The sequence below is a fragment of the Phyllobates terribilis genome, unplaced genomic scaffold (genome assembly GCF_046119375.1).
Source record: "Phyllobates terribilis strain yellow unplaced genomic scaffold, ASM4611937v1 Scaffold_4__5_contigs__length_816908805, whole genome shotgun sequence".
In the NCBI taxonomy this organism is placed as follows: domain Eukaryota; kingdom Metazoa; phylum Chordata; class Amphibia; order Anura; family Dendrobatidae; genus Phyllobates; species Phyllobates terribilis.
In genome coordinates this window covers 291,343,780-291,587,572 of record NW_027362764.1, presented here as the reverse complement: position 1 = coordinate 291,587,572, position 243,793 = coordinate 291,343,780, and the positions used below count along the sequence as shown (strand labels likewise).

The following is a 243,793-nucleotide window of genomic DNA, read 5'->3' as shown; positions in this document are numbered from 1 at the left end:
GCACGTACTGGCTCCCAGCCATAGCTAAGCAGCGGGCCCACCCAGACCAGGTAAGGGCTCAGGCACAGATCTGCGTTATCTACTACATGCTGGGGACCTCACAGCCAGGACTGAGCTGCCCACTACTGACATTACACTGAGCCGTGTGCTGGTCACTAGGGGGCAGAATACACACGTCCATCTTTCCCTCAGAGCAGTGGGCACGGCCTGGTGCAGACGCGGCCATTTGTGAACCCGAGGGGGTGAGACAACATCGAGTTCTGCACGACCGCCCAGCCCCGGTATCAAAGCTCAGCGGAGCGCAGACATGGCGGAAGTAGTCACAGCCGCACCGCCGCCACTATTGGTTAGTCACTGACAAGTGTCCCCACCCAACCACCCCTGATTCCTTACCACTCTGACGTCACGGCTCGACAGGCTGGGGTCGGCCGCTTGCGCATGCGCAGAGTGCGTCACCGGCCGGACGTAGAGCGAGAAACCTCGAGAGAGAAGAGGCACCGGGGTGACAATCGAGTGTGTGGAGGTAGGTGTTCCCCCCTCATGCCTCCTGCCTACACCTGTACCGGGTGCCGAGTCTGCACTAGTCTCCGGAGCACGGACAGCATGGTGCTCCATACACACTCAGCAGCTTGTCTCGTGGAGAGACAGGGAAGTACAATGGAGTGTGACAGCGCATAGTTCTACTACACTGCCTGCTCTTCTGGTGTGCTGCCACAGCCCTGCCACAAGGGGGAGCTATGTAGTAGTGTCACCTCACTGTCCTATACCAGGACTGTCACATGAAGGACTATAGTACTATATAGTAATGTCACCTCACTGTCCTATACCAGGACTGTCACATGGAGGACTGTGTTGCTATATAGTAGTGTCACGTCCCTGTCCTATACCAGGACTGTCACATGAAGGACTATAGTACTATATAGTAATGTCACCTCACTGTCCTATACCAGGACTGTCACATGAAGGACTATAGTACTATATAGTAATGTCACCTCACTGTCCTATACCAGGACTGTCACATGAAGGACTATAGTACTATATAGTAGTGTCACCTTACTGTCCTATACCAGGACTGTCACATGAAGGACTATAGTACTATATAGTAATGTCACCTCACTGTCCTATACCAGGACTGTCACATGAAGGACTATAGTACTATATAGTAATGTCACCTCACTGTCCTATACCAGGACTGTCACATGGAGGACTGTGTTGCTATATAGTAGTGTCACGTCCCTGTCCTATACCAGGACTGTCACATGAAGGACTATAGTACTATATAGTAATGTCACCTCACTGTCCTATACCAGGACTGTCACATGGAGGACTGTGTTGCTATATAGTAGTGTCACGTCCCTGTCCTATACCAGGACTGTCACATGAAGGACTATAGTACTATATAGTAATGTCACCTCACTGTCCTATACCAGGACTGTCACATGAAGGACTATAGTACTATATAGTAGTGTCACCTTACTGTCCTATACCAGGACTGTCACATGAAGGACTATAGTACTATATAGTAGTGTCACCTTACTGTCCTATACCAGGACTGTCACATGAAGGACTATAGTACTATATAGTAATGTCACCTCACTGTCCTATACCAAGACTGTCACATGGAGGACTATATTACTATATAGTAGTGTCACCTTACTGTCCTATACCAGGACTGTCACATGAAGGACTATAGTACTATATAGTAGTGTCACCTTACTGTCCTATACCAGGACTGTCACATGGAGGACTATATTACTATATAGTAGTGTCACCTCACTGTCCTATACCAGGACTGTCACATGAAGGACTGTAGTACTATATAGTAATGTCACCTCACTGTCCTATACCAGGACTGTCACATGGAGGACTGTAATACTATATAGTAGTGTCATCTCACTGCCCTATACCAGGACTGTCACATGAATGACTATATTACTATATAGTAATGTCACCTCACTGTCCTATACCAGGACTGTCACATGGAGGACTGTAGTACTATATAGTAATGTCACCTCACTGTCCTATACCAGTACTGTCACATGGAGGACTGTAATACTATATAGTAGTGTCATCTCACTGCCCTATACCAGGACTGTCACATGAAGGACTATATTACTATATAGTAATGTCACTTCACTGTCCTATACCAGTACTGTCACATGGAGGACTGTAGTACTATATATAATGTCACCTCACTGTCCTATACCAGGACTGTCACATGGAGGACTATATTACTATATAGTAGTGTCACCTTACTGTCCTATACCAGGACTGTCACATGGAGGACTATATTACTATATAGTAGTGTCATCTCACTGTCCTATACCAGGACTGTCACATGAAGGACTGTAGTACTATATAGTAATGTCACCTCACTGCCCTATACCAGGACTATCACATGGAGGACTGTACTACTATATAGTAGTGTCATCTCACTGCCCTATACCAGGACTGTCACATGGAGGACTGTACTACTATATAGTAATGTCACCTCACTGTCCTATACCAGGACTATCACATGAAGGACTATATTACTATATAGTAGTGTCACCTCACTGTCCTATACCAGGACTATCACATGGAGGACTGTACTACTATATAGTAGTGTCATCTCACTGCCCTATACCAGGACTGTCACATGGAGGACTGTACTACTATATAGTAATGTCACCTCACTGTCCTATACCAGGACTGTCACATGGAGGACTATATTACTATATAGTAGTGTCATCTCACTGTCCTATACCAGGACTGTCACATGGAGGACTATTACTATATACTAGTGTCACCTCACTGTCCTATACCAGGACTGTCACATGGAGGACTATTACTATATAGTAGTGTCACCTCACTGTCCTATACCAGGACTGTCACATGAAGGACTATATTACTATATAGTAATGTCACCTTACTGTCCTATACCAGGACTGTCACATGGAGGACTATATTACTGTATACTAGTGTCACCTCACTGTCCTATACCAGGACTGTCACATGGAGGACTATTACTATATAGTAGTGTCACCTCACTGTCCTATACCAGGACTGTCACATGAAGGACTGTAATACTATATAGTAATGTCACCTTACTGTCCTATACCAGGACTGTCACATGGAGGACTGTAATACTATATAGTAGTGTCACCTCACTGTCCTATACCAGGACTGTCACATGAAGGACTATATTACTATATAGTAGTGTCATCTCACTGTCCTATACCAGGACTGTCACATGAAGGACTATAGTACTATATAGCAATGTCACCTTACTGTCCTTTACCAGGACTGTCACATGGAGGACTGTATTACTGTATAGTAGTGTCACCTCACTGTCCTATACCAGGACTGTCACATGAAGGACTGTAGTACTATATAGTAATGTCACCTCACTGTCCCATACCAGGACTGTCACATGAAGAATTATAGTACTATATAGTAGTGTCACCTTACTGTCCTATACCAGGACTGTCACATGAAGGACTGTAGTACTATATAGTAATGTCACCTCACTGTCCTATACCAGGACTGTCACATGGAGGACTATATTACTATATACTAGTGTCACCTCACTGTCCTATACCAGGACTGTCAAATGGAGGACTGTGTTACTATATAGTAGTGTCACGTCCCTGTCCTATACCAGGACTGTCACATGAAGGACTATAGTACTATATAGTAGTGTGACTTGCTGTATATGTTACGTTTGCTGTAATCTGCAGAATGATGTGTTCCGTTCCCTTACTGCGCCACCACAGGGAAACAATTCTCCATTAAATCTTTGTACTACAGGGTTGTTTTGAGATATATAGAGCAACAGATTCTTTTTTTTTTTTTTTTTGAGAACAGATGAAGGATCTGACTCTCCTACTATTATTTATTATGCTTACATATATAGCGCCATCATATTCCTCAGCGCTTTACATATATTGTCATCACTGCTCCCATTGGGGCTCACAATCTACATTCCCTTCCAGTATGTGTTTGGAGTCTGGGAGGAAACCCACACAAACACTGGGAGAACATACAAACTCCTTGCAGATGTTCTGCTTGGTGGGATGTGAATCCAGAACCCAAGCTCTGCAAAGCATAAGTGCTAAACTCTGACCTACCATGCTGCCCCAACCATAACTCTTCATTCTAGTCGTGATTCAGAAGCAGATGTAGAGGCCAAAGCTACTGATTGTGTACATACATGACCCCTGACAAAGCTGGGTGAAACATGCATTGTGGATCAAGGCTACACACTTAACAGGGCTCCACATTTTTACTATTTAAGTTTGCATCCTATACTCTTCTTTTTGCATATGTTAACCATTAGGGAATGTACTGCAATAGATACAGTTAGTTCCATATATATTTGGACAGAGACAACATTTTTCTAATTTTGGTTCTAGACATTACCACAATGAATTTTAAACAAAACAATTCAGATGCAGTTGAAGTTCAGACTTTCAGCTTTCATTTGAGGGTATCCACATTAAAATTGGATGAAGGGTTTAGGAGTTTCAGCTCCTTAACATGTGCCACCCTGTTTTTAAAGGGACCAAAAGTAATTGGACAGATTAAATAATTGTAAATAAAATGTTCATTTCTAGTACTTGGTTGAAAACCCTTTGTTGGCAATGAGTGCCTGAAGTCTTGAACTCATGGACATCACCAGATGCTGTGTTTCCTCCTTTTTGATGCTCTGCCAGGCCTTCACTGCGGTGGTTTTCAGTTGCTGTTTGTTTGTGGGCCTTTCTGTCTGAAGTTTAGTCTTTAACAAGTGAAATGCATGCTCAATTGGGTTGAGATCAGGTGACTGACTTGGCCATTCAAGAATATTCCACTTCTTTGCTTTAATAAACTCCTGGGTTGCTTTGGCTTTATGTTTTGGGTCATTATCCATCTGTAGTATGAAACGACGACCAATCAGTTTGGCTGCATTTGGCTGGATCTGAGCACACAGTATGGCTCTGAATACATCAGAATTCATTCGGCTGCTTCTGTCCTGTGTCACACCATCAATAAACACTAGTGACCCAGTGCCACTAGCAGCCATGCATGCCCAAGTCATCACACTGCCTCCGCCCTGTTTTACAGATGATGTGGTATGCTTTGGATCATGAGCTGTACCACGCCTTCGCCATACTTTTCTCTTTCCATCATTCTGGTAGAGGTTGATCTTGGTTTCATCTGTCCAAAGAATGTTCTTCCAGAACTGTGCTGGCTTTTTTAGATGTTTTTTAGCAAAGTCCAGTCTAGCCTTTTTATTCTTGATGCTTATGAGTGGCTTGCACCATGAAGTGAACCCTCTGTATTTACTTTCATGCAGTCTTCTCTTTATGGTAGATTTGGATATTGATACGCCTACCTCCTGGAGAGTGTTGTTCACTTGGTTGGCTGTTGTGAAGGGGTTTCTCTTCACCATGGAGCTTATTCTGCGATCATCCACCACTGTTGTCTTCCGTGGGCGCCCAGGTCTTTTTGCATTGATGAGTTCACCAGTGCTTTCTTTCTTTCTTTCTCAGGATGTACCAAACTGTAGATTTTGCCACTCCTAATATTGTAGCAATTTCTCGCATGGGTTTTTTCTGTTTTTGCAGCTTAAGGATGGCTTGTTTCACCTGCATGGAGAGCTCCTTTGACCGCATGTTTACTTCACAGCAAAACCTTCCAAATGCAAACACCACACCTCAAATCAACTCCAGGCCTTTTATCTGCTTAATTGAGAATGACATAACGAAGGGATTGCCCACACCTGTCCATGAAATAGCCTTGGAGTCAATTGTTCAATTACTTTTGGTCCCTTTAAAAACAGGGTGGCACATGTTAAGGAGCTGAAACTCCTAAACCCTTCATCCAATATTAATGTGGATACCCTCAAATGAAAGCTGAAAGTCTGAACTTCAAATGCATCTGAATTGTTTTGTTTAAAATTCATTGTGGTAATGTCTAGAACCAAAATTAGAAAAAGGTTGTCTCTGTCCAAATATATATGGACCTAACTGTATGTGGGCATACTAACTATACCGTGGCATGTAAAAGTTTGGGCACCCCTGGTCAAAATTACTGTTTTCTTGAACAGTTAAGCAAGTTGAAGATGAAATGATCTCTAAAAGGGCTAAAGGTAAAGATTACACATTTTCTTTTGTATTTTAGGCACAAAAAGAACATATTTTTCATCTTTTACATTTTAAAAATTACATAAAGAAAAATGGGCTAATGAAAAAGTTTGGGCATCCTGCATGGTTACTAGCTAGTAGCACACCCTTTTGAAAGTATCACAGCTTGTAAACGCTTTTTGTATCCAGCCAAGAGTCTGTCAATTCTTGTTTAAGGGATTTTCTTCCATTCTTCCTTGGAAAATTCTTCCAGTTCTGTGAGCTTCCTGGGTCGTCTTGCATGCACTGCTATTTTGAGGTCTAGCCACAGATTTTCATTGATGTTCAGATCAGGGGACTGTGAAGGCCATTGTAAAACCTTCAGCTTGCACATTTTGAGGTAGTCTATTGTGGATTTTTACATGTGTTTATGATGATTATCCATTTGTAGAAGCCATCCTGTTTTCAACTTCAGCTTTTTTATAGATGGTGTTGCATTTGCATCAAGAATTTGTTAAAATTTCATTGAATCCATTCTTCCCTCTACCCGTGAAATGTTCCCCGTGCCATTGGCTGCAACACAACCCCAAAGCATCATTGATCCACCTACATGCTTAATGGTTGGCGAGATGTTCTTTTCCTGAAATTCTGTGCCCTTTTTCTCCACACATACCTTTTGATCATTGTGGCCAAATCGTTCGATTTTAACCTCATCGGTCCACAGCACTTGTTTCCAAAATGCATCAGGCTTGTTTAGATCATAGAATCATAGAATCATAGAATGGTAGAGTTGGAGGGGACCTCCTGGGTCATCTGGTCCAACCCCCTGCTCAAAGCAGGATTTACTAAATCATCTCAGACAGATTTCTGTCCAGCCTCTGTTTGAAGACGTCCATTGAAGGGGAACTCACCACCTCTCTTGGCAGCCTGTTCCACTCATTAATCACCCTAACTGTCAAAAAGTTTTTTCTAATATCTAATCTGTGTCTCCTCCCATTTAGTTTCATCCCATTGCTTCTAGTCTTTCCTTGTGCAAATGAGAATAAAGATGATCCTTCTACAATGTGACAGCCCTTGACATATTTGTAGACAGCTATTAAGTCTCCTCTCAGTCTTCTTTTTTGCAAGCTAAACATTCCCAAATCCTGCAACCGTTCCTCATAGGACATGGTTTGCAGACCAGTCACCATTCTGGTCGCTCTTCTCTGAACTTGCTCCAGTTTGTCTATGTCTTTTTCAAAATGTGGTGCCCAAAACTGTACACAGTATTCCAGATGAGGTCTGACCAAAGAGGAGTAAAGACCGATAATGACTTCACGTGATCTAGACTGTATGCTTCTGTTAATACATCCCAGAATTGTATTTGCCTTTTTTGCTGCTGCATCACACTGTTGACTCATGTTCAGTCTATGATCTATTAGTATACCTAAGTCTTTTACTGTTGCTTAGCTCTATTCCTCCCATTCTGTATATGCTTTTTTCATTTTTATTGCCCAGATGTAGTACTTTGCATTTTTCCCTGTTAAAAACCATTCTGTTGGTTGCTGCCCACTGCTCCAGTTTATTTAGGTCTTTTTGAATCTTCCCTCTCTCTTCTCTAGTATTAGCTATCCCTCCTAGCTTTGTGTCATCAGCAAATTTAATCAGTTTACCCTCAATTCCTTCATCTAAATCATTGATAAAGATGTTGAACAATACAGGTCCCAGGACGGAGCCCTGTGGTACCCCACTTGAGACATTCATCCAGCTGGATGTGAAGCCATTTACAACCACCCTTTGAGTCCGATCACTAAGCCAGTTATGAATCCAGCTAACAGTTGCCTGGTCCATTGCATACTTGGTCATTTTTTCAATAAGGATGGTGTGAGATACTTTGTCAAATGCTTTGCTGAAGTCAAGATATACTATATCTACAGCATTTCCCTGATCCACCCAGTCAGTGATTCTGTCATAGAAGGAAATTAAGTTAGTCTGACATGACTTGTTAGTTACAAACCCATGCTGACTCTGGTTAATCACTTCATTCTTATCCAGGTACTTACATACATGTTGTTTAATAATTTGTTCAAAGATCTTTCCTGGTATAGAAGTCAGACTCACCGGCCTATAGTTCCCTGGGTCCACCTTCTTCCCCTTTTTGAAGATAGGAACAACATTTGCTCTTCTCCAGTCTTCTGGGACTTCTCCTGTTCTCCAAGAATTTTCAAAGATTATGGAGAGTGGTTCTAAAATTTCTTCTACGATCTCCTTCAGTACTCTGGGGTGTAATTCATCTGGACCTGGAGACTTGAACTCATTTATGTTAGCTAAATATTCCCTCACAATCTTTCTGTTTACAGATAACTTGGATTCCTCTATTCCTTTAAAAGGACAGTGAAGATTAGTTGATGTTACATTTTCTTTCTGAGAGAAAACAGATGCAAAATAGGAGTTAAAAAGTTCGGCCTTCTCAACATCCTCTCTTACCATTTCTCCATTTTCATCCTGTAAAAATCCTATAGCACCTTTGACTTTTCTTTTACTTTTGACATACCCCCAAAATACTTTTTTATTGCTTTTGACATCTCTTGCAAGCCTTAATTCATTGTCAGCTTTAGCTAACCTGATACGTGCCCTGCAGGATCTGCAGACTGCATTATAATCTTCTTTAGATATGCCTCCCTCTTTCCATTTAATAAACATTTCTTTCTTTCTTTTTAGCATGTGTTTAAGTTCTGTGTTCATCCATCCTGGTTTCCTTAAATGCTTCCCATTCTTCCTACTTTTCGGGATTGTTAACGATTGTGCTTTGAGAATCTCATTTTTAAAAATTTCCCATCCTTCCTGGACATTTTTGTCCTTAAGGACATCCAGCCATTGGATCCCTCCTATTCTCTTTCTGAGCCTCTTAAAATCTGCCTTTCTAAAATCTAACCTTGAAGTTTGAGTCTTCACATGTCTTCCTCCTCTAGTTATCCAAAATTCTATAATAGCATGATCGCTGCCTCCTAGGGTCCCAGCCACCTTTACCTCCTCAACCATTTCCTCCCTGTTTATAAGGATTAGATCCAAAGTAGCAGATCCCCTTGTTTTCTCCCCTACCTTTTGGAAGATAAAGTTGTCAGCAAGAGAGGATAAGAATTTGCTTGACCTGTTAGTTTTACTTGAGAGAGATTCCCAACAAATGTCTGGATAGTTGAAATCTCCCATGACCACTACGTCATATTTTTTGGAGAACTTGGTCATTTGATACATAAAGAGTTCATCCATATCTTCAGCTTGCCCAGGTGGCCTGTAGTAAATGCCTACAATGGTGTCCTTTCCGTTGTTCTCTCCTTGTATTCTTACCCAAACAGTTTCCACAGAACTCCCAGTCTCTGAAGCTTCAATCTCTGTGCAGATATACGCTTTTCTAACATACAATGCGACACCTCCTCCTCGTTTATCAAGTCTGTTTCTTGCAAATAAGTTGTATCCTTTTAGCCTTGTATTCCAATCATGTGTATCGTCCCACCAAGTTTCAGTGATTCCAATGACATCATATTCCTTTTCCTGCATTAGTAGTTCTAATTCTCCTTGTTTGTTGCCCATGCTTTGTGCATTTGTATAAAAACATTTTAGTTTGTGATTGGTTTCTCTTCCTCCCATATTTTTATTATTTAAATTGTTTTGTCTTTGTTCTTCCTTTCCACTTCCAGTAGCAGAGATCTCAATAGTATTTGTCAGCTGTATGGCTTTTTCTGGCCTTTTGCTTCCCTTCCCACATTATTCTAGTTTAAAGCTCTCCTGATGAGTGTAGCAAGGCGACTTCCAAATACATGTTTTCCAGTCTTCGTAAGGTGCACCCCATCTCTAGCAAGTAGTCCATCGTATAGGTAATTCATTCCGTGATCCAGAAATCCAAATCCTTGTTGACGGCACCATCGACGTAGCCAGTTGTTCACCTGTAGAATCTTATTCCACCTCATTGTTCCATGGCCATCCACTGGGAGGATGGATGAGAAGACCACCTGCGCTCCCAATTCTTTCACTTTCTTGCCTAAGTCTTCAAAGTCACTGCAGATGGTTTCCAGGTCCTTTCTTGCGGTGTCATTTGTCCCCACATGTATTAGCAGGAATGGGTAGTGATCTGTAGGTCTGAAGAGTCTTGATATCCTGTCAGACACATCTTTAATTTTTGCTCCTGGAAGACAGCACATTTCTCTTGAGGTTATGTCTGGTCTGCAGATAGCGGCCTCTGTTCCTCTTAGCAGGGAATCCCCCATGACCACCACTCTCCGTTTTTTCTTCACAACATTCTTCTTTCTCCATCCAGGAGGATTCTGAGGGCTTACAAGGTTATTCATTGCTGGCAAAGTCTTATTTTGCGGTATTTCTTCATGGTTCTCCTGCGTGAGAGCCTGGTACTGGTTCCTGAGCAGTATGGGTGCTGACTGCCTCTCGATCCTCCTGCTTCTGTGGGTCACATGCTTCCATTCCTCTGTTTCATCAGGTGCAGTTCGAATTTCTTCTCTTTCTGAATCATGAAGAGATAATTCTGCTCTGTCTAAGAACTCTTCACCTTCCTTAATGATTTTCAAGGTAGTTAACCTCTCTTCTAGATTTCGCAACTTTTCCTCCAACAGGGACACAAGCTTGCATTTCTGGCATGTGAAGTTTGGCTTTTCCACTGGCAAGTCTGTGAACATGTAGCAGGATATGCAGCTCACCAAATGGCTCCTGGACTCTTCCATGTTCTTACTGTTAATGTTCTGAAAACAGTGAAAAAAGCTTCAAAATGCGCGCGCCGGGAGGCGCGCGGTTTACCGATGTCCTCTTTTCAGCTCCAACAGCCAAAATCCAGTGTTCTTTGAGCTCGCGGAGACTCTTCACTTACCCCAAAATGCAGTGGGAATATGCAAATTATCTCCTCAGGACTCCTCCCCTGGTTGTTCTTTTGCATACTTCTGACTAAGAATTTTATGGTGAGGACACAGGAGAGGTTTTTTTCTGATGACTCTTCCATGAAGGCAATATTTGTGCAAGTGTCTCTGAACAGTAGAACAATGTACCACAACTCCAGAGACTGCTAAATCTTTCTGACGGTCTTTTGCAGTCAAGCAGGGTTTCTGATTTGCCTCTCTAGCAATCCTACAAGCAGCTCTCACTGAAATTTTGCTTGATCTTCCAGACCTTATGTTGACCTCCACTGTGCCTGTTAACTTCTATTTTTTAATTACATTTCAAACTGAGGAAAAAGCAACTTGAAAACACTTTGCTATCTTCTTATAGCCTTCTCTTGCTTTGTGGGCTGCCACCATTTTCAGAGTGCTAGGCAGCTTCGTAGAAGAATCCATGGCTGCTGTTTTTTGGCACAAGATAATAAGAGTCTGGGTTTTTGTAAAGCAGGGAAATTTGCATTACCTGGCCTTTCCTAACAATGATGGTGAACAAGCCATAACACTAAGGCTATGTGCACATGGTGCGTTTTTTTACGCTCACAATTGGCCAAAAAACGCATGTTAATCCTTTCGCCTGCATTGCCTATGAGAATTTTGCAGATCTGTGCACATGATCAGGAATTTTCCTGACAAGATTTCATGTGCATTTAAATCTGTAGCATGCCAATTCTTTGTGTGATTTTGCCTGCGTTTTTCCTATGTAATGCATTGGTAAAAACGCTGCTGAATTTCCGCAACGTTTTTGCTGCAAAGAGGTGCTGACATTTCTGCACAAAATACTGATCGTGCGCACATAACCCTATCAGGCTAATTAAGTTCTAAAACTGGTTACAGTTATCTGAGCACACAAATCTCCAAGTGTACCCAGAACTTTTGCATCGGCACATTTTCCTTTTTGAAATTTTTAAAATGTGAAAATTGCTAAATTATATATATATACACCCACACTTCAAAATAACGTGTGTGTACATATGTATGTGTGTAATAAATATATATATATATATATATATATATATATATATATATAATGCGTTACGGCGGTCGTTAAGGGGTTAAAGGGTTATTTTCATTACAGTTAGTAAATGGCTAAGGCTAAGTGCCCACGAAGCAGAAATGCTGTATATTTTTTCCGCTTCTCCCTGGCAGGAAAAACACTTGAGGTATTTACATGCGTTTTTCCTGCCAGGTAGAAGCGTTTGTCAAGCGTTTTCACATGTGTTTCCGCATGCGGGTTATCAAGCGCTTTTCCAAGCGATTTTAGCATCACTTGGAAAGTGCTTGACAACTTGTTCACACTATATAAATCCATGCAACCGGCATGGATTTATAGTATTGTGACCAAGTTAGTTAAAAAAAAAAGAATAAGAATGGTGGAAAACAAAAAAAAAAGATTGTACTTACCTTCCGATGTCCTCCCGGTGTTTTCTCCGCCGCGTCCGGTGTCCTGGGCGGCTTGCGGTGGTGTGAAGGACCTGCGGTGACGTCATTGAGTCATGTGACAGGTCACATGACTCAATGACGTCATGGCCGGTCCTTCACAACACTGTGACCCATGCAGCAGACCAGACGGAGGGGAGAAAACACCGGGAGGACATCGGAAGGTAAGTACAATCTTTATTTTTTATTTTAAATTCTTTTTTTTACAGTTTCTATGGTACCCAGGTCTGAATGAGAGTCTCCTCTCCTCCAGACCTGCGTACCATCCGCACATTGAATCGCATAATATCCGCATATGTACATGTAGTCATGCGGATATTAATGTGATTCAATGCAAGTCAATGGCGGCGATTACGCTGTGTGTCCGCAAAATTAATGGACGTGCAGTGGATTTTTCCGCAATGATAATCCGCAGTGGAAATTTCCGCAGCATGTGCACAGCACATGCGGATTATCATTGCGGACCATGGGGCACGTATTACCAAGCGTTTTCACTGCGGAAATTCCGCGGCAAAAACACTTGAAAAACGCATAGTGGGCACGCAGCCTAAAACTATGAAGGGCTTGTAAAATATAGCAACTTTGCAATTGACTTGTTAATAAAACAAATTCTCCTTTCTGAAGAATGGGGGGAATTTTACTTTGTTTACTGCTTGTTGCCTAGGTTACTCTTTTCTCTAGAGCTTGTAATCACAGCTTTGAGGCTGGTTGTATACCGCCATCATCAGTGTCCATGTGCTTCTCCCATGCTGCAGAGGCAAAGCTGTCACTGCTTGCAGCATTGCAGATTTCACAGTCTGCACCAAAGACACAATGATGCTACTGGCCAAAGCAATCAGTCAGGTGCGCACTGCTACCTGCTGGTAAGGAGAAGGCTGGGAGCGCTGTGCTCCTGAAGATGCAATCTTGTTCCCCTCCCCTGGCATTCCTATGGCAAGGCTTTTCTTGTTTCCTGTCTTTCTCTGCACTTTTAGGCTATGTTCACACATTGCGTTTTTGCTGCGTTTTTTAAATCCGTTTTTGTATGCAAATTTTTAAGTTGCTTTTTACAGTAGCAGCAAAGTCTATGAGATTCCAGAAATCTCATGTACACATCTTGTTTTTTTTTAGCAAGATTTTGTGCTTTGCATGTTTTTTTTGCAAAATACAGCATGTCACTTCTTTCAGCGTTTTTTCAGCATTTTTTTTCACCCATTGGAGGTAATGGGTGATGAAAAAAACACTGAAAAAGCGCACCGAAAACGAGGGTGTCAGGTTTTTCAGTGTTTTTTTCAGTGTTTTTGTGCCAAAACCAGAATGAGATTTGTTTTTTTCCACTGAACTTTATGTACAAGCATAAAAAGACAAAAGAACAGTGGAAAAAAAATGCATCAAAAATGCACCAAAATAAAACAAGAACAATCCTGAACAAACCTCCTGGCAAAAGATCAGTCTTTGCTACAGAAAAAAAAGACAGCAAAACCGCAATGTGTGAACACAGCCTAAGGCATGTGACTGCTGCATCCAGTCATAGAGTTCGCCAGTGGACCAGAGAAGCTTGCATTTTATTTTATTTGACATAATAAGCTGCATCTTGGAGGAAACTTTTGGCTGCAGATTTCCCTTTGGATTTTCCATGAATGCTGTGACTATATTCTGCTGCAGTGCCCAATATGCATCAACCTTTTCTTCCAGAATGGCCAGATCTCCCCATGACCATGTGATGACCACAGATGCTTGGCTCTTTACCAGACCTAACTCTGAGGCTTGGTACCCAGTAGCAGTTGGCGCTTACAGGTGCATTTCACTAAATTAGAATATCATCAAAAATTTAATTTATTTCAGTTCTTCAATCCAAAAAGTGAAACTCATATATTATATAGAGTCATTACAGTCTATTTCAAGTGTTTATTTCTGTTAATATTGATGATTATGGCTTACAGCCAATGAAAACTCAAGTCATTATCTCTGTAAATTAGAATAATTAACAGAAAACACCTGCAGAGGCTTCCAAAGCGTTTAAAAAGGTCCCTTAGTCTTTCAATAGGCTCCACAATCATGGGGAAGACTGCTGACTTGACAGATGTCCAGAAGGCAGTCATTGACACACTCCACAAGGTCCCAGAGTTCCCATTTTCATTTGGAAATCAAGGTCCCAGAGTCTGGAGGAAGAGTGGAGAGGCCACAATCCAAGCTGCTTGAGGTCTAGTGTGAAGTTTCCACAATCAGTGATGGTTTGGGGAGCCATGTCATCTGCTGGTGTAGGTCCACTGTGTTTAATCAAGACCAAAGTCAGCGCAGCCGTCTACCAGGAAATTTTAGAGCACTTCATGCTTCCCTCTGCCGACAAGCTCTTTGGAGATGGAAATGTCATTCTCCAGCAGGACTTGGCACCTGTCCACACTGCCAAAAGTACCAATACCTGGTTTACAAACAACAGAATCACTGTGCTTAATTGGCCAGCAAACTCGCTTGACCTTAACCTCCTAGAGAATCTATGGGGTATTGTCAAGAGGAAGATGAGAGACACCAGATCCAACAATGCAGACGAGCTGAAGGCTGCCATCAAAGTAACTTGGGCTTCCATAACACCCCAGCAGTGCCACAGGCTGATCGCCTCCATGCCACACCGCATTGATGCAGTAATTGATGCAAAAGGAGCCCCGACCAAGTATTGAGTGCATTTACTGAACATACATTTCAGTAGGACAACATTTCGGATTTTAAAACATTTTTCAAGCTGTTGTTATAAAGTATTCTAATTTACTGAGATAATGACTTTTGTGTTTTCATTGGCTGTAAGCCATAATCATCAACATTAACAGAAATAAACCCTTGAAATAGATCACTCTGTTTGTAATGACTCTATATAATATGAGTTTCACTTTTTATATTGAAGAACTGAAATAAATTACCTTTTTGATGATATTCTTTTTTTTTTTTTTTAAACCAATTATTTTTATTTAGGTTTCAAAAATTTTAACAGCAAACAGTTATCAATATACATATAACAATTCACATAACGTGTAATAATACAGTCAAAACCCTCTCCCCCCTCCCCCCTCCCGCCAATACTCCTTATGCCGGGCATACCTGGGAACATTGACAATCATATTACCGCCATCCATGCGGACCATATTTTCCCAAAAGTTCTCTCTCCATGCCTCCGCCTATAAATGCTTTCCTCTAAATGCATCACCGTACGTGTCTGAGCAATAAATTCCCTCCTAGTGGGGGGTTCCGAATCTGTCCATTTTCGTGCTATTAGTTTGCGTGCCACATATAGCAATCGCGCTATCGCCACTTTGTAATGTTCTGAGACAGGTATTCCATCCACCTCCCCCAAAACACACAGCACCGGGTTTCTGTCAATTGTACATGTATAAGCCCTCTCAATTTTGCTGACAACGAACAACCAATAAGCCACCAACCGTGGGCATGACCATAGCATGTGTAGCAGTCCGGCCTGGTCCGTGCCACATCTAGGGCAATTGGAATCTCCCCTCAAGCCCGCCTTGTACAGGCGCAGCGGTGTTTTGTATGTCCTATGTATTATGTATAATTGGGAAATCCGTGCCTGCTCGCTTAAAGAGATCTTCGGGATATATTCTAGAATCGCCTCCCATTGTTCTGTTGTGAGGGTACCCACCTCCCTTTCCCATTTACTCTTTGCAATGAGGTGATTCCCCCCGATGATATTCTAATTTAGTGAGATTCACCTGTATGTAGTGTATGTCTGAGGTGCAGTTACTAACAGGTTGCTTCCTAAAAGTCACAGTGGAAAGCTGCTTCATCTTTAGAAATTAATTTGGAAAACAAACGCTTCTGTTAATAACATAGAAGCCATGTGCAATTATTTTTTAATAATACCTCAGACTTTTAGGGTATGTTCACACTGAGTTTTTTTCTGGCAGTTCAAAAGATAAGTTTTCTATTGGAAAGTGCTGTAGAAAATGCTCCTCTGTTTTTGGGGGAGGTTTTAATTTCCTGAAGCTTTTTTGAATTGTTTTTCAAGCTATTTTGCAGATTTTTTTCTGAAACATTTTGCAGTCTTTTGATTGGCCAGTCCCTAGTTTGGAGTGTTTTCATCAAAGAAGAGCCACTTCATCCATCTGGTTTCTTTTGAAAGCCTGAAGTGTTTAAAAGATACTCAAAAGCCAGAATCTGTGAACAGCAAGAAACGAAAAGGATTCTTTAGAGCGTCTTGTGATTGCTTTTTCTAGCACTGTTAGGCTATGTGCCCACGATGCAGAAATGCTGCTGATTTTTTCTGCATCTCCCTGGCAGGAAAAACGCATGCGGATTTTACATGTGTTTTTCCTGCCAGGTAGGTAGCGTTTGTGAAGCGTTTTTCACATGCGATTTCGCATGCGGGTTATCAAGCGCTTTCCAGGCGATTTTAGCATCACTTGGAAAGTGCTTGACAACTTGGTCACACTATATAAATCCTTGCAACTGGCATGGATTTTATATAGTGTGACCAAGTTAATAGTTAAAAAAAGAATAAAAATGGTAAAAAAAAACAAAACACAAAACATTATACTCGCCTTCTGATGGCCCACGGTCTTCTCTCCGGTGCGTCCTGGCTCCCCGGTGGCTCGCGATGGTGTAAAAGGACCTTCCATGACGTCATTTAGTCATGTGACAGGTCAGACGTCAGCAGTCGCGTGACCCGTCACATGACTAAATGACGTCATGGAAGGTCCTTTTAGACCACTGCGAGCCGCAGGGGAGCCAGGACGCACTGTACAGGAGACCGGGGGCCATCAGAAGGTAAGTATATGTTCATTTTTTATTTTAAATTCTCTTTTTTTAACAGGTACCATGGTACCCGGGTCTGGAGGAGAGTCTCCTCTTCTCCAGACCCAGGTACCATCCGCACATTGAATCGTTTAATATCCGCATGTGCACATGTAGTCATGCGGATATTATGCGATTCAATGGAGGCAATTACGCCGCGTTTCTGCAAAAATAATGGACGTGCTGCGGATTTTTCCGCAATGATAATCCGCAGCGGAAATTTCCGCAGCATGGGCACAGCACATGCACATTATCATTTATCATTGGGGACCATGGGGCACGTACTGCGAAGCTTTTTTTTAAGCTTTTTCGCTGCGGAAATTCCGCTGCAAAAACGCTTGAAAAATGCATAGTGGGCACACAGCCTTAGAAGTGCAGCAACTCACAGAAACACCAAGAAAAGATACAGTGTGAATAGTATTTGGCTGCTAGGAAGCCGCACTTGTGCTGTGATGAGCCATGCACCTCTATCCATCACATGACCACGCAGAATTGTATCCAACCAAGGGGAACCATGAAAATACATTGGAAAGCTATAACGTTTATCATGCACAGGGCTCTGACTGACATACTAGTGAAAGTGCAGAAGCAAGGAACAGATTTGCTGGTGGGTTGCCGGTAATTTGCACAGCATACTTCAACACTTGGCGGTTTGGAGGCTTGAGAGATGTTAGAAGGGGCAGCTCCTTTTTTTTAAATGTAAGTTAATATTAATAGCGTTTGTTGTAAGTCCACCTGTCTGGTGACAGATGCATTTTAACGGGCACAGAGACTGATTCCAGTGATGTCACTTACTGGACTGTGTGTTGTTTCAGTAACATCAGCAGGAAATTATCACTAGAGGACTAGTTTTCTTGTGCTGTGTAGTCATGCTCTGTGTAACTCCGCCCCATCACTGGTTAGCAGCTTTCTGCCTAAGCACAGTGTACACAGAAAGCTGCCAATCAGTGGTGTAGGTGAGGTTACAGAGCTCAGCATTCTGAGCACAACATGGTCTGGAGCAAAGAAAACAGTGATTTTATCACAATGACAGCAAGCGTAAGTGACACATCACTAGAATCGGGGTCTCTATCCCTACATCATGCTGCTCTCAGGTTATATAGGAAAATCCTGGTGATGGAATCCTTTTAAGTTGTCAATCCCAATAGAGTACTTACAGACTGATCTAGGTATATGTATGCTGACACATATTGGCTAAACTTATATACTGACTATAAGCAAGGAGAGAAATAAAAACGAAGCACAAAAAACCTAGCATTACAATACACAAATGCCACACACTAGGTAAGAAATGGGACCTGTACATCAATGTAATAGTGCCCAATGTCACCGGGACACAATATACAATGGTTCAATCTCACCCAGTTACTGAGATAAAAACATGTCACCCACCATACCGAGGAGTCATCAGGGGGGGTGGTCCTTATATAATGGGGTCCTGTTGTCCCGCGGCATACAGCGTGTTACAGTGCCGTGCTCCCATAGGTGGCCATCAGTACCTTTTGGCCAATTGAATTGCAGGACGCATAGTGCGTCACTTGCCACATCTCCATGGGAACGCGCTAGTCTCACATGACTGGGACTGTACCACTTACCAGAAGCTTCTGATTATGACATCAGACGCCAGTACAGGGGGGATTTGAAGGTCATCTTATTACACCCCCCAGATGGAGACTTGTGCCCATATACCCATAGAATTATCTAGGCTGCGCAGCGCTCTGCATGCCTGTACCTGTTATCTCTGTCACTATCGGACCCAATTATATAAGAATTCCCCTGTGCAAACACACTCCCCTGATGACTGCTCAGTATGGCTGAGGCCAGAGAGGTACTGTCTCTATTAGGCACATGACCACTTCTGGGTACTGCCCTTATTGGGGCAGGAGCCCCCGCACAGGGCACAACAGGGTTTATTAGTACAGCTTCCCTTACCCCATGCTCCTGCTCCCATGGATGCCATGCTTTATCTCAGTAACTGGGTGAGATTGAACCATTGTATCCCGGTAACATTGGGCACTATTACATTGATATACAGGTCCCTTTTCTTACCCATTGTGTGGCATATGTGTCTTGTTTGTGTCGTTATGAGCAGAGCTCTTCTTTATATATATATATATATATATATATATATATATATATATATATATATATATATATATATATATATATATATATATATATAATACTAGGTTTTATGTGCCTTATTATTATTTCTCTCCTTGCTTATAGTCTGATATTTAGAGAGGGATCTGTCCTCACTATTATTGGTATCTGTCTTGGCTTCCTTCCTAAACGTATGTGCAGATAGAAATAATGAAGTGTGTAAATCAAGATACATACAGTATGTAACTTTTGTAAGGTATTATTCCAAAGGCCCCCATGCACATTGGACAAATCCGCTGATATCGAGGTCTTGACAGTTGAATGAGATGTACATCAGGCTTGGCCACTTTTGGACTGCCAGTCGCTTTGTTCTGGCAGAGATAATCCACCACCAGACATCTCTGGGGAGAGCTGTGTCATAGGGACAGCACCTGTGGATGAGGCCTCATTCACACATCCTTGTGACACCTATGTGTGCTATCCATTTTTTTCACAGATACAACGTGTACCCATTATCATCTACAGTGTTATTCACATGTGTTTTTCCAGGAGCACAGATGAAAAGTACCAATACAAGTCTATGGATGACACACTGATGGTAACAACGCACACAAATGACACACTGATGGTAACAACGCACACACGGATGACACACTGATGGTAACAATGCACACACGGATGACACACTGATGGTAACAACGCACACACGGATGACACACTGATGGGAAAAACGCACACACGGATGACACACTGATGGGAAAAACGCACACACGGATGACACACTGATGGTAACAACGCACGCAAATGACACTGATGGTAACAACGCACGCAAATGACACACTGATGGGAAAAACGCACACAAATGACACACTGATGGTAACAACGCACACACGGATGACACACTGATGGTAACAACGCACACAAATGACACACTGATGGTAACAACGCACACAAATGACACTGATGGTAACAACGCACACAAATGACACACTGATGGGAAAAACGCACACAAATGACACACTGATGGGAAAAACGCACACATGGATGACACACTGATGGTAACAACGCACACAAATGACACACTGATGGTAAACACATACACTCAGATGACACACTGATGGTAAACACGCACACACAGATGACACGCTGATGGTAAACACGCACACACAGATGACACGCTGATGGTAAACACGCACACTCGGATGACACACTGATGGTAAACACGCACACACGGATGACACGCTGATGGTAAACACGCACACACGGATGACACGCTGATGGTAAACACGCACACACGGATGACACGCTGATGGTAAACACGCACACACGGATGACACGCTGATGGTAAACACGCACACACGGATGACACGCTGATAGTAAACACGCACACACGGATGAAACGCTGATGGTAAACACGCACACACGGATGACACGCTGTCGGTAAACACGGATGACACGCTGATGTAAACACGCACACACAGATGACACGCTGATGTAAACACGCACACACGGATGACACGCTGATGTAAACACGCACACACGGATGACACGCTGACGGTAAACACGGATGACACCCTGATGGTAAACACACACACACGGATGACACCCTGATGGTAAACACACACACACGGATGACACCCTGATACACAACACTGATAATTCCGGTACCATTTTTACATGCACGTGTTTAAACGTGTGAATGAGGCCTGAGAGAGCCAGCCAAAGTGACTGCAGGCTGAACCATTGCTCATCTGACAGCCATGTAACTTAAACAGTACTCAGCACTAAGTGATAACCTTGGAGTGCTGTTTTATACAGTGTAAAGCTTGGCACAAAAAAAACAATACACCGTAGAACAATGGCACATCCAGAAAACCACTGCAAATATAAAAAAAAAATTGATTTATTAATTAGAAAGACCCCATAATGTGACGACACAAATGAAATGAATACAAACATTTAAAATAGACACTTCCAACTTTAGAGACGCATCCATTTATAGTTTAAGAAATTGCTTTATGTGTGTATTTTATTTATAACTGAACTAGAAACGATGGACTGTGAAATTAAATTTAGGTTATAGAGAGGAGCAGCTTCAACAAAATAAACTGACACAAGAATAACAGGGTATTTATCTGCCTCAGGAGAAATGCTCTGATTTTATTGCCGATATGGATGATTAGATCACCCAATGAATGAGCGTTTTGCTTGTCCTTCAGGTGATTTCGGTACCAGTTTGTTTACATAAGCCAATAATCGGCGAATAAATATTCTCATGAACGCACAGTCAATGTTTTTGGCTGGTCTAAATGAGCCTTAGTAGTGTGTTACCTTTATAAGGGTGGTCCACAGGATCCATTATATGTGATATAATAAACTGAGCTATTTTTCCCCTCCCCGTGTCCAATGCTGCCTCTCTCCTGCTGTCCCAGTCTCTGTTGATCGGCTGCAGTGGTGACATCACCTTAATAGCTCTGCAGCCAATCAGTGAGCTCAGCGGCTTAACCGATGTAGGTGTCAGGAGGCTCTAAGCTCCTTGATCAGCTGCAGTGCTGTCAAAGTGACATCACTACTGTACTCGATCAAAAGAGATCATAGCAGCAGAGAGGCAGTACTGGCCCTGGGGAGGGTAAGTAAAACTGTTATTTCACGAATCACTGAGCCTGTGGTCTAAAAATAGGTGAAAGGTGGAGAACCCCTTAAAGCCAATACTTTTCTTTGTCACCGCTGACTGAGACATAATTGAATAAGCATTTCAGATGGCACCATTCACACATGACTTGTCATGCCCTGACACCTAAAACTGTTTAAAGAAAGTACAGTATATTTTATTAATTTCAATTTTAAATACATCTGTACCACTGTTTTCTACCTGTAGAACCCCACACTCCATGTCCCTGACATCCCCTTAGGTGTCATCATCTTTTACTATGAGGCCTAAAAGGGAAAATGTCATTAGAAATATGAAATTTTACATAGTCCACTAAGCCTAATACTAAACTCACACATGTTCTTTACAGTTTATCAACAGGCAGTATTAACACAATCAGGATTACAATGAAAGATAACACCTCCACATACAGTGGATAACGCAAGATGCACCTATCACAATAAGCGATGGTTACAGCTCACCTCCTCCCCTTCCTTCACAATAAAATTTGCCCAGATCAGAGCATGTCTAGAAAAGCTCTACTGTACAACTTGATAAGTCAGAGCTTGTCTATTGCTTTTTATGTCCTTGTTGCTGCTTAACCCCTTTACCCTCGAAGTCTGTTTGCACGTTAATGACCGGGCCAATTTTTACAATTCTGACCACTGTCACTTTATGAGGTAATTACTCTGTAATGCTTCTATGGATCCCACTGATTCTGAGATTATTTGTTTGTTTCGTGTCATATTGTACTTCATGATTGTGGTAAAATTTATTTGTTATGGTGGAAATTTGGAGAAAATTTTGCAGTTTTAAAAATTTTAATTTTTATGCCCTTAAATCAGAGAGATATGTCACACAAAATAGTTAATAAATAACATTTCCCATATGTCTACTTTACATCAGCACAATTTTGGAACCAAAATAATTTTTTGTTAGAAATTATAAGGGTTAAAAGTTGACTAGCTAATTTTTCGAACAACATTTACAAAACCATTTTTTTAAGGACCACATCACATTTGAAGTGACTTTGAGGGGTCTATATGACACAAAATACCCCAAAGTGACACCATTCTAAAAACTGCACCCCTCAAGGTGCTCAAAACCACATTCAAGAAGTTTATTAACCCTTCAGGTGCTTCACAGGAATTTTTGAAATGTGGAAGTAAACAATGAACATTTAACTTTTTTTTGCACAAAAAATTTAATTTAGACCCAATTTTTTTTATTTTTGCAAGGGTAATAGGAAAAAATGGACCCCAAAATTTGTTGCTCTAGTTTTCCTGACCACGCAAATACCCCATATGTGGGGGAAAACAACTTTTTGGGCGCAAGGCATGGCTTGGAAGGGAAGAAGTTTTGAATGTAAAATTTGCTTGAATAATTAGCAGATGCCATGTTGCGTTTGGAGAGCCCCTGATGCGCCTAACCAGTGGAAACCCTCCACAACTGACACCATTTTGGAAACTAGACCCTTCAGGGAACCTATCTAGATGTGTGGTGATCACCTTGAAACCCAAGTGCTTCGCAGACGTTTATAACGTGGAGCCGTGAAAATGAGAAAATCCCATTTTTCCCTCGAAAATGATTTTTTTTTTTTAGCCCCAAATATTTTATTTTCAAAGGGGTAACAGGAGAAAACTGACCCCAAAATTTGTTGTGCAATTTCTTCTGAGCATACAGATACCCCATATGTGGGGAAAAACTATTATTTGGGCACACGGCAGGGCTCAGAAAGGAAGGAGTGACATTTTGGAACGCAGACTTTGATGGAATGGTCTGTGGGTGTCATATCGCGTTTGGAGAGCCCCTGATGTGTCTAAACAGTAGAAACCTCTCCCCACCCTCCCATTTTGGAAACTAGACCCCTCAAGGAATTTATTTGGATGTGTGGTGAGCACCTTGAACCCACAGGTGCTTCACAGAATTTTACAACATGGATCTGTAAAAATGAAAAAAATATATTTTTCCCACAAAAATGTTGTTTAAGCCCCATTTTTTTCATTTTCACAAGGATAGCAGGAGGAAATGGACCCCAAAATTTGTTGTGCAATTTTTCAAATGTGCGCTGATACCCCATATGTGGTCGAAAACTACTTTTGATGCACAGTGCAAAGCTCAGAAGCAAGAAGCGCAATATTGAAGTTCAGATTTTGCTGGACTGGTTTGAGGGTGCCATCTAATATTGGCAGAGCCCTTGAGGTGCCAGAACAGCAGACCCCCCATAAAAGACCCCATTTTACAAACTACACCTCTCAATTAATTAATCTAGGGGTGCTGACCGAATACTGATAGTGGGGCCGTGGTCTATGTGTGTGTACTGGAAAGACCTGACAGTCTAGGGAAGACGTAGGATGAAGCCATCTCAGACTAGTTATTCAAGACGCAAAGGACCCCAATTCATTATTGCATTTGCACTTGTCAAGTTTTCATTGTTACACTCCCTTTTTTTTTTCTTTTTAGTTTGCGCCATCTTTATGTTTCTTTTTGTATTTCTTTTAAAGTTTATTTTATGTGTTACTAATGTCTTTCAGCTTTCCACTCAGGGCAGTCATTTTGAGGGAGGGCCAGTTCTGTAGTGCTGAGCTTTGTCTCACTACAAAGAAGTCTGCAGCTGCAGCTCTCCTGCTCATAAGGCCCCTCCCCCACACTGACTGCTGAGAGAGGATAGGTGATAGTGATGTCTGCACCACTCCAGGCACCTGTAATCATTACTGTGAGGTCAGTGAAGAGAGCGGACTTTCTCTCATTACTTGTCTTTGCCAGGAGATGGCCTCTTCTAAGCTATTGTATGGGTGTGCTTTTTTCCCCTTGTATGTTGCTGCCTAATTATGATTGGTCAGCATCACAGAGGAAACGAAATTCACGCCCCCAATGAAAAATCTCTGGTAATGCCCCCTTGGATGTAAATGAAATTATTGCCAAAACTTAAGCTAATATCTCTGCCATGGAGAGGAGAAATATAAAAGCTATGTTTTATTCAGCTCTGCAGCCATTATTCCACGATGTTGATAGTATACCATGCTCAGAATGATGAAATGTCCTCTATAAAAAAAAAAATGAAAACATAAAACCTGACCTGAAAAAGGGACTTGTACAGTCCTGAAATATGGTGTTTGTATCTGACAAAACATATTTGATTCATTTTGATGTGCCTGGCACCAGATCCTTGCTTTGCTGCACCTCCAGTAGATGTTCACACAGAACTTCCCTTCTGGTTGTGAGTTAAGGCTTGTTGGCTTATGGTAGGATACTAGAACCCATAGAAGTTTATGAATGGCATATTATTATTTTCGACTTGAATTTTGCAAAAAGCTGATAAAATGTTCTTGTAGACTATGAGCCCTCGCGGGCAGGGTCCTCTCTCCTCCTGTACCAGTCGCTAACTTGTGGTGTTCAAGATTATTGTACCTGTTTTTTATTATGTATACCCCTTTTCACATATATAGCGCCATCGAATAAATGGTGCTATAATAATAAATAATATTCGTATGCATGGGCCATAAGTGTGCGATTACCCTGTCCCAGCTAGCTGTGGGTTGTGCCTAATATGGTGTAGGAGCTGTATAATGTGTACTCTGACCGATTAGCGGTCTCCTCTCTCAGCACACACTGACACAGTGCGAGACCCTGCTGCAGCCTCCCCTCCTTCCTGGCCAGTAATTGCTTTCTATCTTCACTTGTACTACTGATTTCTGCCAAAAAATCTTTACAATGCAATATTCTTTTAAATGTGAGCTAGCTTGTACTGTAGTAAGACATCAATTCATGTCGGATGTTCGCGTTCATTCACATGGGGAGATGATAGTCATTACATGGAAATATCCGTTGGGCAGCATAGTTTTTCTGTGTTGTGGTGCTGGTGCAGTTCTGTTTTATATTTCAGTGTTTCACCTTTGTCTTTTCTTCTCATTTTCTACTTGTATTTTCACTTGTTACATTCACATGTAGCAGATTAGGAGATATTTTGGGGTTTTCTCTGTGGATGTTTGGTATCTTATTTCTTTAGCTTCTTAAAATGACAGGCTGTCTATATTCAACTGCCTTTTTTACCTCCTGCATAACTTAGTACATGTTAATTATAGTGCTTTTCATTTGCTTTGTGCAATTGAGAAAACAAATTAGAAAACTGAAATGTGCTCAGCTGATTTATATCAGAGGTCTGTAAAATTGTGTAAAAAAATACAATTTAACAACATTCTTTGGAAATGTAGATTGTTTTTTTTCCTGCTTTTTTAGGCAATTTTTATGAGTCAAGGCAAATCCTCATTTAAATCCGAAGCAACATTCTCATGTCTTAAGTGCAAATTTGTCATTGATTTAAAGAGAATCAGTCCGTGTGATCCATCCTCCTGAACCGTCTATATGGGCACACAGGTCATAGAACTGTGAGTAAAATCATACCTTGATATCTGTTCCAAATTTTATTCCAGGGAAATCCATGTTTTTCTTGTATGTAAATCAGCTGTTAACATCCATGGGCCGGACACTGATCTGCATGAGAATCTGCCTCCAGAGCTAATTTTAAATGAAAGGAGCGTTACCAGTGTGAGCCATGTAATAACTGACAGTCTGCTCTCCTGAGCTACATGTCTCACACTGGTAACTTCCCCTTTTATGTAAAATAAGCTCTAGAGGTTGATTCTCATACAGATCAGTGTCTGGCCCATAGATCTTAACAGCTCATTTACATATAAGAAAAATGGGGATTTCTCATGAATGAAACATTGGATCGCAACTATCAAGGTATCATTTTATTGAACCTTCTTTGACCTACATGCCCATATAGACGGCCTAGGAGGGTTGATCGTACTGACAGGTTGTCTTTAATTCTATGCATTGCAAAGGGTGTAATTCACGGTGAAATAATTATGTACAAGTCAGTACCTGAAGGGATGCTTGCCTATTATTTTCCTGAACTTGTGCCTTTGCTCATTTATGGCAAGAGCTGCTGTGTGTGACACTTTATGAAGCTTTTATTTTCTGTTTTTTTTATTACAGAAGTGAGAGCATGCAAGTCATAAATAGTTTTTTGCATCAACAGGGCATTCGCTGTGCAGGTGATCAAACTGGTGCACTGATTGAATAAGTATTAGATAACCTCCCCCAAGGTGGTCCGGTATCCATGTATAACCGTGCATGGACAGAGAAGATGTGCTGCTCATATGGCTTCTTCCCATAGCCGTCATCATTCTGTGCACTCTGCTGCCGCAGGATCACATCTTTCTGCACACAGCACTGTGAAGCGACTGTCCATCCATCTCATACTATAATCACTGTTTTCCTTCTGATATATTACAACATACCATGACTGCATCTCTCATGCTCTGCTGGACGACACCTTGGAATACATTACAGGAGAGGAACTTTTAGAATAGGCTGTTTTATGCAGCTGTATACAGAGGTCTAACCTTTTATGTGTAATTCTTTGCAGACTGGCAGCTGGAAATTTGGCACAAAGAATCGGAAAAATTGAATTGGATTTAAAATGGGGACTCCTGGATCTGGAAGGAAACGTACTCAAATCAAAGACAGATTCTCTGCGGAAGATGAAGCCCTGAGTCACATAGCAAGAGAGGTGGGAATTACACACACACATTACACAGCAAAAATAGAGGCTGAGCATTAAAAGTTCTCTGAATGAGCTTTGGCCGGCTGGTCTGTTGCTTCAGTTTGTTAGATTGTAAAGCAGACCAGTGCCTGACAGTATTAAAGTGCAAATCATCGGCATCATGGTGTATGATGACTACATGTGACTAGTATGCACCGGCGTGTGCTGCCCTCTTGTCAGTGCACCAGCAGTGGCTGACCGTGCCAGTGCGTCCATTTGCTCACTTGGGGCCAAAAATTCGAGTCATATCATGAGTGCTTGTAGACACATCCTCTAGCTGTAGGCTTAACTGGAAAAATGACACGCATGCTGAGGCATGTGCTAGTCTGGTTCTTTTGGATTACGCTCATTTTTATGTGGTAATGTGCTGTAGTTACACTATGTTTTTGCTGCAGGGTAAAATACTCCCCTTAGCATAGTTGAGTACTTTTAGCCATGAAGGAGATTGTATCCAATCTGCAGTATATAGGCATATGTAATCTTATGTAATCACTCTTTATGCAGAGAAACATGACTATTTCTGATAGCATTATTTCCATGCATAAGTAGAGAAATGAGGTACTTCAACACAGTACATACACCACATTTCCCATTATGGTTAGTGTATCCATAGTGCACTATTGCAATGTAAAAGCCAACAAAAATGTCCTTTTGGAAAAAAAGAAAAGTTGGGAGTAGCATAACAGACTATACTTTTCCATTCCCAAGGGTCCAGTAAAAAAGTTTGTATTTAACCAATAATTTTCATATAAAGAAAAAAAATCTGTCTCCTTTCCTGGATGTCAAGGTCATGGCAGATAGCAGCATAGATAAGTGTGAAGCTGCTTCTGAACGCAGCTACTGGAGCAATCTGGACTTTATTGTAGTGCTGGAGCTGTTATTGGGCCTGCTGCTGGGGACGTGTCAGTAGTGATCTGGCAGGCTGTACTGGCAGTAATGGGGAAGTCTCTCTGCTGCAGTTAAATATGTCCATATGAACCTTTCAATGAAGGTGGGTCTGGGAGAGACAGGCGCAGTGTAATGAAACCGTGCCCAGGGTGACTGGCTATCCCAGTAACAAAGCGAGATGCAGGCGCTCCATGATCGATAGGCCAATACTGCCATCTCAAACTGCAGAAAAGCAACTTCATCCTCTGCCGAATTACTGCTGCCACAGACTGCTAATTTACTCTTCATACACGCCCAGAAGGTGTAACAGCTTTCTCTACTGCATTCCTGCATTCGCCTACAAAAATTTTAATACTAAAGTCAATAATATCTTTGGCAAAACAGGAAGACCAAGGGGGGCCATCAGTACCAGATTTTAGGATTTAATTTCTTTCAAGAAAAAAATTCATATTTGGTGAAATGGTCACAATATATATATTTGAAGGAAGTTATGATAAAATATCAGGATGGTCCTTTGAATGGAATTTTAAAATTTTTAGAAACCGGACAATTGGGAGGACAAATATATAACAATAACCCAGTGGTTCAAAAAGGAAGGTATGTGGGATAACTGGTTCTCTGAAAGATATATCACTCTGTGACAACTTAAATATAATGAGACGAATAAACTGTAAGGGTGTAATTTATTGGCATAGAATGTAAGGTATGCATACCATTTTTTTTTTAGTGAAGGGGCACTGGTGAGTTTTGAACATTTACAAAGACTACCCAATACAGAGTACCCAACACTGCACGCTTTAGGCATAGACAATTAAAGGGGTTGTCCAGTCTCAAACTGCAAGTCTGCAGTCACTTTATGTGACTGTATACTTGTGAATCCTCACATCACTCGCACTGCACGCTGTGAGGATTCTCCAGTGTCCGCACTGGGAGTGGCAGTCAGTATGCGATATGTATACTCCGAGACTCCACTGTCTTCAGACCGAAAGATTAACTTCAAAAAGCAAGTAAAATAGTCTCTGTAGGTGGCTGAACCCAGAAAGCCTGAAAAAGAGTGAGTTAGCAATTAGTTCCTGCTACTAGAAATGCCAGCAAAACAGGATGGGGTGGTTTATTATCCAAAAAATCATTTCAGGGAGCCTGTTCATAGAAAATCAAAAGTCCTCCAACTTCAGAGAACTGAAAACTGTATGGGAAGCTATAAGAACATCAAAAAAGATGGCTCACTCACGTTGGTGTCCATTCTGACTACAGCGCCATACTTTCCTAACTATAAAAATACTTTCTTGGGTAGAAGGTTATTTACTTTTTGTTTTGACGTTTTGCCTAAAGGGATCACACAACATCCAGGCACAATTCCTGATCGGGAAAGACATGGAGTCTAAATATCAATATGTCTCAGAAATGGGTTCATCATAGGTCACTTTTTCTAACTTTGCAAAATACAAAACAAACCACTTGTCCCTAAATCCAAAACATTCTCATGTAGGAGTAGACGTTCTTGTTCATCTGTGGAAGTTCAGCCTTGTTTGTGCTTTTCTTCCACTCCTAATTCTGGAAAACCTTTTTATCCTGATGCGGTGATGTACCACCATATTCCTTTCATCCAGATATTTCAAAAGTCCTAGATTTTCTTAAAAAAGAAAAGTCTAGAAAAAGGTTTAAAATCAAGTACCACAGAAGTGTATATTTATGCTCTAAATTCTTATTTTGATCAATATTTGTCAAATTATTAGTGGATAAAAAGATTCATCACAACTGTCACCCAATTTTGTCCCAGAGTCTCAAATCTTGTCCAATTTATTGGGTTTTCACCCTTTAAACCTCTGTCTTCTTTGGGCTTAAATAATCTGGACTGGAAATCTGCCTTCTTGGCAGGGCTATGGAGTCGGAGTCGTGGCGTCGGAGTCGGTGTCCATTTTGTTGGAGTCGGAATCAGAGTCTGTATAAAATGGACCAACTCCGATTCCTAAAATATATAATAAATTGGGTCCAGTAGTTTAATGCAGTTTGTGGGGAATATTTTTTCATAAGAATTTGGGAAAGTTATGAAATGTCCTATAAATGTCTGTCCTATTCCTGATCTAAGGGTCTAGACTTTTAGCTGAGATGAATCTGTGCTACAGTAAATTGATCACTTAAACATGAGCCATGTATGAGGGAGTCGGTGTCACGGAACATGAGGAGTCGGAGGTTTGGCTTACGACTCCACAGCCCTGCTTCTTAGTAGCAATTACCTTTGCTAGAAGGGTAAGCAGAGTACAAGCTCTCTCTATTAGAGAGCCATATCGAAAGAGCTTGGACGACAGAATTGTTATTCGTCTGGACCCATATTTTCCTGTTAAGGTAGACTCTGAATTCCATATGTCTTATGAGATCATTGTGTCAAAATTCTTCTATTTTTAAAGTTCAAAATTTTCGTTGCATGTATTGGAGATGAATTTTTTTGATACATTGAAAAAAAATAATTATTTGAAAGAAAAAGCAAAATGTTTTCATACAATATTATTGGCCCAATAAAGGCGAGGTTTTCATTGCAAACTGGATTAAGAAAGCCATCTGCAAAGCTTATGAAGCACAAAATGTATCTTTCCAGTGAAATTGCTGACTCACTCCACCAGACCTATGTCACTACTTGGGCTGTGAGGGCTAACACCTCCATCAAGCCTATCTGCAGGCAGTGACATGGCCCTCGATTCATACCTTCTCTAACCATTACTGATAACAATTTCTGTCTGGCAAAGACTTCACCATTAGAAGGAATACCTCCCTGCCATTGTCTTTTTCTAATTTGTTTTTTATTTTGGCATTTTTCCTGTGGTGCTGTAATGGGGTGCGGGGGGATTGAATAAATAGATTAAGACTAAAAGGGAACCTGTTACCAGAAATAACGCTATTAACCTGCAGTCAAATATGGGGTTAATCTGCAGGTTAATAGTGTTATTTTGCTGCCTGGTGTCTGCACACACCCGAATGCAGTGGGGACAAAATTAACTTTATTCTCTCCCCAGCATGTGGTTTCGGTCATTGGGGCGGGGGCGGTGCCGGTTCAGTCACCTCTCTGAGTATACAGAGCTGTGGCTGACACTCCCTCTGCATTGAGTTTACAGCCGCCGCTCTGTATTGCGTGCAGGCGTCGGGCAGCATAATAACCCTGTTAACCTGCAGATTAATCACATAACTGCAGGTTAATAGCATTATTTCTGGTGACAGGTTCCCTTTAAAAGGGTATTCCAATCTCCTATCGCAATATGTAGTAGGTGTAATAATAATAATAGCAAATGCCTCCAATTAGAAATGTAGTATAGTACTTCTGATTTTCTATGTCGCTTACCCCATGTGCAGGGCATTGCAGTAGCTTAGGTATCCATGGTTATGACCACTAACAACTAACTAACTGTCACTGTATGAGTGGTTGTACCCATGGATACCTAAGCTACTGCAATGCCCTGCACATGGGGTAAGCAACATAGCAAATCAGAATTATACTACATTTCTAATTGGAGGTATTTGCTATTATTATTATTATTACACCTACTACATATTGGGATAGGATCTTGGAGATGGGAATACAAAGGGATAATGAAAAAGTAATTCATTATCTAAAAACTCTCCACGTCATCCCTGGTATTCCCTTCCTCTCTTTTGTAAACTTTGGTATTACATATAATTTGAGAGTTCATGCTTATCTGGTTATTAAAAATAACCAGGTTTAGAGGTTGGGATATTTTCTGTCCCTATTAGGGCCATCTTGTGGTGCTGTTGTGGAGGGTTCCTTAAAAACGAATTACTGGTATAGCTAATTCAATAATTTTAAAGTGTAAAACCGTTTGCACAGGATTTATTGTGACTGCTGGTGGTATAGTTTGGGACTCTAGTAAAGTTAACTTATTCTGTTTTGTTTGTTTGTTTGTTTTTTAAAATGAAGCTGTTAATCTCTATGAAATATATGAACAAATTCCAAAATAATTAGTGTTTTATCCTCCTAAACAAGGAATTGTTTTATTTCTTAGGACAGGTGGTTTTGAAGTTCTTTTGAGAAATCTAAAAAAGCACCTGAAAACAAAAGTGTGTGTAGATGTTCTCAAAATACATAGTCGACAACCCCTTTAAGAAGGGTTGAGGCAGCAGTTGAAATTATCAGGCCAGTTACAACCCCGAATTGGACGGGAATGTGTTATTGTGCAGCTCAGTGAGGACAAGTGCAAGAACTGCCTGTCATTATGTGCAGTATTAGTGACGCTGCATTTTCTTCACTTGTACACTGGCACATAACCTAACATTGATCAATGTGCTGTCGGCGTGCAGTCTATTATACACATGGATAACACAATGACCAAAAAAATGCACTTGCCTAAATTCCGCTTTAAAGGTGTTGTGCCAAGCATGTAAGTTTATCCTCTTTCAATAAGTGAAAAGTTAGTGATCACTTGGGGTCCTACTGCTGGGAACCCCACCAATCGCGAGAAAGTGACTGCTGAATGGAGTGGATGTTGAACTTGCTTCTCTAATCATTTATTTTCTATTGAGCTGACAATGACAGCTGAGCACTGCCCCTGGCAATTTCCAGCCATCCCATAGAAAAAGAATGGAGCAGAGTTAAGCATGCATGAGCTCCACTCAGTTCAGACAGAGCACTGCAGAGCTCCCTTCTCAGGATCAGTGGTTGAACCCTTCTAATAATAATCTTTTTATTTATATAGCACCAACATATTCTGCAGCGCTTTACAATTCAGACAATTTACAGACATTATGGGAACTGTCCCCATTAGGGCTCACAATCTACATTCCCAATCAGTATGTCTTTGGTACAGTGTCCATTTTAGGACATGATCAGATATCAAAATCAAACATCAGAATGATGTCAGTTTGAGGCTAAATACCCTGTCTGAGAACTGATTTTGATAAGTGATTCTGACGAGTGACTTTTACAACTGTAATAATAAAAAATAAAAAAAAGTGTTCGCTGATGGGACTTGAACCCAAAATTCTGTGTCCCAAAGCCAGTACACTAACCTCTGAGCTATAAACTCAGTTGTAAAAACCTAGAAGTTCTATTTGGTTATATGATTTTCAGTGCAAACTTGTCTAAAACTCATTGGGACTTATGCACAGGCTGCAAGCAAGCCAAATTCAAATGATGTTTGATTTTGGTGTGTGAGTCTGATGTGTGACTTTCTTCAAACATCAGAATCACAATGACTTTTAGTCATCCTGAGTATTTTCATGGTTGATCTCATAAGACAAGAAAAGCTGCTAGTTGCTATCACTTGACTGGATAGTGTAATGGTAAGGCATCAGCCTCTGAAACTACAGTGTTAGAGTTCAAATCCTGATAGGAATAAGATTTATTTATTTTTTTAATTATGGCTATTAAGCACCCATACTACAGGGGTGTTTTACTTTTAATATCTGACACTCTGATTGTCATCCTGATGTGTTAAGAGTTTGAGACACGCTGTCTATTTGCATGGTAAATTACATAGCGAAAGTAATTTGGGAGTTTGCAGCCAGTACTTGGGTGGGTGGAAATAAAAATTTACAATAAAGACATTTTATCATTAGACCCCTTTAAGAAATTATGCAAATATAAAGACACTTGGAAATAGATATGTAGTAAATTATTGCCTCCCAATTTAATTTGGCTATGTAATTTACCATGCAAATAGACAGCGTGTTTGAAACTCTTAACACATCAGGATGACAATCAGAGTGTCAGATATTAAAAGTAAAACACCCCTGTAGTTTGTGTGCTAAATAGTCATAATAAAAAAAAAAAAAATTCTTATTCCTATCAGGATTTGAACTCTTAAAACTGTAGTTTCAGAGACTGATGCCTTACCATTGAGCTATCCAGTCAAGTGATGCTAACTGATAGCTTTTCTTGTCTTATGAGATCAACTATGAAAATACTCAGGGTAACTAAAAGTAATTGTGATTTTGATTCTGATGTTTGAAGAAAGTCTCACATCAGACTCACACATCAAAATCAGACATCATTTGAATTTGGCTTGCTTCCAGTCTGTGCATAAGTCCCAACGAGTTTTAGACAAGTTTGCACTGAAAATCATATAACCAAATAGAACTCCTAAGATTTTACAACTGAGTTTATAGCTCAGTGGTTAGTGTACTGGCTTTGGGACACAGAAATTTGGGTTCAAGTCCCATTAGCAAACAGTTACTTTTTTTTTATTATTATTATTACAGTTGTAAAAGTCACTCGTCAGAATCGCTTATTAAAATCAGTTCTCAGACAGGGTATTTAGCCTCAAACTGACATCATTCTGATCTTTGATTTTGATATCTGATCATTTCCTAAAATGGACACTGTACTTTGGAGCCTTAGGGATCAATAAGTTATTTTGTATACTATTAATATATACTTGCTACAACCTCTTTAAGAGAAGGTTTAGGTATAAGGTCTGCACCAACGCCTCATGCACTGTGCAGCGTCTTCTCAGCAATGTTACATGTCCATATACAGTGGAATACCCACCAGCCGTGTCTGTTAGTTTACTTGCAGAGAAGTATTATGTCCCAACTGCAGTATATTTTAGCTGACTGACAGCAGAAATTCTGTGTACATTCTTTTCCCCTCCTCCATTCTTTAGGGCTTCCAGCCTTGTGAACTGCTTGTTTGTTTTTTTCTGTTTTTGTGATTTGTTAAACTAAAAGCATATTAAAAAATTATCATGCTCAACACAGTCAAAAGTTTTGGGTTAATCAGGTTTCCCTATGACGATTAAGAAGCTTGAGTGCGAATCCGGTATTGTGATACAGAATAGTTCAAGATCAAAGGGCACAATATAAGAATGCACCCTCTCTCCTTTTCTTTCCAAACTCTATGGAGAAGTAATCATGAGGAAGCTTGTTTTAAGACTATTCAAATGTTGGGGTGAAAATATGCAGAAGAACAATCAGCAGTCTGAGATATGCAAATGATGTAACCGTGATGTCAGAGAGTGAGAAGGATCTGAAGAAACTAGTTCTGAAGTTAAAAGAAAAAAGTGAGAAAATGGGATTTCCTGAAAATCAAGAAGACCAAAATCATGACTACCATCAATGAGGACATCCACATACAATTGAAACCAGAAGTTTACATACACTACATTAAAAGACACATATGCATGTTTTTCTCAATATCTGACATGAAATCAGAATAAACCTTTCCCGTTTTAGGTCATTTAGGATTACCATAATTTTTAATATTTGCCAAATGCCAGAATAATGAGAGAGCATGTTTTTAAGGCATTTTTATTACTTACTGCAAAGTCAAAAAGTTTACATACACTAAGATTACTATGCCTTTAAACAATTCTGGACTGCCCAAATGATGATGTCATGTGTTCGGAAGCTTCTGATAGCTTTTTTGGCAACATCTAAGTTGATTAGAGACACACCTGTGGATGTATTTTAATGCACACCTGAAACACACTGCTTCTTTGTGTAGCATCATGGGAAAGTCTAAAGAAATCAGCCAAGATATCAGAAAGATAATTGTGGACTTGCACAAGTCTGGCTCATCCCTGGGTACAATTTCAAGATACCTGAAGGTGCCTCGTTCATCTGTACAAACAATTATACGCAAATACAAACAAGATGGGAATGTCCAGCCATCATGCCGCTCAGGAACGAGACGAGTTCTGTGTCCCAGAGATGGACGTTCTATGGTCCGACATGTGCATATCAACCGAAGGACAAAAGCAAAACACCTTGTGAAGAAGATGGCGGAAGCTGGTAAGATTGTGTCAATATTCACAGTGAAATGAGTACTGTATCAATATCGGCTGAAAGGCCACTCTGCCAGGAAGAAGCCTTTACTCCAAAAGAAACATAAAAAAGCCAGATTAATGTTTGCAAATGCACACATGAACAAAGACCCTCATTTTTGGAGACATGTCCTGTGGTCTGCTGAAACTAAACTTGAACTTTTTGGGCATAATGACCATTGTTACGTTTGGAGGAAAAATGGAGGAGCTTGGAAGACTAAGAACACCATCCCAGCTGTGAAACACAGGGGTAGCAGCATCATGTTGTGGGGTTGTTTTGCTGCAGGATAGACTGGTGCACTTCACAAAATAGATGGCATCATGAGAAAAGAAGATTATGTGGCAATACTGAAGCAACATCTCAAGACATCAGCCGGGAAGTTAAAGCTTGGGCAGAAGTGGGTCTTCCAAATGGACAGTGAGCTGAAGCATAATGCCAAAATGGTAACAAAGTTGCTTAAGGATAACAAAGTCAATGTTTTGGAGTGGCCATCACAAAGCCCTGATCTCATTGAAAATGTATGGGCAAAGCTGAAAAGGCAGGTGCGAGCAAGGCAACCTACAAACCTGGATCAGTCACACCAGTTTTGTCAGGAGGAATAGGCCCAAATTCCTACCAACTATTGTGAGAAGCTTGTGGAAGGATATCTAAAATGTTTGACCCAAGTCATTCAGTTTAAGGGCAATGGTACCAAATACTAATGAAATGTATGTAAACTTTTGACTTTGCAGTAAGTAATAAAAATGCTTTAAAAAATTTTCTCTCTCTCATTATTCTGGCATTTGGCAAATATTAAAAATTATGGTAATCCTAATTGACCTAAAACGGGAAAGGTTTATTCTGATTTTATGTCAGATATTGAGAAAACATGCATATGTGTCTTTTTATATAGTGAATGTAAACTTCTGGTTTCAACTGTAAATATCAACAATGAAGAAGTAGAAGTGGTCAACAGCGTCGCTTTTCTTGGGTCCCTCGATCATACTGGCGTCGATTAGCACTGGGGCGTGCAGCCATGGTGACCATGTACTAACTATGGAAGGGCAAGGACGTTTTAGTCACCATTAAACAAAGCAAGACTGATTACTACAATTTTGCTCCCATTTGTAACATCTGGCTGTGAAACTTGGATAGAAGAAAAATTGGTTCCTTTGAGTTGTGCTGGGGAAGATTTCTATAAATCCCATGAACAATAAATATGTTCTTGATCATGTAAACTTAGAGTTGTCATTGGAAGGTAAGATTACCAGACACAAACTGACCTCTTTTGGACATGTGATGAGGGCAAATTCTTAAGAAGAGGGAGATGCTACTCATAATGGTCAGTTGTATAATGAAACCGGGGACCAAAGTCCCATTGAATGGATACCATCAAGAATGACCCGGGAATGGACTTCAAGTGCCTGAAATAAAAGCCATGGAAAGCACAGAAACATGGTGAGAACAGGCCTATAGAATATCCAAGGTTTGGATGCGACTGAATGAATAGAAGAAACCTGTCATAGATTATTGTGAGATCTATAAAGCCATCTCATAGGGAACATTAAAGCATGGTTTCATCAATGAATTAAATGGAACAAAATGTAGCACTGTAACCTCCATATGACCTTTATTCAGTGGGGGGGCTCCTGCTGCAAGCAGGTAATTAAAGTTTGTTTTCTAATGGATCGCAGACATTCATTCCAGACCCAGTTTGTCATTCCATTTCAAGTGATCCAAATCTGAATATTTTTTTTTACCCTATGTCTTCGGAATTTTTTTTTTTTTGGGGGTTTATGAGCTACTTTAGTGAATTCCCAAAAAAAATGTGCATTATTATCTTCATTAGTTATTTTTTTATAGATTTCTAAAGTTTTGAAAGTCTGAATTTTGGGCTTGTATGAGGTTACATTTTTTATCATAAATGTCACAAGATTGATTGTTGATATTGTGGTTGTACACTACTATTTGAGCACATGGCAGGGATAGGATGGGAAGAAACGCTACTTGGCTTTTAGAATGCAGGAACAGATTGTGGGCTCCATTAACTGAGACCCTGAGGTGCCAAAACGGCAGAACCCCCCAAGTGACCCCATATTGGAAATTTCAGTGCTTAAAGGGAATCTGTCAGTGGTTTTTGCTGCCTCATCTACGAGCAGCATGATGTAGGTAGAAAGACACTGAATCCAATGATGTATCACTTAGTTTACTTGGTGCAGCCGTTCTGACAAAATCAGTTTTTAAATTTAGCATGAAGCAGAACTATAGACCCTTAACTGCTTATCACAGAAGGGAACGAAGTCAGAGACAGACTAAGAGGCACACACTGCTGTGTCTGGGCAATAATAAGCTCCTGGTGCTAAAACAATCATTGCAAGTGAACAAAACCACTAATCTTATAAGAGAGTCATCCCTGAAATCTGAGTTTTAACCCCTACAGCATGCTGTCTTCAGATTACATAGCAATAACCTGCTGACATATTCCTTTTAAAGAATTCTTCTGGGGGTGTAGTGAGTATTTTGAACCCAAAGGTGCCTCACATAATGTTATAACATTGGGATGTGGAAATATAACATTTTAGTGGTAACAATGTTATTTTTTTTATCTGCAAATTTGTCAGTTACACAAGGGTTAATAGATGAAACTGAACCCCACAATATCTTGTGCAATTTCTCCCAAACACGGTGATGCCCCATAAGTCATCAGAAACTGCTGTTAGACCACATGTCAGAGCTGAGAAGGAAGGAGCACTATTTGGCTTTTGGAGCCCTAGAATAGTTTGTGGGCAACAATTGCTTAGCCCCTAAGGTGTCAGAACAGCAGAATAACCCCAAAAGTGACCCCATTGTAGAAATTGCATTTCTCAATGAATTCATCTATGTCTGCAGTGACTATTTTGTAACATCCACGCCATGTTTTCTTTAGGAGAATTGTAAATCTGCCAGTTTAGTACCCAAACATTGTGCATTTCACAGCAAGGAGTGGGAAATACCCACCAGTATCTTAGGCACCCACAATAAATAGTGACATCAGCAGTAGGTGATAAATAGTGTTAAAATATAACTTTTACTCAATCATTAAAAATAACAAAACCATCAATTAACACCACTTAAAGCAAAAACATAAAGGAAAGACAACACTGAACTCCAACCGGGGTAAAGTGCCCGTGGTATATGGAGCTGCTGAATGTTCCCTGAGGTACGATAAATGACTGACAGAAGAAATAAGATCTGGAATGATCCAGATGCCACACCATGCATATGGATCAATCCAGGAGGGAGGTCAGACCCGAGGTTGCGCCTGGACACCACCAGTGGATCCCAGTCACTTATCAATCTGTCCCAATAGTCCAATTGGAAAGATTATTGGACAGTGACAGTGTGATTGAACTAGAGGAGCAATCCCTAGTAATAATCTGCTAAACCTGGTCCAAACAGTAATGGAGTAAAAGTGACCGTGATCAGCACATTCCCATATAGGAGTTGTAATACATCCATAACATCCCCACGGTTGTGAGATATAACATACATAGGGTTTAAAAGAAACGTCCTCACCCATTTGGTGTTGCATCATAGGCAGGCAGATGGCGGGATATGTCAGTCCTCAGTCATTGGCTTTGCTGAAGAGAGAGCATTAGACAGGAGTGGATTTTTTTCTCTGCACTAGCAACTTTATACTCGCACTACATTATCTTCTATGGTCCCCTGAAGACTCCAAAGGGAAATGCATCGGACGCACCTAGGGAGATTGCAGGGCCTCCTTAACAGGGTTAGCTTTAGACTCCCCTTGTCAGGGTGTGAATAAACGTGGACATAGGTTATTGTAGCCCATCATAGGGATCTATACAGTTATTCTTATTCAACTTGGACTTTCTGAAAAATGACTGATGGAGACTCAAAGTTGACTCAATGGAGAGCACAGGATAAATGTGAGCTGAGCTTTATTCTAATTTTTGGGAAGTGGAATGAGCATATAGACAGCAGTACAGGAATAGTACTGACTTTTATTTTTGTGCGGTTCACCGTATGGTATTAGTGATGAGACTGATTTGTCTCGTTTGACATTTTTTTAAATGACTTTTTGATTGCTCCTTATTCAATTTTCTGTGTCAGTATGATGAAAAAGCGACTTTTTTTTTTAAATTCTTTATTTAATACATTTTTGGTTAACAGTAACAAAGGTGGAATCAAGGTGAATATACAATCAATTAAAAGCTAAAAATTACAGCCATACACAACCATAAAAATAAACAATTAAGGATAGGTACAAAAGTAGTGTATAGGGTGATAATATACAGCTTAAGTAGTTTTCCGTGAAGGCGTAGAAGATTAATCTGAGTGAACTCGTATATTCCAGTGATCCATCAAGTGGTCAGGTTTTTAGTAATGTATAGATCGCTCTATGTAGTTGCAGTTGAGGGGAGTATGGCAGAATAATTTGATCAAGCATGTTTGCAGGGCATTACTGTAGTGGAGTCGTTTGTGACAAGGGAATATTTCAGGCTTTGGTTTCAGTTAGGTCATCTGTGCCAAACTTTTGGGTCCAAGGGAGCCAAATTTTTAGGTAAGTTGGGTGCCAATATTTTTGCCAACTTGATAGACCAGATCCGTTTAATCCGTATGTTAGAAGAACTATCTAGTCCGAGAAAAAGCAACATTTTTTATGTTTTTTCCTATTATTTTTTTTATGATGTTAACCACACGGAATAAATAACGTGACCGCTTTATAGATCAGGTCGTTCCAGGCTCGTCTATGCCTATTATGTGTACTTTGTTTATTTTTGTTGTAACACAAAGGCTTCGTTTTTAGTGGCAAAACGGGTTTTCATCATTTGTGTACGCTTTTTTTGTCTTTTTTTTTTTACGCATTTTACTTTACTTTTTTTCACTTAGTCTCTCCATGGGACTTGAATATTTTTTACTTTGATCACTGGTCTCATGCATTGCAGTACTAGTGTGTTGCAGTGCCTGAGACCTGTCAGTGACTCACTTACACAGCCTGTTAGATGCTGCTTCTAGCAAGACATACTACACCACCGTACTCTGGGGTTATCAGATGACCTCAGGGTACCATGGCAACCATCAGCTCCCGCAATAACGATTGTAGGGGGGCTGATCGTGCCAAAGTGGGTCTTTTAACCAGGGCTGTGGAGTCGTAAGCCAAACCTCCTACTGCTCAATTTCCATGACACTGACTCAACGACTCCCTCATACATGGCTCATGTTTAAGTGATAAATTTACTGTAGTACAGATTCATCTCCGCTAAAAGTCTAGAGCCTTAGATCAGGAATAGGACAGACATTTATAGGACATTTCATAACTTTCCCAAATTCTTGTGAAAAAATATTCCCCACAAACTGCATTGAATTACTGTACCCAATTTTAGGAGTCAGAGTTGGTCCATTTTATACCGACTCCCGACTCCACAGCCCTGCTTTTAACCCCCTTTTAATCACTTTGATGCCGCTGACGTGATTGACAGCGGTATTTAAGGGGTTAATCGTCCCCAATCTGTTCCAAAACTGGTCGGGTTCGATGCCGCAGGGAGTCAGCTGTCATATACAGCTGTAACCTGCGAGGGTTGCTATTCTTTTATTCCCAATCGCCTGGGAATAAGAGCCCTTAATGACCGCTGTTTTGATGCCTATTGGCAGTCACTAAGGGGTTAAAGTATTTTGAAGTGGTTTTATATGTGGACTTTGTAGCTGAATGCACTCTAAAATCTACATCACAAAACTGTGAACATACCCCATCAGTATTTTTATATTACAGATGTGGGCCCTGATTTATCTAGACTGCCGTTTTTCACACCAGTCTTTATGGAAGTTGTGCCAAATTCATTAAGAGGCACGCGCACATCTGTCCGCTGCTGCGCTCACATCTGTCCGCTGCTGCGCTCACATCTGTCCGCTGCTGCGCTCACATCTGTCCGCTGCTGCTCTCACATCTGTCCGCTGCTGCTCTCACATCTGTCCGCTGCTGCTCTCACATCTGTCCGCTGCTGCGCTCACATCTGTCCGCTGCTGCGCTCACATCTTTCCGCTGCTGCGCTCACATCTGTCCGCTGCTGCGCTCACATCTGTCCGCTGCTGCGCTCACATCTGTCCGCTGCTGCGCTCACATCTGTCCGCTGCTGCGCTCACATCTGTCCGCTGCTGCGCTCACATCTGTCCGCTGCTGCGCTCACATCTGTCCGCTGCTGCGCTCACATCTGTCCGCTGCTGCTCTCACATCTGTCCGCTGCTGCTCTCACATCTGTCCGCTGCTGCGCTCCTGCTGAAGAAGTATTTCCCAGTCAGGGACACCAGTACCTAATGCCACTTTGATGTCGCAAATTATGATGAATTTGTCACCTGCACTCAACCATGCCCCCACAAACACTACTTACCGCCTAGTTTTTAAATAGTTAATGGAGTTGGCTGGATCTAGGGTAAAAATGACAAAAGTCTCAATTTTCTGACATTTCAACCAGTTTTACACCAGGATGCTGGCAAGAACTGTACAATGAATTTGTGATTATGCTGCAGGGCTGTGGAGTCGGTATAAAATGGACCGACTCCGACTCCTAAAATATATAATAAATTGGGTGCAGTAGATCAATGCAGTTTGTGGGGAATATTTTTTCATAGGAATTTGGGAAAGTTATGAAATGTCCTATAAATGGCTGTTCTATTCCTGATCTAAGGCTACATTCACACACAGCGTTTTTGCTGCGTTTTTTGAGGATACGTTTTTCAGCTGCAAAAGCAGATCAGCTTTTTAAAAAACCGCATCACCTGAAAGGTTTTTGAGCTCATAGATAATGTTTTCAATAGCAAAAGCAGATTAGAAAAACGCCGAACAAACTGACATGCTCATTCTTTGTGAGGATCCGTTTTTGAGCCCAAAAACGGATCCTCACAAAACGATGTGTCTGAATGTCATATATCTTGAAACCCATTGACTTTGCTGGGATGCCATTTTACTGCAAAAAACGGATCCGCAAAAACGCTGTGTGTGAATCATGGCCGTAGCCAGCGAGGGGCGGGGGGGGCAGCTGCCCCCCCCCCTAGAAGCAGGGGCAGGCACCTATCAAAACTCTCTTGTATGCTGCAGTGCTCCCGTCCTGCACTGGCTCCAGACTGCAGGGGGCAATCTCCCCTCCTCTGTCCTGTCTTCTGCCGTCTTCACCAGAGAGAGGAGGGGGAGGAGGGGTGCCTGCCCTGCACAGGATCTGATTCCTGGGCCCTGAGATGGAGAAAGTGAAAGTACTACTGCTCATCTCTGTCACAGGAAGGTAACTAATGCTAATATAGTAGGTGATTATTATGTGCTCTCTGTACAATATGTGCGATATGTGCAATGTACTATTTGCTGTCTGTAGCTGTCATCTGTCTATCACACTCTATCCCTCCATCTATCCCTCCATCTATCCCTCCATCCATCCATCCCTCCATCCATCCCTCCATCCATCCCTCCATCCATCCCTCCATCCATCCCTCCATCCATCCCTTCATCCATCCCTCCATCCCTCCCTCCATCCATCCCTCTATCCATCCCTCTATCCATCCCTCTATCCATCCCTCTATCCATCCCTCTATCCATCCCTCTATCCATCCCTCTATCCATCCCTCTATCCATCCCTCTATCCATCCCTCTATCCATCCCTCTATCCATCCCTCTATCCATCCCTCTATCCATCCCTCTATCTACCCCTCTATCTACCCCTCTATCTACCCCTCTATCTATCCATCATTATATTCTAAATATCTTGATTATTGCATCATAAAAATGATTAAATGTCTGATGTTCACATTGTCTACAATAAATTTTTCACTTAAATATAAGCAATATATATGGGAGGTGGAGTCGGTGTAAGGGAAATTGAGGAGTCAGAGTTTGTCTTACCGACTCCACAGCCCTGTGATGCAGGGCTGTACACATCCCGATTTCCAGGCTGTCAAAATTCCTAACATTAATACTTTAGTATATGAATAGGATTGCGAGGAAAAAACAATATATAAAACCAACTGTTAGTTCAGTTATATTCCCACCTAGAGACCCTTTGGCCGTTTTTCACTCAGCATCTTTTCTACACGGAGCCAATTGGGCAAGCCTGGCATTATTATTATTGTTTATTCAAATTCGCTGAATTCATGCAATAAAAATGAAAGGTATCTTCAGATATTTTGCTTTTATTCAGCTTTTGCGGGTTTTTAAATACTTTATGATATTTGTGAACATTACAGGGATCCAGACTTGTAGTGTGCAGTAACCCATATCAGCGGGTCAGTGGTAGTTTTCCATTTTCTCAACTATGGGTGGGATTTGTCTTAGTAAATGGGCACACAAAGCCAGTGTGGATTCACAGATGGCCTTGCTATCAGTATAGTTGAGCCTGCTTCTTTGCTAAATCTCAAGACTTGGAAGTTGTCCTATATATAGGATTAAATGCTCAGTGATCAGCTGTTGTGCTCTTTATGGAGACCCCACAGTCCACGCGAGGTAACAGGTGTGGTCTTTCTTTCTAAATTTTGTGTCATTGTGCCTCCTAAGAAAGACATGACGCCCACGTGTGGTTGTAATTGATATGGGGATGTAGGAGATCCTTTTTTACAAGTATGCTGTTTGGATTGGCATCATTTGTAGATGGATGGTACTACTTCCTGCAACTTGTACATTGGTGAGAATGACCTATGGGTGTTGTGGTTGTCTTTGATTTTTGTTGATTTATATATGAGTTTTGTAGATGTGTCTTATGATAGTTACCTCACCGATCTGAGGATTCTCATCTGCAGAATAAAAATGGTTATGTACGTCATTCGGGCCAAAGAGAAAGCAGTGAATGAAAGAGGTCCCTCCATAGATTCTTTGCTCACAGCCATTTGAAAGAGGGCTCTCCTAATATCTGGTGTTTAAATAGGCATATATTAGGCTAGAAAACAAAAATATCTTATTTCTCATGATATTTGTAATTTAGAAATTCAGTGTTATGTAAGGATTTAATATTATATTTACAGTATTGATTTAATACTAAATTGCTATTATTGCCAGGCTGGGGAGACTGGAGCATCTCTGTCCCCCTCTAACTATTCGTTTATTTCTAGTAATAAGATTAAAAAAATGTTAGTGTTTTTAATAATTTTCATACCTACTATAGAATATTCACACTTGACAGAAATGGGGTTCATGGATGGGATACATCACTGGAATCGGGGTCTCATCTCCTATATTGTGCTGCTCTCAGATGGGTTAGCAAAGACCTGGTGACAGATTCCCTTTCATTTCTTCCCAGTCTCCTAGACAATAAATGTAGCCAAGGCCTGCAATGCATACCTTTGCTCCTTTCAAGACTGGCCTCTGTAGATCCCGATTCATGATTTACAGAGCCCCTTTCCTGGGATCACAGGGAATCCCAGTGGTCCGACCTTCCATTGATCAGTAAGTTACCCACTATCTTAAAGATAAGGGATAACTTACAATCTCAAAAATAACTCTTTATTTATTTTCAGGGATGGGAAGGTCTAAGTTAGTTAAACCAGCAGAATCAAGCTCAGCTTCAGGAAATTCATTGAGATGGCAACAGAATTAACGTGTTTACTAAGATTTTCTTTTAGAACCAATCTCAATAATACGTTTCGCTAACAGAATCAATCTCCGTACAGACTCCATTTGAAAACCTAGATCCAATACTCAGACCAGCTCAGTGCAAAAATGTGCTAACAAAACCAAGCTTAAAGGGAACCTGTCCCGTGAAAAAACATTATTAACCTGCAGGTTTAATCTGCAGATTAATAGCTTTCTGAATCTGCCCGGCTCCGGCACGTAGATCTCTGCCACCGGAAGGAAATTAACTTTATTCCTCCCGATTGCTTTCGGGTTTCAGTCACAGGGGTGGCGCTGGTTCAGCCTCCATTCTGTGTATAGATAGTGGCGGCTGTAACTGCGCCCTAGCACTGACTGACAGCAGCTCATCATTAGGGCCTTCTTTCAGTCAGTGCTGGGAGTGCAGTTACAGCCACCACTCTCTATACACAGAGCGGTGACTGAACCCACACCAGCGCAACCTCTAACTGAAACCTGAATGCTACCAGGAGAAGTAAAGTTAATTTCCGCTCTGCAGTGGGGGTCTAAGTGACGGCGCCGGGCAGCTTCAGAATGCTATTAAGCTGCAGATTAACCCCATATCTGCAAGTTAATAGCGTTTTTTCACGTGACTGGTTCCCTTTAATTCTCAGATACCGTAACAGAACCAAACTCAATACTTTGATTAGGTGATATGTGGTTACAGAACTAAGCCGTCTACACAGATACAGTAACAGAAAGACAATTGTCTAAATAGAGCAACTGAAGTCACCGTCATAAAATGTGTGCCGAACTGTGCCAACAAAAACATGGGAAAATGGTATTGTCTGAATAAGGCTTCGTGCAGACTAGTATTTTTCAGTTTATGGACTACACATAGACAACACACTGACCGCTGACAGTCAGTGTGCTAGTTGCAGCATGCACTGGTCTGAAATACACAGTACCATTTGCAGAATAAATCGTTATGCCAAAGAATTCAAATACCCAGTATCTGCAAATTTTGTCCTGTAGATTTTCTCCAAAGTGTGTGGATGAGATTTCGTGGAATGTCCACCACAAAACTGTAATATGAAGTATACACATGCTGGCATGCTTTCATACACCTTCCTGCACACACAGATAAGCTTTCACACATATATGGTACTTCTATGCACCCGGGCACTTTCACACGCACACAGTGACAGAGCTACACTGCCCATCATTTTCTGGAACCATGGAGGTTCCACTGATCAGAATGAGATAGCATTTCTTACCCAATACTATGCCATCACCACTTTAAATAAGTTACTTGTAGATAAGTAAAGAAAGGGAAAAATCAGCCAAAAGACATGGTCCTAGGCCAGTGATCAGATTGGGGGATACATGTTCTCTTTAACAAACGTGTGAACATGCATGTGGTATATCACTCTTATGTAGGCTTAGAAATCACCAAAATAATATGTGCTCTGTTAATAATTAATGGAGACAATTCATAGTCTGGTTGTATACATCTAAGGTGTAGCAGCTGGACTGCATGAAATACGCAGGATCAAAGTCCATGATTTTACCTTTTGTCTTAGTTACTGGTTTCATATTATGGCCGTAAATTATGGAAAATACTTTTCTTATGTCCAAAGTTTATGGAGGATTTGGATCTTTCTCCTGCTTTGTGGCCTTATTATTAGGAAGAATTGCTGTCACCGTGTGTAAACGATGACAAACATGTTAGAAATGCTATGGCCACAGAACAGGATATATATATATTATGCTCTTCTCACTGCTGCACCACTATACATGATATTTTACACGGTGAATCCTTATTGAATAGTTAGGACTTGGAAAAACACTAAACAGTATTTTTTATTTTTTGGTTATCTGTTATGAATTATTGATTTTACAGTTGAGTTCAGTAGTATTTATACAATGAAAGAGGTTTTATAATAAAGAAATGCAGTGGGTATAAAACATTAAGAAGTGATTGAAGTGCAGACTTTTAGCCTAAAGGGGTTGTCAACTTTCCGGAAAGTGGAACCAACATCGTAAAACACTTAAAACAACGCAAACAGTCTGCTGCTGCTCCAGTCTCGGTGTTTTTGCAGCAGCGGTAACATTACATCCACAGCGCGCATCAATGCTCTAGTCAATTACTGAACTCAAAGGCTCGTGCTGTTGCTTTTCCAGTCCACTTTCTTGAAAGTGGACAATTCCTTTAATTCAGATTAACATTAATCATTTAGGAATTGCAGACATTTCTTATTTAGTCCCATGAGGTGTCGCTGATTCAAGCGTAATTAAACAATTGACTAATTAGTTTAATGGTCTGGTGTTGTCTGTTACATCATTACATGACAGGAGAAGGAGGTAAAGAGTCTGGGTCTTTCATCATGAATATTTTCTTGATGGATTCTCTTTTTAGATGCAAACCTTTGGTAACAGTAAGGAACAAAGAGGCCGAATTAGACTAAAATGTTATGGACTGAGACACATTATTTACTTGTACCAAAATAATGAGAAGATTTAAAGGAAGGGCTCATTACCCAAAACATACCTCATCATCTGTCAAATATGCTGAGGGACTATTATGGCATGGTCATGTATGGAATACAATTGAAGTGGGTCACTGGCTCGTTGATGGTGTGGCCACCAATAAAAATAGGATAATTTCTAAAGTATATAGAGCTATACATTCAGTCAAATGCTGCAGAAATGGATAATGGCAAAAACGTAGCACAAAAGCAACCCAATCTGTTCTCAAGGTAAAGTAACGAAATATTATTCAATTGCTTCCTTTACTCAAATTCATCAGCGGAGTCAGTCACCTGACCTTTAAAGGGAATCTGTCAGCAGGTTTTTGCAATCTCATCTGAAAGCAGCAGGCAAAAAAACCCTGAAGCCAGCGATGTATCACTTAGATTACTGGGTGCAGCCATTCTGACACAGTTCTTAGATTTAGCAATGCAGCAGAGCTCAGAGAGCTAACCCCGCCCACACCAGACTCTATATATACAATGTCCATAGACAGTGAGGTGCTTATCACGGGAGGGGGTGGAGTAGAAGGAGTGCCCGCCTCCAGCTAGTTACTGCAATGATAATGTCCTGGTGATAAAACCTGACATGTGACACATTGTTAAAATCTGTGATTTAACCCCTACCTCATGCTGTCCTCAGATTACATAGCAAACCTGCTGACAGATTACCTTTAACTTGATTGGAAGGGAGAAAACTCACTACTTGGTGATGTCTATATGTTCCAAACATCAGTCAGTCATTGACTTTAGAGTGGTAGCATCCAAGTTTTAGACGCACTGTTTATATTTATACTTATTAGCCTGTGAAAATGGCTGTAATTACCATGACTTAATTATAAAAAGAAAAAAAACTTTCTGCACAAAAGAGAAACTCACCAGCACTGCCGTTCCACAGTCTCAAATTGGCATATAATCGTAGAGAGAAGAAGAAATTTTCTTGTCACAGGTCATACACCGCGACACGTCTGCGCACAGCAACAAGACACAAGGTAGTTATACTGTGTCAGCAGGGTCTCCCAGGCAAAGACATCAAAATAGACTGAGGTTTCAAGATGTGTTGAACAAGCTGTTTTGAAGAAGGACCAAGAAATGGGCAATGCTGAGGACGGTAGATGCAGTAGTCCACCAAGGAAACAGTGTGGCAGATGAAAGACACCTCATGCTTGCATACCTTCAAAATTAGAAGATAGCTAATAGTGCCATAAGCTCAGAACTGACAAAAACCAGTGGCACCCAGCTACTCCCATCTACTGTTCGGAGAAGATTGGCTAGAGTAGTCTTCATGGCAGAATTGTGACTAAACTGCCACACCTTTTAACATTTAATCAAGGCCAAGTGACTCAACTATGAATAAAAACATAGGAACTGGGGTACAGAAATATGACTGCAGGTGCTCTGGACCTACAATTTCTGAAACATTTGGCTGTAACCGAAGGTCTCTTGTTACTGAAGAGTTGGAGAGCAGGGCAATAATGAGCGTCTGCATGCAACACTGATGTATGGTGGAGGTTCGTTGTAAGTTTGGGGCTGCATTTCAGCAAATGGAGTTGTGGATTTTCAGCAGCAGAAGGGAAGGAAGGGAGACACAGATCCATTACTAGTGGGTAGGCGGAGCCCCACAGGATAGTTCACCTCAGATTAGAAAAAGTGACGACCGGCCCCTCCAGCTTAGGCTCCTCCTACTCCTATGTCCTTCAGTCTAAAATTTGAGGTCGCAGAGGATAGTCGCTGCCTTTGCAGCTCCTCAGAAGAATTTTTTGTTTTATCATTTCCGGAGACCTGGACCCCCCGTGGTCTAGAGGTCTCAGGGGGTCTCGGCGCTGCTGGGACCCCTGACCCTCCCCTGGCAGATCTGCGTACCCCCTAAGGAGGTCCCCGCAGAAGCCTGCCGGCCCCGGGGAATACAGGGCGATCCCTGGCGGAGACGCGCTCCGCCGTGGGGGGAGCAAAGGGCCACGGCGCCACACATCCCTGGGGGTCCCTGTGGCGCTCAGCTGGGTAAGTGCTCTCAAGGTTCGAGTGCTTTAGCGGCTGCGGCGGCAGCCGCTGTTACTGTTTCAAGTGGTGACTGCTGTTTTGTCCTTGCAGGATATCACCGCTGCAGGCGTTTGTGTAATTCTCTGCTGGCAGGGGAGCAGGAACGGAGGAGCGCGGGCTCCGTTAGTATGCGGCGGCGGGGGGCATGGCTTCGCGCCTCTCTGCTGCCTGTCATCATAGCCTCAGACAGGAAGCGCCAGGAAAGCGCGCCCTGGAGCTGACCCAGCCCCCTCTTCTTCTTCCGGCCATTACCTCGTGCAACCTCCTGCTCCATGCTCCCCGCTCTCTACACCAGACACCGAGCACTGTGGCTTAAGGAAGAGCAGTCACCAGCGGCCAGCTGGTGAGTCACTTCTGCCTTTTAAGGCAGAAGATTCCTTTTTAACACTATTGCAGCACAGAGCACCTTACTGCTGGCCTGTTAAGGCAGACAGGGTGTGCTATATCCGGCGCTGCTACCTCCCCGCTGAGGAGGCTCTGGGACTCGCACACCGCTGTCCTTTTAAGGCAAAGGAGTATTGCGTGGTCAGCAGCATTAACCTCTTCTGAGGGGTCTGGCCTCATCAGGGCAGTTAACCCTTTCTGGACCCTAGTCTGTTAGGTTAACTTTGGCTCTGCAGGCAGCTGGGGTAGCTCTTCTCCCTCTGAGGAGCTTTAACCCTTCAGTGTTTGGTTTTTTTTTGTGTAGGAACAGGCTGTGGTATCGGAATCACACATCCTCGGTCCTGTACCCATTGTAAGTGGTTATTACCGCCTTATCCGCGACGCTCGCAACTGTGTGGGGGCATGTCAGATCAGGGACCAGGGGGCGCGGATCTCTCTCCCGGTCCGCTTCAGGATCGGTCACGCATATCTGATACGCCGGGGTCTTCGACGGCGTCAAGTTCGACACTGGTCGGGGGTCTCAGTGATGTTAAAGTGGAGGCGCTCACTCGCTCCATTGACAGTCTGTCTGACCTCCTGGGTCATTGGATATCAGCTAAGTCCCAACCGACATCACGAGGCAAGAAGCGCCACAGGCCTGTGGTGGCGCTGTCTCCTCTGCGAAGTGCGTCGGAGGCTTCGGAATCACCGACAGACTCTGCTGGTGAGATCTCCGATTCTGATGAAGAGGATCGGCAGGGTCGCTCTGCTTCACTTTCGGGCCGCGTGGATGCGTTTATTGGGGCTATGCGGGAAGCGTTACAGCTGTCTGAAGAGGTGACGAGGCGCCCTGGCAAGTCGGCCCGGCTGTATCAGGAGTCACATCGGGCTCGTTCGACGCTGCCGGCGCACGATGAACTTAACGAGGCGGTGGAGAAGGAACACCTGTGTCCGGATAAACGCTTCCAGGGGATGCGGTTTTTTGATGCCCTGTATCCCTGCTCCACGGAGACGATCGCTAATTGGGTCCCCTCTCCTGAAGTGGACGTGCCATTGTCTCAGCTGAGCAAATCCTCTTTGCTTCCTGTTAAAGGGAAGGCGAGTCTACAGGAACCGCTGGACAGAAGGACGGAGTTAGCGGCGAAGTCCATCTACGAGGCCGCGGGTCATGGATTCCGAGCGGCCTTGGGGGCCATGTGGGCTGGTGAGGCTTCTCTGCGGTGGTTGGATCAGCTGCGGACGGCGTGGCAAGATGGGACTCCTCTGTCTGAGGTGGAAAGGCTCTTCTAGCTGTTGGAAGAGGCGGCCCGATATGGCAGGGACGCAGTGCTGGATACTACTTCGGTTCTGTCCAGGGCTCAATCCTCGGCCGTCACAGTCAGGAGAGCACTGTGGCTTAAACAGTGGACTGGAGACGCAGTATCCAAACAAGGTTTGCTGAGTCTGGCGTACAAGGGTGGTCAGCTTTTTGGTTCGGACCTCACGGAGCTGATTGCTAAGGCCAAGGCTAAGGATTCGGCTTTGCCACAGCGGAAAGCAGCGGCTTCTACGTCTGGCAAGTCAAGTGCCGGTAGTGGTCGTCGGTCCTTTCGGCCCAGGGGACGGTTCGGTCAGCCCTCTTGGAGATCGGGTCGTCCCTCGTCTTCCGGAAAAAAGACCACCCAGAAATCCCGTACTCCCTGGAAACAACATTTCCGTCAGGACAAACGGGAGGTTGACAAAAAGCCCTCTAAGGCGGACTGACGCCAAGAACCCTCTTGAGGGCTCTCGGGTGGGAGGTCGTCTGCTACAATTCGGGTCGATTTGGGCGTCCCACGTATCGGACGCCTGGGTGACGCGGGTTATGTCGGCAGGCTATTTCATAGAGTTTCATTCTCGACCCTCGGACAGGTTTCGTCAGTCATGCATCCCGTCCGAGCCCAAGCTGGCTGCTGCACTGCTGCGGGAGGTCGACTCTCTTCTACAGCAGGGTGTGGTGGTTCCGGTTCCGCCGGAGGACCGGGGAAGGGGGTTTTACTCCAACCTTTTTGTGGTCCCCAAAAAGGAGGACAAGTTTCGCCCCATTCTGGACCTCAAAGAATTGAATGTTCATGTCCGGACCCGGAAATTCCGTATGGAGTCTCTTCGCTCTGTCGTGGCGGCCCTTACACAGTACGATTTCTTGGTGTCTATCGACATCCGCGACGCCTATTTGCATGTCCCTATCGGCAGGGCTCACCAGCGCTTCCTGCGTTTCACCATAGGTCAGGCCCATTACCAGTTTGTGGCCCTACCATTCGGGTTGGCCTCGGCGCCCAGGGTTTTTACAAAGATTCTGGCGCCGCTCATGGCGCTCCTTCGAAGGCAAGGAGTTTCGATTCTCCCCTACCTGGACGACCTGTTAATTGTGTCGCGCACAGCGGAGGAGGCGGTGACAGCTCGTGATCTCTCCCTTCAGCGCCTGGAGGACTTCGGGTGGCTGGTCAATTGGAAGAAGTCGTCATTGGAGCCGTCGCAGTCAATCCTGTTCTTGGGGATGCATTTCGACACGGTACGAGCAGTGGTGTCCCTGCCTCCGGACAAACAAGCGAACCTTCGTCACCATGTCCAGACTATGAGGTCGGCGATGGCGATGTCCCTTCGGAAGTGTATGCGCCTTCTGGGTCTGATGGTGGCGGCAATGGAAGCGGTACCGTTTGCACAATTTCATTCCCGGGGTCTCCAAGATCTTATTCTGACCCGTTGGGATCGATCTCCGGCTTCGCTAGATCGCTGTGTCGGTATCTCCTGCAGGGTGCGAGAGTCTCTTGGATGGTGGTTACGTCCGGAGGCTTTATCCCTGGGGAAATCCTTCCTCCTCCCACGGTGGTCGGTCATTACCACCGATGCCAGCCTGACTGGCTGGGGGGGGTTTGGAACGATCTCTGGGTTCAGGGGGTCTGGTCGTCAGAGGAGTCGTCTCTGCCGATCATCATCCTGGAGTTGAGAGCGATATTTCTCTGCCTCCGACATTGGACGGTCCCTTTGAGCGGTCTGCCGGTCCGGATTCAGACGGACAATGCGACAGCTGTCGCGTATATCAACCATCAGGGCGGGACGAGGAGTTCCAGACTCATGATGGAGGTCTCTCGGATCCTGGTATGGACCGAGTCCAGGGTTCCAGCCATCTCCGCGATTATCATCCCAGGAGTGCTGAATATCACGGCGGACTTCCTCAGTCACGAGCAGGTGGATCCCGGAGAATGGAGTCTTCATCCGGAAGTTTTTGCACTGCTGTGCTCCCGTTGGGAGACTCTCCAGGTGGACTTGATGGCATCCAGGCTGAACGCCAGAATTACGACGTTCATGTCCAGGTACAGGGACCCGGAGGCTGTGGCGGTAGATGCTCTAGTGGCCCCGTGGGACCAGTTCGAGCTGATCTACGTGTTTCCGCCGGTATCCTTACTTCCTCTGGTGATCCGGCGGATCAAACTCGAACGAATTCCGGCGATTTTGGTGGCGCCGGATTGGCCGCGGAGGGCGTGGTATTCAACGCTGGTGTCTCTTCTGGCGGCGCCTCCGTTTCCACTGCCTCTTCGCCCGGACCTGTTAACCCAAGGGCCCATTCGTCATCCGGACCTGAAGTCGCTTCTTTTGACGGCGTGGCACTTGAGACCGAGATCTTGACCCGTCGTGGGTTTTCGGCCGAGGTCATTGCCACCTTGCGGGCGGCCAGAGGTCCAGCTACGACTAGGATTTATCACAGAATTTGGGAGGCCTTCTATTCATGATGTTCTGGATCGTCAAGGAACCCGAGGGTTTTTTCCATTCCCAACTTCTTGGCTTTTCTGCAATATGGTTTGGCCAAGGGTCTGGCGGTTGGTACCTTGCGGGGTCAGGTATCTGCACTATCCGTGCTTTTTCGGAAGGCTATTGCCTCGCGCAGGGATGTGCGTTCGTTTTTTCGCGGGGTTGCACGTCCGTTTCCGCCTCGGAGGGCGTTTGTGGCTCCTTGGCTTCTCAATCTAGTCTTGGAGGCTTTTCAGCATGGGCCGTTTGAGCCTATGGATTCAGCTACGCTTTACTTGCTTTCTTGGAAGGTGGCCTTCCTGGTGGCGGTCACCTCTTTGAGAAGGGTTTCTGAGTTGGCGGCACTGTCTTGCTCGCCCCCTTTTCTGGAGTTCCACTCGGATCGCGTGGTGCTTCGTACCCGTGGCGATTTTCTGCCTAAAGTGGTGTCGCGTTTCCACGTCAATCAGGACATCGTGTTGCCCTCCCTCTGTCCGAATCCGAAGAGTCCAAAGGAGCGAGCCTTGCACTCGTTGGATTTGGTGCGGGCTTTGAAGTTCTATCTTACAATCACGCAAGGGTTTTGGAAGTCGGACTCTCTTTTTGTGATTCCTGCTGGTCGTCGGCGTGGTCAGCAGGCTTCCAAGGACACTATAGCTCGGTGGATACGTTCGGCTATCCTGGAGGCGTACCGGCTCAAGGGCGAGCCTTGTCCGGTTAAGGTTCGAGCTCATTCCACGAGAGCTGTTGGTTCGTCGTGGGCTTTTCGTCAGGGGGCCTCGGCAGCGCAGCTCTGCCGGGGGGCTACCTGGCGCTCTGTTCACACTTTTACTAAATTTTATAAAGTGGACGTGAGTGCTTCCGCCGATGCGGCCTTGGGACGCAGGGTCCTGCAGGCGGCGGTGGTTTAGGTTTTATCTTTATCTAGTTTTTGCGCTTGTTGCGCGCTTGCCTAAGTTGTTGGGGTGTTGGCGATTCTGCCACTGTTTCCCACCCTTGAGTTCTGGACTGCTTTGGGACGTCCCACTAGTAATGGATCTGTGTCTCCCTTCCTTCCCCTCTGCTGCTGAAAGACGGATTTTGGTAAGACCTTACCTTTAAAATCCTTTTCAGCGAAGGAAGGAAGGGAGACACAGCACCCTCCCATGGCAGAAGTGTATTATTGTTTTCCAGATGCGGCACGACTCCTCTCTGATGGCGGTCATCTGGGCGGGGGTCGGCGCGCTAGGGCTCTGTTCCAGCATTGCCAGCTCATCGCAGTTGTCAGGTCCAGTGAGTAGTGCCTGGAACTGTGTGTTTTTTCTGTTATATGCATAACCTGTTCTCTCGCATTTCTGAATTTTCGGAAGGGGTTGTGTTGGTCCGCTGGTGTTGTCTGCTCTTCCTTAGCTTGTGTACGGACTGAAGGACATGGAGTAGGAGGAGCCTAAGCTGGAGGGGCCGGTCGTCACTTTTTCTAATCTGAGGTGAACTATCCTGTGGGGCTCCGCCTACCCACTAGTAATGGATCTGTGTCTCCCTTCCTTCCTTCGCTGAAAAGGATTTTACAGGTAAGGTCTTACCAAAATCCGTCTTTTTTTAGGGTTGATGGTATCCTCCATTCTGCTACATTATGCTGCTCTCAGATTAGGTGGAAAAAACTTGGTGGTAGATTCTCATTAAGAACTATATTCAGCATGAAATACTGGAAACTACATTCCCCACAGAGCTCTTATCTCAACAGTCTGTCTGGAATTACCGTATTTTTCGGACTATAAGACGCACCAGACCATAAGACGCACCTAGGTTTTAGAGGAGGAAAATAAAAAAATAAAAATTTAAGCAAAAAATGTGGTCATGATGCACTTTTAAGGGGGAGGGGGTCTTCTGCTGACACTTGTATAGGGGTAATGTCCCCCAATTCTGACAATATCCCCCATCCTGGTATATATGCTGCCCCCCTTCCTTTTATATGTGGTCCCCATCCCCATCCTGGTATGCCTGGCATCCCTCCATCCTGGTATGCATGGTACCCCTCATCCTTATCTTGGTATGCATGGCACCCCTCATACCTATCCTGATATGCATGGCACCCCTCATCCCTGTCCTGGTATGCATGGCACCCCTCATCCCTGTCCTGGTATGCATGGCACCCCTCATCCCTGTCCTGGTATGCATGGCACCCCTAATCCCTGTCCTGGTATGCATGGCACCCCTAATCCCTGTCCTGGTGTGCTTGGCACCCCTAATCCCTGTCCTGGTATGCTTGGCACCCATAATCCCTGTCCTGGTATGCTTGGCACTCCTAATCCCTGTCCTGGTATGCTTGGCACCCATAATCCCTGTCCTGGTATGCATGATCCCCCTAATCCCCATCAGGCTGCACATTAAAAAAAAATAAACACTCCTACTCACCTTTCTTCTCTCCTCCAGCGCTGCACCCTGTCTGCCCGCACTGATCTCTCCATGTGAGCTGCACATGACGTCACTGCCATTAACGGCTCACAAGGAGAGATCAGCTGCCGGAAGTCACTGCTCCCCACGCTGGGACTGTGCGCGGGGAGCAGTGACTTCACTCTCCTTCATAGCCGGCACACAGCGGAGCCGCGCTGCGGCTGCTGCTGCCGGCTATCTCCTGTGCCCGCTCATTAAAGGGCATGAATATTCACCCTCTCCCCACGCCCATGGGCGTGGAGAGAAGTTGAATATTCATGCCCTTTAACAGCGGGCACAGGAGATAGCAGCAGCAGCAGCCGCAGCGCGGCTACACTGTATACCGCTATTAAGGAGCATGAATATTCATTTTCTTTAGCAGTGGGGACAGTGTAGGCTGTTCCCCGCTCCCCCCACACCACACATAAATATACACCCCCCCCCCAACATTCGGACCATAAGATGTACCCCCCATTTTCCTCCAAAATTTTGGAGGAAAAAAGTGCATCTTATGGTCCGAAAAATACGGTACATGAAGAGACAGAAGAAAGTTGCACAAGCCTACATCCAGAAGATCTGTGGTTAGTTCTCTGAGATGTTCAGAACACAACTTCCCTGCCGAGTTCTTTCAAAAACTGTAAATGTATCGAGAAGAATTGATGCTTTAATGCTGTTTTGAAGGCAAGGGGTGGACACACCTAATATTCATATGATTTAGATTTTTCTTTTGCTAGTTAGTTTTGCATTTTGTTAATTGATAAAAATAAACTATTAGCACTTCTATGTTTGAAAGCATTCGTACTTTGCCTACATATTTTCCTCACCTGTCTAAAATGTTTGCATAATACTGTATATTCATAAAGAATAAGAATACCGCTATCTTGGATATGCTTAGTATGCCCGCATAAGTAATCTACTGCTATGAAATTGTGAGATATCTGAATGTAACGACATTCATACATTTTTTCTTCAATGATGAGGAAAGAAGCTGCAGCGTCATGATGGGCTGTATTTGCTGCATTAGGTCAGTGGCATTTAGAAAATGTTTGTGAATGCTTGTAAGAAGTCTTGTGGAAGTCTGATGCAGTTCTTCTATTTTTACTTGTGATGATGCTGGCATAGAAAATGAGGTCTGTTCCTGTGTATTTGTTTTGTCTCGCACAGCCATAGAAACACCATGTTTTCCATATAAACAGGCCGTTTCTCCTTGTGCTGAGTGATTCTGTATAGTGGGACTAGTGTACGCGTGATGAGTTTACACTTACATATTAGAGTAATATAAAGACCATCTGTTATCAGAATCACTCTTTACAAGCTGAAGGAGACCACTGGAAAAGCAGCTAGCCAGTTGTATGCTAATCTACCTGCAGAATGCAGGCTGCCATCATGCCCCTCGTTGTTTATTACTGTGTGGCATGGGGACATTTCTATAGCCGTGTAAGCTTTCCTGTATGCTGCAGCAACCTGAGGGGTTAGCATGTATCACATATTTCCAATGCTACAGAAATGTTCTCATGTTGTACAGTGTCACTTAAAGAACAATAATTGTGTTTCATGATCGATTTCCTGCTCTGCATAATCAGAAGCCTTCATATAACATCTTGTATTAATATTAAAGTAGTATTTCAGCTACATTGTGGCTAAAAAGGCTCACTCAATAATAATAGACATGATACTCGCCCTCCCCGATTTTGTGCAGGTCTTCAACATACCACACCACTTAGGCTCGGACTGGCCTATAGGAGAACAGGTGAATCCCCTGGTGGGCCCCTGTGCAGGACTGGGCCTCTCATCACAATATATGAGCAGTAGTTAGCACAGTACACTTGATTCACTATAGACAGGAGCAACATCTTCCATTTATTTTACCAACTACCCTGTTTATTGTTATATAGAAGCATAGGCAAATTTGTGATTGACAGTAATGCAGCAATGGCATGTTACTGAACAGTAGGCCCCCCAGAGTCAATGTTACATATTGGCCCTTGGTACCCCAGTCCAATACTGGCACTACTGTTCACAGGCAGCAGTGGTATGGCTGAGTGCACCTATCTGGCCATATCTGTCCTATTGAGGATGGGACCAGGAAGCAGGGACTAATGGGGACTGGGTAAGATCCACATGGGGTTCACTACGGGTGTATGTATAATGTATTATTGTTACTTTTCTGAACCCTTATAATGATTGTGATTTTTTTTTGGTTCTTGTCGTACTAGCACATTTCAAGTTACACATCTGTCTTAAAAATGGGGGATGAGTGTTCCCAGTTTCTTGTTAAAGCGGACCTGTCAGTATGTCAAAAGTGGCAAGTTTTTGCCCTCATTTTACTCCTTCTGCTCCCCCAGAGTATTTTGTCTTTTATTTCTTTGGGGTTTTTTAAAATCCACCATACGGCTAAGTTTTATGGTCTAAAGACACACCCTTGAGAATCCATTCTCCACTGATAAAGACAGTAAAAATTTGCACTAAATAAAAAGTAACTTATTTCTAAGTCTGTATAACGGATTTAAAAAAAGCAAAGAAAACAACCCAGCAAGGGAGAAGCAGGAATAAAATATAAGCAAAAACTGCTTTTGACTTCATGACATGACCTCTTTAATGTTGTGTGTTCCAGCAGGAATTCTATTCTTTAATGGGATGAGAAGCAAAGTAATCTTCATTGGACTACGTTCCCACGATCAGGAAATATCAGCGTTTTGGAAGCAGGGTATATTCGCTGCGTCCAAAGTGCTGTGTTCTAATCACACAGGTAAATCCGTGTGTGTGCACTGAACAATGTGGATTTAACGCATCCTATACATTCTATTCTGGAAATTTCTGTTGCGGAGATTAGTGTCATTGACATGCTGCGGCTCCTAAAGTCGCGCCACTAGTTAGTTTACACGGTGGCAAATAGAAGCACAGAGGGCGGGGGATTTCTATAAATTCCATCCACTGTGCTTGTACTGTACAATGTAGCGGTTTGGACGCAGCACAGGTTAGCTGCGTCCCAACCGCTGATGCTCCGGATCGTGGGCCGCAGCCTTAATGTTTCAAACTTAGGTCAAATAAGAATATTTATTCTTTTATTCACTGTTTAAAAAGTGGTAAAAAAAGTGTGTGTCTCTAGATATCGTTGTTACATACTTGTCCTAGGACCCCTGTTGTTTCGATTTCTTCTCAGAACGTGCAATAACCCAGTCCCAGTGGATGGATTCTCTTCCACCAGTGGTGCAATGATTCCTGGAAGGACACGTGCACTAGAAGCAGCTCCTCTCTGTGAACACATAAGAGGACATTCTGACCTCGAAACAAAATAGACCGGGGATGCAATGACAAGTTTGTGACAGCGATCTAGACACAAAGGCATTTTTTTTAAATTGGATCCAACTAAATACCCTTGTTTTTGTGATCTAACAGAGTTTATTAAAATTTAAAGGACAACCCCTTTAAGAAATCAGAAGTAAACTAAATTGCAAACAAAATGCAAAAAATATACATATAAATTTAAAAAATGTATATTAACTCCTTGTTTTTATTCTGTCAGGCAGAAGCAAGGCTGGCAGCAAAGAGAGCGGCACGCGCAGAAGCAAGAGATATCCGAATGCGTGAGCTGGAACGACAACAGAAAGAGGTAACTCTACAGTTGAGTTTCTCCACGAATCTGCCAAATCAAGATTTGTTCATCAGCCAGTAAAGATAGAAATTGATGGAATTGAACTCTACTTAAATTTTACAAAAATCCTCATTTGTGAAAGTGCAGAACTTTTCTAATTTGCTTCCGTGCAGATTCAGCAAACTGGCAGTTGCTGGCCGTCATTTTTCTGAACCAAAAAGGACCATCAAATTTTTTTTAAAATATTAATACTCACCTTACGGCTCACCTCTCCAGTCTCTCCATTCCACACACTGTCAACTGTCCGGTCCTTATCGCATTTTCTGATCCCGTCGTGAACGCTGAAATCCCCGGGCTTCTCACGCTGCGACAGTTTTGCACATAAACATGCACGTCATGATATTGTGACCTTTTGGTCACTTCTGTGACTTATCAGAGCCGGAAGTCCTGGCTCAGTGTGAGAGGCCTGGGGATTTCAGTGTTAGCCGCGGGGATTATAAGATGCCATGAGGATGGGTGACAGTGGGGAGCGGAGGGGCTGGACAGGTGAGCGATGAGTATAAGGATTTTCTTTAACTTCTTACATATTATGTTTATTACGCTCTGGGGTATGGAGAGAGACCCTAGAGTATAACAAGGGACATTAAATTCATGGAGAATAACTTTACACTGATTTCCACGGAAATTTGAATGCGAGGGGGCTCCGCTATGTGACTCTGCATAGTCAATGTCGCTGAAGCCTCTGTACTGTATGTGAGTCCACAACCCCATTGCTGCCAGGCAATAATACTAAACATTAAGCCACTTTGCTCTGTTGTGGTCATAATGTCCTAAAGTACTGAAAACTTCTATCCATTACGCCAGTAAATGTAGCAACTTACCTCATTAATATTCACAAGTCTCTTAAACTGAAATTTGCATCCCTGCTTCTGGCTGTAATGGACAATTAACTTTTAGTTTTAGTACCGCTTATTCTTATGTGTTTGCTTGTATTGATATCTCATTGGCTTATGAAGCCATTAAAGGTTTGATATTTTTTTTTGTTTCACAATATTTAGTTTGTGGTTTGTTGGGGAGGTTTCATCCAGTGGTGGTAATTTCTGTATCTGTAAAATGACACTTGGTCTTTCCAACAAGCACAAGGCTTAACGCATGGTAAATGGACAATTGATAGAAATATCTTCAGTCTTCTTGATAGTTAAGTTACTGTCTTAAAATACTGGATTTCTGGATGTTTACAGCAACAGATTTCATAAGTCAGGACTATAAGTGTCACCTCTGGCTGTGGTATGTTATACATGTACATAAGCCCAGTGTGTCTTCAGTGACATTACTGCCTCGCATCTTGTAGAACTGGAATATTATCCTTCCCATAATAAATACTCATGTAGCATCCTGTCAACTGATGGTTTGTGCTTTGGGCACATATTGTGTCCACATAATGTAGTTGTAGATTTCTTTATGGTGTCTTGTATTTCTTGGAGTGCTTATGTCCAGTGTTTGGAGCCTATGCTGCCCTAGGTGCTGAATACTCCTCTGTAAAGGCCTGTTTACACTCGCCAATTATCACAATGATTTGCTTGATTTGTAATAATTGGTTTGTGTTAACAATAGAGAAGAACAATAAAACCATTATTTGTCGTTGATCATAAAATGTCATGCTGTAATAATGATTGCTATTACCGGTTACTATGGACTCTCAGGATCCCTGTCCTAGGCCACCATGACGACTACTGCTTCCACCTATGCTTAGTCTCGTCATAGAATTTGCTGCATACATCCCTAACATCCTCATTCTCTTCACAAACCCCCTTTCTTGCTGCCGCCTTTAATCATTTCATGGCCACCAGTACGCCTTTGTTCCAACGATTGTCTATGGGCCTTATTGTAGCGCACTGCCGTGGCATCAGCTGACAGTAAGTCACTGGGCCGTGGCATCAGCTGACAGTAAGACGCTGGGCCGTGGCATCAGCTGATAGTAAGTCACTGGGCCGTGGCATCAGCTGACAGTAAGTCGCTGGGCCGTGGCATCAGCTGACAGTAAGTCACTGGGCCGTGGCGTCAGCTGACAGTAAGACGCTGGGCCGTGGCATCAGCTGATAGTAAGTTGCTGGGCCGTGGCATCAGCTGACAGTAAGATGCTGGGCCGTGGCATCAGCTGACAGTAAGACACTGGGCCGTGGCATCAGCTGACAGTAAGACGTTGGGCCGTGGCATCAGCTGACAGTAAGACGCTGGGCCGTGGCATCAGCTGACAGTAAGACGCTGGGCCGTGGCATCAGCTGACAGTAAGACGTTGGGCCGTGGCATCAGCTGACAGTAAGACGTTGGGCCGTGGCATCAGCTGACAGTAAGACGCTGGGCCGTGGCATCAGCTGATAGTAAGTCGATGGGCCGTGGCATCAGCTGACAGTAAGTCGCTGGGCCGTGGCATCAGCTGACAGTAAGACGCTGGGCCGTGGCATCAGCTGACAGTAAGACGCTGGGCCGTGGCATCAGCTGACAGTAAGACGCTGGGCCGTGGCATCAGCTGACAGTAAGACGCTGGGCCGTGCCCTCCCGCACTTCCCTGGCTCTCCTCTCACTTGTAGGTTTGTGAGAGGAGAGATATGAACCTGCCGGGAGAGTAAGGTTAGGATTTGTGCCCACCTTCAGTATCTGCAGCAGTGTTTGCAGGAAAACAATGTAAAATGCATTTCCTTTTGTGTGCGTTTTTTAAGTGGGTTTTTCCCATTCTTTTGAAAGGGCGCAAAACGCTGCAAAAATGTAGAAATAATTTATATACTGCGGATTTTAAAATGCTTCAAATCTGCAAGGAAAAAATAAGAAGCATGTGCATGAGAATTGAGAAATCTCATTCACTTTGCTGATACTGTAAAACACTTGTTTTGCGCAAAAGCGCAATGTGTGAATATAAAAGCTACATTAAATAGTTGCATTTAAAAAAAACAAAACACAAAACGCAGAATACAAACATCCAAAAATAAGTATTCTAATTATTTTATAGTTATGTAATGTTTTCTACTTTTCATTGTGATGCATGTAAAATTTTCAGTGCAGAGCAAGCTGATATTGTGTGCTGTGATTGAGGCAGCGACACAGAAGCTGCTTTAGACGCAGCAGGCTATGCTTACAGGAGCTGCAGATGTGGACAGTAGTAGTGAGGTAGTGCTGCCAAATATTTCTTTAGGTCCAGCAACATCTTTTTAGTCTCATGTTCCCCAATTTACAGTGACTATAGGCATTTCAAATTTTATCATATATTGTATCTTCAAAAAAAATGATGGATGGGAAGTTTCAATTAATTGTGGGCCAGACAAAACTGTATATCAGGAGTGGGGAACTGCAGGCCGTTTATGGCCCTCGATGACCTTTAATCCGGCCCCCGGGCAGATTCTTGGGGACCACAGTGCTTGGGCCGGATCGGTATTTTGCCATCCACTCCTGGTGAAGCTGTGGTGAAACGTGTCGGGTCTCTGGATGGGTGAGCTGACCACATTTAGGTATTATTGATCGTTTGTGTTTATACCATTTGCAACTCTTCCCCTTTTTTTCTTGTATTTATTCTCTATTATGGATTATACACATTATTCCACTTAAAGGGGATTCCCTGTAATTGTGATACATTACTAACAGCTGCTATACTTAAGGCCCTCTAGATAGGCTTTAGCAGTCTAGATGAACCAACATGTTCTCTTATGTTACTATAAAATCTACCTCATGGTGATTTGCTTTTGGTATACACAAGTACACATGCACTTACTCAATTTTCTATATGATTAGCTCACTCACCAACTTTCTTTGTCGCCTGTGTCTGTTTTTTCCTTTTACTGTGTTGTTGTGTGTATATATATATATATATATAATTTTTTTTGACTCAATAAAATTTCTGTTTTTATTAAAAACATTGTTGTACGTTGTTCCTGGCATATCCCCCTAATCACTCTTTGGATGCATGTTCAGTATATGGTAAAACTGATGTAGTAGCATGATTCTGCACGTCAGTACTATTACGCAGATACCAAACGTGTTGTTTTTGGTGCAGCCGGATTACCACGGATGCCAGAAATGGAGAAGATGGAGAAATGACTTTCTCCTTCTCCGTCTCCTCCGCACCTTTCCTGCGATTCTCTTATGGGAGAGGATGGGATCCCACTAAGGTGACACTCGGATTACGCTCTGACAGAGTTTGATTCAAATGTAATTTGAATGATCTGCTTGATTCCCTCACATGAAAGAATTGACAGCCCTGTGACCAGGCCTTAGCGTGATAATAGTCAGGGTTGCTTTTGTCACCTCTGTGTATGAATGGGTATGCTAATTTTTTTTCTCCAGTGTCTAGTCAGTACACTTAATTGGGTTATGACAGATAGTGTGATAAATAGTAATTGGTGAGGTCCACCCTGCTTGGACACCCACTGATCACTAACTGAGCCTCATTGCCCTCTGTTACTTCTTACAAAAGCAGTGACTAGGAATATGACTATAAAAAGAGCATCAACACCTCATAGGGTGTGACATTTGTGATAAGAGGTTATAAGACGTGTGCTGCCCCTTCACTCGTACTCTGAGATTGATCAGAACATATCTCTGCAGCTCTTTTTCCTTCCTCAGCACTTCATAAACTTCTATGGGCAGCACGTAACCTGATCTCTCACTGAGATTAAAGTCAACTTAGTCTATGAATGAGAATTTCATAAGTATCATATTTCAAAGAGAGTGATGATTTTTAGGGGAAGGAGAAGTTGCTCAAAAGTATAAAACGCTATTTTTCTGTAAAAATATATATTACAAACTGTCTTCTACTGTAGTGCTACTAATTCATAATCTTTCATGAAATTACATGGATTATAATACTCATTTAAATACCGTACATCATTTGTGCAAAGTTGTGTTTTTTCTATTCTAAGGTATTCAGTCTGACTTTTTTTCTAGCTCAGCCATCGATATCACGATAGAAAATGGGGACAGATTCAGAAATGGATGGTAGGATGATGGTGTCGGTTTGGCATGTTTCTTTATTGTGACCCATAACTGGTTGGATTGTAGTGAATTACTAACCGTGTTCCTTACGGACTTGTATCCTGTGTAGTTTTCACCTTATAAAATACCAAACCAGGTCTGTGAAGTGCAGCAGATCAGATGAGTGATGTCTGACATGTGATTGGCTAAGAATCAGTGCATGGCAAGTGTTGGCGGCTCCTCTATGCCAGGAAGTGCCAACACTTGTCCAGTACCAGCAGAATTTTCTTCAGCACCAATAAACATCAACAATGTATAATAGAAATCCTACCATAGCAATGAGCCTGGAGACCTGATTTACCGTATATTCCGGCGTATAAGACGACCTGGTGTATAAGACGACCCCCCTACTTTCCTGTTAAAATATAGAGTTTAGGATATATTCACCGTATAAGACTACCCCTTTTCCAACGCATACCAAACACCGGTAAAAATTAAAAAAAAAGCAGATTTGAATTTAACATGGTCCTTTTTTAATTTAAATTCTTATGACATGCAGGTATATAGCAGGAAAACTGTCACTCATAAACATATTAAAATAGGGGGGACCCCACGTCATTTTTTGGGGGGGTCCCCCATTCTAATAGCTAGTAAAGGCTAGGTATTCAGCTGGGGGCTGATATTAGTAGCCTGGGAAGCTCCGTGGGTATTACCCCCTTCCCAGACTTCAAACATCTGCCCCAGCCGTCTGCTTAACCTCCGCTAGAGACTATAATGATGGTGGATCCCACGCCAATTTTCTTTTTAAAAAATCCTTTATTTTAACACTAAATGACAATTGAGGGGTTAATAAAGATGCAGTCCCTAAATTATTATTAATTTTGTAATTAATTTTTCCCAAAAATGTTGACGTGGGCTTCGCCATATTTTTGTGTCCAGCCAGGTACAGCAGGCAGGAACGGGCTGCTCCCAACCACCAGCTGCCTATTTGTACCTGGCCGGACACAACAATATAGGGAAGCCCTTTTTTTTTTAATTATTTCATGAAATAATTAAAAAAAAAAAGACGTGGGGCTTCGCCCTATTTTTGTGTCCAGCCAGGTACAACTAGGCAGCTGGGGGCTGGAATCTGCAGCGCAGGGAGGCCCAAGCTTTCTGGCCCCCCCCCGGCTGCAAATTGCAGTCCGCAGCCACCCCGGAAAATGGCACGTTCATAGAAGCGCCATCTTCTGGCGCTGTACCCAACTCATCCAGGGCCCTGGTGCGGTGGCTCACTGGGGTAATAAAGGGGTTAGGGCCAGCTTGGCATTATCAGCTGGCCCTAAGCCCGAAATTCATGGGGTCACGCCAATATTAGACATGACCGCCATGAATTTCTAGTAAAGTAATTAAAAAAAACCACAAACACCCAGAATAAAGTCCTTTAATTGAAATAAAGACACAATTCTTTATTGTTCTAAATTAAACTCTACTTACCATCACGCCCATTCCAGCTGAAGCCAACGATCTCCTGCAATAAAAGTAAAATAATAAAGCAACCTCATCCTTACCTCTCCATGGTTCCCAGGACCGGTCCAGCTCTGCTACATTCACATGACAGGCTGCACCGCAGCAGAACGCTGCCGTTCAGCTTGCCATGCGGCAGACACTGAGAAGCGCAGGCATGCTTGTGCTCCTCAGTGTCTGACTGTGACGGCATCCAGATGAGCCGAGATCATGTCCAATGAACTCGGCTCACCTCATGCACGTCACTGACAGCGTGGGAAAATTCTCCTGCTCCCCGCATGCGCAGTAGAAGTTTCCCACGCTGTCAATGACGGACATCCAGGAGGTGAGCTGAGTTCATTGTCGGCTCATCTGGATGCCGTCACAGCGAGACACTGAGGAGCGCAAGCATGCCTGCGCTTCTCAGTGTCTGCGGGATGACAGGCTGGATGGCAGCGTTCTGCTGCGGTCCAGCCTGTCATCTCGATGTAGCAGAGCTGAAGCTGTCCTGGGAACCATGGAAAGGTAAGGATGAGGTTGCTTTATTATTTTACTTTTATTGCAGGAGATCGTTGGCTTCAGCTGGAATGGGCGTAATGGTAAGTATGGTTTAATTTAGAACAATAAAGAATTGTGTGTTTATTTCAATTAAAGGACTTTATTCTGGGTGTTTGTGTTTTTTTTAACTTTTACTATGGGGTTCGTAATGGGGGTGTCTTATAGATGCCTCTCCATTACTAACCTGGGCTTCATGTCAGCTGGCATTATAAGCTGACATCAACCCCAACCCTATTACCCCACTGCCACCGCTACAGGGCAGTGGGAAGAGCGAGGCTAAGTGCCAGAATTGGCGCATCCTATGGATGCGCCATTTCTGGGGCGGCTGACGGCTGGTGTTTCTAGCCTGGGAGGGGGCCAATATTCATGGCACCCTTCCTGGGCTATTAATATCAGCCTCCAGCTGTCTGCCTAGCCTTTGCTAGCTATTAAAATAGGGGGGACCCCACGTCATTTTTTTGGGATCCCCCATTTTAATAGCTAGTAAAGGCTAGGTATTCAGCTGGGGGCTGATATTAGTAGCCTGGGAAGCTCCGTGGGTATTACCCCCTTCCCAGGCTTCAAACATCTGCCCCAGCTGTCTGCTTAACCTCCGCTAGAGACTAAAATTAAGGGGAACCCCACGCCAATTTTTTTTTTAAATAAATCCGTTATTTTAACACTAGATGACAAGTACAGTAACCAGCACTGTCACTGTACTTCATATATATGTGACTGACATGTTTCTATCTATCTAATCTATGTGTGAAGCTCTATTCTGTCTGTTATAAATTGTCGGGTACAGATGCTGAATTGCCGGCCGGCTTTTTTAAAGAGACGGTGCATGAAAACACTAATATTTGTTTTAATAAATCCTTTACACTAAATGACAAGTACAGTAAGCAATACTGTCACTGTACTTCATATATATGTGACTGACATGTTTCTATCTATCTAATCTATGTGTGAAGCTCTATTCTTTCTATTCTAAATTGTCGGGTGTCGGCTTATGCCGCTGCTGAATTGCCGGCTTTTCATATATTGTCACAGAAGCGATGCGAACTTCCCTGCTCCGGACACAGCGCAGCGCTTCTGTGACAAGTGAAAGCTGTCGGCACAGAAGCCCTGCGCTGTGTCCGGAGCTGGGAATACGCAGCGATGTGTCAGTTTCAGCACAGAAGCGCTGACTGTCTGGACCTACCGCCGCCGTATTTTAACTCCCTCCACCTTATATTAACTCCGACATGGCAGGGATACGGCCACGGCAGCTTATTAACACCCCCAGAGTATCCCCGCATGTCAATTTCTGAAAGTTCAAAAGCATTACCGGCGTATAAGACGACCCCAGACTAGACAGAAGATTTTTCAGTCTTCAAAAGTCGTCTTATACGCCGGAATATACGGTAATCATTTTTTTATTATGCAATGTTTATTCTTTTAAAGTGTAAATTAAAAGCTAAGTTTTATTCCGTAATAGTTGAAGTTGACATTTGATTTTTATGTTAAAAAAATACTATTGATACCAAGATACCTTCATCTGTCTTGATCCTTTTGATATTAAATCTCCAATCCCCAGTACAGAGCTAATGTGAAATAAGTTTGGGATAAGGGGACAGGACCCAGTTTTGTGTTCTAGCTGGGAGGCAATTTGCTGCAGCAGACACTGCGATCGGTCTATACCATGCCCACCCCATCAGGCAATGCGGCCAGACACAAGTAGCACCAGCAGGGTAAGACCCTTGTCTCTCTTGACTTTTATTTTGCGTTTGCAGAAATCCTTGCAGAATGACAGGTAATGTGGTTTGTTATGTATCTTTTTGTTTACATAATCTTTTTAGGAATTAATTTAGTATGAAAGGTTTTTAGTCCTGTTGATGCTGACTTGAATGATTTAAAGGAGTTGTCCTACAGTAAAATATTTTTTTTAGGCGTGGCTTGATTATAAACTATGACCAGAAGCATAATCGCCAACCATCACCCTTGTGGAATGAGCGCAGTCTAGAGGTCGGCCCTGTTCAGACCTCCGGAGCACCCTGCTCTGCATCCATGAGGTCACTGGTAGGGGCGTATGCATCCGTTTATTCATTTTTATCAGTCCAGGCTTAAAAAAATTATTTTACCATCTGACAACTGCATTAAAGTGAGAATGGATGCTCTTGTTGCTCATGTGAGTTTTATCTGGATTCATTCCAATGTTGCTTCAGCAACAAATGTCCTAAAATATACTAGCAGTTCAGCAGAATGCTTCCCAGAGGTTCACTTCTGTTATTCTTTTTTCCTTTTTATTTATTTTTTTTTCATCTTTTATATCACCCATACTAAAAAAAAAGTTACAGTTGAAATCTAGTACATGATATCTAATTATCATATTTAATTATATCTTATGTAATACATGATAAGCATCTTAAGTTCATTCCTGCACATGATTAAGTCAGCTTTTCTCATGAAGACCACTCTTGTCCATATGCACTAATAGGGCAAATGAGCATCATAGAGGGCAGTGTTCCCCCAGCTTAGGGCTCTTCTTTATGATTCAGAATGAAGAACTGTTATGTTCAAGTGGCTTTCATTGTGACAGACTTCAGCTGTCTTTGTATTAAAAGGACAGCCACACTTCTAAAGGACCGCCATGAAAGATATACTCCCTCCAGAAACTGCAGGCTGCTCCTGAGTGGCAATAACAACCCATTTGAAGAGGTTGACGCTGATGACAATCCATTTATGTTAAAGCTCATGCTGTGCTGGAGCTATATGGACACTGTGGGATTGGAGTATTTCACAGCCAGCACCACATTTGTTATGTGTTTTAAGGCCCCATCACACTTAGCGACGCTGCAACGATCCCGACAACGATACGACCTGTCAGGGATCGTTGCTGCGTCGCTATGTGGTCGCTGGTGAGCTGTCAAACCGGCAGGCTCACCCACGATCAGGGGAGCAGCGACATCGTGGAAAGAATCTTTCCACAATGTCCTGCTCCTGGTTACCAGCCTGCTGAAGCAGGAGCAGGCTGGTAACCATGATAAACATCCGGTTACTAGGGGCACACGCGCACCTAGTAACCCGTTGTTTATCATGGTTACCACTCTGCTGCGGTGAGCGGGAGGTTACCGCTCACTTTAGCAGGCTCGTAACCATGATAAACAATGGGTTACTAGGTGCGCGTGTGCCCCTAGTAACCCGATGTTTATCATGGTTACCAGCCTGATCGCTGCTCCCGCTGGTCACACACAGTGATGTGTGCTGACCAGCGGGAGGGCAACGACCAAAAAATGGTCCAGGACACTTTGCAGCGATCAGCGACCTCACAGCAGGGGCCTGATCGCTGCAAAGTGTCACACATAGCGACATCGCTGGTGAGGTCGCTGTTGCGTCACTAAAACCGTGACACAGCAGCGATCTCGCTATGTGAGACGGGGGCTTTAGACACTTTCTGCTCAATGGCCGATAAGAGGCTTGTTCGGTTTATCAGAAAAGGGATGTGACCTAACATTGACATGCTGTGCCGAAAAATGCACAAACTAAAAAGTGGTGTAAACCTATCTAACAGCATGAACCACTATAAGTTTGTGTGAGTATTAGACCGCATTGATAAATCTGTCTCTCTGCGTTCCACTGGATAAGACACTTTTTACCCTAAAGGGATTGCATCTATGGAGGAACAAGTAAGTTATCGTGGAGATTATCACGAATTCTTTGTAGACCTGTGTATATTATCAACAGCACAGTATGGGCATTTGGAAATCTATAGGTGCCATAGCAAGTATCTGTTCATGAGACCTAAGGGTCAAATATGATATTTCTTCTTGCCTTCTCAAGTGTTCTCAAGAGAAGAAATACAGCTCAAAGGCGAACACCTCCCAAATAAATTGCATCATTATTTCTAAGCCAAACATGCCCAACAGGATCCTCTTACCTCTGGCAGACCTAATGTCACATCTCAGGGACTTGCTTCTGTGATGTGTGCTTCTGCCATCAGGCATGCCGTATTTATTCTATGGATGGTGCTAGTGATGGGGGAGAGGGATCCAGAATCTCTTGGTTGCGCGTTGGCTCTGTCCAGCCACTGAGACGAGGGGGGTTGGGACATCTGGTGCCGTCCAGTCTGGCAGTATGGGTGTGTGTGCTGTCCAGCCAAAGTAATCCGCTCCCAACTTTTGCCAATTCAACAGCACCACACCCTACTAATACTCCCACCTTACTTCTGGATGCTGCCAGATATAGTCCTACTAGACTGGTTTACATCTTTAGATTTCAGCTCTTGTTGTTTTAGTGCTTTTTCCTGTTAAAGTCCTTGACCCATTCCCGACTACTTTTTTATCTTCTGATTTTGTAACTTTACTGCCCTCTTAGTCCTGACTCTGCTACATGACTACTTCTGCCAGCCAGCACCATCGTCCAACAGCTGACTCCGTGTCACCAACCCAGGGACCTTTGTTTAAGTTTATATTCCTGTACAGAGGTTAAAGGGTTAAATTCAGGGCAAACCATTGGATCTGGTAAATGGACTGGCTTATATAGGTAGCCATTTTTAGAGCTGCCAGGTGACCATTGACAGTCCCATGTTATACCTGGCAGGTCAGATCAGCCCATTGAGAGACCTGCCAGATCTTGACATAATTACTATACAGTATATACAGATATTTCACAGATGTTTGCTGGAATCTCCAGACTTATTTTGGTCTATTGTATTTTGAAAAATACTTATAAATACAGGGAAGTACATTTTAATGATAAGTTTGAGAGCCACTATATTTTTTATTAGTGCTATATTTTCAGTAAATTAATTGGTCCTTTTTGCTTTGTTTTGTACCAAGGGGTTGTGCCAAGTTATTAAATTGTTTCTGGCAGACTCGTAGACCAGTAATGGAGCCTAGTTGCACATGCCCAACTTCTGATCCTGTCAGTTGAAGCCCTTCAGAGTCCTGTCTCCTGGATTAATGGGGGTCCTAGTGATCAGTACTTTAGCCCCTATCGTATGGGTAGGAGATGATATAAAAACTTGGTATAAGCCTTTAATGCATTAATTATTTGCATGTAAAGTATGCATAAATGCATCATGCCCCACCTCCCCTTCATTGTGGAAATTGTTAAAAATGTTATCACCGTTCGCTTTAGTATTTCTGCTAAGTTTACTAGCACAGCATGCTATGGTTCTCAAACAGTAATAAAAAAAAAATAGCCTTGTATAAAATGATTGTATGTTGTTTTAAAAAGGTGTTATAATAGTTTCTTTGTAAGTCACATTGATTATTTAGTCTACAGAACTTTGGACATGCTTTGATTTATAGGTTTTCTTAAAGAAACAAGCATATGCAAGACATCTTGCAGAAACAACAAACTTGTTGAATCTTGAGCTTTAAGATTTATACATTACCTAGATACAGGTTACATTTATCATGAGAAGTGTTGTGTTTATTAATATGTAGAGAATCCTGTTCCGTTACATTCTTCACCTTGTGGTTGAGTACTAGAGTGGGAATAGAAGTTGTACTTCTCTTGTTATCAATACATTTTCTGAATCAATCAGAAGGATCAGTATAATTGACTGTTCGCATTAGTTCCCTGATCTCCGAGTATGTCCACTTACAGAAACATTGCTTTAAAATGAAAAATCAAGTAACTTTTTAAGATGTCTTGATTAAATGTTTCCTACTTTTTTGTTTCTACTGCTTCTACGCAGACTTGTGACCCCCATGGTACCAGATAACAAACTCTGTGTAGTCTGAGCCTACAGATGTATTCTCTTCTGTCTACTTTGCAAACCCACCATATGAACAGCACTGTGCAAACGTTTAGGCGGGTGTGTAAAAAAAAAATGCTGCAAAGTTATAATGCTTTCTAAAATAGAAGTGTTAATAGTTGTTTTTATCAATTAACAAAATGCAAAGTGACTGAACAAAAGAGAAATCTAAATCAAATCAATATTTGGTGTGACCGCCGTTTGCTTTCAAAACCGCCTCAATTCTTCTAGATATATCTCCGCACAGTTTTTGAACAAATTTGACAGGGAGGTTTTTCCAAACAGCTTGGTGAACTAAACACAGATCATTTGTGTTGGCTTGTGCAAATCATTCTGTCTCTTTATGTAATCCCAGGCAGACTTGATAATATTGAGATCAAGAATCTGGGGCCCTTATCCTCATTTCCAGGACTCCTTGTTCTTCTTTATGCTGAAGATGATTGTTAATGACATTGGCTGTATGTTTTGGGTTGTTGTCATGATACAGAAATTTGGAGCCAATCGGACACCTTTCTGATTGTCTTACAAGACGGATGATAAGTATTTGCTTTTATTTCTTATCATTGAAGACAACATAAATCCTGACCAACCCCCCAACTAAATTTTCTAAAATAAAGCCCTAAATTTACAAAGAACCTCCACCATGCTTCACTGCTCCCTGCAGACACTTATTTTTGTACCGCTATCCAGCTCTTTGGTGAACAAACTGCATTCTGTTACCGCCAAATGATTCACATTTTGACTCATAAGGATAGAGCACCTGCTATTTTTATGCACCCAGTTCCTGTGTTTTTGTGCATAGTTGAGATGCTTAGCCTTCTTTCAATCTCGAAGGTATGACTTTTTTTTACTAAATTCTTTCATGAAGACCACTTCTGGCCAGACTTTTCCAAACAAGAGATGGGTGTGTCTGGGTCCCCCTGCTTGCTACCAATTCTGAGCTGATGGCACTGCTGGACATCTTCCGATTGTGAAGTGAAGTAGGCATGATGTGTCTTTCATCTGCTGTACTACGTTTCCTTGGCTGACCTCTGTATCTGCGGTCCTTAAAAGGGTATTCCCATCTCCAATATCCTATCCCAATATGTAATAGATATAATAATAATATTAGAAAATATCTCCAATTAGAAATATAGTAAAGTTTTTCTGATTCGTGCTGTCTCTTTCCTCATGTGCAGGCATTGCAGGACCTTAGGTATCCATGGTTACGACCTCTAGCAACTAGCTAACTGTCACTATATCAGTGGTCGTAACCATGGATTCCTAATGTCCTGCAATGCCTGCACATGAGGAAAGAGACATAGTGAATCAGAAAAACTTTACTATATTTCTAATTGGAGGAATTTGCTATCATTATTACTACACCTATTACATATTGGAATAGGATCTTGGAGATGGGAATACCCCTTTAACTTTTCTCTCTTTTTCAGTGCTTCTTCAAAAGAGCTTGAACATCTTGAAACCCCAGTTTGCTTTGAAATCTTTGCCTGGGAGAGACCTTATTGATGCAGTATAACTACCTTGTGTCTTGTTGCTGTGGTCAGTCTTGCCATGGTGTATGACCTGTGATGTGAAACTGTCTCCCACAACATCATCTTTGTAGCGGAGTTTCTTCCTCACCCAAATTCTGCTTCAATCAATGACAATATTTCAACCTTCATGTGAAAATGATAATCATTAGCACCAGTTTGGTATAATTGGTTATCATTACAATGATCCTACAAAATCCTTGAATTTGTGCAAGTGTACGGGCTCGCTCACGTGATCGATTATATAAATAACACTCGGATCAAACACTGATCAGAGTTTAATCGGAGTGTCCTCTTAATGTGATCCAATTCTCTTGCATGAGAGAATAGTATCACAGGTGCGGAGAAGACTGAGAACTTATTTTCTCTATCGTCTCCTGTGTCTGTGTCCGCGTAAATGAGACTGCACTTAGATATTATCTGAGTGCAGTCCAATGTTTTACACGTACCCATAGACTAGTATTGGTGCGTGTCATCTGATTATCGGATGCACTCGCAGCATTCTTCAATTGCTTTCTCATGCAAAATTGACATGAGAAAGAAAAAACCACATAATGGTTTGCTGCCCCATAGAATAACACTGGGCCGAGTGCTATCCGATAAAACAAGGAATAGCGCTCGTCTGATGTGTACGGTTGTGTGAGAAAGCACTAACCTAGAAAAATTTCGACTGTTTTAAAAGCAAACGGTGGTCACACCAAATATTGATTGGATTTAGTTTTCTCTTTTGTACCTTCACTTTCCCTTTGTTAATTGATGAAAATAAACTATTAACACTTCTATTTTTGAAAGCATTCTTTCTTTGCAGCATTTTTTCCACACCTAACTAAAACTTTTGCACAGTAACATACGTGAAATATGTTTGTTTCCGGTTACTATGGGGATCCTTTGTCCGCTTAGGAGTAACCAAATCTAGACATTTTTTAATAAAGACAAATTGCAGAGTTGCTTCGTTTTTTTTTATTTTATTTTAGGTTTAACAAGGCAATAAATCTCATTTTCAAATGCAAAATTTAGCAACTTTCTAAATACCGTATATTCCGGCGTATAAGACGACCTGGTGTATAAGACGACCCCCCTACTTTCCTGTTAAAATATAGAGTTTAGGATATATTCACCGTATAAGACTACCCCTTTTCCAACGCATACCAAACACCGGTAAAAATTAAAAAAAAACAGATTTGAATTTAACATGGTCCTTTTTTAATTTAAATTCTTATGACATGCAGGTATATAGCAGGAAAACTGTCACTCATAAACATATTAAAATAGGGGGGACCCCACGTCATTTTTTGGGGGGGTCCCCCATTCTAATAGCTAGTAAAGGCTAGGTATTCAGCTGGGGGCTGATATTAGTAGCCTGGGAAGCTCCGTGGGTATTACCCCCTTCCCAGACTTCAAACATCTGCCCCAGCCGTCTGCTTAACCTCCGCTAGAGACTATAATGATGGTGGATCCCACGCCAATTTTCTTTTTAAAAAATCCTTTATTTTAACACTAAATGACAATTGAGGGGTTAATAAAGATGCAGTCCCTAAATTATTATTAATTTTGTAATTAATTTTTCCCAAAAATGTTGACGTGGGCTTCGCCATATTTTTGTGTCCAGCCAGGTACAGCAGGCAGGAACGGGCTGCCCCCAACCACCAGCTGCCTATTTGTACCTGGCCGGACACAACAATATAGGGAAGCCCTTTTTTTTTTAATTATTTCATGAAATAATTAAAAAAAAAAAGATGTGGGGCTTCGCCCTATTTTTGTGTCCAGCCAGGTACAACTAGGCAGCTGGGGGCTGGAATCTGCAGCGCAGGGAGGCCCAAGCTTTCTGGCCCCCCCCCCCCCGCTGCAAATTGCAGTCCGCAGCCACCCCGGAAAATGGCGCGTTCATAGAAGCGCCATCTTCTGGCGCTGTACCCAACTCATCCAGGGCCCTGGTGCGGTGGCTCACTGGGTAATAAAGGGGTTAAGGCCACCTTGGCATTATCAGCTGGCCCTAAGCCCGAAATTCATGGGGTCACGCCAATATTAGACATGACCGCCATGAATTTCTAGTAAAGTAATTAAAAAAAACACAAACACCCAGAATAAAGTCCTTTAATTGAAATAAAGACACAATCCTTTATTGTTCTAAATTAAACCATACTTACCATCACGCCCATTCCAGCTGAAGCCAACGATCTCCTGCAATAAAAGTAAAATAATAAAGCAACCTCATCCTTACCTTTCCATGGTTCCCACGACAGCTTCAGCTCTGCTACATTCACATGACAGGCTGCACCGCAGCAGAACGCTGCCGTTCAGCTTGCCATGCGGCAGACACTGAGAAGCGCAGGCATGCTTGTGCTCCTCAGTGTCTGACTGTGACGGCATCCAGATGAGCCGAGATCATGTCCAATGAACTTGGCTCACCTCATGCACGTCACTGACAGCGTGGGAAAATTCTCCTGCTCCCCGCATGCGCAGTAGAAGTTTCCCACGCTGTCAGTGACGGACGTCCAGGAGGTGAGCTGAGTTCATTGTCGGCTCATCTGGATGCCGTCACAGTCAGACACTGAGGAGCACAAGCATGCCGGCGCTTCTCAGTGTCTGCGGGATGACAGGCTGGATGGCAGCTTTCTGCTGCGGTCCAGCCTGTCATCTCGATGTAGCAGAGCTGGAGCTGTCCTGGGAACCATGGGAAGGTAAGGATGAGGTTGCTTTATTATTTTACTTTTATTGCAGGAGATCGTTGGCTTCAGCTGGAATGGGCGTGATGGTAAGTATGGTTTAATTTAGAACAATAAAGAATTGTGTGTTTATTTCAATTAAAGGACTTTATTCTGGGTGTTTGTGTTTTTTTTAACTTTGACTATGGGGTTAGTAATGGGGGTGTCTTATAGACGCCTCTCCATTACTAACCTGGGCTTGATGTCAGCTGGCATTATAAGCTGACATCAACCCCAGCCCTATTACCCCCTGCCACCGCACCAGGGCAGCGTGGAAGAGCGAGGCTAAGTGCCAGAATTGGCGCATCCTATGAATGCGCCATTTCTGGGGCGGCTGACGGCTGGTGTTTCTAGCCTGGGAGGGGGCCAATATTCATGGCTCCCTTCCTGGGCTATTAATATCACCCCCCAGCTGTCTGCCTAGCCTTTGCTAGCTATTAAATTAGGGGGGACCCCACGTCATTTTTTTGGGGGGGTCCCCCATTTTAATAGCTAGTAAAGGCTATGTATTCAGCTGGGGGCTGATATTAGTAGCCTGGGAAGCTCCGTGGGTATTACCCCCTTCCCAGGCTTCAAACATCTGCCCCAGCTGTCTGCTTAACCTCCGCTAGAGACTAAAATTACGGGGAACCCCACGCCAATTTTTTTTTAAATAAATCCGTTATTTTAACACTAGATGACAAGTACAGTAACCAGCACTGTCACTGTACTTCATATATATGTGACTGACATGTTTCTATCTATCTAATCTATGTGTGATGCTCTATCTTTCTGTTATAAATTGTCGGGTACAGATGCTGAATTGCCGGCCGGCTTTTTTAAAGAGACGGTGCATGAAAACACTATTATTTGTTTTAATAAATCCTTTACACTAAATGACAAGTACAGTAAGCAACACTGTCACTGTACTTCATATATATGTGACTGACATGTTTCTATCTATCTAATCTATGTGTGATGCTCTATTCTTTCTATTCTAAATTGTCGGGTGCCGGCTTATGCCGCTGCTGAATTGCCGGCTTTTCATATATTGTCACAGAAGCGATGCGAACTTCCCTGCTCCGGACACAGCGCAGCGCTTCTGTGACAAGTGAAAGCTGTCGGCACAGAAGCCCTGCGCTGTGTCCGGAGCTGGGAATACGCAACGATGTGTCAGTTTCAGCACAGAAGCGCTGACTGTCTGGACCTACCGCCGACGTATTTTAACTCCCTCCACCTTATATTAACTCCGACATGGCAGGGATACGGCCACGGCAGCTTATTAACACCCCCAGAGTATCCCCGCATGTCAATTTCTGAAAGTTCAAAAACATTACCGGCGTATAAGACGACCCCAGACTAGACAGATGATTTTTCAGTCTTCAAAAGTCGTCTTATACGCCGGAATATACGGTAGTTGTCAGTAAAGCTTCTCTACCACTGCTATTTAGGTTTTGTAACTCCTTCATATAGTTAGCTGCCCTTCTCTTTCTGACATAGGTCAGACAGCGCAATGCTCCTGACTTTGTTGACGGTCTTGCTCTACCATTATTACAGGGGTTGCCCGCCCTTAGGCTACAAGTCTGTAGTTACACTGCGTGATTGCAGACTTGTAAATCCCCACATCGCACGCAGTGCATGTTGAGAGTATTCTCTGGCGCCCAAAGCGACCAGTGCGTGACCGCAAGTGCCCACTAGATGCAAGTGTACTGAGCGAGGCCAGGCAATTCAATTCGGAATGTTGCTGGAACCATGCAAATCACATACTTGCAGTCACATGACCGCCCTCCTGCGCCGGCACCCGAGAATTCTCACGGCATGTATTGCGTGCGATGTGAGGGTTCTCAAGTCTGCTATCACATAGGCTACAAGTCTGCAGTCACTCTAAAACCCCTTTAAGAAGAAGGAGGAAGATACATGTGGGGCAGATCAGGAGGGAAGTGTTGGGAAGGGGGAAAGCACACACTAAGCAGTCTTCATGGGACAGGGTGAGCGATTTAACAAGATGCATGTGAGGGTATAGTGAAAAAGGAGAACCCGATTGCAGACTTTGGAAAGGGATCGTAAACTTGTATGCATTAATATATGTCTGCACTATGGATAAGAGATCCCTCTAATAGGCTGCAGAAATGGAAAGCAGATCAAGCCTTAAAACTATGCTGATACAAGTATGCTGAGAGTTTGTGCAAAGCGTCAGCCTCCTGGATGCACAGAACTTCATCCAGTGTGAAATACTTGGAAAGAAGTATGATAAGTGACACTAACAATAGTCTGCATGCATATACGTCATACATGTGCGCTATGCAGCCACTTGTTCAACACCATATGGCATACAAGCTACTGGTGAAAAAGTCCTGTAATAAAATCCCTTTATATAACAGGAAACCAAAATTAAAGGGAACCTGTTAGGACACTTTCATACCTTACCAATTACCAATGTCTTATACTCAAGGGTGTTAGGTTTATAAACATGCCCCTATATATAGTCTTCATTGCTTCTTTTATATTATAAAAGGAGTTTACGCATAGTGCGCTTTTTATTCAAATTACCGCTGTAAAATCATACAGGCGGTGCCTTTCTCCTATGGAGTCATGGTGTCCAGGCCTTTAACATACCTTCCTGGCTTCATTTACTTACCATGAGTGAAAATACATCATAACACGCCACCAAATCAGACAGCATCTGGCACGTGGGCAGTGCTATAAACGAAGATATGTTTATGAACCTCCTGAGTATAGTGGTTTAGGAGAGGAAATCGTTCTGAAAAGTTGCCCCTTATGGTGTGTGTACTACCTAGATCTGTATCTTGTACATAATTACCTATTTAGAGTTCATTTAACTGGAATAATGATACCTTGATATTGCTGATCTGATGTTTTGTTCCAGAGAAATTTACCATAAGTTGTTTTATTTGTAAATGAGCTGTTCCACGTTATGGGCCGTACACTGATCTGCATGAGAATCTGTCTCCAGAGCTTACTTTTAATAAAAGGAAGCTTTGCCAGTGTGACACATGTAACTAACGCAGAACAGTAGGATGGAATTTTGTCCTTACAAGGATATTAGCAGCTGCAGCTCTCACAGCTCTGCTATATTGCAACTCAGTTACAACCCTGCCTGTGAGATTGAAGCTGAGCGGAGCCTGCAGATGTCAGGTATAATCACACACAGCTCTGCAGTGAGATCAGGAGAGCCGCAATACATGACTCACACTGGGAACTCTCCCTTCTTGTAAAATTACCTCTGGAGGCAGATTCTCATGCAGATCAGTGTCCGGCCCATATCCTGGAACAGCTCATTTACATGTAAGAAAAAATGTGGATCCCTCTGGAATAAGACATCGGATCACAGATATCATGTCATTTTATTCTTTCTCCTATGACCTACATCCCTATATAGACAACTTAAGAGGGTTGGTCCTACTGACAGATTCCCTTTAAGAAAATCATGCAAAATTTACTTCTTGGATTTCAGAAAAAAAAAACCCTAACAGTATCTTTCTATATTTGAACATTACAAAGTGACATCCTTTGCCCTTTTTTGCATATCTATAATTCATGTACAGTATACATGTTTCCTACTCTGAAGTGTAACTTTTCTGTGTACTTTGTTTTCTCCCAGGAGGATTCCGACCGGGCCAGGTACTCTCACCGGTCCAGTCAGCGTCCTAATCTGGTTTGTACTTCATCTGACTTTTCCGTCTATGAGAAGCTGAGAACTTTTATGATTTTAGTGTTTGATTTTATTGGACTTGTAAATGCTTGTTACTAGAACAGCAGTACCACTGCCAGATATCCATAGAAAAAAAGTTTCTAGATTGTTTGCATGTTCATAACATTGTAAATGAATGGAGGCACTCTCGCTGCTTTCACAAATAATACTGCCATTGATTTCCATCATATTATTATCATTGTGTGCTGAAGTTTGCAGACTTTTCTGTTATTTTCTGCCTGCAGTAGACATTTCTGCAGAGAACAATGAGTGTGTTTATGCGCAGCATGCAGTCCTCTGGAAGCCCTTGTGTTCACACATTTTTGTAAATTCTCCTTCAGTTTTTCAACTGTTTCATCAATGTTGAAAAAGAAGACCAAACTTCACAAGTCCTAACTTAATCTCCAATAAAATCTTTATCCAAAGGCAAATATAAAGTGTCTTGAGGTAACACATGTGCTTTTTCTGTAGGTAGTAAAGATTACAATCCAAATTTACATTAGAAGTTCAGCATTTTCTAAACTTGCCTGATGAAAGAAATTGTGGATTTTCCTCATTTTAGATTTGGTGGAGTTTTCCAAATAAGAAAATGAAAAATAGTCATAATGGAGGTAGAACTCGTCCACTGGAGTTTTCTTTGTGGTTCTGGTGCTGCTTGTATATCAGAACAAGTCTAAAGAGCGACTTTTATAAATCATCTACTCCTTATACGTAATAGCACAATATTATCTCCTTTTATTAGTTGCGTCTGAATTCTTTCCATCTTACCTTTACATAGAATTCATCTGTGGATATGGGTTGCCTCAACAAAGGCAGAGAAAGTACCTCCAGGAGGAAAGATCTGGTGGTGTGTACCCATGGTGTGCCTGGTGTGATGTGTGATCACTAACAAATGAAGTGATTTGTATATGTACTTACCACATGTAAGTGTTAGCACATTCCAGAATCCATGATATTCTGCTGCTAGTAATATATACTCTATTCCCAGTCAGTGGATACAAATCCATGCAGAATAAGAGCATGCTGCATATTTTAACATCCACATCATGTTTATTATTTGCACAGAGAAGACGTAGATCAGCCATAGTATTACAAGTTTGGAGCTTGAAGCTTCTGTGCCCGGGTGCAATGTCTGCCAGGCCCGATTCACCTATATTAGTGCAGGCCTTCTCTGTGTAGAGGTGCTGTTGGACTCGGTCAGGCATAAAATCCTGGTGGAGCTGCAACCTCTGCACAACTCTGCTTCTACACCCCGGCCTGCTCCTTAGTGACCAGGCCCAGTTGTGAACTTTCTCTACTTTTTATGATAAAATCTGTATCTTCTTTTAAAACATGTTGTGCATGATATCCTAATAAATAATTGATACACTCTCAGGAACTATCCCTATTAGAATAATTAGCTTTATATAGAGAATTTCAAACACAATGTGTCTCTTTAGTTTAACCCACATCCAACATAAACCAAATAATGAAGAAAACAAAGTACAAGGCTACTGTTAATAGCAAAAAAATGATTTTATCAATTTATGTAAACAGACATGATGGTAATATTGTCAAAAATGTATAGAAAAGTCAGAAAATACTTTAGACAATATCAGAAGAAAAGACAGATGGCAAAAAAAAGCGTAGGCTACCCACATACATGTGCTTCTCACAAAATTAAAATATCATCAAAAAGTTATTTTATTTCAGTTCTTCAATACAAAAAGTGAAACTCGTATATTATATAGAGTCATTACAAACAGAGTGATCTATTTCAAGTGTTTATTTCTGTTAATGTGGATTATGGCTTACAGCCAATGAAAACGCAAAAGTCATTATCTCAGTAAATTAGAATAATTAACATAAAACACCTTCAAAGGCTTCCTACGCCTTTTAAAAGGTCCCTTAGTCTGTTTCAGTAGGCTCCACAATCATGGGGAAGACTGCTGACATAAATACCAGAAGTACAAAGTGCTTCATACAAATGTATTAAGGTACCTGAAACCAATTGTTAGAGTCATATTATTGATGATAATGCAAAAGAAATCACACATATAGAAAATAAATAATGATCATGTGTTACCACAGGAAGGCCCCTCTATGCAGTCAGCCAGCCTCACCGTTTCACGAGCACTGCTTAGTCTGGGGGTGGCTGCACTATCACTTACAGATGTTTAAGTCTCAGACCCAAATATTATTACGTAATAAATTAGAAGATGAAAACAAGCATAATTTATATTATGTGGGCACTGGTGTGAGTTCCCTTTCTACTATTGTGCAACGTATTTTAGACCCTTGGTATTTATATACTTTTTATCCATGTATACTTTTATGTGGTTAGCCTACCACTTACTTTTTTTGTTATTTGGCTCTTTTGTATGTTATTGTCTAAAGTGTTATCTGATTTCTCTATAAACATTATAATATCTCTTTTAATAGCTAAAAAACAAATTGTATTACTCTATCGGTAGTCTGTACTTCTTTTTTTCTTTTTTTTTGCTTTCATTAACCTTTATGCTGATTAAAGACTTCGCTTTGTGGGCTTCTTTTTGATTGCTGTCCATAGCTAACATGTTTGCACTTGGTGTGGCTTACATTTTACTGTATTTACTTGTTTTTGATATTTACTTTATCCATCATATCTTCTTCAATTGCCATATGAAGGCTGATATACTGAAAGATAGATCTTCGAGGTCAAGCAGACATGGATCATCTGTATGTAAACCTATAGTTTTCCTGCATGTCAGACATCACAGATCCTGCTTGCCTGTTATTGTGTTATTAATTTTTGTAACAAACAATAGACCACTATTGTGCATACATGGCTTATAGTGTAACAGTATCCATATGGATGCTTTCTTTTAGTGAACCTTGTTCTGTATACTGGAAAGTGGCATTATCAGCAATTCCCAAGTATACTTCTGCCTGAGTTGCTTCCAGTAGAAGCAGGAATGGGAAATTGTAAAAGTGGCCATACACATTAGCTAGCTGTTGGCCGAGTGATTGTTCGGTTGACAGCTATCACTTCCAACTCCCCAATACACAAGAACACTCTGTGTTCCTGTGGTCTATGAGAGGGACACTGCTCGAATGGTCTAGAAGTGGCTTATCTCCCCGCGAACAAAAGTATTGAGTGATTTAATTCTAACTTCCTGATCCTTATGTCCCCTGGCATAATTTATTTTGGGGGGAGAGTTGTAAGGTCCCCATAGATAATGAATGGTTGGCCAATAGTGCCCGAAATCAGTGGATTCAGCCAACTTGTATCTAATGTGTATGGGAGCCCAAAGCTCGAATCTCGCAGTTGCATTTATCACAAACTGGCCCTGTCTATGGCAATTTCTATGCTTTTTATTGATAATGGACACAATAGCTCCAAAGTGCTAATGATCATTGCCATAGCTATCTGTAACATCACATTACATACACCAGCTTTTTGTACATGCTGACATAAGTTTTCCAGGAGACAGATGAGCAGCGCAAGTGTAGCCACACTCATCCCAGTAAAGGCTCTTATATGAATATTTATCTGCACATTAATAAGAAAACTCCATTGACATGTCTTACTGTCTTACTGCTTATACACTCTGCTTGGAAATTATGCAAATATTATGCATAATAAAATCTAATTGACTAAACACCAAGCAGGTTATGTCATTTAAGCAGTGTATTAACTGTTCGTAGATTTATGTTGTAAATGCACCAAGATAGTAATGGCCAGAGCTGCACAGGAGTATAACCAAAATAATTGCTAGGATTCTCCTCACATTTGTCTCCATTCCGATATTTAGCAGAAAAATGTGTATGACTACAGCTTGTGTGTTTCCGGCCTTATAGTCCTTGTGGAAACGTCTGAGTATACACTTAGTTGGTTCTGTTGAGTTCTGCATCCGTGCAGAAAATGTCTTGGAGAACTTGGAAATAGACGGAGCTGATGACAAGCCGTGGAGGGGGAGGCTGCCCCCTCAATTAAAACTAGAATAGGAGCCTTCTCACTGACTCATGAGGCTGATAATGTGCAGCTTTGTGCCAGTGCTTACTCATGTGCATTTACTTCTGGTGGATGACGGATAACAGGGTGTGTCCTGTTTCGGGTTTCCTGATCACTATGTTTCTAGCCAGTTGTAGATCTGTGCCGGTATTGTTAGAGACTCATTTAGTTGTAGTTTGGTTCTGTTCACTATAAACTGTTTGAAGATGTCTTTATGTAGAGTCAAGTCCAAACGTTTTGAGACTGACACAAAGTTTGTTGCTTCATTTGTTATGATGGCAATATGCGTTGACTCTATAGATTGTTATGAAGAATGATTAAATGAATTGAAAAGTCATTCCTTGGAATGAAAATTAACTTAATCACCAAAATCCTATTTCCACTGAAATTTAGCCCCACCACAAAATGGCCTGGTTACATAATTTTGCTGATCTTCTGGTTAGTTCAGGAGAGAGTGTTAACAAGGACAAGACCACTTGTATCACTGTCAGGCAGACTGAATTACATGAGCAAACTGGTTGCTTTAATAGGGGCCGGTGTTTGAAATTATTTTCTTCTTCTGTTAACAATGGTTGCCTCCAATGAAATGTGCAATCATCATTGCTTTGCATCAAAATGACTTTACAGGCAATGCCATTGCTGCTTGTAAGATTACACCTAAATCAACCATTTATTGGATCATCAGGCACCTCCAAGATAGGTTTATTTGCTGAGAAGGTGGCTTTAAGGTGCCAAAGAAAGTCTAGCATGTGCCAGGACCATATCCTAAAGAGGATTAATTCAACACCAATGCAGAGCTTAATCAGGGATGGCAGCAGGTAGACGTCAGTGCAGCCACATGCAAAATCAAGGCTTTTGGAGACAGGCCTCGTGTCAAGAAGAAAAGCAAAGAAGACACTTCTCTCCAAGAAAAACATCAAGTACAGACTGATATCCTGCGGGGGGGGAAGCACAGGGATTGGGCTGCAGAGGACTAGGGTAATGTCATTTTATTTTATGAAGATCCCTTCAGACTGGTTAAGACATCTGGAAGTAAAGCATCATGAGTAGTGTTGAGCGATACCTTCCGATATCAGGAAATATCGTATCGGATTGGATCGGGCCGATACCCAAAAAGTATCGGATATCGCCGATTCCGATACCGGAAACCAATGCAAGTCAATGGGACACAAATATCGGAATGAAAATAAACCCTTTCTTTCCTTGTAGGTTAATTCTACATGAAGTAAAACAACTAAGAATAATGTAGAATGACATGAAAAGCCGGCAATTCATCAGCGGCATACACCGGTACCCGACAATTTACAACAGAAAGAATAGAGCTTCACACATAGATTAGATAGATAGAAACATGTCAGTCACATATATATGAAGTACAGTGACTGTGTTGCTTACTGTACTTGTCATTTAGTGTAAAGGATTTATTAAAAAAAATATTAGTGTTTTCGTGCACCGTCTCTTTAAAAAAGCCGGCCGGCAATTCAGCATCTGTACCCGACAATTTATAACAGACAGAATAGAGAATCACACATAGATTAGATAGATAGAAACATGTCAGTCACATATATATGAAGTACAGTGACAGTGTTGCTTACTGTACTTGTCATTTAGTGTAAAGGATTTATTAAAAAAAAATATTAGTGTTTTCGTGCACCGTCTCTTTAAAAAAGCCGGCCGGCAATTCAGCAGCGGTACCCGACAATTTATAACAGAAAGAATAGAGCTTCACACATAGATTAGATAGATAGAAACATGTCAGTCACATATATATGAAGTACAGTGACAGTGTTGCTTACTGTACTTGTCATTTAGTGTAAAGGATTTATTTAAAAAAATAATAGTGTTTTCATGCACCGTCTCTTTAAGAAAGCCGGCCGGCAATTCAGCATCTGTACCCGACAATTTAGAATAGAAGGAATAGAGAATCACACATAGATTAGATAGATCGAAACATGTCAGTCACATATATATGAAGTACAGTGACAGTGTTGATTACTGTACTTGTCATGTAGTGTTAAAATAAAGGATTTATTTAAAAAAAAATTGGCGTGGGGTTCCCCTTAATTTTAGGCTCTAGCGGAGGTTAAGCAGACAGCTGGGGCAAATGTTTGAAGCCTGGGAAGGGGGTAATACCCACGGAGCTTCCCAGGCTACTAATATCAGCCCCCAGCTGAATACCTAGCCTTTACTAGCTATTAAAATGGGGGAACCCCCCCAAAAAAATAACGTGGGGTCCCCCCTAATTTAATAGCTAGCACAGGCTAGGCAGACAGCTGGGGGCTGATATTAATAGCCCAGGAAGGGTGCCATGAATATTGGCCCCCTCCCAGGCTAGAAACACCAGCCGTCAGCCGCCCCAGAAATGGCGCATCCATAGGATGCGCCAATTCTGGCACTTAGCCTCGCTCTTCCACGCTGCCCTGGTGCGGTGGCAGGGGGTAATAGGGTTGGGGTTGATGTCAGCTTATAATGCCAGCTGACATCAAGCCCAGGTTAGTAATGGAGAGGCGTCTATAAGACACCCCCATTACTAACCCCATAGTCAAAGTTAAAAGAAAACACAAACACCCAGAGTAAAGTCCTTTAATTGAAATAAAGACACAATTCTTTATTGTTCTAAATTAAACCATACTTACCATCACGCCCATTCCAGCTGAAGCCAACGATCTCCTGCAATAAAAGAAAAATAATAAAGCAACCTCATCCTTACCTTTCGATGGTTCCCAGGACAGCTCCAGCTCTGCTACATCGAGATGACAGGCTGGACCGCAGCAGAAAGCTGCCATCCAGCCTGTCATCCCGCAGACACTGAGAAGCGCAGGCATGCTTGCGCTCCTCAGTGTCTCTCTGTGACGTCATCCAGATGAGCCGAGTTCATGTCCAATGAACTCAGCTCACCTCATGCACGTCACTGACAGCGTGGGAAAATTCTCCTGCACTCAGCGCTTCAGCGTGAGAATTCTCCCACGCTGTCAGTGACATACATGAGGTGAGGTCATGTCCAATGAACTCAGCTCACCTCATGCACGTCACTGACAGCGTGGGAAAATTCTCACGCTGAAGCGCTGAGTGCAGGAGAATTTTCCCACGCTGTCAGTGACGTACATGAGGTGAGCTGAGTTCATTGGACATGACCTCGGCTCATCTGGATGCCGTCACAGCCAGACACTGAGGAGTGGAAGTATGCCTGCGCTTCTCAGTGTCTGCGGGATGACAGGATGGATGGCAGCGTTCTGCTGCGGTCCAGCCTGTCATCTCGATGTAGCAGAGCTGAAGCTGTCGTGGGAGCCATGGAAAGGTAAGGATGATGTTGCTTTATTATTTTACTTTTATTGCAGGAGATCGTTGGCTTCAGCTGGAATGGGCGTGGTGGTAAGTATGGTTTAATTTAGAACAATAAAGAATTGTGTGTTTATTTCAATTAAAGGACTTTTTTCTGGGTGTTGTGTTTTTTTAAATACTTTACTAGAAATTCATGGTGGTCATGTCTAATATTGGCGTGACCCCATGAATTTTGGGCTTAGGGCCAGCTGATAATGCCAAGCTGGCCTTAACCCCTTTATTACCCAGTGAGCCACCGCACCAGGGCCCTGGATGAGTTGGGTACAGCGCCAGAAGATGGCGCTTCTATGAACGCGCCATTTTCTGGGGCGGCTGCGGACTGCAATTTGCAGCGGGGGTGGCCCAGAAAGCTTGGGTCTCCCTGCGCTGCGGATTCCAGCTCCCAGCTGCCTAGTTGTACCTGGCTGGGCACAAAAATAGGGCGAAGCCCCACGCATTTTTTTTTTTTAATTATTTCATGCAATTCATGGAATAATTAAGAAAAAAAGGGCTTCCCTATATTGTTGTGTCCAACCAGGTACAAATAGGCAGCTGGTGGTTGGGGGCAGCCCATTCCTGCCTGCTGTACCTGGCTGGACACAAATATAGGGCGAAGCCCCACGTCAATTTTTTTTAAAATAAATCCTTTATTTTAACACTAAATGACATTTGAGGAGTTAATAAAGATGCAGTCCCTAAATTATTATTTATTTTTTAATTAATTTTTCCCAAAACTTTTGACGTGGGCTTCGCCATATTTTTGTATGCCAGCCAGGTACAGCATCCAGCCATTTTCCGGGGTGGCTGCGGACTGCAATTTTCAGCGGGGGGCAGAAAGCTTGGGCCACCCTGCGCTGCAGATTCCATCCCCCAGCTGCCTAGTTGTACCTGGCTGGACACAAAAATAGGGAGAAGCTTCACGTATTTTTTTTTTTTTTAATTATTTCATGAAATTCATGAAATAATTAAGAAAAAAAGGGCTTCCCTATATTGTTGTGTCCAACCAGGTACAAATAGGCAGCTGGTGGTTGGGGGCAGCCCGTTCCTGCCTGCTGTACCTGGCTGGACACAAATATAGTGCGAAGCCCCACGTCAATTTTTTTTAAATCATTTCAGGAAATTCATGAAATAATTTAAAAAAATTGATGTGGGGCTTCGCCCTATATTTGTGTCCAGTCAGGTACAGCAGGCAGGAACGGGCTGCCCCCAACCACCAGCTGCCTATTTGTACCTGGCCGGACACAACAATATAGGGAAGCCCTTTTTTTCTTAATTATTCCATGAATTTCATGAATTTAAAAAAAAAAAACGTGGAGCTTCGCCCTATTTTTGTGTCCAGCCAGGTACAACTAGGCAGCTGGGGGCTGGAATCTGCAGCGCAGGGAGGCCCAAGCTTTCTGGACCCCACCCGCTGCAAATTGCAGTCCGCAGCCGCCCCGGAAAATGGCGCATTCATAGAAGCGCCATCTTCTGGCGCTGTACCCAACTCATCCAGGGCCCTGGTGCGGTGGCTCACTGGGTAATAAAGGGGTTAAGGCCAGCTTGGCATTATCAGCTGGCCCTAAGCCCGAAATTCATGGGGTCACGCCAATATTAGACATGACCACCATGAATTTCTAGTAAAGTATTTAAAAAAAACACAAACACCCAGAAAAAAGTCCTTTAATTGAAATAAACACACAATTCTTTATTGTTCTAAATTAAACCATACTTACAGTCACGCCCATTCCAGCTGAAGCCAACGATCTCCTGCAATAAAAGAAAAATAATAAAGCAACCTCATCCTTACCTTTCCATGGCTCCCACGACGGCTCCAGCTCTGCTACATCGAGATGACAGGCTGGACCGCAGCAGAACGCTGCCATCCAGCCTGTCATCCCGCAGACACTGAGAAGCGCAGGCATACTTCCACTCCTCAGTGTCTGGCTGTGACGGCATCCAGATGAGCCGACAATGAACTCGGCTCACCTCATGTACGTCACTGACAGCGTGGGAGAATTCTCCTGCACTCAGCGCTTCAGCGTGAGAATTTTCCCACGCTGTCAGTGACGTGCATGAGGTGAGGTCATGTCCAATGAACTCGGCGCACCTCATGCACGTCACTGACAGCGTGGGAGAATTCTCACGCTGAAGCGCTGAGTGCAGGAGAATTTTCCCACGCTGTCAGTGACGTGCATGAGGTGAGCTGAGTTCATTGGACATGACCTCGGCTCATCTGGATGACGTCACAGAGAGACACTGAGGAGCGCAAGCATGCCTGCGCTTCTCAGTGTCCGCGGGATGACAGGCTGGATGGCAGCGTTCTGCTGCGGTCCAGCCTGTCATCTCGATGTAGCAGAGCTGAAGCTGTCCTGGGAACCATGGAAAGGTAAGGATGAGGTTGCTTTATTATTTTACTTTTATTGCAGGAGATCGTTTGCTTCAGCTGGAATGGGCGTGGCGGTAAGTATGGTTTAATTTAGAACAATAAAGAATTGTGTCTTTATTTCAATTAAAGGACTTTTTTCTGGGTGTTTGTGTTTTTTTTAAATACTTTACTAGAAATTCATGGCGGTCATGTCTAATATTGGCGTGACCCCATGAATTTCGGGCTTAGGGCCAGCTGATAATGCCAAGCTGGCCTTAACCCCTTTATTACCCAGTGAGCCACCGCACCAGGGCCCTGGATGAGTTGGGTACAGCGCCAGAAGATGGCGCTTCTATGAACGCGCCATTTTCCGGGGCGGCTGCGGACTGCAATTTGCAGCGGGTGGGGCCCAGAAAGCTTGGGTCTCCCTGCGCTGCAGATTCCAGCCCCCAGCTGCCTAGTTGTACCTGGCTGGACACAAAAATAGGGCGAAGCGCCACACATTTTTTTTTTTAATTATTTCATGAATTTCCTGAAATAATTAAAAAAAAATTGACGTGGGGCTTCACACTATATTTGTGTCCAGCCAGGTACAGCAGGCAGGAACGGGCTGCCCCCAACCACCAGCTGCCTATTTGTACCTAGCCGGACACAACAATATAGGGAAGCCCTTTTTTTCTTAATTATTCCATGAATTTCATGAAATAATTAAAAAAAAAAAAACGTGGAGCTTCTCCCTATTTTTGTGTCCAGCCAGGTATAACTAGGCAGCTGGGGGATGGAATCTGCAGCGCAGGGAGGCCCAAGCTTTCTGCCCCCCCCCCCCCCCCCCGCTGAAAATTGCAGTCCGCGGCCGCCCCGGAAAATGGCGTGTTCATAGAAGCTGGATGCTGTACCTGGCTGGCATACAAAAATATGGCGAAGCCCACGTCAAAAGTTTTGGGAAAAATTTATTAAAAAATAAATAATAATTTAGGGACTGCATCTTTATTAAGTCCTCAAATGTCATTTAGTGTTAAAATAAAGGATTTATTTTAAAAAAAAATGGCGTGGGATCCCCCATAATTTTAGTCTCTAGCGGAGGTTAAGCAGACAGCTGGGGCAGATGTTTGAAGCCTGGGAAGGGGGTAATACCCACGGAGCTTCCCAGGCTACTAATATCAGCCCCCAGCTGAATACCTAGCCTTTACTAGCTATTAAAATGGAGGACCCCCCCCCAAAAAAATGACGTGGGGGCCCCCCTAATTTTAGTCTCTAGCGGAGGTTAAGCAGACGGCTGGGGCAGATGTTTGAAGCCTGGGAAGGGGGTAAAACCCACGGAGCTTCCCAGGCTACTAATATCAGCCCCCAGCTGAATACCTAGCCTTTACTAGCTATTAAAATGGGGGACCCCCCCAAAAAAAATGACATGGGGTCCCCCCTATTTTAATAGCTAGCAAAGGCTAGGCAGACAGCTGGGGGCTGATATTAATAGCTCAGGAAGGGTGCCATGAATATTGGCCCCCTCCCAGGCTAGAAACACCAGCCGTCAGCCGCCCCAGAAATGGCGCATCCATAGGATGCGCCAATTCTGGCACTTAGCCTCGCTCTTCCACGCTGCCCTGGTGCGGTGGCAGGGGGTAATAGTGGTGGGGTTCATGTCAGCGCCAGCTGCCATGAAGCCCAAGTTAGTAATGATGGCCGTCTATATGACACCCCCATTACTAACCTACAAAGTGTTAAAAAGAAAAAACACACTACACCCAGAAAAAAAAAATTTATTTGAAATAAAACACCATTTTATTTAATTCTTAGTTTACTAAAAAAAAAATAGTTACCTGTCCACGTTCCTGCGCTCATCTCCCATGCACAGCTGTCACATCTGGAGATGGTGACAGCTGTGCATGGCTGCTGTAAGCTCACGCTGCCGGGAACACGTCCGCTCCCGGCAGCGGGAGCCACTGACTGAGGTCACCGGAGTGCATTCAGGCAGCGCAGCTCCGGAGACCTCCTTTACGGCAGTGCTGTACCGTGGGAATTTCTCACGATACAGCAGTGCCGTAAAGGAGCTAACCGGAGCAGCGCTGCCTGAACTCCGGTGAACCCTTACGGCCCCGTCATTCTAGCGGCGGCAGCGGTTCAGAGCGGTCACATTCTATGTGGCTGCTCTGAACTGGAGATCTTCGTGGGACACTCGTGGACTGCTACGGAGGGGTAAGGATAAGGTTGTGGTTTATTATTTTATATTTTATTACAGGAGATCGATGGCTTCGGGGAATTAGGTGTCTAGGTGAGTATAGGTGTAGTTTTTTATTTTTTACTTTATTTTAGGTGGCGATCGGCGGGGACAGGTAATGTATGAACTAATTTCTTTTAGGTAACCACTGGCCACCAATGACATGTATTTAAAATTTATTGGGGACACAGTAGGGCAATTTAAATAGCAGGATCAGGCTGATGGGAACTACTGCTCCCATCGAGCTGATCCTGCTGGCAGGAGTGGACGGGGGACAGACATAGGCCGATGGGAGTAGTAGTGTCACATCGGCCTATGTCTGCCTGCACGCACAGACACCCCGCACACACACCCGCACACACACACCCCGCACACACACACACCCCGCACACACACACACACCCCGCACACACACACACACCCCGCACACACACACACACCCCGCACACACACCCCGCACACACTAATCATGACGGGTTTGGGAGGAGTGGCTGACCTGTGCGGCCGTGGGAAAGTTGATGTGAGTTCATGCAGTCAAGCATGAACTCACATGAACCCTCTGAGGGCACCGCGGCTACTTCAAATTAACAGCTGATCGGCATCACCTGATACCTCAGCTGTTCATTTGAAATAACCGGCGGGAAAGCGCAGCACAGAACGGGAAAGCCGGCGGTGAAGTCTTTTCACTGCCGGCTTCCCCGCCCGGGTCCTTCGCTCCTTGGTGCTGCACTCCCCGCCCGGTCCTAATTTACGATTGGGATTGGAGGTGGCGAGGGGAGCGGAGGATCGGGGTGGGAGGCTGCGGGGAAGCAGTATGGGGCTGCGTGATTGTTTAAAAGCCGGCGGCTTTTTACCGCGCGCCGGCTTTTAAACAGTCAGGAGAATTCTCCCACGCTGGGATGGCATTCTGATGACAAGCTGGATCGCAGCTGAGCGCTGCCATCCAGCTTGTCATCCTTCACAGACACTGCAGAGCGCAGGCATTATGGGAACTTCCGATTCCGGTATTCGATATTATAAAAGTATCGGAATTAAGTATCGGAATTCCGATACAGTGAATATCGGCCGATACCCGATATTTCAGTATCGGAATGCTCAACACTAATCATGAGACCATTCATGTATGGGGTTGCATTTTATCCAGTGGAATGGCTTCACTCACAATTTTGCCTAGGAAAGCTGTTATTAATATAGAATGGTATCTAAACATCCTCCAAAAGCAACTTCACCCAAAAATCCAGGAGTGATTAGGCGATGAACAGTGCTTATTTTCCCAGCATGATGGAGCACCCTGTCACAAGGAAAAGTCTGGGTTGTCACCAGACATTATTTGGCCCAGAAGCTGATATAAAGCAAACACAGGGCAAACTACAGAAGTCTTGAAAATTAAGGTACAACACTGTAAATATTGATTCTTTTGCATAAACTCCGTGTAATCTTCAGTTGCCATAGAAACATCTGTCTAAAAGATCTAAAAACACTGAAGCGGCAAGCTTTGTGAACATCAAAATTTGTGTCAGTCTCAAAACTTTTGGCCGTGTCTGAAATCAGATGAACAGCAGAACTTAATTTTCTTTGACCGCAGCCCAGTAAATGGCAATTTGAATGCTAGCTTTACAGAATATAGAAGCAGACTTCCGTTTCTGCAGGGGGCCTCTTTTAACAAGATATGATCTAGTGCATGGGCTGTATTCCTAAAATGGTGATATTCTAAAACTAGAATTCAGCAGATGCATCTGCCATACTCTATACCATTTCCAATCATATTTCTATCAATGTTACTTACTATTATTGTCTTGTCTTATTTGGATTTCAGTATGATTTGCCCAAGGATTCATCCAGGAGAAGCATTCACTCTGTATGTAATGAGATTATGTGTAAAGTGTGACATCAACCTTACACTAAACATTTTTTCATTGTGCTCTTATCACTAACTGTAGTTTTGTTTTAGCTATTGTGCCTATCACTAGAGATTTGGCATTCTGTATTATAGATGGGGCATCTGTTGGGTATCATCTCTTCTTGTAGAGCGTGACATGCTGATGTGAAGGGACTTGTAGGGCCATGCAGTGATCCTCTGGGAAATTAAATATGCAAATTCAGAGAGGAAGAGGACTTGAACTCTAATGCCAACTATTATAATTAGCAATCCTAAAAGTCAATGTCAATCTGTTAACAAGCCTTGCCACATGACAGGATAAAAGCCAAACCAGACATTCTACTTAGAGCACACGTCAAACTCTGGGCTGCGGGCCAGATCTGGCCCCTAGGGTGATTATATTTGGCCCGCAGCGCCGGGGACTACTTGGGGCCATTATACTGTATGGAGAACTATGTGGGGGCCATTATTCTGTATGGAGGACTATATGGGGGCCATTACACTGTATGGAGCACTATATGGGGGCCTTGATACTGTTATGGAGCACTATATGGGGGCCTTGATACTGTTATGGAGCACTGTGTGTGTGTCCCATTATACCATGTGGAGGTCTGTGTGGAGATCACAGTTGTGACATCATACTGTGATGGGTCACCATACTTTGTTGGGGGGGTACAGTAGTGTCATCATACCGTGCTTGTAGAGGAAATGACTGTGGGGAAATCATACTATGTTTGATGGCACTTTTATTGGCATCATCCTTTAATATCTGTTTTATTTATTCAAGTTGTTATCCTTTATTACATATTTAAATTAGGCCATTGGGCCATATGCTTTTTGCTGCTCTTACATAACATATATTATTGCCGTATGCCCAATTTGTGATTATGTGCTAATTTTATTCGAAGATATACAGTGGTGGCCAAAAGTATTGGCACCCCTGCAATTCTGTCAGATAATACTCAGTTTCTTCCTGAAAATGATTGCAATCACAAATTCTTTGGTCTTATTATCTTCATTTAATTTGCTTGCAAGGAAAAAGCACAAAAGAGAATGAAGCAAAAATCAAATCATTGATAATTTCACACAAAACTCCAAAAATGGGCCAGACAAAAGTATTGGCACCCTCAGCCTAATACTTGGTTGCACAACCTTTAGCCAAAATAACTGCGAACAACTGCATCCGGTAACCATCAATGAGTTTCTTACAATGCTCTGCTGGAATTGTAGACCATTCTTCTTTGGCAAACTGCTCCAGGTCCCTGATATTTGAAGGGTGTCTTCTCCAAACTGCCATTTTGAGATCTCTCCACAATACTTTTGGCCACCACTGTAATAATTGAAATGTACTTTATTCCTGGGACATCCCCTTTAAGTTTGTTTCCATATGAAAAGTTTCATCATTATATTTGATAAGGAAAAAAGTCCTCAATTGTAGTTTTTTTTTAAATAAATATCAGGGTTGACCCACGACTTTGTCCAAGTTTTTTTTTAATTTTGGATCTCTGTATTTGAGTTTGAAATCCCTGATTTAGAGACATATGTTTTAAGGTGTTTGCCCCTCATCAGTGCTAAGCAAGAGGTCTGATTTGGCTGGATGAAAGGCCTCTAATGGGGATTTAAGTCATGTGACGGGTCAATATTACATTTTTTGGATTGTACATACAATAGGTGGCACTAGAGTTCAAGCCTTTTTCCTACCTTCAGAAGCAATTTCCATAGTTCATTTCCCAGAGGCGCACTATGTAGCACCCTGAGGATTCGGCTGCTACAGGGGTATTGCACCTCAACCAGAGGTGTGATATTCCACTCCCGGGTAAGGATGGAGAGTGGAACTGAGCTCGGTAGGCTGCATGCACTACACACATCCCATTTCCGGGGAACAGACCAACGGTACTCCCACTTAGAAATGTGCAGGTACGACCGAGTCTGTTCCTGGCTGGAGTGGGAGGGGGGGTGGTACATCCCATGTAGTGTAGGGGCAGATAGGGGGAGCAGCCTGGGTAAAGATAGGAGCTCATTGGGTGCTGGTCACCTGAGCTCACACATAGAGGGTGTATATAAGGTGGGCACCAACTAAGAACAGGGTCAGATGCAGAGAACAAGTCAGTTGGAGACAGCAAGACAGCTGCAGAGGAGCAGACAGCAAGCAGAGAGGAAGTCAGCCTGCAGCAAGGGAGAAGAGAGACCCTGAGTGAGAGAGGAGCAGAGAAGGAGTACCCAGAGGGGAAAACAGAGAGGACCCAAGAACCCAAATTAAAGCACCGGGTGAGGAGTCGGCACAGGGTACCGGAACCCAAGCTGGTGGGGGCAGAAAACACACCCTAGCCAGAGACCGGAGATCGTGGGCAGCGTTTGCCACGGTCACCCATCACATCCACCCCGAAGGCACACCACATGAAGGGTCAGGGAACCCAAGGCCAAGGGTGTCCCAACAGAAGGCCCGAGGGAGCTGGACCTAGGTGGATCACTGGTGGGGACGGCCAGAGAACGGGACAGAAGGAGAGCTCAGGGCCACGCTCCGGACTTGTTTGGGGGTTGGCTGGATCCAGGACCTGGTGGACGCAGCACGGCTCGGGTGGTCACTCGCAGCTGGAGTGACCAGTACAACATCTGCAGTAAGTAAACACCCTTAACTGCACAACCCGACTCTGTCTTTATTGCCGGCTGCACTACACCACCACAACCCCCATCCTCTGCACCTGTCCTCCCTGAGGCTATACCCCTCCCGTTGGGGGTTATCCCACCAAGCTGCGCACCCACCATCAGCCTCAGCGGACCCTGCTGCAGCGGCGGCCACAGTGACCGCATCACAACGGGTGGCGTAGTCGACACAAAAGAACTCTTAATAACATCAGTAAGGACTGCCAAACACTGAGCTTGACGCCCTGGGCACGGGCCGGGTCACAGCCGCTCGGAGACTACAACCCCCCCCCATCTGATCCGGTGCCGGGTATTCCCCTCAAAAAGGAATATGTCCCAGGGGGCGCGTCAACTTTGGCGTAGTCGGCAGGATTACGTGCCCGCAACACCCGGGTACTGCGTGCCTGAAGAAAAGTGCAAGTTTACCTCAGAAAGAAGTCTCCTGCCGGTTCCGGAGGGTCCCCGCCATCGGACCCCATCACCAGTCGTTTCCCGCCGATTGTCCGCCATTTCCAGCTTGTTCCCGCCATCTGCAGAGTTTCCCGCCACTGGGCGACGCTTCCCTCCAAATCCGCAGATTTCCCGCCTTGGAAGAGCAGCGGACGCCATTATGGGCGTGCCAAAGGAGGGCAGGAGGCCGCCTCCCATCGTGGGCCAGGACAGAAAATGGCGCCAAAAGTGGAAACCGCCCCCACCAACAGAGACTGTGATGCTGGAGGTGTCTGTCAGCGTGAAAGAACTACCCCTGGAGCTGACAGTCACCGAGTTGCCCCGGGACCGCCCTCTAAGTGGGAGGAGACGAAAGAAAAGAACGAAGATGGGTGCCGCCTGGAGCAGTCTGGAGCGAGCGCACCCGGAGGCAAGAAGTCTAACGAGGAGTAGCGGAGGAGCTTACCCGGATATGGAGAGAAAGCAGAACAGCACCGGCCCGCTGGCCAGGAGTCTGCTAGAGACCGAGGAAGGAGAGCAGAGCAGCACCGGCCCGCTGGCCAGGAGCCTGCTGGAAGAAGAGCAGAGCAGCACCGACCCGTTGGTCAGGAGCCTGCTAGAAACCACGACCCCACTAGGCCTAGTGGAGGTCCTTGCACAGCTCCCCCGAGACCGGGAATGTGCACAGACTGCCCTGGAGGGCCTCGCACGGAGGATGGCCCGGGTACAGCGCGAGATATTGGCGGAATGGAGCCGGGAGATGGCCCAGCAAGCTGAGACCAGTCAACGGAGCACGCTACCCTGGAAGAGGAAACAGACCGCCTCTGAGGATGGCGCGGGAGGACCAAAGGCTGAAGACGGCGCCGAGAAGGGAGCCGAACGCATGGAGGCAGGTAAAGGGGACGCCTATACCCCAAGCCGAGAAACCGCCCACCTGCCCCAGCTCCCCGTCGCAGAGCCCGAAAGTCCCCCTGCTGTGCCCGTAGCCGCCATGTCACCGCTATGGACTAGGCCCCGACCGGAAGCCGCCGAAGCGACCCCTGTGACGTCACGCGCCTCGACCCGGAGCGTGACAAAGCAGGAAACACCACCAGCCTGGTCGCAAGGCCTAGTACCCCCGGGCGCCGCATCACCAACAGCGCCCCCTACCTCCGCGGAGCCTCCGGCCTGGCCGCAAGGCCAGGTAGCCCAGGGCGCCGCCGTCCTAACGGTGCCCTTCACCTTCCAGGTGCCCCAGGCCTGGCCGCAAGGCCTGGGCAACCCGGGCGCCACCACCACCGCGCCCGCACCCGTAAAACCAAGGGTGCCACACCTGGGGGAGGACTTGTTCAGCCAGCTCACATGGCCGGACGGGCGGCCCTTCATCTGGCCCGAAGGATACCATGAGCTGGAACGGCAGCAGAAACTAAGACCCCTGGATGAACCCCTGATTCCGGCTCCGAAGCCCGTGGCACGGATCTCGCCCCCGCTAGCGGAAGCACAGTTTGAGTGGGACCCCACCGGAGAAGATCTAATGGGGTTCACTCAGGAAACTAGGGCAGCTGCAGCAGAGCGCGCTGAGTGTTGCCGACAGCAGCTCGAAGAGTTCGCGAGGGAGCGGAGAGAGAGGCGGGTCCGGGAACAACAGGCCCAAATAAGGAGCGCCGAGCAGAAGAGCCGGACCAGGAGGGACCCCCGTGCAGCACATTGTCCCCGCACCATCGGGACAGTGATCAAGTTCAACCAGCAGCATGGGTGGGGCTTCATCCGAGACAACAACACCCCCGGCGACGTCTTTGTCACGCGCAGAGACGTGGAGTCCCATCTGCCGGAGGGGCACAGAGGTCGTGACCTCTACATCGGAGACGAGGTCACCTTTACCCGGCACAAGTGTGCCAAAGGACCTTATGCCCTCCACGTACACCGCCTGACGGAGGAGGAGTTGCGGTGCGAGGAGGAGGAGCAAGAGGACCCGGACGGGTCTGAAGTTACAACCAGCTATAAGCAAAGAGCAGGAGGAAGACGCCGTTGAGTGCGGCAGAGCAGTAGATGTAAATAGTTACCCGACCGGGTACCAAAGAAACTGTTGCTACATATATATAGTCCCCGTTGGGACCAGCATGAGTGAACTTTTTACCCGTTATTCCGTAATCCATACCAGGCTGAGGACTGTGAGCAGCCATTCCCTTCCCTTTACCTGGCCGAGGACTGAGAGCGGCCAACTTCCCCTGTATATAGTTGCGCTTCCTAAAGCGCCCCCTACTGGTTTTATAGGGAAACCAGTTTTCCAGAGAGACTGTCGCACTTTACCCGGTCACACGTTGCACAGTGACCGGAGGAGGAGCCAGAGGCGACGAGAATGTTTTATTTGCTAATATATGTTGTTTTATATGTTTATGAAAAAAAAAAAAAAATGTATGTTTGGTGTTTATGTCTTACAGCCCGAGGACGTGCTGTGATTTACCAGGGGGGAATGTAGCACCCTGAGGATTTGGCTGCTACAGGGGTATTGCACCTCAACCAGAGGTGTGATATTCCACTCCCGGGTAAGGATGGAGAGTGGAACTGAGCTCGGTAGGCTGCATGCACTACACACATCCCATTTCCGGGGAACAGACCAACGGTACTCCCACTTAGAAATGTGCAGGTACGACCGAGTCTGTTCCTGGCTGGAGTGGGAGGGGGGGTGGTACATCCCATGTAGTGTAGGGGCAGATAGGGGGAGCAGCCTGGGTAAAGATAGGAGCTCATTGGGTGCTGGTCACCTGAGCTCACACATAGAGGGTGTATATAAGGTGGGCACCAACTAAGAACAGGGTCAGATGCAGAGAACAAGTCAGTTGGAGACAGCAAGACAGCTGCAGAGGAGCAGACAGCAAGCAGAGAGGAAGTCAGCCTGCAGCAAGGGAGAAGAGAGACCCTGAGTGAGAGAGGAGCAGAGAAGGAGTACCCAGAGGGGAAAACAGAGAGGACCCAAGAACCCAAATTAAAGCACCGGGTGAGGAGTCGGCACAGGGTACCGGAACCCAAGCTGGTGGGGGCAGAAAACACACCCTAGCCAGAGACCGGAGATCGTGGGCAGCGTTTGCCACGGTCACCCATCACATCCACCCCGAAGGCACACCACATGAAGGGTCAGGGAACCCAAGGCCAAGGGTGTCCCAACAGAAGGCCCGAGGGAGCTGGACCTAGGTGGATCACTGGTGGGGACGGCCAGAGAACGGGACAGAAGGAGAGCTCAGGGCCACGCTCCGGACTTGTTTGGGGGTTGGCTGGATCCAGGACCTGGTGGACGCAGCACGGCTCGGGTGGTCACTCGCAGCTGGAGTGACCAGTACAACATCTGCAGTAAGTAAACACCCTTAACTGCACAACCCGACTCTGTCTTTATTGCCGGCTGCACTACACCACCACAACCCCCATCCTCTGCACCTGTCCTCCCTGAGGCTATACCCCTCCCGTTGGGGGTTATCCCACCAAGCTGCGCACCCACCATCAGCCTCAGCGGACCCTGCTGCAGCGGCGGCCACAGTGACCGCATCACAACGGGTGGCGTAGTCGACACAAAAGAACTCTTAATAACATCAGTAAGGACTGCCAAACACTGAGCTTGACGCCCTGGGCACGGGCCGGGTCACAGCCGCTCGGAGACTACAACCCCCCCCCATCTGATCCGGTGCCGGGTATTCCCCTCAAAAAGGAATATGTCCCAGGGGGCGCGTCACACTACATGACCTATAAGACTTCTCACACTGGCATGTCACTGTGCACAAGTAGAGACTTTACGCTTTAGGGGCCTCTCATCCAGCCTAATTAGTGCTTTGCACTGATTAAGGGCAAACACCCCAAAACATATATCTCCAAATAGTGTCTGGTTTGGCTTATATGGTAAGTCATGTGGCAAGACTTGTTAAAGGGTCCATATTGACTTTTAGAATTGCTAATTACAATAGGGGGTACTGGAGTATAATTCCTCTTCATCTCTGAAGAGACAATTTGCATATGTGTTATAAATGAGTACGGGGCTATTACTACTTCAGGTAGCTCTGTATCTGTAATTCATTGACAAATTGTCTTAGTGACCTTAATACCAAATTCTTTTTGAGTGTTGGAATTTTTTTTATTTATTGGAGGCTGTGCAGGATATTATGTGTGACGTTATCTTTGAGTCTTTTCAGTGACCATAATTATTTTCTCATTTTTTTGTGTATGTTGTTGCTTTGATATTTATACATCAGAGTGTATACACTTGATTGCTTGGTATCCTGCCTGTTTGATAGCTCATAATTTTGAGCAACATTTGTTTATTATGGAAGCCGCACTCTCATTGTAATGTGTTTAGTTATTTTTTTCACAGAACCATACATACAACTCTTATGGAAGCAAGAATAAATCCTCTATGTCCAGTAAAGACTTACTGGTTAGTACAGAACATGCTAACCATAGTTGCAGTGAATATCAGCTGTGATTTACTTGCCAGCAACCATCCCTGCTTCTTATGTTGTGAAACGACAGCAGTGTAGTTCTAAAGATTACAGTACAGACCAAAAGTTTGGACACACCTCATTTAAAGATTTTTCTGTATTTTCATGACTATGAAAATTGTACATTCGCACTGAAGGCATCAAAACTATGAATTAACACATGTGGAATTATATACTTAACAAAAAAGTGTGAAACAACTGAAAATATGTCTTATATTCTAGGTTCTTCAAAGTAGCCACCTTTTGCTTTGATGACTGCTTTGCACACTCGTGGCATTCTCTTGATGAGCTTCAAGAGGTAGTCACCGGAAATGGTTTTCACTTCACAGGTGTGCTCTGTCAGGTTTAATAAGTGGGATTTCTTGCCTTATAAATGGGGTTGGGACCATCAGTTGTGTTGTGCAGAAGTCTGGTGGATACACAGCTGATAGTCCCACTGAATAGACTGTTAGAATTTGTTAACAGCAGCTCAGATCAGAGACCAGGTCAATGCCACACAGAGTTCTAGCAGACACATCTCTACAACAACTGTTAAGAGGAGACTTTGTGCAGCAGGCCTTCATGGTAAAATAGCTGCTAGGAAACCACTGCTAAGGACATGCACCAAGCAGAAGAGACTTGTTTGCGATAAAGAACACAAGGAATAGACATTAGACCAGTGGAAATCTGTGCTTTGGTCCGATGAGTCCAAATTTGAGATCTTTGGTTCCAACCACCGTGTCTTTGTGCGACGCCGAAAAGGTGAGCGGATGGACTCTACATGCCTGGTTCCCACCGTGAAGCATGGAGGAGGAGGTGTGATGGTGTGGGGGTGCTTTGCTGGTGACACTGTTGGGGATTTATTCAAAATTAAAGGCATACTGAACCAGCATGGCTACCACAGCATCTTGCAGCGGCATGCTATTTCATCCGGTTTGCGTTTAGTTGGACCATCATTTATTTTTCAGCAGGACAATGACCCCTAACACACCTCCAGGCTGTGTAAGGGCTATTTGACTAAGGAGAGTGATGGGGTGCTACGCCAGATGACCTAGCCTCCACAGTCACCAGCCCTGAACCCAATCGAGATGGTTTGGGGTGAGCTGGACCGCAGAGTGAAGGCAAAAGGGCCAACAAGTGCTAAGCATCTCTGGGAACTCCTTCAACATTGTTGGAAGACCATTTCCAGTGACTACCTCTTGAGGCTCATCAAGAGAATGCCAAGAGTGTGCAAAGCAGTCATCAAAGCAAAAGGTGGCTACTTTGAAGAATCTAGAATATAAGACATATTTTCAGTTGTTTCACACTTTTTTGTTAAGTATATAATTCCACATGTGTTAATTCATAGTTTTGATGCCTTCAGTGTGAATGTACAATTTTCAGTCATGAAAATACAGAAAAATCTTTAAATGAGAAGGTGTGTCCAAACTTTTGGTCTGTACTGTAATTCTAATGAAGCGCATGTTCATGGTTGAGGTTTACACAGCCAGATGTGACAGTAGTGGTATACACTGCCTCCAATCAATAGCTGTGATGCATCGTAGGACGACACTTTTGTGTTAGGGGAAGATTTTAGTTTGCAACTGAAAAAGTGCCGTTGAATGGCCAATAATACCTATGCAGCTGTCAAGCGCCATATTTATCTTACACAGTTGTACCACTTTTGTACAGTTATTTCTGGATTAAAATTAGGCCAGACAAGCAGAAGTGCCAAATTTATCCCTGTGGCATCGCTGTTTTATAGTTTTGACACATGCAAGACCTGAGACACTTTTTCCTACTGCACCTTTTGGTTGACTTAATTAATTTAGACCAAATTTTGCTCAGCTAATTATTTTATTTTTTTCCCCTTTTTCCTAATCTTTTGAAAATCTGAAAAAACTAAGCAACATTTCGAATTGTTTTAAATTAAAAAATGTATCCACAGCTTCTATGCAAACCTGTATATCTCCGCCATACCCCAAAACAGTCATGCGGTCATCCATACGTCTGCTACTTCTTGCTTGCTAGCTGCAGTGTCCGACTACACAAAGGCTGACGTTTGTTACCATAGAGACACATTGGTCACCATTATAGCTGTAGACACTAAATAGTAGATTGCACAGTTGTTTTTCTTTTGAAGCCTCAAAAACAAATAGTTTTCTTAGTATATATAGCTTTGAAAACAATTTTTATAAGGATGCTACAAAAGCACAGACAAAGACTATAGTTTGGAATCAGAAGTGCAATAAGGTTTATGTTTTTAGATTGATTTGCCTGAGAGGGAGAGAAATGAAAGCTTGTGCTTTTGGACTTTTCTAATTTTAATGGCTGATATATTTCTGTATGAAGATGCTATGTATTGCTTCTACTGGAAGGTCACGTTCCTTAGCAGTGCCAGCATTGCTGAATCCAACAGGCACACACTACTATAACAGCATAATTTACGTTTTCTATCACTTATCTAAAGTGTGCTGAATTCTACTAAATGAGGAAATACTTTCTGCAATGTGTAATATGATCTGTTTTGTGCCTTTTACAGAGTGGACTTTATCATGATCAGAGAAACTATAGCAGCCTTATATCTAGCAAGCCCCTCTCCACCTACCACACACGGGTCTGTCTCTTTGTTTGCTTGGTCTTGTGTGCTGTGACCACTAAGGTGCACTTTGTTAGATTAAGCAGTGAGATGTAAGCTATAGATAGGATGCTGGTATTGCCATACAAGGCCTGCAGATGTGACTGCAGATGGTGAAGCAGGAGGAACCTTTTACAGCCAGATGACTGGAGACAGGAAATGCTGGGATTGCTTCTCCTTAAAGTGGGGCTGGTTTAAAGAACTGATTGTTGCAAAACATGTTTGTTCCAGGAATGCAGAGAAAGGGAAACTAGTTACTTATGTGTTTCCATGTGTTTGTTGTTATGCCTGCCGATATTTTCTGTCCTGTATAAAGTGTTACGCTCGCGCCCGGACTGACTGGCATGAGCGTGATTAGTGATCACACTGGACCATGAACATAGGAGTGCGTGGAGGGGCGTAACTAAGTATCAACTCGGTCCGACCAAGGTCACACGGCGGCTCAGTCGACTCCGTGAACCAGGGAGGAACCGAGCAGAGGGACCAGGTGCTACTCCAGGACAGACCCCGGTCACAGTTGTTGACCCACACATGGGAATGCAGAAACAGGCAGGTTAGGCTGGCAAACAGACAGGTGAGTACTGGCTGGCACGTCTGGTATGAAGACAGGTGGGTATTGGCAGGCACAGCTGGTATGCAGACAAGAGGGGACTGGCAGGCACGGCTGGAATGCAGACAGGTGGGCACTGGCAGACACGGCTGGTATGCAGACAGGCGGGTACTGGCAGGTAGGAATGCAGCCAGGATAGGACCCAGTACAGACTGGGACACGGGAACGGAGCCGCGGGTGCGGTGGACAGCAGAGCAGGGCGAAACCGCAGATGGGGTGAACAAGCAGCGCGGATCAAAACCGCAGGTGCCGTGAACAAGCAGCGCGGATCAAAACTGCAGGTGCGGTGAACAAGCAGAGCGGATCAAAACCGCAGGTGCGGTGAACAAGCAGAGTGGAGCAAAACCGCAGGTGCGGTGAACAAGCAGAGCGGAGCAAAACCGCAGGTGCGGTGAACAAGCAGAGCGGAGCAAAACCGCAGGTGCGGTGAACAAGCAGAGCGGAGCAAAACTGCAGGTGCGGTGAACAAGCAGAGCGGAGCAAAACCGCAGGTGCGGTGAACAAGCAGAGCAGAGCCACGGGTGCGGTGAACAAGCAGAGCAGAGCGGAACCGCGGGTGCGGTGAACAAGCAGAGCAGAGCGTAACCACGGGAGCGGTGAACAAGCAGAGCGGAACCGCGGGTGTGGTGAACAAGCAGAGCAGAACAGAGCAGAAGGTGCAGGCAGACAGGACAGGGCTCTGTTCACATGGAACAGACTGGAAAATACAGGAAGATGGTTAGAACACAGGAGGTAGATAAGGAGGAAGGGAAAGGGGACAAGCAGAACCAGATACACACAAGGTACTTACAATGAAGTAGCGAGTGGACACAAAACTCGCAAACAGAAGTACAGAGACAACGAGTTGGAGTTAGGTGCTGGTTCAGACACTGCAGGAAAAGGGAAGGTTTGGACATAGAGACAAACAGGTAACAGGCTAGGACACTGTTCAGACAGGAACTGAACTGGGAACAAGATACAGGAATGAGCCTGGGAACTCAGCCCCCAGGGTGGCGGAACCAGACTAGAAGTCAGATATACAGGTAGCGGCCCTGGGTACTCAACCCCCAGAGTGGTGGAAACAGACTAGAGTCAGGACAGGACCTTGCAACTCACAGTTGCACAGAACACACTGTAAGAAAGTGTTGCTCAGGCACCTTCTACTGGGTGGAGGGGGTTTAAGTATCCAGTGACTCACAGCAATAAGCTGGGGACGCATTAGGACTGCGCACACTGTAGCTTTAAGAATCAGGAAGCAACAGCGCCGACGCCCTAAGCCAGCAGACAAGAGACATGCAAACAGCAGGTACTGGAGGAAAGTGTGCAGCCTGGCCTGACAGGTAAGATTGCGGTCTTGCATGGTGGGAGATGGTAAGCCATGCAAGCACGCCGCCATGGGTGTTACATAAAGAAGTTAATACACAAACAACAAACAAGTCTATAAAGCCCTATTCATATCAGGTTCACATTTAGCAAGAACTCTAGGACGTACCTGCTAAACATGTCCATGGGGTCTAGTAGAGCGGCCTCTTAGCTGCTTTCTGGTACAGTGGTTTCACTGTTGAAGCATCAGTAACTCACTTCACGAGGTGCGGAATAGTGTGGAAATCTACCATCTACCTCGGAAGAGTCCAGTAACAAAAACATACACCAAACTATGTATAATTTTTTATTTTCTTTAAACATGGCAGCCTATGGTTGGCACTTTGAATAGTGGTGTTGAGACATCATAGATCTTCAATAGTGCGTAGTTTCAGGAACACCAAGTCTAGATCTGGGTTTTTGTCATAGACGTAATGATAATAGGTGCAGGTATGCAATTACGCAGGGCCCTGGAGCCTAGGGGGGTCCAAAAGGTCCCTTTTTAGCCTAAATGAAAATACTATTATTATTATTAGGGTTCTCTGAGAAATGTAATAAAATAAATTACATTCAAATGTTACAAATTTTACTAAATACCTTTTATGTAGCAAAAATGTAGCAAAAAGGTAAGCATCTGACGTCTGTCTCAAGCTGATGTCTACTACGTATTGGGTTGGACAGTTGGGAAATTACTATAGATGGCAGCTGAATTATTTAAAATCCTGACAGTACATTATATAAAGCTTACTTTTTTTGCTAAATAAAGGTATTTGGTAACATTTGTAATATTTAATTATATTTTATTTATTTTATGAAATTTCTTGGAGAACCCCTTCAAAGACCTGCAATAGTTGGGGACCCTCTCGGAGATTTTTGCATCAAACCCACGAGCTTTAAGTTGCACCACTGGTGTTTGTCAAGCTAATTCATGAGTGCTCAACTCCCACCTTTCCAGATGATGACAGGCTATCAATGGCCACTTAAAATAAATACATTGTTATTAATTGATTATTCTTAAATTTCACTTTACTGTTTTAATTAAAATTGTCTGCTTTGATCAAATTTAAGTAAGCCTTCAAGAAAAGGAAGCTCATGCCACTTCAAATTGAACAAATCTTTATTAACATATATAAGAACAAATCACAAGTTAAAAAGGGGAATCAATGTAGAGAATTCTACACTCACAGGGTTTACAAAATGACCTTTCCAAAAGCAATTGAGCTGATGAAGTAATACTCAGATTTTACAAATAATATATATCCAAATGAAGGAGGACATAAGTCCAAAAGAAAGTACAGTATATGAAAATCGTGATCAATACATTGCTGCAGATTATCTTCAAAAGAGCCAAAAATGGATAACACATGCTCATAGAAAGGAGACAACGTTAATACAAGGTCAAAATCTAGCCACCACAAAGGAAGGGTATATATATATAGTGTTAGGCCCTAAACCTTCTGTATCAATATATAAAATGCCATGTGGCTACAGTGCATGTAGTACAAGGAGGGGCATCAAACTAAACAAATAGTTAATGGTATTATATAGGTACAAATCCAAAATAACAGTGCAATGTGAAAGTGCATGACATAGTGCAAGAAAACAATCCTGCAAATCAGAAAAACAAATCAGTGACACATTGTGGTGATGCACGGATTTGTTAGCAGTACAGCAATATAAGCATATGTAAAGGAAGGAGAGCAATATACAACCTGGGAGTGCCACACAAGCCTCCAACATTTCTAGCTTTTTTTCTGGGGGATTAGTGTATAGATATCTCTAATTTATCAAATGTAGTCTGTGTATGGCTTTAAAGAAACACTCCCATGAAAATCGTTCTTCACATGAAAATTGTTCTTCATTAAATGTGTGTACACTTGTATGGTGTGTTGTGTGAGTGTGTTAGTATACTCGCCTACTGCTGCTCTCTCCAGGACCCAGCACTGCCCCGCTCCTCTTCTCAGCGACATCACCACAATTGCGACTAGCTGGCTCGCTCTCTGCGTGAGCCGGAAGTCTCTTTTATGATATGTCTATGGAGCCACGATCTGACGCTCCATAGACTTGCATTGTAAACGCCACTTCCTGATCATGCAGAGCACAGTGTGATCCGGGGAGTCTGCAGAGCGGTGACGTCACCGAGAAGAGGAGAAGAACAGCGCTGGATCCCAGGGAGAGCAGCGGTAGGCAAATATTTTAATGCCCTCACACTACACACCATACACATACACACATTTAATGAAGAAAAAAATTCATGGGAGTTCTTCTTTACACATAAACATCCATCACAGCCTTTGTTTAAGGTAATGATAGTTTCTTTTCCTGCTGTAAACTCCAAATGTAAGTGTAAAACTGTTTGGGATCTAATTTGTGTTGCATACATAATTCACCTATGTAAACTGAATTATAGCATGGAGTGTAAAAGTGTGGCATGCCATGTAACTGATGACATATTTTGATGTATCTTTTAAATATATTTTTCCATGTAGTCATCCTCTCTATACAGTGACCCTCTTGCCATGTCCAGGAGTTACAGGGTTAGTATTTTATTGGTTATGAAATAAAATAGTGACATTAGAGACTAATGTCTTCTAACTGACTGCAGAGCCATTAATCATTAATTAACATAGCGGATTAAAGGGATTGTGCCATTACATACTTTGTTGTTAAAAGCTCCTAAACAGGTATAAATGTTCACAGAAAATGTGTACAGTGGATTACTTGAATAAGAAATACCTCATTATATGTTTTTTGTTTGTATGTCCATCACATGCTATTGATCAGGAGAACTTGTGGGAGGGACTAAAAGAAGGACCGTATAACAGCAGGTGCCCCTTTTCATTGGCTCAGATGTCACAGCACTGCCTTTATACTTTCCTTCCCCACTTCTGTGCTCAAATAGTCTGTTACATTGCAGTATTTCAGCTTGACAAGAATCCATTTTTTTTTCTAAAAATATAATGTGTGCTCATTATTTCCCATCCCATAAGCACTCTCATATCTATCTGCTATTTCTTTCTATATGTAAAAAAAAATCAGATCACCAATTCACAGAGCAAATAATTAAGTTTGTAACGTTAAAGTATAACTCTACAAATAATGTTTCACACTTCAAAAAATTAAAATGTCTATAATTTTTATTAGAAATGTTTAAAAACACAAATCATATTTAAGTATGTGCATATCAGGGAAATACAAAACACATAGGTGGACATAAACTGATAAGGGTATAGTCAAATGTCAAATCAAAAATCAATGTTTATGTAAGAATCGCCCAATGCATGTTTCACATGCTGCTTTCTCAATAGGATTGAGCAAAGCAATGTGTGAAACATGCATCAGGGTTTTGCTATTCTCTGTATTATCTGAGTAACTATTAATTATATCTATGATCATGTTCTAACTAATTAGATGCACCTGGCCACTTTTGACTAAGAACCAGGAAATGGGTTCACCTTGTGTCAGTCTGCTGGATGTAGAGCAGAGTGCAGTGTGTTGAAGCTGGTGCGTCACCAGCCCAAATGTGAGCTGTAGCTGAGAGAGTGACAAGACAGGGTCTCTCTCTGAATGGAGACTGCACGGGTCAGCCTGTAAAGCTGGGCAGAGTGTTAGTTGGAGCTGCAGAGTAATGTGCAAGCTGCAGCCAGTTCAGTGTGAACTCTACATGGAGTTCAGCACTTCTGTTTGGCTCTGGAAACTGCTGGCGCTCAAGCTGAAGATGATACAGAGACCTGTTAGGACCGTACCTCTTCAGTGTGTAACAGGAGAGGTGAAACCACTGTGCCGAGGAGAGCCTGGAGGGGCGTGACTAAGTGCTGCACCAAGACTGACCTCAGATGCACAGCAGCAGACCTGGCCACGAAGGGAAAGTTGAGCTGGTAGAGGCAAGAACCCAGGAGCAGCAGGTGCTGGTGGACACAGCAATTAGGCAGGTGCGGCTGGTATGCAGGTTGGCACAGACAGGTGCTGGCGGGCATGACTGGCAGACGGGCAGGTACTGGCTGATGTAGGCTGTTGCAACTGTTATACAGATGAGCGCAAGCAGGTGCAGGCGTGTACAGATGGGCACAGGAAGGTACAGGCAGGGGCGGCTGGTATACAGGTGGATACAAGCAGGTGCAGGAGGGTCCGGATGGTATACAAGTGGGCACAGGCAGGTGCAGACAGGTACAGCTGGAAGGTACAAGCAAGGACAGGCCAGGCAGGAACGAGTCATGAACAAGCTAGTAGGTACTGGCAAATACTAACAAACTGGGGACCTGACAACTAGCAAGCAAGTAGGGAGCAGACTAACAACATTGCTCAAGCACCTCCCAACAGGTGGAGGTGCCTTAAATAATAAGTGTCTCCTAACCATTGGCTGGGGACACTTTAGGATGGCGCACGCTGTCCCTTTAAGAGGAGCGGAACGCGTCTTAAGCACTGTGCCCGGGGATCTGCAAACTGTGCGCAGACCCCGGGCCACAGCAGGAGGAGCGGGACAGAGGCCGCAGCGGTGAGTAAGTCAGCGTCTCTGCTGGGGGAGGGAGGGAATGTTGCGGAGACACCGCCGCTACACAGTGAATAAAGTTTGCTCCATGGGAAGGAACTGTAAACTGTTCAAATGAGCCCGCACTCACATATATGTGCCTGCTAAATGAACTGTTTGCTGTTATACCTTTGTGCCTAGAAGAGGCTGTTTTGGTTGTTGAATCCCTTGGAGTTTTATGAAAGCAATAAAACTGCACGTTTGAACCAACCGCATTGCCTGTGTGAATACTACCTAATGCCTACCTGAGAGCATGAATCCCTACAGGGGATACTTGTTTGTTAAACAGTGGCATGTAAAACTTTGGGCACCCCTGGTCAAAATTACTGTTATTGTGAACAGTTAAGCAAGTTGAAGATGAAATGATTTCTAAAAGGCCTAAAGTTAAAGATGACACATTTCCTTTGTATTTTAGGCAAAAAAAATATTTATATAATTTTTTACATTTTAAAAATTACAAAAAAAGGAAAATGGGCCTAAGCAAAAGTTTGGGCACCCTTGGAGATTTGTGTGCTCATAACTTTGACTAAGGTTTCAGACCTTAATTAGTCTGTTAGGGTTATGGCTTCTTCACTATCATCATTAGGAAAAGCCAGATGATGCAAATTTCCCAGCTTTATAAAAACCCAGCCTCCTCTAACCTTGTGTCAAAAACAGCAGCCATGGGTTCTTCTAAGCAGCTGCCTAGCACTCTGAAAATGAAAATGGTAGAGGCACACAAAAGCAGGAGAAGGCTATAAGAAGATGGCAAAGTGTTTTCAAGTTGCCCTTTACTCAGTTCGAAATGTAATTAAGAACTGGCAGTTAACAGGAACAGTGGAGGTCAAGATAAGGTCTAGAAGACCAAGCAAAATTTCACTGAGAGCTGCTCGTAGGGTTGCTAGAGAGGCAAATCAGAACTTCCGCTTGACTGCAAAAGACCTTCAGAAAGATTTAGCAGACTCTGGAGTTGTGGTACATTGTTCTACTGTTCAGTGTCACTTGCACAAATATGGCGTTCATGGAAGAGTCATCAGAAGAAAACCTATCCTGCTTCCTCACCATAAAATTCAGCATCAGAAGTATGCAAAAGAACATCTAAATAAGCCAGATGCATTTTTGAAACAAGTCCTGTAGACCAGTGAGGTTAAAATAGAACTCTGTGGCCACAATGATCAAAGGTGTGTGTGGAGAAAAAAGGGCACAGAATTTCAGGAAAAGAACATCTCTCCAACCATTAAGCATGGGTGTGGATCAATCATGCTTTGGGGTTGTGTTGCAGCCAATGGCACAGGGAACATTTCACGGGTAGAGGGAAAAATAAATTCAATGACATTTCAACAAATTCTTGATGCAAATATGACACCATCTGTAAAAAAAAAAGCTGAAGTTGAAAAGAGGATGGCTTCTACAAATGGGTAATGATCCTAACCACACGTCAAAATCCACAATAGACTACCTCAAAAGGTGCAAGGTGAAGGTTTTACAATGGCCCTCACAGTCCCCTCATCTGAACATCATTGAAAATCTGTGGCTAGACCTCAAAATAGCAGTGCATGCAAGACGACCAAGGAAGCTCACAGAACTGGAAGAATTTTCCAAGGAAGAATGGATGAAAATCCCTCAAAAACATTTGAAACATTTTTGTCTGGCTGCAAAAAGCGTTTACAAGCTGTGATACTTTCAAAAGGGAGTGCTACTAGGTACTAACCATGAAGGGTGCCCAAACTTTTGCATTGTCCATTTTCCTTTTTGTTATTTTAAAATGTAAAAGATGAAAAAATATATATATTTTTTTGCTTATAATACAAGGAAATGTGTCATCGTTCACTTTAGGCCTTTTAGAAATCATTTCATCTTCAACTTGCTGAACTGTTCACAATGAAGGTAATTTTGACCAGGGGTGCTCAAACTTTTACATGCCACTGTATACAAAATGTTAATAATAATCTCTGACTTACTATAAACAGTGATCTTTGACATTTGACTATACCTTTACCAGTTTGCTGCATATATGTTTTGTATTTCCCTGATATACATATACTTAAAGGGGTATTCCCATCTCCCAAATCCTATCCCAATATGTAATAGGTGTAATAATAGTAATATTAGCAAATATCTCCAATTAGAAATTGTAGTATAGTTTTTCTGATTCGCTATCTCTCTTTCCTTATGTGCAGGCATTGCAAGACCTTAGGTATCCATGGTTACGACCACTGATAAAGTAACAGTTAGTTAGCTAGTTGCTAGTGGTCATAACCATGGATGCCTAAGGTCCTGCAATGCCTGCACATGAAGTAAGAGAGATGGCGAATCATAAAAACTATACTACATTTCTAATTGGAGATATTTGCTAATATTATTATTACACCTACTACATATTGGGATAGGATCTTGGAGATGGGAATGCCCCTTTAAATATGTTTTAATGTGTTTTAAATATTTCTAATATAAATTATAGACATGTAAAAAATCATACGAAGAATAATCATTTAAGAACTTTTTACACTTTTTAATGTCTTCCATAATTTGTACAAATTCATTGAGAAACAAAATTAAATCATTTTGAGGGGGAAAATAAAAATAAAATAATGTGGTTGCATAAGTTTTAACAATTTCTTATAATTGGGGTTGTGGTTGTATTCAGAATTACGCAATCCCTTTTAAACTCATAAATAGTAGTCAGTGCGCAGCTGCCATCATGTTCACGGATTTTGATTACCTCATTTAAAGTTTAACTGTTCTAGTAGGGTTTTCCTGACATTTTCTTAGTTACATTTTACAGTAAAAGCCATGGTCCATAAACTGCGTACAACACAGCAAAGGAATCTCGTTATTGAAAGTTATCCATCAGGAGAAGGATACAAAAAATTAAGACATTAGATATACAATGGACCACTGTCATGATAGTCATCAAGAAGTAAATTAAATTTGGCACAACAGCGACATTACCTACAACTGAATGTCCCTCGAAAATTGAAAGGGAGTCTCAGCTCAGAGAAACAGTATTTACTGAGAATATAGCTGAGATAAAAATTTAGTGTTCTGATTGCTGCATCTGTTCTCCCTCAGGCTATGTGCCCACGTAGCGTTTTTGTAGCGTTTTTGCGGCGTATTTGCGGCCGCGAAAACGCTTGTAAAACAGTCTGCCATGCAAAGCAATGTGAATTCGGATGTGCTGTGCACATGATGCGCTAATTTGCGCGCCGAATTCGCATTGCTTTGCAAAACGCAGCATGACCATTTCTACCGCAATTACGCTGCAGCGTAATCGCGGTGCGTGTGGTACCCAGGATGAAGAGGAGACTACAACTCCTCTTCATCCCGGCTACCACACGGTGAAAAAAATAAATAAAAAAGTTAAAAATAAACAAAACCTATATATTCACCTCTCCAGCGGCCCCTGGTCTCCTCCGGTCTGCTCCCGGCCGCGTCTTCTCTCTTCAGCGTCCCGCAGTGTACTGTCAGGACCTGCGGTGACGTCATTTAGTCACCTGATGGTCACGCGACCGCTGACGTCGGTGGTCAGGTGATGGTCGCGTGACCATCAGGTGACTAAATGACGTCACCGCAGGTCCTGACAGTACACTGCGGGACCCTTAAGAGAGAAGACGCGGCCGGGAGCAGACCGGAGAGCCGACCGGGGGCTGCCGGAGAGGTGAATATACAGGTTTTTTCTTTTATTTTTAACGTTTTAATTATTATTATTTTTTTTTTTTACTATAGATGCTGCATTTAAAGCATCTAAGTTGTTCACACATTATAAATCCATGCCAAGCACTTTTCCAAGTGATGCTCAAAATCGCTTGGAAAAGTGCTTGAAAAAACGCATGTAAAAACCGCTTCTCTCTGGCAGAAAAAACACATGTAAATCTGCATGCGTTTTTTCTGCCAGAGAGAGGCAAAAACGCTCTGGATCAAATCTGCTACGTGGGCACATAGCCTCACTGTCGATTATTGACCACTGGCTTGACTAAGCTTTCTTTGTAGACAGGGATCGCTCCAGGAAAGCCAACCCGATCAACCACCAGTGAGGTAGGCGGGGGCATGCACAACCAAGAGCAGAATGGTATACAGAGCCTTGACAAAGGTGCACTGAGCACCATTATTAACACATTTGATTAATCTTCAGTTTCTTCAGAATCGAGGCAATGATTAGAACACTAAAGCTTCAAATATGCACTACAAGGCTGTGTGCTTAGTTCTATCTGTTTGGGCTGACTGACTCTGTGTTTAAAATGAAATGAATTGTTCATTGGTTGGGGTACAGCTGTTGAAACCCCTACTGATCCCATGAGCATTGGTGCCAGATCCCCCATTTCCATTAGAAAGATAAATAAAGCTAATGTTTTGGGCTATTTTTCATCTTCTATAGATGAGTGGTTATATCTCTTTGAGAATTGAATACTGGGAACCCATAGTTGCTGGCACATCCCTAAAATGTAAAGATGGAGGATATCTTATTCCTTGCAGAGTTCACCGGTCATAAGGGTGATGCAAAACAGCCAGTGGTGCTTACTGTCACCCATGTGTGCAACTCCCTTATAGAAGTGACTGAGCCAGTATAACAAAGCTTTCTCATGGGAATGGGAACCAGGCACCTACGTTCTCTGGATCATTAGGGCCCTCTCATCTAATTGATTTGCCTTTATTGCCCTAAGAAAAATAAGCCTATACTTAAGCTGCATTTACATTGAAAGATCATAAAAACACTTGTTTCACTATTATCTTTCAGTATAAACAGGATGCCCCTCACCCATTGAACATGCAAAGCATTTGTTCATGGGGTAAAATCTAGTATATATTGCTCAGTGTGCATTGCTTACTCTGGTTTTCCTGTGTAAACAGGCATTTAACCAGCTCCCAATTAGTAACATTTTACCAATCAGCAGTGGTATCGTGCCGCCGGTTGGTCTGTGTAAATTAGAGAAATTTGACGTAGTTTGGAGGTAGTGGGGCTCCTGTAACGCAGCGGGATATTTTTTTGTCTCTACTTGTAAAGACTACATTTCCAAGAATGCAAATGACCTGAATAAAATGAATTCAGAGATAGTCAGGCACAGACTTTCTCCTGCCAAATCTATGCTGAGGTTTCTCTCAGTATTTTTGAAGTAACACAGCAGTAAATAAGACTTTCATCTGTACAATCACAGGAATAGTGTCAGGCTCTTAATGAAATAATGTTTTGTTTGCAGACATCTCCAAAGCTAAGCACTAATTTGGCCCGAAGTGCCAGTTCGGTTCGTATTTGCAGTCTGCTTGATCTGCTTTTGTGAAATGAAATTTGGCTTATTTGTAGGAATAAAATGAATGCATACTGCTAATCGTTGTTGTGTTTACACTTTGCTTCTTGTAATGTTTCTTATGCTATTATATTAAACTGGATTGTTAACCATTCAAAAATCAGGCTGTTCCGTCTGGACTTACCCCAACAACTACTTTATTACTTTACCTGGAAAATTGCTCATTAAACAAGAACTTGATTTTGTGGGGAAACAGCTCATTTGACCTACATCACCATGCCACCTTCACAAGCAACTGTTCCCTGGGAAAATCAAGTCATTTGCTTATAATACTGTTAAAAATCAGAAGTAGTTACCGTAATTGCCACCATGGCTGCAACCTCGACGATCTGTTTGACCTTACCATCAGATGACTGCTTGGTCAAGTCGGTGAAGCATGTCTTGGAGATGGCTATTGACATGGCTTGGGTAACTTACACAGCAATAAAGGTTAAATATGATTGCTAAGTGGAATGTATTGTGGATGACAGATAATGCGCATTATTTTATAATTAATCATCATAAAAGGGAGTGTAAGATTATAGTGGAATTCTTCCCCCCTATATTTCTGTCTTAGACATCACTCTATGAAGATGGCTTTGCTAACTCGTACACTTCCAGAACTGTAAGTCTCGGGTTTCCTGTCCTTTTATTCTTGTTCTGAAGATCTTGAATACAGGCATTCTTCATCTATTAATTCTGTTTTTTTTACTACTGCGATCCCCAGCCATCTGAGTACAGCTACACTTCTTCCCGAGCCAGCTCTACAAAAAGCAGTCCTGTGGTGAGAGTCCCCGCTGCATGTGTGTGCACAGTCTCCTGGGTTTTCCCACACATATTAATCTAGAGTATTGCTATTCTCTCACAGCTATCACCTAACGTGTTCAATGCTGGTGGTCACACATGGTCCATAGCTCTGACTCTCTAGAATAGATCATCTCAGAGATTCCTGCCGATTTACAGGCTAGAGAATGAAGGCCCATGTAGATAGGCTGATTTCTGTCCACAAACCGCATCATGTTGTCAGCAACGATAATGTTTATCCTGGCACAAGTGATTCGATTACCCAATGAATTTTGCTTGTTCATCAAGTGATCATTGACCAGTGTAAACATGATTATCGCCTCTTCTACATAGGTCTTAAGAATCCAAGCCCTTGAAGCAACCTCTCACTGGCAAGGAACATATAAGGTAGAAGTTCTGAGATATTCAAAAGAACAGCAAGGAAAGCCATAACACATACTGTATTTACCAGCTATACCAAGTCACAATGGCACTTTTTAGTGACTCCATTTGAACATTTGTTATATTAAAGGGAGTTCCAGCAATTATAGACTGATTAGAAAACAGCTCTGTTACAATATTGCTACTAATACATCACTTATCCTCCACTGCTCTGCTTTTAATGCATCCTGAGTTGGTGAGAATCCGTGCCTAGTCCAGTGGCCAGTCGGTAATCTGTCAGCTAGACGGGAGCCCTGAGAACGGCCTCTTACCTGACTGCATCTCTGGTTCCTGATTTGATTAGCAGGCCTGGCGCAGCATCATTGTTGTGGCATGACATGTGAAATCACACCAGGCTGGCTAATCAAAAGATGAGCCACAGATATCCTCATTTAATAGACAGCAACAGATTACTCACATGGCCGAATCGACCAGGTCCTGTGAATTGATTTTTCCCCAACCCTAATCCTGAATGCTTTATCACCTATTTGGTGGATAGGTGATGATTTTTGTACACTTGAATACCCCTTTAAGATTATCTGGGGCACAACTTTAGGGAACAATGTGTTGATCTGCTGCATTTTATTATGTGCCTTCTCTGTAGTGTACGGATGATGAGGGATCTGTGTCTTATAGTGCTGGACGAGGACGAAGAGATAGTGTGGTGAGCTCAGTTGCATGTGTGTGTTTTTTTACACCAGTTAATTGAGTTGTACATGATTTTTAGTGGATTTTTGCCCTTTTTATGAACGTCAATAATGTGGGGGTTCCTTCCTTAAGAATATTTGCAGTTTTTTTGTTTGTTTGTTTTTTTAAATACTTTTGTATCATTTTCAGCAATTAACATTGTGTCCTTGAGAACAGTGCACTTTTCGGCTGAGATTTGTATTTCTTTCTTCAAATTGCATTCATTGGGTTTAAAAAACAAAACCATGGCTAGTAGTTTTAATCTGTGCAGTCACTTATTCTTATTGTGGTTATGACAATAAGTAATACCAATAAGATCAGCATTATCATTTCAGCTTCAGTTTCTCTGTTTTGTTAATAAGGGCAGTAAAATTAGAACTTCTGCAAGAAATGAATCTGTCTCATGATGGGCACAAATGGCGCCAAATGGGACCCCATTGTTTGCTTTCTATTTTGGTATCCATCATTTTAGCGTAAAATATGTGCAGCAGTGTGTATGTAAACAAATTGTCTATGGCACCAGAATAATCAGTTTATGCAAAATTAAAAATTATTGCCATACTATTATATGACCACAAAGAGGCGCTATTTGCATCTGAATACACTGCTCTAACCTGAACTTTTCTCCACCCCAGTTGTACTTTCTTTACTTGTCGATGTGCTTTTGGTCTCCTTTCCTCTTTGGATTTCTGCAGCTGTAAGGCTGTGTTCACACGTTGCGTTTTTTTATGCAAATTTTAAGCTGCGTTTTACAGCACCAGCAAAAGCTATGAGATTTCAGAAATCTCATGTACACACATTGTTTTTTTTACAGACTGAGATTTGGAAAACTGGCGCGTTTTTGCAAACTGCAGCATGTCACTTCTTTCAGCGTTTTTTCAGCATTTTTGCAGCGTTTTTTCACCCATAGAAAGCAATGAGTAAGTGCAAAAACGCAGGCATCAGATTTTACTGTGTTTTTGGTGCAGAAACCTTAAGGAGGTTGCATCATGGTTTTTTGTGGCGCACTAAACTTTATCAGCATGCACATGAGACAATAAAAACACAGAAAAAAATGCAGCAATACCTGCAGCTTCTTAACTGCCAGGAGAGCAGGTTTTGCCTGCAGAAAAATACGCGGCAAAAACGCAACGTGTGAACATAGCCTTATAGTGTGTATTTCCAGATACATTGGGGCAGATGAACAAAACTGTATAATTCTTAGACAGTGCAAGCTTAGACTAGACTGTATTAACATGCCCCAGATTTATCAGTGCTTCATGCTGTTTGATAAATCTGTCTAATGTTAAGGCTGTCTAGCCTAAGTTTACATCATCTAGTTGGCTTACTTTATAACAGAGATATGCTCCAAATATGAAGCAAGTTGTGAACCACAGATTTTTTTTTTTTTTTTGCAAATTATACCATAATTCTGTCGCGTTTAGTGTGATAACTATGCCCCATATTGGACATGGACAACCTATAAAGCTTTGCAGCCAGGTATGCAGCAGTGCTGGGAGAAGCCAGGCGGGGTCAGTGCGGTCTAGTTTCGGCTCTGGCTATGGTCCCCAGCCTGATCTTACTATATTTTTTCTGAAACGTTCCTGCAATAGTGCAGCCAGGCTCTGGTTCCTGCTGCCTGCGCTTTGGCCAGCTTGGATCAGCTGGCAGGTTCGCTTTATAAGGAGCCACCTCTGGTGCATTACACGTGTATATTGTACACATTGTGATATTCCCTGTATTTTGTACTGTTGTAATAGACAATGGCAAGTTTTAATATCACTTTATTAATGTATTATCACTACTATTGATTTAACCTTTAAATTCTTAGTTATTTCACTTCCATTAATGACATCAAGTAGCACACAGGGTTGTGGCTCTAGGTTTCACCACCGGGAAGCAGTAATTATACAAGTTCTCTTAGACTTAAAACTTCCTGACCAAAAATGTTTCTCCGCTCCAAAGCAGACGAGGGTACACTGAATATTTTTAATCTATGTGTATATCTCAAGTGGCTGTTTGAGTTTTTATTTTTCCTGCGTTTCTCCAAGTTATCAGACTTTTCTGACCAGAGTGAATCTGCAGCAGATTATTTTAGTCGCTCCAATCGTCGGGGAAGTATTGTGTCTGATGATATCAGCATCCCCGATCTCAACAACGTGAGTTATAATGCATGCAGAGACTGGCGTGTGCACCGAATAGTATTTTCCCCATCATTCCCTTACCTGCTGTGACATGGAAGTGTGTTAATAGAATAGTCATGATAATCTAGGATTGCTTTTATCATGTTAATTATTTTACTGGCACTAAATATATGTGGGAGTGTAACCTATTAAGCATGAGTTTGAAGTATCACCTAAAATAAGACAAAAAAGTAATGAGCTCACCACGGCTGCTGTAAACTGGTACCAGGAGCCGGTGGGCGCCAAGTCCTGCTGGTGAAGGACCGCTACCATGGAGGAGACAAGGACGAAGCATAGCACAACCATCCGGTGATCCATACAACATGCATCTAAAAAGTGACGCCTTTCTGGCATAAAATGCCCTTAATCATAATATACTATCATTGAGGGCGTTTTATGCCAGAAATGCATCAGTTTTTATGTGCATCTTGTATGGATCTATTTGTTTTAATAGATCAAGAATAAAGGAGTTTTTATCTATCCCGGATGGTTGTGCTACACTTTGTCCTTGTCTCCTCCATTATCACTTAAAATAATACTAATCAAGAATACTGGTATTTGGTTTAAACTTGTGCTCGCACCGTGACAATTGTGAATGTGAATAGCAATAATATAACGATCACTCAATGTCAAGGGTGACTGCTTGGACAAGTATTTGTGTGGATAGGTCTGTACTAATCATCCTAATAACTGTTGAACACGTATGAGCATGACCATATCTAATATATGTATCATACCGACTGCCAGGAATAGGAGTGTTCTCAGGAGGATTCTTGTTAGGACTGTTCTGTCTCGGGGAAGTATCGGTGGAAGGTTCTTCCTCTTAGGGTTGGTTTTCCTTTAAGATTGGTGAGTTTAGGCAAAATCAGTGTCTGCATATGATCATATTTTATGGGTTGTCTGAGAGTTTATCAATTATGGCTAGCTGCAAGAAAACAGACATCCCTCACCTGTTACAATGGTTGTCCAGACATCAACTGGTTATAAGAAAAATAAAAGAAGTCATACACTGGTTCCCTGCAATGCCCATTCCTGCACCTACCTGGTCCGCTCTGGCCACTGCTATCTGGGCCTGTCTCCTCACACCAGAAGTGCCCACTCAACCAACCATTGGCTAAGACAGTTCTAAGCTGAACTGACCAGTAGGAACTGAGTATGCACCGCAACTGGAGCTGCTGATGTTTCTAAGGGTAAGTATTACTTATATTTTTTTTTTAAGCATTACGAGCCCTTTAGTAGTATTTTTTCCCTGGAAAACCTCTTTCAATCTCCCCTTCCTCCAGTGCCTATGCCTTGGTGGTGCCTATTTTCTGAGTGATCTTATGCTGTACATGTATGTAGCCTCTTCCGCCAATTACTGGCTTTACCAGTGATTTTCACATTTATGGCTTGTCTTCTAAAGCCAGCAAATTGTTGTGTTGCAATGGTCCGTGCTGATATGCTATGGCATGTCATTGGTCATAAAACCGTCGGTGACCACCAGAGCATCGGTAATTGAGCAATTTAGGATTTAACGAGTAATGTGGGGTGGGTTGTTACTTTTAATCTTCTGGAAATAGCTTAATTTTCAAACTCTCAGACAACCCCATTAATGTGGAAAAATGTTTACTGAAATATCATCAACTCCTTTTGCTGCTTATAATTTTGAGTTGATTTAAAGGGGTATTCCCATCTCCAAGATCCTATCCCACTCATGTGCAGGCAGTACAGGACCTTAGGTATCCACGGTTACGACCACTAGCAGCTAGCTAACTAACTGTCACTTTATCAGTGGACATAACCATGGATACCTAAGGTCCTGCAATGCCTGCACATGAGGAAAGCGACTTAGTGAATCAAAAATACTATACTACATTTCTAATTGGAGGTATTTGCTAATATTGTTATTATTACACCTACTACATATTGGGATAGGATCTTGGAGATGGGAATACCCCTTTAACAATTGTCTAATTTCACAGATTGCTTCAGAGTGTGGCATCAATTTTTGTAAAGTTTTTTTTTTTTGTCTTGTTTTTATTAGGAAAACCACATTTTAACACATGGTAATACTATTGGCACAAGATAATAAAACTTCCTTTACTGCTGTCTGCTTTTTCTTGTTATTGAAAGGGGGTTTTTGATTTCTCCGGCTGACGTTTCTTCTTCAAAAACAAACTACTTTACAGCCGCTGAGCTCAATTATTGTCTGTAGCGCTGTTGACAGATGATGTGATATCAGCACTGCAGACAATAGGAGACATTGGGTGCGGCAGAGACTCGACGGTGGACCTGGGTAGGGTAAGAAAAGCTCAGGGCTTTTTTTTTTTTTTTTTTTTTTTTTATAAATCAAACTGTAACCAAGAGACAATGGCTTTCCAAAATCGGGAAAACCCTTTTAAAAAAATTGGTATTTAATTGTGAAAGATGATTATACATCCTTAAATTCGGTTACATCCACTAATGTTCTATTCATGTAATATATGCCCTGCATTCTATAAATGAAATAAAGATTTATTTTCTGTTTTTTTTCTATTTTTAAAGCTAGACGAGAAGAGCGACAAGCAGTATTCTGAAGGTTATTCCAGGGTAAGTACAATGTACATGACTCATGTTTCAAATTCCTGCTCTGTATGCCTTTTAATAACCCCTCAGGTTAGTGGAAGATTTATGTACTGAATGCTACTTCAGTGACATTTCCCATGTAATTGTGTTGGGGACTCTTGGTCATAGAAATCTCCAACTATGACTAAAGAAGTCCATGTTGATTTATCTGATTTATGCAAAACCCTTGTTGTCCATTGAATTATGTAGGCTTCAGTTTAAAGGGATTCTCCAGGAATAAATAAAAATAAAGAATATGTCATTATAAATTGGGCTGTCGTCTTTTTACGCTGTCAGAAACCTGTCCTAGCATGACAGTTGAACAGGCCTGTGAGCATGTGCAATTGGAAGCTCCACATTCTCTCTTCGTAGGAAGATTTGCCCCAGTTTATATTCTGATCTATTATTGGAGAAACTAGGGGGCTGAGGTAGGTAGAGACCCCTCACACTACTGTTCACCCTGTCTTTCTGATCTAATACTGGAGACACATGGGTGCTTAGGTAAGAAGATGCTGCTCACACTGCTATCTATCCTTTTTTTCTGATCTAATACTGGAGATACAGGGGTGCTTAGGTAAGAAGAGGCTGCTCACACTGCTATCTATCCTGTATTTCTGATATAATACTGGAGATACAGGGGTGCTTAGCTAAGTAGATGCTGCACACACTAATGCCCACCCTGACATTCTGATCCCTTTACTAGAGATACCAAAGGTGATGAGGTAAGAAGAGGCTGCTCACACTGCTATCTATCCTGACTGTCTGATCTAATACTGGAGATACAGGGGTGCTTAGGTAAGAAGAGGCTGCTCACACTGCTATCTATCCTGTCTTTCTGATCTAATACTGGAGATACAGGGGTGCTTAGCTAAGAAGATGCTGCAGACACTAATGCCCACCCTGACATTCTGATCCCTTTACTGGAGATACCAGAGGTGATGAGGTACTAAGAGGCTGCTCACACTGCTGTCCACCCTGACATTCTGATCTCTGTACTGGAGATACCAGAGGTGAGGAGGTAAGATGATGCTGCTCACACTGCTGTCAACCCTGACATTCTGATCTAATACTGGAGACATCGTGTTGCTGAAGTCAGAAGATGCTGCTCACTCTGCTGTCCACCCTGTTTTATTGATCTAATACTGAAGACACTGGGGTGCTGAAGTCAGAAGATTCTGCTCACTCTGCTATCCACCCTGTCTTGCTGATCTAATACTGGAGATACCAGGAGTGATGAAGTAAGACGAGACTGCTAACATTGCTGACTACCTTGTCTTTCTACATGATGTGTGGCTACTGTTACCTGTAGATAGCTTGCCAATACACAGTATTCTTTATCAGTAGGTTATAGCAGTAGAGCTTCCTACTGCGCATGCTCTTAGGCACTTGTCCTAACAACGCGTTAGGACAAGTTTCTGTAAGTGTATCAAGCCTGCAGCAATTTTAAGATACAATCGAAATTACCACCCTAAATTTAAAAAAAAGTGTGATTTGTTAGTTTAAAGGTATTTAAGAATTTATTGATAATTTATATTTCTTTTGCTATATATTTTTTTCAGCTCCCGTCGAACCTTGTGAAAAGGTTTGTCTGGTTGCCAGATATTGATGACCTGTCCACAGGATAGGTCACCAATATCAGATCGGTGGGGACCGACACCCAGCAGCCACACAGATCAGCAGTTATAACGTGGTCAGGTGTAAACTCATTGGCCCCAATTCATTGTTGTTTTTCCACTGTACTGGAGTCATTTGCTTATTTTTTCATGGCTTTAGTGTTTGCACCTTATTCTCTACACGCTTTGTGCCACTTTTTAAGTTCACTTTCTTTTTTAAGTCTTTTTTATTTTTCCTGTACTACTTTGCTTATACAGATGTTTTAGACATATTCATGAAATGTGACTTTTACCCAACATCTCATTTATTTGGGCTCATCTCACTCTTCTCACTGCCTGGAGTAAGGTTTCTGGGGGAGTTTTCAATTTGGCACGTTTTTTTGAGTCTTTAAGGGATTTGTGACTTTTGGTGTTTGACCAGTTTTTGTAACTTTTTTAAGACCAAAATGAATAGCATTTTTTATTTTGCACCAAATTCATGAACCGTGTGTGCCATTTTAAAGAATTTGGTGCAAAAGAATGTCAGCAGATACCACAATACAAATAAAGTGAAGTGATAAATTGTGCCTATGAATCACAACTGGTCGTGGGGGCTCTGGGTGTCAGGTTCGATCTGATAGCTTTTCTTCAGGATAGGTATTCACTATCTGCCTATTGGACAAAACCTTTAAGGACTTATGTTAGTCGTTTCTAAAAGCTCAATGTCTCCCTATGGGACAGTAGGTCATAGGCAAATTTGCAAACATCACAAATAACTAGCAGATTTTTATTTCTATTGCAGTTGTTGACAATTTACCACAACCTTGTCTCATGTAGGGAATCATTTATGTCTCAATATGATTATGTTTCAATTTTACTTCAACTTGCCAACTAGCAGAAGGTGACTGTGTAGTCTTCACCTAAGCCGGGCTTCTTTCTTTGTCTGTACATTGAAAAAGGGGTTTAGCTTAGCTACTGAAATTAGAAGTCATCCGGCCCTGTCATCAAGCCAGGCCCTGTTGTACAGAGGCTAATGGAGGAAAGGGAACCTGGGCTAATTAGCACTAACGTAGTAAGTTATCTAACTTATTATTTAACCAGTTTATGCACACACTATTTTCCCCTGTTCATGACCAGGCACACCATGTCTGTTTTTCCCTTATTTTTAATGTCCTGTGCAGACCACAAAAGACTGCTAAAAAGATTTTAAAATGTGTTCCCCATTCCGTTGAAATTTTTTATTTATTGGACATAATTTTTTCCATTGGGGGATGGGTTGGAAACGGCGATTCCAACTGGCATTGTTTTTTCTTCTTTTTGTTTTTTTTCATCTGTTTTACTCACTGTGTTCCCCTTATGTTCTCATTTGGGAACACATTAATACATTTGTTTTAATGCTTCAGAAAGTCACGGCAGAATAGAACAAGGACCGCCCGGTCGTTTAAAGTCTATGGGCGGTCCTGAAGTAATTGAAGAACATTTAGCCAGAATTTGACTTAATTACAAAATACCTTTAATCTAAAATGTTAAACACCATAAAGCCTACTTAAATAAATTATTATGGACAACTATTTACCATTTTACATATACTGTGTATACAACCATTTTACATATACTGTGTATACAACCATTTTACATATACTGTGTATACAGCCATTTTACATACACTGTGTATACAACCATTTTACATATACTGTGTATACAGCCATTTTACATATACTGTGTATACAGCCATTTTACATATACTGTGTATACAGCCATTTTACATATACTGTGTATACAACCATTTTACATATACTGTGTATACAGCCATTTTACATATACTGTGTATACAGCCATTTTACATATACTGTGTATTTGTCATATACTTGCATACGGTTTGTTGTGTGTGACACTTGTGCAGAGAATTTCATGATTATGTCTGTGTTCTGCATTTCATCCTATATGTCTTTGAATACTTATGAATCTATTCCTTCTATTTGTGAAGCCATCGTCTCGCAATGCAACTTCTGCGGTTCCTGGAACCTTTACTCCACTGAGTGGATCATCGTCTCGCAGAGGCAGTGGAGATGCAAGTAATTTACTAGATCCAGATGCTTCTCTAAGTGAATTACGGGTAAGACATTACAAGAATATGCACCTTTCTGATCACACAGCTGTACGATTGCATAATTCTGAATCCAAAATGTATGTTCCATATAATTTTTATTAGCATGTAAGTTTTAGTAGCATTATTTCTGAAACCATAGCCATTGATTTATCTCAGCATGAATCCAAGCTGAACACTTGAAGGAAATGTACAAGTAGGTCTGGATTCATCAAGACAGCCATTTACATGCGCTAGTGTCATGCAGCTCTTAGTTAATTTGGCGCATCTTTTAACTGCCATGTGCCTCTTCAAGAAAAGTCTGCAAGTCAGGAGGAGCTGGCATACAGTTGTGTTGTACACCAATTTTGTGGTGCACTCTGTCTTGGCAGAACTCCATCCATTTTTAAAAACGTTGTCAAGTTGGCATAGCTGGCTAGGACTGGCGTAAAAACACCAAAAGTTGCAATTTTATTTCTACATTTCATGCAGTTTTACACCAGAAAGCTGTCATAACTGCATCATAAATCGACCCCTTCCTTCTTTGATATGATGTACAGTCATGTAATCTTTTGTTTCCTTCTTTTCAGATTTAAACACATTTGCCATTTTAATTCATTCTTGCCTCCACAGCTACTTTATTTTGTAAATATTTTTGCAGTTTGCTAGTATGGTTCATTGCCTGTCTTCTGCAGGATATCTATGATCTTAAGGACCAGATTCAAGATGTAGAAGGGAGATACATGCAGGGACTAAAAGATCTAAAGGTATCAGGGTTTCCAGTCCCTTCACAAAAGCATGCTTCTTGGACTGCAAAAATGGAGCACATTTCTTTCTGCTCCTTAACAGACTTGTCAGGGCTTAACTAATAACTTGTTATGAAGCAAAATGTCAAAGCATGTGCCATATGTAACTTACCACTTATGCAGAATGTATTATGCTTTGCACATTTTTTTTAAAATATATTGTATTATTTAAACAAATGAAGTAGATAGATGGGCAGTGGTGCCCACCGGTCTGGAGAAAGTTCCATTCAAGTCAATATTACCACTTCATCCCAACCCTCCCTTTTTCCTAAATTTTAAAGATTTAAGTAAAATCTGTGTACTATCTGAACAAGTTCCATTAAAGGGAGCCTGCCTGAACTAGTGGCTACATGAAACATGGGTAATCTCCCTCAGTGCCGACATTTGTGTTTTTCTCTGACATGCATTGGCATTTTAGGGAAAACATAGTGTCAATATGGATCCTTAATGTATTTTAATGTATACGTCTTTCTCTTAGCTACTCCCCAACCAGAACAGCTACAGGGACAGGTTTCTCTTTATATACAAAAATGTCATGTGAGATTTCATCAATTCAAAATCTAATTTGGTAATTTAGAGTACGTCCCCACGATCAGGAACTAGCAGCACTTTTGCAGTATTTTCGCTGCGTCCAAAACGCTGCATCCTAATGCCTCATTTGTTTTGTCAGTACATGCGGATCCACCGCTTGTAATGACATTCAGTCGGTCAAAATCTGTAGTGGAGACAGGCGTTTCCGCTACAAAAATTGACATGCTGCGACTCGTAAAGCCGCACCGCGGGTGAGTTTACGCAGCAGTCCGTAGCAGCAAAAATGGTAATCATTTTTTTAATGAAGACAATTGAGAAAATTGCTTATATTTCTATTTGAACAATAAAAAAAAAATCTGTGTCTTAAACCTTTAATCTATAAACAGAGCTAAATAACACAATCGTGACTGCTGGAAGGAGACGTTACTAAGTGGCACTCAATAATAAATTTGCACTAGTGGCTACAGGCAGCCAGAACTTTTTCATTAATACTGAATGTAATTCGGATAGGCCATCATTGTGTTGTGAGTAGGGTCTGACCTGAAAAGGTGTCTCCTATCAATGTTAATATCCGGATGTCTGTGTGAAGAAATTTAGGACATTTTTTAGCTCTTTCAGAAACAAGAAACATGACCAGTAAAAGCATAAAGTTAATTAATGCTGACTTTTCAAAGAATTAAGTATAAAAGCACCAATTATGCTTTATCATTAAACACAACCACATTAAACCCCGTAAAAAAATATCACATTTTAACTTTCAGATCTGTAGTAGTGTTGCTTTGCGTATAATCAATGGTCACATTTCTACAGAGGGCATTATCAATAGAAGAAATAAATAGCATGTCTGTAACACAGTTGTTCTTTGTTAGCTACACGTGTTTGTTAATATTTTGTGTGTTGTGTTTCTTTCACTAACAGTTGGTGTGTCACTTTAATGTGTCTTGAGATTCTTACTATTATTTGTAGACTTTTACTTTACAAGGTGGAAGATTGATCATTTAAAGGGGTTGTTACAGTTCAGATATTTATGGCGCACCCACGCTATATGCCATAAATTGTTGACAGGTGCGGCTGGCAGCACTAAGGCATGAATCTCTAGAACGGGTTCTCGTCTTGCCGACAGGAATTGAAGGATAGCGGCACATGCATGGTGCTGTCTATTCACTTTAGGAGCGTTCCAAATATTGCCAAGTATGCTTGCTCAGGTATGCCATAATTGTCTGGGATGGGATTACCCCTTTAAAAGGAACCTGTCGCAGTGTACATGATGTCCGATCTGAGGACACCATGGTATAGAGAAGGAGAAGCTGAGCAGAATGATGTATAGATTTGTGGGGAAAAAAATTGTATCTTGTATTTTATTAATTGAAAACCCTGTTAGTTGCATAGGAGTCCAGTGGGCGGTCCTACTCAGTGATTGACTATTGTCTCTGATAGTCTTCCCTATATGACTGCATGCAATCAGTGAGTAGGACCGCCCACTGGACTCATATGTATACAGTACTAGGGGGCTTTTAATGAATAAAATACAAGTTATGCAGAAACTGTTCCCATAACAATGTATATCACTCTGACTTCTCCCTCTCTGCTCTCCAGCCTGCAGGTCAGATCCCATTTTCAACATGACAGATTTCCTTTAGAGTCTTGCCACAGTAACAAAGTGTTAATGTAGTGAATAGTACTACTGAAAACCTTCTTTACATGGATTCCGTAAAGATGCTATAGGCCGCACTAATGATTATACCCGTAACTAAAATAATAACTTCCATGTAATGTTTAATATTAACCAGTGTCTTGCACAAAAAATATAAAAATACAGTTAGTTTTTCGGCTATTTCTAATAACAATTGCATGCCTCTTTGTTTAACTCTGTGTATGCCAGCACAACCCGTTTTTTGATGGATACTGTACAGAAAAGATTATGGCCGTCATCGTAACACTGAGCTTCATATTTCACTGTTAATAATGTTCATTGGTGCAGGACTCTTTAGCAGAAGTGGAGGAGAAATATAAGAAAGCTATGGTATCAAATGCTCAGCTTGATAATGAAAAAAGCAACCTTGTCTATCAAGTGGATACGTTGAAAGACGTCATTGAGGAGATGGAGGAGCAGATGGCAGAGTATCATAGAGAAAATGAAGACAAGTCCAGGGTAATTTTGTGTATATACTTATGTAATATATTTCACTGTATGACTATATGTTAAATCATGCCAGGAAAAAAACAGCTGGGCATTCCCTTGGCTAGTTTTTGCTTGATTCATAGGCAATTATCCTAGTACTTCTAAATAAATTACTTCCGAAATTGTGTTTTAATCATCTTCGGAGCAATGATCCGTGTCTGTAAGACAATCAGAAAGACCTGCCCTGCTCTCTACTTTGGAGAAGAGCTTGCAATCTGATAACCAAAGTGGCAGCGGCAGCCTGGTGTACATCACATTTTAACCACTATTTAACATATACACTGGAAAAACTCACAACATATACGTCCGATGAAGTGCAGTGACATTTCCAATTGTGTAGTTGTCCAGTGTGATCTGTTACCCAATCGGAACCATAATAATAAAAATATAAATTAAAGATGCACTCCCATCAAAGTTTGTATCCTCTTAATATATTTCAGTCATCATATTATATAGAAATCACCGAATCACTGAATATAAACAGTGTATATTACTGCATATGGCTTCACCGATTATACACCACTAAAAGATAACTTTATTGGGATTCATTAAAACCTATAAATACTGGAATATAAATGCACCCCAACATGATAGCACAAAAAGTGTTAAAACTATCAAGTAGTCAAAAGTAAAAGGGGGAATCGTCCTATATTAACAACTACTTTCGTTCTTACCTGCCTGCGGAGGTTGGCGCCCCGCTCCTTGTTGACTTGCCCTGGTTGTCCCTATCAGGCCCTATGCAGATGACAGAAAATAAAAGGAACTACAACTTGAAGATCTAAATAGATAACCTGTGCTCAACTCGAGCCACAAATTCAATGGCACTGTCCTTGGTACGTCAATGGTACACAATTTATTATCTTAATTTATATGAAACTACAGTCACACAGACTGTGAGGCCTGAACTTGATATACTGTCTCTATAAAAAAAACAAAAACATTTTTTTGCACATAAGTATGCTAACTGGACTGTATCAATTAGTTTATCATAAATACTGTTCCTGGAACAAGATGCATGGGCAACAGTATCATCACAGGTCATTAACAGCCAAATAACTGACCTACCACAGAATTGTACTACAAACGGTAGCTGAAGTCAACTTAAACCCATAATAACACAATGGATAAGACAGCAAGAACTCACAAAATGCTATTCTGTCAATAATAGGCAAACACTCACAAGCAGTATAAAGTGTGCTGTCAAAGACAGGCAAGCAATGTACATAGTATGTTTCACTCAATGCGTTTCTCCTTCAAAATAGTCATCAGGAGTACATACTGTGTAAGTTCATTTAAAATTGCATGTGAATGAGGTATGATAATTATCCCCATGTTAAAGTGCCTCATGCATGAAATGTATACAGTGTCCGGATAGGCAGAAGTCTGCTCAGTAGCACTTCATAAGGTTGTTCCCACCATGCTGCATGCCCATGCCACTGAGCAGACTTCTTTACTGCACGAGGCACTTTATCGAAAATCATGAATTATTCATATGCAATTTATTGAAGGATATTTTTTTCCAAATTAACTTACACATTATGTACTCCTGATGAACCTATTTCGAAGGAGAAACGCATCGAGTGAAACAAAAGGCAAAATGAGCAATTGTATGTAAAATGATGACTGCAAAATGGGCACAAATGAGTAGTTGTAAGTAATATGATGACTGCAATATATTAAGATGAAAATTTTGATGAGAGTGCTTCATTAAGAAAACTATGTGGTATGTATTTTTACTGTATATCTTTTATGCAATTAACTATCCATTCCTTACAGTAGAGAAAAAAAAAGGTATACTGGCCCAATCGAGACTAAGGATCGGATTAAATGGGGCAGAATGAATATGCTTGGTTTGGGGGGGGTGGGCAGATTTGTCAGCATACATGCCAAACTTGAAACAACAAAACAATTGAATCTTATTTGACTTGTATTTGTGTGTACCTTCTAGGAATTAGAAAGACAGAAGCACGCCTGCAGCATTCTCCAGCATAAGTTGGATGAACTGAAAGAAGGTATTCGCCAAAGAGATGAACTTATCGAGGTATGGATGACATCGGCTGTGCACTTGTAGCTCAAGTCTTACATTTATAGGTACCATGGACTTGTCTCCTTCTAGCCAAAGTCTTGCTATTGCTATAATTCACCTTTGCAAGATCTCTTGTTTGTATTTGTATTTCTCTCCTCCATTTGTTTCTTTCTCTTTTTCTCCTTTTAATCAAACTTTAGGAAAACCAGCATCAGCAGCAGAAAGTAGACTCTTTAACCAGAGAGGTGTATGATCTGCAGGAAACAGTTAACTGGAAAGATAAAAAGATTGCGGTAGGAAAAGCATACAGCTGTAGTAAATAGGAAGGCATTGCATGACGTGTCAGGAGCAGACCAACACTGGCATGCCAAGATAAAAGACATCAACATTATACTGGATATCTATGTGTTCCTTATAGTGTTCCTGTCATTTCTGTGTTTGTCCAAAACTGCACTGTGTGATTTATATCCTTTATTTTTAATCTCTCTATATATTTTACCCTACTTCTTGTCTTAAGGCCATACAGTTAAATGACATCATCCTGGCTGACCACACTAGGGGAGATCAGGAGCTTATAGAAGACACATTTTATCATACAGTTCAGTAGGACAGTGTGATACTTTTGTCTCTCCATAGATTTGACTTTCTTCCAACTGCTTATCAAAAAAGAAAAAAAAAGCTCTATACCCTTTAAAAAATATATTCTTAATCAGAACAGAATTTTTGAGCTGTTTAGATTTTTAAAATGGCCTTTCATTATATATTGAGAAAATGCATTTACAGCAATTCCAAATATATATCCATTACTTTAAGCACTCCTTTTACAAGTGGAAATGATTCAGCTAACAGGGGACCGCAGCTGCAGAAAACACGCTTCTTGTCACACTTTATCACACACAATGTAGCAAAACCATTAAAATTGCTAAACCTGCTCTGTAGCCCTCATTTGAGAGACAACATGCAATATTACAATTTATGCCAATGAAAAAGGCTGTGGTCGATAATAAAGTTTTTGGGAAATTAGGACTTTAAAGGGAACTGTCTTGTCATTTGTACTATCTAAACTGCCCCCAGTGCGTTGTTAGAGATGCAGTGTTCATCACTAACACACTTTTTTCATTAAAATCTGCACTGTAATCATGTTCAAAAAACACTTTACATAATTAAATCGTACCTGCTCGTTTAGTCATAGGGGTGAGATTCATTGCGTCCATTTGCCGCCCGTGCAATTTGAATTATGTTCCTGGTTTTGTGCAGTGTCATGTGCTTGCGCAGTGTGTATTGGGGAGCCGCGCTTGCGCAGTGTGTATTGGGGAGCCGTGCTTGCGCAGTGTGTATTGGGGAACCGAGCCTGCGCAGTGTGTATTGGGGAACCGAGCCTGCGCAGTGTGTATTGGGGAGCCGCGCTTGCGCAGTGTGCATTGGGGAGCCGCGCTTGCGCAGTGTGCATTGGGGAGCCGCGCTTGCGCAGTGTGCATTGGGGAGCCGCGCTTGCGCAGTGTGTATTGGGGAGCCGCGCTTGCGCAGTGTGCATTGGGGAGCCGCGCTTGCGCAGTGTGCATTGGGGAGCCGCGCTTGCGCAGTGTGCATTGGGGAGCCGCGCTTGCGCAGTGTGTATTGGGGAGCCGAGCCTGCGCAGTGTGTATTGGGGAGCCGTGCTTGGGCAGTGTGTATTGGGGAGCCGTGCTTGCGCAGTGTGTATTGGGGAGCCGCGCTTGCGCAGTGTGTATTGGGGAGCCGCGCTTGCGCAGTGTGTATTGGGGAGCCGCGCTTGCGCAGTGTGTATTGGGGAGCCGCGCTTGCGCAGTGTGCATTGGGGAGCCGCGCTTGCGCCGTGATGAGCAGCTCCCTGCGCAGTGAAGCTGTGTGTAGTCCCCAGATTCACTGACTGTGTGCGCATGCGCTGGAGCCGCTGCGCGTCAGTCTGTGAAGCTGGTAACTACACACAGCTTCACTACGCATGCGCTCCCCAAAACACACTGAAAGTGTGGGATTTTAACACTCATTAAAGTGACATCAAACCCGGAAACATAATTCAAAGGGCGTGGGTAACAACAAGCCTGACTAAACACAATAAAGGGCACCCCTATGACTAAACGAGCAGATACGGTAAAAATATGTGTAAAGTGCTTTTTGCAAAGGATTACAGCTCCGATTTTAATGAAAAAAGCGTGTTAGTGATTCACATTGCGTCACTAATAACAACCTGGGGACAGTTTAGATGCTTGCAATGACGTGACAGGTTCCCTTTAAATGAGAGCGTTGGACTGGACATAAGGGAACGGTCACCGTATATCATCTTCTAAAAACTATTTTTTTCTAATTTGCCTTTACTAATGAGTGTAAGGCAAACCTTAGGTGCATCTCTGCTCCCCACGTAAAAGCTATGCTTTGGTACTTGCATCATAATTTTAAGTTTATGTTCTGTACATATTTCATTCATATTTAATCGTCCCCTGGGCAAGGCGCCCATTTCTCTATTCATGTTTTTGGAAGACTGAATATACCACCTGTGCCCTTGGCTTAGTTTCACTAATTTCACCAAGGCACACACCGAGCAATCTAACCTAGTTGGTTCATTGTGACATTTAGCTTAAGCTGATATGTGCTCATCAAATGTAAAGACTACTGATTAGTTAGTGATTTGGCTTGTTCCCAGCATGCTGTGTGCATGTCCATATCGTTACCGTGTGTGCTGTGATCCAGTGTATACTTAACTAATAATCTGTTTTGCAGTGACTATGGCATATCGTGCATGTCAGATTTGCAAGTCTTATGGGATTGTCTTACAGTTTTGATGGTTAGACCTCATTGAATTTATATCTGTTTGTTAGGCTGCTGTTCAGGAACAGTTCTCCAAATGAAGGGACTGCTCCATTCACTCCGTTTATAGAAAATGTTGGTTTCTTGTGAACCTTGGGTCACAAATAGTTTTTCCGATCATAATTTAGGGTAACATTTACATGCCGGTTTGGGTTAATATTATGTTTCCAATACTTGGAGACATGCTGATTCCTCGCTTGCATTACAATACTAATGGTTGGCATAACTAGTGTGGGTTCATTTGTTATTTACTGCATCTTCTATGGGAGTCCATGCATAACTGATAGCAATTTATGAAAGGTTGTTCTTCTCCTTTGCTCTTTCAACTGAAGATGCTGACACTTGGGCTTCATTCAGACTGCAGTTTTTCTCTCATACTAGAAACACAGACTGGTTATTTTAGTGTCATCAGTTTTCTCCACCTTTTCCTTTCTGACAGTCCGTGACAATAAGACCCGGACTTTTTTCACAGACCCATTGACTTACTTGTATTACCAATTTTCATTAGACCCTCGACTCTGTCCGTGAAAAATCACGGATGTGTGAATGGCCCCATAGACTATCACAGGTATGTGTGCTATCCATGAATATCACTGATAGCACTAATATGCAAAGTTTGGACGTCTGAATGAGGCCTTGAGGTTATATAGTCATGCTGTGCTTGTTTTCACGCACCGCTATACAGCCATATCAGTGGATACGCTGGATACATTGAAGTCTAATTAACAGTCCATAGATATCTATGTGGGACCACGCAGTTGGGCATAAAAAACAGCAACTATACAGCTGCAGTGCTCAAAATCTTAGCTCTGGGACCAAATTATGCAGAGAGTTTGCATTTTAAACAATTAAATGATGATGGAGAGCAGGGTATAATTCTGTCTCATCCTTAGTATGCTGTCTCTGTGTGTGTGCATGTTTCCCTATTCTCTCCACGTTTATTTCACTCTACTTCTCTTTTCTTCCTGCTGCTCTCCTTACTTTTCCTGTTTTGCTGGTTAATTGCTTGCATACAGGCGCTAGAGAGACAGAAAGAGTACTTTGACTGCATTAGAAATGAGCGGGATGAGCTCAGAGATGAGCTGGCTGATGTGAAAGGAAAAATGAAGATAGGAGAGGTACAGTATGTTAGTCATTACATGTTTCTCTTTGACAATAGCCATGACGGTGCAGTTTTATATTCCTCTTTTACTACAAGAATATTGTTGTATGTAACTTTTTTTTGCCTTAGATGAATGCAAATTAATCTTAAATTCATACACTTATGTAAAAATGTGCTAATTGTGTTTTACCATCTTAAAAGGGTTGTGTACTTTCAAGAAATCGGGCTCCAAACTCTTTAAAATAGCTAAAATTACAAAATCTGAAGGTACTCGTCCTTACGGAGTCCTGTGCTGGCTCCTCGCCACCACTCAGATATCAATATTATGCAGTGCGGATGTCACTGATCTAGCCCATCACTGAGCTTAGCAGCTCCTACCATCATCCTCAACACAGCGGCTGAGCTCAGTGCTTGCCTGGAGCGGCTGGGCTCAGTGCTTGCCTGGAGCGGCTGGGCTCAGTGCTTGCCTGGAGCGGCTGGGCTCAGTGCTTGCCTGGAGCGGCTGGGCTCAGTGCTTGCCTGGAGCGGCTGGGCTCAGTGCTTGCCTGGAGCGGCTGGGTTCAGTGCTTGCCTGGAGCGGCTGGGCTCAGTGCTTGCCTGGAGCGGCTGGGCTCAGTGCTTGCCTGGAGCGGCTGGGCTCAGTGCTTGCCTGGAGTGGCTGGGCTCAGTGCTTGCCTGGAGCGGCTGGACTCAGTGCTTGCCTGGAGCGGCTGGGCTCAGTGCTTGCCTGGAGCGGCTGGGCTCAGTGCTTGCCTGGAGCGGCTGGGCTCAGTGCTTGCCTGGAGCGGCTGGGCTCAGTGCTTGCTTGGAGCGGCTGGGCTCAGTGCTTGCCTGGAGCGGCTGGGCTCAGTGCTTGGCTCAGTGCTTGCCTGGAGCTGCTGGGCTCAGTGCTTGCCTGGAGCGGTGATTCGTGGTGTTGATGTGATGTCGCCACTGCAACCATATAGATATTAATTTGATGCAAATCACACCAGCCATCGCCTTCAGGCAGATAAATATGGGTCACTCTAAATATAAGCACTTTCAATCATCCCAATAATAGAGCACTGCATGTTGAAATCAAATTTAGCATAGAAGGGATACATTGTTGTATTTCATTTCAGTGTTGAACAACTCCTGGATATTGTATGGAGTCATTAGGCCTTCAGTCTGGGTCAACCAGATGTCTTCATTTTAAACAGGTCTCTGTCTCAAGACACAATTGACTTTGAGCCAGAGAGATTTACAGTAGTTCTCAGTACGTTACTATCGTATTAATCTGATTTACAAAAATGGAAACGTCTTTAAAAGCTGTAGTGTGATACCTTTACAGACTATATGCTGAAACCTCTGTCCAATATCTATTTGTCCTCTATTTGTGTCAGTATTTTTCTTTTGTCTGACTTGCTTCAGTCACGCATTTTTGTTTCATTTTTCTTTTCAGAAACACGGTATGGTTATTATTCCAGATAGTACTCCTAATGGTGACATCAACCATGAGCCAGTGGTTGGGCAAATAACTGTTGTATCCCATGAAGCTGCACAAGTTCTGGAATCGGCTGGAGAAGGTCCTCTTGGTAAATGGAAACTATATTGGTTGTACATTGCATAAAGATTAAGGGAGTCCCCAGCCAATTGTGACACTGTATGGGACGTAGGAATATGATATTTCTATTTTTTAATATGCAAACCAGGTTTTCCATTAGGTGGAGCAATTAGTAATTTTTTAATTACATATTTTGCTTCATTTTTTAAAGTCTCTTGACCTTTAAAGGAGGACCTATAAGATAATATTGCATTCACCACAACATAACAGTGCTGAGACACCAATTCTTGCCACTCTGCGTTGTCCAATAACTCTTATGCTTCTTTAAAATGCATTTGATCCCCGCATAAAATCAGCATCCGCTTCACTTAGCCCTCCTTGGAATAAATCAGACATCCTTAGTAAGTGAGAGAGCTAGTGCTGACATCACTGTAATGGTGCCGGCACCAGAGAGGGGTATAGCTGTTTATTATTTTACTTGTGGGAAACATAGTGATGGAGAAGGGGTTGTCCCGAGTAGTGGAAAACCCCTTTCATGTTAAATGTACTCTAGTTTATTCTTCTAGGAAGCCATTTACTATCTGCTGATAAATGCAACACTAAAAGCCTCATTGAGCTATATTCTGATCAAGCTGTCATACAGCATTAATCTAGATGGTACTGCAGATTTTAATAAGTTTCTATTCTTTATGTAGACAAACTACAATTTCTCATTTGTTTGTATGTGTATATGCAATATTTCAAATTGGTAAATAGGAAATCTATGTTCTTCACAGTACATACATACATTCATATGAGCAAAATATCCTGATATGCGGTGCACCTGTATCACTGGATTATGTAAGGCAGCAAAGAGCCATAAACATATAAATCTACACAAATAGTCAAACATATCAGATATTATTAGGTTTAAAAATGTGTGTGCACAAAAACTAGTAGAGATAATGGGGTGGGGAGGGAGGGAATAGGAGGAATGCCAAAAAATGAAAGCAGTTCTGCAGGTTTTTGGGTTAGTTTTTATGGCATTCACAGCATGGTAAAAGTAACTTGTAATTTATTCTGCAGGTCAGCACAGTTAAGCCAATGCAAAATGTGTATAGTTTTTATATACATTTTATTATGTTTGCACAATTGAGATGCTTTAAAAAATATATATAGATAATATTTTTTTGTCTCCATTTTCCAAAAGCTATAGTTTTTAAATGAGCCTTATTAGCTGATTAATGGTGCCCAAAGCTGCTGGCAGCATGAATCAGAGCCTGATTGTACGATTGTTGGAGTCGGACTAGCCTCGCTTCCTGGCCAGATTTTATGAAGTATATTTTTTCTGAAATAAAAGTGTAGATAGCTGCAGTCATGCAGTCAGTCGTGCAGATGGGGCTGTGAGATGTTGACTTTTTTATCAGTTTCATTTAGAGGTAAATACAAGTTTTTGATCCCATTTTAGTCACTGTTCGGTGGAGCTGATGGGGTGACAGATGGAGCCCCCACCGTCCATTTAACCACTTAAATGTTAATTTCTCTATTGACATCAGATTCTAAGGGGTTAATCTGTCAGGATTGCAGATGGATTTGACCCTGGCAGCTGCAGCCTGAGAGGAGCTACATGTTACTGCCTCCTCCTGCCATTGAGCAGTGCACCAGTGACCTCAGCCTAATGAAAACGTACGTCATGCAGCAGGAGCTAGCTTCCGACCATGGCATGCACACATCCCCGTAGGTCAGGAATGGGTTAATGGTAGCGCTGTGCTTCACACTTCTTTAAGAATAACTTTATGCACCTACAGTCATGGCCAAAAGTATTGAGAATGAGACAAATAGTAATTTTTCCAAAGTTTACTGCTTCATTTTTTGTAATGGCATTTTGCATATACTCCTGAATGTCAAAGAGTGATCAGCTTAACAACAATTACTGTACTTGCAAAGTCAATATTTGCCCAGAAAATGAACTTTAACCCCCAAAACACATTTCAACATCATTGCAGTCCTGCCTTAAAAGGAGCAGCTAACATCGTTTTAGTGATTGATCGCCAGCCCTGTCCTCATCAACACCCACACCTGTGTTAATGGATCAATCAGTCATGATTAAGTAAGAATGACATCACTGGACACTTTAAAAGGAGGCTGGTACCTTGGTATCATTGTTTCTCTTCAGTTAACCATGGTTATCTCTAAAGAAACACGTGCAGCCATCATTGCACTGCACAAAAATGGCCTAACAGGGAAGAGTATCACAGCTACAAAGATTGCACCTCAGTCAACAATCTATCGCATCATCAAGAACTTCAAGGAGAGAGCTTCCATTGTTGTCAAAAAGGCTCCAGGGCGCCCAAGAAAGACCAGCAAGCGCCAGGACCGTATCTTAAAACTGTTTCAGCTGTGGGATCGGACTACCAGCAGTGCCGAGCTTGCTCAGGAATGGCAGCAGGCTGGTGTGAGTGCTTCTGCACGCACTGTGAGGCGGAGACTCTTTGAGCAAGCACTGGTTTCAAGGAGGGCAGCAAAGAAGCCACTTCTCTCCAGAAAAAACATCAGGGACCGACTGATATTCTGCAAAAGGTACAGGGAGTGGACTGCTGAGGACTGGGGCAAAGTCATTTTCTCTGATGAATCCCCTTTTCGATTGTTTGGGACATCTGGAAAACAGCTTATTCGGAGAAGAAAAGGTTAGCGCTACCACCAGTCTTGTCTCATGCCAACTGTAAAGCATCCTGAAACCATTCATGTGTGGGGTTGCTTCTCAGCCAAGGGAATCGGCTCACTCACAGTCTTGCCTAAAAACACAGCCATGAATAAAGAATGGTACCAGAATGTCCTCCAAGAGCAACTTCTCCCAACCGTCCAAGAGCAGTTTGGCGCCCAACAATGCCTTTTCCAGCATGATGAAGCACCTTGCCATAAAGCAAAGGTGATAACTAAATGGCTCATGGAACAAAACATAGAGATTTTGGGTCCATGGCCTGGAAACTCCCCAGATCTTAATCCCATTGAGAACTTGTGGTCAATCATCAAGAGACGGGTGGACAAACAAAAACCAACAAATTCTGGCAAAATGCAAGCATTGATTATGCAAGAATGGACTGCTATCAGTCAGGATTTGGTCCAAAAGTTGATTGAGAGCATGCCAGGGAGAATTACAGAGGTCTTGAAGAAGAAGGGGCAACACTGCAAATATTGACTTGCTGCATTAACTCATTCTAACTGTCAATATAACCTATTGGTACTCATAATATGATTGCAATTATATTTCTGTATGTGATATAAACATCAGACAAACACTAATAAAAACCAGAGGCCAGCAGATCATGTGAAAATATAATTTTGGTGTCATTCTCAAAACTTTTGGCCATGACTGTACAGCTTTCCATCATATTATTTTGTAGTAGATAACTTTAGTAATGGAAATGGCTTTATTTCAGATGTTAGGCTACGGAAACTGGCAGAGGAGAAGGATGAGCTTGTATCACAGGTAAAATGGCACTGCCTTTATTTAGGAGTCATTTCTGATTCAGATAAGTAAGAAGTGAGCTGACCTCTCTTATTTTACAGATAAGGAAGTTAAAGCTGCAACTTGATGAAGAGCGCCATAAGAATGTTAGAAATGACACCCTGACGGACTCAACTGGACTGGAAAATGGTTCTGATCTACAGCTAATAGAAATGCAGAGTAAGTGTTTATGTAAAACGCACGTACAATATATTTTCTATGTATTAGACTCTGTGCACACAGTCAGTATACCTCAGGAGTAGTGTTGAGCGAGTATGTTCTATTAACCTTTCGCCGACTATGCTCGGGCCGAGCTCCGAGTATTTATAGCTGCTCGGTGATATGGTTGAATCACTCTCGTGTGCATGATTTGCGACTGACAGTTTTATTACATGTGAGGAATGTCTATTTCTTACACATTCCTCACATGTAATAAAACTGTCAAACAGTTGCAAATCACGATTCAACCATATCACCGAGCAGCTGTAAATACTCGGAGCTCGGCCCGAGCATACTCGGACAGAACATACTCGCTCAACCCTACTCGGGAGCATTTCCTGCCATGTACCTATGACAGCAGATTTCAACAGATGCATTGTACTTTAAAAAGAAAATGCAGTGTACTGTTTTTTTTGGGCTGTGATTCACTGTATAGGGAAACACTGTCTATACTTTCCTGCACAGTATTTCAGTGCAGTAGATGAAAGTTATTGCCTGTGCATGATACCTTAACAGCTAAAAAGAACAATCTATTACTGGATGATGCACTGCCAGGAACAATGATCATCTGGGCAAGCAAAAAGATCATTTCACCTGACAAATGAGCATTTTACTCATTCATCCAGTGATCATCAACTAATTATCGTGAAATGAGATTTTTTTGGAATCATGCAGTGTAAATGGACCTTAAGACAAAAGGAACAGGCAGAGAGGAGTAATGTCGTGACATAGCCCTCCTGCCAGCGGCATCAGAGAGTAGTCACTTGTCCTCCTTCTGTGAGATCACTACAAACAGCCCGCACCTACCAGCAGAGGAGGCATTTGGTCGGGCACAGGCAATTAACCAGGATACAGCAGAGTCGCGATTATAGGTTTATTTCTGCACAGCAACATTTTTTAAAACGCATCTAATTGGGAAAATGCTTTATTTTCCATTACCTATCACTTTTGTTCTTGGAACAACTTTAAGGCATCTCATAAATGAACCAATTAGTTGATTATCAGATGTTAACAGATAAGCATTGGAGACTAATTCTGTATATAGTAACTAATACAATGTAAGCTCACTATTAATGTTTTTGCAATGTTAAGATTTTTCCTTTTTTAGTTGAAGTAAAGCTTGTGAAGAGAATATGTTCTTTTACTGGTTGACACTTCTGCTAATGAGCCTGTTTTGTATATAGGGGATGCCAATAGACAAATTAGTGAATACAAGTTTAAACTTTCAAAAGCGGAACAAGATATTACCACATTAGAACAGAATGTAAGTACTTGTTGTTGGCGTTTTCTTGTTGCTTACTCTCGCACAGTTGTGTAAAGCAGTTTACATTCTGTATTTAATGGAAACATGAATCTGTCTTGTACTGTTTCTGCTTCCTGATGTTTCCTGGATGTGTCTAGTGCTGACTGTTACACAGATGCTGTTTATAGAAAATACAGTTTGGCAGAATTCAGTATGTGTGTAAATAATAGGGTCAGACCGCTCCATATAAGTCCTGTGTATCTAGCTGCTAATGACAAATGGATGGGAAGAAGCATCCTCTGAGTGGGTGTACACACTGGGCACCGGCTGTGTTATATAGCTGACACCCACATAAATCTGCTGTAATCACAGGGAGCTCAAATTCATTACTAGTTGTTCTCCTTGTTGCTGTGATCAATAGTAATCGCAGCATGTAAGCAATTAGACAAAGGGATGCATGGTGCTGATGGTGTGTCATACCAGCCTGAGGCCTAGTAAGGCGCCCATGTCTGCAATGTTGGCACTCTTGCCTGTGGCATGGCTTAATCGACGATCTCTAAATCAAAAAACATTTACAAGAAAAATATATTTGGTATAGCTGTAACCATATCAGTCTGACACATTAAAATATTACTTAATTTGCCCTGCTTGGTGAAGCCCAGAAGAATAGTGAATAAATATAAACTCCAGAATTGCTGTAGTTATATTTATCAGAATATGGTAGCATAAACCAACTTATTTAACTTTTTTTTTTATTTTTTAAAAGTAGTAACACAAAAAAGCATAGAAATGCATCATAGCTATAAGGCTATGTGCACACGATGCAGAAATGCTCAGGATTTTTCCTGAGCGTTTCTGCATCTCCCTGGCAGAAAAAACACATGCGGATTGTACATGTGGATTGTACATGAGGATTGTACATGCGGATTGTACATGCGTTTTTCCTGCCAGGGACGTGCGGATGTGAAGCGTTCTTCACATGCATTTCCGCATGCGGGTTGACATTCGATTTTAGCATCACTTGGAAAGTGCTTGACAACTTGGTCACACTATATAAATCCATGCAAACGGCCTGGATTTATATAGTGTAATGGAAAGAATGGTTAAAAATAAATAAATAAATCTATACTTACCTTCTGATGGCCCCCGGAGTCTTGTCTTGCTTCGCTCCGTCCTGGCTTTCCGGCAGCTCGCGGTACACTGCACTGAAGGACCTGCCGTCACATGACTAAATGACGTCAGCACAGGTCCTTCAGCCCAGCGCGAGCTGCCGGCAACGGGGGCGGACAAGGAGACCGGGGGCCATCAGAAGGTAAATATGGTACTTATTTTTTTATTTTATTCTTTTTTTCACAGGTTCTATGGTACCCGGGTCCGGAGGAGAGTCTCCTGTCCTCCAGACCCGGGTACCATCCGCACATTTAAACGCTTGGATTTTTTAAGCGTTTCTGCAGCGTTTTTGCCGCTGCGGAAACGCTTAAAAAACGCATCGTGGGCACACCGCCTAAGGCTGTGTGCAAATGTTGCCGATTTGCCATGCTGATTGGCTAGCAAAACCTGATGCCAGCAAAGTGAATGAGAAACCTGAAGTGTCATGCACACATTGAGTACTTGACTTGCAGATTTGATGCAGAAAATAATCTACAGCATGTCATTTCTCTATGCTTTTTTGCCTGCATTTTTCACCCATTGACTGCACTGAAGAAAAGCAAACAAAACATGCAGCAAAAATGCAACGTTTTTGAAACTGCGTTTTCCTGCCAAGAGATGCAGAAATAGTGCAAAAATTTCTGCCCACAAAATACTCAACGTGTGCACATACCCTAAATGTACTGGTCCCTAAAATGACGTTTTCTCAGACGCTTCCTTGGGGAACACATGAACCATGGGTTATATGCTGCCAGTTGGAGGTTGACACTAAGGCTGTGTGCCCACGTAGCATTTTTCAAGCGTATATGCTGCGGAATTTCCGCAGCGTAAACGCTTGAAAAACGCATGTATATCCGCACCCCATGGTCCCCAATGGGATTCCGCAAGTTCTATGCACATGCTGCGTTCAAAAATCCGCAGCATGTCATTTAATTTTGCGTTTCCGCAAGCGGAATTGCCTTTGTCCAATGCATAAAAAACGCAAGGCAATTCCGCATGTGGAAAACGCGTGATAAACGCGCGAACAATGCGCGATAAACGCGTGCGGAATTCCGCATGCGTTTTTCCGGGAGAGGACTTGCAGAAATGAAGCAGAAATTTTCTGCTTCATAAGTGCAACGTGGGCACATAGCCTAAGACTACATCTCAGATAAAAAGCTGGCTCCTCCCCAACAAGCTACACCTCGGCAGCTGACACCCAACTATACGGTGTAGCTTAGTGTTGTCAGAGGCAGACATAGGTCTAAGCCTCAGATCTTTGCTGTTCATAGGTAGCAGTAAAACTGTTGGATGCTCAGTTTGGAAGGCTTTGGGCCTTTCTGATTAGGTTGGTCTGACTAGGATTAGGGAACAACGGTCTTGGACGTTTCTACCGTTACATTTAGAAAGCCTCTGTTTTCAGTGCTCTTATGACTTATCCCCATGGGATGAGGGATAACTTGCTGCTTGCTAGGCACTTCAGCGATCCCAAAAATGAAGAGCGCTGTACTCTGCTCTATCTGCCGATCCATTGAAAATGAATAATCAAAGCCAGACATGCACACCTTCGCTGCGTTCAAGAGGACCTGCAGAATATCCCTTAAGGCACAAAGGTGTTTATAATGTCATATAATTGTGAAACATTCTTACACACACTTCCCTTGCAGTTGTGGGCCATATGTACGTGTGTGTATGTATGTATATGTGTGTCTGTGTGTGTGTGTTTATATCTACATGTATCCTAAATCAATCTGTCACTTCTCTACAACTGGCGGTAAGCTGATGGTTTTTATGTTTAAATAGTTTTTACTTTTCTAATCCATATTTCCTAGGCTCTTAGGCTTGAAGGACAAGTGGTGAGATATAAATCGTCAGCAGAAAATGCTGAGAAAGTAGAAGATGAACTTAAAGCAGAAAAAAGAAGACTTCAGAGAGAGGTATAAAAATTTATGTCTGGAAATTGATAACAGCCACTTTTAGTAAATTCCATTCCAGGAGATGTTTTTAAAGAGTACCTATCACCAATCTGGGGCTACCCTTTTTTTAACAAAATGGTGGGCAGCCGCAGATTGATGATTTGTCTAAATATAGCCTAGTAACAAAACCCCTTAGAAGTGTTTCTAATGTCACCCGGAAGGGCCCAACTTCTAACCGGTCAGTAACGGCTTAAATAAGGTACGTGGCAGCACTGGATTAGTGGAATGACTGACAGCTCTATGTGCTGTGACCCCACAACTCTGAAGTTCGGGCCCAACTTTGCGGCAAAGTTGGGCCCTTTTGGGGTACATTGAACAGTTTTGAGGGTTTTGTTACTATATTTAGACAAACCACCAAACTACGGTTTCCCAGCTTTTTAAATTAAATAAGAAGGACAGCCCCCAGATTGTTAGGTAGTCTTTAACTTTACAGGTCACCCATATTGTCCATAATTTTTGCTATAAAAGAATAGCTATTACTGCTAAAGTCTTAATAGCTGTAGAGGAAAGCTTGGCAATATAAAGCACCAGAATAACTTTGGCTTTTTGTATGTGGTCAATGCATACCTTTTATGCCTATCTGGCTTTTTTATGCCTTGTTTGGCTATGATATTGATTAACTGCAAAGTAAATTTCTACATTTACCCAATATGTCACACATGTTGGCATAGATAAATGGGTGCACGGCTCTCCTGTTTGATGTGGGTGCACAAGCAAGGTTCCACCCCAAATTTAGGAAACAAAGTACTTGGCACTCCTTTTGTATGATGCAATCTTGTTGTTTTATTCTGAAAACAATCTATATAGAAAACAGAACGTTTCGGTCTCTGTATAGTCAGACCTTAGTCAGAAAGGGATTGCAAGGGGAAGAATAGAAGCAGAAAATGGCACTGGGACAGTACTAAAGCACCATACACTAGCGAGGATTCCCAGGAGCCTGAGAACTGTTCCACAGTCATTTTTAGCTTCTATTATTCCACTTACACTCAGTTTCTGATGAAGGGTCTGATTATACAGAGAGCGGAACATTGTTTTCTCATGGATTGCTTTCATGATAAAACACTAAGATTGTATCATACAAAAGGAGAGTGCCAAGTCCTTTATATTTCCACACATGTTGACATCACTCCTCAGAAGTTATTACTGCTTCTTGCAGCACTAAAGAATTTTGTTTGTGCGCCACATTGTATTTAATTGTAGCTGTTATACAATATTTTTTATATGTTATACACACTGCAAATGGCTGCCAATCAGGGTGTCCCAAGACCCCCACCGATTGTACAAAACACTACTCTGATGCACACTGCTCTTGCATGCAGCGCACAGCTCTTGTATTAAGCGCACACACAGCACAGTGTATAGGCTAAAAGTAAGTCTAGGGGGTTTGTTCAGTGTTCTGTGAGATGTAGTGTATGGACCATGGACTTACTATTGAGCTAGTACTCTGCTCTGTGCTCACACTGATTACAATATCTGCACACTTCAGAGCGGTATTTTGTGCGATTAGTGGTGGTCTCAGGACCCAGACCCCCACCAGTCGACAGCTATTTGCAACGTCTATAATATATTAAATATTTTGCAATAATTTCAGTTACACTAATGATTTGATTGCTTGAAATTACAAAACTTTCTTTTAATATGCATTTGATTTATTCAACAGCTTCGAACTACTCTGGACAAAATGGAAGAGATGGAGATGACAAATAGCCATTTAGTGAAAAGGTTAGAGAAGATGAAGGCCAACCGGAATGCACTTCTGTCCCAGCAGTAAGAGGAGACTACACAACAGCGTCATGCACTGCTCCACAATGCGCCTTCTCTTGGTCCTACTATAGACATTCTTCCTGGCACTCTCGGTGCATATTCTGGCAGTGCCTGCTGGTTTCTTGACAGCAAAGTGACTTGTCAGTCTTTAATTTATGAGAAGAGTGAAGAACTAGTATTAATACGCCTTGATGATTTCTCCTTTTCAGCAGACTGATTTGGATAGATCTGTGAGCTGAGGCGCAATACGCTGGATTCCTGTTTTTTCATAGGATATTATTTTCCCTCACGTTGTAATCAACTCTACTCACACTCATTACTTTTTGTGGTTTGCTGCTTACCTATGCTGGTGAACTGAAACTACTGCATGAAGAGGAATTTCTGCTATGAATAATGCCTATCCAATACTGTACTGATGCTGAACCGATTCCACCAGACCCCTTCCCTGGAGAAAGTAGCCATGGATTCATGAAGATGAATTTTGCTTGCCAAATACGTATATGAAATAGGAAATCTCGCAAGGAGCACCTTCTGCTGAGCAAGTGCCCAGATCAATTTTTAAGTGTCTCAAGATATCACTTGCAGAACTCGACAGCAGCGGGAAGGGGTTGTAATGCCAAGTGCCTTCCTCACCGTAGTTTCAATTAATTGCTGATCAAAGCTATCCAGTGGAATTATGCTAACATTCATTCTTAGGAACCTTACAGTTTTGGGGTGGGGGGAATTGTGCATTCATTAAACTTTATACATTTTGAACAAAATACTTTTTGTAAAAATATTTTAATTTGTATACAAATTGTATAACACCAGACAGGGACTGTATATTCTTTTATTGCATGGGTGATGGCATAACTGGTAATAGTATTTTAATGCGATTAATTGGCTAACTAAGAATCAGACCCATACAGTATGTCAGATGTATTTTATTGTACATTGAAAAATTAATAATCTGTTGCTCGAGTGTAGTGATGTTAATAGACTAAACAGATTGCCGGGGACCTATCAAATAGAGACTTTAATGGTAATGTTATTGTTAAAGTTTCTAAATTCATATTTATTTAGGATATAATACCAACAATTTATTTGCAGATGATAAAAAAAATGTTAAAGCATGACAAAAGGGCTAATTTATAACTGCAATTTTATTTTCAAAGAAAGACTATCACAAAAATGTACCCAATTAAAAATGTTCACTTCAAACCGGCCAGTTTACAGTAATCTGATGTTTGTTTCACATTCAGTGTGAAGAAATGATATTTCCAGTGTCTGACAGCAAAGTGTGTGTGTGTAATCTTTTCAGTGTTAAAGCTAACCTTCATGTTAAAAGATTTCCATTGGGCATGATGGGCCCGATTCATCAAGACCAGCGTTGTATACATCGGTCTTGATGAGGGGACGTACTGGAGTCAGACGCGCCTTCATGAATCAGGAGCATCAGACAAGTGGTGTACACTTCTGTGTGTGACTTTCCACAAATCCTACTTCAGCCTCTGCAGGTGTAAGAATTTGTGAGATAATGAACGCCACCGATCATCATGAATTTGATGAGTGGCAGTAGACACGCCCCAGCTTCGTCCCTTTCTGGGAGAAACTGGTGTGCAAATGCCAAAAGTCACAGAACTTTGGAGCAACTCAAAGTTGTGCCTAAATTGTGCAACTTTTCAAAGCTTTTAAGCTAGAATTGTGAATAATCGGGCTGGATTTATTTAAAGAATCACACAAGTTTTTGCAGCCTTGCTCCCACCTATCACACTTTTCACTTCATATATATAGTTAACTTAATTCCATTCACTTCAAATCCCTGTTTTCTTCTTTTCAGACTGCATCTTCAATTTCAGATATCATTTCACTCTGCTTCTTTTTCCTCTATGCTCTGCTTTATTTCTGGAAAAATTAGTATGGTGTGAGGTCCATAAGCAGTTTTAACATGTGGGACATGAGGGCAGCAAGACCATGCTTTTATACAAGTTTTATGTGAATGAACAGGAATCTCTTAAGGGGGATGTTCTAAACCAAAGGTGATTGTCATGCTAAATGTTTATAATCTAACCACTTTTCTAATTTACTTCATTTAAAAATTCCCCACCGTGTCCCTCTCTATTGTAACTTGCAGTCTGATTTTTTTTTTGTACTTGTGATGACGATGAGTATCCCAGCATGCACTGAGGATTGTCAAACGGGTGGTCATCAGGGGGCCGGAGCTGCAGTCACTGCTGAGACTACTGAAACCACCCTGAAACAAAGAGTTATCAGTGACATCCGTTTCAGGGGCTGGGCTATTCTCTGAGCATGTGCCAGTTGTCAATTCCGATGCATGCTCAATATGCCTTTCCTGCTCACTGCGCTATATTCTTTTGAATGCACACTGACATTGTGCTCCCTCACCAAGTCTAAAGAGGGATGAGCTGGCAAGAGAGCACACTGTCACTGAAAAGGAGGTCACCTCTCTGAAAACGCAACATCAACAGTGACATCTGTTTTGGAGGCTAGTCTGGTCTCTGTTCTTCCTGCTTGACGCCATCTCTTTTTTTTCAATGCGCACTGACATTGTGTTCTCTTACTAGTTCATCACTTCTCTTTAGACCAAGCAAGGGAGTCACTTTCTCTTTAGATCCAATGGCGGAACACAATGTAAGTGCGCATTCAAAGGAATGTAGAGCAGGGAGCACATGCTTAGCTTGTTCGGAATTGAACCGACTAGCCCAGCCCCTAAAAAGGACATCACTGGTGACACTGTTTCTGGGTGGGAACAGCAGCTTTGGCAGTGAACGCAGCCCCAGCCAGATGATGACAACTTATTTGAAAATCCCCAGTGCATGCTGGGACGCTAAGACAACGTTTCATTGGAAGTTAGGGAAAAAACAGACAGGAAGTTAGAGTAAAGAGGGAACAGTAGGGAATTTTTAATTGAAGTACATTAGAAAAGTGGTTAGGTTATTAGAATAAATAGATAGACATATAGTATGAAATTCACCTTTTTCTTCTCGTACAGCCCATAAAAACTGCACCCTTCGAATTATTTAAAATCGCATATTGGAAATTTTACACTTCAGTTGCATGATGGGAATTAATGCAAAGTGGCATTAAAAATTATATTCTTTCAACTAAAATGTTGCTATATTCTTCAATTTTTCATTTTTGCAAGCTACATTGAGAGAAAATGTACCCAAAAATACTCAACACGCGATACCCCATGTGTCCACAGAAGCTTATGTATGGAGTCAAGGCAGAGTGCCGAAGCGAGAGAACACTATTTGACTTTTGGAGCCCAATTTTGGATGCCATATCATATTTCAAGACCCCTATTACCGAAATAGCAGAAGTGACCCTGTTTTGGACAATAAACACCTCAAGAAATTTATCTAAGATGTGTAGTGACCATTTCAGGCCCATAGGTTCAGAGCTGCAGCGTTTCCTGCAATAGTTTGTGGGCTCCGATTGCAGAGCCCCTAAATGGAACCTGTTATGTCCTGTGTAGCATCTAAACTGCCCCCCATTGCATTGTTAGTGATGCAATGTTCATCACTAACACGCTTTTTTCATTAAAATCGGCGCTAATATCACGTGTAAAAACCACTTTATATAGTTATATCTTATATCATACCTGCTCGTTTAGTCATAGGGGTGTGATTCATCGCATTTAGTCAGGGTTGTTGCCACCCATGCCATTTGAACTCTGTTCCCGTCACTATGCCGCGCTTGTGCAGTATGTCATGGCTAGCCGCGCTTGCGCAAGTGTGTATATTGGCCAGCCGTGCTTTTCGATCTGGGAGCCGCGCACGCGCTGTGACGAGAGGCTCCCCATGTGTGTGCAGTGAAGCTGTGTATAATTCCCAGCTTCACTGTGTGCGGCCAGAGCCACTCCTCACAGCGCATGCGCGGCTCCCAGATCGAAAAGCACGGCTGGCCAAAATACATACTGCGCAAGCTAGACTAGAGACTAGACTTCTCCCCGCCCTCTGCACTGCAGTGATAGATCTCTTCCTATGTGCGCTTGTAGGGAGAGACCTGTCAGTCACAGGCAGCATGCAGGGAGAAGCCGCCGGCTATTAAACTGCCACAACGTTTCAGAGTTCAAGGGGTATTCCCATCTCCAAGATCCTATCCCAATATGTAGTAAGTCTAATAATAATAATATTAGCAAATACCTCCAATTAGAAATGTAGCATAGTTTTTCTTCTTCGCTATGTCTTTCCTCATGCTCAGGAATTACAGAATCTTATGTAACCATGGTTACCACCACTAGCAACTAGCTAACTGCCACTATATCAGTGATTGTAACCATGGATACCTAAGGTCCTGCAATGCCTGCACATGAGGAAAGAGACATAGCGAATCAGAAAAACTATACCACGTTTCTAATTGGAGGTATTTACTAATATTATTATTATTACACCTACTACATATTGGGATAGGATCTTGGAGATGGGAATGCCCCTTTAAACACATAGCTGAAATTGTGCAGCCATGGTCTGATACATGCTGCCCTCTCCATGGGCAGGATGTATCAGCTGTCATGTTACCTTTAAAAACACTTTTTTTTAATCAAAATTCTGTTTTTGTATCACCATATTCTGACTGTTATGATCTGCAACATGTACTAAGGAAAGATAGGGGAAAGCTGTCCCTACAGTAAGACTAAGCTGAATCCCTACGATGTAGCGGGCTGCCTGTTCCTAGTGAACAGACCCACCTTAGTCCTCGGCTAGTCTGAATGAAGACCTATAAAATTAAGGGGAGGGGTCCCTAAAAGAACTAAGGACTGGGACAAAATGGGACACCTCCTAAACAGAAAGTTGTTGCAGAACACAAAAAGACAAACTGACAAAAAGTACTAGAGGTCCCAGAGGACCAAGCGAACTGACAGAGAAAGGCACAGAAGCACCAGGCTAGAGAGACAGTCGAACACTGAAGTCCAGCACAGCCAGAAGGGCGAAGCTGGAATATAAAGGCAGATGGTCACGTGACCGCAAAACACAAGATAGAAAAAAACAAACAGGAGGGTTCTAACACTGACAACTTTTTTATACACTGCTCAAAAAAATAAAGGGAACACTTAAACAACAGAATATAACTCCAAGTAAATCAAACTTCTGTGAAATCAAACTGTCCACTTAGGAAGCAACACCGATTGACAATCAATGTCACATGCTGTTGTGCAAATGGAATAGACAATAGGTGGAAATTATTGGCAATTATCAAGACACCCTCAATAAAGGAGTGGTTCTGCAGGTGGGGACCACAGACCACATCTCAGTACCAATGCTTTCTGGCTGATGTTTTGGTCACTTTTGAATGTTGGTTGTGCTTTCACACTCGTGGTAGCATGAGACGGACTCTACAACCCACAGAAGTTGCTCAGGTAGTGCAGCTCATCCAGGATGGCACATCAATGCAAGCTGTGGCAAGAAGGTTTGCTGTGTCGGTCAGCAGTGTCCAGAGGCTGAAGGCGCTACCAGGAGACAGGCCAGTACACCAGGAGACGTGGAGGGGGCCATAGGAGGGCAACAACCCAGCAGCAGGACCGCTACCTCCGCCTTTGTGCAAGGAGGAACAGGAGGAACACTGCCACAGCTCTGCAAAATGACCTCCAGCAGGCCACAAATGTGCTTGTATCTGCACAAACTGTTAGAAACAGACTCCATGAGGGCCCGACGTCCACAGATGGGGGTTGTGCTCACAGCCCAACACCGTGCAGGACGCTTGGCATTTGCCGCAGGACGCTTGGCATTTGCCACAGAACACCAGGATTGGCAAAGTCGCCACTAGCACCCTGTGCTATTCACAGATGAAAGCAGGTTCACACTGAGCACATGTGACAGACGTGACAAGAGTCTGGAGACGCCGTGGAGAGCGATTTGCTGCCTGCAACATCCTTCAGCATGACCGGTTTGGCAGTGGGTCAATAATGGTGTGGGGTGGCATTTCTTTGGAGGGCCGCACAGCCCTCCATGTGCTCGCCAGAGGTAGCCTGACTGCCATAATGTACCGAGATGAGATCCTCAGACCCCTTGTGAGACCATATGCTGGTGCGGGTTCCTCATAATGCAGGACAATGCCAGACCTCATGTGGCTGGAGTGTGTCAGCAGTTCCTGCAAGATGAAGGTATTGAGGCTATGGACTGGCCCGCCTGTTCCCCAGACCTGAATCCGATTGAGCACATCTGGGACATCATGTCTCTCTCCATCCACCAACGTCACATTGCACCACAGACTGTCCAAGAGTTGGTGGATGCTTTAGTCCAGGTCTGGGAGGAGATCCCACAGGAGACCATCCGCAACCTCATCAGGAGCATGCCCAGGCGTTGTAGGGAGGTCATATAGGCACGTGGAGTCCACACACAATACTGAGCCTCATTTTGACTTCTTTTAAGGACATTACATCAAAGTTGGATCAGCCTGTAGTATGTTTTTCCACTTCAATTTTGGGGGTGACTCCAAATCCAGGCCTCCATTGGTTAATAAATTTGATTTCCATTGATGATTTTTTTGTGATTTTGTTGTCAGCTCCTTCAACTTTGTACAGAACAAAGTATTCAATGAGAATATTTCATTCATTCAGATCTAGGATGTTATTTGAGTGTTCCCTTTATTTTTTTGAGCAGTGTATATTTTTTTTGTGGGATATATTTTTATTGGTACCATTTTGGACTACTTAGCATTTTTTTCGATTTTTTTTTTTTTTTTTCCCTGTGGCAATGAACAAAAGGCAGCAATTCATGAACTATTAGTATTTATTTTTTCACCGTGCGCTAACCGTGATAAGAAAACGTTATTCTTTGGGTCACTATTATTGATGAGTGAGTATGCTTCATTAACCCTTTCGTCGAGCACGCTCGGGTGCTCGCTCAGTATTTTGGCGTGCTCAGCATTTCTTTTACTGTCACCATGGCTGAAAGTGTCACGGCTGTTAGACAGCTGTGACACATAAAGAGATTGCCTGTTCGACAGGCAATCTCTGCATGTGTCACAGCTATCTAACAGCCGTGACACTTGTAGCTGCAGCGACAGTAAAAGAAAAAAAAAATGCCGAGCACTAACTTGTATTTTTTTCACTAACAAAGATGCATGAGGGCTTGTCTTTTGTGGGACATTTTCAGTTATACTATTTTTTTTATTTATATATGAATTTATCATTTTTTATTACTTTTATTGTGAGTCAGTATTATGAAAAAGATACATTTTTAGTGTGTTTTATTTTTTATGGTGTTCACCAAACGGGTTAAATAATGGAACAATTTTATAGATCAGGTCTTTCTGGACGCAGCGATACCAGTTATGTGTACCTTATTTGTTTACTTTTGTTTTTACATAACATTTTTATATTATTTTTTGTACTTCGTTTTGTATTTTCTTAATGTTGTTACAAAAGTTGTTGGATTTTTTTTTTTTTTTACTACTTTGCTTAGTACCAGTACAACAGGACTTTGAATTGTCTGGTTGCTGGTCAGATTCCCTGCAATACTTATGCATTGCAGGGCATTAGATTTGTCAGTTTCAGTTATGTCTGTTAGGCCAACGTAGCTGGCTGATCCCGAGGCCATTACTTAGCTGGCATCACCATGGCAATCTTTTGCACCATGAGGTAGCTATTGCAGGGTGCCAATAGGGTTAAAGAGGGGAGCCCCCATCCTGAAATAACCATCTAGATGCTACTATTTTTATTGACAGCGGCATCTTAAGGGCTACACAATTGTGATTGATGGTAGCACTGATCGCAGCCATTGCAGTGTCAGATATGATACAGCTGGCAAAATCAGTGCACCTTATATGTGTGACAGTTTGCAGGAATGCCTTGCCCACGGCGCGGTACATGGTCACTGGATTTTGGGATAGGGTTAAATAGAGCTTATGTATTGACTGGAGGCAATTTATATTGTGAAATACTTTTTAACCCCTTCACGACATTGCTAATTTTTGTTTTTGCATTTTTGTTTTAACTTTTTTATTTTTCTGTCCATATAGCCGTATGAGGGCTTCTTTTTTGCGGGATGAGTTGTTCTTTTGAAAAACCCCATTCATTTTACCACATAATGTAATGGAAAAAGGGAGAAAAAAAATTCTGTGCAGTGAAATTGTGAAAAAAAAAAAATTTCTGACATTGCTTTTTGAGAATTGTTTTTACAGTGTATATTGTGTCGTAAAAATGACCTTGCAATATGATTCTCCTCATCAGTATGTTTACAGCAATACCCAACATGTCAATGTTTTATTATTTTAATATTCTAAAGTTGAAAAAAAAATTTTGGGGGAGTTGTCTGCATTCTCAGAGACCCAAAATGTTTTCATTTTTCAATTAATTGAGATATGGGATGAGTTATTTTTTGCTTGGTGAGACAGCGTTTTTTTTTATGGATATGACATTTTGATCGCTTGTTACAGTATTTTTTGTGGTAGTGCAGTGACCATAAGCTAGGTTTCAAGTCAGCTCCATAATGACAAGCACGGAGGTCTTCAACAGACCGCTGCGGTCATAGCAACCCATTGGCGAATCATGATCACGTCACAGGTGCACCGATGGTCGTGTATGTATATACACATACAGTGGGGGAAATAATTATTTGATCCCTTGCTGTTTTTGTAAGTTTGCCCACTGACAAAGACATGAACAGTCTATAATTTTAATGGTAGGTTAATTTTAACATTGAGAGATGGAATACCCCCCCCCAAAAAATCAAGAAAATGACATTGTATAAGTTAGATTTTTTTTTTTGCATTTTGCAGTGAGAAATTAGTATTTGATCCCTCTGGCAAACAACACTTCATACTTGGTGGCAAAACCCCTGCTGGCAAGCACAGCAGTCAGACGTTTTTTGTAGTTGATGAGGTTTGTGCACATGTCAGGAGGAATTTTGGTCCACTCCTCTTTGCAGATCATCTCTTAATCATTCAGATTTTGAGGCTGTCACTTGGCAACTCGGAGCTTCAACTTCCTCTATAAGTTTTCTATGAGATTAAGGTCTGGAGACTGGCTAGGCCCCTCCATGACCTTACTGTGCTTCTTTTTGAGCCACTCCTTTGTTGCCTTGGCTGCATGTTTTGGGTCATTGTCTTGCTGGAAGACCCAGCCACGACCAATCTTCAATTCTCTTACTGAGGATAGGAGGTTGTTGGCAAAAATCTCGTGATACATGACCCCATCCATCTTCCCTTCAGTACGGTACAGTCGTCCCCTTTGCAGAAAAGCACCCCCAAAGTATGTTTTTCCCCTTCTCCCATAACAGCACCACCTGAGAGAGGGTATCCGCCCACCAAGGACAGGAACCTACTGAATAAAAAGGCGTTACCTCTCTCCCGCATCAGTTTTGGTTCCTGTCCTTGATGGGAGCCTCTCTAGGTGGTTTCTCACCTACCTGATCATCGGGTCTGGAGCATGGATCCCGGGATGGGACCTCTGTTCTCAGCCCCATCTTGCTGGTGCCTGGGTCTGCGTGCTGAGGGGGCGCCTTGCAGGGTCCTCTCCCGCGTGCGCCGGGTCCTGCGGCCGGGACTGCGCACTCACGGAGGTCAGTGGCTGGGCGCGCCGGCAGGCCAGAAGCCCGGGTCTGCGCATGCGCGGGGTGCGATCACCATGACACATCCCCGTTCGCAAGTGCGCCGGGAGCCGCTGGGTCTGCACACGCGCAGGAGGGATCCTGCGGCATAGGGCGCCAGCTGGCTAAGGAAAAAAAAAACTTTATATATATATATATATATATATATATATATATATATATATATACAGTACAGACCAAAAGTTTGGACACACCTTCTCATTTCAAGATTTTTCTGTATTTTCATGACTATTAAAATTGTACATTCACACTGAAGGCATCAAAACTATGAATTAACACATGTGGAATTATATACTTAACAAAAAAGTGTGAAACAACTGAAGATATGTCTTATATTCTAGGTTCTCCAAAGTAGCCACCTTTTGCTTTGATGACTGCTTTGCACACTCTTGGCATTCTCTTGATGAGCTTCAAGAGGTAGTCACCGGAAATGGTCTTCCAATAAACTTGAAGGAGTTCCCAGAGATGCTTAGCCCTTGTTGGCCCTTTTGCCTTCACTCTGCGGTCCAGCTCACCCCAAACCATCTCGATTGGGTTCAAGTCTGGTGACTGCCGAGGCCAGGTCATCTGGAGTAGCACCCCATCACTCTCCTCCTTGGTCAAATAGCCCTTACACAGCCTGATGGTGTGTTTGGAGTCATTGTCCTGTTGAAAAATAAATGATGGTCCAACTAAACGCAAACCTGATGGAATAGCATGCCGCTGCAAGATGCTGTGGTAGCCATGCTGGTTCAGTATGCCTTCAATTTTGAATAAATCCCCAACAGTGTCACCAGCAAAGCACCCCCACACCATCACACCTCCTCCTCCATGCTTCATGGTGGGAACCAGGCATGTAGAGTCCATTCGTTCACTTTTTCTGCGTCGTACAAAGACACGGTGGTTGGATCCAAAGATCTCAAATTTGGACTCATCAGACCAAAGCACAGATTTCACTGGTCTAATATCCATTCCTTGAGTTCTTTAGCCCAAACAAGCCTATTCTGCTTGTTGCCTGTCCTTAGCAGTGGTTTCCCACAGCTATTTTTACCATGAAGGCCTGCTGCACAAAGTCTCCTCTTAACAGTTGTTGAAGAGATGTGTCTGCTGCTAGAACTCTGTGTGGCATTGACCTGGTCTCTAATCTGAGCTGCTGATAACCTGCGATTTCTGAGGTTGGTGACTCGGATAAACTTATCCTCAGAAGCAGAGGTGACTCTTGGTCTTCCTTTCCTGGGGCGATCCTCATGTGAGCCAGTTTCTTTGTAACGCTTGATGGTTTTTGCAACTGCACTTGGGGACACTTTCAAAGTTTTCCCAATTTTTCGGACTGACTGACCTTCATTTCTTAAAGTAATGATGGCCACTCGTTTTTCTTTACTTAGCTGCTTTTTTCTTGCCATAATACAAATTCTAACAGTCAATTCAGTAGGACTATCAGCTGTGTTTCCACCAGACTTCTGCACAACACAACTGATGGTCCCAACCCCATTTATAAGGCAAGAAATCCCACTTATTAAACCTGACAGGGCACACCTGTGAAGTGAAAACCATTTCCGGTGACTACCTCTTGAAGCTCATCAAGAGAATGCCAAGAGTGTGCAAAGCAGTCATCAAAGCAAAAGGTGGCTACTTTGAAGAACCTAGAATATAAGACATATTTTCAGTTGTTTCACACTTTTTTGTTAAGTATATCATTCCACATGTGTTAATTCATGGTTTTGATGCCTTCAGTGTGAATGTACAATTTTCATAGTCATGAAAATACAGAAAAATCTTTAAATGAGAAGGTGTGTCCAAACTTTTGGTCTGTAGTGTGTATATATATATATATATATATATATATATATATATGTATATATATATATGTATATATATATATTGGCTTGAAAAAGGCTGTATTCAGCAGAAACTTTGCCACAGCTCTTGCTGAGCTAATAAATCATCTATTTTTGGAGTGCTGTTTCTACAATTTTTTTCATATATATATATATATATATATATATATCTATAGAAAATAAAAAGAAGTAAAGAAAAGAAAAAGAAAGGGAGAGAGCACGCTGCCGCCGGAAGGGGCCCAAAGGAGGTGGAGCCCCATATGCTTTAAAAAGATGGGAAGCAGTCAAGATAGCGGTGTCTGCATCCCCGTCATCATGAGTGAGGAGCCGCAGTCACTTGGGCAGCAGCTGTCACCGCTGCAGCAGGAAGAACAGCAGCAGCCACAGGCGCCTAAACAGCGTAAACAACTTAAGCAAAATGTGAGACAACCAGAGCAACGGGAGTCTTCCCATCATCAGAGCCAGAGCAGTGGTGGTCGTACGAGTGGCGGCAGAACCGGTCAGAAGAAATCTCGAGAGTCCACCTCCGCCAGATGGGAGCGTTCATGTGAACGGCAACCACCGCCTCCGGTACCCTAGTCTGAACGGCAGTGTGGTGAATGATCTTCGTGGAAGTTCACCTTAGTAATGTGCTCTTCTCTGTTTTTTTCTTTTCATTTCTTTCTGGTTGTTAGTAGGAACCTAAAAAGAGCAGTTCTAAGAATAGAGAGTGTGCGTTATGTAAATTTAGTCTTCCCAACTCCTATGCTAAGAACTTGTGCTCTGGATGTATCCAGAAAACTATAGCAGAGGAGTCCCCTAGCTTTTCTATGGATTTAAAAACCTTAATCCAGACGGAGGTCAGGGATTCCTTAACCCCTTTACCCCCGAGGGTGGTTTGCACGTTAATGACCGGGCCAATTTTTACAATTCTGACCACTGTCACTTTATGAGGTAATTACTCTGGAACGCTTCAACGGATCCCCCTGATTCTGAGATTGTTTTTTCGTGACATATTGTACTTCATGATAGTGGTAAAATTTCTTCGATATCACTTGCGTTTATTTGTGAAAAAAATGGAAATTTGGCGAAAATGTTGAAAATTTTGCAATTTTCAAAATTTGAATTTTTATGCCCTTAAATCGGAGAGATCTGTCACACAAAATTTCCCACATGTTTACTTTACATCAGCACAATTTTGGAACCAAAATTTTTTTTTGCTAGGAAGCTATAAGGGTTAAAAGTTGATCAACGATTTCTCATTTTTCCAACAAAATTTACAAAACCATTTTTTTAGTGACCACATCATATTTGAAGTAACTTTGAGGGGTCTTTATGACAGAAAATACCCAAAAGTGACACCATTCTAAAAACTGCACCCCTCAAGGTGCTCAAAACCACATTCAAGAACTTTATTAACCCTTCAGGTGCTTCACAGGAATTTTTGAAATGTGGAAGAAAAAAATGAACATTTAACTTTTTTCACAAAAATGTTACTTTAGACCCAAATTTTTTTATTTTCGCAGGGGTAACAGGAAAAAATGGACCCCAAAATTTGTTGTGCAATTTCCCCTGGGCACGCAGATACCCCATATGTGGGGAAAAATCACTGTTTGGGCATACAGCAGGGCTTGGAAGGGAAGGAGCACCATTTGACTATTTGATTGTAAAATTTGCTTGAATAATTAGCGGACGCCATGTTGTGTTTGGAGAGCCCCTGATATGCCTAAACAGTGGAAACCCCCCACAAGTGACCCCATTTTGGAAACTAGACCCCACTGGGAACTTATCTAGATGGGTGGTGAGCATTTTGAACCCCCAGATGCTTCACAAATTAATCCGTAAAAATGAAAAAGTATTTTTTTTTCACTTTTTCATTTTTACGAATCAATTAGTGACGCACCTGGGGGTTCCAAGTGCTCACTATGCATCTAGATAGGTGCCTTGGGGGGTCTAGTTTCCAAAATGGGGTCACTAGTGGGGGAGCTCCAATGTTTAGACACACAGGGGCTCTCCAAACGCAACATGGTGTCCGCTAACAAATTGAATGGAAAATCCGCTCAAATTATTAGCGGACACCATGTTGCGTTTGGAGAGCCCCTGTGTGCCTAAACATTGGAGCTCCCCCACAAGTGACCCCATTTTGGAAACTAGACCCCTCAAGGATTTTATCAAGGGGTATAGTGAACATTTTAAACCCAGAGGTACGACACAGAATTTGATAACATTAGGTCATCATATTGAATAAGTTGTCATTAGTCTTGAGCGCAAGTACTCGCTACTTGAGTTTGCATCGGGTACTTGGGTATGCACCATGTACTGCGTGTGTTCGAGTGACATGCTCAAGTCCCTGCCCCGCATGTTTCACGGTTATTAGACACCCAAAAAAAACATGCGGGGATCGCTCGTGCATGGCAGGCAATCCCCGCAAAGTTTTTTTAGCCGCGAAGCATATGGGGCGGAGACTCGAGCATGTCACTCAAATACCCACGATACTCAATGCATACCAGAGCACCCTATGCAAACTCAAGTAGCGAGCACTTGCGCTCAACACTAGTCGCCATATCGCCATCTTTTTTTCTTACTTTTGAAAAAAATCCCAACCCCATGACAACCCTAACCCCAACCCCAGCCCAACCCTAACCCCTGCCCAACCCTAACCCTAGCCCTAACCCTAACCCAAGAGTTTATTTTTTATGCCGTTCCTCGTGCATTATAAGTGATTAGACGACTTTATTCTTCGGGTCGGTGCGATTACAGCGATACCAGAATCATATGGGGTTTTTATGATTGACAGCTGTCACACATTAAAAGACGCATTTTTTTGTAAAATCTAGTTTTTGCATTGCCATATTTTGAGAGCTATAATTTTTCCAGATTTTGGCAGACAGTCATGTGATGGCTTGTTTTTTTGCGGGATGAGTTGATGGTTTTATTGGTGCCATTTTCAGGCACGTTACATTTTTTGATCGCTTTTTATTCTGATTTTTGGGAGGCAGAATAAACAAAAAACAACAATTCAGGAACTGTTTTTTTTTTATTTTTTTATTCTGTTCCACGTGTGGTAAAATTGATAAGGCAGCTTTATTCTTTGGGTCAGTACGTTTATAGCGGTACCACATTTATATAGTTTTTCTATGTTTTGGCGCTTTTACACAATAAAAGCTATTTTATAGAAAAAAATTTTTTTTAGCATTGCTTTATTCTAAGAGCTATAACTTTTTTATTTTTCGGCTGATGGAGCTGTATGGTGGCTTGTTTTTTGCAGGACGAGATGACGTTTTCAGCGGTAGTATTTTTATGTATATTCGTCTTTTTGATCGCATGTTATTCCATTTTTTGTTTGGCGGTATGGTGATAAAGCATTGTTTTTTGCTTCGTTTTTTATTTTTTTTACCGTGTTCACTGAAGGGGTTAACTAGTGTGACAGTTTTATAGGTCAGGTCGTTCCGGATGCAGCGATACCAAATATGTGTACTTTTATTGTTTTTTTGTTTTTTTTTTCATAATATTTATTGATGGGTACATTATATTTTTATTTTTGGTGGATTTTTTTTTTTATAATATTTTTACAATTTTTTTTCAATTTTGTTTTTCACTTTCTGACAATTTTTAAACTTGTTTACTTTGTCCCACTCTGGGACATTACCTTTTTTTTCTCTGATCGCCTGCATTTCACAGGAATGAAGCACCATCCCTGTGCCGTGGGGGCTGTCAGCACTGGACAGGGAGAAGATAATTTGGAAATGCACTGCGCATGTCCAAAAAATCTTCCTGCTGTCTCGTGACCCGGATGTTGTCATGACGACATCGGGTCGTCATGGCAACATCCTGAAAGCCGCGGCAGATAGCGCTGGAGGCCGGAAGAGGAGGTGAGTATACCGATCACCTCCCCTTAGCCACCGCAATGCTGCGATCGACTTAGATCGCAGCATTGCGGGGGTTAATGTGCTGGGAGCGGTGCGGGACCGCTCTCTGCACATAGCATCGGGTGTCAGCTGTGACAATCAGCTGACACCGGGCGGCGATCGCGCCCGCACAGCCTGTGTGCGGGCGCGATCGCGATGACGTACTAATATGGCACAGGCTTTTAAAGCCCAGTGCCCAAACGCGTATTAGTACGTCATAGGTTGTAAAGGGGTTAAAGAACTTGACCTCACGTAAGAGGAGAAAGCAGACACTGGTTACCTCAGACTCAGAAGAATCAGTAGAGTCCTGTATCGCGAGGGAATCTCATTCCCCCTCTGACTTCTCTTCTCGTCATCATCTTCATCAGAGTCTTCGGATGATGATGAAGGGGGTAAGCCATGTTTTTCGGTTGACAATACTGAAAGATTAGTCAAGGCTATTAGAGTAACTATGGGTATTGCCGATGTCAAGACTTCAAGAACAGTTCAGGATGTCATGTTTGGGGGCTTAGATCAGAAGAAGAGACGCACATTCCCAGTTAACGAGAGGATCAAGACTCATAGATAGGGAGTGGAAAAAACAGAGAGGAAAGGCCAGCTGCCGCCTTCTTCTAAGCGGAGATACCCTTTTGAAGAGGAGGACACAGCTAAGTGGGACAAAACCCCTAAAATTAATGTGGCCATCTCGAAGTCCTCGAAAAGATCCACACTGCCTTTTGAGGATTTAGGGGCCCTCAAAGATCCGCTCAATAAAAAGGCAGAGTCTTTTATAAAACAGGCCTGGGAGTCCTCAGCAGGGGCTCTGAAACTGGCCGTGTTGGCCACCTGCACCACCAGATGATCTGGCTGCTGCAGTTAGAGGACCAGATCAAAGGGAATGTCCCTAGAGATAAAATTCTATCGGGTCTTCCTCTTATGCAGGGAGTGGCTGCATTCCTTGCGGATGCATCGGCAGATTCAGTTAGGCTGGCTGCCAGGTCAGCAAACCTTTCCAATGCAGCCTGTAGGGCCTTATGGCTCAAGAGCTGACCAGGGGATGTGCAGTCAAAATCCAAACTCTGCTCAATCCCATGTGAAGGGCATTAGATGACATCCTGGATAAGGCCGCGAACAAGAAACATGGGTTTCCTACTGTATCTGTTCCCCGATATGGGAGCTCCTTTCGGAAGAGGAAATATAATCGGAGCAAATTTTCCAGAGACCAAAGTAGTTGGAGAGACTGGAAGCCGAATAACAGAGGCTTCATGTTCTGGGGTCCATCCTCCGAGAATAAAAAAGCCCCAAAGTGACGGGCCTCCCCAGGTAGGAGGAAGGTTGTCCCACTTCCTTCCCGCCTGGGAAAAGATCTCGTCCAGCGCCTGGATTTTAGGGTTAATTGGAAGGGGGCTGAAGTTGGAGTTCAAAACCATTCCCAGAGACACCGTCAGGATTTCAGCCCCCAGAGGCCTAAGAGAACAGATGGCCCTGCAGCAGGAAGTACTCGCTCTGGTTGTGAAGGAGGTTCTAGTAGAAACACCAGTACCCGAGCAAGGGAGAGGGTTTTACTCAACTCTCTTCCTAATAAAGTAACCGGATGGCTCCTTCAGAACCATTGTCAACTTGAAGAAGCTGAACGACCATTTAATTTCCAGGCCATTCAAGATGGAGTCAATAAAATCGGCCATAAAGATGTTGTTTCCAGAGTGTTACATGTGCGTCCTCGATTTGAAGGACGCTTACTACCACGTCCCAATATTTCCTACACACCAACAGTTTCTGAGGGTAGCTGTACAGTTCGGCAAGCACATAAAGCATTTTCAGTTTGCAGCTCTTCCCTTTGGCATCTCCATGGCTACAAGGGTTTTCACAAAGATTATCCTGGAAGTCACAGCACATCTAAGGGAGAAGGATATCCTAGTCATCGCTTACCTGGACGATTTTTTTAGTGGTGAGCAGATCAAAACAACTCTGTGCATTGGCTTTGGCGGAAGCCATGGCCAGTCTAAATGGCCTGGGATAGATTTTACATTTCGAAAAATCGAGACTAGAACCAAAAAAGGTTCAGTTCTTTTTGGGTCTCATTTTACACTCTGAAAACCAGACTCGTCTTCTGCCAGAGGACAAGAAATTGAAGATCAGTTCCCTCATCTCACGCTTAATCAGCAATCCATCCATGACCCTGAGAAATGCAATGTCTCTATTGGGTACGATGACATCTTGTATCCCAGCAGTATAGTTCCATTCCAGATGTCTACAGCAGGAGATCCTGACAGCAGACAGACAGCTCAGAGATCACCTGGATGGAAGAATATCCCTTTCAAATTTGGTAATCAACTCACTGGATTGGTGGATGAATCCGGTAAATCTATCTCTGGGGGTTCCTTGGTCTTTCCAGGTGTCAGATACGATTACGACAGACGCAAGCGCAGAAGGCTGGGGAGCTCACCTGAGAGATCATTCAATACAGGGCCTCTGGTCAGATAGCGAGACGGGTCTCTCCTCCAACATGAGGGAGCTGTTGGCAGTCAGAAACGAGGTAGTAGAGTTCTGTTCTCTTCTTCGGGTCAACACATCCGGATAATGTCGGACAACCGAATGACAGTCGCCTATATCAATCGTCAGGGGGGAACTAGATCCCTTCCTCTGATGTTAGTGACAGATCAGATCCTTCATTTTGCGGAGAGTCATCTATTCACGCTCTCGGCGCTGCATATAAGAGGAGAAGAGAACGTAAGATCCGATTTTCTAAGTCGGCACATTTTGAAACACCAAGGAGAATGGGAATTGAATCCAGCAGTATTCCAGCAGATTGTCGGCCGATGGGGACAACCTCAGATAGATCTGTTTGCAAACAAACGCAATCGGAAAACCAAAATCTTTTGCTCCCTGAATCCCTTTTGCGGTGGACGCGCTGCAAATTCCCTGGAACATTACCCTGGCCTATGCCTTTCCCCCTCTAATGCGGATTCCTACTATCCTGAGAAAGATCCGAGAAGAACAGGCGAGGGTTATATTGATCGCCCCGTTTTGGCCCAAGAGACCATGGTTCACTTGGATGAAGAGAATGTCCCAAGCGGAACCATGGGTCCTTCCGGACACCCTAGATCTCCTCAGGCAGGGCCCAGTCTTCCATCCCCAAAGATCGGGCCTGGATTTTGAGAGGTCACTACTAACAGAGGAGGGGTTTTCTCCAGGTCTAGTTGCTACTCTACTGGCGAGTAGGAAGCCGGTGACTACTAGGATCTATGGCAGAACCTGGGCTAAATTTCTGTCTACCTCGGGTCAGTCCGCCAAAGGGAGGGTTCCTATTGGGGCTATCCTGGATTTCCTTCAGAAGGGCTTAAGCATGGGGTTAGCCACCAGTACCCTTAAGGTACAAGTATCAGCTCTGGGGGCACTATATAATTGCGACTTGACAGGAATAGGTGGATCATCAGATTCATTAAAGCTTGCAGTAGATCTAGACCCATTCCTACTCCAAGGATGCCTCCTTGGGACCTTAATCTGGTTCTAGAGGCGCTAACCAAGCCTTCCTTTGAGCCCTTAGAGAAGGTTTCGGAGAAAATTCTCACCTTGAAAACAGTCAGCTCGTATGGTTAGTGATCTGCACATGCTGTCAGTAAACCATCCGTTCACTCAAGTGTGTATGGATAGAGTAACCTTAAGACCAGACCCGGCCTATCTTCCAAAAGTAGCCTCCAAATTCCATAGGACACAAGTAATTACTCTCCCTTCCTTCTATACTGATCCTAGAGATTCTAAGGAACAAAGGCTTCACACCTTAGATGTAAAAAGGGTATTAGTCCAGTATTTGGAGGTGACGAAGGCCTGGGGGAAAAGTGACGCCTTATTCATCTCATTTCAGGGGGCTAGGAAAGGGCATAAGGTTACAAAGGGGACCATAGCTAGGTGGGTCAAATACACCATTGGTGTAGCGTACTCTTCTAGCAATCTGTCAGTTCCAGAGAACCTGAAGGCCCACTCCACCAGGGCTGTAGCTGCTTCCTGGGCTGAGAAGGCGGATGTGCCCATCGACATCATATGTAAAGCCGCAACTTGGTCACCCCCCTCTACATTCTACAAGCATTACCGTCTTGACCTTTCCTCTTCTACTGATGTGTCCTTTGGGAGGAAGGTGTTGCAAGCGGTGATCCCTTCCTCTGGTGTCTGATCTCTCTAAATCTCTCAGGTGGTGCTGTCATGGGAGAAGGGGAAAAGATCCTAGTTACTTACCGGTAATGAAAGCACCCTATTAATTCCCTCCCCTCTATTACTTATGGTGTGCACTACTAAGGGTGTTTTTATAAAGAAATGTTTTGGTGGTAGTTGTGTGCTAACCTATTTTTCGATGGCCCTCCATTGCTCTGAAACAAAAACTGATGTGGAAGAGAGGTACCGCCTTTTTATTCAGTAGGTTCCTGTCCTTGGTGGGAGGATACCCTCTCAGGTGGTGCTGTCATGGGCTCTGTAAAATCCCGTTACCGGTTAGTAACTAGGATCTTCCCCCACCATGCTTCACGGTTGGGACAATGTTCTTAGGGTTGTACTCATCCTCCTTCTTCCTCCAAACACGGCGATTTGAGTTAAAGGGAATCTGTCACGTCCTATCTACTATCTACACTGCCCCCATTGCTTTGTTAGTGATGCAATGTGCATCACTAACCAGCTTTTTTCATTAAAATCAGTGGTAGTATAATGATTTTATAACATTATATATACTTTGTCCCACCTGCTGTATTCAATCATAGGGGTGTGATCCTGCTATTCAGTCATGGGCAGCACAGCATTCACTCACTGCTGGCGCCGTGAATTTTTCTCCCGGCAAGGTTGTGTCTAGATCGGAGTTGATTTTTGAGGCCCTCACTCCAGCAACTACGACCTAGTCTCCTCAGCTGTGAAGAGTCTAGATAGGCATGGCTAAAGTCTGACTGATTAATTGAGTCTGTGGACAGGAGTCTTTTATACAGGTTACTATGTAAGACAGCTGTCTTTAATGCAGGTAACGAGTTGATTAGGAGCATCTAACTGGTCTGTAGCAGCCAGAACTCATAATGGTTTGTAGGGGATCAAATACTTATTTCTCACTGCAAAATGCCCAAAAAAATATCTAATTTATACAATGTGATTTTCTTGATTTTTTGGGGGGATATTCTATCTCTCAATGTGAAAAATGAATCTACCCTTAAAATTATAGACTGTTTGTGTCTTTGTCAGTTGGCAAACTTACAAACACAGAAAGGGATCAAATACTTATTTCCCCTAATGTACATATATGTGACTACGCAAAAGTTTTAGGCAGGTGATCAAAAAATGCTGCAAAGTAAGTATGCTTTAAAAATGTGAGTGTTGATAAAAAGACAAAATGGAAAGTGAAAGAACGAAAACAACATTTAATTCAAATCAGTATTTGGTGCAACACCCTTTGCCTTCAAAACAGCAACAGTTCTTCTAGGTACGCTCATACAAAGTGGGTGGTAATGATCACCATTTTCATATAGGTTGAAACACTGTCAAAGTCATTAACAGAAAAGCAGCAGCAGTACAGGAGGCTTAAAATTGGGAGAGGAACAACAAAACAGTTTCAGATCATAGATCATATACCATGGCAATACCCAGCACAGTTACAAGACACACGGTTATACTGCATGGTCAAAGTCTCTCCCAGGTAAAGATTTCAAAGCAGACTAGAGGTTCTAGATATTCTGTTCAAGCTCTTTAGAAGAAGCATCAAGAAAAAGGAAGTTGCAGTGGTCAGCCAAGAAAACCGTCACGCACAGTGTAGGAAAGACAAAGTGCAACATGAAGGGATGAGGGGAAAGGAGCCCAGACACTAAGGACAGAGGGGGTGGAGACCTCCTATGCTGATCTAATATCACCTTGTCCTTCCCTACCGTCCCTATATTGGTTGCTCACCAATCGCCGAGCAGGAACCTAAAACCCTGTCTCTAACTAGAGCTAGGGTCTGGCTAGGGAACGGGGGCGGGATGATTGCTAGTTAGTTCCCACTAACACTAAAGACAGCAAGGGGAGACAGACACGGGGGAAGTAGCTTAGTTTGAGTCTACTTCAGAGAGATAGCACACACGTCCTCTTAGCACCAGAGAGGAAGTAAGAACTGCACTTGCTCCAAGCCTTCACAAGGGGTCATGTGAATATCACTTACGCCTCCCTGTTGCAAAGTGAAGGTATTTATACACCGAGGCCAGGGTGTTAATTAGCAAGAGGAAGGTAGCCGCTGAGTCCTAGAGTGAGACAGATCTAAGAAGGTGTCTGTAATGCCAAACGAAGAGATCTGCAGGGCGACTGTCTGTTACATCTGACACACCCGTGACAGAAACTTAGAGCAGCAGTTATAAAACACATCACGTTGTCTTCTTTTTGTAATCAGCAGATGTCCAGTAGTACCATCAGCTCAGAACTCAAGTAGAAGAATCCACCTCACTCTCAAGAAGTGACATTTAAAGTATTTTTATTCGTTGGTGAAGATACATGAAAATGAATGTGAAATAAAGGTTATACAAGCGACAAAATTTACGTTTCGACCCGTCTCAGGTCTTTATCGTAGAGTTGCTAAAAGCTAAAGAAGAATAAAAAGTGTGCTGTGTACTATTTGAAAGAAAATATACATAATTTACATTATTACTATATACAAAATATACACTAAGTTCCATATGATATTCAGGAAAATACATATTTAACAAAATACATCGGATTCAAGAGCAAAACATGGTGCTAATCTTCTAAAAACGTTAAAGTGTAAAAAAAGACCGTATTTAATATTGGAAGGGTTAAAATATAATGAAATCATAATTGTAGATATATACTTTTGACACAGAAAATGCAAGCATTAGTTACATCAACAATTGAGTATGAAAATGCTCACTGAAATATCATCTTTTATAAAGTTATATCGGCACACCGGCTGAAACAAAGGACTGTGTTCAGCAGATGTCAGAATGATATAGAGCAATAGTGGCAGCATGAACGAGTACTGATATAGATAAGTAAATCAAGAAAGAGCTATGGTAAATAGAACAAAACATAGATTTAAGGTAAAATAATAAGTGGAAGTAATATACCTGAATTGAGAAGCCAGGGTAGGAAGGATAAGGTTGGTTTGTATGGCACTGCGGCTTAAACTAATGGGAGAGCGAGAGGAGGCAATGGTAAAGTATGCTGTTTAGAGCATGACGTGAATGAAAAGTAACGTGCCCGATATATAATGTATCTGAATCCAAGGTGCGTGTTGTGTCCGTCTGGAAAGCGCTACCAATGCTATTGCAGAGGTAAGCTAGGAAGTATCTGACAAATTTAAATGGTGTCCGTAGTAGTGTTTAACTGGATCTGTAGTGGCTATGTCTGGCTAGTGGTGACATGGATCACGTCATAGTGGGCGTGTATGATGCCGTGCAATGTGCATGTCATAAGACTGGGCTGGGGCCATGATTCACGTCACTATGGGTGTGGAGAGAGTGCATGTCATTGGGTAGGTGGGGATTATGTCGTATCGATTTCAGCAGGGCTGTGGAGTTGGTAAGCCAAACCTTCGACTCCAACTCTGACTCCTCAATTTCCATGTCACAGACTCCACGACTCCCTCATACATGGCTCATGTTTAAGTGACAAATTTACTGTAGCACAGATTCATCTCAGCTAAAAGTCTAGACCCTTAGATCAGGAATAGGACAGACATTTATAGGACATTTCATAACTTTACCAAATTCTTATGAAAAAAATATTTCCCACAACCTGCATTGAACTACTGTACCCAATTTATTATATATTTTAGTAGTCGATCCATTTTATACCGACTCCGACTGCACCAAAATAGACACAGACTCCACGACACCGACTCCACAGCCCTGGATTTCAGCGAGTCTGAAAAAAATAAATTATAATAAGGATTTCAGTGTACCACTAATTCAAGTTCCCTATTGAGACCTCTGGGGGCCAAATTTTGTAGTGTAATAATCCAGTTGGATTCCCTTTATTTAAGTTTGACATGGTTACACCCCCATCTTGGTCTTGGTACCTGTTCAATAACTTGAAATCGTAGCTGTGAAACAATGTCTCACAGCTAGGAAATTATGAGGCAAAGGCAACCATGTGTTGCTAAATCTAATGGTAGATTTATGACTAGCAATGCGGTCTCTAATTTGATGGGTGGTCTCACTGACATATAAGAGGCCACAAGGACATTTCAACAACATATACCACAATGTTGGACACGAATATAATAACCATTGATAGGGTAAGATTTGCCCAAGAATTGTTGAGTTGATGGGTGTGTAAAGCTACTAATGTTGTCACGAAATAGATGGTCCCTAATGTTCCGCGGGCGATTTATACATATCAAAACCGGTGTTTTAAATGTTTCTACAAGTAGGGTATACAGTGCCGGCACTGTACTTTATGTAAAAGGGGCCAATGTTTGTGAATAATGGTATACATTTTGGCATCATAGGAAGGTAAGTATGAATGAATGGAATGAGGGCCCGACTGGGACAAAAAACTCCTGGCAAACAAACCCCACCAACCCACATATTATAACACCCATCACACCCAATCGGTGAATTTTGCTTTTATTTAGAACGCCCCTCACCACTCTCTTAAAGGAGTTATTTGAAGAGCTACATGTGAATGGCGCAGCAGTGCGCATAATCAACCATAACTCCATTTACATAGTGTTCTTCAAAGCTATGTTTCTCGGGATAGTGAGGGTCTCAGCGGTTAAGTCTGCAGCAATCAGAAAGTCATCCCCTATCGCGAAAAAAAGAGGTAACTTCCAAACTTGAGAGAACCCATTTAAGCGGGTTTTTCAAAAAAAAAAATTCCCATAGGAATACAGAAAATAATAAACCAATAATTACACTCCCAAAAGTCCAATACTGCCTCTCCGACGCCAGGACAGGAGAAGTGGTACTGTGCAGTGTATAAATACAAAATTTACAGGTACTGGGAATTACACCCAGTATACAGGACAGGAGAAGTGGTACTGTGCAGTGTATATATACAGGACATGAGAAGTGGTACTGTGCAGTGTATATATACAGGGCAGAAGTGGTACTGTGCAGTGTATATATATATATATATATATATATATATATATACAGGACAGGAGGAGTGGTACTGTGCAGTGTATATATACAGGACATGAGAAGTGATACTGTGCAGTGTATATATACAGGACATGAGAAGTGGTACTGTGCAGTGTATATATACAGGGCAGGAGCAGTGGTACTGTGCAGTGTATATATTCAGGACAGGAGAATTGGTACTGTGCAGTGTATATATACAGGGCAGGAGAAGTGGTACTGTGCAGTGTATATACATACAGGACATGAGAAGTGGTACTGTGCAGTGTATATATACAGGACATGAGAAGTGGTACTGTGCAGTGCATATATACAGGGCAGGAGAAGTGGTACTGTGCAGTGTATATATACAGGGCAGGAGAAGTGGTACTGTGCAGTGTATATATATACAGGACAGGAGAAGTGGTACTGTGCAGTGTATATATATACAGGACAGGAGAAGTGGTACTGTGCAGTGTATATATATATAGGACAGGAGAAGTTGTACTGTGCAGTGTATATATATACAGGACAGGAGAAGTGATGCTGTGCAGTGTATATATACAGGGCAGGAGAAGTGGTACTGTGCAGTGTATATATACAGGACAGGAGAAGTTGTACTGTGCAGTGTATATATACAGGGCAGGAGAAGTGGTACTGTGCAGTGTATATATATACAGGACAGGAGAAGTGGTACTGTGCAGTGTATATATGTATACAGGACAGGAGAAGTGGTACTGTGCAGTTATTTTGTCCTATTTGTTGTTTGTTTTATAATAAAAAGAAAACCAAAAGTTCACAGTTGTAGGCATGTTCTTTACATGAACTGATGCAAACCCTCAAAAAACACAGTGAAATTCCAGGTTGTGAAGTAGCAAAACACAAAAAATGCTAATGTGGTGGTAGGGAGAGGGAGATGAATACTTTTGCAAGCCACTGTATAAATCCAGCATAATACAGGTACTGAGAATTACACTCAGTATACAGGAAAGGAGAAGTGGTACTGTGCAGTATATATACAGTAGTGTTCAAAAACATGAGTTAAGCACAACATCTTTATACTAGTTTTTATTTCCATGCATTGGGAACCTTGCACACTGTTTTCTAATTCAAAACACGAAGAGAAATGTGTATAATTTTTAACTACTTTACAGAAAATAACAAAAAATTAACATTGGGCTGTTCTAAAAAAAATAGCAGTGTCTGCATTTGTCGTTACAAACTCACTATATGTACTCTTTTTCTTTGAGGATTTAGCATTCCTGTGAATCATTAACCTAATTAGTTGTATACCCACAGTTTTTTAGAACTGCTTCACATCTATGTTGCATAGAGTCAACCAACTTCTGCTACCTGTCAACTGTTGTTCCATCCCAGGATGCTTTGACTACATCCCACAATTTATTGCCATTTGTTGGCTTTGCCTCAGAAATGGCATTTTTGATGTCACCCCACAAGTATTCTATCTGATTAAAGTCCACGGATTGGGCTGGCCAATCCATAACCTCAATTTTGTTGGACTGGAACCAAGATTTTGCTTGTTTACTGGTGTGTTTAGGGTCATTGTCTTGTTGAAACACCCATTCAAGGGCATATCCTCTTCAGCGTAAGGCAACATAACCTCTTCAAGTATTTTAATATATGCAAACTGGTCCATGATCCCTGGTATGCGGTAAATAGGTCCGGCACCATAGTAAGAGAAACATGCCCATATCATGATGCTTGCACCACCATGCTTCTCTGTCTTCAGAGTGTACTGTGGCTTGAATGCAGAGTTTGGGGGTCGTTTGATGAACTGTCTGCGGCCCTTGGACCCAAAAAGAATAAGTTTGTGAATTCTGTTGTCTGATAACCTCAGGAACATGTCTTGGGAGTTAATCTTAAAGCCCAGATATGTTATTTCCCTGCACGGACCGATCTAAGACTTCTTTTTGTTGATTGAAAATCTGTGAAGAGAAAGAACTTCCAAAGCACTCTGAAGTTGCAGATCAAGATGTTCCTCTCTTTGAGCCAATCATCCAGATAAGGAACAATATAGATACCCTGGAGTCTGAGTGCTGCTTTCAGGACCACTGTTACTTTTTTGAGTGGACATATGGCACTACTGAAAGTCTGAAGGGAAAAAACATGTAAACTGGAAGTGGTACTACTGAGAATTCATCAGAACTGCTACTCTGAGAAAGTTCCTGTGCGATGGAAGAATTAGGACGTGCAAGTAGGCATCTTGGAAATCTATATGGTAAATTGGTGTGGCTAGGTGCATGGTCAGAAATTGCCTCATTATATATTTCTCTTTCTGTTCTGTAAAAATTGGGCGGTATGTGTACAGCAGTTGGAACAATAAAATATTCCTCCTGTCTTCATGTTTTTTAAAACATGTCTTCTGATCTTGCAAGAAGAAACAAAAATATGGTGTGTTTATAATATCTGCAACCTATAATAAAAGGAATATAACCCTAATAAAAAAATAGATAGCATATAAACGTGCAATTAAGCACTAATTCAAGCAGACAAATTACTATAAAAGCTAGAGGACTGCCATGAATAATCAATAAATACCCCAAAATTGCAACCTATTTACTTTATTGTTGGAACACCAATTGATAAAACAAATTTGTCAATTGGTGTTCCAACAATTATGTGTATAATATCTGCCTGCTTCCTTTTATTGTGTGTTCTGGAGGAGTGGATATTGTTAACCTAGTTTGCATAATTTTTTAATTACTGCTGTTTAACATGTCTTTTGTTTCTAAGTAGGGAGCTAACTAATTAACCTATTGTGTGCTGCCATAGGATATCCAGGAAACTGTTGTGGTATCCCACAAAGTGGCCATTTCTATGGGATACCGGATATATGGTGTGTTTCATATAAATGCTGTGTTTTTTTGTGTAAACTGTGCATTTTAAATACATTGTGAGACCTGCTGACAGGCTGCACAAAAAGGGTTAATCTTCCTGTCACAGACTTGATCATGTGACCCAGCTCTGTTTAATATGCAGAAGCTTCTGGAAAAAAGCCTCTGGGCAGTCAGCCAATGACTGCAGCTCTAACAGTCACATGGGAGTGGGAGGAGCTAAATCCTGTGAGGTAGTTAAGGATTGAAGTGGCAGTTGGTGGTCAGACATTTTGAGAAGAGGAAGCCATTTTTGTAGGTGAAGGAGTTACCTACCTTCTCCCTGACTGCTGCGCTTAAAAAGGGGACGAACACAAAAAGGGAACTAATAATCTCCATATTAGGAAGATTATAATTGCACCTGACGCGCCCCCTGGGCCATGGGATACTCGGTAGCCGGGCCGGTCTGTGCTGGGGGATGTCACGGTGGCAGTGACCCAGTGCGGTCAATGAAAGGGGAAAAGTAAAAGGGGAATAAAGTTTTTATAGAGGTAATGTTTGTGACGCCACCTGTGATATGCGGCTATATGGAGCCGCAGCTGCGGTGCAGATCTGCTGGAGCTGATGGTGACGCAGCAGACTTGGTTCAGCTCTCCACAGGCAGAGCTTAGCCCAGATATAGTATGTTATGAGGTAGATGTTGTTGGTGCTGTGCAGTTCAGGGCTGGTGATGGTGCAACAATAATTCCAGGATACAGTGGGGTGCAGTCTTCAAAGTTTACTCACAGTTGTTCAAGATTTCAGGTTACCAAGGCCAGTGTGTAACCTCCCACATCGTCCTGTGTTCTCCATGGAAGGGGTTCAGCAATTCTCAAGTCTCTCAGGAGTACTTAAACGGGACCCCGTTCTTTGTTCCTTTCTCGGTCGTCTTCCCTGCGCTGGCTCTCGCCCTCCTGCCCTGCGCCTCACAATCAGTGTCCCAAGCCGGTAGCCTCGGGTCTTGTCGGGTGACTTGCAATCCCCTGGACCCTATGAGGCCACCTTTTCGGCGATGTAATTGTGGTGATTGGCTGCTGCACCTTGCAAGTACAGCGGCCTCTGGTTATCTAGCTGAGCCTGATTGTTCTCCACTAGTTTAGGGGCCAGGCCCCTCTGCGGCCTGATCCCTCCACGTCCGTGTAGGTTGGGGCGCACGGGTAGCTTCCTGTACTCACTGTGCCCCTGGGATCCCCTCTGTTCTCTGGATCCTTTACTCTGCTCCCGTCCTCTCTCATTCTCTCTCCTGGGCCTCTTAGACTAGGCCTGCTCTCCTCTCTCCTCTCAACTCCAGCTCCAAGCACTGGAGCCAGGAGCTTGAACCTCCTACACTGCTCTCCTGAGCAGGACTGGCTGTTTCAAGATGGTTCCCTTTTTTTTCTTATACTCCTACTGATGGTGCTCCCCTGATCTACTTCCTCCACCCACACCCACTACATGGTTCCCCCTCTCTTGGTTCCCCCCCCTTCCAACCAGAGACAGGGCTCAGCAGTGGATTCGAGGCATCTTGCCCCTCCTGCTGGTCTGGAATGGTGTAGTGTTGGATGTAGGTGGGTGGGTCCCGGGTAGTACTCCCTCCTTACCTGAGATTGGTATACCACACCTCTGGGTAAAATGCAGTACCTCTGTGGCGACTGAACCCGCAGGGGTGCCACACACCTCTAGGAGGAAGAATAACCTAAGGGCAGAAGCAGAGCACAGTCCTGAGTAAGAAATATTCAGATTTGATGAAACCAGAGGTTACCAAGATCTGCCTGTCTGCAGGTACTGTACATAGCAGTCTTCAACCGTGAGTGTAATCCTGTACCTCAGTTCACTACCATTTGTGAATAAGAATTTGCCCCATTATCTTCAGTAAAGAGACTTCTGTTTAAGTTCTTAAGGCTTCTTTATGACTGGGTCTCGGGTGCACAGACTACTACCACCATCGTCACCCTCTACCTGGAGGTATTTAGTGGAAAAACATTATATTGTGGAGTTTCATGTGGGTGTGTAATTTGAGAAGAGAGGGCTCTTCTCCTGACAGAAAATTGGCCACAGCGAGATACATTGTACATTGCGAGGAGTACAGCACCCTGCCATTCACCAAATGAGATTACCACACTGTGATACTGCCATACAGAGTAAGCGATCAGGTGATCGAAAGTTCAAGTACAATTGTGGCACCCCAGGGGTCTGGTTACCACAGTAATAGGAATATTACGTCTGAGAGCAAGTGGGAGGTTTCCTGGTCAGGAGCCCTTATGCATGCAACACCTCCTGCCCAGTCCTGGGAGGGGAGGAATCTGCCCTTATAAACTGGGTCTGGGGCGGGATTAGTGAGTCAGAGCCCGGAGTGAAGTTCCAGACACAGGGCAAGAAACAGCAGGAGCTCTGTAGGAGCAGGAGCTGAGTGCCAGGGGCTGGAGGTAAGCAGAGTTCGCCCTGGCAGAAGAGTCCGAGGCTGTGAGAACCTCTAAGTCCAGCAGCAGAAACTAGCCGGCAGGGGATTCCAGGTCCTCTGGCCATAGAAGCCCGGAGGCTCAGTCACAAGGAAGGGACCAGCACCGCCATCGAGGAGTGGAGGCTATCAGAAGGCCCCAAGTCACCAGCCATACGGGTGAGCACCACACGGTATACTCAGGGACGTGGGCTACTTCCACTCGCTTACAGCAAGGTAGCCAGGAAGAGTGCAGATAGACGGGGAGGCCTACAACTCCACCTGGCCAGGGGAACTCCTGCTTGCTCGCAGACTGACCAGGCCCCTTATGGTAGCCAGTACTTCCGGGAGGGTCTGCCTTAATATCATCAGTAAAGACCCTGAACTGCACTGCAAAGACTCTGAGTCGTTCTTACTTTCTCACCGGATACAGCACTACTAGTACTGGGACGCCCATGCACCATCACTCCCATCATCCACATTCCCTGCCCTGAGGCCATACTCTTCCCGTGGGGAGTTATCCCATCTTTAGCTGCGCACACCACACCAGCTTCAGCGGACTGCCTCGCAGCGGCGGTACACCCTGACCGCAATCCACGGGTGGCATAGTCGGACATTAAACCACAAAAACCCTATAACGACTGCCACTGGTTGGACCACCCTGAGCCACGGGACCGGGTCGCCGCCACGGAGACTACAACCCCCAGAGACCCGGCTCCAGGTATCCCACGCACGTGCACACACGGCCCAGGGGGCGCGTCAACTTTGGCGTAGTCGGCAGGATTTCGTGCCCGCAACCACCGGGTACTGCGTGCCTTCAAAAGACTGTCATACCTGCCGTGGTGAAGGTTCCCACCATCCGGAGCCGTTTCCCGCCATCTTCAGAAGGTTCCCGCCATCTTCAGAAGTTTCCCGCCATCCGCAGCTGTTTTCCCGCCATCCGCAGTCGTTTTCCCGCCATCGGACGCCATCTTCGGGATGCCGCGGGGGAAGAAGAGGGGCGTGGATGCCGAAAGCGCGCGAGACCCGAAGCTCCGACCCACGCACCGACGCTGCGCAAGGTCCTGGAAGGGAGAGAGAGCGACACTGACGTCACCAGGACGCGACGCAAGGTCCTCGTCCGGAGCAGCACCAGCGGAGCCGCGGCCTACAGAAGAGGATCGTCGGAAGGTAGGCCACACTTAACTAGGGGGGAGGAAGATGACGGACACGGAGGTACCCTCTACGACCAGAGCGGCCACTGCCGCAGTAATGCCATTTACAATGCCTTACATCCCCGGAGCGGCCTGGCTGCCCCAATACTCAGGGGAGTCGCATACCCTAAGCGACTTTAAAGAGAGACTGTACAGCCTATTTAAGGTATACCCCCTGACGGAGGGCCGGAAAGTGAGCATATTGATAGGCCAGCTAACCGGCGCAGCCCAGCGTGAAGTAAAGTCCTGGTCAGTCCGGGACAAGGAGACCATAAAGGAGATCTTAGCCCGTCTGAAGGACACTTTTGATACCCGCACCTCAGCTGAGATCAAAATGAGATTTTATGGGTGCAAACAGCGGGCCCAAGACAGTATAAGAGACTATGCTTTGAGTTTGCAAGAGGCCCTGGGAGCCATTAAACAGGCAGACCCTGACAGTGTGCGGAATGCAGATGAACTGTTAACTGAGCAATTCATTGAGGGTCTGCTGTCCAACGCCCACCGAACCCAGTTGCGTGCAATGGCCTTGCAGAACCCTGGTTTAGACTTTGCAAAGTTCAAGGACAGGGCCATCCGGGTGCTCCGAGAACCGGCACCGGGTAGCGCAATAACCCACCGGCACCCTGCTATTACCTATCATCAAGAGGTTGGTGCGCAGGCTTTGGACAACAACCTGGCTACAGACCTGCACCATCAGGTCCAAGAGCTAACTAAAAGTGTAGCCGCGCTAACCCGAACTGTGCAGTCTTTACAGGTCTCTCCTCCAGGAAGGATCAAGCTGGCCACCAGTCCGGAGGACGTCCCGTGGCACCGACAGAGGAGGATCCCATCGTCCAGAAGAAGACCCAGTGACAGATACAATGAGGACGGGCAACCCATCTGCCGCCGCTGCAATCAACCCGGACATATGGCAAGGTACTGTCATTTAAACGGGCACAACCTGGGGCAGAGGGCCAACCCCCAGGCATAAGATCATCAGGCCCATCGAACTGACTTGATAAATACGTAGGGGGATGTCCGGTCTTGCCTGTAGTACTGGATGGCATTCCTATGAGTGCCCTACTAGACACTGGGTCACAGGTGACTACCATCCCGTACGTGCTCTTTAAGCGGTACTGGAATGACTCGGACATAACCCGCTACCCAGATGATGACCTGAGTATCATCGCCAGCAATGGTCAGCCCGTGCCGCAGGTAGGATTCAAAGAGGTGACCATTAAAATCGTTAAAGTCGAACTAGCGGCACAAGGACTGATTATTGTGGACATTGACCATCATGAGAGTCACCCTAGAATATCCTTGGGAACTAACGTAATTGAAAATTGTCTTGTAGAGGTGATTCTCATTTTACAGCAGGTTGCCAAGAACGCCAGTTCCAGCCAGCAGCGTGTCCTCCAAAAAGAAATCCGGGCACTGGGTCTGGGGCGGGATTAGTGAGTCAGAGCCTGGAGTGAAGTTCCAGACACAGGGCAAGAAACAGCAGGAGCTCTGTAGGAGCAGGAGCTGAGTGCCAGGGGCTGGAGCTAAGCAGAGTTCGCCCTGGCAGAAGAATCTAAGTACCTGACACCGGAGTCCGAGGCTGTGGGAACCTCTAAGTCCAGCAGCAGAAACCAGCCAGCAGGGGATTCCAGGTCCTCTGGCCATAGAAGCCCGGAAGCTCAGTCATAAGGAAGGGACCAGCACCGCCATCGAGGAGCGGAGGCTATCAGAAGGCCCCAAGTCACCAGCCATACGGGTGAGCACCACACGGTATACTCAGGGACGTGGGCTACTTCCACACGCTTACAGCAAGGTAGCCAGGAAGAGTGCAGATAGACGGGGAGGCCTACAACGCCACCTGGCCAGGGGAACTCCTGCTTGCTCGCAGACTGACCAGGCCCCTTATGCTAGCCAGTACTCCCGGGAGGGTCTGCCTTAATATCATCAGTAAAGACCCTGAACTGCACTGCAAAGACTCTGAGTCGTTCCTGCTTTCTCACCGCATACAGCACTACTAGTACTGGGACGCCTGTGCACCATCACTCCCATCATCCACATTCCCTGCCCTGAGGCCATACTCTTCCCATGGGGAGTTATCCCATCTTTAGCTACGCACACCACACCAGCCTCAGCGGACTGCCTCGCAGCGGCGGTACACCCTGACCGCAATCCACGGGTGGCGTAGTATAACATTAAACCACAAAAACCCTATAAAGACTGCCACTGGTTTGACCACCCTGAGCCACGGGACCGGGTCGCCGCCACGGAGACTACTACCCCCAGAGACCCGGCTCCGGGTATCCCACGCACGTGCACACACGGCCCAGGGGGCGCGTCACAATAAGGTGACGAATAAATATAAAATCTCATTTTCAACCTGTTTTCCTACATGAAAAGTAAAAATATTTTGTATTGTCATGTCACAAAAAGTCTGCGCGACATCTTTGGTTTGTCTACTCCTAGTGTAATCCTCCATCTTGCAATGAAGTAGAGGATGATTGTTGTATGTCCCAAATAAAACAGTTCCTTCTCCCACAATGTCTGAGTGCTGAATGATTCTTCAGCAAGCTGAAATCTGCAACACATTCAGCCATTGATGTTGGAAGCTAAGAATTGACTCACGATCAGTTTCAATTGTTTATGTTTGAGGGGTTTAAGACTTCAGACAATTCGAGTTTCTTCTTACAAAACTTGTTGAGCTGGGGCACGAAAAGGCCATCACCAAACTGTTCCCATAAAGTTGGAAACATAGAGTACCAGTATCTAAAATGTCTTTGAATGCTGTGGCATCATGAGGGAGGATTGGTCAGACAAATATGCTTCTCATCTAATAGAAATGAATGCGCATTAGTTTTTAGGTAATATGTTATGGGCACATGGTAAGGTTTTTAGGTAATATGTTATTTGACACATGGTAAGCTGTTTTAATATTAGAGCTTGACGCTGGGTACACCTTGACGCTGGTTGGATGGCTTTTATGCTTTTTTTTAATCAAAAATGGTGTTTACTAAGTGCCCTATGTTGCTTATATGCATTATTGCTTTTACTTATTTACTAGCAGCAGCATATAAGTTCATTTTGTTGCTCTCTTGGGTTTTGTCTGTTTAATGACCAGTGTGAACATGCTCCTATATTTTGCATGTATACCAACTTATACTTCAGTTCCTTTTTTTCAGTTAAGCTTCAGGTTTCTGCATTTAGTGCAGGTAAGTGTGTGGCCTCCTTTTCTTTGAGCTGGACATAACGTTTATGTAGCTTCCCATTTGCTGGGTATCCATTCCGGCCCTGGTCCTGCTCGGCCATTACTCATATTGATGTCACTTTGACACATGGTAAGGTTTTAATACTAGCGGTTAGGACTGTCCTGATTGTAGTACACCTTGACCTTGGTGGTATGGCTTTTATGCTTTTTTTTTTTAATCAAAAACGGTGCTTACTAAGTACCATACATTATTTATATGCACTATTGCTTTTTCTTATTTACTTACAGCAGGGTATATGTTTATTTTGTTTTTGTTTGTTTTTTTAAATATGTTATGGGCAGAGCGGTGGCTCAGTGGTTAGCACTGCAGCCTTGCAGCACTGGGGTCCTACGTTCAAATCCCACCAAGGACAACATCTGTAATGAGTTTGCATGTTCTCCCCATGTTTGAGTGGGTTTCCTCTGAGTTCTCTGGTTTCCTACCACACTCCAAGACATACTGATAGGGAATTTAAATTGTGAGCTTCAATGGTTAAAACGACAATGATGATGACTGTAAAGTGTTGTGGAATATGATGGCGCTGTATAAGCAACACATAATAAATAATAATGTTTGTTTTTTATTTCCCACTTTATTATTTTGTTACATTTACAGCACTGTGGCTTTGACAGCAGAGAACGCATGATATAAAATACTGAAAAAGATTTATTAAAAAAATCATAAAATATTTATTTTGGCATCTTGCTTAACATATAATTAATGATCTTTTGGCATTTACAAGAAAAAAAAATACGTACAAAATACAGCAAAGGAAACATTTTTATCTGAAAATTATATTTAAATGTGAAATATTTGGTTATAGCATATTGAAATGTGCTGCTGTATTTTGTCTACATGAACAGATAATCAGTGTAGAGGCAATTTTGTATTATATCATTTATCTAATCCCATCTCTCAGACAATTCTACATCTGACAGTTGTTACTTTCTACCTTTCTTTACATTGCTGTTCTCCTGATTAGAAGTTAAATATGGTTTATTGTCTCATCAATATGGCAAACTTGTAATGAAATGCACTGAAATAATGCAGCCAAGGTTGAATTCTTAGGTTCAAGGACACGGAGTTCTGTACATTGAAAGTGATATTGTTCACAAGTGATACAATGCTGAGTACAAGGTAACTGAATGTTAGCTAATTCTGGATAATAACGATGTATTTTTGGTAGATATGAGATGTCACATTCAGTTGTGTTCATCTAATTTATTATTCCTTTAAGAATGCAGTGCTCAGATATCAAGAAAAAAGTCCTTTCTCAATGGAGTTGGAGAGGAAAGAGAGAAGCCAGAAAACAAATAGAAGATCCCAATGCTCTGAACAAACTTAGGGTAAGATTTGTTCTTTTGTGGGTACTGAATTCTTATTGGTGGAGGAAGACCAGAAGGGCTACGAAATTGCAAATCACTGAGTTCAAATAAGCCAAAAATTGGGGTAGTGTTAGTGCTAGCGTCATGTTGATAATGTCTTCATAAATTCTTTCTAGGAATCCATGGATGAAGTAGAGGACAAATATAGACATGCCCTGGTATCTATCACACAGCTCAATAATGAGAAAAGGAACCTTGAATATCAAGTGAATAATTTAAAAGATGTCATTGAAGAAATGGAAGAAAAGTTATTACAGAATCAAATAGAAAATAAAATCAACTTAAAGGTATTGACATATTAGGATATTTTGAAGATAAAGCGTTATCATTTTTTATATGGGTTATTATTGTACCACTTCTCAAAACAACATAAGGGTAAGATATGACACGCTAACTACCGTACTTGCTAAAGAAATTTTCTGTACCATTTCTGCATCTCTTGGTAGGAAGAACAGTGCATCAAATAGGTGCATTTTTGTCACGTTCTTTACATGGGGATTTTTCAACACTCATTAATATTATAAATTCTGCAGCAAAAACGCTGAAAGAATGGACATGCTATAAATATAAATCTGCTGCAGATTGCAAGGGAAAAATATGCAACTTGTGCATAAGATCTCATTCACTTTGCTACTTTGCTGGCACTAGGAAATCCTTCAGGTGTTGTGACAAATCTGTGAAGAAAAACACACAACAAAAACGCGTCAAAACCGCAACTTGTGCACAGACCTTAACAGGGATGTATGAAGGATTTATCTAGTGCTAGCCCCAGTCCATTATATTCTTCCTCCATGAAAGTACTAACCACAGTCTCACAGTGCCCTTCAGTTCCTCATAATGAAAATTTAAGGTGTCCAGTGAAAACAAATTATTTCTTACTAATAGGATAGGTGATAACTTAATGATCGGTGGGAGTTCTGACCTCTGGAACCTGCCCCCATTGGCAGAGTGGGGCACTTTTATCCCCAGCTGAGAACTTTTATCCCTGTTACAAAATGGTGCAGCAGGTCAGATGCAGCTCCATTCATTTTCTAAGGGACTGCCAGGAAAATCCAAGTGCAGAGCTCAGCAGCTCAATAGGGAATGGAGCAACCGTCGAACATGTGCAATGCCACTCAATATAACAATGATAAAAGTTCCACGTTCTGTCAGTTGGTACAGGTCCTAGTGGTTACAGCCCCACCAGTCAATAAGGATAGGTGATAACTTATTTTCTCAGAACAACTCGTTTAAAGGAGTTTTCCCCAGAACAAAAGTTCATTTTAATTAATGGCTGTATCTGACCGTGCAGGAAAATGGTCTGATCATGCCACATCTCCTGGGCGGGGGAGGAAGCAAAAGAGAATACAGCATGGGATCACAGCTGATTCTTTTTGTAAGGTAAACATTTTCTCTGCCTGTTTTTAACCCCTTTACCCTAGGCTGGTTTACACGTTAATGACCAGGCCAATTTTTACAATTCTGACCACTGTCACTTTATGAAGTAATTACTCTGGAACGCTTCAACGGATCCCCCTGATTCTGAGATTGTTTTTTTCGTGACATATTGTACTTCATGATTGTGGTAAAATTTATTTGATATGACCGGCGTTTATTTGTGAAAAAATCTGAAATTTGGTGAAAATTTTGAAAATTTTGCAATTTTCAAACTTTGAATTTTTATGCCCTTAAATCAGAGCGATATGTCACACGAAAAAGTTAATAAATAACATTTCCCACATGTCTACTTTACATCAGCACAATTTTGGAACCAAATTTTTTTCTTGTTAAGGAACTATAAGGGTTAAAATTTGACCAGCGATTTATCATTTTTCCAACAAAATTTGCAAAACCATTTTTTTAGGGACCACATCACATTTGAAGTCACTTTGAGGGGTCTATATGACAGAAAATACAAAAAAGTGACACCATTCTAAAAACTGCACCCCTCAAGGTGCTCAAAACCACATTCAGGAAGCTTATTAACCCTTCACGTGCTTCACAGCAATTAATTGAATATGAAAGGAAAAAATGAACATTTAACTTTTTTTCACTAAAATTTTATTTTAGGGGGAAAGCCATTTGTTTGAGTGCACGGCAGGGATCGGAAGGGAAGGAGCACCTCTTGACTTTTTCAAAACTCGCTGGAATTTACAGTGGATGCCATGTCGCGTTTGGAAAGCCCCTGATGTGCTTAAACAGTGGAAACACCCCACACGTGACCAAATTTTGGAAACTAGATGCCTTAAGGAACTTGTTTAGATGTGTGGTGAGCACTTTGAACCCCAAAGTGTTTCACAAATGTTTATAACATAAAGCCGTGAAAAAAAAATATTTTTTTTCCACAAAAACAATCTTTTAGCTGCAAATTTTTTTATTTTCACGAGTGTAACAGGAGAAATTGGACCCAAAAAGTTGTTGTGCAATTTCTCCTGAGTACGCTGATACCCCATATGTTGGAGAAAACTACTGTTTGGGCGCATGTCAGGGCTCGGAAGGATAGGAGTGACGCTTTGCAATACAGACTTTGATAGAATGGTCTGTGGGTGTCATGACAGGTTTTCAGAGCCCCTGATGTGCCTAAACAGTGGAAATGCCCAACAAGTGCCCCCTTTTTAGAAATTAGACCCCACAATGAATTTATCTAGATGTGTCGTGAGCATCTTGAACCCTCAGGTGCTTCACAGAAAATTATAAGGTTGACTTGTGAAAATAAAAAAAACCACATTTTTTCCAAAAAAAATGTTAAAAAAAATATTTCCACAAGGGTAACAGAAGAAAGTACACCTCAAAATCTGTTGTGCAATTTCTCCTGAGTACGCTGATACCCCATGTGTTGGAGAAAACTACTGTTTGGGCGCATGTTAGGGCTCGGAAGGGAAGGAGTGATGCTTTGAAATGCAGACTTTGATAGAATGGTCTGTGGGCATCACGTCACGTTTTCAGAGCTCCTGATGTGCCTAAACAGTGGAAATGCCCAACAAGTGCCCCCTTTTTGGAACTGATTCCTGATATGTGAGTTTCATAATGTAGTGTCATACGTCAATTGTGTAGGACAACCTGACGAACACTACACAACTTACGTAGGACAACTTGACGAACACTACGTCAATTGTGTAGTGTTCGTCAGGTTGTCATACGTCAAAAATTAATTTAGTAGTGCATGGAATTATGGTACCTTCTGAAGCATTCTTTCATGCACAGGCCAGGTTTGTCGGGTATTCCCTTTGGTAACACATTCGGCACTTCTTTTGTGAAGTACCTTTTTTTTCCACTTTGAGGACCTCCCCTGGGAAATGCTGGCCTGGTACAATTTGAGGTCCTTCAGTTCTGGAAGTACTGGGGCCTGCTCCTTCACCACTGCCAAATATCAGGGCATTGATCACTACCTCCTGAAACTGAAGGTACGACGTAGAAGTCTGCACATCGTGATAGAAGGAAAGCGATGTGCATTGCCATCTGTACAATGTGAATAGCTAGCTTCTTGTACCACACCTTGGCCTTTCTCAAAGCACTGTACAGCTGGAGGACTTGATCAGAGAGATCAACTCCCCCTATGTACTTGTTGTACCCCACTACACAGTCTGGTTTGACAACCTGTGTAGTGGAACCTCATACAGTGCTGAGGGTGCTGCCATCATCATGTATGGTGGTCAAGAAAAGGACATCCCTCTTGTCCTTGTACTTGTCCAACAGCAGGTGGTCGCTACATTGGGCTTTGCTGTCACCCCTTCTAAGCATCTGCCCAATTAGCGTCTTTGGGAGGCCTCTCTGATTTTTGCGGACAGTACCGCAGGCTGCAGTAACTCGCAAAGAGAGGGACTTGAAGAGAGGGACGCTGGTATAAAAGTTATCCACGTAGAGGTGATAACCTTTATCCAGAAGTGGGTGCACTAAATCCCACACAATTTTCCCACTCAATCCCAGAACAGAGGGGGCATTCAGGGGATTCAATCCGGGAATCCTTCCTTTCGTAAACTCTAAACTTGTGAGTGTACCCTGAGGTACTCTCACACAGTTTATACTGCTTGATTCGGTACCTGGCCCTCTTACTGGGCAGGTACTGCTGGAATCCAAGCTTAAAATGGATTAGGGACTCATCCACGCAGATGTCCCTTTGGTGCACGTACACTTCAGCAAACTTGTTGTTGAAGTGCTCGATGACCCGCCGAACTTTGAAAAGACGATCAAAGTTTGGGTCATCGCGTGCAGGATACCTTGCATTATCGTTGTAATGCAAGAACTTGTGGATGGCCTCAAAACCTGTCCGGGTCATGACCATTCGGAACACTGGAATGTTATACAAAATGTCAACACTTCAGTATTGCTGAACATCTGGCTTCTTCAGGATCCCCATGTGAAAGATCAGGCCCCAAAACTTCATCATTTCTACTGCATCTATAGGAGACCAGTTAGAAAATGATGAAGTGTGGTTTTCTGCCAAAAATTGATGAGCGCACAAATTAGTTTGGCCCACCATGAGGTTTACAAAATCCTCAGAGAAAAAGATTTTGAAAAAGTCTATTTCTGTGAGGCCGGTGGTGTCAAACTTGATACCTGATGCCTCCACAAAATCAGTAATCCGACTCATAATTTTTGGGGGGAGAGGTCCATAAAGGGGCAGTAGTGGGGGGGCGCTGGTTCATCTTCTCTCATGGGGCGACTGTGTGGCGGTTCAGCAGCACCTGAGGAAGACGAGGAGGAGGAGCAAGAAGACAAAGAGTCAGAAAAATAAAGAAAGGTGGGATCCTCTCCCTCACTGTTAGTGTCGGAGGCAAGAAAAGCATATGCCTCCTCTGCTGAATTCGGAGTTTGGGATGAGTGGGACATTTTTTCTTTATGTATGTGGTGAGTGTTTGTCAGTACTTTATTCAATATGTGTCAGTGTGCTTGGTGTAAACTTTTTTTTTCTGAATGATAAAAAAAAAAGGAACAGCCGGAGGTGGTGCAGACAGCGAGCATGAGTGTGGATCAGTGATCTGCAGTCACTGATCAGCGCTCAGCGACTGCAGGAAGCACGAAAAAAACCTGTCAAAAATCGAACGATCAAGTACTGATCAGCGATCAAGTACTAATCAGCACTCGGTGGCAGAAAGGTGGGTAAGGAGGGGGGGGGTAAAAAGAGGGGGGGGGGGAGGAGGTTGGGGTGGATGTGGAGGGATCAAAAAATTTACTTACAGGTGTGTTGTCTTGTCTTCTTCTGTCTGATGTCTTCTGTCGCAGCAGGAGCAGAGATTGTGGTCTCATTGGAAAAAGACGCACACAAAAAAAAGCCAAAAAACGAGCAATCAAGTACTGATCAGCGATCAAGTACTTATCAGCGATCAAGTACTGATCAGTGCTCGGTGGCAGAAAGGGGGGGTGAGGAAGGAGTAAAAAGGGGGAGAGAGAGGGGATTGGGGTGGATGTGGTGGAATCAAAAAATTTACTTACAATTGTGTTGTCTTGTCTTCTGTCTGATGTCTTCTGTCACAGGAGTAGCAGAGATTGTGGTGTCACAGGTATCTGTGCGACCACAAGGCCCAGCATGGCACACGACCTGACAGTGTGACCGCTCTGTACAAAAAAAAAAGACAGTGGGAAAAAAAGGGTAAAACAGGGAGCACGAGTTGTGATTGGTGATTTGTGTCACCGATCAACGCTCGGCGGCTGCTGGATGCATGCACGGAGGTGGTGCAAAGTGGGGGGGATGGACAGGGACAAAAAAAAAGTCCTGGAAAACAGCGAGCACGGACGTTGATCAGTGATGTAGGCATTGATCAGCGCTCGGCCGCTGCAGGACGCACGAAAAAAAAAGCCAAAAAACAAGCGATCAAGTACTGATCAGCGCTCAGTGGCATAAAGGGTGGTGAGGAGGGGGGTAAAAAGAGGGGGGGAGAGGGGAATTTGGGTGGGAAGGCGGGTAAAAAGAGGGGGTTGAATGAGAAGATCAGAGAAAATTACGGGAGACTGAATGCCGTTTTTTTAATTTTATTTATTTACAATGTATACAGCGGGTGCTTAATATAACTCCCTTCAGCGTCACCTGGTCGCGCTGATCTCTGGATGACAAAGTGACAATGATGAGTGCTGCCTTCATCGCCTGGGACAGCACGAACTGTACAGCTTTTCTCAGGTGTCAGTACCTGTCACACTGATGACACACCGATGTCATGTGTGTGGGACGTTTTGCGGCTGCTGTTAAAAAACTGACAACTCAGCGTGTTTTGCACACGGACACACGGTACTTAGAAACACACTGACATGGGCACAGACCCATTCATTTGAATGGGTCTATGTGTGAAAACTGTCACCACACGTACTGGAAACACTGACTTGTGAAAGAGGCATGAGTCTGTACATACGCACCCAATCAAGGACTTTGTGGGGTTCCATGGACTTCACTAAAATATATATATGTAAGAATAGTAAAAGAAAAGATGATCTAACTGTCTCAAAATCATCCCTCATTCCATTTATCTTTAATCCTCATTAGAAGGTTTCATGTATCGATGAAGAAAACTATATTTTCGAAGTGCATAGTCATTTTAAGCAACAAACCCTTATTTCTTTTAACAACGTTCATGTCTACTTCTGTCCTTGGATGATATGATACCTAACACATTGTATCTATGGGTTGGCCCCTCCATAGATTGGCCTTTTTCTTGTATCTTGCTCCTGTTCATCTGTCACCTCAGCTGTCTGCTGCACGCAATCTCTGGCCTCAACAGCCGCAGGCCAAATATGCGCAAGTAACCACTGAGGCCAGTGGTTGACCGAAACAGTCAGGATGTCATCACACACAGTTAAAAAGGTTGTCCATCCCTGGACAACGCACTTCAATGTCCCTGATGTGTCTAGTAAAGCAAAATGAAAAGTATACATACCTCCTGGTCGGGCACCACTCAAAGCGTTTCAGCCTATCAGTGGATATTGGTACGCTACAGCACTCACATGACATAATAATGTGTAGTATCGGCGTCTCTGCCCCCTGACAGGCAGAGACGCCGTCCCTTTTACCACCGCGCTCCCCGCCAGGCGTCCTCCGGCACTCCTGCTTCTGCTGCTGACGGCGCGTGCAGCTTCCCGGGCTTAGGGCGCGCTCCCTCCCTCTTAAAGGGGCCGCGCGCGCCATCCTAAGGAGTCCCCGGCCAATGGCCGGAGGACCTCTCATATAAAAGGCACCTCCTCCAAAATGGAGGTGCCTGTGCAAGGTTGTAGCTTTGTGTGTTAAACTCTGCTTCAGCCCTCAGGTCCCGCTGCTAGACTGACTACCAGTCCAGTCCGCCAGCCTGACTACCAGTTCTGTCCGCCAGCCTGACTACCAGTTCTGTCTGCCAGCCTGACTACCAGTTCTTTCCGCCAGCCTGACTACCAGTCTAGTCCGCCAGCCTGACTACCAGTCCTGTCCGCCTGCTTGTCTACTCTCCAGCCCGACAGTCTGTCTACAGTCCAGTCTGCCAGTCTGTCTATGGGCCCAGCCCGCCTGCTTACCTGGAAGCACCTGCCTGTTACATGCCGTGCCTACCAGCCAGCCTACCTGTAGGCTCCTGCTTGTTACCTGCCGTGCCTACCAGCCAACCTACCTGGAGGCTCCTGCTTGTTACCTGCCGTGCCTACCAGCCAGCCTACCTGGAGGCTCCTGCTTGTTACCTGCCGTGTCTGCCAGTCCGTCTACCCGGATCACCCGTCAGCCTGCCTGCCGTGCTCATCTGCTGTACCGGTCAGTCCCTGCCTTCTGACCCGTGGGAGTCATCTGCTCTCATACAAGGTCTGGCCCAGAGTAGCACCTGGTCCCTCTGCTCGGTCCTTCCCTGGTCACGGAGTCGATTGAGCCGCCGTACGACCTTGGTCAGTCCGAGTTGATATTTAGTTACGCCCCTCTGGTCCCTCCTTGCACCGCAGCACAGAGGTTCCACCACCCGGATCCGTAACATAATGTAATGTGATTGCGGCATACACAGTACTCAGAGTGAAGCCTCTCAGGAGGAAAGTGTGCTTTTTTTCTTTAATAGACACATTAGGGACATTGAAAGGGGTTGTCCAATAGTCCAATAAATTTACAGCAAAGCAGACCACCAGAGCAGTGCCACTGGAGGTGCAGGGGGTACAATAAGTGATTCTTATTTTGCTACTTTAAAACAATCATTTCCCTTGGTACAAATTTCCAAAACTTTTTAAAATCCTCAAAATTATAAAATAATATAATTATCTAATAATATAACATAGCCCTCTTAAAGAGGCAACACTAGGACTACATAGGCATTTGGAGGCGCCACAAAAGAAGCACATGGTTCGTGACAAGGTATCACCAAGGTCTAATGAAGAATTCAGAGTGGTGGTTGAAAAGACAGTGAGATGCAGCAATTGGGCTATAAGACTCCTCTCTCAATGCCTTTTTAAGCTTACTCTCAATTAACCTTTTTTGTATCTCCTCATCAACCTTATGTGGGCCTTAAATTAACCTTTTTGGTGAATCCTGATCCACTTTCTGAGGGCCCTCATTTAACGTTTTTGGTGCCTCTTGATAAAACTTATATGCGCCCTCAATCAACTTTTTTGGTGCCTTCTGATGAACTTTGTGTGTGCCCTTCCTCAAACTTTGTGTGTGTCGAGTTATCATTTTAACCCGATATTCATGAAAACAGAGGGAGATGACCATGGGTAGAGTAGAGAAGTGTCATACAGGTGCCGGAATACAACGCACAGAGACACAAGGCAGGAACAGTTAGGGGTTGATGTAACCTCTTTATAAGTATTACAATTATTCTGAAAGGGGGTTAGTAACAAGAGTAATAAACAGTAACTTGAAATAACAATAAGAAGTATTTTCAGTGAATAACAGTAAAGTTCTTTGCAAAAATGTGATGAACATGCGCAGAACTCAGGGCACTTCTGTGAGGAGTCCGGAGCTTATCAGGCGATGTCTGGCTCTTGTGCGACACAGGCCTCCGGCTGAGGCCTGTCGCGCTGGGCTCTGCGGTTCCTCTGGAGCACGTCCACTCCACTCTGCAGTCTGGCGCCAAATCTTCTTGTGGCTTGGCATGCTGCACATTTATATCCAGGAAATCCTTTCTGGAGTTCACCTGATCAGGTCCGGTATCTGAATTCGCTCCCCCTTCAACTTTTTTAGCACAACTTGGTTCTGCTTAATTTCGCCTGGCCAGCAGATGGCAATCTCTCCTCATCACTGGCACATCCTGCAAGAGTTCTCCTGATGGTTCATTGCCTTCTACTACATAAGCACAGACCAACGCTGGAGCCATGATAGGTTTATGCCTGTGGTCTACAGAATGGCAGCAGGGTGATGGAGTGGCCGAGGCACCGGCGCACACACCGAACGTCAAATGGACTCTGATGTTCTGTGCCTGTGTCAGTGCTATAACATCAGTGCGTTGGTCAGCAAGGCTCTCCTCAGGATCCTGTATTAAGTTAGTATATGATGTATTTTATTTTAATTTAAATTTGTGGGGGAATCATAAACAATGGGCAACACTCATGCAGTTTGGGGGTTACTGTGGGGGACACTGAAACAGTGTGGGAGGCGCCCGCATACATTTTAGGGCCCTCAAAGTGTAGGGGCCAATATACATTTTTGGGGCTAATGTGGGGGCCACTACACAGTTTGAGGGCTAATGCGGGGACCATTATACAGTTTGGGAGCTAATGTTGTGGCCATTATACTGTGTATAGGGGAGGTGTGGGCCCACCATACTGTGTATAGAGGAGCTGTGTGGGTACCATACTGTGTATAGCAGACGTGTGGGCCCATCATACTGTATAGGGAAGCTGTGGGGACATTATACTATGTAATAAGGGAGCAGTGGGCCCATCATACTGTGTATGGAAAAGCTGTACATTGGGGGACTCCAGGGACATTATTAAATGTTAATTGGGCACTTAAGAAGCATTATTGTTATAGGGGCACTCAGAGTATTATGACCGTCAAAGGTGCACAGGGATCAACATTACTTTCTAGGGGCAAAATGTGGGCCCTGTTTTCTAGCGCACTTGCACAGGGCATTAATATTTTCTAGGGAGCAATTTTACTAGATGGCACAAATGAGGCATTATTACTATTTAAGGGGCACAGTGGTGAGAATTATTATGTGGGGCAGTAGGAGAAGCAACAAGAAGCAAGAGAAAAAAGGGGAAATATCAGCTTACCACTGCACTGCAAGAAATACCGTAATATATATGAGGTCGGTGTACAGAGTCCTCCAGGCCGGCAGCCTCGAGCATTCAAAAAAGTGATGAGGGGAAAAAGGAGAAGGGAATGGGATCCAACACGGATTCTGGATTATATTCCCTGCCCTTCCTTTCATCACTTAACTAAGAGGAGTGATGTTATTATGCAAACAGCAGGTGCAGTAATAGGGACAATAGGAAGGTGCTGGAAATGTGAGAAGTCAAAGTTGTTTTTTTTTTGCAATCTCTACAGACAAGGCCTAGATGGAAGAGGAAGTCATGTCGGTCTGGGCCACATGGAAAAGACGGGAAATGTGAATGACTCCCATCAGAAAGAACGTCAGCGGTAAGTCACTATTTATAACTGTACTGTAAGCTTTTACATGGTCTGCAGGACTGCAATTTACCACTATACAGACATGGCCGAAAGTGTTGGCACTCTTGAAATTGTTGTAGAAAATGAAGTATTTCTCCCAAAAAATGATTGCAATTACACAATTTCACACAAAACCCCCAAAATGTGTCTGGACAAAATTGTTGGCACCATTTTAAAATTGTGGGTAAACAACTTTGTTTCAAGCATGTGATGCTCGTTCAAACTCACCTGTGGCAAGTAACAGGTGTGGGCAATATGAAAATCACACCTGAAACCAGATAAAAAGGGGAGAATTTGACTCAATCTTTGCATTGAGTGCCTGTGTGTGCCATACTAAGCATGGAGAACAGGAAGAGAAGAGAACTGTCTGTGGACTTGACAACCAAAATTGTTGAAAAATATCAACAATCTCAAGGTTACAAGTCCATCTCCAGAGATCTTGATGTTCATTTGTCCATAGTGCGCAACATAATCAAGACGTTTACAACCCATGGCTCTGTAGCTAATCTCCATTGACGGCAGGGAAAAATTGATGAAAGGTTGCAATGCAGGATAGTTTGGATGATGGATAAGTTCCTTGTTGAGATGAGGTAAGATGTCAGGGAAGATGGGGTAGAATATGCAGCATAGCGGTATCAGGAGAATCCTCTCTTCAGTCCTGATGCATGTGCTGCCAAGATGGCACTGACTAGAAGAAAAGGTTGTGAGGAAACAAGATAGGAGGAGTTGCAGGGACAGAGGCATTATGGGAATTACAGCTTCAAAACATGAAAACATGAAATAACAATGGCCAGTAGAAGGCAGCAAAGTACAACAAACACTGTATCATCATATCTATATATGATAAATAAATGCATTAAGACTTCTAACATTAGGCAAATGTCCCTGTAATGGTTGAAAGCCTTTGCAAACAATTAGCTGAACAGCACACCGGATCTAAATCCCATTAAACACCTGTGGAGTGATCTTAAAATTGCTGTTGGGAAAAGGCACCCTTCCCCAATATCCACAATTAGGGTGCGCAACTGTAGTTGTAATCAAGGTTACTGGTTAGAGGCCCACTCAGATGCTTCGCCCCCCTGAGCTGAACCCCTAGATACGCTTCTGAGAGTTCATCTTACATTTTACAAAATGGAAGTTAAAGCTCCATAGTGATTGCTTTTTATAAGTAATAAGAACAGATTTTCTCCCAAACAGTTTTGATAAATCTGCACCAATATGTATGCATTTTGAGACAAATGAGTTGTCTGAAGCAATCTGACAATGAGCTGATGAGCATCAGTCTAGATTCTCTGAAGCTATATTTGGCTATACAGTACATTTTCACTGCAGCGAAAGTGTATGGTCATCCATGTAATACTGAATCTCAAAGACTTGGGTCTGCCAGCTGCTCCCACCCTGTAGAGCATATGGACAGATAATCCCTTTAAAGGGAACTAGGTTTTTGCCACTTAATCTCAGAGCAGCATATTGTGAGGGCAGTGAACATGATTCCGGTGATGTATCACTTACTGGGCTGCTTTCTGTAGTTTTGATAAAATCACTGTTTTATCAGCAGGAGATTATCACTAGAGGACTAGTAAACCTGTTCCAATGTAGTCCTCCATATTCATGGGCTCTGTGTAACTCCACCCCCACCAGCCATCGTCGGCTTTCTGCCTATGCGCAGTGTACACAGAAAGTTGCCAATCAGTGGTGTAGGCGAGGTTATACAGAGCTCATCATTCAGAGAACTGCTAGATCAGCAGAAGATAAAACAGTCATTTTATCAAACATGCAACAAACAGCCCAATAAGTAACATCACTGGAATCAGGGTATCTGCCTCTGTATTATGCTTCTCTCAGATGAGGTTTCAGTTTTGTTGCTTTCTTCCAGAAACATGGGATTGTGCCAGGAGATGTTTCCAGCAGTGATATTAAGCAAAGGGTAATGGCTGCCATGATAACCACAGCATCAGCAATACAATTTCCTTGTGATGGAGGAAAGGGTAGGTATATTTCTATTCTGGAAATCCATGTAAATACAATGCTATCACTCTTCACATTGTTACCTCCATAGTTTGTGCCCTTACTACTGTGATATAAACCATTATCCTTCAGAGAACTTGAAAGCTATTATGATAGGTTTATGGTACTGAAGGGCTTAAGTGCATTTCTACAAAGTCCGTTCCAGGTTGAATCTATTTCAGCATCTGCTTCTGGTTACTGTGTATGCCCCACAAGAATGTCTGCTAGCTGTTAAATATTTCCCAATGTGTAATTCAGGTTTTACATCATTGCAAAGAATGTGAATTATATATAATTTATAGCATATTTATACCTGCTATATAACCACACCAGTCTCACAATAAGAAGACAAGACATTATATATTCATGTGTTATATTCCTATTTCAAAATCTGGCTCATATCTTGTGACCGTATCTTAAAATGTTTACAAAACCTTAAAATTACAGAAGCTCTTTGGTAAACACTCTGTGTTTTGCCCAGCATAAAGCCTAAGGAACGGCCGGAGGCTTATTTATATAGCACATATTGTACATGTGGTCCATTACACGTCTGACCACACATACATCCTATTCATCTCATATCTGGTAAGAATATAGGATCCATTACCGATACACGGATTCATAGGCGGATTATAATGAGGGCAATCTGGGCTACCGCCCGGAGCCCCGGGGCTCCAGGGGGCCCGGGGCTCCATGGCCAGATTGCCCTCATTATAATATGTGCGGCGCCGCGGCACATACAGGCAGTCAGTGGCGGGGGGCCCCCGGACTGCTCCCCCCAGCAGCGGCGCATGGCCGCTGCTAACTCTTCAGCCGGGCCAGCACTGCACCTGTTAACTTCCCTGTGTTCTGGACCGGCCGCGTCACAGCTAGGAGACACGGCCCTGTGCGCGGCCGTGTCTGCTAGTGTGACGTCACGCAGTGCGCGCTGCACTGTTGCACCAGAGAGGAGCTGGAGGACTGGAGCCGAGCCGGGGGATGGTGAGTGTGTGTGTGTGTGTGTGAGTGTGTGTGCAGATATCATTGTGTGATGTCTGTTTATATGTATTTTTGTGTTTCAAATGTGTTTATGCGTGTATGTATGTATATGTCTGTATATGTTTGTGTGTGTGTGCGTAACTGCGTGCGGCCTCCTGCTGTCTCTGGGAGGGCACCGTGCATCCTCCCACTGTGTATAGATGGCGCCGTGCGGCCCCCTGCTTTGCATAGATGGCACCGTGCGGCCCCTGCTGTGTATAGATGGTGCCGTGAGGCCTCCTGCTGTGTACAGATGGCACCGCGCGGCCTCCTGCTGTGTATAGATGGCACCGTGCAGCCCCCTGCTGTGTATAGATGGCTATGTGCAGCCCCCCGCTGTGTATAGATGGCACCGTGTGGCCTCCCGCTGTGTATAGATGGCGCAGTGCGGCCCCCTGCTGTGTATAGATGGTGCCGTGCAGCCTCCTGCTGTGTATAGATGGCTACGTGCGGCCTCCCGCTGTGTATAGATGGCACCGTGCGGCTTCCTGCTGTGTATAGATGGCACCATGCGGCCTCCTGCTGCGTATAGATGGCGCCGTGCAGCCTCCTGCTGTGTATAGATGGCTACGTGCGGCCTCCCGCTGTGTATAGATGGCATCGTGCGGCCTCCTACTGTCTATAGATGGCTACGTGTGGCCCCCTGTTGTGTATAGATGGCATTGTGTGGCTTCCCGCTGTGTATAGATGGCTACGTGTGGCTTCCCGCTGTGTATAGATGGCTACGTGCGGCCTCCCGCTGTGTATAGATGGCATCGTGTGGCCCCTGCTGTGAATATATGGCTACGTGCGGCCTCCTGCTGTGCATAGATGGCTACGAGTGGCCTTCCGCCGTGTATAGATGGCACCGTGCGGCCTCCTGCTGTGTATAGATGGCGCCGTGCGGCCCCCTGCTGTGTATAGATGGTGCTGTGCGCCCCCCTGCTGTTTATAGATGGCACCGTGCGGCCCCCTGCTGTGTATAGATGGCACCGTGCGGCCTCCTGCTGAGTATAGATGGCGCCGTGCAGCCTCCTGCTGCGTATAGATGGCGCCGTGCAGCCTCCTGCTGTGTATAGATGGCTACGTGCGGCCTCCCGCTGTGTATAGATGGCATCTTGTGGCCTCCTGCTGTCTATAGATGGCATCGTGCGGCTTCCCGCTGTGTATAGATGGCATCGTGCGGCTTCCCACTGTGTATAGATGGCTACGTGCGGCCTCCCGCTGTTTATAGATGGCTCCGTGCGGCCTCCCGCTATGTATAGATGGCATCGTGTGGCCCATGCTGTGAATATATGGCTACGTGCGGCCTCCTGCTGTGCATAGATGGCTACGTGTGGCCTACCTCTGTGTATAGATCGCACTGTGCGGCCTCCAGCTGTGTATAGATGGCGCCGTGCGGCCCCCTGCTGTGTATAGATGGTGCCGTGAGCCCCCCCTGCTGTGTATAGATGGCACCGTGCGGCCCCCTGCTGTGTATAGATGGCGCCGTGCGGCCTCTCGCTGTGTATAGATGGCGCCATGCGGCCCCCTGCTGTGTATAGATTGCGCCGTGCGGTTCCCTGCTGTGTATAGATGGCGCCGTGCGGCCTCTCGCTGTGTATAGATGGCGCCATGCGGCCCCCTGCTGTGTATAGATTGCACCGTGCGGCCTCCTGCTGTGTATAGATGGCGCCTGGCGGCCTCCCGCTGTGTATAGATGGCACCGTGCGGCCTCCTGCTGTGTATAGATGGCTACGTGCGGACTCCCACTGTGTATAGATGGCTACGTGGGGCCTCCCGCCATGTATAGATGGCTACGTGCGGCCTCCCGTTGTGTATAGATGGCTACGTGGGGCCCCCTCTGTGTATAAATGACTATGTCCGCCCTTCCGCTGTGTATAGATGGCTCCGTGCGGCCTCCAGCTGTGTATAGATGGCACCGAGCGGCCTCCTGCTGTGTATAGATGGCGCCGTGCTGCCCCCTGCTGTGTATAGATGGCGCCGTGCGGCCTCCAGCTGTGTATAGATGGCACCGAGCGGCCTCCTGCTGTGTATAGATGGCGCCGTGCTGCCCCCTGCTGTGTATAGATGGCACCGTGTGGCCTCCAGCTGTCTCTGGGAGGGCGCCGTGCGGCCTCCCGCTATCTCTGGGGGGGCGTCGTGTGGCCTCCCGCTATCTCTTGGGGGGCGCCGTGTGGCCTCCCGCTGTATCTGGGGTACGCCGTGCGGCCTCCCGCTGTGTTTAGATGGCGCCATGCGACCCCCTGCTGTGTATAGATGGCACCGTGTGACCCCCTGCTGTGTATAGATGGCACCGTGCGGCCCCCTGCTGTGTATAGATTGCACCGTGTGACCCCCTGCTGTGTATAAATGGCACCGTGCGGCCCCCTGCTGTGTATAGATGGCGCTGTGTGGCCTCCTGCTGTGTATAGATGGCTATGTGTGGCCTCCCGCTGTGTATAGATGGCGCTGTGTGGCCTCCCGCTGTGTATAGATGGCTACGTGCGGCCTCCCGCTGTGTATAGATGGCTATGTGCGGACTCCCACTGTGTATAGATGGCTACGTGGGGCCTCCCGCCATGTATAGATGGCTACGTGCGGTCTCCCGCTGTGTATAGATGGCACCGTGCGGCCTCCCGCTGTGTATAGATGGCTACGTGTAGCCTCCCGCCGTGTATAGATGTCACCGTGCAGCCTTCCGCTGTGTATAGATGGCTGTGTGCGGCCTCCCGCTGTGTATAGATGGCTTCGTGGGGCCTCTCGCTGTGTATAGATGGCACCGTGCGGGCTCCTGTTGTGTATAGATGGCTACGTGCGGCCTCCTGCTTTGTATAGATGGCTGCGTGCGGCCCCCTGCTGTGTATAGATGGCTCCGTGCGGCCCCCTGCTGTGTATAGATGGCTACGTGCGGCCTTCCGCTGTGTATAGATGGCTACATGCGGCTTCCTGCTGTGTATAGATGGGTACGTGCGGTCTCCTGCTGTGTATAGATGGCACAATGCAGCCTCCTGCTGTGTATAGATCTCACCGTGCAGCCCCCTGCTGTGTATAGATGGCTATGTGCGGCCTCCCGCTGTGTATAGATTGCACCATGCGGCCTCCAGCTGTGTATAGATGGCTCCGTGCGGCCCCTGCTGTGTATAGATGGCGCCGTGCGGCCACCCGCTGTGTATAGATGGCTATGTGCGGCCTCCTGCTGTGTATAGATGGCGCCGTGCGGCCTCCCGCTGTGTATAGATTGCACCGTGTGGCCTCCCGCTGTGTATAGATGGCGCAATGCGTCCCCCTGCTGTGTATAGATGGCGCCGTGCGGCCTCCCGCTGTCTTTGGGGGGGCACCGTGCGGCTTCCCGCTGTATCTGGAGGAAGCCATGCGGCATCCCGCTGTGTATAGATGGCGCCATGCGGCCCCCTGCTGTGTATAGATGGCACCGTGCGGCCTCCCGCTGTCTTTGGGGGGGCACCGTGCGGCTTCCCGCTGTATCTGGAGGAAGCCATGCGGCATCCCGCTGTGTATAGATGGCGCCATGCGGCCCCCTGCTGTGTATAGATGGCACCGTGCGGCCTCCTGCTGTGTATAGATGGCTACGTGCGGCCTCCCGCTGTGTATAGATGGCGCTGTGCGGCCTCCCGCTGTGTATAGATGGCACCGTGCGGCCTCCCGTTGTGTATAGATGGCTACGTGGGGCCCCCTGCTGTGTATAAATGGCTATGTCCGCCCATCTGCTGTGTATAGATGGCTCCGTGTGGCCTCCAGCTGTGTATAGATGGCACCGAGCGGCCTCCTGCTGTGTATAGATGGTGTCGTGCTGCCCCCTGCTGTGTATAGATGGCGCCGTGCGGCCTCCAGCTGTCTCTGGGAGGGCGCCGTGCGGCCTCCCGCTATCTCTGGGGGGGCGTCATGTGGCCTCCCGCTATCTCTGGGGGGCGCTGGCATCCCGCTGTATCTGGGGGACGCTGTGCGGCCTCCTGCTGTGTTTAGATGGCGCCATGCGACCCCCTGCTGTGTATAGATGGCACCGTGCGGCCCCCTGCTGTGTATAGATGGCACCGTGCGGCCCCCTGCTGTGTATAGATGGCGCCGTGCGGCCTCCCGCTGTGTGTAGATGGCGCCATGCCGCCCCCTGCTGTGTATAGATGGTACCGTGCGACCCCCTGCTGTGTATAGATTGCACCGTGCGACCCCCTGCTGTGTACAAATGGCACGTGCGGCCCCCTGCTGTGTATAGATGGCGCTGTGTGGCCTCCCGCTGTGTATAGATGGCTACGTGTGGCCTCCCGCTGTGTATAGATGGCTACGTGCGGCCACCCGCTGTGTATAGATGGCTATGTGCGGCCTCCTGCTGTGTATAGATGGCTATGAGCGGCCTCCTGCTGTGTATAGATGGCGCCGTGCGGCCTCCCGCTGTGTATAGATTGCACCGTGTGGCCTCCCGCTGTGTATAGATGGCGCCGTGCGGCCTCCCGCTGTCTTTGGGGGGGCACTGTGCGGCCTCCCGCTGTATCTGGAGGAAGCCGTGCGGCATCCCGCTGTGTATAGATGGCGCCATGAGGCCCCCTGCTGTGTATAGATGGCACCGTGCGGCCTCCTGCTGTGTATAGATGGTGCCATGCGGCCCCTTGCTGTGTATAGATGGCGCCGTGCAGCCTCCTGCTATGTATAGATGGCTACGTGCGGCCTCCAGCTGTGTATAGATGGCGCTATGCGGCTTCCCGCTGTGTATAGATGGCACCGTGCGGCCTCCCGTTGTGTATAGATGGCTACGTGGGGCCCCCTGCTGTGTATAAATGGCTATGTCCGCCCTTTCACTGTGTAGAGATGGCTCCGTGCGGCCTCAAGCTGTGTATAGATGGCACCGAGCAGCCTTCTGCTGTGTATAGATGGCGCCGTGCTGCCCCCTGCTGTGTATAGATGGCGCCGTGCGGCCTCCATCTGTCTCTGGGAGGGCGCCGTGCGGCCTCCCGCTATCTCTGGGGGGGCGTCATGTGGCCTCCCGCTATCTCTGGGGGGGCGCCATGTGGCCTCCCGCTGTATCTGGGGGACACCGTGCGGCCTCCCGCTGTGTTTAGATGGCGCCATGCGACCCCCTGCTGTGTATAGATGGCACCGTGCGGCCCCCTGCTGTGTATAGATGGCGCCGTGCGGCCTCCCGCTGTGTATAGATGGCGCCATGCGGCCCCCTGCTGTGTATAGATGGTACCGTGCGGCCCCCTGCTGTGTATAGATTGCACCGTTCGACCCCCTGCTGTGTATAAATGGCACCGTGCGGCCCCCTGCTGTGTATAGATGGCGCTGTGTGGCCTCCCGCTGTGTATAGATGGCTACGTGCGGCCTCCCGCTGTGTATAGATGGCTACGTGTGGCCTCCCGCTGTGTATAGATGGCTACGTGCGGCCTCCAGCTGTGTATAGATGGCTACGTGCGGATTCCCACTGTGTATAGATGGCTACGTGGGGCCTCCCTCCATGTATAGATGGCTACGTGCGGTCTCCCGCTGTGTATAGATGGCACCGTGCGGCCTCCCACTGTGTATAGATAGCTACGTGTAGCCTCCCGCCGTGTATAGATGTCACCGTGCAGCCTTCCGCTGTGTATAGATGGCTGCGTGCGGCCTCCCGCTGTGTATAGATGGCACCGTGCGGGCTCCTGTTGTGTATAGATGGCTACGTGCGGCCTCCTGCTTTGTATAGATGGCTGCGTGCGGCCCCTGCTGTGTATAGATGGCTCCGTGCGGCCCCCTGCTGTGTATAGATGGCTACGTGCGGCCTTCCGCTGTGTATAGATGGCTACATGCGGCCTCCTGCTGTGTATAGATGGCTATGTGTGGCCTCCCGCTGTGTATAGATGGCTACATGCGGCCTCCTGCTGTGTATGGGAGGATTGTGGCAGCTCATATTGTGTGTAGGGTCTCATACTGTATATAGGGGATGTCAGCATAATTAATTGTGCTCAATATTAAGTCACACAATTAATGTAAAAAAAAATATTATAATTAATATTGTGCCAAATTAATTTCTCGTGAACTATCACATGATCTATCACAGGGGATCTAATCTGCCCGGGGCCCTTGCTACTCTTAATCCACCCCTGCACGGATTAGCCAGTCTAATAAAGCAGGTGAAGTGAAAAACGTTGAATATCTCATATGAATGGTATTTGTGAAGGGTAAGAAAATAATAGGCAGGCACTTTTTGAAGTTGATGTATTAGAAGATAGAAACATTCCAAATATAAATTTCTGAGCGCTTTTCTACAAAAAAGGGACAGCTTCCTAATGCTTTATTCACATGTTAGTTTTTCAGATGCACAGCACATGCACATGTTATAATTTAAGGGGCATTTCACATGTCCATTTTCTTGTTGTCCGAAGGTCCATATATATATATATATATATATATATATATATATATATATATATATATATATATATATATATATATATATATATATATATATATATATATATATATATATACATATATATATATATATATATATACACATATATATATATATATATATATACACATATATATACATACATATATATAAAAAAAACAGACATGTCTGGTTCGAATTTATTCAGTAGATGAGGATCCTGACATATTCTCTTTTAACTCAGAATTCTGATTCTCTTTTATCTCATAATTTCCTACTAGTGTATTTGAAAATGGGTCTAAAACAGATAATTTATTATTCATTCTTTTTGTTTTTAAAGCACCACTCCAGCAGGTTTAATTTTTCAGCGCTGGAGTGGCACTTTAAATGTAAGCTCCCTACCTCCGTTGTTATACTCACCCTCCAGAATCTTCAATTTTGTGACAGTAGCTTCTGACTGGCCAGAAGCTTTCAATACAAGTCTATGAGAGCCAGAATGAGGTTCTCATAGACTTGTATTGAAAAGTGACCTCCGACGCTCCCCAGCAAAACACTGGAGCGCGCGCACAGATCACTTTTCGCTGGAGACGGACCAGAGTAATGCTGGAAAAGGATGAAGGGGGCGACAGGTGAGTATGAGACTGGGGACAGGGGACTTACATTTAAAGCACCATTCCAGCAGTGCAATAAATAAAAAGACTGGTGTGGTGCTTTAAAGGGTTATTTCTAAAAAATCAAGTTATCCCCTATGAGGGATTGAAGATCTTGCATTTCACAGGGCGTCTGAATGCTGGTGCCCCTAGCGATCCAAAGACACAGGCTCTGGAACCTCCAGAACGAAGCTCTGCAAGCCTGTTCTGAATGGAGTGGATGTGCACATGCACGGCTCTGCTCTTTTCTTTGTCTGATGGAAATAGTCGAGTGTTATACTCAGCTGTCCCATAGACAATGAATAGAGCAGAGGCTCCTCCATATTATTCAGGGCAGCACTGCAGAGTCTGTTCTTGGCGATCAGCATATTATTCCTTGCTCAGTGGTTAGGGGACAACTTGATTTTTTGGGGAATAACAATTTCATTCTCTTTATATTATCCTGTGAATAACAAAAGAATTAAAAAGTTTTAAATTTTAAGTAGAACTGTCAGTCAATTTCACAAAATAAACTGCATGCACCTTAAATAGATCTCTTAGACCTGATAAAGATGCTCTTTGAAAATCCATGTTGGAATGGCTGTATAATCCTTTAAAGAAGTGAAACTCAGTCTCTTCCCACCTATCCTGTTTGACAGTTCCACAGTGTCTACCCTACTGCTGAAATCTCATACGGCTCAGTATAAGCTGCAGCTGTTAGACAGGCTACGTGTCCAGAGTATTGAATATACTTAGGCCCCGATTCATCAATATCAGCATAAAAAACACATGATTCATTAAAAGATGCATGCATCTTAACGAATCCGGCGCATCTGAAAACTATCATGTGCTTCCATATGCTTTGTCACAAATCTTACTCCAGTCCAAGACTGAAGGAAGGTTTCTGACATTTAGCACGCCACAGCTTGTCATGAATGGGAAAAACTGTGATATCACCCTCCCTCCCACTTCTGCTCTGCCCACTTTGCCTGAGCTGGGTGAAACTGGTGTGTTTGTAGCGTAGCTACCGGGAGGTGGCAAAGGGTGAGGCCGCCCCAGGCCCCGCGCTCTCAGGGGCCCACCCGGAGCTATGCTACTTTCAACTGTATCAGTGTGCGCCGATACAGTTAAATTCTGCGGCAGAGCAGGGAGACACGATCTCCCTGCACTGCTGCTATGGGGTCCGTGAGCTGGGGGCCCCCCACAAGTTCAGCTGTATTGGCATCTGTCTATACAGTTGAAAGAGATGGAGGAGGGAGCTTCAGCTGACGGTTCTTCCCCCATCATTTTTCCTCGGCGTCTGATGTCACTAAGTGGCGTCCTCTACGCTGAGATATGCGATGCTTCAGATTCAGAAGAGAAGCTGTGGCGTCCAAAGCAGCAGGGAACAAGGAGGAGGAGTGAGTATTGTACTTTTATTATTTTTTTTTAGAACATTGTGGTGGCGATTAAACTGTATTGAGAGCTATGGGGCTGCATTATACTGAATAGGGGTGCATTACACGATATGTGGGTGCATTATATTGAATGGGGTGCATTATACTGTATGGGCTATGGGGGTGCATTTTACTATATGTGGGTGCATTATTCTAAATGGGGGTGCATTATACTGAATAGGGGTGCATTGTACCGTATGGGCTAGGGGGGTGCATTAGGCTATATGTGGGTGCATTATACTATGTGGGGGAGCATTATACCGTATGGGCGATGGGGGTGCATTATACTATATGTGGGTACATTATTCTAAATGGGGGTACATTATACTGAATGGGGGTGCATTATACCATATGGGCTATGGGGGTACATTATGCTATATGTGGGTGCATTATACTGAATGGAGGTGCATTATACTGTATGGGTTATGGGGGTGCATTATACTGAATGGGGGTGCATTATACTATATGGGGGTTCATTATACTATATGTGGCTGTATTATACTAAATGGGGGTGCATTATACTGAATGGGGGTGCATTATAATTTATGGGCTATGGGGGTGTATTATACTGAATGGGCTATGTGGGTGCATTATACTGTATGGGCTATGGGGTGCATTATAATATATGGGGGTGCATTATACTGAATGGGCTATAGGGTGCATTATACTATATGGGGGTGCATTATACTGTATGGACTATGGGGGTGCATTATACTGAATGGGCTATGGGTGTGCATTATACAGAATGGGCTATAGGGTGCTTTATACTATATGGGGGGTGCATTATTCTCATTTAGATTAAGGTCTGGGCTTTGACTAGGCCACTCCAAAGCATTTACACGTTTTCCCTTAAACCACTCGAGTGTTGCTTTAGCTGTATGCTTTGGGTCATTTTCTTGTTGGTAGGTGAACCTTTGTCCCAATCTCAAATCACTGACAGACTAAAACAGGTTTTGCTAAAGAATATCCCTGCATTTCGTACCATCCATTTTTCCCTTGACCATTTTCCCTGTCCCCACTGCTGAAAAACATCCACACAGCATGATGTTGCCACCACAATGTTTCACTGTGGGGATGGTTTTCTTGGGGTGATGAGCTGTGCTGGTTTGATGCAAGACATAGCGTTTGCCTTAGTGGCCAAAAAGTTAAATGTTGGTCTCATCTGACCACAGCTCCTTCCTCCATACATTTGGGGAGTCTCCCACATGTCTTTTGGCAACCTCAAAACGAGCCTTACAATTTGTGTGTGTAAGTAAAGGCTTTTTTTCTGCCCACTCTTCCATAAAGGCCACTTTAATGGTGTGTACGGCTTATTGTGGTCATATGGACAGATACTCCAGTCTCTTCTTGGGAACTCTGTAGCTTCTTCAGGATTACTTTTACCAATTTTTAGTTATTTGATCCCATAAATTTAATTTATGCTTATATTTTTCTCACTTCACTACACCAACATAGACTATTTAGTGCTGATGCATCAAGCACAAATCGGATAACAAACATACTTAAACACAGGTTGCAATGTAACAAAATGGGTAAAAAGCCAAGGGGGTGAATACTTTTGCAAGCCGCTGTAAGTGAATGACGCTGCCCTGTTTATCTGTGCGGATTGCAAGTCACATTTGATCAATAACACATCAGAAAACTTATTTGGGCTTTGATGCATATAATATACTACTGGTTTAGATATATTATTATCACACCTGCTTTATTTTTAAACAGGCAATGACAAAAATCAGAAGGATAAACTAAAATGTAAGGATAGAACTACACTGGAGCAAAATGTAAGTACTATAGCAGAATACTAATAATACAAATACAGAAATTGGAATTGTCAGTTGATTTAAAATACATATTGGTGAGTTCTGATGTTGTTTTATTTTTGGATTATTGTAAATGCTCCCTTTTCACTTAATTATTCTATGAATAACAAATTGCTCCAGACCCATCCGGGGACATAACACCCACTCCACCATGTCCGACTTTAGCGGTGAGTTCAAACCATGTAAAACTTGATTATGTTGATCTCTCTGGTTTGCATTGTGTCTATCCCAAATGTACAAAAATAAAACAATAGACAAAGTGATATCAAAGTACATGGATAATGAACATAGTGATGTCACAGCATAGAGCTAATGTAGTAATGTCTCTTTAAATGAATATTTAACACAATGAAGTCAGCGCATATAAATCATATGTCCAGTAATGTCACAATATAGGAAATACACAAAATCATAGAATGTTAGAGTTGGAAGGATCTCCAGGGTCATCATGTCCAACCCTCTGCTCAATGCAGGATTCACTAAACCATCTCAAACAGATGTCTGTACACATAGTGATATTGTAAGGAGATGGACATGCTGTCCACGTTTCCCTCTTCAATTTACAAGTTTGTTGTTATGAAATGTTATGTGATACAATGTGAACTGTGATGTATAGTTTGACTTGTAATGTGCGTTGGAGGTGTTAGCAATACTGATAGCATGTGTAGTTTGACAATAGGGATAGTAAGAGTTAATGCTTGGGACTAGCCAAGAGAGGGAGTAAGTGAGTCAGATAGGGCCTGGAGTGCATAGTGAAAGGACCTGAGGTTTATTGTGACTATTCTGGAGTGTCCTTAGAGTGAGAGGAGACCAAAGAAAAGAAATAGCGAGATCTGGAGCAGAACTGACAAAGAGTAAGATTGACCTTCCAGACACAGGTCCTGGGAGAGAACGCCTAGCAGAAAGGCCTAGAGTTTACAGCTTGCAAGGTAATGGGCCTGGACGGGACTGAGTATGAGAGATGAATAGATTGTCCCAGGCGGGAGTTCCAAAGCATCAGAGAGCTTGAGGCTAAGTTCCGCCATACTGGTACCCTAAGAGGAGAAAAGACGCGGGGCGAGTAAAGGACTCTTGCTAAACAGAATGGTTTTTAACAAGGAAAAATGCAAAGTACTACATCTGGGCAATAAAAATGAAAAAAGCATATACAGAATGGGAGGAATAGAGCTAAGCAACAGTACATGTGAAAAAGACTTAGGTATACTAATAGATCATAGACTGAACATGAGTCAACAGTGTGATGCAGCAGCAAAAAAGGCAAATACAATTCTGGGATGTATTAACAGAAGCATACAGTCTAGATCACGTGAAGTCATTATTGGTCTTTACTCCTCTTTGGTCAGACCTCATCTGGAATACTGTGTACAGTTTTGGGCACCACATTTTAAAAAAGACATAGACAAACTGGAGCAAGTTCAGAGAAGAGCGACCAGAATGGTGACTGGTCTGCAAACCATGTCCTATGAGGAACGGTTGCAGGATTTGGGAATGTTTAGCTTGCAAAAAAGAAGACTGAGAGGAGACTTAATAGCTGTCTACAAATATGTCAAGGGCTGTCACATTGTAGAAGGATCATCTTTATTCTCATTTGCACAAGGAAAGACTAGAAGCAATGGGATGAAACTAAATGGGAGGAGACACAGATTAGATATTAGAAAAAACTTTTTGACAGTTAGGGTGATTAATGAGTGGAACAGGCTGCCACGAGAGGTGGTGAGTTCCCCTTCAATGGACGTCTTCAAACAGAGGCTGGACAGACATCTGTCTGAGATGATTTAGTGAATCCTGCTTTGAGCAGGGGGTTGGACCAGATGACCCAGGAGGTCCCTTCCAACTCTACCATTCTATGATTCTATGATTCTATGAGTACTGTAAAGTTAAAGCTGAGTTGTGGTGAAGTAGTGAGAAACAGTGGAACAGAGGACCAGTAGAGAGAGTAATGAGGAAAGCTGAATATAGAGAAAAGAAGGAAGGAAATTGTGTGGAAAATGCTTTGAATTGTAAAGGAAACGTTCATAGGACTGTGTACCCGCTATCTCTTGTATATATTCCCTACCAAGTACCCGTTTAGTAAGAAGTTTATTTTCTAATGGTGGTCTCTCTCATTAAACTATAAAACACCTGATCCTGGCAAACCAACAACATTTGTTACATGCAGCCTGCACGGGTGTAGCGCCCTCACAGCGCAAGTCAACAAACTTAGCCAGAACCCCCACTTTCATGTAATGTGTCGGGGTGCCTCGCCCATGGCTACCGCCCCGCTCCACATTACAATATCACAGTAGGGTAGTAATTTATACAGGATACCATAGCACAGAAATAAGGCTCACAGTGTCACGGTACAGGAAAAATGGTATGCCAACTTAGACCTCAATCAGACATCCATGAGTCATGTACGTATTTCATCTGCGGTTTTCACGTATCGACCATGCAATCATTATAGTCTATGGGACTGGTCACATGTTTTTTTGTGGATTGAGTGGCCTGTAAAAATCTTGGAGATGTGTCACAAATCAAAATGACCTATACAAGTCTATGGGTCTGTGAAAAATCACAGACAGTCAAAGAATGGCATCTCTGTGCTGTCTGTGGATTAACATTGCAATGGATAGGAGAAGCTTTGTAATTTATTTATTTTATATTTGGACACATTGACCAAGCACTGATGAAACTTGCATCCAAAACTCTGATGAACAATAGTCTGCTTTATGTCCCTTACAAGTAGCGAAAATCAGCCTAAGTAGCTTTTGGAAGAACACTTATTCCTGATCATTAGTCCACGTAAACATGGCCATAATCAGCCAACAAATAGGCAAACTAATCACATCTTTTTAATTGTTTGTTGGCAACAGATACCCCTGTGTAAACAGAGATTTGCTGGTGACTGTATGGAGGACACATTAACAATTGTTTACTGCCACTCAATTTGTATTAATATGACTTCATCATGTCAGAATGATTCCTTATTCTCCTTTCCATCGATTACTGTAGAGCTTGCTGGTTTTCATTTTAGGTTATTTGGCTTCAACAACGGGTGACCAGTAGTGTTGAGCATTCCGATACTGAAATATCGGGTATCGGCCGATATTCGTGGTATCGGAATTCCGATACTTAATTCCGATACTTTTACAATATCGAATACCGGAATCGGAAGTTCCCATAATGCCTGCGCTCTGCAGTGTCTCTGAAGGATGACAAGCTGGGTGGCAGCGCTCAGCTGTGATCCAGCCTGTCATCAGAATGCCATCCCAGCGTGGGAGAATTCTCCTGATTGTTTAAAAGCCGGCGGGCGGTAAAAAGCTGCCGGCTTTTAAACAATCACACAGCCCCATACTGCTTACCCGCAGCCTCCCACCCCGATCCTCCTCTCCCCTCGCCACCTCCCATCCCGATCCTAAGTTAGGACCGGGCGGGGAGCACAGCACCAAGGAGCGGGGAGCGAAGGACCCGGGCGGGGAAGCCGGCAGTGAAAAGACTTCACCGCCGGCTTTCCCGTTCTATGCTGCGCTTTCCCGCCAGTTATTTCAAATGAACAGCTGAGGTATCCGGTGATGCTGATCAGCTGTTCATTTGAAGTCACGGCGGTGCCCTCAGAGGGTTCATGTGAGTTCATGCTTGACTGCATTGCATGAACTCACATGAACTTTCGCACGGCCGCACAGGTCAGCCTCACCTCGCAGACCATCAGCCCGTCATGATTAGTGTGTGCGGGTGTCTGTGCGATGTCTGCGGGTGTGTGCGGTGTCTGTGCGATGTCTGCGAGTGTGTGCGCGGTGTCTGTGCGTTGTCTGCGGGTGTGTGCGGGTGTGCGCGGTGTCTGTGCGATGTCTGGGGGGTGTGTGCGTGCAGGCAGACATAGGCCGATGTGACACTACTACTCCCATCGGCCTATGTCTGTCCCCCGTCCACTCGTGCCAGCAGGATCAGCTCGATGGGAGCAGTAGTTCCCATCAGCCTGATCCTGCTATTTAAATTGCCCTACTGTGTCCCCAATAAATTTCAAATACATGTCATTGGTGGCCAGTGGTTACCTACAATAAATTAGTTCATACATTACCTGTCCCCGCCGATCGCCACATAAAATAATGTAAAAAATAAAAAACTACACCTATACTCACCTAGACACCTAATTCCCCGAAGCCATCGATCTCCTGTAATAAAATGTAAAATAATAAACCACAACCTTATCCTTACCCCTCCGTAGTAGTCCACGAGTGTCCCACGATGATCTCCAGTTTAGAGCAGCCACATAGAATGTGGCCGCTCTGAACCGCTGCCGCCGCTAGAATGACGGGGCCGTAAAGCAGCCCCGTCATTGCATAAGTGAGTTTGCCGGAGTTCAGGCAGCGCTGCTCCGGTTAGCTGCTTTACGGCCCCGCTGTATCGTGAGAAATTCCCACGGTACAGCAGTGCCGTAAAGGAGGTCTCCGGAGCTGCGCTGACTGAATGCACTCCGGTGACCTCAGTCAGGGGCTCACGCTGCCGGGAGCGGACGTGTTCCCGGCAGCGTGAGCTTACAGCAGCCATGCACAGCTGTCACCATCTCCAGATGTGACAGCTGTGCATGGGAGATCAGCGCAGGAACATGGACAGGTAACTATTTTTTTTTAGTAAACTAAGAATTAAATAAAATGGTGTGTTTTATTTCAAATAAATTATTTTTTTCTGGGTGTAGTGTGTGTTTTTTCTTTTTAACACTTTGTAGGTTAGTAATGGGGGTGTCTTATAGACGCCCATCATTACTAACCTGGGCTTCATGGCAGCTGGTGCTGACATGAACCCCAACCCTATTACCCCCTGCCACCGCACCAGGGCAGCGTGGAAGAGCGAGGCTAAGTGCCATTTCTGGGGCGGCTGACGGCTGGTGATTCTAGCCTGGGAGGGGGCCAATATTCATGGCACCCTTCCTGGGCTATTAATATCAGCCCCCAGCTGTCTGCCTAGCCTTTGCTAGCTATAAAAATAGGGGGGACTCCACGTCACTTTTTGGGGGGTCCCCCATTTTAATAGCTAGTAAAGGCTAGGTATTCAGCTGGGGGCTGATATTAGTATCCTGGGAAGCTCCGTGGGTATTACCCCCTTCCCAGGCTTCAAACATCTGCCCCAGCCGTCTGCTTAACCTCCGCTAGAGACTAAAATTAGGGGGAACCCCACGCCAATTTTTTTTTTAATAAATCCTTTATTTTAACACTAAATGACAAGTACAGTAATCAACACTATCACTGTACTTCTTATATATGTGACTGACATGTTTCTATCTATCTAATCTATGTGTGATTGTCTATTCTTTCTTTTCTAAATTGTCGGGTACAGACGCTGAATTGCCGGCCGGCTTTTTTAAAGAGACGGTGCATGAAAACACTAATATTTTGTTTAAATAAATCCTTTACACTAAATGACAAGTACAGTAATCAACACTGTCACTGTACTTCATATATATGTGACTGGCATGTTTCTATCTATCTAATCTGTGTGTGATTCTCTATTCTTTCTATTCTAAATTGTCGGGTACAGACGCTGAATTGCCGGCCGGCTTTTTTAAAGAGACGGTGCATGAAAACACTAATATTTTGTTTAAATAAATCCTTTACACTAAATGACAAGTACAGTAATCAACACTGTCACTGTACTTCATATATATGTGACTGGCATGTTTCTATCTATCTAATCTATGTGTGATTCTCTATTCTTTCTATTCTAAATTGTCGGGTACAGACGCTGAATTGCCGGCCGGCTTTTTTAAAGAGACGGTGCATGAAAACACTAATATTTTGTTTAAATAAATCCTTTACACTAAATGACAAGTACAGTAATCAACACTGTCACTGTACTTCATATATATGTGACTGACATGTTTCTATCTATCTAATCTATGTGTGATTCTCTATTCTTTCTAGTCTAAATTGTCGGGTACCGATGCTGAATTGCCAGCCGGCTTTTTTAAAGAGACGGTGCATGAAAACACTAATATTTTTTTAAATAAATCCTTTACACTAAATGACAAGTACAGTAAGCAACACTGTCACTGTACTTATTATATATGTGACTGACATGTTTCTATCTATCTAATCTATGTGTGAAGCTCTATTCTTTCTATTATAAATTGTCGGGTACCGGTATTGGCTGCTGATGAATTGCCGGCTTTTCATGTTTCACTGTGAGCACTGTTCCCATCGATTTGGGCAACCACCTCCCCCAATACATTCTACATTATTGTTAGTTGTTTTCCTTCATGTAGAATTAACCTACAAGGAAAGAAAGGGTTTATTTTCATTCCGATATTTGTGTCCCATTGACTTGCATTGGTTTCCGGTATCGGAATCGGCGATATCCGATACTTTTTGGGTATCGGCCCGATCCAATCCGATCCGATATTTCCTGATATCGGAAGGTATCGCTCAACACTACCTATCACATTAAAGTCTGTCTCTATTGAGAACATACTTGCTGGTAGAGGGGTGCCTCCAGATGGGCGTGGCGGTAAATGATGCCGTGTGACCGCTTGCACGACGTGATCCTCTTTATATACCCATGTAGCTAAGTGAGAAAGTGCCGGTAAGTGCACCCCAATAGAGGCTCTTCTGGTCATGCGCAATACATGGAGCGCACGCCAGCATGACTGCGGTCTCACATTACTGGACCTTCCGGTCATGCGCAGTGTATGGAACGCAAAGAAAAGTAAATGGAGCACAAGTGACTTCCGGTCATGCGCAATACGTGGAACGACCGCCGGAATGAATGCGGTCTCAGGATACTGGACTTTCCGATCATGCTCAGTGTGTGGTATGCAAAAGGGAGCGTAAGTGACTTCTGGACATGCGCATACAGAGTTTCTGGTCTCACCGCTGGAGCACACAAGTGGAGTGCGAACTGTAATTGCTCTATCTCAGCAAAGAAAAAGAAAAATAGTGACACATTGTCTAGAAGAGGGGTAAAAAAAGAGGAAAGAAAAAGAAAAAAAACGAAAAAAGGAGCCAGAGGGAAAAAGTCCAAATGACTAATTAAAGGCCCCCATATAATGTATATAGTTTGAGGTCCAGGGTATCACACATAAAGGTACTAGGTAGAACCCTAGTTAATAACCTATAAAAGAGAAGAAAAAGGGATCAGATATACTGAATATTGTATAGTAACATTTTCAACATATTGTGGTGGCAACAGACAAATCCATAATAACTGACATTTGTGTATACTGACACCAAACATTTCATTCACAAATAAACAATATGGAGCTTAATATAAGGTATTGTGTCAATCAATGTTGTATTTCGTATTCTCTGTTTAAACCACTAGGTGTTATAGTTTGAAGTGTGTGTATCCAGAAGGATTCGCTTTCTTTAAGCCTCTTAATATGATCACCCCCCTCTTCTATTTTGTGGTTTATAATCAATAACCTGATACCTTAACTGTGATACAGTGTGAGACATGGTGGAGAAGTGGGCCGGGATCGGCAACATTGTGCGACCACACCTAATGGTGGATTCATGTTGCGAGATGCGGTCTCGGATATGCTGAGTTGTCTCCCCAACATAGCCGAGACCGCACGAACACTTAATCAAATAGATGAAATAACTTGAGTCGCACGTAAAATATCCTTTAAGAGGATATCGTTTACCCGATTGAGGATGCGAGAAGGAATCACCCTTCATAATATTGGAACACTGGAGGCATCCCAAACAAGGGAAAGTGCCTCAACGTGGAGTCACTAAAGTATGTTGGATTGGTCCCATCCGTGTAGAGCCCACATCTGCCCTAACCAAATGATCACGGATATTTTGGGGTCTTTTATGACATAATAGGGGTGCATCATGGGATACGATTGTCCCAATAGAGGCCAATGACGCTGGATACATTTATACACTGCTCAAAAAAATAAAGGGAACACTCAAATAACACATCCTAGATCTGAATGAATGAAATATTCTCATTGAATACTTTGTTCTGTACAAAGTTGAATGTGCTGACAACAAAATCACACAAAAATCATCAATGGAAATCAAATTTATTGACCAATGGAGGCCTGGATTTGGAGTCACCCCCAAAATTAGAGTGGAAAAACATACTACAGGCTGATCCAACTTTGATATAATGTCCTTAAAACAAGTCAAAATGAGGCTCAGTATTGTGTGTGGCCTCCACGTGCCTGTATGACCTTCCTATAATGCCTGGGCATGCTCCTGATGAGGTTGCGGATGGTCTCCTGTTGGATCTCCTCCCAGACCTGGACTAAAGCATCCACCAACTCCTTGACAGTCTGTGGTGCTACGATGGTGGATGGAGTGAGACATGATGTCCCAGATGTGCTCAATAGAATTAAGGTCTGGGGAACGGACGGGGCAGTCTATAGCTTCAATGCCTTCATCTTGCAGGAACTGCTGACACACTCCATCCACATGAGGTCTGGCATTGTCCTGCATTAGGAGGAACCCAGGGCCAACAGCACCAGCATATGGTCTCACAAGGGGTCTGAGGATCTCATCTCGGTACCTTATGGCAATCAGGCTACCTCTGGCGAGCACATGGAGGGCTGTGCGGCCCTCCAAAGAAATGCCACCCCACATCATTACTGAACCACTGCCAAACCGATCATGCCGAAGGATGTTGCAGGCAGCAGATCGCTCTCCACGGCGTCTCCAGACTCTGTCACGTCTGTCACATGTGCTCAGTGTGAACCTGCTTTCATCTGTGAAGAGTACAGGGCGCCAGTGGTGACTTTGCCAATCCTGGTGTTCTGTGGCAAATGCCAAGCGTCCTGCACGGTGTTGGGCTGTGAGCACAACCCCCATCTGTGGACGTCGGACCCTCATACCATCCTTATGGAGTCGGTTTCTAACCGTTTGTGCAGACACATGCACATTTGTGGCCTGCTGGAGGTCATTTTGCAGAGCTCTAGCAGTGCTCCTTGTAACATCCCTGGCGGCGTGCTGGCATGGCATACCACCTCCCACCATGCAAGACCGCCATCTTACCTATCAATCCAGGCTGCACACTTTGCTCCAGTACCTGCTGTGTCTCTTGTCTGATTGCTTAGGGCGGCGGCGCGGCTACTGCCTGATTCTTATAGTTACTGTGTGCGCACTCCTAATGCCTCCCCAGCCTATTGCTGTGAGTCACTGGATATGTAGCACCCCGAGGGCTCGGCTGCTAAAGGGGTATTGCACCTCAGACCAGAGGTGTGATATTCCACTCCCGGGTAAGGATGGAGTGTGGACTAGGGCTCAGTAAGCTGCATGCACCACACACACCCCATTTCCGAGGGACAGCTCAACGGTGCTCCCACAAGATAGAAGTGCAGGCACGACAGCATCTGTCCCTGGCTGGAGTGGGGAGGGGGTGGAATACCCAGTGGTGTAGGAGCAGATAGGGGTGGGTCTCTGGGCATAGGTAGGAGCCCATTGGTTGCTAGTCACCTGGGCTCGGGTGTCAGAAGGAGGTATATAAGGTGGGCACCATCTTAGAACAGAGTTCAGTCCAGTCCAGTTCAGTTCAGTGGAGACAGTCTGAGGAGAAGACGGGAAGCAGAGCCCCTGCATGGGCTCTGCTCTGCAGGCAGGCCTTGTCAGGAGGCTGGAGCCTGAGAGAGAGAGAGAGAAGAAGGAAGAGAAAGGAAAGTAGGAAAGGAACTGGAACAGAGGAGAAAGGAAGCAAGGAACACAGAGAAAGGCCCAGAGACACGAGGACAGAAGGAACCCCATATGCCCAGAGGAGATACAGGGTGAAGGGTTGGCAGAGCAGGGTACTGGAACCCGAATTGGTGGAGGCGACTAATCCTCAGCCAAAACCGGAGGTTGTGACCACATCTTGGTGCGACCCCTCACTACATCCACCAGAAAGGCATACCGTATAGGGTCAGGGAAACCGGAGAGAGGTTTCGCCAACAGAAGGCCCGAGGAAGCTGGACAAAGGTGGGTCCCTGGTGGGGACGGCCAGTAGAAAGGAAGAGAGGGGAGCTCTGAACCACACTCTGGAATTGCCTGGGAGTTGACCGAGTCCCTTGCCTGGTGAACGCAGCACGGCTCAGGCGGTCCCTCATGTGCACAAGTGACCAGAATAACAACCGTGAGTAAAGCTTTGAAAACTGCAACTGCACGTCTCTGTGATTCCTCGCCGCACCAGCACCATAAGTACTGGGACGCTCACACCATCACCACCATCATCCACATTAGCTGCCCTGAGGCAATACTTCTCCCGTGGGGAGTCATCCCATACTCAGCTGCGCAAACAACATCAGCCTCAGCGGTCTGCAGCGCAGCGGCGGTCCCCACTGACCGCAATCCACGGGTGGCGTAGTCGGACACTTATTACAATACAAATAGACTGCCACTGGTTTGACCGCCCTGGGCACGGACCGGTTCACCGCCACGGAGAACTACAACCCCCAGCGATCCGGCTCCGGGTATCCCCTTGCACAGCACAGGCCCAGGGGGCGCGTCAGATACATAAACCCCCTCCACCCAGTAGGAGGTCCCTGAGCAACACTTTCATTCAGTGTGTTCTGTGCAACTGAGTTGCCAGGTCCTGTCCTGTATCTTGTCTGTTTGCGCCCCTGGGGGCTGTATATCCAGGCCTGTTACCTGTATCTGTGACTTCAAGTCTGTCTCCGAAACCCTGGGGGCTGCGTTCCCAGGCTCGTTCCTGTATCTTATTCCTGTTTCAGTTCCTGTCTGAACTGTGTCCTAGCCCGTTACCTGTTTCTCTCTATGTCCGAACCTTCCTTTTTTCTGCAGTGTCTGAACCTGGACCTAACTCCAACTCGTTGTCTCTGAACTTCTGTTTGTGAGTTTTGTGTACACTCGCTACTTCATTGTAAGTACCTTGTGTGTATCTGGTTCTGCTTGTTCACTGCACCTGCGGTTTCAGTCTGCTCTGCTTGTTCACCGCACCTGCGGTTTTGCTCTGCTCTGCTTGTCCACCGCACCGGCGGTTTCACTCCGCCCTGCTTGTCCACCGCACCGGCGGTTTCGCTCTGCTTGTACACCGCACTGACGGTTTCGCTCTGCTCTGCTTGTTCACCGCACCTGCGGTTTCGCTCTGCTCAGCTTGTTCACCGCACCTGCGGGTTTTGCTCTGCTCTGCTTGTTTACCGCATCTGCAGATTTTGCTTTGCTCTGCTTGTCTACCGCATCTGCGGGTTTTGCTCTGCTTGTCTACCGCACCTGCGATTTCGCTCTGCTCTGCTTGTTCACCGCACCTGCGGTTTTGCTCCGCTCTGCTTGTCCACCGCACCGGCGGTTTTGCTCCACCCTGCTTGTCCACTGCACCCGTGGTTTCGCTCTGCTTGTTCACAGCACCGGCGGTTTCGCTCTGCTCTGCTTGTTCACCACACCTGCGGTTTCGCTCTGCTCAGCTTGTTCACCGCACCTGCGGGTTTTGCTCTGCTCTGCTTGTTTACCGCATCTGCAGGTTTTGCTTTGCTCTGCTTGTCTACCGCATCTGCGGATTTTGCTCTGCTCTGCTTGTCTACCGCACCTGTGAGTTTTGCTCTGCTCTGCTTGTCTACTGCATCTGTGGGTTTTGCTCTGCTCTGCTTGTCTACCACATCTGCGGGTTTTGCTCTGCTTGTCTACCGCACCTGCGATTTCGCTCCGCTCTGCTTGTTCACCACACCTGCGGTTTCGCTCTGCTCTGCTTGTTCACCGCACCTGAGGTTTTGCTCTGCTCTGCTTGTCCACCGCAGCGGCGGTTTCGCTCCGCTCTGCTTGTCCACCGCACCGGCGGTTTCGCTCTGCTTCGCTCTGCTTGTTCACCGCACCGGCGGTTTCGCTCTGCTCTGCTTGTTCTCCGCACCGGCGGTTTCGCTCTGCTCCGCTCTGCTTGTTCACCGCACCGGCGGTTTCGCTCTGCTCTGCTTGTTCACCGCACCGGCAGTTTCGCTCTGCTCAGCTTGTTCACCGCACCTGCGAGTTTTGCTCTGCTCTGCTTGTTTACCACCCCTGCAGGTTTTGCTTTGCTCTGCTTGTCTACCGCATCTTCGGGTTTTGCTCTGCTCTGCTTGTTTACTGCACCTTCCGGTTTTGCTCTGCTCTGCCTGTCTAACGCACCTGCAGGTTTTGCTCTGCTCTGCTTGTTTACCGCACCTGCGGGCTTTGCTCTGCTCTGCTTGTCTACCGCATCTGCGGGTTTTGCTCTGCTCTGCTTGTCTACCGCATCTGCGGGTTTTGCTCTGCTCTGCTTGTCTACCGCACCTGCTGGTTTTCCTCTGCTCTGCTTGTCTACCGCATCTGCGGGTTTTGCTCTGCTTGTCTACCGCACCTGCGATTTCACTCTGCTCTGCTTGTTCACTGCACCTGCGGTTTCGCTCTGCTCTGCTTGTTCACCGCACCTGCGGTTTCGCTCTGCTCTGCTTGTTCACCGCACCTGCGGTTTTGCTCTGCTCTGCTTGTCCTCCGCACCGGTGGTTTCGCTCCGCTCTGCTTGTCCACCGCACCGGCGGTTTCGCTCTGCTCCGCTCTGCTTGTTCACCGCACTGGCGGCTTCGCTCTGCTCTGCTTGTTCACCGCACCCGCGGTTTCGCTCTGCTCTGCTTGTTCACCGCACCTGCGGTTTCGCTCTGCTCTGCTTGTTCACCGCACCGGCAGTTTCGCTCTGCTCAGCTTGTTCACCGCACCTGCGAGTTTTGCTCTGCTCTGCTTGTTTACCACCCCTGCAGGTTTTGCTTTGCTCTGCTTGTCTACCGCATCTTCGGGTTTTGCTCTGCTCTGCTTGTTTACTGCACCTTCCGGTTTTGCTCTGCTCTGCCTGTCTAACGCACCTGCAGGTTTTGCTCTGCTCTGCTTGTTTACCGCACCTGCGGGCTTTGCTCTGCTCTGCTTGTCTACCGCATCTGCGGGTTTTGCTCTGCTCTGCTTGTCTACCGCATCTGCGGGTTTTGCTCTGCTCTGCTTGTCTACCGCACCTGCTGGTTTTCCTCTGCTCTGCTTGTCTACCGCATCTGCGGGTTTTGCTCTGCTTGTCTACCGCACCTGCGATTTCGCTCCGCTCTGCTTGTCCACCGCACCAGCGGTTTCGCTCTGCTCTGCTTGTTCACCGCACCGGCGGCTTCGCTCTGCTCTGCTTGTTCACCACACCTGCGGTTTCGCTCTGCTCTGCTTGTTCACCGCACCGGCAGTTTCGCTCTGCTCAGCTTGTTCACCGCACCTGCGAGTTTTGCTCTGCTCTGCTTGTTTACCACCCCTGCAGGTTTTGCTTTGCTCTGCTTGTCTACCGCATCTTCGGGTTTTGCTCTGCTCTGCTTGTTTACTGCACCTTCCGGTTTTGCTCTGCTCTGCCTGTCTAACGCACCTGCAGGTTTTGCTCTGCTCTGCTTGTTTACCGCACCTGCGGGCTTTGCTCTGCTCTGCTTGTCTACCGCATCTGCGGGTTTTGCTCTGCTCTGCTTGTCTACCGCATCTGCGGGTTTTGCTCTGCTCTGCTTGTCTACCGCACCTGCTGGTTTTCCTCTGCTCTGCTTGTCTACCGCATCTGCGGGTTTTGCTCTGCTTGTCTACCGCACCTGCGATTTCGCTCTGCTCTGCTTGTTCACTGCACCTGCGGTTTCGCTCTGCTCTGCTTGTTCACCGCACCTGCGGTTTCGCTCTGCTCTGCTTGTTCACCGCACCTGCGGTTTTGCTCTGCTCTGCTTGTCCACCGCACCGGCGGTTTCGCTCCGCTCTGCTTGTCCACCGCACCGGCGGTTTCGCTCTGCTCCGCTCTGCTTGTTCACCGCACCGGCGGCTTCGCTCTGCTCTGCTTGTTCACCGCACCCGCGGTTTCGCTCTGCTCTGCTTGTTCACCGCACCTGCGGGTTTTGCTCTGCTCTGCTTGTTTACCGCACGCACCTGCGGGTTTTGCTCTGCTCTGCTTGTCTACCGCACCTGCGGGTTTTGCTCTGCACTGCTTCTCTACCGCATCTGCGGGTTTTGCTCTGCTCTGCTTGTCTACTGCATCTGCGGGTTTTTCTCTGCTCTGCTTGTCTACCGCATCTGCGGGTTTTGCTCTGCTCGTCTACCGCATCTGCGGGTTTTGCTCTGCTCTGCTTGTCTACCGCACCTGCGGGTTTTGCTCTGCTCTGCTTGTTTACCGCACCTGCGGCTCCTTTCCTGTGTCCCAGTCTGCACTGGTCCTTCTCCTGCCTGTGTTCCTACCTGCCAGTACCCGCCTGTCTGCATGCCAGCCGTGCCTGCCAGTGTCCATCTGTCTGCATACCAGCCGTGCCAGCCAATACCCACCTGTCTGCATACCAGCCGTGCCTGACAGTACCCACCTGTCTGTATGCCAGCCTAACCTGCCTGTTCCTGCATTTCCCGGTGTGGGTCAACAGCTGTGACCGGGGTCTGACGTGGAGTAGCACCTGGTCCCTCTGCTCGGTTCCTGCCTGGTTCATGGAGTCGACTGAGCCGCCGTGTGACCTTGGTCGGACCGAGTTGATACTTAGTTACGCCCCTCCAGGCAGTCCTTGGTTCATGGTCCAGTGGGATCACTAATCATGCTCACGTCAGTCAGTCCGGTCGTGTGCGTAACAGTTTGCTCAGGCCATGGTCCCCGTTGAGCCCCACGGCCCTTCGCTCTCGGTGACATTTGAATCCTTGTCTGGATAATACGTGCACCAAGGAAAAAAATTTTTTTTCTCAAGCTGAGGTCCAGGCAATTTATGCACCAGCCCAAATGGAGCTATCAGCACTCGTTCCTGCGGATCCACCACAGTACTATGGAGATCCAAAACAAAGCCGTGCATTTGTGGAGCAATGTATGCTGCATTTCAAATTCTATGCTCACTATTTTCCCACTGATCGGGTTAAAGTAGCATTCATGATGTCCTACTTAGCGGGTGATGCCTTGAATTGGATCACCCCCCTATGGGAAGCATGGGATCCTATTGTTTCTGACCTGCAGGCCTTCCTGGTGGCCTTTCTAATGGTCTTCGATGACCCTAACCCTGAGGCTTCTGCTAAAGCTTCCCTTCTCAATATCCTAGAGCAGTCCCGATGGGTGATGCGTGTGGGTAGCCCACCAGCTCTCCAGCCTGAAGAGACTGCTGCCCACACAGAAGTCACACAGGATGACAATGCTCCACAGAATACTTCTCTTCCCAACCTTAAGAGGCAGTCCAGGCATGCAAGGCGTAGAGGTAAACCGCCACGCCAGGTTCTGTCCTCCCAAAGATCTTCTGTTCCCCAGCCTGTTGAGGCAGCTACCCGCACAGAATCCATGAAGGATGACCATGTTCGTCAGGCAAAGCAGAGGCCGGAACTCAGTCACAAAATCGGATTGCGGTCCGGCTGCTGTTGTTTGGGACATCCTGACGGTCTCTGTCCAGCGAAGGTTGGAGTGTGTCACCCTGGCCTGGATGCCACAAAATGTAATAAAGCTGTGTCTGAGAGCAAGGGGGAGGTTCTCTAGTCAGGGGAACATTAGCATGCAATGCCTCCTGTCTCAGGCCAGTAGGGGGAGCTGGCTGCCCCTATAAAAGCTGGTACTGGGGGCAGGGTTAGAGAGAACTTGAAGGCCTGTCTCAGGACTGAGACTTGTCCCAGAGCAGAGCAGGGACAGACAGTTGTATTGCACCTAAGAGGAAGTGTGGCAGGAGGAGAGCCACAAGCCAGAGACAAGAGGTGAAGAGAGCCCGTCTTGGCAGATAACGGACTTAACTTTACCAGACTTTGGTGTCTGAGGCTGGGAGGATTCTACATCCTCCAGCAGATAACCAATTCGCAGGGGACTGTATATTCCTTGGCCTAAGAAGCCTGGAGGCCCTGCCACAACCAAAGGGACCAGTAAAGCCGTACAAGGCTGGGAGCAGAAAGGAACCCACGTCGCAGGCCATACAGGTGAGAATACACGGAAAGCTCGGAAACGTGGGCTGTTACCCTATAAGGAGGAGATAGCCAGAAGGAGCGCAGAAAGCACGATAGGCCTACACCCTCACCCTGACCAGGGCCAATTTCCCCATTGCTCTCAGACATCCAGGTCCCCTCCTAGCTGGGACTGTTTGTGGGTCAATTTACCTGTTCTAGTAAAGACCCTGGACTGCAACCTGTTGTCTGTGTGCTCCTTGCTCCTCCAGCACTATCAGCACTGGGACTCTCACTACCATCACTCCCAACATCCACTACACTGCCCTGGGGCCGCACTCTTCCCGTGGGGAGTCACACCATCCCAGCTGCACACATCATCAGCCCCAGCGGTCTGCCTTGCAGCGGCGGTTCCTAATGACCGCAAATCCACGGGTGGCGTAGTCGGACATAATCAACAACACATAACGGACTACCACTGGCCTGACCACCCTGAGCCACGGAACCGGGTTGCCACTACTACTCCCATCGTTCCCCCTATTGCCCGGATCCGAGTGCCCCACGGCCCAGGGGGCGAGTCAGCTTTGGCGTAGTCGGCAGGATTTCGTGCCCGCAACCACCGGGTACTGCGTGCCTGAAAAAGACTTTTGTAACTTACCTGTGGCGAAGTTTCCCGCCATCAGACGCCATCTTGGACCGTTTCCCACTGTCTTCTGCCGTCTTCCCGCCATCCGCAGCTGCTTCCCGCCATCGGACGCCATCTTCAGGACGCCGCACGGGAAGAAGAGGGGCGTGGACGTCAAAACCGCGCGAGATCCGAAGCTCCGCCCCACGCACCGACGCTGCGCAAGGTCCTGGAGGGGATAGAGAGCGACGCTGACGTCATCCGGACGCGACGCCAGGTCCTCGCCCATAGCAGCAGCAGCGGAGCCGCGGCCTACAGAAGAGGATCGTCGGAAGGTAGGCCACGCTTAACTAGGGGGGAGGAAGATGTTGGATACAGAGGCGCCCACTACCACCAACGCAGCTGCAGCAGCGGTGATGCCCTTTTCCCTGCCCTACATCCCTGGAGCGGCCTGGATGCCCAAGTACTCAGGGGAGCCCCATGCCCTAACTGACTTTAAGGAAAGGCTATACAGTTTGTTCCAAGTCTACCCCCTGACAGAGGAACAGAAGGTCAGCATACTAACAGGGCAGTTGACTGGTGCAGCCCAAAGGGAGGTAAAATCATGGCCCACTGAGGAGAAAAGGACTGTGAAGGGTATTCTGGCCCGGCTGCGGGGTACCTTTGACACACGTACCTCCGCTGAGATTAAAATGAGGTTCTATGGATGTAAGCAGCGGGCACAGGACAGCATCAGAGACTATGCCCTAAAGTTGCAGGAAGCCCTAAGGGCCATCCAACAAACTGACCCTGGCAGCGTGCAGGAAACGGATAAACTGCTAACAGAACAATTCATAGAAGGACTGCTGTCTAGCGCCCACAGGGCCCAACTGCGCCTCATGTTCTTACAGGACCCTGACCTGACCTTTGCCCAATTTAAGGACAGGGCCATAAGGGTGCTCCGTGAATCTGCAACCAGTGGCGCTATAAACCCCCGGCGCCCTGCTCTCACCTACCACCAGGAGGCGGCGCCCTCCTCTATGGACCCCGTGGGGGCTGATGCACAGGCCCTGAACCAAGCCCCGTCGAAAGACCTGCACCACCAAGTCCAGGAGCTGACCAGGAGCGTCGCGGCGTTGACCAGGACCGTTCAGGCGTTACAAGTGGACCCGTCAAGACCCATCGAGCTGGCTTCAAGTCCGGAGGATGTCCCGTGGCGTCGACAGAGGAGGATCCCGTCGTTCCGAGGGAGGCCCACAGACAGCTACGCAGAGGATGGACAGCCCATTTGCCGTCGATGCAACCAGCCCGGACACATTTGCAGGTACTGTAATTTAAACGGGTCCAACCTGGGGCAGAGGGCCAACCCCCAGGCATAAGATCACCAGGCCCTTATAATTGGCGTGATAAGTACGTTGGGGGGCGCCCGGTTTTACCCGAGGTGCTGGACAGTATCCCCATGAGCGCCTTGCTGGATACTGAGTCACAAGTAACCACTATCCCTTATGTACTTTTTAAGCAGTATTGGACTGATGATGATATCACACGGTATCCAGACAGTAACTTGAGCATCATCGCCAGTAATGGCTTACCCGTGCCGCAGATGGGGTTCAAGGAGATGACCATTAAAATTGGTAAAGTTGAACTACCGGCACAGGGAGTGATTATTGTGGACATTGACCGTCGTGAAAGTCACCCTAAAATAACTGTGGGTACTAATGTAATTGAAAATTGTCTTTCAGAGGTAATTGTAATTCTACAACAGGTGGCGGTGAATGCTAGTTCCAGCCAACAGAGAGTCCTCAACAAGGAGATAAAAGCCCTGATGAGACGGCAACAGGTAGAACTGTCTGGTGGTGAGATCGGTAGCGTAAGACTGAGTGACCCATTCCCCATTTCCATGCCTCCCAAAAGTGAAATGATGATCTGGTGTCGGACTGCAATCGGGTTGAGAGGTAGAGACTACCAAGCCATGGTAGAACCCGTGTACTCAGACAGCAGGCCCACCATTTTGACAGCCCGGGGGGTGGTTGATGTCCGTCATGGGAGGGTGCCCATCCGCATCCTCAACATTGGGGAGAGGGAAGTACACTTACCCAGGTACGCTACACTCGCCAAACTGTTTGTTGTCGAACACAAGGCTATCAGGGCCGTGGAACCCTTGCCTCCATCTCCTCAGGCGGAGGGTAATGGCTCCCAGAAACAAAAGGAGGACTGGTGCCAGAAACTCCATGTGGGTGCTGACTCCACTCCCCTGCACCAAAAACAAGGAGTCTACCGGGTGGTACAGGAGTACGAAAGAGTCTTTAGTAAGCACCCGCTAGACTTCGGCAGAGTAAAGGGGATAGAACACCACATCCCCACAGGGAGCCACCCACCAATAAAAGAAAGACACCGACCTGTACCCCCTGCACAGTATCAGAATGCAAAGGGCATGCTAAGAGAAATGAAGGAAGCTGGGGTCATTAGAGATAGCTGTATTCCCGTTTCCTAGTGGTGGTCCCGGTAAAGGACTTGACAGCCCAAACAGCGGCCAGAGCCTTCCAGCAATATTTCTGCCGTCCACACGGGTATCCGGAACAGGTCCTGACAGACCAGGGTCCAGCGTTCGAGGCTGAAATCTTCCAGGAGTTCTGCAACCTCTATGGATGTAAGAAGATTCGTACAACGCCTTACCACCCCCAAACCAACGGGATGTGTGAGAAGATGAACAATATAGTCATTGATCTCCTGAAGACGTTGCCCCTGGAGGAACGCAGCCTGTGGCCAGAATAACTGCCGGACCTGATAGACCTATACAACAATATCCCGGTGAATGCTACAAACTGCACCCCGGCTTACCTGATGCGAGCCAGACCAGGTAAGCTGCCCGTTGACCTGGAGATGGGAGTCCTAATACCTGAGGCCTCAGCGGTCTGCAGCGCAGCGGCGGTCCCCACTGACCGCATTCCACGGGTGGCGTAGTCGGACACTTATTACAATACAAATAGACTGCCACTGGTTTGACCGCCCTGGGCACGGACCGGTTCACCGCCACGGAGAACTACAACCCCCAGCGATCCGGCTCCGGGTATCCCCTTGCACAGCACAGGCCCAGGGGGCGCGTCAGATACATAAACCCCCTCCACCCAGTAGGAGGTCCCTGAGCAACACTTTCATTCAGTGTGTTCTGTGCAACTGAGTTGCCAGGTCCTGTCCTGTATCTTGTCTGTTTGCGCCCCTGGGGGCTGTATATCCAGGCCTGTTACCTGTATCTGTGACTTCAAGTCTGTCTCCGAAACCCTGGGGGCTGCGTTCCCAGGCTCGTTCCTGTATCTTATTCCTGTTTCAGTTCCTGTCTGAACTGTGTCCTAGCCCGTTACCTGTTTCTCTCTATGTCCGAACCTTCCTTTTTTCTGCAGTGTCTGAACCTGGACCTAACTCCAACTCGTTGTCTCTGAACTTCTGTTTGTGAGTTTTGTGTACACTCGCTACTTCATTGTAAGTACCTTGTGTGTATCTGGTTCTGCTTGTTCACTGCACCTGCGGTTTCAGTCTGCTCTGCTTGTTCACCGCACCTGCGGTTTTGCTCTGCTCTGCTTGTCCACCGCACCGGCGGTTTCACTCCGCCCTGCTTGTCCACCGCACCGGCGGTTTCGCTCTGCTTGTACACCGCACTGACGGTTTCGCTCTGCTCTGCTTGTTCACCGCACCAGCGGTTTCGCTCTGCTCAGCTTGTTCACCGCACCTGCGGGTTTTGCTCTGCTCTGCTTGTTTACCGCATCTGCAGATTTTGCTTTGCTCTGCTTGTCTACCGCATCTGCGGGTTTTGCTCTGCTTGTCTACCGCACCTGCGATTTCGCTCTGCTCTGCTTGTTCACCGCACCTGCGGTTTTGCTCCGCTCTGCTTGTCCACCGCACCGGCGGTTTTGCTCCACCCTGCTTGTCCACTGCACCCGTGGTTTCGCTCTGCTTGTTCACAGCACCGGCGGTTTCGCTCTGCTCTGCTTGTTCACCACACCTGCGGTTTCGCTCTGCTCAGCTTGTTCACCGCACCTGCGGGTTTTGCTCTGCTCTGCTTGTTTACCGCATCTGCAGGTTTTGCTTTGCTCTGCTTGTCTACCGCATCTGCGGATTTTGCTCTGCTCTGCTTGTCTACCGCACCTGTGAGTTTTGCTCTGCTCTGCTTGTCTACTGCATCTGTGGGTTTTGCTCTGCTCTGCTTGTCTACCACATCTGCGGGTTTTGCTCTGCTTGTCTACCGCACCTGCGATTTCGCTCCGCTCTGCTTGTTCACCACACCTGCGGTTTCGCTCTGCTCTGCTTGTTCACCGCACCTGAGGTTTTGCTCTGCTCTGCTTGTCCACCGCAGCGGCGGTTTCGCTCCGCTCTGCTTGTCCACCGCACCGGCGGTTTCGCTCTGCTTCGCTCTGCTTGTTCACCGCACCGGCGGTTTCGCTCTGCTCTGCTTGTTCTCCGCACCGGCGGTTTCGCTCTGCTCCGCTCTGCTTGTTCACCGCACCGGCGGTTTCGCTCTGCTCAGCTTGTTCACCGCACCTGCGAGTTTTGCTCTGCTCTGCTTGTTTACCACCCCTGCAGGTTTTGCTTTGCTCTGCTTGTCTACCGCATCTTCGGGTTTTGCTCTGCTCTGCTTGTTTACTGCACCTTCCGGTTTTGCTCTGCTCTGCCTGTCTAACGCACCTGCAGGTTTTGCTCTGCTCTGCTTGTTTACCGCACCTGCGGGCTTTGCTCTGCTCTGCTTGTCTACCGCATCTGCGGGTTTTGCTCTGCTCTGCTTGTCTACCGCATCTGCGGGTTTTGCTCTGCTCTGCTTGTCTACCGCACCTGCTGGTTTTCCTCTGCTCTGCTTGTCTACCGCATCTGCGGGTTTTGCTCTGCTTGTCTACCGCACCTGCGATTTCACTCTGCTCTGCTTGTTCACTGCACCTGCGGTTTCGCTCTGCTCTGCTTGTTCACCGCACCTGCGGTTTCGCTCTGCTCTGCTTGTTCACCGCACCTGCGGTTTTGCTCTGCTCTGCTTGTCCTCCGCACCGGTGGTTTCGCTCCGCTCTGCTTGTCCACCGCACCGGCGGTTTCGCTCTGCTCCGCTCTGCTTGTTCACCGCACTGGCGGCTTCGCTCTGCTCTGCTTGTTCACCGCACCCGCGGTTTCGCTCTGCTCTGCTTGTTCACCGCACCTGCGGTTTCGCTCTGCTCTGCTTGTTCACCGCACCGGCAGTTTCGCTCTGCTCAGCTTGTTCACCGCACCTGCGAGTTTTGCTCTGCTCTGCTTGTTTACCACCCCTGCAGGTTTTGCTTTGCTCTGCTTGTCTACCGCATCTTCGGGTTTTGCTCTGCTCTGCTTGTTTACTGCACCTTCCGGTTTTGCTCTGCTCTGCCTGTCTAACGCACCTGCAGGTTTTGCTCTGCTCTGCTTGTTTACCGCACCTGCGGGCTTTGCTCTGCTCTGCTTGTCTACCGCATCTGCGGGTTTTGCTCTGCTCTGCTTGTCTACCGCATCTGCGGGTTTTGCTCTGCTCTGCTTGTCTACCGCACCTGCTGGTTTTCCTCTGCTCTGCTTGTCTACCGCATCTGCGGGTTTTGCTCTGCTTGTCTACCGCACCTGCGATTTCGCTCCGCTCTGCTTGTCCACCGCACCAGCGGTTTCGCTCTGCTCTGCTTGTTCACCGCACCGGCGGCTTCGCTCTGCTCTGCTTGTTCACCACACCTGCGGTTTCGCTCTGCTCTGCTTGTTCACCGCACCGGCAGTTTCGCTCTGCTCAGCTTGTTCACCGCACCTGCGAGTTTTGCTCTGCTCTGCTTGTTTACCACCCCTGCAGGTTTTGCTTTGCTCTGCTTGTCTACCGCATCTTCGGGTTTTGCTCTGCTCTGCTTGTTTACTGCACCTTCCGGTTTTGCTCTGCTCTGCCTGTCTAACGCACCTGCAGGTTTTGCTCTGCTCTGCTTGTTTACCGCACCTGCGGGCTTTGCTCTGCTCTGCTTGTCTACCGCATCTGCGGGTTTTGCTCTGCTCTGCTTGTCTACCGCATCTGCGGGTTTTGCTCTGCTCTGCTTGTCTACCGCACCTGCTGGTTTTCCTCTGCTCTGCTTGTCTACCGCATCTGCGGGTTTTGCTCTGCTTGTCTACCGCACCTGCGATTTCGCTCTGCTCTGCTTGTTCACTGCACCTGCGGTTTCGCTCTGCTCTGCTTGTTCACCGCACCTGCGGTTTCGCTCTGCTCTGCTTGTTCACCGCACCTGCGGTTTTGCTCTGCTCTGCTTGTCCACCGCACCGGCGGTTTCGCTCCGCTCTGCTTGTCCACCGCACCGGCGGTTTCGCTCTGCTCCGCTCTGCTTGTTCACCGCACCGGCGGCTTCGCTCTGCTCTGCTTGTTCACCGCACCCGCGGTTTCGCTCTGCTCTGCTTGTTCACCGCACCTGCGGGTTTTGCTCTGCTCTGCTTGTTTACCGCACGCACCTGCGGGTTTTGCTCTGCTCTGCTTGTCTACCGCACCTGCGGGTTTTGCTCTGCACTGCTTCTCTACCGCATCTGCGGGTTTTGCTCTGCTCTGCTTGTCTACTGCATCTGCGGGTTTTTCTCTGCTCTGCTTGTCTACCGCATCTGCGGGTTTTGCTCTGCTCGTCTACCGCATCTGCGGGTTTTGCTCTGCTCTGCTTGTCTACCGCACCTGCGGGTTTTGCTCTGCTCTGCTTGTTTACCGCACCTGCGGCTCCTTTCCTGTGTCCCAGTCTGCACTGGTCCTTCTCCTGCCTGTGTTCCTACCTGCCAGTACCCGCCTGTCTGCATGCCAGCCGTGCCTGCCAGTGTCCATCTGTCTGCATACCAGCCGTGCCAGCCAATACCCACCTGTCTGCATACCAGCCGTGCCTGACAGTACCCACCTGTCTGTATGCCAGCCTAACCTGCCTGTTCCTGCATTTCCCGGTGTGGGTCAACAGCTGTGACCGGGGTCTGACGTGGAGTAGCACCTGGTCCCTCTGCTCGGTTCCTGCCTGGTTCATGGAGTCGACTGAGCCGCCGTGTGACCTTGGTCGGACCGAGTTGATACTTAGTTACGCCCCTCCAGGCAGTCCTTGGTTCATGGTCCAGTGGGATCACTAATCATGCTCACGTCAGTCAGTCCGGTCGTGTGCGTAACAGTTTGCTCAGGCCATGGTCCCCGTTGAGCCCCACGGCCCTTCGCTCTCGGTGACATTTGAATCCTTGTCTGGATAATACGTGCACCAAGGAAAAAAATTTTTTTTCTCAAGCTGAGGTCCAGGCAATTTATGCACCAGCCCAAATGGAGCTATCAGCACTCGTTCCTGCGGATCCACCACAGTACTATGGAGATCCAAAACAAAGCCGTGCATTTGTGGAGCAATGTATGCTGCATTTCAAATTCTATGCTCACTATTTTCCCACTGATCGGGTTAAAGTAGCATTCATGATGTCCTACTTAGCGGGTGATGCCTTGAATTGGATCACCCCCCTATGGGAAGCATGGGATCCTATCGTTTCTGACCTGCAGGCCTTCCTGGTGGCCTTTCTAATGGTCTTCGATGACCCTAACCCTGAGGCTTCTGCTAAAGCTTCCCTTCTCAATATCCTAGAGCAGTCCCGATGGGTGATGCGTGTGGGTAGCCCACCAGCTCTCCAGCCTGAAGAGACTGCTGCCCACACAGAAGTCACACAGGATGACAATGCTCCACAGAATACTTCTCTTCCCAACCTTAAGAGGCAGTCCAGGCATGCAAGGCGTAGAGGTAAACCGCCACGCCAGGTTCTGTCCTCCCAAAGATCTTCTGTTCCCCAGCCTGTTGAGGCAGCTACCCGCACAGAATCCATGAAGGATGACCATGTTCGTCAGGCAAAGCAGAGGCCGGAACTCAGTCACAAAATCGGATTGCGGTCCGGCTGCTGTTGTTTGGGACATCCTGACGGTCTCTGTCCAGCGAAGGTTGGAGTGTGTCACCCTGGCCTGGATGCCACAAAATGTAATAAAGCTGTGTCTGAGAGCAAGGGGGAGGTTCTCTAGTCAGGGGAACATTAGCATGCAATGCCTCCTGTCTCAGGCCAGTAGGGGGAGCTGGCTGCCCCTATAAAAGCTGGTACTGGGGGCAGGGTTAGAGAGAACTTGAAGGCCTGTCTCAGGACTGAGACTTGTCCCAGAGCAGAGCAGGGACAGACAGTTGTATTGCACCTAAGAGGAAGTGTGGCAGGAGGAGAGCCACAAGCCAGAGACAAGAGGTGAAGAGAGCCTGTCTTGGCAGACAACGGACTTAACTTTACCAGACTTTGGTGTCTGAGGCTGGGAGGATTCTACATCCTCCAGCAGATAACCAATTCGCAGGGGACTGTATATTCCTTGGCCTAAGAAGCCTGGAGGCCCTGCCACAACCAAAGGGACCAGTAAAGCCGTACAAGGCTGGGAGCAGAAAGGAACCCACGTCGCAGGCCATACAGGTGAGAATACACGGAAAGCTCGGAAACGTGGGCTGTTACCCTATAAGGAGGAGATAGCCAGAAGGAGCGCAGAAAGCACGATAGGCCTACACCCTCACCCTGACCAGGGCCAATTTCCCCATTGCTCTCAGACATCCAGGTCCCCTCCTAGCTGGGACTGTTTGTGGGTCAATTTACCTGTTCTAGTAAAGACCCTGGACTGCAACCTGTTGTCTGTGTGCTCCTTGCTCCTCCAGCACTATCAGCACTGGGACTCTCACTACCATCACTCCCAACATCCACTACACTGCCCTGGGGCCGCACTCTTCCCGTGGGGAGTCACACCATCCCAGCTGCACACATCATCAGCCCCAGCGGTCTGCCTTGCAGCGGCGGTTCCTAATGACCGCAAATCCACGGGTGGCGTAGTCGGACATAATCAACAACACATAACGGACTACCACTGGCCTGACCACCCTGAGCCACGGAACCGGGTTGCCACTACTACTCCCATCGTTCCCCCTATTGCCCGGATCCGAGTGCCCCACGGCCCAGGGGGCGAGTCAGCTTTGGCGTAGTCGGCAGGATTTCGTGCCCGCAACCACCGGGTACTGCGTGCCTGAAAAAGACTTTTGTAACTTACCTGTGGCGAAGTTTCCCGCCATCAGACGCCATCTTGGACCGTTTCCCACCGTCTTCTGCCGTCTTCCCGCCATCCGCAGCTGCTTCCCGCCATCGGACGCCATCTTCAGGACGCCGCACGGGAAGAAGAGGGGCGTGGACGTCAAAACCGCGCGAGATCCGAAGCTCCGCCCCACGCACCGACGCTGCGCAAGGTCCTGGAGGGGATAGAGAGCGACGCTGACGTCATCCGGACGCGACGCCAGGTCCTCGCCCATAGCAGCAGCAGCGGAGCCGCGGCCTACAGAAGAGGATCGTCGGAAGGTAGGCCACGCTTAACTAGGGGGGAGGAAGATGTTGGATACAGAGGCGCCCACTACCACCAACGCAGCTGCAGCAGCGGTGATGCCCTTTTCCCTGCCCTACATCCCTGGAGCGGCCTGGATGCCCAAGTACTCAGGGGAGCCCCATGCCCTAACTGACTTTAAGGAAAGGCTATACAGTTTGTTCCAAGTCTACCCCCTGACAGAGGAACAGAAGGTCAGCATACTAACAGGGCAGTTGACTGGTGCAGCCCAAAGGGAGGTAAAATCATGGCCCACTGAGGAGAAAAGGACTGTGAAGGGTATTCTGGCCCGGCTGCGGGGTACCTTTGACACACGTACCTCCGCTGAGATTAAAATGAGGTTCTATGGATGTAAGCAGCGGGCACAGGACAGCATCAGAGACTATGCCCTAAAGTTGCAGGAAGCCCTAAGGGCCATCCAACAAACTGACCCTGGCAGCGTGCAGGAAACGGATAAACTGCTAACAGAACAATTCATAGAAGGACTGCTGTCTAGCGCCCACAGGGCCCAACTGCGCCTCATGTTCTTACAGGACCCTGACCTGACCTTTGCCCAATTTAAGGACAGGGCCATAAGGGTGCTCCGTGAATCTGCAACCAGTGGCGCTATAAACCCCCGGCGCCCTGCTCTCACCTACCACCAGGAGGCGGCGCCCTCCTCTATGGACCCCGTGGGGGCTGATGCACAGGCCCTGAACCAAGCCCCGTCGAAAGACCTGCACCACCAAGTCCAGGAGCTGACCAGGAGCGTCGCGGCGTTGACCAGGACCGTTCAGGCGTTACAAGTGGACCCGTCAAGACCCATCGAGCTGGCTTCAAGTCCGGAGGATGTCCCGTGGCGTCGACAGAGGAGGATCCCGTCGTTCCGAGGGAGGCCCACAGACAGCTACGCAGAGGATGGACAGCCCATTTGCCGTCGATGCAACCAGCCCGGACACATTTGCAGGTACTGTAATTTAAACGGGTCCAACCTGGGGCAGAGGGCCAACCCCCAGGCATAAGATCACCAGGCCCTTATAATTGGCGTGATAAGTACGTTGGGGGGCGCCCGGTTTTACCCGTGGTGCTGGACAGTATCCCCATGAGCGCCTTGCTGGATACTGAGTCACAAGTAACCACTATCCCTTATGTACTTTTTAAGCAGTATTGGACTGATGATGATATCACACGGTATCCAGACAGTAACTTGAGCATCATCGCCAGTAATGGCTTACCCGTGCCGCAGATGGGGTTCAAGGAGATGACCATTAAAATTGGTAAAGTTGAACTACCGGCACAGGGAGTGATTATTGTGGACATTGACCGTCGTGAAAGTCACCCTAAAATAACTGTGGGTACTAATGTAATTGAAAATTGTCTTTCAGAGGTAATTGTAATTCTACAACAGGTGGCGGTGAATGCTAGTTCCAGCCAACAGAGAGTCCTCAACAAGGAGATAAAAGCCCTGATGAGACGGCAACAGGTAGAACTGTCTGGTGGTGAGATCGGTAGCGTAAGACTGAGTGACCCATTCCCCATTTCCATGCCTCCCAAAAGTGAAATGATGATCTGGTGTCGGACTGCAATCGGGTTGAGAGGTAGAGACTACCAAGCCATGGTAGAACCCGTGTACTCAGACAGCAGGCCCACCATTTTGACAGCCCGGGGGGTGGTTGATGTCCGTCATGGGAGGGTGCCCATCCGCATCCTCAACATTGGGGAGAGGGAAGTACACTTACCCAGGTACGCTACACTCGCCAAACTGTTTGTTGTCGAACACAAGGCTATCAGGGCCGTGGAACCCTTGCCTCCATCTCCTCAGGCGGAGGGTAATGGCTCCCAGAAACAAAAGGAGGACTGGTGCCAGAAACTCCATGTGGGTGCTGACTCCACTCCCCTGCACCAAAAACAAGGAGTCTACCGGGTGGTACAGGAGTACGAGAGAGTCTTTAGTAAGCACCCGCTAGACTTCGGCAGAGTAAAGGGGATAGAACACCACATCCCCACAGGGAGCCACCCACCAATAAAAGAAAGACACCGACCTGTACCCCCTGCACAGTATCAGAATGCAAAGGGCATGCTAAGAGAAATGAAGGAAGCTGGGGTCATTAGAGATAGCTGTAGCCCCTGGGCAGCCCCCTTGGTTCTGGTGAAAAAGAAAGACGGCACCATGAGAATGTGCGTGGACTATAGACAAATCAACCGTATCACCCACAAAGACGCATATCCGCTGCCTAGAATAGAGGAGTCTTTAGCCGCACTAAAATCTGCTAACTTCTTTTCTACTTTGGACCTTACTAGCGGGTACTGGCAGGTTCCTGTGGCAGAGGCTGACAAGGAGAAGACCGCCTTCACCACCCCGATGGGACTGAGCGAATTCAACTGCATGCCTTTCGGACTCTGCAACGCACCAGGGACCTTCCAGCGGCTGATGGAATGCTGTCTAGGGCACCGAAACTTCGAGACGGTTCTCCTTTACCTGGACGACGTGATCGTCTATTCGAAGACCTACGAGGACCATCTAAAGCACCTGGCCGAGGTGTTCGAAGCCCTGGCAGGCTATGGCCTGAAGGTGAAACCATTGAAGTGTCACCTGCTGAAACCAAAGGTCCAGTACCTAGGGCACGTGGTAAGCGCGGAAGGAGTAGCCCCCGACCCTGACAAGGTCACGGCAATCAAGAGCTGGCCAAGCCCCTCGAACATCAAAGAGTTGAGACAGTTTCTCGGGTTGGTAGGCTACTACTGAAGGTTCATCCCCGGGTTCACTAAGATGGCAGCTCCTATGCAGGACCTCCTGATCGGACAGTCTAAGTCCCGAAGTCAAAAGCCACCCTTCAAGTGGGATAAACCGGAAGAGGAGTCCTTCCGCCAGCTAAAGATGGCCCTCACGGGGGATGAGATCTTGGCCTACCCTGATTATGGCCAGCCTTTCATTCTCCACACAGACGCCAGTAATGTGGGACTGGGAGCCGTACTGTCCCAAAACCAACAGGGCAGAGAACGGGTGATCGCATACGCCAGCCGGAAGCTGAGGCCCACCGAGAGGAACCCGGAGAATTACAGCTCCTTCAAGCTAGAATTGTTGGCGGTGGTGTGGGCTGTGACGGAACGCTTCAAGCATTACCTGGCCTCCGCAAAGTTCACCGTGTACACGGACAACAACCTGTTGACACACCTGGACAATGCAAGACTGGGTGCCCTGGAACAGCGGTGGATGGCCCGTCTCTCCAACTATGACTTCGTGATCAAGTACCGGGCAGGCAAAACCAATGCCAATGCGGACGCCCTATCAAGAATGCCTCACTTACCTGAAGATGACGAAGACCCAGAAGAGCTGGAGGAGGTAGAACTCCCCGTGTTTCACCGGTATGGAGCCGCTCAATACTCCCACCGCGTGAAGGAGGAGGATCTAACAACCGTGATGATCAATCCTCTACCTCACCACAGCTGGGCCGAGACCCAAGATAGTGACCCTGCAGTCCGCCTGGTGAAAGATCTGCTGACCCGGGAAGATGCCCGCTTGGATCCAGATGCCCCAGAGGAAGCCAAGCAGCTATGGAAAGAGAAGAGCAAGCTGTTCCTCTACGAAGGCAAGTTGTGCAGAAGGATTGTCAACCACCGGACGCACGAGCTGACCTGGCAAGTCGTGGTCCCAAGGCGAGATGCAGCTATGGTCCTGGGGGCTTACCATGACAGAGCGGGACACTTCGGTTGGAAGAAACTGGAGTTCCTACTAAGAGGAAGGTTCTTTTGGGTCGGCATGATAGGAGCTGTAGAAAAATGGTGCAGAGACTGTGGCCCTTGTCACCTAAGGAGGAAGGACCGTGCCAGCCAGAAGACACCCTTGAGGCCCATCGTCACCACGCAGCCTCTTGAGCTGGTAGCTCTGGACCACGTCAAATTGGCTCCAAGCCGGTCTGGATACATCTATGCCCTGACAATCGTGGACCACTATTCCCGTTTCCTAGTGGTGGTCCCGGTAAAGGACTTGACAGCCCAAACAGCGGCCAGAGCCTTCCAGCAATATTTCTGCCGTCCACACGGGTATCCGGAACAGGTCCTGACAGACCAGGGTCCAGCGTTCGAGGCTGAAATCTTCCAGGAGTTCTGCAACCTCTATGGATGTAAGAAGATTCGTACAACGCCTTACCACCCCCAAACCAACGGGATGTGTGAGAAGATGAACAATATAGTCATTGATCTCCTGAAGACGTTGCCCCTGGAGGAACGCAGCCTGTGGCCAGAATAACTGCCGGACCTGATAGACCTATACAACAATATCCCGGTGAATGCTACAAACTGCACCCCGGCTTACCTGATGCGAGCCAGACCAGGTAAGCTGCCCGTTGACCTGGAGATGGGAGTCCTAATACCTGAGGACACCTCCCCGGATGCGGACTGGGATACGGAAAGGCAACTGCAGTACAAGAAGGTACAGGAGAGTGTGGAGAAGAGCCTGGCCCAGGTGAGAGAGAGGCAAGAAAAACTCTTCAATCAACACGCCCCTGCTGGTCCCCTAGAACCTGGTGAGCAAGTCCTAAAGCGAAAAAGAAGGCTACATAAGTTGGACGACCAGTGGAAAGGGAACCCTACACCGTACTGCAGTCTGACCACGACAACCCAAAGATGTGCGTAATCACCAAGGACGGAGGAGAAACCACTAGTGTCGTCTCCAGAGACCACCTCAAAAGGTGCCCCGAGCAACTCCGTAGTGCAGAAGAGGATCAGAGTGACCTTAAACCCGCAGAGGACAAGGAAGAAATGATCAGCACCGTTCTCGGAGAGTTTCCTCTGTCCTGGACTCGCATAAATGATGCCATAGTGGTACCCGTCCTGCATTTCCTGCAACCGGCACAGCAACAACCAACACCAGAGCCGGAAGGTGAAGAGGAGCAAGCGGTTCCAGAGGCAGAAGAGCCTGTACCAGCAGCCCAGGAGAGTCAACCCTCTGCTGACAGTGAGCCTGCCATGCCTGCGGTAAGTCAAAGGACCCGCAGACAGCTGCCTGCCCTACCTGTACACCCAGCTGGTAGCTGTACCCCTAACGCTAGTGGGAAAAGCAGAGTCAGTCCACCACCAGACAGTGGGCTACGTAGGTCAACCAGGAGCACAAAGGGGCAGATACCCGCTCGCTGGAGAATATAGAGTGTACTAAAATTGTAAATGACCCTGATGCCAAATGTTGAATTGTTTGCAAAGTTACATGCATGTTTGGTAATTCTGTGTTTCAGTTTCTTGCAGCTACCGTAAGGACTCAAAGGTTATGGACTTTTCATAACCAGGACCTTGTATGGACTGGGTTCGGAGCCTAACCAAGGAATGAACTAAGACTGTGAAGGACTTGGGGTAGGACAGACCCCCACCTGGTTAAGGCTCCCCGTTGTATTGGTGATATGGACACCCGGTCACAGGCCACACTGTGACCTTAAGAACTCAATTTGTGCGTCGTCTGTCTGATAATGTTTTATGGTTATGCATGTTATTCTTTATTTACTGTTTAGTCCCGGAGTACTAAATTTTACTGGGGGGGAATGTGTCACCCTGGATGCCACAAGTGTAATTAAAGCTGTGTCTGAGAGCAAGGGGGAGGTTCTCTAGTCAGGGGAACATTAGCATGCAATGCCTCCTGTCTCAGGCCAGTAGGGGGAGCTGGCTGCCCATATAAAAGCTGGTACTGAGAGCAGGGTTAGAGAGAACTTGAAGGCCTGTCTCAGGACTGAGACTTGTCCCAGAGCAGAGCAGGGACAGACAGTTGTATTGCACCTAAGAGGAAGTGTGGCAGGAGGAGAGCCACAAGCCAGAGACAAGAGGCGAAGTGAGCCTGTCTTGGCAGATAAAAGACTTACTTTACCAGACTTTGGTGTCTGAGGCTGGGAGGATTCTACATCCTCCAGCAGATAACCAGTCCGCAAGGGAATGTATATTCCTTGGCCTAAGAAGCCTGGTGGCTCTGCCACAACCGAAGGGACCAGTAAAGCCGTACAAGGCTGGGAGCAGAAAGGAACCCACGTCGCAGGCCATACAGGCGAGAATACACGGAAAGCTCGGAAACGTGGGCTGTTACCCTATAAGGAGGAGATAGCCAGAAGGAGCGCAGAAAGCACGGTAGGCCTACACCCTCACCCTGACCAGGGCCAATTTCCCCATTGCTCTCAGACATCCAGGTCCCCTCCTAGCCGGGACTGTTTATGGGTCAGTTTACCTGTTTTAGCAAAGACCCTGGACTGCAACCTGTTGTCTGTGTGCTCCTTCGCGCCTCCAGCACTACCGGTACTGGGACTCTCACCACCATCACTCCCACCATCCATTATACTGCCCTGGGGCCGCACTCTTCCCGTGGGGAGTCATACTACCCTAGCTGCACACCCCATCAGCCCCAGCGGCCTTCATGCAGCGGCGGTTCCTAATAACCGCAATCCACAGGTGGCGTAGTCGGACATAATCATCAGCACATAACGGACTACCACTGGCCTGACCACCCTGAGCCACGGAACCGGGTTGCCACTACTACTCCCATCGTTCCCCTACTGCCTGGATCCGAGTGCCCCACGGCCCAGGGGGCGAGTCAGGAGAATCCCAAGACATTAGGCCTGTAGGAGAGGCTGCCCTTGGCGTTAGTGTTTCCTCTCCACCGATGACCGTGACTGTCTCCGTGGCAAGTAAAGGCCTCGGATTAACCGGAAGTTTCGGGCGTATAGCCTTGAAGAGTCGGTGTCTGATTCCCATCCGACAACTTCAGAATCCGGTTTGGGCATTGTCAGCGGAAGGATGAGCCCTACTCAGAAACAGTCAAAATATGTCTGTACAAATTAAGCTCCAGATTGGAGCATTACACATGAAGAAGTTCACATTCCAGGTGCTGTCTGGTTTACCCACAGGTCGTCCAGAGCCGAGAGATCTAGTGCCCGCTCAGGTCTGGAGATCCTGCATGGTGTTTCCTGGGGGACTGCTGAGGTACAAGGGGTGTCCAGTCCCCATATCTTCAGGACAGTCAGCAGTGTCTTCTTCTTCTTCTTCACCAGATCTGCTAGTCGCTGACTCGCTGTGCGCTGAAGTCTCCGAAGAAAGGGAAGTGGAGGCATTGTCCCCACACAGTCTCGACGATTGTACCAATGATCTGGCTTTAGGCACCGCCCCGCCTCGCAGACGTGTCATCTCAGAAACCAGACTGAAGTTGGTCTCTAAGCACGGATCCTCCATCTCTAACAAATCTGGCAATAAGTCCATCAAGGCGGTGGCTACCTCCAAGTCTCTGCACCCCTCCAACCAGGCGGAGGACCTTCAGTTGCCTCCTGAATCCTCCGGGGTGCTACCTGATAACAAATTGAAGGAGACTTTTCTGCACCCTGAACCTGGTACTTCGCCCACTTCATCCAGTAAGCTTGGCAAAGTGTACATCAAGGCGGTGGTTACCCCCAAGTCTCTGCACCCCTCCAACCCGGTGGAGGATCTCCAGTTGTCCCGTGAATCCTTTGGGGTGCTACCTGATATTAACAAATGGAGATAGACTTTCCTGTGTCTTGGTCCTGGTACGTCACTTACTACATCTGTTGCTGAGGATGGCTCAATGGGAGGAAGCATCCTAGTCACCAAGATGGTGAGACCAGTTTCGTTCCCACTAGTGGACAGAAGAGGTAATCTTCTTGAAGAGAAGGATCGGCCTCCAAATTCTCTGCAGAAAATCCTTGCAGGCTTGAAGAAGAGGGGGCGTAAAGGGGGGGGGTACTGTAACATCCCTGGCGGCGTGCTGGCATGGCTTACCACCTCCCACCATGCAAGACCACCACCTGTGTGCGCACTCCTAATGCCTCCCTAGCCTATTGCTGTGAGTCACTGGATACTTAAACCCCCCCACCCAGTAGGGGGTCCCTGAGCAACATTTTCATTCAGCGTGTTCTGTGCAACTGAGTTGCCAGGTCCTGTCCTGTATCTTGTTTGTTTCCGCCCCTGGGGGCTGTATACCCAGGCCTGTTACCTGTATCTGTGACTTCTAGTCTGTCTCTGCCACCCTGGGGGCTAAGTTCCCAGGCTCGTTCCTGTATCTTATTCCTGGTTCAGTTCCTGTCTGAACTGTGTCCTAGCCCGTTACCTGTTTCTCTCTATGTCCGAACCTTCCTTTTTCCTGCAGTGTCTGAACTTGCACCTAACTCCAACTTGCTGTCTTTGAACTTCTGTTTGTGAGTTTTGTGTACAATAACTACTTCATTGTAAGTACCTTGTGTGTATCTGGTTCTGCTTGTTCACCGCACCTGCGGTTTTGCTCTGCCCTGCTTGCTCACCGCACCTGCGGTTTCGCTCTGCTCTGCTTGTTCACCGCACCTGCGGTTTCGTTCTGCTCTGCTTGTTCACAGCACCTGCGGTTTTGCTCTGCTCTGCTTGTCCACCAAACCTGCGGTTTCGCTTTGCTTGTTCACCGCACCGGCGGTTTCGCTCTGCTCAGCTTGTTCACCACACCTGCGGTTTCGCTCTGCTCAGCTTGTTTACCGCACCTGCGGGTTTTGCTCTGCTCTGCTTGTCTACCGCATCTGCGGGTTTTGCTCTGCTCTGCTTGTCTACCGCATCTGCGGGTTTTGCTCTGCTCTGCTTGTCTACCGCATCTGCGGGTTTTGCTCTGCTCTGCTTGTATACCGCATCTGCGGGTTTTGCTCTGCTCCGCTTGTCTACCGCATCTGCGGGTTTTGCTCTGCTCCGCTTGTCTACCGCATCTGCGGGTTTTGCTCTGCTCCGCTTGTCTACCGCATCTGCGGGTTTTGCTCTGCTCCACTTGTCTACCGCATCTGCGGGTTTTGCTCTGCTCTGCTTGACTACCGCACCTGCGCGTTTTGCTCTGCTTATCTACCGCATCTGTGGGTTTTGCTCTGCTCTGCTTGTCTATCGCATCTGTGGGTTTTGCTCTGCTCTGCTTGTCTACCGCATCTGCGGGTTTTGCTCGGCTCTGCTTGTCTTCAGCACCTGCGGGTTTTTCTCTGCTCTGCTTGTCTACCGCACCAGCGGGTTTTGCTCTGCTCTGCTTGTCTACCGCACCTGCGGGTTTTGCTCTGCTCTGCTTGTCTACCGCACCTGCGGGTTTTGCTCTGCTCTGCTTGTCTACCGCACCTGCAGCTCCATTCCTGTATCCCAGTTTGTACTGGTCCCTATCCTGCCTGTGTTCCTACCTGCCAGTACCAGTCTGTCTGCATGCCAGCCGTGCCTGCCAGTGCCCACCTGTCTGCATGCCAGCCGTGCCTGCCAGTGTCCACCTGTCTGCATACCAGCCATGCCTGCCAGTACCCACCTGTCTGTATGCCAGCCTAACCTGCCTGTTCCTGCACTCCCCGGTGTGGGTCAACAGCTGTGACCGGGGTCTGATCTGGAGTAGCACCTGGTCCCTCTACTCGGTTCCTCCGTGGTTCACGGAGTCGACTGAGCCACCGTGTGACCTTTGTCGGACCGAGTTGATACTTAGTTACGCCCCTCCAGGCACTCCTCGGTTCATGGTCCAGTGGGATCACTAATCATGCTCACGCCAGTCAGTCCGGGCGTGTGCGTAACACTCCTCCTGTTCCTCCTTGCACAAAGGCGGAGGTAGCGGTCCTGCAGCTGGGTTGTTGCCCTCCTATGGCCCCCTCCATGTCTAATGGTCTACTGGCCTGTCTCCTGGTAGCGATTCCAGCCTCTGGACACTACGCTGACAGACACAGCAAACCTTCTTGCCACAGCTCGCATTGATGTGTCATCCTGGATGAGCTGCACTACCTGAGCAACTTCTGTGGGTTGTAGAGTCCGTCTCATGCTACCACGAGTGTGAAAGCACAACCAACATTCAGAAAGCATTGGTACTGAGATGTGGTCTGTGGTCCCCACCTGCAGAACCATTCCTTTATTGAGGGTGTCTTGATAATTGCCAATAATTTCCATCTATTGTCTATGCCATTTGCACAACAGCATGTGAAATTGATTGTCAATCAGTGTTGCTTCCTAAGTGGACATTTTGATTTCACAGAAGTTTGATTCACTTGGAGTTATATTCTGTTGTTTAAGGCTATGTGCCCACGATGCAGAAATGCTCAGGATTTTTTCCTGAGCGTTTCTGCATCTCCCTGGCAGAAAAAAACGCATGCAGATTGTACATGCGTTTTCCTGCCAGGGATAAGCGGAAGTGAAGCGATATTCACTGACATTTCCGCATGCGGATTTACAAGCGCTTTCCGAGCGATTAGCATCACTTGGAAAGTGCTTGTGACAACTAGGTCACACTATATAAATCCATGCAAACGGCATGGATTTATATAGTGTGACCCGAGAGAGTCCTTAAAAATAAAAAAATAAACTAATACTTACCTTCCGATGGCCCCCGAGACTTGCAGCGCGGGGGCCGTCGGAAGGTGAATATAATCTTTATTTTTTATTTTATTCTTTTTTTATGGTACCTGGGTGTGGAGGAGAGTCTCCTCTTCTCTACACCCGGGTACCATCCGCACATTAGAACGCGCCAATTACGCAAGTACAGATGCAGTCTTGCGGAATTGGAGCGTTCTAATGCAAGTCAATGGCGGCGAAAACGCAGCGCTTCCGCAAAATAATTGGTAGTGCTGCGTTTTTTTACGCAATGAAAATCCGCAGCGGAAATTTCCACAGCATGGGCACAACACATGCGGATTATCATTGGGGAACATTGCTGCCCTTCTGCCATGCGTTTTTAATGCATTTCTGCAGCATTTCCGCAGCTGCAAAAACGCTGCGGAAACGCATTAAAAACGCATCGTGGGCACACAGCCTAAGTGTTCCCTTTATTTTTTTGAGCAGTGTATATTGCTCCACTGAAGGCATGGTACGTATTTACAAATGCCAATCGTGGAGATTTATTCAAAATAGGGGTCTGTCTTACGTGCTGTTTCAGAACTTCACTAGGGTAACCTCTTTGACTGAATTTTGTATCCATCTCTTCATGCCTAATGTTCCTCATAGTATTATCAGAAACAATTCGATCGACCCTACAGTGCTGAGACTTGGGGAGGGATTTTTTCAACGTACTTTAGTGACTCCACGTC

The 243,793-nt window shown here is 44.8% G+C and overlaps 1 protein-coding gene across 12 annotated transcripts; it reads left to right on the top strand.

Annotated features, from left to right (window-relative positions):
• Nucleotides 1–266: 266 nt before the first annotated feature.
• Nucleotides 267–148,656, top strand: LRRFIP2 (LRR binding FLII interacting protein 2). Of its 12 annotated transcripts, XM_073678300.1 has the most exons (29): nt 267–523; nt 27,406–27,549; nt 60,380–60,466; nt 65,384–65,434; nt 81,011–81,064; nt 81,879–81,947; nt 83,747–83,797; nt 94,773–94,814; nt 102,244–102,306; nt 104,871–104,945; nt 109,407–109,454; nt 116,620–116,664; nt 117,284–117,331; nt 117,434–117,490; nt 118,535–118,594; nt 120,648–120,755; nt 123,303–123,347; nt 126,942–127,070; nt 127,736–127,807; nt 130,359–130,529; nt 132,508–132,600; nt 132,786–132,878; nt 136,425–136,526; nt 137,934–138,066; nt 141,455–141,504; nt 141,585–141,702; nt 142,926–143,005; nt 145,945–146,049; nt 147,749–148,656. In XM_073678300.1, exons 2-29 carry the CDS (start codon nt 27,460–27,462, stop codon nt 147,857–147,859), a joined length of 2,250 nt encoding a protein of 749 aa, XP_073534401.1. In that variant the 5' UTR covers nt 267–523; nt 27,406–27,459; the 3' UTR covers nt 147,860–148,656. The 12 variants fall into 12 exon arrangements, with proteins under 12 accessions (XP_073534401.1, XP_073534403.1, XP_073534402.1 ...); XM_073678302.1 differs by lacking the exon at nt 132,786–132,878; XM_073678301.1 differs by lacking the exon at nt 127,736–127,807 and having other exon boundaries at nt 269–523.
• Nucleotides 148,657–243,793: the final 95,137 nt, after the last annotated feature.

Coding starts and splice junctions, on each gene's coding strand:
- LRRFIP2 (XM_073678300.1), top strand. CDS start 27,460: ATGGGGACTCCTGGATCTGGAAGGAAACGTACTCAAATCAAAGACAGA. Junction 81,065..81,878: donor CCAGTCAGCGTCCTAATCTG/GTTTGTACTTCA, acceptor ACCTTTACATAG/AATTCATCTGTGGATATGGG. Junction 104,946..109,406: donor TCTCCACCTACCACACACGG/GTCTGTCTCTTT, acceptor TTTTCCATGTAG/TCATCCTCTCTATACAGTGA.